The sequence below is a fragment of the Mytilus trossulus genome, chromosome 6, assembly GCF_036588685.1.
Source record: "Mytilus trossulus isolate FHL-02 chromosome 6, PNRI_Mtr1.1.1.hap1, whole genome shotgun sequence".
Lineage (NCBI taxonomy): Eukaryota > Metazoa > Mollusca > Bivalvia > Mytilida > Mytilidae > Mytilus > Mytilus trossulus.
The window spans coordinates 56,474,015-56,736,565 of NC_086378.1; the positions used below are offsets into that span (position 1 = coordinate 56,474,015).

At 31.4% G+C, this 262,551-nt stretch overlaps 10 protein-coding genes, 1 long non-coding RNA gene and 1 pseudogene across 13 annotated transcripts; 6 read left to right on the forward strand and 6 right to left on the reverse strand.

Annotated features, from left to right (window-relative positions):
- The first annotated feature begins 204 nt into the window (after nucleotides 1-204).
- LOC134721571 (putative nuclease HARBI1) lies at nucleotides 205-3,548 on the forward strand (annotated as a pseudogene).
- Nucleotides 3,549-3,597: 49 nt separating this feature from the next.
- Nucleotides 3,598-6,768, reverse strand: LOC134721572 (uncharacterized). The gene is made up of 2 exons (XM_063584670.1): nucleotides 6,614-6,768; nucleotides 3,598-3,989 (listed from the first exon to the last, which is right to left on the reverse strand). The coding sequence occupies exons 1-2, from the start codon at nucleotides 6,714-6,716 to the stop codon at nucleotides 3,598-3,600; spliced, it is 495 nt and encodes a 164-aa protein (XP_063440740.1). The 5' UTR covers nucleotides 6,717-6,768.
- An 8,361-nt stretch (nucleotides 6,769-15,129) lies between these two features.
- Nucleotides 15,130-44,598, forward strand: LOC134721573 (alanine aminotransferase 1-like). The gene is made up of 13 exons (XM_063584671.1): nucleotides 15,130-15,433; nucleotides 16,892-16,981; nucleotides 19,997-20,108; nucleotides 20,397-20,527; nucleotides 25,779-25,895; nucleotides 26,419-26,548; nucleotides 27,264-27,343; nucleotides 35,413-35,546; nucleotides 36,326-36,434; nucleotides 37,045-37,110; nucleotides 38,524-38,679; nucleotides 41,836-41,948; nucleotides 42,356-44,598. Exons 1-13 carry the CDS (start codon nucleotides 15,233-15,235, stop codon nucleotides 42,444-42,446), a joined length of 1,530 nt encoding a protein of 509 aa, XP_063440741.1. The 5' UTR covers nucleotides 15,130-15,232; the 3' UTR covers nucleotides 42,447-44,598.
- Nucleotides 44,599-54,644: 10,046 nt separating this feature from the next.
- LOC134721574 (fatty acid 2-hydroxylase-like) lies at nucleotides 54,645-98,204 on the forward strand. The gene is made up of 6 exons (XM_063584672.1): nucleotides 54,645-54,982; nucleotides 75,903-75,977; nucleotides 90,877-91,129; nucleotides 91,944-92,110; nucleotides 96,184-96,433; nucleotides 97,132-98,204. Exons 1-6 carry the CDS (start codon nucleotides 54,737-54,739, stop codon nucleotides 97,188-97,190), a joined length of 1,050 nt encoding a protein of 349 aa, XP_063440742.1. The 5' UTR covers nucleotides 54,645-54,736; the 3' UTR covers nucleotides 97,191-98,204.
- A 7,247-nt stretch (nucleotides 98,205-105,451) lies between these two features.
- On the forward strand, nucleotides 105,452-107,491 carry LOC134721575 (uncharacterized). Its single transcript, XR_010107882.1, has 2 exons — nucleotides 105,452-106,223; nucleotides 106,485-107,491. It is a non-coding gene; the product is annotated as an uncharacterized LOC134721575 (long non-coding RNA).
- Nucleotides 107,492-111,077: 3,586 nt separating this feature from the next.
- On the reverse strand, nucleotides 111,078-131,952 carry LOC134721576 (ubiquinone biosynthesis protein COQ9, mitochondrial-like). 2 transcript variants are annotated; one of them, XM_063584674.1, is made up of 8 exons: nucleotides 131,845-131,946; nucleotides 118,641-118,817; nucleotides 117,923-118,061; nucleotides 117,317-117,401; nucleotides 115,355-115,459; nucleotides 113,329-113,484; nucleotides 112,771-112,824; nucleotides 111,078-111,289 (listed from the first exon to the last, which is right to left on the reverse strand). In XM_063584674.1, exons 1-8 carry the CDS (start codon nucleotides 131,897-131,899, stop codon nucleotides 111,257-111,259), a joined length of 804 nt encoding a protein of 267 aa, XP_063440744.1. In that variant the 5' UTR covers nucleotides 131,900-131,946; the 3' UTR covers nucleotides 111,078-111,256. The 2 variants fall into 2 exon arrangements, with proteins under 2 accessions (XP_063440744.1, XP_063440743.1); XM_063584673.1 differs by lacking the exons at nucleotides 111,078-111,289; nucleotides 112,771-112,824; nucleotides 113,329-113,484; ... (2 more) ...; nucleotides 117,923-118,061; nucleotides 118,641-118,817 and adding an exon at nucleotides 123,585-125,999 and having other exon boundaries at nucleotides 131,845-131,952.
- A 5,470-nt stretch (nucleotides 131,953-137,422) lies between these two features.
- LOC134721578 (protein O-glucosyltransferase 2-like) lies at nucleotides 137,423-158,129 on the reverse strand. Of its 2 annotated transcripts, none has more exons than XM_063584676.1 (10): nucleotides 158,039-158,129; nucleotides 149,516-149,721; nucleotides 146,996-147,207; nucleotides 145,163-145,240; nucleotides 144,446-144,618; nucleotides 141,833-142,070; nucleotides 141,209-141,418; nucleotides 140,553-140,642; nucleotides 138,433-138,549; nucleotides 137,423-137,971 (listed from the first exon to the last, which is right to left on the reverse strand). In XM_063584676.1, exons 3-10 carry the CDS (start codon nucleotides 147,203-147,205, stop codon nucleotides 137,945-137,947), a joined length of 1,143 nt encoding a protein of 380 aa, XP_063440746.1. In that variant the 5' UTR covers nucleotides 147,206-147,207; nucleotides 149,516-149,721; nucleotides 158,039-158,129; the 3' UTR covers nucleotides 137,423-137,944. The 2 variants fall into 2 exon arrangements, with proteins under 2 accessions (XP_063440746.1, XP_063440745.1); XM_063584675.1 differs by lacking the exon at nucleotides 158,039-158,129 and adding an exon at nucleotides 157,553-157,941.
- A 15-nt stretch (nucleotides 158,130-158,144) lies between these two features.
- Nucleotides 158,145-171,738, forward strand: LOC134721579 (protein BANP-like). Its single transcript, XM_063584678.1, has 11 exons — nucleotides 158,145-158,314; nucleotides 162,342-162,487; nucleotides 163,076-163,158; nucleotides 163,850-164,037; nucleotides 164,752-164,792; nucleotides 165,463-165,534; nucleotides 166,026-166,101; nucleotides 167,305-167,468; nucleotides 168,295-168,524; nucleotides 169,371-169,574; nucleotides 170,269-171,738. Exons 1-11 carry the CDS (start codon nucleotides 158,298-158,300, stop codon nucleotides 170,407-170,409), a joined length of 1,362 nt encoding a protein of 453 aa, XP_063440748.1. The 5' UTR covers nucleotides 158,145-158,297; the 3' UTR covers nucleotides 170,410-171,738.
- A 4,213-nt stretch (nucleotides 171,739-175,951) lies between these two features.
- Nucleotides 175,952-189,921, forward strand: LOC134721580 (E3 ubiquitin-protein ligase RNF166-like). Its single transcript, XM_063584679.1, has 6 exons — nucleotides 175,952-176,148; nucleotides 178,838-178,991; nucleotides 179,615-179,718; nucleotides 187,450-187,564; nucleotides 188,528-188,635; nucleotides 189,456-189,921. The coding sequence occupies exons 1-6, from the start codon at nucleotides 176,015-176,017 to the stop codon at nucleotides 189,522-189,524; spliced, it is 684 nt and encodes a 227-aa protein (XP_063440749.1). The 5' UTR covers nucleotides 175,952-176,014; the 3' UTR covers nucleotides 189,525-189,921.
- Nucleotides 189,922-203,002: 13,081 nt separating this feature from the next.
- LOC134723566 (perlucin-like protein) lies at nucleotides 203,003-207,032 on the reverse strand. The gene is made up of 6 exons (XM_063587144.1): nucleotides 206,985-207,032; nucleotides 206,277-206,337; nucleotides 205,681-205,796; nucleotides 205,079-205,166; nucleotides 204,542-204,777; nucleotides 203,003-203,086 (listed from the first exon to the last, which is right to left on the reverse strand). The coding sequence occupies exons 2-5, from the start codon at nucleotides 206,329-206,331 to the stop codon at nucleotides 204,542-204,544; spliced, it is 495 nt and encodes a 164-aa protein (XP_063443214.1). The 5' UTR covers nucleotides 206,332-206,337; nucleotides 206,985-207,032; the 3' UTR covers nucleotides 203,003-203,086.
- Nucleotides 207,033-218,034: 11,002 nt separating this feature from the next.
- Nucleotides 218,035-241,561, reverse strand: LOC134722833 (perlucin-like protein). The gene is made up of 5 exons (XM_063586463.1): nucleotides 241,423-241,561; nucleotides 239,425-239,516; nucleotides 220,659-220,746; nucleotides 219,413-219,636; nucleotides 218,035-218,124 (listed from the first exon to the last, which is right to left on the reverse strand). The coding sequence occupies exons 1-5, from the start codon at nucleotides 241,559-241,561 to the stop codon at nucleotides 218,035-218,037; spliced, it is 633 nt and encodes a 210-aa protein (XP_063442533.1).
- A 7,661-nt stretch (nucleotides 241,562-249,222) lies between these two features.
- Nucleotides 249,223-256,484, reverse strand: LOC134721581 (uncharacterized). The gene is made up of 5 exons (XM_063584680.1): nucleotides 256,314-256,484; nucleotides 255,385-255,853; nucleotides 254,497-254,609; nucleotides 250,615-252,689; nucleotides 249,223-250,082 (listed from the first exon to the last, which is right to left on the reverse strand). Exons 2-5 carry the CDS (start codon nucleotides 255,829-255,831, stop codon nucleotides 249,901-249,903), a joined length of 2,817 nt encoding a protein of 938 aa, XP_063440750.1. The 5' UTR covers nucleotides 255,832-255,853; nucleotides 256,314-256,484; the 3' UTR covers nucleotides 249,223-249,900.
- Between the last annotated feature and the right edge of the window lie 6,067 nt (nucleotides 256,485-262,551).

Below are 262,551 nucleotides of genomic sequence, written 5' to 3' on the forward strand. Positions count from 1 at the left end.
TCAATTCTAAATAACATGTGCAGGTAGACAAAAAATTTAAAAACTAGAAATATAATTAGAAGTGAGCAAATTGGTTTTACTAAAGGATGTCGCACAACTGACCATATGTATGTGTTAAATACCATCATTCAAAAATTTGTGAAAAATAATTCGAAGCCTCTGTATGCATGCTTTGTAGATTTTAAGCGTGCATTTGATTCAGGACTGGGTTGCACAAACGTTATTTAAATTTAAGTGTCATTTAAATATACGTTAAACCATAATTAAAATTAAGTAACCGTTATTCCTGTTGCACAAAGGTTTATTAGAGGTAAGTAACACTTAAAGGTTACTTAAACTTAAATGTGGGAAAGGGGTACTTTTAAATATTTAAATATCGATTAAATATGGAAGACATGCTGCTTTTCGGCAACCTTGCTGGTAATATAAGGCCACCATTGGCACCTAGAAAGTATAGAGAAAGGCTACTCACCCTAAATGATTTGACAGACAAGCAGCTTCGTTCCAGATATAGATTTGGGAGACAATCTATCCAAAGGATAACTGATATTGTTCGTGACGATATTACACACCCGACCCAGAGAAGTCACGCACTAAGCGCAGAAATGCAGGTACTAAATGTAGATTTTAAACTCTTGTAAACATGGTTTTGAAAAACAATCACATTCTCCAATGTTTGTTTCTATTTTTGTGTGTTTACGAACATAACCACCATTTGCAACATCCTTTTTCTTAGAATAAAAACAGCTACACAAGATCATCTGCACACTGAGTATTAAATCCTTTCATAAATGCCGAAATCCAAAATATGTGTCAAACATTTCCCACCATCAACTTTGTTTACATTTTTTCAAAGGGACGTAATACATTTTACGGGGTTCATAAAGGGATACAGTTTCTTATAAAATTTAACTTTTTGTAAAGTCATTGGGGGAGGGGAGGGAAACCCGGAAACGTGTAATTTATCTATGAAATTCGTTACTGTTCGTGTGACATATTAATAGTGATATCATAGAGACACGCTGTTAAAAAACAATAATTATTATTTTCAGCGATTTTGTTAAAACACATATAATTTCAACGTGCACAACTTTATACCTTTGTTATAATTTTAGAAATAATCAATAATTAATATGAAGAAGGGGCAGGACCTTTTTCGGACGTCGGGATCGGATGTTTTTATGATCGGGATTTCTGGATTGATCCTTTCGGGACCCGGGAATTCTTGTTTCGAATTTTAGGATGCCGAGATTTTTTTTTTAATTCTGGACCTCTGGATTTCATTAGTTTAAGCCCGGGATTTCGGGATAAGAACCCTCTTTTAAGTATCAATATATATATATGTATGTATAATAATTAATAATTAACGATTATTCATTTAATCGCTAAACTAAGAAACGCCGGTTCCTGCATGTTTATAATCTTGAAAATATAAATATCTAGATATTAAATTAAATACATATATTTTTGTGTGAAGAGATTATGTTTCGAACATCATATACAGTTGTGTGCAAACGTGTCAAATGACGAAAAGGACCCGATACTTGTACCTTATTTCGGGGTTCAGGGATACATTTTTGCAATAAAATGCATGTAATATATGATTTTTAAATTCTGTATCTAAGCAGCGTTTTAAGTGTATAATCAGTGGCGGATCCAGAAATTTTCATAAGTGGGGGCCCACTGACTGGCCTAAGAGGGGGCCCGGTCCAGTCATGCGCCATTGATTCCCTATTCTGATAATGTATATATATATAAATGGTTAATGAACTGTTAGCACGCAAGTTTTAAAAATAAACTCATCATATATAATGTTTTAACAGGTGCTTGTTGCTTTGAGGTTCTTTGCATCTGGTAGTTTCATGCAGGTCATAGGAGATACTGTGGGTATAGATAAATCAACAGTTAGTAGATGTGTTAACAAAGTATCAAAAGCCCTTGCTTCTAAATCTGACCAGTACATCAAATGGCCGTCAGAACAGAGGAAACGAGATATAAAGCAAGGTTTTTATGACAATGGTGGATTCCCTGGAGTAATTGGTTGTATAGATGGTACCCATGTGAGAATTGCAGCACCCTCAAGCGACGAACCATCATTTGTCAACAGAAAGGGCTTTCATAGCATAAATGTGCAGGCCATTTGTGATAATGAAGGTATTTATCAACATAAATTAATTTTTATTTTCCATTCATGCCACGCATATATATTCATAATGGTTTACTATTTTAAATTGTTGTTTAGATGGAGTGTTGTCTCATTGGCACTCATACCACATCTTCCTATATCTATATACATATATGTTTATATAACATTACTTTATCATTATTCGTTCCTGCAAAAAAAAATGTCAATATTTTTTTAAGTATAGCAAAATATCATAGAGTGGTTTAGTTAAATATTCAAGCAGTTATAAGCATAACAATTTATGCAGATCGTTTGTCCATTTCACTGATAAATGCCAGAAAATAAACCCACTTTTTAACTTGACCAATTAAGATTCCGCATAGACTTCTGGCTGTTTGATCATCTCTGATAAAGTAAAATCCAGACCAGCGCTTACAAAGAAAATTCTATGAAAGGTATAAAGGACGACATCAAATGATAAAAAACTGAATTCACATAGTTTTTTACCGATCCCCACCCCCACCCCCTCTTCACTTAATTTGGAAAAAAAACGATTTTATATATACAAAATATGCGAAATCTTAAACCCCCACCCATGCACCCCCAAACTATTTGATCTAAGTTTTTTTTTTATCCTACATGTATTGATCTTTTAATATCATTCCTAAGTTCCAACGGTACCGTTCCGACAAAACATTTGAAAAGGCAATTTTAAAACCTTTGAATGGTGTCATAAAATTCTCAATTCGGAATTTGCTATGAAATAAAATTGTGTTGTTTTAAAAATCAATAAAAAATCAAATAAGCTCTCAAAAACTAAAAGATTTTGTTTTTGTTTTAGTATTTCTTGATTTATATTACAGTATACAATTATTATTTTCGTAGGTAAATTTACAAACATTGTAGCGAGGTGGCCTGGAAGTGTTCATGACAGTCATATCCTGAGATGTTCACAAATATCTGAACATTTGGAGCAAGCTCATAAATGTGTAGAAGATGGATTAATACTTGGTGACAGCGGTTACGCATGTAGAAGTTTCCTGATGACGCCTTATATCAGACCGACAGAGCCTTACCACGAGAGATTTAATACAGCTCACACGCGCACAAGATGCTGCATTGAAAGAACATTTGGGTGGTGGAAGAAACGATTTTATTGCTTGCACGCAGAATTAAGACTGCAACCAGAGAAAGTATGCACCTTAATTATGGCATGTGCAGTTTTGCACAATCTTGCAATATAGAGATGAGAGAACCGATGGAGGATCCTGACGATGAAATTCAAATGTTTTGGAACATCAGCAATTAGATTTCCAAGGACCAGACGAAGGACGTGTTGTGAGAGATCACATTGCAAGGACATTTTTTGCATAATAATTTTATTATATTACACTGAAGCACATTAAAGAATAATATCACAGATAACATAAATGTTCAAAAATTGTACATCATCTTTTTCTTTGTTTCATTGTTCATGCATTTAATGCATCAAGAGTTAGTAGGGCGTCGTTCTCTTGTATTTCCCACTGGTTCAGCCTTCTAATTTCAAGTTTAAGCTTTTCGTTTTCCAGTTTAATTTTCTCTACCTCAAGTTTAAATTTTTCTTCCTGGACTGTTAATACATCATATTGTTTCCTTGCTAGCATTTCCTGAGTTATAACATGTGAAGTCTTCACTGAGTTTTTCTTAGAGTATGGAGTGCTTGTGTATCTTGGTAACGAAATTGCAGTAGCGGGAGTGCACGTAATAGTATCATAGGTATCATTGTTTACTAACAAACAACTTTCTGGTTGAACTTCAACCTCACACCCTGAGAAAGATTCAGCTGGAGATATATTTGGTGAAAAGATTGAGTCTGAATTATCTGAAAATATAAAGATTGAAAATGCATGAATTATACGGTATCGATTAGACTGGCATGAAGAAGGCAGTGTTTGAATATATATTACAGAAAGAAAGTAAAATACTTATTGTTTTAACCTGCCAAAATATTTACATAGTATATACAATCTTCAAGAAAATGTTAATATGTCAATTAAAATGTTGATATACAATGTATATAAATATATTGAACTGCCGTCAGTAAAATTAAAATTAGATACATCATGGGCCATAGTTCATTCTGATTAAAATCAAACCTCTCACGGTTTGTTTGTATATATCGTGTGTTGGAGGCAGGGGCGGATCCAGCCATTTAAAAAGGGGGTCCCAATCCAGGAGAAAAGAGGGGCCTGATGGGGGAGCATCACATTGTTCTAGTAAAAAATAACCAATAAAGATGCCGAGCAAAACGAGCCAATTTTGTTTGGGTCTAGGCAATTCATTTCAAAAAATGTGAGAAAGAAAGTTGTTTTCCGACTAAAAAGGGGCCATACTATTCTATTCCAAAATAAACCCACGTGAGACCCCCATCCTAAATCTATATAACGTTACTCTTATTGATTTCTGACTGTGGGATATTTTGAGGAAGACGCACTGTACGAATTCAATGTTCAATGATTAGAGTAAAGAGAGGTGGTACAATTGCTAATGAGAGAACTAACCAGCAAGGTTTGAACAAAGTAGATGTATGCACTGATGGGCAACCGTGCCGCGGCCTTTAATAATGACGAGAGAGAGCGAGAGAGAGAAAAAAATACAATGCAAATGCCCGACAGGAAAAATATGAAGCAATATATTAAACTTGGGAAACTAATGTTGTTTAGCCTAATTGACAATAAAACAATGATTCAGGGAAATTGATCGAATACACGACCTCTCGCAATGTAAGCAATGATATTATATAGTTCTTGTCTAAATTATAGGACTTTAATTTATATTTGTCTCAGAAAAAAGGTAACTGCAAATTACCAGTTTTGTGTCAATTGTAGCAATAAACTAATAATAGTTACCAACATCTAAATTATGTGTTAATGTTTATTGCATAGATTTCTTTCTATTAGCATTAAGGATCATAAATATTTTCCACGACTACATTGTACATTATTTTGAACTAAGATCAACTATGGCTACGCAAATGCTCCTCGACGAAAATATAAAAAAAAAATGTGGTATTATTGCCAATGAGACAACTAAGAAAGCATTTATTATTTGAAAAAAAATGATATATGCTCCATTTAATTTTTGCGTAGTGAAAAGGTGGGGTAGGAGGGGTCCTGATTCCGAATTCCCGGGCTTAAAGACACACAATCCCGATCGCGGTCCAGATTTTAAATAAAGTTAATTCCCGTCGATCCCAAATTAGAAAAAAAAGAATTCCCGGATCCCGAAAGGGTCAATTCTGAAATCCCGAACTTAAAAACACCCGATCCCAAAGACCCGAAAAAAAAACCTATACCCCTCCCCTCTAGTATGAAAATACTTTTTAAATTAATAAAAACAATCATTTATCTCGGAACAAGTCGATTGTCTTTTTTTTTAAACTCAATGTTGAAATAACGTTTACCCAAATTATTAATTGTGTTTATGCAAGAATTATCACGTTAGACATGTTAGAAATGATACAAAAAATTCAAGTACTGTAACATAGAATAAATCGATAATGGTGTGCTTTAAAAACATCCATAATTGTACCTCATTACTACCGTGACGTCATGTTAAAAATCGAAACGCTAAAATATTTCTCTAAGAGGCAATAGTGCAGGAGAATTGAATTAAAAATAATAATATTTCTGAGAGTAAGAATATTGGGAAATATTGGATTATTACACAGAAACCGGTAAGGTTTTTTTTCTATTTCTGAAGTAAGCTCGAGTGAATATCCGTTCGACTTTGTTGACGGTTGCGAACACAGGTACTTGTGGACAGGATACCCTTTGGGTGCCCCTGAGTGGGAGTATCCCGAATGACCCCCCATGTAGTTTAATTTTGATTTATTTTTCATTAAACGTTTATTTAAATTGTTTTCACTGGGAATATATGTCGAAGTTACTGACAAACAGCATTTGAGATTTTTGCCAGTCGACTGATATATATATACATATCAGTCGACTGGCAAAAATCTCAAATGCTGTTTGTCAGTAACTTCGACATATATTCCCAGTGAAAACAATTTAAATAAACGTTTAATGAAAAATAAATCAAAATTAAACTACATGGGGGGTCATTCGGGATACTCCCACTCAGGGGCACCCAAAGGGTATCCTGTCCACAAGTACCTGTGGTTGCGAAATGTGCTTGGTCACAGTCATATGGTTTCATTTTGACTTATAATTGAGAGGTCAGAGAATAAGAAATCGTAAATTGAAAAATTAGTAAATAGCGAATGACGATATTCATTCCACAAGCAGTGTGTGAGCGTCCTTATATATACAATTAATTTTATTATTATACAAATGTGGACTACCCTTCAAAAAGGCCCCACAATTTATTTTTAAGGAATGTGTTTACAAATATTGATCAGCTGATGCGTAGTTGAGAGAATTAGAATGTTTTTTTTTTTTTAATTTAAGAGCAACACGATAAGAGAAAAAGAGAAAGAATAAGCACCTTCAGAAGTTACAAGAATCACTGAAGATTCACAACCATTCAGGCCAACGAAACTGGAACAATCCTTCATCATTTCAACTATTTTCTCTGTTTCATTTGACATTGGTTTAGGTGCCGGCCCACCACCTGTTTGCTTTGAATATTTGTTTTTTTCAGCATACTGTGTTTTTGCCTTTGATTGCAAGTTTTGCCATTTGGTTTTAACTTCTTTGCCTGTGCGACAATGTAACCCAAGATTTGGCATGCTATGGTCTTCCAGACCCCTGTTTTCTGTGCATTTGTAATGGCGTTTGTCAATTTGCTTCTTATTACAGTTAAATTTTGTTCAACCAGTTGCCTGAGTAAGGAAATTTCGGATGAATCCCAGTTTGATGATCGTTTTTTTCTATCAGCGTCTACTTGGTTCTCCATTTTGATTCCGTACAAAATTCGCGAAAATGCACGCGAATAAGGGAACTGTTTTAGAACCAGTTGATTCTGGATTAAATAATACTTAAAGTTGTTAAATAACACTTAAGTAATTGAAGGCGTAATTAAGCTTTGAGCAACAGATTTTAAACTGTTGTTTAACTAATTATTATTTAAGAAGTTAAGTATCATTTATCTTTTAAATAATGTTTAAATTAAATGACGTTTGTGCAACCCAGTCCAGTTTCATATCTCCACCTTTTTTATAAACTTAAATGTATAGGTGTTGGAACAAAATTTTATGACATTATAAAAGACTCATAAAATGTATCTGAGACTACTCTCAGAATGTATGTATGAAAACACAGAAACTTGTGTAAAAATAGACCAAAACAGGACAAACCTTTTTAAATCAAATATAGGAGTAAGACAAGGGGATAATCTCAGTCCCTGTCTCTTTAATATATATTTAAATGATTTGCCAACCTATTTTGACCAAACATGTGATCCAATCCCATTAAATACACATCCCTTAAATATTTTAATGTATGCTGATGATGTAGTTCTTTTATCATCATCAGAGCAAGGACTTCAAAAATGTGTTAACAAATTAAATAAATTTACAGTTGATTATAAAATGACAGTTAACACAAAAAAGACCAAGGTTCTTGTATTTAACAAATCAGGAAGACTCAAAAATATTAAAACATCATTAGGAAACCAGACTTTAGAATGTGTACAGAACTACACATACTTAGGTATAAATTTTTCATCATCTGGGAGTTTCCAAAAAGCAAAGAAAGGACTTTATAACAAAGGAATGAAAGCATATTTCAAATTAAGGAAGACCTTTTCAGTGGAAAGCCCAAAACCTAGTACTTTATTACACATCTATAACCATACAATCCGACCAATCTTGTTGTATGGATCTGAAATTTGGGGTTATATACCACATAAGAAACAAATACATTTGGATAACTTTATATCAAAAGAAACTGATTATTTTGTACTAGAGAAAAACCATACTAAGCTTTGTAAATTTTCACTTGGAGTTAATATAAAAACATCAAATATGGCATGTAGAGGAGAACTAGGTTCACTCCCTACACTGTATTATGTAATAATGAATATGGTAAAATATTGGATCCATCTTATGAAAGATATTGAACCTTCAAATATTATTCTAAGGGAAGCCATAAATTAATCTGTCTCATTCTATGGACAAACATAACCAGGAATCTTGGATAGGAAGCATTAAACATATATTTCAATTTCTAGACTTAGAATATCTATTTGTTAACCAGTCAAACTTTAAACAAAACCATATTCTAAAAAAGGTAAAAACATCTTTAACTATTAAATTTAAAGAAAGCTGGTTAGCTAGTTTAGAAAGCAATTCTGGGAAGTGTACTAATTTACAATCTGGCAATAAATTAAGAACTTACAGAAAATTTTGAAATATTTTTATGTTTGAACCATATTTAAAAATGAATTCAAAAAAAGACAGGCAAATAATCACAAGATTTAGAACTAGCTGTCATGATCTTGAAATCGAAAGAGGGAGGTATATTGGGATTAAAGCTGAAGGCAGAAAGTGTAAGCTATGTAAGAACGCAGTTAAAGACGAACTACATTTTCTTTTAAAATGTCCTGTTCTAAAAGATTCTCGATCTCAACATCTATCTAATTTAAATTCCACATTCAAAATTTTTTCAAGATTATCTGATGAAATGAAATTTGTTTGGATTCTTTTATCTGAAGATTTGTTTGTTACTTCAAACTTATCTAATGGGTATTGCACTCCCTTTTTGAAGAACGAAAGAATATTATAGAAAATATTGTTGTTTGAAAGAAAGAAAAATAGAAGAAAAAAATATATATAATAGATATATATAGGAAATAAAATTGATCAGGAGTTGTCTCCCATAGACCTAGTATTGTAAAGAATTATGTAATTTCTCCAGGTCACAGTGGCACCCATAACAACTAAGTTTTGCCAATAACTTGGTTTATATCAGGTTAATAAGTGTAAATGTGTATTCATGTGTTTTTTTGTTTTTTGTTTTTTTGTTGTCTAAATGTACTTTAATCATTCTAATCATTTTCTGTGCTTTATTTTGTAATTCATTCATTTTATTGTATAGCTCAAATTTTGGGCACCATGATTGGTTAATAAAAATTATCTTATCTTATCTTATCTCTCTCGCCCCATCCTAAAGTGGGTCGACTTATACCAACTTTAAGCCTGAATGTTTCTATAATGAAGCAGATGTAATGAAAAATGAAGATAAAATCAAAATAAGAGCCTTTCAGAAGACAGCAATCCAGATTTTTTTTAAATTTATTTATATCTTGCATTTTTCTATCTTTCAAGAACCATCTCTCATGAACGTTGAATGTGAAATTATCAATATCATTCTTGACCTTCATGTTATCATCAGTAACAACATATTTAAAAAAAAGTTTGAACAGTTGTATGGTTGAAAGATTCACGAGGTAACGCACGGACACGACTGGAAACACCATTTTTAAATCTTTCAAGAAGCATACCTCATGATCAGAAACTGTAAAAATCTTCAATGTCAAACTTGACCTCCATTTTGGAATCAGTAACGACAATTTTAAAAGATTTGATTGAACGGTTCATGAGAAGAGGGCGGCAAGGACAATGTTTGGCAGCATTCTAACATCTCCAAAATAATATAAATAAGAAGATGTGGTATAAGAAAAAATGCAATGCTTTATAAGTAAACACAAATGGTGCAACACAAGTCTGAGATTCATAAAAAAACAAACACGTTTGGTACCTACAATTTTCAATAATGATGTATTTGGAACAGAATCTGTGGTGTGTCAGATATCATAGTGCAGTAAAATAAAAGTTTTGTTTATAGCTCATAGTTTGAAAATTCATCGATGTCCCCGCGGCAATGTCGAGGAAAACTAAGATCAAGATATGATGCAGACCATATACATATACCATTCCTTGTGCAGACCTAGTCCTTATAGTTTCGGTGGTATCTTAAATATGCATTTCTCTACGATATATGAGGTCACCAAGCATGCATTGAAATGTGGATTAATGGAGGGCAGACATCTTCAGACAATATAATGAAACATACTGAACAGACATCTTCAGACAATATAATGAAACATACTGAACATAACTTATATACTACTAGTAGTAGTTATCAAAGGTTCCAGGATTATAATTTAATACGCCATACGCATAGATAATACATAATGTGGCGGGGTTAAACATGTTAGCGGGCACCCAACACGCCACTAACCTGGGACAGTGGTGTACTCGTACATTGAATGTCGTATGGAAAACACTTTAAACAAGAATGTGTCCTAAGTACAAGGATCTGCACTATCATCTTCTATGTTTAGTGGACCGTGAAATTGGGGTAAAAACTCTAATTTGGCATTACAATTAGAAAGGTCATATCATAGAGAACATGTGTACTAAGTTTCAACTGGATTAGACTTCAACTTCATCAAAAACATCCGCAATCAAAAACTTTAACCTGAAGCGGGACGAATAAACGGACAGTCGAACAGACGAACGAATGGACCCACAGACCATCGTAGGTATCTGTAGGTGGGGCATAAAAATGCTTTCAAATTTGAAATCGCACGCGTGTATCCGTATGCTCAGTCAGTGATATTTTCCGATTTGTCAAGTAATTGTATTTATCTACCAATTTACACTTTCGTATAGATAAATTTATTTTTTTTCATATACAAAATACCTCCAAGAGTGGTTCGACACTGAATACAACGGAGGATATTGTTGGTTGCTGTTTGCATGTTATGGTGGTAAGTTTACATTGCTTAAAATCATATAAAAGCATAATTTAATACATGCAAAAGTCATTGACAAACACAATAATGTCGCAACGAAGCATACAGTATAAAAAGAGGTAATGATGACGAAGCTTACAAAACATGAAAATAAAGACACTTTAAAACGTGTACTTTTTTGTTTCTAGATACCATATTAACCTACGATCTTTATAAGTTTGTTAATTATACTATAAAAAATTTCAGGAATGCATGTTTTAAAACTATGAGGCACGAGAAACATTAAGCTTTTATCATCGATATTGTCGTGCGTTTTTTTAATTTTTGTCTATAAAAATGCCACAAATTCGAAATACCTTGTAGACAAATAATGAGTTTTATGGCAAAGAATATATTAGAGCAAAATGTCCGAAGAATAGATATTGAATTTCTTTAAACATACTAATTCTGCACTGTCTAAACTGTGTTCGATTCGAACGCGTCAACGTTCGGATTCATCTGTATCGGGGTTATTCGGGGTGATATAGTCTGTATAGTTGAGGATAGATTGTGGTTTTTTTTGCATGACTAAATAAAAAATACTGGTGTAACTTCATTTCATACTTGGAAATCATGCAACGTACGAGATTGTGATAAAAAAAATGCTCCCAATATATATATTCACTTTTTTATAAAATACGTGCACCACTTATTGCGGACCTGTTTTTGTATTGCTATGAGTTACAATTTATGACAAAAATAAGCAAAGACCCATCAAAACAACATCTAATAATACTTCTAGATATTTGGATGATGTTTTGGCACTCAATAATGACGACTTCAGTATGTATACTAAAGAAATTTCTCCTGTTGAACTTACTTTAAATAAAGCTAATACTAACAATGACCACTGTCCTTTCCTCGATCTTGATATCTATATCACTAATGGAAAGCTTAATACAAAAAATCATGATAAAAGAGATGATTTCTCATTTCCTATTGTTAATTATCCATTTTAAGATGGTGACGTTCCTTTGTCACCATCTTACGGTGTGTATATATCTCAACTTTTACGATTTGCGCGTGTATATGTCGTGTACAAGTTGCAATTTCGTACAGGCTATAACATGTACAAAAATCTTGTTCATGTTATAACTTGTATAATGCAAAAATACAAGTTATAACATGTACAAAAGTACTTCGTACATGTTATAACCTGTACAAAATATTACTTAAAAATGGTTTTAACTTGTACAAAATAAAAAAAAATAAGGATATGTTTCTATTATCGCATCAGATGTCATCAACCTCAATAATATTTTCATAGTTTTTTTTATTATTCCTTCATGTAAGTGTGTTTTGTCCTTTTTTATACAGTTAATGTCCATGGGTTGGTATTACGAAGCATTCCTAAGACCTGTCATGAGATATTTCTTAAGGACATGCCTGATGATGCTCTTATGACTTTTTATGGACATATCTTTATTTGATGAATTATAATTGTGAGTGTTCACTTTGAAGGCAATAGTAAAATACTTTCATTTTAGTTGACACTAAAAGACAGAAGAGGATATGGCCAGGATAGATTTGACTACAAATAAAATTGGAAATGGAAATGGGGTATGTGTTTCAAAGACAACAACCCGCCCATTAAGCAAAAATCATCCAAAGGTCACAAATACATGCTTTCAAAGTAGAGGATTATATATTTAAAACATCAAAATGACATTCGCCACATGCAATGATCTTATAGTGTATCAATTTACATAAGTCATGCTTATGGCCAAAAATGTTGAATAGTAGATCCAAAGATATTGATAATTGAAAACTATTTCAGCTCTTACAGAGTAAGCATATAATATGTATAAGACATTGCTTTAGTCTTGCATGGTATAAAACGAGAGGGAGGAGTATTACCCAAAATTATAAGGCATTGTTTTTAAATTTTTTGGTAGAATTTAGTTACTAGCTAGTCATGATCTAATGTAATTGGCATTGAGGAAATGCAAGCTTTTAGTAAATAGTGTCACACTTATTTAAGCCATTGTGGACTGCATAAACATACGTCAATTACATGAAAACACATTTTGCCAACATAAGCCTTGAAACATATATTTCTTAAACTTTGTGATCATTGTCCTCTACAGAAAAAGACACGTTCTGGCATATTTATTGTTGTTCTTTATGCATTGGTGAATTGAAATGTAAATTTTACTTCATTAAGATTTATCTTAAATTTTATACAAGTTAAAACCATTTTTAAGCAATATTTTGTACAAGTTATAACATGTATGAGGTACTTTTGTACATGTTATAAATTGTAGTTTTGCATTATACAAGTTACAACATGTATAACATTTTTGTACATGTTATAACCTGTACAAAATCGCAACTTGTACACGACATTTATATGTAACAATATTTTAGATTTAAACGAGAGAAATGTAGGTGTTACTGAAAAACTATCACACCAGGGTTTTCGATATCACAAACTAGTCAAAACATTTACTAAATTTTATCATCGATATAAGGACATCATTCGTAAATATAGCTCAACATGCAGACTTCTTATACGTTCAGGTATTTCACATTCAATTTTTTATGGAAATATTCTTAATAAAGCACAAAGGTGTCAGTATTCACCTCAGAAACTAACGAAACCTTTGAATAGACTTATTAAGAAGGGATATAGTTACGATACTGTTGTCAGGTCATTAAAGATTGCATATTTTGGCGTTAATATTGATTCACTTATAGGGTCTTTGCATCGGAACTTAACACATTTATTAAAAAAACAGTTGTTGGCATGACACGGGTTATGTTCTTCTCCATAAATGTTATGATGGTATGATACTAAACCCCTAACGGGAAGGATTGTGCCTGACGTTAATATGATGAAATCCAATAATCTTTCAGTCAGTTTAATTGAAGTCTGGAGCTGGCATGTCAGTTAACTGCTAGTAGTCTGTTGTTATTTATGTATTATTGTCATTTTGTTTATTTTCTTTGGTTACATCTTCTGACATCAGACTCGTACCTCTCTTGAACTGAATTTTAATGTGCGTATTGATATGCATTTACTTTTCTACATTGGCTAGAGGTCATGATTAGGGGGGGGGGGGGGGGGGGGTTGAGATCTCACAAACATGTTTAACCCCGCCGCATTTTTGCGCCTGTCCCAAGTCAGGAGCCTCTGGCCTTTGTTAGTCTTGTATCATTTTAATTTTAGTTTCTTGTTTACAATTTGGAAATAAGTATTGCGTTCATTATCACTGAACTAGTATATATTTTGTTTAGGGGCCAGCTGAAGGACGCCTCCGGGTGCGGGAATTTCTCATCTACATTGAAGACCTGTTGGTGACCTTCTGCTGTTGTTTTTTCTATGGTCGGGTTGTTGTCTCTTTGACACATTCCCCATTCTCCATTCTCCATTCTATTGTATGTTGAAAAAGATTTATCGTTATCCATCTCATTTCTTCATTTCTTCATTTCTATTCTGTATTTTCCACTTTTACCAGATGAACCACTTCAGTTGGAAAATCTCCTCATCGATAGAATATATAAACATCATAGTCACACTGATGTATCCACAGTGCACATTGACTGTAAAACTTGCTCAGTATTTCACATTCCTTATACTTAAACATGCTCATAAAATGCAAACTGTAAGTCCCTTACACTTATACGTAATATATACCCCTATCAAGAGAGCCTTATTACAGAATTGTTAATTCTTAAACTAAGGTAATGAACAATTACATTGTTATTTGTACTTATGACTTAGTGACAAGTACACATTTCAAATTTAAAAAAAAAATGTGTAAAGTTATCACCTATCATATAAGCGTTAAAAAAGACCACGTACCCAACTGATTTGCAGGGTTTAAAAAATAAAATTAACAAATTCCAATCAGTATAAATCTTTACTTATCATTGTCATCTATACCACACTAAAAAAAAAGTGAAAAATTGCACTATATGTCTCTTTAACTTGGAAAACTATACGAACAGTCTTTATAGTAATAAACTAGTTCTCTTCTGATGTACATGTAGACAAAACATAAGCTGCTTGACAGGCGCTCAATATTTATCCATAATTGTTTTAAAAACTGGAATTTTGTACAGTCCACTATTAATTGTAATATATTATCTTCAAAGTTAAATAAATCATCCACAAGAAGAGCATACATCTTATCATTTAGTAGATTTCTTAGCAGCATAATGAATTTCCTTCTCACTCCTTCCAATGAATTTCATTTCCGGAATTACACACCGGACTTTGGAATCATTTTAACATTATTGTTTGAATTGTCTCCCTTGAAAAAATTACTTCTTTCATAATTTGGATTTCCAGTTCAAACTGCTTCACCCAACACTGCAACAACAAAACTTGTCTTTGACGGAACTTTTGAAGTGAAAACAAACATGAGGAGCGCACGACAGAGGTTGCATACTATTTGTGGTCACGTAAAATGGTCAAAAGAACACGGACGTGTAAACCTTGTCCAAACAAGGTCAAAGGTTTTGACAACTGACAACATTAACCCATTTGTCAAAAACATGGAATATGCAGTGAGAGGGCCAATAGTTATTCGTGCTGCAGAAATAGAGCAAGAACTAAAAGCTGTAAGCTTCTTGGGAGTTAACATTTGTAAGATTCTTGTCTCTGACTGTACATTCAAGTTTTCTTGCAAAGCAACCACTGTCTTTTAGAATAATGTCATGATATGCTGCTTACATGTAGCAATCTGTATCTGTATATCCCACTTGTGAAATTAGGATGGGTAGTCACAGATTGCTTTCGTCACAGATTGCTTTCGGCTATTATGTGACGGGTTGGTCTGCACATAATTAGTCCGAGAACGGAGATTACTCTGACGTCCAACGGCTGTTATGCCAGACAAGCTGGGGCCGTGGGACGTCAGAGCTTGTCCCGTATCAAAAAGTGGATATTTGCCCACTTAAAATGGATGCGCTACTTCATCGCTTCTGAAACCGACTGAGGGCCTTGGAATTATATAAATCGGGCATATTTGAGTCTCGAGGCCACAAACTCTCTCGTAACTTGACGACCATTTGAAAGTGAAAGTCAAAATGCATAAACCGACAGGTCTCTATAAAAACTGTTAAAATATAGAAAAATAAAAGGTTGTCAGGTAGGTGAAACTTACATATATAATAAGATAAATGAAAAATGAAGAGATTGATGCCCGATTTATACACTGATCTGAGGCAGTAGTCATAGGAAGGCGATCAGCTATGAAGTAAATATGTATTCTTAGGATAACAAGTACAAAAACATGAGGGGAACAGCTGATAGACAAATAATGATCCCTAGACATGCTAGAGTACAGTGAAAATTAACCGTTCAACTCTTACAATTGTATTAACAAAATTTTAGTTACAATGTACATGCAGATCTCCTTCCCAGACATTAGTTTTTTCATGTAAACACATTGATTTAATAAGGGAAATTTTTGTCCCCAGCTCATAGCTAAAGCTCACATCACACCTGATATTTAACATGTTTAAAGGCACTATAGTCTATACAACATGTACAAGATACAGTTGATGTCTATTTATATGAAACCAAAAAGATTTCCCCATTTATAGTAGGTCTATTTGTCAAATTTTGTCTTCTCATAACAACAGGTTAAATAAAAAATACTTACATGTAGGGTTTCACCAAGGTGAGTCAATGAGTCCTAGCTAGACTCAACAAATCTGTTTGGACTCATTGTTTTACTAACTGGGGATCAGTCCACAAATGCATCAAAATTGAAAAATGAAGTATCATTCAACAGAGCTCAGCACAAATACATGAAATATCATCATCTTAAAACAAAAGTTTAGAAATAATCTAAATTTGATGCCATTTCCATGCTCTATTTTGTTGTATACATGTAGAGATAGAATTTATAAATTATATTTGAGTAAAATTTCATTTTCCAATGTTGGGAATGAATGAACCATGATAATAAAAAACGAGTTCCTGGCCTTCAGAAAGCCTCAGTGAGAATCTGGGTATCTAAAAACTTTACAAATCAAAATGCTTAAAATGTATATACCCTTATTTATTTTCAGGGTAAGAGTAAACCATTTTCTGATGTTATTAGGGCCAATATTGGGGATTGTCATGCAACTGGTCAAAAGCCCTTGACGTTCCTGAGACAGGTAAATATATAAGGCATTGTGCTAGGAAAAAAACCCACTGATTGTCATGCAGTTTCAAAATAACCACTGTTTGTTTTTTCTCAGACATTTACTCTGTAAACAGGTAAAGGATTGCCTTATTCATGTTATTGTTTAAAAAAAAACATGACCTATATACATGTATATATAAAAAAGAAGATGTGGGTATGATTGCCAATGAGACAACTGTCCACAATATATAGTTGTTTAAAAATTCCCGTGTTATTTTGGTCTCTTGGGGAGAGTTGTCTCATTGGCAATCATACCACATCTTCTTTTTTTATAGTTAAATGTGTCCTAACTGAACATGCTGCATGAGTAATTGGTTATTATACATTTCTTATCTTCATTTTACTGCTGTCAAACACAGAATTTCAGCAAGAGCTATCTTTTAACCACATCAAATACTGTAAATTCAGAAATTAATGTGAGCATTTGTTATTAAAGGAATTGATTTTTTGCAATATTGAGAAAAATCTTGTTTTATTTATATCAAAAACCTTAAAATGCTAGTTTATTTTATTTCGATTATATCCCTGTCACATTTTTAGCAATAATAAAAACATCACAATAATTTCTGAATTTACAGTATACTAATTAATGAAATACAGGAAACTTGCTTTCTTTTTCAAACGCTTGCTTCCTTACATATATATTTTCATGTTAAGGAGGCTCGCGGGTTCAAAGATTTCAGCAAAAAATTAAACAATTGTTTTTGTCGAGCCTGCAACTTTTGTTGCAGAAAGCTCGACATAGGGATAGTGATCCGGCGGCGGCGGCTACGGCGGCGGCGGCGTTAGCTTACTTCTTAAAAGCTTTATATTTTAGAAGGTGGAAGACTTGGATGTTTCATACTTTGTATATAGATGCTTCATGTTACCAAGTTGCCGTCAGTCACATGTCCAATGTCCTTGACCTCATTTTCATGGTTCAGTGACCACTTGAAAAAAAAGTTCAGATTTTTTGTAATGTTGAATTCTCTCTTATTATAAGTAATTGGATAACTATATTTGATATGTGCGTACCTTGCAAGGTCCTCATGTCTGTCAGACAGTTTTCACTTGACCTCGACCTCATTTCATGGATCAGTGAACAAGGTTAAGTTTTGGTGGTCAAGTCCATATCTCAGATACTATAAGCAATAGGGCTTGTATATTAGGTGTATGGAAGGATTGTTAGGTGTACATGTCCAACTGGCAGGTGTCATCTGACCTTGACCTCATTTTCATGGTTCAGTGGTTATAGTTAAGTTTTTGTGTTTTGGTGTGTTTTTCTCATACTAAATGCAACAGGTCTACTATATTTGTTGTATGGAATGATTGTAAGGTGTACATGTCTAGCGGGCAGATGTCATGTGACCTTGACCTCATTTTCATGGTTCAGTGGTCAAAGTTAAGTTTTTGAGTTTTGGTCTTTTTATCTATTACTATATGCCATAGGTCAACTATATTTGGTGTATGGAAATATTTTATGATCTTTATGTCAGTCACGCAGGTTTTATTTGACTGTGACCTTATTTTCACGGTTCATTGCACAGTGTTGAGTATTGTGTTTTGGTTTGTTTTTCTTCAACTATAAGTGATAGGTCAGCTATATATGTTGTATAGAAGCATTGTTAGCTGTACATGTCTGCCTGGCATGGTTCATCTGACCTTGACCTCATTTTCAAGGTTCATTGGTCTTTGTTTAGTTATCTTGATTAATGTTAAGTTTATGTGACAGTTGTAATAGAGCTTAATACTTAGGACTATCAACATAATATCAATGATTAGTATAGAAGGCGAGACATTTCAGCGTGTGCACTCTTGTTTTCATTACACATTTTATTTATGAAACATGTTAAACTACTAGAAATTACTTTATGCTATGGTACAAAAATTAACCACAAAAGTAGATTCAGTTTGGCCCCAGATGACTTTTAAAATGTTAATATCATTTATAAAGCTCCAAATTATCTCCCTTTGGTGCAAAAATGAAACTTTTTTGCATTTAAATTGAAATATATTTTTTAACTTATCAGTGACCTATAATTTTTAACCGGATTTTTGTGACAAAAATGTCAGTTATTGATTTAGGGATGTACGGCGGGCGGGCAGGCGGGCGACAATCAAATGTTGTCCGTGCATTAACGCATGAACCGTTCAACCAAAGCTTCCCAAATTTAAATATGTTGTTACTGACATCTAAATGAAGGTCAAGTTCAATAATGGCGATTTTGACTTTTACCGTTCAGGAGTTATGTTTGTTGAAAGATTGAAAAATGTAGTTTCCAGTCGTGACCGTGCATTTTCTCATGAACCATTCGACCAAAGCTTTTGAAATTTTTATATGATGTTACTGATGACAAAAAATAGGTCTAGTTTAATAATGATGATTTTGACTTTTACTGTTCCGGAGTTATGGTTCTTGAAAGATCAGAAAATGCCGTTTCAATTCACGTTGTTGCATTTACTCATGAACCATTCAATCTAAGCATTTCAAATTTTAATATGTTGATACTGATGACAAAATGGAGGTCAAAATTGATATTGACAATTTTCACTTTCCCCATTCATCAGTAATGGTTCTTGTGATATTGCCAGGACACAAATAAATGTTAATAAACCCGGTTTGCTGTCGTTGTGACAGCCTCTTGTAATTATTGTTTTCAAATAAGCTGTACAGAAACAAAATAATTGTAAAATTAAAACGAATTCTGTAATTTAGTTCTTTTTTTATTTCGATATTACCTCTATTTCTCCTATTGTTTCAACAGAAAAAAAAGAACATTGACAAAAATGTATGCTTCTTTCAGATGCAGATTGTGAGCTTAAATGAACGGTGACCCTATTTTTTTTTTTTATTTCATTTTTCTTTTAAGTACCCGGTATTTGATAAAGTGTATTTATAAAAAAATATAGCGAAATCCTTAATATTCCTATATTAAACAAAAAATTTGATTTATACCCATGACACATATTTTGTTCAAGATGTTTGACAATTTACACATAATTCCAGGTTGTTGCTATATGTACCGATCCAGATAGGTTAATGGATGATCCAAAATATCCAGCAGATGCAAAAAGTAGAGCAAAACGTATATTATCAGGCTGTGGGGGCCAAAGTATAGGTATGTATATCACATCATATATTCCTTCTCACCCTGATATGTTGGTTAACTATCATGTGGTTGCTAAAAACTTTGATATTGGTGTCTCATCCAATGTCCATGATGATGGAGAATTAATGTCTTTTTGCACAACTTTAAATGTTATTTTATAATTTGTTTGTAGTTTTTGTACATTGGTTGGATGAGAAAAGCTAAGAAATATTTTTAATATGTTACTTAAAGACATGGTCATCCCCATATTTTCATCTGATAGATAAATATATATAAAAGTCCTTATTTCTATTTTAGGTGCCTATAGTGACAGTTCAGGTGTCAGGGTTATAAGAGAAGACATAGCAGCTTATATAACAAACAGAGATGGTCATCCTTGTAATCCTGATAATATTTTCCTCTGCACAGGAGCAAGTGATGGTATCAAGGTAGGGATAGATGAAAGAGGCTCTTTTCTGAAATTAAATGCATGTAACACGCATATTAAAATTGCCCCCATTTATCAATGAATTATATTTAACAGTCTATTATTTGAACTTGGAATTATTTTTAATTATGGAACTTGCATTATTTCCTGTGCTTGACATTTTTAATGAATTCCATGTTTATTCTGTATTATAATATTCTGTGCGGCACACAACACTTTCTATTACAAAGATGATAGAACATTTTCAATAGAATGTACTGAGCCGCGCACAACACTATCTATACAAAATACATTGTATGGAAACTGTTATGCACTGCTCAAAACATTATAATACAGAATAAACATGGAATTTATCAAAAATATTAAACAAAAGAAATTATGCAAACTCCATAATTAAAAATAATTCCAAGTTCAAATAATAGAGTATTGGACTGTTTTATCACAATGACAGTATAGAGTATTGAATCATTAGTATTTGATATCAATTTTCATCAATTTGATGGATGGAGGCAAACCACACTATTTACAGTAAACCAACTAATTTTTGCATGTCATTTATATTCACGCCATGAACCAAGAAAACAAGTTGCCATGAAGTTGACTGAAAGGGAAGCACTTGTACTAAGGTTTCCCTGAAATAGAAATTTATTTATAGTATTCTATGCAACAGTAAATTATTATTTTTAGGCAGTTAAGCTGCCTTATGCAAGCACCCTGGATTTGTGTTCTACCTAATAAATGCTGAAATACATGTCATTTTTGTTATCTAGCTGGATATTATGTTATTTATAACTTATTGGACAGTTTTTTCATACTTTTCATTCTGGATTACAAAAAATATGACCAGAAAAAACTTAAATGATCGTCGATTTTCCCAAAAGTTTTGAAGTTGCACATAGGAAGTAGAGCACATTAGAATTCCTTATGCATCTTATTTTCCCCTGAGCTTTTGGCTAATATGTCAAAGAACAAATGTATTAAATATTCAATCGCCAAAAATCTCTAAAGACAAGTAGTTTAGTTTTCCCAAATTGCAAAAGTCGTAGGAATATTGTTTGTCGTCAATACGTAGTCAACTACGTCAGTAGTCTATTAAAATAAGTTCAACTGATCACGCTTTTGGCGGCAATTTCGAATTAGAAGACGAAATTTTCGTATCTTTTCAATTTGGACGCAGGGGTTCAAATTAAAAAATGAAGCAGTGGTCCGAGGTCTGCGAACTTCCACTTTTGCAGTCGGACTTTCTACTGGATTACTAGCTACGCCCGACGGACCTTGAAAGAAAATTTAAAAAAAAAACTTTCCAAACATTTAAGTTTCCTAATAAACGATCTCAAACTTATTTTCATCATTACTTTTCATGACAGCGATGTTCAATTTGACCAACCGCTAGCTTTATACAGAAAATCACCGACAAACAATGTGTAAATCCGAGCAAAATCGTATCTCACTATCTGTCAAAACATCATTGAAAAAAATGGCTGCCGCGAGAAGACAATATCGGATCCGATTCCGGAAGCGGATAAGGGTAATCCCGGGTTTTGGCTATCATTTAAAAAAAAAATCCAGACAGGTGACAAAATACATCAATGCATGCATGTAAATAAATATAAACACTAGAATTGAAAACCAAAAGATATAGGTAAAAGAAAGAAAAAGCAGAACATATTTTGTACACAAATTTTAATGTCAAAATCCAATACAATGTGACAGCTGGGAACAGTTTATCTAACAATATATATGTTCCTGGTAACAGTTTACATTTTAATGTCAGTGATAAATGCTGGTAATCCATGTTAGATGCTTTTAAAGTTAAACATAAAAAATTATTATTGCAATTTCAAGGGGTATTTTTTTCTTCTCAATTTTGATGGGTCAGTGAAAATAGCTGGAAGTTTTTTATATAAAAAAAAGATGTGGTATGATTGCCAATGAGACAACTGTCCACAAGAGACCAAAATAACACAGACATTAACAACAATAGCTCATCGTACAGCCTTCAACACTGAGCAAAGCCCATACCACATAGTCAGCTATAAAAGGCCCTGATAAGACAATGTAAAACAATTCAAACGAGAAAAATAATAGCCTTATTTATTTAAAATAATTAAAAACAAATATGTCAGTATGTAACACATAAACAAACGACAACCACTGAGTTACAGGCTCCTTACTTGGGACAGGCAAAAAATGTGCAACTATATATATGATACCTGAATGTAAGCAAATCTTATGATATATAGGTGGAGTCCATTGGGCCACTCTACCTCCTCCTGTTTGATAACTTTGAAACTGATGAGATCCCCACCCCTTGACCATATACATTTATGTAAATGTATGAGACTAAATAATTAATCAAATGAAATATAGGGGGAGTCTCTAGGGTCACCCCAGCCCCTCAAGTTTTAGAATTTGGAAATAGTCGAGATCCTCACCCCATAACCATATATACTCATGTATGGGACTATATAACAAATCAAATGAAATATAGGGGAAGTCCCTGTTGTCACCCTACCCCTCCTGTTTAAGAACTTGGAATCAGTTGGGATCCCCACCTCTAAATTAATGAAATATAGAGGAGTCCCTGCAGTCACCCCACCCCTCCTGATTTAGAAATTGGAAACAGTCGAGATCCCCACCTTTAAATTAAACCATATATATATTCATGTATGAGAACTAATCAAATGAAATATAGGGAGAGTCCTTAGGGTCATCCTACCCACACCTGTTTGATAACTTAGAAACAGATGAGATCCCCACCCCTCAACCATCTATATTCATGTATTGGATAATATAACAAATCATAGGGGAAATATAGGGGAAGTCACTAGGATTACCCCACCCCTCCTGTTTGAAAACTTGATAACGGTTGAGATCCCTACCCCAAACCATATATATATTCATGTATGGGACTAGATAAAACATTAAATGAAATATAAGGGTAGTCCCTAGGATTACCCAAACCCCTCTTGTGGAGTGTTTTGAGAACTTATAAAAGATTGAATAACCAACTCCTCAACTAAACCTTATTCATTCCTGTTTGTCATTTCAAAAAGATTGAATAACATACAAGGTCAATATCATAGGCGTCATATATGCATGTCACTTTGCTAGACATAACCAATGTGTACTAGACTTGCCCAAATTAATGCGACCATGGGAATAAATAATTATGAGAGCTTTTTTGGAAGACTTTGTAATGTTGTTCAGCATTATGTTACAATCATATTTTTGATAATTAAACATATTTTATTGATGGAAAATTATTAGTATCTTTCGAGCCCAAGAATGTTTGAACAGTTGTTTGGATATTATCTTTCATTTTATTCCAAACTTAGACATCATAGACTTGTGGTGAAGGTGGGGGACATTTACATTTACTATGGACAGGTCAAGGTCAGTCGGACCTCACCTTTGATCCCTGTAGTAGTAAACATTTTTCTGATGTGTGTCTCATAACTTTTGTACTGTAGAACACAAACTCAGTTTTCTTTCCAAGGAAGCAAGTCCATTCATACTTTTACAAGCTCGTACTAAAGTCAACTTGAACTACTAACAGTCAACTAATACTAACGTTAACTATCAACTAGAAGGACTGCAATCATTGCAAACTTCTGCCACTGCAGACTCATGACCATGAAAAAAATATACTTGATATATGTGTTGCTTTTAAAAACTTTGACAAAACATGAAATATTTGCCTTAATGATTAATTCATTAAATGAACATAAATGTACAATATATGAATTTTTAGTGTCTATTCTTTTAAAAAATCTTTCAAACAAAAATTGAAGCAACATTGCCACAGTTTTTGTCGAGCCTGCAACTTTATTGCAGAAAGCTCAACATAGGGATAGTGATCCGGCGGCGGCGGTGTTAGCTAACTTCTTTCGAAGCTTTATATTTTAGAAGGTAGAAGACCTGGATGCTTCATACTTTTTATATGGATGCCTCATGTTACGAACTTTCCGTCAGTCACATGTCCAATGTCCTTGACCTCATTTTCATGGTTCAGCGACTACTTGAAAAAAATTTAATATTTTTGGTAATGTTAAATTCTCTCTTATTTTAAGTAATAGGATAACAATATTTGGTATGTGCATTTCTTGCAAGGTCCTCATGCCCGTCAGACAGTTTTCACTTGACCTCAACTACATTTCATGGATCAGTGAACAAGGTTAAGTTTTGGTGGTCAAGTCCATATCTCAGATACTATAAGCAATAGGTCTAGTATATTCGGTGTATGGAAGGACTGTTAGGTGTACATGTCCAACTGGCAGGTGTCACCTGACCTTGACCTCATTTTCATGGTTCAGTGGTTAAAGTTTTGTGTTTTGGTCTGTTTTTCTCATACTATATACAATAAGTGTACCATATTTGGTGTATGGAATTATTGTAAGGTGTACATGTCTAGCTGACAGGTGTCATCTGACCTTGACCTCAGTTCAGTGGTCAAAGTTAAGTTTTTGAGTTTTGGTCTATTTTTTTAATACTTTATGCATTAGGTCAACTATATTTGGTGTATAGAAATATTTTATGATCTATATGTCTGTTACGCAGGTTTTATTTGACCTGGACCTCGTTTTCACAGTCCATTGCTAAGTGTTAAGTGTTTGTGTTTTGGTCTGTTTTTCTTAATTTATTAGCAATAAGTCAACTATATTTGCTGCATTGAAGAATCGTTAGTTGTACATGTCTGCCTGGCATAGGTAATCTGACCTTGACCTTGTCTTCATGGTTCATTGATCAATGTTTTGTTTTCTTGGTTAATGTTGAGTTCATGTGATAAAGCTTTATATTTAGGTCTATCAACATAATATCAATGATTAGTAAAGAAGGCGAGACATTTCAGTGTGTGCACTCTTGTTATAATTATGCCTTGGTTTTTGGTTAACTGCCTACAGCGCTTACAGTGCTTTGATTTTTTATTGTAATATGCCAGATTTAAAATACTACAAATTTAGACATTCCCTTATATTTCTATGCAAGGAAAAATAAAATCAGTGTTTATGAAAAAAAGAAAGACTAATGTATTACTAAGTTGACAAAAAGAAAACAGGAAATCAATCTTTACTGAGAACAAATAATATTAGTTATCGGAAAACTGAATTCTTCCTTTTGGCCCATGACTTTTTGTCTTGTGACATTTTTTCCTATTTACAAGCTAGCTGCTATAAGTTTGACAATATTGACATAATTTGTGGAAAACACTGCTATATTGTTGTGAATAAATTTTGTTTTATTTTCAACAGACCATCATGAAACTATGTATGACAGGTGAAGGAGGAAATAAAAGAGCAGGAGTAATGATACCAATACCACAGTACCCCCTCTATACAGCCACAATAGCCGAGTACAATGCTTGTCCTGTAAGTACCCCCCTCCACATGGGTACTATAGCTGAATACAAATGTATATGCATGCACATTTTTTGGCAAAATACATAGGTACTTTTATAAAAGAGAAGTGAAAGATACCAGAGGGATATTCAAACTCATAAGTCAAAAATAAACTGACAGCGCCATGGCTGAAAAAGAAAAAGACTAACAAACAAACAATCATACACAAAACACAGCATAAAAAATGTAAGACTTAGCAACACAAACCCCATCAAAAACTTGGGGTGATCTCGGGTGGTCTAGCACCAAAATTTACATGATTTACCCAAAAACCTAGCATCTGTTGATTTTGTAAAAAAAAATAGGAAAGGAAAATGATGTGTCCATATGCCTATCACCAAGAAAAAGGAACATTAATACCAATTGTATAGATGAACAGAAGGATGGCCCTAACTTTGTGTAAATGCATAAAATTACCAATTTTGAATTTCTCTCCTCGGTTGGAATTTCATATTTTATCATTCATGCTCTTTATACAAGTTTGTTTTTGCAGATCAATTATTACTTAAATGAAGATAACAACTGGTCATTAGATATACCTGAACTAAAACGTTCCATACAAGAAGCAAGATCTCACTGTATACCTAGAGTTCTATGTGTAATCAACCCAGGGAATCCTACAGGTGAAAAGTTTATTTGATGAAGAAAAAAATTTACAAAAATATAATAATAATAATAATCTTTATTTGTCATATAAGTAACATTGTACTTGTGGCATAAACAAAAGTAACAACAACAATAAATAACTAAGTTGAACACACACATATCTATAATAGATTTAAGTATAAATAAAAAGATGTGATATGAGTGCCAATGAGACAACTCTCCATCCAAGTCACAGTGTGTATAAAAGTAAACAATTATATGTTAAAGGACTTTTGTCAACATGAGCCTTGAGTTACGCTGAAAAGCAAGCTATAAAGGACCTTAAAATGACAAGTGTAAAACCATCAAAACAGGAAATCCAACAATCAGATCTATATAAATAACAAGAAAGTGCACACATTAAAAAAAAAAACCCAAAGGTGCCTGAATAAAACCAGTCTTTCTTTTAACAGTAAATGTTTCTTTACCCAATTTGTAAGTTGATACATATAAATTATGAAAAACTTTTCCGCGAAGATGTTTTTGAATTGGGTTTAGGGCAAAAATCTTTAACTTGAATAAATCTTTGTTAATTATATTTCATTAATGACAACACTGACTTTCTAGCTTCCTCTGGCAAAGTTGACTATAGAATTATTTCTCCAGTTTTTTGTAGACTAGTAATTCTTATGCAGCTCCCTGTTTATTTATCCGAATAAACATTTGTGCACTATATTTTATTCTATTTTTCAGGCCAGGTGCTATCTAGAGAAAATATAGAAAATGTTATTCGTTTTGCCAAAGAAGAAAATCTTGTCTTGATGGCAGATGAGGTAGGTTTCATAACTTTTTTTAACATTACTTCTGGTATATGCTTAATTTCAGACAGATGCAAAACATGATGTAAGGAATTGTTTTACTCTATGGTATAGGAAACCATCAACATTAGGAAAAATAAATTTAATTTGGTCAGGTATTAGGATTTTTAAAATGAAAATAACATTTTATAAATTAGTGCATTTAAAGCTCTTTTCTGGATTTCTTTCACCATGTAAGGTTCTATCCCAAACTTTAAACTTTTGTAATCCAAAGATGTAGAAAAAAGTTGGAAAGCTGAGAAGCCATTTTGATCCCAAGGTTAGCTTTGCATTTTTACTCGTATTAGTATGCAGAAATATTTAATTTAAACATATTTATTTATAGTGGATTGGGAAATAAGTTTTGAAACTTATATTAATCCCTTTCCACTTTGCCAGTGCGAGTTCTGCCTTGTAGGGACATTAGCCTACTCTTTTTCAAAATCTACAAGGGTGTCTTTAACGTGCAAGAGATATGGCTCTCTCGTAATACGGGTCAGCCATTTATCGTCCCCTTCCGACGGTCTATCATCATTTCCTCAAGACCATACTTGCAAATGGTTTTGAGGGAGAGCTGAAAATTGAGTTCCTGAAATTTTCATACCAAACGGGAATGGAACCAGAAACCTTTGTGTTAGTAGTCCTATGCACTAACCACTACACCATGGCTCCCTAAATAGCACCTGTCATTATTGACAAACAAAAACTGGGATCAGTCCGGTCTTGACAGACCTTACACAAGTACAACTCTTGGAAGATTTTTTACAAAACTATATCATAGGTTAATATTTGACAAGTAAGAAAATCAGTGTAAATCAACAATTTTTAAAAGAATCATGTCCCTTGGAAAAATTAATTATATTGAAAGTTGCGTTGGTAATTATGTATACTTTTTTTGCCATTAATTTATGAAACTTGTATCATTGGTTTATACCAGTGATGTCTTGGACAAGTTTACAAATCAGTGATGATAAGCCTTTTTTAAAAGTCATGCCCCTTGGAAATAATTTAGAAAATTGAATTGTTAGCACTCTCATGTGAACTTTTCTTTTTTGAAACTTCTATTAAAGGTTTATATCAGCTATATCTCAAGTCATGTTTGAAAATTAGTGACAATCAATTAAATTTAAAAGAGTCATGCTGCAGTACCTTATTACCCTTTGGAAAATATTGATTATTATATGGGAAGTTGCATTGTTAGCACTCTCATATGTTCAATTGATGCCAGAACTTTTATCACAGGTTTATATTGGCTATGTCTCAAGACAAGTCTAATAATCAGTGCTGATTAATTATTTTTGAAAAAATTATGTCCCTTGAATATATTAAATATATTGAAAATTGCATTGTATTTTCTCTCAAGTCTTCATTTCTCTTACTAGAGATAGTTGTAAAATGAGCAAAATAATTTCTTTTTTAGTTATTTCCTCTTCGATAGATAAAGTATGTGCAATGCAGCGGACATAATAAATCTGTTCTTTATTTAATTTTATTTGGTTTTCAGTTTATTTGTATATATATAAATAAGGAGATATGAACTTACAATTTTATTCAAGTGGTATTTCTTTGCATTCAAAATTCTGAACAGCCCCATACATGCTCATTTGTCATGTGAGGAAAACAAGAGAATCTTAATGTAGTACTGTAAACCAACTTAATTTCGCGAGCGATTTATTTTCGCGACTTTCGCGAGTAGAAAAATAACGCAAAATTAAATCGTCGCGAAAAGGAATAACTTGGATCTTTCCCTATCAAACTACATTAAGTAAATAAGAAAATCGCGAAATTAAATAGCCGCGAAGTTGACTAGCTGGGTATAAATTGAAACTTATGCAGAGAGTATAAGTGTTGTTTATTCAGATGGAATGGTTTCTTCCATGAATGGGGCAGTTGATTCCATTGTAAGGTCAAAGGTCATGCCTAATTTGGTCTGTCTGATATCAGGGATTAGGTTCTCAGGTTACAATTTCAGGCTGCCAGCTTCTCACTTTTGATTTGGCTGTTGAATACAAAGGACGTTTACTCTATAGGAATAAGTTTTCAATTTCATTTTACACTGATTTTCTGCTGTTTAAACTTGAGACTCTATTGTGAAGATTGTCTGGACTGGAAATCGGATTTATATAACTTTATTTTCTCCTGTCTTGGAGACACAAGGTATTTTATACAGACTTTCGATCATTTCCTAATAGTGATCACGATTAATCAGAGAACTGTAGACAATTGACACAATTCTTTAAAAAACTCATCGTAAATTAGTGATCTCGTACACATATTCATTGCTGTTTAAATTCGTTATTCCTATCACTTCTTGTATTTCAACATTGGACTACTATTTCCAGAAATTTGAGAACTTGAATTAGTTTTATTTAACAGTTTTGGTGATTTAACGGCTATTAAAACTTTTAGTAATTAATATCAACATTGGACTACTATTTCCCGTAATTTGAGAACTTTAATCAGGTTATTCAACAGTGTCGTATTTTACGGATATCAAAACTTTAGTAAATTTTATAACATGGCTTCTTCGACCAGACGCAACCGTCGTTCACGTAACAGACCACATCCATATAACAACGAAGAAAATGCTACACAAAGCTCGCAATGGGATATGGAAAATCCAGAAAATTGGACAGGTGCAAGATTTCGGGACGAATTGCGGAAGTTAGGAATAAACATTCCAAAAAGCTGGTCTAAAGCATTACTTAAACAACTGTATCTAGACAACAAGGAGCGCCTATGCAATAACGAAATACGAGAAGGTGCACCCGTCGCAGCGGATGACCATATTAGGCAACCAACTAGAGAAGTACTTCAAGACCCGCCCACAGATGAAGGAAGTTCCGCCCCATCAACAACGCGCATGGATAGTGTAACCGGAAACGACGTACGGGACTCCAATGTAAACAATATGGCCGCTTTGTTTACATCTACTATGGTCAACACGTTTACCCAGTGTATGGCAAGCATGCAACCATCCGTAACCCACATTAGACCATCACCGGATTCCTTCAACAAGACCTACGATCTGGCTAATTGGTACGAACAACGGAACGCCTCCGATGTCCCGCTAGTACCAGTTCCTGGTACAACCCAGAGAACCACCGCACAACACAACTTCAACTTTAGTCCGTCGACAAGTGCCTTGCCATTTTCTCACCATACCAGTGCCGAAATGGATTCAACAAGATATGGAGTGAGGTCGGATTCTTTCACCAACGTTGATATTGTGTCGCCGAATATTCAAAGGAATATTATTGAGGGTAAGGATATTAATCTTACTACTTTACTAATATCAAATTACGAAAACCCTCAATCACACAATATCACTGCTGATGAAATAAAGGTGAATTTATCAAGCAAGCCTGACCCCCGTCTTAACAGGAACCTGAACATACAAGATTTTATTCAGGCCTTTGGGAAATATAAACGTATTATGTGTGGGTCATATCCCAAAAGACGAGAAGAGCTGGATGCTTATGAAGCAGATTTGATTCAGATCCATAAATTTTATGGTGATAAATTTTATACCTACCATAAGCTATTCTCCGCAAAGGCAGCTACACTCCTAAGAGAGAAACACATCAAGGTTGATTGGAGTAAAAGAGACCGTGACATTCTTTCACTAGTTAGTGGGGGTATTAGAGTTAATGCATGCAACTTATGTCATCAAGTTGATCATGCCACAGAATTTTGTTCATTGCAGATTTCTGATCATCAGGGTATACATGTAGATAGCAACTTAGGTAACAACAGGTCAGTCAGACCAAACATGCAAAACAAGTTTGATAAACAAGGTCGTAGTAGAGTATTTTACGACGGTAAAGAAGTATGTAACAATTATAATAATGTCAGGGGTTGTTTCAGAACAACATGCAACCTTCTTCACGCTTGCTCAACCTGTAGATCTACAGGTCACCCAGCACATACATGTACAGGTAATAGACAAAACCATCATGTACCTCAAAAATATTCACAAACCTACAAAAATAACACTAGCAGCAAAGATGTTACTCAGTCTAAACCGGATAACAAATCATGACTACATATACAAAATATACCTTTGGAAGATTATTCGATGAAAGCATCAACTCCTATCAACATAGAAAAACTTGAGCATGAGCTGCAGAATCATCCAGATATAAATTTCAGATCATATTTGATAAATGGATTAAGAAATGGTTTCGATTCAATGGTAAAATACGATACATGGAATACAAAAGTATGCAAAAATAATTACTCAGCTAGGTCGCAATCTACAGTTGTGTCAGATTTGATTAAGAAAGAATGTGAAAAAGGTTTTGTGTATGGGCCATTTCAACATAGTCCTTTTCCTCGTTTTAGAGTAAGCCCTTTAGGGGTAGCAACAGGGAAATATTCAGATAAGAAAAGATTAATTTTAGATTTGTCATCACCACACAATGATGAATGTATGAGTGTTAACGACATGATAGACAAAAGTGATTGTTCTATGTCTTATGTGAAAATAGATGATGCTATCCGCATCATTTCAAAATGTGGTAGGGAAGCAAGTCTTTCCAAATACGATATATCCGATGCATTTAAAATTTGTCCTTACAGACCTACACAGTGGCCGCTATTCTGTTTTAAGTGGAAATCTATGTATTATTTTTATGTTAGACTCACCTTTGGATGCCGTTCCAGTCCTAAAATATTTGACACTGTTTCCCAAGCAGTGTGTTATATTGCTGAGAAAAACTATAAGGTACAGCATATCTTGCATTTATTAGATGATTTCCTAACAATCGACCATCCCGATGAAGATGGAGAGAGGACAATGGCACTTATGATGACAATATTTAAACGGCTTAACATTCCCATTGCTAGTCATAAAACAGTTGGGCCTACCACTTGCTTAGAATATTTGGGTATCATACTAGACTCACAAAAGATGGAAACTAGATTTCCTGATAATAAAGTGCAAAGGATATGCAATTTTATCCGCAAAATACTCCACAAATCATCTTGTACAAAAAGAGAACTTTTACAGTTATTGGGACATTTAAATTTTGCTTCCAGGGTTATTTTACCTGGAAGGTCTTTTGTTTCTTATTTGATTAACTTGTCAACTACAGTTAAAGATTTGTCTGACTTTGTGCATTTAAGCACAGAATGTAGAACAGACTTAGATTTTTGGTTACGTTTTTTGTCAAACTGGAATGGCATTACTATGTTTCATGAAAATGAATTTACAAGTAGCTTTGATATGGAATTATTTACAGACGCTGCGTCAACAATAGGATTTGGGGGCTTTTTTCGGGGGAAATTCTTTTATTCAACCTGGCCTTTGGAATTACCATCATTGACAAACAACCTTTCAATAGCCTTTTTAGAATTATATCCTATTGTTGTAGCAGCACTGCTTTGGGGGCCAGAGTGGTCTTGTAAAAGAATATTATTCTGGTGTGATAATGAGGCCACTGTAGCTATTGTGAAAAAGGGGAGATCAAAAACTTTAGAAATTATGAAATTGATGAGACAGCTGACTTGGTGTGCAGCTAAATATAATTTTTACTTTAGTGCAAAACATGTTCCAGGTTATAAAAACCAAATTTCGGATGCTTTGTCTCGTTTACAGATCACCCGTTTTCACAAGCTGGCCCCAAAAGCAGAACAGAGTCCATGCATAGTTCCAAGTGCATCAGAAGTAATGTGGCACTGAGTGAAACAGTTAGTAATTTATGGAATTTTTCTATTTCCGAAGGGACAAAAGTGTCATATGAGACTGGTTATAATCATTTTTTAAAATTTTTGCTATTAAATGGTATAAGTGTTACTGACAGCAAGCCTTATTCAGTGTCAGAAGATCTGTTGATATATTTTGCTACACATTGCTTTCAACATCTCAAACTACAGTACTCTACCATTAAACTATACATATGTGGAATTAGACATAGATGCTTAAAGGACAACATATGTTCTCCTTTCAATAATTCCAGTAACAATTTAGAGAGACTGTCCTTGTTTTTAAATTCTATTAAAAGATTACAGAAACCAATCATTAAAGATCGCTTACCCATTACTTTTGATATCCTTCAACATTTATGTGTTAAGCTTAAAGAAGGGATTTTTTCACCTTTTATTGACCAGATGTTATATACTGCTTTTACAGTAGCTTTTTATGGTTTCTTACGCTGTGGCGAGTTTACAATTCGCAGGTCAAAATCATTTGATTGTAACAACAATTTATGTATATCTGATGTTTTATTTTATTCTGACTATGTTATTTTACATTTAAAGCAATCTAAGACTGACCCTTTCAGGATGGGTGTTGATATTCAACTTCACAAGCTAAATCATGATTGTTGTCCATTTAAAGCTTTACATGATTATTTGATTGTAAGGAACACCATGTTTAAATTTCAAAATAATAATGCTTTATTTATTGACGAATCTGGTAAAGCTCTAGAAAGAGAATTTTTCATCAGCAAGTTAAAGCATCTTTTGGGTATCTGTGGATATAATCCCCAGTCCTTTAACGGACATTCATTTCGAATTGGAGCTGCGACAACAGCTGGAAAATCTAATATTGAGGATCACTTAATTAAAACATTAGGTAGATGGAAGTCTAATAGTTATTGTCGCTATATAAGAACTAGTAAAAATGTAATTAAAAAAGCACAACAAAAGTTATCATCATGATTCTTGTATATTTCCATTAGGGATATCTTATGTAAAATAATTTTGTTTTTATTCTTATTTTATACCATATAGTATACATTTGCACATGTACAATACATACCTGTGGATATTAAATATCTGAGTATTTATATATCATGTATTTGATTGTTTTATTTTTAAAACTGATTCATATGATTAAATGCATATATATATAGTTAATTATTTCTATCTTTATTATCAGTGAAGTATTGAAGGTGTCCAAGGTGTTCAATTTAAGTCCATCCCCTTACAACCACATTCCTATTCAATTCCTTGGGGGTCACTCAGCTGTTTCACATCTGATTTTTGGACCATTACGAAATTCACCACTGGTTAATTTCTCTTCTAATCCCCAAGTAATTAACTACTTTTCATCTCTCCACCGTCAATTCAACCCCTTTTCGTAGCACCCTGCTACGAGATGAAGCATCGCTTCATCCCCTTTTTGGAACCCTCTGCGTTCCAGTTGATTGGCGGAGTGTCCATGTCCACGGGGCTTGGCTACCCACTATACCAAGTGTCGTCGACAGGGCCTGGAGCAAAATTTTCCTAGCTGAGATACTGACTCCCAAAGGGCAAACTTATATTATAATAAAAGTGAAACTTTATCAAGCCTTTGTTATCAACAGCCTTATCAATTTGTTGAAGTACTTGCGTCAGGTTTAGTCATTTTTTTATATGGTCAGTAATTGTGGTTCTTCATCTAAAGACTAGCCGAGAGACTAGCATTGGTCCCATGTGGTATATACATGTACATGTTTATGATGAGTATGATTTTCCACCAGCTGTTCCAGGGTTAAAGGGCAACACACAAGAAACTATCTTATAGAGGATCCTCAAACTTAAGTTAGAGGTCTGAAGGTAATCATGAGGCACAGTAGTATCCAGGATCACATAGAATGTGTTAGGGGCGTCACTTGGCATTCGTCGTCCCTTTTATGTGCTAACATGTCATGTAGGTCTCAAGTCATCACTAGGCATCCGTCTGTCAATATAACTTAAGATGTCGTCATACCCTCAAGGACAACAGAATAAAGGCGAAATAAAGTATCCGCGAAAATAAGTTGGTTTACAGTATCTGTCAACAGTCTCTAAAATAAACAATGTAGATTTGTGACACAAGAAAAAATGCATTATTTTCCCAGGAATGTGTGATGTGAGTCATAATCTTAAATTAATGATAAACAAAATCAACAACAAAAATCTTTGATGTTTATAAGGAAGATATCAGGAGTTTGATTTGATAAAGAAACAGAAAATTTTGAACACACTGTAGTTTAAAATAGGTTAAATAACATATACTTTTAATATCTTTTTTTGATGTTGAAATAATGATAATAAAACTGAAAATTGACATTTTGTAGGTTTATCAGCACAATGTATATGCTAAAGGTTCTGCATTCCATTCCTTTAAAAAAGTATTGACAGAGATGGGACCAGAATATCAGGACATTGAACTGGCCTCATTTATGTCGACATCAAAAGGATATATGGGCGAGTAAGTTATTAATCACTTGCCTCTTTACCTCATTTATGTCTACATCAAAAGGATATATGGGCGAGTAAGTTATTAATCACTTACCTCTTTGCCAAATAAATAATATCTTACAATTTGATGCTTATGATTATGCAAATCTGCAAGTACTGTAATTTAGAAAACTTCAGAAGTTTTTGTGTGTCTTTTTATTTTAAAGAAATAGAGCTGTCATGTTCATACACAGGAAAAATTGAAAAATATGTTTTTTAAATGTTTTCCATATGTTTAAAACATATGATTTCTTATTGGGCCTGAACATGTGTTTGCATAAGTTTTCAAACATATAAAAAACATATAATAAGGTGGTACCTAACACTACAGGGAGATAACTCTGTAAAGTCATCTAATTACGTTGCGTTGTAAAGAGAATATTAAGCTTCTCAATGATCTAAATTGGTGTTTGTCAAACTGCTATATAACCAGTGTAATTTTTCTGACTAAACGGTTGGTTCAAAATTTTAGAAATTTGTATATTTTTGTTAAAGTGTCAAAGTAAATACATTGTCATAATTTAATGAAAATTAAAAGAGCCAAATTAATTTTAGTAAAAGTGTTGGTTACCACCTTAAACATATAAAAACACATTTTCCCTATGTACTCTTTATGATTTGTTTGGTTTTAGATGATACATGTATGTAATACATAGGATGACATCTGATGCATAATGGTCTATAATATGGGATCCTTATTAGATTTTGATTTTCTTAATAAATTGATGTTAAATATTCTTTATCTTTCAGGTGTGGTTTCCGTGGAGGATATTGTGAAGCAATCAACCTTGACCCAGATGTTAAAGTTCAGCTGCTGAAATCTATTTCTGCTAAACTGTGTTCATCTGTTTCTGGACAGGTACATTGAGTCTATAGAATCATTATTAGTCCCCTACAGACAAAGTCTAAGGAGACTTTAGGTTTGCACTCTCTTCCTCTGTCTGTCCATCTGTCAGTCCAGCAAATCAGTTTTCCACACTTTGTCCTTCATGCTTGAATATATTGATTTGATATTTAGTGTACTGTTATGTTATGACAAGTTTCAGATCAAATTATAATTTGTTCCCGTCCGATGCTTTTGTGCAGAGTTATGTTCCTTTGACTTAGAAAATTCACTAACATAATCAGTGTTCCACACTTTTTTTTTGTGATTCTTCAAACATGAAAATCTTAAATAATGTTATATTTAATTTTATAAAAAAGGATTATTAAACATTTCTTTAAGAAACAAGATATGCACAAAATGCAAAAAAACTTTCTTATCTTCTGATAATTTTTTTTTTGTCAAATGACAATGAATCTGTTTTGAGTGTTTTAAAAATGATGTCATTATCAACCAATTAAAAGAAAATGCAATGCATACTTTATTCACATATTGATATGGATGTATATACAATTGATCATAATCCACTGATCATCATAGATGCAATGGATGAGTATAATTTCTTAACTTTTAATGATTATTGTAGGCTGCCATGGATGTTGTTGTCAACCCTCCAACATCAAGTGAACCTTCATATCCACTTTTTCTGAAGGTAAGTAATTGTTCAAGTAACCTAACATCATGCATGTCTAATTAATTAAGTAACACACTATCTGAACTTTATAAGTGTTTAAGTGTGCAAAACATCTGAAAAAAGTTCAGATGAAGTAGAACATATTAGTGAGAAGTGTATGAATTCTTTTATTAACCGGATTTCTGGTTATTGATTTGGGGAATTACCAATAGGTGGTCAGGTGATTGGCAGCCAAATGTTGTCTGTGAATTTACACCTGAATCATTCAACCAAACCTTTTAAAATTTTAATATATTGTTACTGACAACAGAATGGAGGTCAGATTCAATAGTGACGATTTTGACTTTTACTTTTCAGAAGTTATGGTTCTTGAAAGATTGAAAAATGGGGTTTTCACTCGTGTCCATGTATTTACTCACGAACCGTTCAACCATTTAGCTTTTTAAATTTAAATACCGTATGTTGTTACTGATGACCAAACAAAGGTCTAGTTATATAATGGTGATTTTCACTTTTCCTGTTCATGAGTTATGGTTCTAAAAATTTTAAAAATGGTCTTTCCAGTCATGTCCTTGCTGTTACTCATGGAACGTTTAACTAAAGCTTTTCAAATTTTGATGCATTGTTACTGTAACTGATAACAAAATGGAGGTCAAGTTAGATATTGATGATTTTTACATTCACTGTTCAGGAGTTATGGTTCTTGTGATATTGAAAAATGCCAGGACACAAATAAATATTAATTAATCTGGTTTGCTGTAGCTCTGACAGCTTCTTGTTTTTGCTGTTATCAAATAAATTATATTCACTTCTTTAAGTTAAGATGTATTTCATTGAGATACAACATTCATAAAATGCTTCTACCTGTGAATTCCACTAAAAAAATATAGCCATATACCGGTATATTGAATTGCTTTGATTGTTTTTTTATCTATTATCCTCACTCACTGTGTATTTAGTATGCCACAGTTACCTTAGAACTGAACTAAAACCAGATGTGATGTTGATTCCTTTGGATGCTTTTTTGTTGCTAAAATAGACTTAAATGGGAAAACTAATGAAAAACTTGAGAGATTTTATATAAACACTAGTGAGACAGCAACTCAACAACAAAGTCAAGCCAAAAGATGTGTTTATCACGAGATATTTGTTAATTTAGATAACTGTAAATTCAGAAATTATTGCGAGGTTTTTATGACTGCAAAAAAATTTAATTTAAACTCCCATTTTGAAATGTTTTATAACAATAAACAGGATTTTTCTCAATATCGTAAAAATTAAAATCGCATTAAAGTCTAAAATGACAAAATCGCAATAATAAATGCACGCAAAATTTCTGAATTTACAGTAATTTAATGTAATGGGTTTCATTGAGACTAATTTTTCAAGCAATACCCATAATTTGAATATGCTTGCAATTTTTTCAAATAGGAAAAAGAACAAGTTTTAGGAGATCTAAAGGAAAAGGCCAAAATGGTGACAGAGACATTTAATTCAATGGACAGAATGTCATGTAATGTTGTTCAAGGTGCTATGTATGCATTCCCACAAATTAATATGCCTCCAGCTGCTATAGAAGAAGCCAAGGTAAATATCTTATTTTAGCTGATACATTTAATGCTGTATATATAGATTCTTACATTGGTACCAGTGTATTGTCAGATTCTTGACAGGAACTTTAGAATACAATTATTCAACAAACTAGATTTAATATGGGGACGAAGTCCCCAATTACGGTAGAAAAATCAATGAAAAAAAAAAAAAAAAAAAATCTGGAAAATTTCCCGAATTTTTCATTGTACTAATGAACTCAAAATCGTTAACGGTTTTTTTCAGATCTAGTTCCTGTTCCGGTTTTCCCGCATTTGCGCAGAAATCTGTCTTGTTTGCATGAGACTTTGATTTTTTTTCATATTTATCAGTCTAGTAAAACATAAGATTGGATCTCAATACAAATTCAATTTTAATACATGTTTGATATGAAAAAAAACGTTACGTTACCTGATGAAAGCGTTTCTTTTGTTTACATCGAATATGACGTCATAACTTAAAGAACGTCAGTCACAGCTAATTCCCTAACAACAGAACCAAAATCGGGAACGTCACGTACGGTATTTCGGTTTCTTTTGTCAACATGATTGAATTAAGAAAATAATACATACAGACTTCGTCCCCATTCACAGGTTATGCCTGCCTCATATTAAATCCAATAAACCTCGAGTAATTGTCTGTTTTTTAGAGACAAGAAGTACCAGATAATGTGATGAATTGTTCTAAAAGTGTATGTTTTGATGTACACGTGACTTTCTGTTTTCAGAAAGGAAGTGTACCAGCTGATGTGATGTATTGTTTTGACTTTCTGTTTTCAGAAACGAGGTGTACTTCCTGATGTGATGTATTGTTTTGACTTTCTGTTTTCAGAAACGAGGTGTACTTCCTGATGTTATGTATTGTTTTATCTTTCTGTTTTCAGAAACAAGGTGTACCAGCTGATGTGATGTATTGTTTTGACTTTCTGTTTTCAGAAACAAGGTGTACCAGCTGATGTGATGTATTGTTTTGACTTTCTGTTTTCAGAAACAAGGTGTACCAGCTGATGTGATGTATTGTTTTGACTTTCTGTTTTCAGAAACAAGGTGTACCAGCTGATGTGATGTTTTGTTTTAATTTTCCGTTTTCAGAAACAAGGTGTACCAGCTGATGTGATGTATTGTTTTGACTTTCTGTTTTCAGAAACAAGGTGTACCAGCTGATGTGATGTATTGTACCAGCTGATGTGATGTTTTGTTTTAATTTTCCGTTTTCAGAAACAAGGTGTACCAGCTGATGTGATGTATTGTTTTGACTTTCTGTTTTCAGAAACAAGGTGTACCAGCTGATGTGATGTATTGTTTTGACTTTCTGTTTTCAGAAACAAGGTGTACCAGCTGATGTGATGTATTGTTTTGACTTTCTGTTTTCAGAAACAAGGTGTACCAGCTGCTGTGATGTATTGTTTTGACTTTCTGTTTTCAGAAACAAGGTGTACCAGCTGCTGTGATGTATTGTTTTGACTTTCTGTTTTCAGAAACAAGGTGTACCAGCTGATGTGATGTATTGTTTTGACTTTCTGTTTTCAGAAACAAGGTGTACCAGCTGATGTGATGTTTTGTTTTAATTTTCCGTTTTCAGAAACAAGGTGTACCAGCTGATGTGATGTATTGTTTTGACTTTCTGTTTTCAGAAACAAGGTGTACCAGCTGATGTGATGTATTGTTTTGACTTTCTGTTTTCAGAAACAAGGTGTACCAGCTGATGTGATGTTTTGTTTTAATTTTCCGTTTTCAGAAACAAGGTGTACCAGCTGATGTGATGTATTGTTTTGACTTTCTGTTTTCAGAAACAAGGTGTACCAGCTGATGTGATGTATTGTTTTGACTTTCTGTTTTCAGAAACAAGGTGTACCAGCTGATGTGATGTATTGTTTTGACTTTCTGTTTTCAGAAACAAGGTGTACCAGCTGATGTGATGTATTGTTTTGACTTTCTGTTTTCAGAAACAAGGTGTACCAGCTGATGTGATGTATTGTTTTGACTTTCTGTTTTCAGAAACAAGGTGTACCAGCTGATGTGATGTATTGTTTCGACTTTCTGTTTTCAGAAACAAGGTGTACCAGCTGATGTGATGTATTGTTTTGACTTTCTGTTTTCAGAAAAGGTGTACCAGCTGATTTGATGTATTGTTTTGACTTTCTGTTTTCAAAAACGAGGTGTACCAGCTGATGTGATGTATTATAAAAAAGAAGATGTGGTATGATTGCCAATGAGACAACTATCCACAAAAGACCAAAATGACACAAACATTAACAACTATAGGTCACCATACGGCCTTTAACAATGAGCAAAGCCCATACCACATAGTCAGCTATAAAAGGCCCCTATAAGACAATGTCAAATGTTTTGACTTTCTGTTTTCAGAAACGAGGTTTGCCAGCAATTATGTGATGTACTATTTTGACTTTCTGTTTTCAGAAACGAGGTGTACCAGCTGATGTGATGTATCTGTTTTGACTTTCTGTTTTCAGAAACAAGTTGCATCAGCTATATAAATGTGATGTATTGTTTTCACTTTGTTTTCAAAAACAAAGGTGCACCAGCTGATTTGATGTATTATTTTGTCTTTCTGTTTTCAGAATCAAGGTGTACCCACTGATTTGATGTATTGTTTTGACTTTCTGTTTTCAGACACGAGGTGTACCCACTGATTTGATGTATTGTTTTGACTTTCTGTTTTCAGAAACGAGGTGTACCCACTGATTTAATGTATTGTTTTGACTTTCTGTTTTCAGAAACGAGGTGTACCCACTGATTTGATGTATTGTTTTGACTTTCTGTTTTCAGAATCAAGGTGTACCCACTGATTTGATGTATTATTTTGATTTTCTGTTTTCAGAAACTAGGTGAACCAGCTGATGTGATGTATTGTTTTGTCTTTCTGTTTTCAGAAACGAGGTGTACCAGCTGATGTGATGTATTGTTTTGACTTTCTGTTTTCAGAAACGAGGAGTACCAGCTGATGTGATGTATTGTTTTGACTTTCTGTTTTCAGAAACGAGGTGTACCAGCTGATGTGATGTATTGTTTTGACTTTCTGTTTTCAGAAACGAGGTGTACCAGCTGATGTGATGTATTGTTTTGACTTTCTGTTTTCAGAAACAAGGTGTACCAGCTGATGTGATGTATTGTTTTGACTTTCTGTTTTCAGAAACGAGGTGTACCAGCTGATGTGATGTATTGTTTTGAGTTGCTAGAAAAGACAGGTATATGTGTTGTCCCTGGCTCAGGATTTGGTCAGAGACCTGGCACATATCATTTTAGGTAAATTAATGCTTCAACATGTAGTCAGTATCAAATACTTTTATCTTTTTTGCACAAAATAATACTTTCATTAAAAAAAATCAGCAAATATTTTTTTTTAATTTAGAATTCAATTTCCTGTCTTATTCTCTGTAGTGGAGTCCTAAGTAAATATATATAAAATTTGATATTGGGTATCTCTGTCACCTTCTCCTTCAAGCAGTTCACTTTCAAAACTGATCAAAGATTTTTTTAAGGCACTAAAGTAGGAAAATACGGTATTTCAATGCTAATATATTCTAAACCAAAGCACCAGATCTGGAAAGAAAAAAGAAAAAACACATGCATGTGCGAAAAATAACTTTTTTGAAATTATGCCAGGAAAGAGTCTAGTTATTATCTATTTGTTTACTTAAATATTTTTTTAGGACCACAATCTTGCCTCCTGTAGAAAAGTTGAAAGAAATGTTGGAAAGATTTAGGAACTTCCATGAACAGTTCTTGTCTACATACAAGTGAATACAATTAAAGTCAACCAGGTACCAGGTGTGAAATCATGATTTTACTTAGATTCTGCACATGCATAAATAGCATAATAGACATTTACATATTTCGGCTGTAAAAAAAATTGGAACATTAGACAAAAGCAATTGTTTATACCTAACTGCTTTATATTTGTGATATGTTTCTATTGTCAAGCATAAATTCATCTATAATTTGTATTTTTTTTTGTATAAATGAAAAATGCAGATTGTAAAAGTTATTACATCAGAAAAGTGCTGCTTGGGATTCCATCGTCAGAGATTTATTTTAACATTAGAAAAAACAATTAGATTTCTAAAGTGTCTTGAATTACAGATGTTAACCATAGTAAAGAGTAATGATTTGAAATGATTCAAACAATATTAAATTAACCATAATGTTAAGATACAAAGCTAGCAATGTTACACTTTTGTATGTGAAACATATTTTTGTACTGTCATATTAGTATCAAGTTATGCATTTGTTTTGGGAGATTTACCTTCATCTTACAACTGTCATTGTGCCATGTATCGCACAGGGCTTGACTGTTCTGTGAGATGTTATTAAATCAGTAAAAGCTTAGAGGTTAACCTTCAGTGGATTAATTTGCTACAAAAAAAAAAAAAATTGTTTCCAAATGTAATCTTAGTTGTATATTTTTCTGTTATCATGACAAGTCCTGCAATAGATAATTCTTCTTTTGCTAAATTTCTTTTTTTTCTATATCTTTATTTATATAACACTGCTTATGTTTTTGTTATTTGTTTAAAATTTAGTGCTTTAGAGTATAAATGTTAATGTAAATATTGTTTTTGCTAATTGTTTTTATTTGATATAGGATAGTACCTAAAAGCAAATAAATGGGCATTTGAACTAATTTTAATAACATTCACCTGAAGTATTTCATATTCACAATTTTAATGTTTCATTTTATGCAAGGATTTGTATACTATACAGATCCTTAATTTATGTAGTTTATATAGGTCACTGATGCAAATGTTTATAAATACTTTTCTATTAAATTTACTACATAAATTTATCATTAGGTTATGGTGATCATGACAAGTGTTACATTGATATAAATTTTTGTAAGTCATTGATTAATTAGGAACGTTTATATCACCAATATATAAAATTCAAAAAATTTTAATCAAGTTAAAATTTTATGAAATATTTATATATATAAGTATAAATAATTTAAATAAGATTAATGAATTATAAATAGGTATTTCCCTGTAAATTTTTAACCATAACCAATTTGAGGCTTTAAGAGAACCAGGATTGCAGATTATGATTTGTTACTGTTAATGGTAGATTTGTGTGTTTATAGGTGTAAATGTACTCTGATTTGGGTATTCTGACTAATTGAATATAATGGGCTGATGATACTCTTTAACAATAATGGTTCACAATTCCTGTTAAGATCAGGGTCCAGGTAAATTTGCATAATCTTATTTATAAGGCAAATCAAATGAGAAACACAACAATTTACAAAAAAATAGAAATAAGACCGACATGAATCAACAATAACCACTGAACACTCCTGACTTTGAACAGTTACATAAAGAATATTTTGAGGTTAAGTTTGTTTATGAGCACTCAAACCCCTCCCCTCTTACCAGCAACAATGAACATTTATTTTTCATTTTCTACACTTAATATTATTATTCATGCAGCTATTGTACAATTTATGTAGTTTTTAAATGACAATCTCAAATAAATATAATGATCTGTTGTTTACAATTTATAGACATAATGCATTATATGACATATACCCAGTGGTCGAAATTAGCACTGGTCTGGTGGTTGAGATCAGAAGAATATATGTCAGATCAGTAGATTTTGTGAGCTGGTGGTCCGGCAGACCAGTAGAATTTCGTCAATAAAAATCACTTATTGCATTACAATCTTCTTTTGTTTACAATGAATTTTGCTACGAAATCTGTACCAAGCACAATGTAATGAATTGTATAACATGTGAAGAATTTGCAATGGCAGACCTAGAAAAAAAAAATATTTTGTACCTGGATCTTCAAATTTGAAGTTAGATTCTGTAATTGCTCATGAACAATCAGAACAGCACAAAAAATCTACTGAAATAACATATGTAAAAGAAAGCATGCAAATAAAAGTAAACATCTATCATTTATATTAGTGTTTGTCAAATGAATGTCATTTTTGCAAGACCAGTAGATTTGGAGCTGGACCAGCAGATTTTCAGTCCACTGGTCTGACTGACCAATACACAAAAAAGCTTAAATTAGACCCCTGCATATACCTCTTTGACCATACTATGGAGTTATTATTATTTTGTGGAATACAGTTTGTTATTGTTTTTGTGGGGTATATGTGTAAAACCATGGATTATAGTATTCAACGAAAGTCAACGTTTCTATTGGCTAAATGGAGATTTTTACAAAATCGCAAACTCTAATATCCACAAAAATACACTTTTACCTAAATTGATGAAAATTGATATCCACAAAAAATAAATACATCCACACTATATTATTTGGTTCTTTGAAATTCGCTGTATTTATACTATATTTTTACATGCAGTTTTGATAGCTACTATTGTTTATTTATTGAATTATCAAAGCTTTAAAATTTGGTCATTGAAGGAATAACTTTTTGATATTGGATAATGTGATTTGGCAACATACAATGTTGGTTTTCTAGTCAAAAATTGTGAAGTAGAAGCATTTGAAATAAAACACAAGATTGTTACTTGCTTTTTTGAAATCTTTAAGGTGACACCAAACACCTTGACTAAAATTAATTTGGCTTGTTGTAAATGACAATTATTTACTTTGACCATTTGACAAAAATATAAAAAAATTTAAAAAACTTGAACCCCACACTTTATTGGAAAATTTAGTTGGATATATAGCAGTTTGGGAGACACTTATTTTTATCATTTTTAATATAGAAGCTGCAATTTTCCTTAACAATAAACCATTTTAATATTTTAACATTCAGCTGATTTTTACAGAGTTATCTCCTTGTAGTGGTATGACCCACCTTTAAATAAAAGTTTTTTGTAAACAGAACAACACCATAATCTATGCTCTGAAACTGCATATCATCATATATTCATTGTTAAGCCAAGTTATTTAAGAAATTGCAATAGTTGGTGTGCATTTGCAAAATACCTCCTTTTTAAACATTCTTGCATTTTTGTATATGGAATCATTAATTGAAAGCCTACAAAGTGACAGAGATTTTTTTTCCCTGATGATTTGAAAAAATTACTATTATGTGAAATACACTATTAGAATGAAATCTTTATAAAAACAAACTGTGATATGATAAATTCTTGGTGCAATTAATTTCAAATTCATAAATGCATGGTCAAAAGGAATTATTTATTTACAATTCTGCCACTTAAAAGTATTTTAAGTATCTATTGTACTCATAAGTTAACCAGTTTGTAGACATATTTTAAAACCAGATTTTTTGGGTCCAAAAATGTCTTATCATTGTTTTTTAAATGATGAATATTTATATTAGCTTTAATTTTGATAGTGTTGTTTAAAATGAACACTGTGAATAAGAATTGAGTGCTATCTTAGACATGTCTGCACATGAAACTGCATGTTATACTTTTCAGTAGGATCTCTGTATGTTGCCATTATTTTTTTCATGAATAAAAAAAATCGGCATAAGATTCTTTGTATTTTATTGGATAACAAAAACCAAAACAAAGAACATTTATATTTTATTTGGTAATATGATGTGATTTTTATGACCCCCCCCCCCCCCCCCCCCCCCCACCCCCCCATATGTAAGTGACAGGGAGAATTCAGTGTGACGCTTGTCCATCTAATTCTGCACTCTTACTTTAGTCTGCCACATGCAAATTTTATGACACTGGGGGCATTCATGTCCTCAGACATTATTTCTTTTTAACTGTAAACTAGGGCATGATTTTGTGTGTGGCAGACCCCCTTATCTTATTCTGTGAAGATAAGCCTCAGATTTATTTTTTGCACTTGAATTGTGCTCTGTAGGTTTGTTGTAAAATGTCTCATAGACCTCATCCTTCTTTTATTGTAAATATCCTTTTAATTTTGAGGTCACCATTTCAAATGTCAAGGTCATAGTAACTTAAAATAGACTAACATTTGTGCAAAATATTGGTTACTTCTGCATTTTCAACTGTAGACTCAGCCTTCTTCTATTTAAGACCTCCATATTATTGAAGACTTTCTGTAAAGGAAAAATCTAGTTATTAATTTAGAGGAAAAGTGGGCAGCCAGGTTCTGTGCAATAACGTATTAACTGCTCAACCAATGCTTTTCAAATATTTTATATGTAATACTGGTGACAAAATTGAGGTCAGTTTTCAATATTTATAATTTTCACCTTCACCTTTATTGTTCAGGAGTTGTTGTCCTTGACATTTAAAAATAACATTTTACGTTGTTTGCATGCTATAATTAAATTTAGTTCAACCAATGCCAGTGACTACTGAATGGAGGTCAAAGGTCAATAATGACATTTTCATCTTCTAATGTGTCGGAGATGTGGTCCTTCATAGATTTGAAATAACATATCTTAATTGATTACAGTTCATACCTAATTTTTGAACCACACAATTGAATATACACTTTATAATTCAACTTAGTACACAATTCTTGAACTCATTAATAGGTAAATATATAGAAATGTTGATTTTAATTATCTATAAGTACTTTTAATCTACACTGTAAAGTACATTTATTAAGGATTAACAAAACGTATTCTCTTTCAAAGAAAAGACCAGAAATTGAAATCTGTGTTATAAGTCCATAACTTAAGTTACAACTATCTGCGATTTATTTAAACAATTCAAAAATTTGCATAACTCTTAAAAAAAACATATATATACTGGACAATAAAATGTATCAGTTTTTCATCAATTTTATTGCTAGTCTAATAAAGTTGCATTATGATTTTAGCAGCCAAATTGTTTCAATTTCGTAAAAAAAAAAAGGTCAAGAAATGTCACTGATTAATTATTCACTTGCAAGTCAATAATTTGACTTCAAAGAATCCTTATTCATGTGACCTTCGAGTGCATCCTCTTAACCAGTGATAGGTTACACATGTATTCAGCTAATAAAAGGAAAAAATGTCAACATATAAAGTGAAACAAGGATAAACCATGCATTTGGATCCTTAAAAAAATCATTCTTATACAAGTAAATAATGATGATTTTAACCAACAATATGAAATCAAACAGACCAGTAGAAAAATCCAATTGCAATTGGTTGTTATCTGTTTAATAGATATTATCTAGTATAGGAATTGTCAAATGTTTATTTTAGACTTTGTAATTTGGATAAATATTTTAGTATGTTTGTAATCCAAATGAAATTTTGAGTCAAATCGGTTAACATGAATTCAACATCTTATACCCCTTTAACAGTACCAATCAGTATAATGTATAAAGTATTTGTAAAATTGAGAATGGAAATGGGGAATGTGTCAAAGAGACAACAACCCGACCAAATAAAAAACAACAGCAGAAGGTCACCAACAGGTCTTCAATGTAGCGAGAAATTCCCGCACCTGGAGGCGTCCTTCAGCTGGCCCCTAAACAAATATATACTAGTTCAGTGATAATGAACGCCATACTAATTTCCAAATTGTACACAAGAAACTAATATAAAAATAATACAAGACTAACAAAGGCCAGAGGCTCCTGACTTGGGACAGGCGCAAAAATGCGGCGGGGTTAAACATGTTTGTGAGATCTCAACCCTCCCCCTATACCTCTAACCAATGTAGAAAAATAAACGCATAACAATACGCACATTAAAATTCAGTCCAAAAGAAGTCCGAGTCTGATGTCAGAAGATGTAACCAAAGAAAATAAACAAAATGACAATAATACATAAATAACAACAGACTACTAGCAGTTAACTGACATGCCAGCTCCAGACTTCAATTAAACTGACTGAAAGATTATGATTTCATCATATGAACATCAGGCACAATCCTTCCCGTTAGGGGTTTATTATCATACCATCATAACATATATGAGAAAAACATAACCCGTGTCATGCCAACAACTGTTTTTAGAATAAATGTCTTTAGTTCCGTATATATATATATTATATTGATTGATTGCCACTTTCAGCAATGTTGGCTATTTTGTCCATGGAAGAAGCTTGAGAGAACCACCAACCTTCAGAAAGAAAATTGAAAATTCAAGTTCATTTAGATTACAGTCGAAAGCACTTGACACATGAAAGACTCAAACTCACAATCTCAGTGTGTGTTTATAATTCAAAAACAGGAAATGTACTTTAACCATGAAGGATAAACTCCAATTTAAATGATTGTTGTTACACAATATTTTTATACGACTGCAATTTTTTTTTGGGATTGTATAATAGTATGATGTTGTGGAAGACATTATCTGAAGATACATTCATTTCCGGACAATAACATTAGTTTAAGTGAATGGATCTCTATGAATTATTTGTAGGAGGTTTAATACCACAAAAGTAAGGTTTGGATTGATTTTTGGGATGATCGTCCCAACAGTTTAGAAATAAGGGGCCCAAAAGGGCCCAAAACAAGCATTTTTCTAGTTTAAGGTTAATAACTTGTGTATAAGTTTGATGATTGCTCTTAAATTATACCACAATGTTTAATAAAATACCACAGGTAGAAGGTTGGGCTTAATTGTAGGGGTTATGGTGCCAACAGTTTAGGAATTAAGGGCCTAAAAGGAGCCAAAAACAAGTCTTTTTCTATTCTAGTTTCAAGAAAATAACATGTGTGTAAGTGTACGGATCTACTGACATTGTAGTACCCTGTACACTGTTCCATATCACAAAGGGAAGGTTGCGATTGAGTTTGAGGTCGATTGCCAAAAACAAGCATTTTTCTAGATTCCCGATTATAATTTGTGTTAAAATGTATGAATCTCTCTGAAAGTACTACAAGGTTCCATACTACAAGGCTGAAATTGAGTTTTGTGGTTATTGCTACAAGGGGGGGGGGGGAGGGGTAAAAAAGTTGGCGTTTTTTTTTTACCAGTATTCAAGGCGTTTCATATTTTCTTTTCAAAATTTATCAATTTCGAATTTTTTAAAAGTTTCAGGAAAAAATCTTTAATTGCATATTTTGCACAATAGATTTTTAATATCTTTGACCACATTTATTTTGTGTCAGAAACCTATATTATGTCAAAATTCGATCACAATCCAAATCCAGACAGTATCAAGCCTGAATATTGTGTCCAAATGTGTCCCAACTGTTCAGGATTCGACCTCTGCGGTCGTATCAGGCTGCACTCAGCGAAGCCTTTTATTTTATGTTGAAAAGAACATTTCCAATGCACCTTTTTGAAAATAAGTAAACCAAACATCAATAAATAAAAATAACTACACCCTCCTGTTAAGATTCGTCAAAAGAAGTTGTGTAAATCAGTGGACCTTCAAACATTGAAATATTAAAGGATCAATACACGAGAAAACTCGACAAGAGAAATAGAAAAAAATGTAAATTTAAACTCTATGCAATGCTATAACTATTCATCTTCAGTGTCATTTAAGTTTTAGCGAAATTCAATTGACCATTCTAAAATGAGTTAGCCAAATAATGTTTCAACATACCCGAAAAGGCTAACTATATTTAGGGAGACAATAATTTTAATTTCATGTCATGCTATTTTTTGGTCTAAGGTTGTAATTTTAATGTAGAACAATAAGTATAAAAAAAAAACATTTCAAGATGCCATATAATTTTGTTACTTTCTTTAATTACTGACAACTTGAAACTGTGAATGACTATTCGGAAAAAAAATATTTGAACAGAATATGATTTGCCAATTTAGTGACCCTATGACAGTGACATACGTTAAGCTCGTATTTTCTGTAGAAAAAAAATATCCAGTTCTCAAATTTATGCAATTATGTTATATAGAAATAACCAGTTGTAAAGTGTTTGTTACCATCATGGATTCACAAGAATGTGATTAAAACTCTTCCAAACTTTCATCAGTGATTAAAACTCTTCCAAACTTTCATCAGTGATTAAAACTCTTCCAAACTTTCATCAGTGATTAAAACTCTTCCAAACTTTCATCAGTGATTTTGAAAGACGTTAATTTTTACTTGGAATTTCACAAGGAGTTGTATATCAACATATAACATACAACTCCTTGGAATTTGAATAGGCGAAAGCGTATAATTTATATAAAATGGAAGCTGTATTAAAAATGTCCCAAGATGAAGCTCAATTGCTCAAATTTTGGGAGCTTTATTACTCAATAAAGTTCACTTATTTTCTGTGTCCTGAAGCCAAATGCAAGAGGAAGCAACAATTATTTAATGAGTATTTAAATGAAACCAAATATAAATGTTTAAAAAGAAAACACTAGATTTTAAGAATTACACAGAGAAAAGTGATTGAACAGAGACTCGAAATTGATCAATAATCCTTGGAAACACCAATTACTGAACATTTATAGACAGCCTGTGAAACGCTTAAATGGGTTGGTTTGTCTGAAGGTTGAGAGATGCAGTGTATCCAACCTTAGATGCAGCTACTAACTAATTGAGACACTTTGTAGGTCCTCTCCCATTGGAAGATGAAGCGATCATGCACAAAGACAATTGAAGAAGATCTGGAAACAAATGTTTTCTTGACCAAGCCGGAACAATAAGAAAGGTTATGTTAAACTCATCTTTAATTTTATCTTGTACAAAATTTTGGGCGGAAAAGTCGAAAGGTGGCCGTAACTGAACACTCCGTTGCGAATGATCATTCATTGGATCTGCTGTCCATAGCCTTTGATCTTTAGTGTTGGTAAAACGTACGTGTACATGCAGTTTGGAATTCAAAACAGTTGCAAACTGATCTATCAGAGTGAGCTTGTATGAGTGTGTATGTCTGTACTCAATGGATCTGGATATGGCATCCGCTTTCAATGACAGGTTTTAATTGCATGGAACATGGATTGCTGATCAAATGGTCCAGAGAGGGCCACATAACAAAAGAATTTTCTCTATACAGAAGATAACGAGAAAAGGAATTGGTATCGTCATGATTCTGAAGATAGGAATGCCCAGAAAGGAAATCTTTGTACCTTTTTGGTTTTATAACTATTTTGATATGAGCGTCACTGATGAGTCTTATGTAGACGAAACGCGCGTCTGGCGTACACAATTATAATCCTGGTACCTTTGATAATGATTACTGAAACCTTAAGATAGGAGTGGTAAAAGTTGGCGAGCTTGTACTGCAGATACCAGAAAAATAAACAGGCTGACTAGATTGAAAGCTTATTTTTTATCATCTGCTCATCTTGTCTGTATGAAAATTTCCCCCTACAAAATTCAAAAACTCTTTCCAAGAAAAAAGAAAACCTTGTCTGAGCATTAATTTAGATGTATCACCAATGATATAGAAATAAACATATTTGGTCTAGTTATGTCGTTCAAAATATCGATAAACGATTTATAAGCAGCAAAGATAAAAAAATAATAATGAATTTACCTCACTAAGTTCGGCAAATTCATAACGGAACTTATTTCGGTATATTTGGATATTCGAAAATATCGATGAGACCGCTCATGCCGCAATAAAGCTAGAAAAATCTTTAATTTATTTGGAACTCAGTTTTTTTTATCTGAAGTGACACAGCTCTGGAATCCTTATATGCACACGCACACAATATTTTCACCCGAAAGTGATGGCTCACAAAACTTCATTATAAAAAATGGGAAAATGTAATGTTTTTTCTAATTAACTTGTATCCCGTTAGAGATTTGGAAATATATATGCTATTATTTTTTCTTCTCCAATTCCAATGATTGTCTAATACTGGATGAAACTGATTTTCACATCCCTCCAAGTATATGACGGATTCAGGAGCAATAGAAAAGGGTAGTAAATTCGATTACACAAATTTAAAATACTATTCTTTTTGTTTCAAGCATTGATAAAAGCGGAATTTGAAATAATATTTCATCACTACAAGCAGTCATTTTGGTCCATTTTTTTTTTTCAAATATGTTCAAAACAGAACATGTATTATTTATTGACTAGCAAGTAAGTTAATTGCCACCTAAATCAAGGATTTGTTTTCATGATGTACAGTATTAACAGTATACATGTTTTTCATTACAGGCTATGCAAGCTCTTGGCAAGATTCCAATACGTCTTACTATACTAATAAATGATTTTTTAATAAGGCATTTTTTGAAAGATTGGCTTTTGTAGCATGTATCATCATATGCTGTTTTTTTGTTTGCACTGTACTGAGGTTTTTTTATAGAAATAATTTGGTGTTTTCTGAATTTTCATGTAATATCTGCAATAACTATTTTTTCATTAGCTCGATCGTATAATGTCTTATTTTCTTTCACTGTCACATACCTTCATACAATATAAGGATGATAAACAAATATAATCTTTTTTCAAAAGTGAGTTTGTAATTTGAGTCTTATGTAGACGAAACGCGTGTCTGGCGTACTTAATTATAATCCTGATACCTTTGATAACTATTGTTGTGTCTCTGTCTTTGGTGATGGTGGCTTTTCACTTTTTCTTTGTTTTTTTTAGTTGTTGTTATATCATGGGTTATATCACCTATTCAAGGCCTTTTATGTACAATATACATGTATTTCCATACAGGCTATGCAAGCTGTCCACAAGATTCCAATTCGTCATAACATACAAATTCTTGACATTCAAGTATATGTTCGTTGTGTACTGAAATAGAGACATATTAAGATGTCCAAAAGAATCAAACGAAAGATCCCTTTCCCCGACAAGCAACTCGAGTGCAACCATTTTCTATGAAAAATAATATTAAATTTAAAAGCCATTAAACTACATTTAAACTTTATCCCCTTTTCCCCAATATGACCCGTCTACCGTCGAAAACCACGCAATTGTCCTAAACAAATTCCATTTTCTTGGGGGGGGGGGAGGGGGACTTTATCGCGACATCAGGCCTTTTTGCGGGAATTCGGGATTTTACTGTGACATATTTGGATCCAGTAATATTGTTAATTAATTTCACGGGATAAGAGAATAATTTATTTTGTGGAATTCAGGATGACACACCCTTCCTTCCACCATTCACAGTGGCGGATTCAGATATTTTCATAAGAGGGGGCCCGATTTCGTCACGCTTCAGTGATTCCATATATAAGCAACCACATTGTTTTCTCAAAAGGGGGCCCGGGACTCCTGTCCCCTAAACCCGCCTCTGATTCATTTGTAAACAGATTGGAAATAAGTAACTCAGAAGGCACCTAGCTAATGCAAGACAAGACACTCGAGACCGTTTATATATCGTCATTGGGTGTAATTTACACATCGTCCTAAACATACAATCATACAATTATATTTTGAAGTCGTCGCGTGTCCATTCCTTTCTAAATATATATAATCATAACTAAGCACATTTTAATTTGTGACCCCCCCCATTTGTCATGTTTATCACAATCTCATTAAAATCCGATGTTCTGATACGCTACCCTCCACTGGGTAGCGTATCAGAACATCGGATTTTAATGAGATTGTGTTTATCACAGAGTCAGATGTTAAAAAGAAATAAGTGAAAGTTACATGATCATATTTAAATTGGTTTTACAGTTAATTTTTGTTCTTTTTTTAAATAACAGTTCAAAATGTATAATTTGTATCAAGGATTTGTCTTACTATACAAATCCTTGTTTGTATGCAACCAGAGACATTGATTGTATTATATATGTCCCTGAAGCAACACATATAAAACAGGCCATTTACTGTTCCTTGACCTTTTTAAAAATAAAACGGAATTTAAATTGACTAATGTAAACTGTTTTGTTTTAAAAAATGTAGATGATGGTTCAATTTGAAAATGTCGCAATGGATCATCATCCGATATCTATATTTGTGTCGATTAATCATTGCGATTACTTTTTCACCTTTTTAATGATTTGTTTATGCAGAGACGTGCTAATTCACTAGTAATTTTTTTTGTGTTGTGGTATCAGGTGATATCTTTGTCTGGGGGATATTTCAAAACGGACAATAGAATACTGTTTTAAAATTACGAAATTTATATTTTATTGTGATAACTAAGCTGATTAGTAAGTAACATTTACTTTTGAATTTTCTATATTTCAGTTTTAATTCAATGTCAATATATTATCTTTTCATCGTCGGATTTTGTTTCCCTTCATATGTTTTGAGACGACCGGAAGTTATAGACCGGTTGGATAACGTTACCTTGACCTTACTGGAATAACTCAACCACACCAATGCATACTTTATAGCATTGAGAGATCAGAAGATGACAGCTGAAATAGTCGAATCTCACATTCAAGCTAGGATTAAAAGTGAACGAATAGTCATTTTTGAATCCGATAATGTTTATGATGTAACAGAATTTGCTGACAGACATCCCGGGGGTAGGAAATACCTGGAAGAACACTGTGGTCAGGATGTCTCCCAACTTATGCAAAAAGACCCACATATACATAGCAAAGCGGCGTACTCTATGTTGAAGAAATATTGTATAGGAAAACGGCAGCATATTGTAAGTTGTATGTCTGTGTATGGTCAATATAAACACATAATCATCATGATCATAGAGTATAGTTAAGTTATCATATACAAATCTGAGGGATTATGCAATGTATAGTAAACATTTGTAATGTTAAGTTTTGTCCCCCAGTCATAAATTTTAAATTTATTGAATTAACGTTCTTGCTTTCACCTTTCACAGCTGGAATAGTATAATATCAAAGGTTGGAAATTAAACACAGGGTTAAACCAATTTTCAGTCCCTATTTATTAGTATGTTTTTGTCATTCTGGTTCAAACTATCAAGCCAAAATTTGATTCAGCCCCTTTGTGAGAAGTTGGTAACAAGGGATAAACTATTCAATTATTGATTCTATTAGACTGAAAGTATATTAAAGTTTTATTAACTTTATTTGAGTGTATTATTTTCATAAGATAACATTCTAATTTGAATATTTAAAAAAAAATATAAGATATCTTAGTACAATATTAATTTTGCTACATGTATGTTACATGTACATGAAGACATATTACTGCAGAGTCCTATTTTTGTTTGTTATTGGTGTTATTTTCTATAGTTTTAGGCGCTTATATTTTATGTACATCATGTACATGATGTATATATATATAAAGGAAAGAATTTAAACAATTTATATTAAAATCATTCATTTCCTGAAATGAGTTGGGATGATAATGTACATGTACCTAACATTTACCATTTGTATGTTGATAATGATTTCAACGGAAGATATCAAGACTTGTGTATGAATATGTATATTATAAAAATGTCCTACAGTAAGATGAAGTTAATAGTTTTATGAATGGTAAATATTATCTACTTTTTTCTTTGTAATACATGTAAATAGCTATAGGAATGTAACATTTTAATGAACTCTCAATATGCACAGGTTCCAATATTATAACAATATTTCATATGTCCTTTTTATGCCCCACCTACGATAGTAGAGGGGCATTATGTTTTCTGGTCTGTGCCTCCGTTCGTTCGTTCGTCCCGCTTCAGGTTAAAGTTTTTGGTCGAGGTAGTTTTTGATGAAGTTGAAGTCCAATCAACTTGAAACTTAGTACACATGTCCCCTATGATATGATCTTTCTAATTTTAATGTCAAATTAAAGTATTGACCCCAATTTCATGGTCCACTGATCAAAGAAAAAGATAGTGTGAAGCTCAGGTTAAAGTTTTTGGTCAAGGTAGTTTTTGATGAAGTTGAAGTGCAATCAACTTGAAACTTAGTACACATGTTAACTATGATATGATCTTTCTAATTTTAATGCCAAATTAAAGTATTGACCCCAATTTCACGGTCCAGTGAACATGTAAAATGATAATGCGAGTGGGGCATCCATGTACTATGGACACATTCTTGTTTAGTACAATGTAGCATCCATGTTTGCGGGTGACTGGTACATATAGAGTAAGCTACCTTTACCTTCAACATGTTCAAGTCAGAGAAAATGTGATGTAAAGTTGCCTATGACTTAACATTCAACCAAATATTATGAATTAAATAGAATTGTCAAGGTCTGCATTCACTAGTTATATACAAGACTTGCATAAGTTTGGCTCTTTCCTTTTAAATGAGTACATTTTACTTGGAGTCATTCACTGCTTTTATACTCCTAGTACATTTAGTATATAAAAACTAATTTTTATAAATTTCTATAGTAAAAGATAAGCCTTATTCCAAGGTTTGAATAAATTTAACTTAATTGATTTACTGATTAATATGATTAATAGATGGGTGCAGAATGTCCTGTGGCAGATATTATATGTACATTCAGAAAACAGCAAAACATTTCTATAAAAAATACAAATGTTTTCACCTGTCCTAAGTCAGGAATCTGATGAACAGTAGCTATAGTTGTCGTTTGTTTATGTAATATATACATGTTTCTCGTTTCTCGTTTTGTTTTTATAGATTAGACCGTTGGTTTTCCCGTTTGGAAGGTTTTACACTAGTAATTTTGGGGCCCTTTATAGCTTGTTGTTCTGTGTGAGCCAAGGCTCCATGTTGAAGGCCGAACTTTAACCTATAATGGTTTACTTTTTAAATTGTTATTTGGATGGAGAGTTGTCTCATTGGCACTCACACCACATCTTCCTATATCTCTTTAGTGAAAAAAAACAACTTACATTGTCACATGATTGAAAGATTTATTATTTAAAGCTAGTTGTTACTTTTTTTTTAAAAAGAACTTGAGTTATAGTCTACATTAAGACCTTCCTTCTTACAATGTACCACCGAGGACATCATGTCACAAAAACATAACTGAAAGTCTTCCTTTTAACCACTCAGAACATTATGTCATGTATATTGTGACAACACAAGTAAAAGTCTACATTAAGCAGTGACATTAAGACCTTTCTTCTTAACACTGAATATATTATGCAATACACTTAAGGTGTTAAAGCTTATCAAGTTTGTATTGTTACTGTTAATGCTGTATAGTTAGCATTGTAGTAGCAATAGGATTAATTCCAATTGACATACATGTACAGCATGTACAGGAGGTTTATTTGATAAGAGAAGATGGGTTGATTCGAATTCTGAACTTTGCAATCATTGCTATAAAAAATTCTAAAATGACAGCACATTTAATAAAAGTATGAAAGAGTATTTAAAAGAGCAGTAAATTTGGTCCGGTTGGAAAATTTTGTCTCCCAGACTTTTCTTCCTAGTTATAATATTAATGAACTTGAAGTCAATGATTTTACTTAAAATATAAGTCCGAGGACAAATTTTCCTAGGAAAATAAGTCCATAGGTAGTAAAATATGTCTGGCACTTATTTCCCTGGGAAAAAATGACCCAAGACTTGTTTTTCTATAAATTTTTATTATAATATAAAAACTATTTAAAATGAAAAAGAAAATCTTAGGTAAGATTGGAAAATTTCATTGTCTTTTTTTCCTGTTAAAATAGTTATGGACATGTACGTTATAACCTAGTCCTTGGAAAATTAATCTGGGACATTGGGACATAAATTTAAACTAAAATATTGATACACAACTGTAAAACAATATCAAAATATAACAGTTAAATTTACCTTTTAAAATAAAGGGCATGGACATTTTTACTTAGGATTATTAATGACATATGGACATGATTTCCTAGGAAAATTAGTCTGTGGACATGAACTCTATTAACTGTTAATGCACAACACTTTAACATTATTAAAACATAAATATTGAGTTTCCATTGTTTATAAAATTTTCCTTTTAAAATAAAAGACATGGGCAGCTTTACCTAGTAATATTAATGACATGGACAGGATTTCTTGGGAAAATTAGTCTGGGGACATTCATTTTATCAAAAATATAAATACGCCACTCTGAAACAATATTAAAACATGACATTTAAATTTCCCTTGTTTATAAGTAATTGAATGTATTATCCCATGATATAAAAAATTTATAGGACTTGATTTCCTAGGAAAATTAGTCTGGGGACATAGATTACTGACATCCAACTAAATATACATGTAATAGTAAAGTCTGTAACCATGAACTTTTTATACTAGAAATATTTGTCCCCGCAGATAATATTTTATCAGGACAAATTTATCACTTACACATACACATACTGTTTGTATATTATCATTGTACTTTTATACAGACAACTTCTACTCTTGGGTCAAGTTGTTGCTTCTTTGATACATTCCCCATTTCAATTCTCAATTCTATTAAAAGAATAAAAAGTAAAATCACAAAAATACTGAACTCAGAGGAAAATCAATTTGGAAAGTCCATAATCACATGGCAAAATCAAAAAACAAAACGCATCAAAAACGAATGGACAAGAACTGTCATATTCCTGACTTGGTACAGGCATTTTCAAATGTAGAAAATGGTGGATTAAACCTGGTTCTATAGCGCTAACCCTCTCACTTTAATAACAGTCTCATCAAATTCCGTTACATTTACATGATGCGTTAAATAAACAGTCACAATCAATAAAATAGTCAAAATATGGGAACATCAGTCATCATCGTATAACAATTTAACAGGACACAACAACATCTACTATCTACGAACACATGGATTGATTTGAGTGTCTGACGTCAGAAAAATTATATACGTCACATAAATTTGTCGTTCAATGTGAATACAATAGTTATCAAAAGTACCTGGATTATAAACAATTTTAAATTTTACATAGGCAATGAGCGCAGACAGGGTTAAAAAATCAAAAGTATGTAAGAATAAATTACAGAAATCAAACTAGTCCAAAAGTTATACATAGAATTTATGAGAATCCAAAACTTTTAAAAGGAACAATTTAACAGGACACAAAAACCTATCCACGAACACATGGATCTACTTGAGTGTCCGACGTCAGAAAAATTATATACGTCACATAAATTTGTCGTTCAATGTGCATAGAGAACTTCATTTACATGATTTAGACATTATAAAATGCAATGTGACACAGCTCCACAAAAGATGTATCTTCATTTCCAAATAAACACATATCTTATACATGTATTCTTGTAGGTATAAGATATATTTTGATTTAGACAGGAAGATAAATCTTAATCTGATTTTAGAGGATTATTCAAAATCTGTCATGTAAAATTAGTATACAATAACCAGTGAATCATTATATAAGTACTGTAAAGTCAGAAATTATAGTGTTTATTTATAATATTATTATGATTTTGGCATTTTTTTGAGATATTGAGAAAAATCCTGTTTAGTTCATATAAAAAATTTCAAAATAGTGCGATTATAAATTTGTTGCGCTTTTCTGCAATAATTAAAACATCGCAATAATTTTTGAATTTACAGTAATCCTCTATACCTTTTATTCTTTAACATGTTTATAGGGAGTACAAAACTCACATCAAATTTGTCTAAAAAGGATACAATTTTCTATTGATTCCTAAGCTTTCTCTGTTATCATGTCCAACATTAAAGTCCCATGTTTTTTTGTTGCTATATTTAATAATTTTATTATAGCTCGTTTATGGGACGTATTATGGTATACCATTGTTTTATTACTGTATCCATGTACTCGTGCAGGAATCTCACTAAAGTGAGTCTATGAGTCTTGGACTCATGAAAATCAATCTTCAAAAGTGGTGTATTAAGATGAATCAAGATTGTTAAGTTTTAAGTTTGAAAATAAATCTAAACTTAATGTCATTATTACCTTGTTCTTTTATTTGTTCATGGAGACTTATGATTATGCTTATATGATAAGTATACTTCTCTAATTTTCATGCTATTTTCACATTTCCTGACCGGTGTGAGAAAAATATTTCTAATCTCTAGTGAAAAATTTGTTCTCAGCAAATGATTGGTCATAATTTTATTGTGATGTTAAATTTTTTTAGTAGTTTTTCTATTGTTATGTCACATTAAAAGTACCCAACTTTCTTCAAATCTTTGAAAAAGAAGGATAAAAATCATTAAAGAAACAGATTCCACCACTATAATTTGTGTATTATGATATTTCTCCACTCTGGACAGTTAAATTTTAACTACATTGTATTTAAAAAGCTCGGCAAAGCCTGGCGCTTTAGATATTAAAATTTAACTGTCTCGAGTGGAGAAATATCGTAACACTCTTGTTGCAGATGTGAAATCTATATACATACATGTATAGTATTGCAATACAATTTCACCTTCTCACTGCTTGACTAGACATAGCCAATATTGACAAGTCTACGGACTCCCCTTTGAAAATCCTAAGTGAAAACCGGTACCCTGCTCATTTACATACATGTACATTGTACAGCACATCCTTCTTAATCTCTTTCAGACAAATAATATAGTTTGCTGCTAGATCTTATCAATTGATTACTAATAAATAATTTAGTTATTACAGGTAAATAGAATTTATTATTTTCTGGAAAGTGACTTTCAGTTATTGGAAAGTCATATCTGATCATGCTGATACATTTCTACTATAAACTATATGTACACAATACAAACAGGTTCATGTCTGAATAATGTCAAAATTAAAGTGCAAGTCATATCTATCTTGTACAGCATACTCAGTGGTACTATTATCATACATTTCATACAACTTGTACAGGGGTGCCATTCCCTTATATATCACAACGCATGTACACATACATATCATATAGAATGTACAGCCACATACAGTGGTACCAATCTTATATATATATGTTATACCTTATGTACTGTGGACTAACATTTTCATACATGTTATACCTTAGTACTGTGGTACAAATCTCATACATGTTAAACCTTATGTACTGTGGTACAAATCTCATACATGTTATACCTTATGTACTGTGGTTCCAATCTCATACATGTTATACGACATGTACTGTGGTATCAATCTCATACATGTTATACGACGTGTACTGTGGTACAAATCTCATACATGTTATACATTGTACCTTATGTACTGTGGTACAAATCTCATACATGTTATACCTTATGTACTGTGGTTCCAATCTCATACATGTTATACCTCATGTAATGTGGTACCAATCTCATACATGTTATACCTCATGTACTGTGGTTCCAATCTCATACATGTTATACCTTATGTACTGTGGTACCAATCTCATATATGTTATACCTTATGTACTGTGGTATCAATCTCATACATGTTATACCTCATGTACTGTGGTTCCAATCTCATACATGTTATACCTTATGTACTGTGGTACCAATCTCATACATGTTATACCTTATGTACTGTGGTATCAATCTCATACATGTTATACCTTATGTACTGTGGTACAAATCTCATACATGTTATACGACATGTACTGTGGTATCAATCTCATACATGTTATACCTCAAGTACTGTGGTACCAATTTCAACATGTTATACCTTATGTACTGTGGTACAAATCTCATACATGTTATACCTTATGTACTGTGGTACCAATTTCATACATGTTATACCTTATGTACTGTGGTATCAATCTCATACATGTTATACCTTATGTACTGTGGTACAAATCTCATACATGTTATACCTTATGTACTGTGGTACCAATTTCAACATGTTATACCTTATGTTCTGTGGTATCAATCTCATACATGTTATACCTTATGTACTGTGGTACAAATCTCATACATGTTATACCTTATGTACTGTGGTACCAATTTCATACATGTTATACCTTATGTACTGTGGTATCAATCTCATACATGTTATACCTCATGTACTGTGGTATCAATCTCATACATGTTATACGACATGTACTGTGGTATCAATCTCATACATGTTATACCTTATGTACTGTGGTACCAATTTCATACATGTTATACCTTATGTACTGTGGTATCAATCTCATACATGTTATACCTCATGTACTGTGGTATCAATCTCATACATGTTATACGACATGTACTGTGGTATCAATCTCATACATGTTATACCTCAAGTACTGTGGTACCAATTTCAACATGTTATACCTTATGTACTGTGGTACAAATCTCATACATGTTATACCTCATGTACTGTGGTATCAATCTCATACATGTTATACCTTATGTTCTGTGGTTCCAATCTCATACATGTTATACCTTATGTAATGTGGTACCATTCTCATACATGTAATTGTTAATCAGCATGTAAAATATACAGTGATCTTAGTTAAAGTTGTGATGCTTAGTCAGGTACAAATTTAAATGATATTCTGCATCATATTCAATATTAACTCTGTGTGGAATGTACCTCACGCTGCTTCATGTGCATGTACACCAATCTCATACAGCATATCAATTTTCATAGATTTCATTGGATCGAGTGAAACTCAAATTGAAATGTTGAATAACTTTAGAATAAGGTACACTTTTTCTATAGACTTCTACAATAGTTCTATGCATATATAATTTGGCAATATCATGAAATCAAATATCCAAGATACAATTTCTCTTCAATCCTTAAACCCACAACTTATATATATATATTTTTATCATGCACACAAATTTGATTTGAAATTATGTTGGCTAACTGCATTCATTCTGACAATGTTGTGATAAAATATAAGAAAACGAAAGATGATTTATCCAATATTTAAGTAAAAGAGAAGTGCTTTATATTGTAGCAATATATACCACTGAGAAAAGAATAATACTAATATCACTAAGAATTATCATGGCACATCTCTGACTGGGTTATACAATTATCATAATTACTTAAAACTAATATAAAGGCAATTAATATATCTGAATCCATTACTCACAATTTATTTCAATACACTGATTCAAAGATGAATATAGTTTTGTTTACAATATTCTATCTGTACATGTAACTCTGATACTCAAAGATACTCAAGGTACTCAAGATGATGTCTGTTCTTTTACAGTAATTTTAAGTAATTTTTGATTCTATGAAGACAAGCTTCAAAATAAGAGTTTAACACATTTGCAGTAATAGAACTATACGTATATGACTATTAATTAATAAAATCTAGTAATTGCTAGCAACGGTGGTGGATCCAGAACTTTTTATAAGGGGGGCCCACTGACTGACCTAAGGGGACTGTGGCTGCTGTAATGCTTCAGAGAATGCTTTAGTGAATCTCTATATAATCAAGCAAATTTCCAACCAAAGGGGAGTCAGTTTTCACACATCCAAGCCTATGGGCATGTACAGTTGGGTAAAAAATCAAGTGGTTTTATTTTTTTAATCAATTCTTTTCTTAAACAAATTTCTGATAGTGGAAGAAAGTCATATATACCATATACTCAAAGTGTCGCTAGCTGTTTGATTTTATAACCTTATAAGCTTTCTCAATTATTTCATGTTTATAATGTCCAATATTAGAGTACATTGTTAAGGGGAGTCATGGGAGTTCCTAAGTAATAAATGCTTGACAATTTATTACAAGTTCATGTTTGAACTAAAGTGTTCATGCTATGAATATATGTTTTATAAAGCTGGTAAGAGTATTAAGTATCTGTTAATATGACATGAAGTTTGACTTTAAAGTTCAAACTCTTGCAACTTTATTGTTGCATGGATACATTTAAGTAGTAAATAATATTAAAAAAATCAATAAATAGATGTTAGGCAACCATAAAATAGTTTAATAAGTCATGTATGACCAAAGATAAAAATAAAAATACATTAATTTAGCTTGTCACATTTACTTTAAAGACTTTATTTGGTATACACATACTTTATATGCTAAATATGACTGTAGGGAGTAGGTTAATAAAATGAACTTTGATCATTTCTGTGTCATTTGGTCTCTTGTGGAGAGCTGTCTCATTAGCAATCATACGACATCATTTTTAGCTCACCTGGCCCAAAGGGCCAAGTGAGCTTTTCTCATCACTTGGCGTCCGTCGTCCGTCGTTAGCTTTTACAAAAATCTTCTCCTCTGAAACTACTGGGCCAAATTTAATCAAACTTGGCCACAATCATCATTGGGGTATCTAGTTTGAAAAATGTGTCCGATGACCCGGCCAACCATCCAAGATGGCCACCATGGCTAAAAATAGAACATAGGGGTAAAACACAGTTTTTGTCGAGCCTGCAACTTTTGTTGCAGAAAGCTCGATATAGGGATAGTGATCCGGCGGTGGCTGCTACGGCGGCGGAGGCTGTGTTAGCTCACTTCTTAAAAGCTTTATATTTTAGTAGGTAGAAGACCTGGATGCTTCATACTGTGTATATAGATGCCTCATGTTACGAACTTTCCGTCAGTCACATGTCCAATGTCCTTGACCTCATTTTCATGGTTCAGTGACTACTTGAAAAAAAAGTTAAGATTTTTTGTATTAATGTTAAATTCTCTCTTATTATATGTAATTGGATAACTATATTTGGTATGTGCGTACCTTGCAAGGTCCTTATGCCTGTCAGACAGTTTTCACTTGACCTCGACCTCATTTCATGGATCAGTGAACAAGGTTAAGTTTTCGTGGTCAAGTCCATATTTCAGATACTATAAGCAATAGGTCTAGTATATTCGGTGTATGGAAGGACTGTAAAGTGTACATGTCCAACTGGCAGGTGTCATCTGACCTTGACCTCATTTTCATGGTTCAGTGGTTATAGTTAAGTTTTTGTGTTTTGGTATGTTTTTCTTATACTATATGCAATAGGTCTACTATAATTGGTGTATGGAATGATTGTAAGGTGTACATGTCTAGCTGACAGGTGTTATCTGACCTTGACCTCATTTTCATGGTTCAGTGGTCAAAGTTAAGTTTTTTAGTTTTGGTCTATTTTTCTAATACTTTATTATGCATAAGGTCAACTATATTTGGTGTATGGAAATATTTTATGATCTATATGTAGGTTAAGCAGGTTTTATTTGACCTTGACCTCATTTTCACGGTCCATTGCTAAGTTTTAAGTGTTTGTGTTATGGTCTGTTTTTCTTTATTTATAAGCAATAAGTCAACTATATTTGTTGTATTGAAGAATTGTTAGCTGTACATGTTTGCCTGGCATGGTTCTTCTGACCTTGACCTCATTTTCATGGTTCATTGATCAATGTTTCATTTTCTTGGTTAATGTTGAGTTTATGTGGCTTTATATTTAGGTCTATAACGATAGTATCAAGGATTAGTAAAGAAGGCGAGACATTTCAGTGTGTGCACTCTTGTTTGCTTATAACTCAAAAACCAAAGCATTTAGGACAAATCTGACATGGGGTTCAATTGTGAATCAGGTCAAGTTCAATCTGTCCTGAAATTTTCAGATGAATCGGACAACCCATTGTTGGGTTGCTGCCCCTGAATTGGTAATTTTAAGGAAATTTTACTGTTTTTGGTTATTATCTTGAATATTATAATAGATAGAGATAAAGTATAAACAGCAATAATGTTCAGCAAAGTAAGATTTACAAATAAGTCAACATGACCAAAATGGTCAGTTGACCCCTTTAGGAGTTATTGCCCTTTATAGTAATTTTTTAACCATTTTTCGTAAATCTTAGTAATCTTTTACAAAAATCTTCTTCTCTGAAACTACTGGGTCAAATAAATCAAAACTTGGCCACAATCATCTTTGGGGTATCTAGTTTAAAAAATGTGTCTGATGATCAGGCAATCCAACCAAGATGGCCGCCACAGCTAAAAATAGAACATAGGTGTAAAATGCAGTTTTTGGCTTATAACTCAAAAACCAAAGCATTTAGAGCAAATCTGGCTGAGGTAAATTGTTTATCAGGTGGAGATCTATCTACCGAGAAATTTTCAGATGGATCGGACAACCTGTTGATAGGTTGCTGCCCATGAATTGGTAATTTTAATGTTTGCTGTTTTGGTTATTATTTTGAATACTGTTATATATAGATAGAGATAAACTGTAAACCATAATAATGTTCGGCAAAGTGATACCTTGAAATAAGTCAACATGACCAAAATGGTCAATTGACCCCCTAAGGAGAAATTGTCCTTTATAGTCAATTTTTAACAATTTTCATAAAATTTGTAAATTTTTACTAACATTTTCCACTAAAACTACTGGGCCAAGTTCACTATAGATAAAGATAATTGTTAGCAGCAAGAATTTTCAGTAAAGTAAGATGTACAAACACACTACCATCATCAAAACACAAAGTTGTCATGAATCCATCTGCGTCCTTTGTTTAATATTCACATACATTTGTAGACCAAGGTGAGCAACACAGGCTCTTTAGAGCCTCTAGTTTTTTATTCTAACCTTTACTTTGGGTCATATGATATATGTCCCCATGGATTACAGTCTGTTTGAAACCTTTATATCCTCTAGTCCAAACACCCATTTCAAAAAAAATAATTCTACATGTCTTAATTAGATATAAAGAGGATGTGGTATGAGTGCCTTGACAATGAGACCACTCTCCATCCAAGTCACAATTTGTAAAAGTACTAATTTGTTATTTGCACAAGACCAAACCAGTTATTACTAGTCATATGCTTAATAAGAGGGCTATTAGTGTTTGGTACAGACCCCGGTGACTAGAGGAGAAATTAGATAGAAATGTTGAAGCTTTAAGAAGAGAACAGTCTTGATAAAATTATCAAGGGTTGATTTGGGCCCATGGGGTGGAATCATATATGTACCGGTAGTTAAAATTTGACAGAATAATGATTTACACTAACAACTTTTACAATTGACTTTACAGTTTGGGTATGCTCATTGTTGAAGACCTTACAGTGACTTATGATTGCTTATATCCTAATCATTTGGACTCAGCATTCTCAGTTGGATAGTTGTCTCATTGGCAATCATAACACGTTTTCTATTTTAATATGTGTTTAATTCTATTTGAAGTTTTCAATCAATTTAAAAAAATCGTCTTTAAAATGTATCATATGTTTTTCTGTAAAACATTTTAATACAAATTTGTAAAAAAAATATGTCATCACATGTGCGTTGCTGTTTTCAGAAAAAGATAAAGTCATTGTAAAATGGTTATAAACTTGAGATAGCTATTATATATAAGTACATGTAAACCATAAATAGAATAAAAAAAATCTAATAAATGACAAAGAATTAGACATCATTACAATTTTTCTGTATATATAATCAAGGATATGACGATTGTCAATATTACTTTATCTTCTACATACACTACATTAAGAGGAATTAAGGGCTTGAGTAAATTATGTTGTTTTCCTCTTACAGTTGATGCGTTTCCCTCCATTTTATTATGATCAATTTATAGCTATTAAACAGTGGTATACTACTGTTGCCTTTATTTAAGATTAAATTACCAGATTACGGCCTTCATTACACAGAAAAAGAAATAAATGAGTAAAAAAAAGTTTTAGTGGTGATTAAACTTGATTAAGAACTGTCTTAAAAGATATAATTAAGTATCACATTCATGTGCTGCGTAATTCAAGGTTTTTCTTTAAGTTCGTATAATTTAGTTATTGTCTTTCTTTCTTTCTTTTCTCTCTTTTTTTAAAAATGTTTTTAGCATAAATTACGCCTTTTTGGTTTTCTCTTTTTGGCATTGTTTACGTGTAGCAGACTATACTGCATGCTATATTTGCTGTATATTCTAAACTTATTCTTGTACATGTGCTGTCTATTTGAAGGCATGGTGTCAAGTTTGCTGTAACATTGAAGACTGAGTGTTACTTTATCTGTATAATTGAAGGCTATTTATAGACAGAGTGTGACTTTTGCTGTACATTTGAAGGCCTGGTGTTAAATTTGCTTTAAAATTAAATACAGAGTGTTACTTTTGCTGTATATTTGAAGGCATGGTGTTCAATTTGTTGATAGATTTAAGGCTGAGTGTTACCTTTGCTGTTTATTTGAAGGCATGGCGTTAAATTTGTTGATAAATTAAAGGGTTATTATACAGTTGAAGACTTGTTCAGGCCCGTAGCCAGGGATTTCCAAGAGGGGGGGGGATTTGGACTCATGAACTCGACTTTAACAGTCACAATTTGAAAAGACTGTTGACAGTGCTTATTTGGTTTCAAGGGGGGACGAATCCCCCAAACCCCTCCAGGCTACGGGTATGGTATGTGTTGCATTATTTAAAATTCTGAATATCATTAGAATCCTTTGTGTTCTTTGAGACTTTTATTTCAATCATCAAAACGTTTTGATTTAGGCAAATAGATACAGTTTTAAGTTTCTTTTTTGTTTCCAAAAGCAAGAAACTGGTTCGACTACATATTTTCTAAAACAAGTTTTTATTTACTTATTAAGCAAGTAACTAATGTTTCAGGACAAAGTAGCGTTTAATATCAGTTATTTGTGTTTATTATTGCCTTAATTTTCTGGAGTTAAAACAGTAGAGCATGCCTTTCTCTGGCAACTGCAAGTATAAATTTCTCAGGTATCGATTACCTTAGCTGTATTTGTCAAAACTTTTAGGAATTTTGGTTCTCAATGCTCTTCAACGTTTATTTTGCCAGTTATAACTTTTTTGGATTTGAGTGTCACTGATGAGTCTTTTGTAGACGAAATGCGTGTCTGCCGTATATACCAAATTTAGTCCTGGTATCTATGATGAGTTTATTTTCAAGATTTTTAATCAGTTGCTATAGAAAAAGGTAAACTCAATAATTCATTTTAATTGTCAGATTTACCACAGAGAGCTTACAGTTTGTACCATGTAAATAGTATAACTTTGATTATGAATAATATATCAAGGCAATACAAGTGCAAAAGAATGATTTGATGTCGATTTACTAAAACCAAATCAAATATACATAACTTTACATTAGTCGATAGTAAATTAAAAGAATCATCAATTTTTACCATTTGTATTATTAATGAAGTATTTAATGTCTGATTCTACTCATCAGAATTGTTAAGATGAGATGAATGATATGATGAAATAAAATATCAAAGGTATTAACATTGATGGAAGATCATCATATCTATAGAGTAAGATTTTCTTGTCGTCACACGAGGAATTTTGCTTTAATTTGTCGTGTTTCATTAGGTACTTGAATTTGACATCAACGCAATCAATAGCCACAACATTATCCTAGTAGCAGGGTATCAATAACCAAATCTCATTTAAAATATACATGCAGTACACGAGTCTAGGTTAACAAGCTATTACTTATTGTCTGATCAATATATACCACAGGGTTTTAACATTAAGAGGGTTTGAATGGGATGGTTGATGTCATAGACTTTCATAGGGTTTTATTGATAGAGAGAGTTACATTATAAGGTAGATGTCATGGGGTTTTATAGATAGAAAGTTATATGTTTAGTAGGAAACATAGGATTTTATAGATAGAGAGTTGGGTCCAGTTCGTATGTTATTATATGTAGGTATAATATACATCAAGGGTGGATCCAGCCATTTTTAAAAGGAGAGGGTCCCAACCCAGGAAAAAGGTGTGTGTTATGGTTGGAACCCCTGGAAGCCTTTTTAGATCTACCAATGTACATTTAGATGGAAAGGATTGATGGTAGATATAATAGATGATTGATTGATTGGTGGATGTTTTGTGTTTGCCTTTTTATTTATTGAGGTTTACCAAAAATAATCGCAATTTATTAACCACTTTTTGGAGATTAACCAAGGAGTTATCACAAACCATGTTTTTAAGATCAACTATGGAGTTATCACAAAACATGTTTTGGAGGTCAACCAAGGAGTTATCAGAAACCATGTTTTTGGAGGTCAACCAAGGAGTTATCACAAAACATGTTTTGGAGGTCAACCAAGGAAGTTATCACAAAACATGTTTTGGAGGTCAACCAAGGAAGTTATCACAAAACATGTTTTGGAGGTCAACCAAGGAAGTTATCACAGAACATGTTTTGGAGGTCAACCAAGGAGTTATCACAAAACATGTTTTGGAGGTCAACCAAGGAGTTATCACAAAACATGTTTTGGAGGTCAACCAAGGAGTTATCACAGAACATGTTTTTGAGGTCAACCAAGGAGGCACAAACCAAGTTTTAGAGGTCAACCAAGGAGTTATCACAGAACATGTTTTGGAGGTCAACCAAGGAGGCACAAACCAAGTTTTGGAGGTCAACCAAGGAGTTATCACAAACCATGTTTTGGAGGTCAACCAAGGAGTTATAACCAAACATGTTTTGGAGGTCAACCAAGGAGTAATCACAAACCATGTTTTGAAGGTCAACCAAGGAGTTACCACAAACCATAAATTGAATCATGAATTTTTAGATAAATTATTAATTTGGTCCATTTGGTTAAAAGTTAAAAAGAGTATGTGTGAAACTGTCAAACTTAATTTTTTACCCCCTTAACATAAAATTATCCATATTTTGAGTAAGAGCTGATGACTTTTCTATAATTTGACCCTGCACTGTAAAAATCGTATGAAAGATAGAGCAGGTGCTTACTTTAATTTGTGTTCATTGTCTGTAAGAAATGAACTACAAAATAACTGTGTAAGAATTATGAATGGTCACCTCCAGACCCTGAAGTTAATATAGACATTTTAAGATCAATGTCCATAAAATCTGTTTGACTAAACAACTTAATTGGAAACACCAAGACCAATACTGTTATATTTATCCCTTGCGGTTTCTCTATATAGGATACTCTGTTCTTTTGTAATTAACTCAATTTTCACTATAACTTTTATGACCGAAAGCCTTTTAAACGAGTTCATATATACTGTTAGTTTTCCTGTTATATATATATATACAATTTGTCGATGAATATGGATTTATGTTCAAAGAGTTTTTTTTCTCGTTTACCTGTGACACCATTAAAGGTCATTGGACCATTTCTAATGAAAACAGCATAGAATAAGATTGACATCCAGAACTTTAAAACAAGTTATATATAAAGCTTTATTTATGAGTTAAAACAATCTAGTTTGCCTCCTTGAGACAGAGATTCAGACCTGGCCCAATTTACCAAAGAATTATACTGTGGATTCTTATCAATTTTTGTGGATAGCTTAAAACATGCATATTCGTGGATATTTCATTTCGTGGTTTTGACAATCTTTGTATACAAATTAAGCCTATTGAAAATATGAAATTCGACGAATATTGGAATTCGTGGTTCACATGTACCAAAAAAAACAACACAAAAATTGGTATCCAACGAATGATGACTCCCCAGTACCCTATTAAAATAGAAATCTTCTCGTTCAAGTTAGACTTCAATTTAGTATTCAATGTAACTCAACAAATACCTTTTTATCGCAACATATTTTTTGAATATTGATTTGTACTGAATTATCAGGAGAACAATAGTAAACATAAATGATATATATTGGAGGTAAAAAAAAAAAGAGAATATCATTTTAAAAAAACTGGTACTTTAGTATTTCTTCAATTTTATTAAGCATACCTGCCAAGTTTCCATATTTATTGGGGATTTTTATCTATGAGAGGTGTTGACCTGACTATTGAAATGCTTCATATTATAGACTAAACATCTTTAAACATGCATTCAATTGAGTTAAAAATTACATTTAGAATACATTTACTCATTTAAAAAATTGTATATTAAATTTAAAACTCTTATGACGTGTGTAATTGATGTATTAGGTACTCTAGCTTGTGATTGAAATCCTCCATGGAGATTTTGAGAAGTTTAATTGGCATGCTAGAGTCGTGAATGTGAATATCACACCCATCAAATAATATATGATTGGAAAAATAAACTACACCTGTAGTTGCTAATGTCTGTGTGTCATTTTGGTCTTTTGTGGATAGTTGTCTCATTGGCAATCATACCACATCTTTTTTATACATACAGAAAAGAAATGATAATTTGCCTGAACAATTACAAATAGTTGAAATAGAAAAGAATTCATAATTCGATAACCTTTCCCCAATACTTATTGATATACATACATGTATAAGTATACTATTAGAACAAATATATATAGGTTCGTTTACAAATTACATTATAATAAGGTGAAAATGTATTTGTAAGAGGAAAAACAAACAGAGGAATTATGAAATGTAAATTTGTTTAACCTATGTGAAAGCTACAATTGATTATAATTATCAGAGAAAGCTTTTTTCCCATATTTTGGAATGTTGAGGCAATTATAAATTACTTTTTAAAGGAAGTCAAAAGAAAATTAATTAGCATTTGCTTTTAATAACTTGTTCATTTTCTTGTATGATTAACAAGTATTATATGAAAAAAATAATACTTTCAATAGGGGAAGTTATTGACCTTTTAACCTTTGTTTGTGTACAGTAAAACCTTTATAAATATTGAGATAATCAAATGATTGATTTGTAAATTCTTGAATATTTTGAGAATTATAAAAAATTGTGAGAATGAGGGACAGTTTGATGGTTATTGTTTTAAATTATTGAAATTAAAGGGAGAAATAGATTGAAAATGGCCCAGAATGGTCTGATTTAAAATTTTAAAGATTAGTATTCAAAATCTGTCTTGAGATGTTGAAAAATCACATGCTGAGTAAGATACGACAAGTGGACTTTTTGTGTATGTTCGGACACCTAATATTGACTCTGGGAAATTCCGGCTATCCTTTTCTTTATCAGTATTTAGTCATGTTTGTTTAAATTACATCAGAAGCTTGTCTTTGTATAATCAAGGTTATGTTTTTATCAGGTCTTAAATGCAGCCTATACATGCATGATCATGACGTTTACTTATTTTTTACGTTTTAGCCATTATCATGAATTTGTAATAAAAAATTGAGAAAATCTTAACAATAAACTGCATAGTCATGTTTAATTAGAATTAAAATGATGTCAGAATTCTGACATATTAAATGCCTTCCTTTTCCTTGCTTTTAAATCCAAGGGTTATGTTTTAGTGTTGCTTTTTTTATCATAATTGTTATTCATAATATATTAATTTTATATATCACTCAATGATATGTTACCTACTTTCATAAAGAGGTTAAGGTTTAGTGGTGCAGAAAAATTGGTACTGTTAAAATGTTATTTGAATTGAAAATCTTCATGAAAATTTTACACTACATAGTTTTACAAATTTATAAAAATCGATCAATCAAAAATCAAATATTTTCTTCATCATCAAAATTTTGTGGTGTCAAAGATTATTATAATAAAAAAAAAGAGTAAGAATTGATGATCTGACTAATCACCAGTTGAAATTGGCAAATATAGAAAATTACCAAGATCAGAAAGATTATAATGTATTAGTTGAATTTGTTTTGTTTATTCCTTCTTTCTATACATTCAAAAGACTAAGGAATTTACACAAAGACCTTAGTGAAATAACCTTATGATGCTATGAACGGCTTCGATGATCTAGAAATCACTTGCATTCAGTGAAAGAGGTTATGGAATATTAGTCATGACTGAGCCAAACTAAAGACTTGGGTATTTGTTTCTTCTCCATTTAGGAGTACAGATAGAATAAAAAGTAGATGCCTTTTAAGGTGGTACCCAACATCTTAACTGAAATTAATTTGGCTCCTTTTATTTTCTTAAAACTTTGACAAAGTATTTACTTTGACCCTTTGACAAAAATATAAAAAATTCAAAAAATTTGAACCAATCGTTTTTAAAATCAGAAAAATTACACTGGTTATATAGCAGTTTGACAAACACTTATTTTGATCATTGAAAAGCTTAATATTCCCTTAACAACACAACGTAATTAAAATGTTTTGCTGACTTTACAGAGTTATCTCCCTGTAGTATTAGGTACCACCTTAATTGGTTCTAAAAATCTGTTTATCATGAATGTGACTTGTCATGTTTATCCTTTATAACAGTACACCTTGAAATCTGGCTTAGGATATTCTGTATAGGTTTCTTATTTTTCTATGTTCCTTTTCTAAGTAAGGTTAAAAAGTTTCTAGCTTTCTAGAATCTTTGAAAGTCTGTTTAATTTACTGTATTTTTTGTGATTTGTGCATTTGTCAATTTGGGATGAGAAAAGGATTACGAAAAATAAGAAAAAGTCATGTCTAGATTTGTATACTTTTTTATTCAAGGACTTTTTGTAATCGTCTAGGTGTGTTTTGATATTTGTTTTGGTTGTATTGCAGGTTCATAGACATAAACCCCACATCTTTATAATTATGTTGGGTAGTATTATAGATTTTTGTAAAATTTTGTATGCAATAAAAAAGAATACATGTAGCTTTTATACCTTATAATCACAACCAATTAAAAATTAATGGAAATGTTCATTTGCTATCAATTAGATATTAATGGAAATTTCCATAGTAATCAATTAAGAATTAATGGAATTTTTCATAGTAATCAATTAAGAACTAATGGAAATATTCATAGCAATCAATTAGAAATTAATGGAAAATTCTGTGGACGAAATTTCATGAAACCTTCATTAAGAGTTAGAGAATTCACTACTTTCTTTTGTTCTTTTTCACATACAATTTGAACAATCATAGATTTGTACCCCAAAATATTTAACTGTTTATGTCATTAGAAATTTATTTTGTAAAAAGCATATAATTTGTATGCCCCCAGTTGGAGCGAAGGGGGGCATTGAGGGTTACACTCATCCTTCTTTATTTACATACTTCCCAATGATAATTTCTGTTCTCTAACTTTGGATTTGTCTCAACCAAATATTCTGAAACTGATCCACATTGCTTATTAATTACCATATTTCAAACATATTAATTTCAAATTTTTGTGGCCCCTCTTTCATTGTGTTTTAAACAAATTAAAAAAAACAAAACTTTTTCACTGTTAAAAATCTAAATTGAAGCATATATATGAATACTTATAATTTTTTTTTTATTTAATTTCCTGGCTAGCAATCTTTACCATCAATAATGTAAATTTTTATCTTTTGCTTTATTCAAAATACATTTAGGATAGATGTTGCAATTTTAATTTTGACATCACACACGTACATCCTGTGTTCTACTTAAATAAGAACCTGATTTTGTTAACATAGCCAAAGAAGAGCACATATCAGAAGGGTAATACTTTCAGTATCAAACTTAAAGAGCTTTACCAACACAAAAGGAAACCTGAGTTGATTAAGGTGGCTCTGGACTATTCTACTGCACATAATTTCATGCATGAATTACAAAAGTATTTGTCATAAATTCGATATAATTTTAAAAAAAATATTAAATCATTGTAGTAATGTGACTATTTGAATATTTTCGTTATTATCCGTATTTGTTTAAGGGTCAAAATGACATTTCACCCATTTTCACCATTTTCCCGCCAAAATTTGGGTTTTAAGGCAAAAAATATTTTTTTCCTTATCAGTGACTTATCTTTGAAGCTATATTCAAGCTTTTCATATTACAGTTTGGACCAATTGTCATAAAACGGTTTTTTGATATTCCGACAACAATATGTCAACACCTCTATTTTCCCTATCATTTCATTGAAAAATGGTCCCTTTTACATACCTGTTTAAAAGTAAAATTTTGAGCCAATTTGATTCATTTTCTTTGAAGAATAAAATAACCAAAAATACGGCACTTCTAATAGAAACTTCGAATAGGCCAGACCCACCTTAAGCAGGTAAAATAATTATCAAGTATTGTAGTAAATGGCTAAAATATTAAAATAGATTAAAAATCTACATATATTCTACTTTTTTTCATTTTAGAAATCACAGAATGGAGTAAGACATAGGAAGACAAATGATTCTGATATTACAAACAACAATACTGATCAAATACAGGTATTTAAAGTCTTAAATTCATACTGATCAAATACAGGTATTTAAAGTCTTAAATTCATACTGATCAAATACAGGTATTTAAAGTCTTAAATTCACACTGATCAAATACAGGTATATACGGTCTTAAATTCATACTGATCAAATACAGGTATTTAAAGTCTTAAATTCATACTGATCAAATACAGGTATTTAAAGTCTTAAATTCATACTGATCAAATACAGGTATACAAAGTCTTAAATTCAAACTGATCAAATACAGGTATATAAAGTCTTAAATTCACACTGATCAAATACAGGTATGTAAAGTCTTAAATTCATACTGATCAAATACAGGTATATATAGTCTTAAATTCACACTGATCAAATACAGGTATTTACAGTCTTAAATTCATACTGATCAAATACAGGTATATAAAGTCTTCAATTCACACTGATCAAATACAGGTATGTAAAGTCTTAAATTCACACTGATCAAATACAGGTATATAAAGTCTTCAATTCACACTGATCAAATACAGGTATATATAGTCTTAAATTCACACTGATCAAATACAGGTATGTAAAGTCTTCAATTCATACTGATCAAATACAGGTATTTATAGTCTTAAATTCACACTGATCAAATACAGGTATGTAAATTAAAGTCTTCAATTCACACTGATCAAATACAGGTATATACAGTCTTAAATTCATACTGATCAAATACAGGTATATACAGTCTTAAATTCATACTGATCAAATACAGGTATATAAAGTCTTAAATTCATACTGATCAAATACAGGTATATAAAGTCTTAAATTCACACTGATCAAATACAGGTATATACAGTCTTAAATTCACACTGATCAAATACAGGTATATAAAGTCTTAAATTCATACTGATCAAATACAGGTATATAAAGTCTTAAATTCACACTGATCAAATACAGGTATATACAGTCTTAAATTCACACTGATCAAATACAGGTATATAAAGTCTTAAATTCATACTGATCAAATACAGGTATATAAAGTCTTAAATTCATACTGATCAAATACAGGTATATACAGTCTTAAATTCACACTGATCAAATACAGGTATATACAGTCTTAAATTCATACTCATCAGATACAGGTATATACAGTCTTAAATTCATACTGATCAAATACAGGTATATACAGTCTTAAGTTCATACTGATCAAATACAGCTAGGTATATAAAGTCTTAAATTCATACTGATCAAATACAGGTATATAAAGCCTAAAATTCATACTGATCAAATACAGGTATATAAAGTCTTAAATTCATACTGATCAAATATAGGTATATACAGTCTTGATTCATGCTGATCAAATACAGGTATATACAGTCTTAAATTCATACTGATCAAATACAGGTATATAAAGTCTTAAATTCATACTGATCAAATACAGGTATATAAAGTCTTAAATTCATACTGATCAAATACAGATATATAAAGTCTTAAATTCATACTGATCAAATACAGGTATATATTAAAAGTCTTAAATTCATACTGATCAAATACAGATATATAAAGTCTTAAATTCATACTGATCAAATACAGGTATATAAAGTCTTAAATTCATACTGATCAAATATAGGTATATACAGTCTTAATTCATGCTGATCAAATACAGGTATATAAAGTCTTAAATTCATACTGATCAAATACAGGTATATACAGTCTTAAATTCATACTGATCAAATACAGGTATATACGGTCTTAAATTCATACTGATCAAATTCAGGTATATAAAGTCTTAAATTCACACTGATCAAATACAGGTATGTAAAGTCTTCAATTCACACTGATCAAATACAGGTATATATAGTCTTAAATTCACACTGATCAAATACAGGTATGTAAAGTCTTCAATTCACACTGATCAAATACAGGTATATAAAGTCTTAAATTCATACTGATCAAATACAGGTATATACGGTCTTAAATTCATACTGATCAAATACAGGTATATATAGTCTTAAATTCACACTGATCAAATACAGGTATTTACAGTCTTAAATTCATACTGATCAAATACAGGTATATAAAGTCTTCAATTCACACTGATCAAATACAGGTATGTAAAGTCTTAAATTCACACTGATCAAATACAGGTATATAAAGTCTTCAATTCACACTGATCAAATACAGGTATATATAGTCTTAAATTCACACTGATCAAATACAGGTATGTAAAGTCTTCAATTCATACTGATCAAATACAGGTATTTATAGTCTTAAATTCACACTGATCAAATACAGGTATGTAAATTAAAGTCTTCAATTCACACTGATCAAATACAGGTATATACAGTCTTAAATTCATACTGATCAAATACAGGTATATACAGTCTTAAATTCATACTGATCAAATACAGGTATATAAAGTCTTAAATTCATACTGATCAAATACAGGTATATAAAGTCTTAAATTCACACTGATCAAATACAGGTATATAAAGTCTTAAATTCATACTGATCAAATACAGGTATATAAAGTCTTAAATTCACACTGATCAAATACAGGTATATACAGTCTTAAATTCACACTGATCAAATACAGGTATATAAAGTCTTAAATTCATACTGATCAAATACAGGTATATAAAGTCTTAAATTCATACTGATCAAATACAGGTATATACAGTCTTAAATTCACACTGATCAAATACAGGTATATACAGTCTTAAATTCATACTCATCAGATACAGGTATATACAGTCTTAAATTCATACTGATCAAATACAGGTATATACAGTCTTAAGTTCATACTGATCAAATACAGCTAGGTATATAAAGTCTTAAATTCATACTGATCAAATACAGGTATATAAAGTCTTCAATTCACACTGATCAAATACAGGTATGTAAAGTCTTAAATTCACACTGATCAAATACAGGTATATAAAGTCTTCAATTCACACTGATCAAATACAGGTATATATAGTCTTAAATTCACACTGATCAAATACAGGTATGTAAAGTCTTCAATTCATACTGATCAAATACAGGTATGTAAATTAAAGTCTTCAATTCACACTGATCAAATACAGGTATATATAGTCTTAAATTCACACTGATCAAATACAGGTATATATAGTCTTAAATTCACACTGATCAAATACAGGTATGTAAATTAAAGTCTTCAATTCACACTGATCAAATACAGGTATATACAGTCTTAAATTCATACTGATCAAATACAGGTATATACAGTCTTAAATTCATACTGATCAAATACAGGTATATAAAGTCTTAAATTCATACTGATCAAATACAGGTATATAAAGTCTTAAATTCACACTGATCAAATACAGGTATATACAGTCTTAAATTCACACTGATCAAATACAGGTATATAAAGTCTTAAATTCATACTGATCAAATACAGGTATATAAAGTCTTAAATTCACACTGATCAAATACAGGTATATACAGTCTTAAATTCACACTGATCAAATACAGGTATATAAAGTCTTAAATTCATACTGATCAAATACAGGTATATAAAGTCTTAAATTCATACTGATCAAATACAGGTATATACAGTCTTAAATTCACACTGATCAAATACAGGTATATACAGTCTTAAATTCATACTCATCAGATACAGGTATATACAGTCTTAAATTCATACTGATCAAATACAGGTATATACAGTCTTAAGTTCATACTGATCAAATACAGCTAGGTATATAAAGTCTTAAATTCATACTGATCAAATACAGGTATATAAAGCCTTAAATTCATACTGATCAAATACAGGTATATAAAGTCTTAAATTCATACTGATCAAATATAGGTATATACAGTCTTGATTCATGCTGATCAAATACAGGTATATACAGTCTTAAATTCATACTGATCAAATACAGGTATATAAAGTCTTAAATTCATACTGATCAAATACAGGTATATAAAGTCTTAAATTCATACTGATCAAATACAGATATATAAAGTCTTAAATTCATACTGATCAAATACAGGTATATATTAAAAGTCTTAAATTCATACTGATCAAATACAGATATATAAAGTCTTAAATTCATACTGATCAAATACAGGTCTATAAAGTCTTAAATTCATACTGATCAAATATAGGTATATACAGTCTTAATTCATGCTGATCAAATACAGGTATATAAAGTCTTAAATTCATACTGATCAAATACAGGTATATAAAGTCTTAAATTCATACTGATCAAATACAGGTATATACAGTCTTAATTCATGCTGATCAACTACAGGTATATATAGTCTTAAATTCATACTGATCAAATACAGGTATATGGACCATAACTTGCTATTGGGCTTGTTTCCTATAACTATAGAAAAGTGATAAAAATGTGTATTACTGTAAGAAAAGTCTTAACTACATTTAAAGAAGCCTTTATTTTTATCAACATACAAGTGTATGCTACTCTTCCCTAGAAAAAAAATTGAAATTAACAAATTTCAAAGATTATACGACCGTATTTTTGTGTTGTTTCTCGCGTTACTTTTCGCTTCCGAAGTGCATAACTCTGACTGATTTATAGATAATGGTCACCGGCAAATTCGTAACTTTTGCTTTCAAATAATAAAGAACATCGACCAATAAGAATAGTCAAAAGAAAATGCAGAGAATTATAAGAATTTCTGTAGCAGATGTAAGAACAGTGGCGTTTCTTTTGAGTCTGATTTCGTAACGCAAATTTTAGATGATGTAATCTGCTTTGTTGTAATAGAATTCTTTATAACAATATGCAAATATGAACTCTCGCGAGATGTACAAACAGGTAAATCAGAGAGGGTTTACATTCTAGTTCTGTTCTTCGTAATAATTAAGTTAGAAAATGTGGTTATCGTTATGCGTTGCATTTCACACGAAACTGAAGTCCAGTTATTTCCTTTTTTTCAATAAAAATTGTTTGTCTATTCATTTCCGGTCATACGTGAAACATGTGACTAACATGTGATCACGCCATTACGGCCGGATTTACGAAATACTAGGTCTAAACATTGTTTTTGTTTCCAACGGGATGTTAGCAAACATAATCTGTAGACTTGTTTCGTCTTGTTTAAAAGAGGAAAATACAATTTTCAAAGAGATTGCGCCGAGGGTCTATTATTTTTCCTATGTGCATAATGTTACATACGATCCTGTGTGAAAATAAATGCCCAATGACTTGACAAAATCGATTTCAGATTTGACAGACGTTAGAACACACTTCGTTTCCCGAATACAATGTAAAGAGTCCTTGGAAAACTCAATAGAAACAAGTTATCCTGTGTTAGGATGCTAACACAAAAGTCACCAAAACTGACCCCAAATCGTTTGTTCTGCGGTATCAATGATGCCAAATTACCTATGTGTAAAGTTTCATTAAATCGAATGGATTTTGATATTTTCACATTTTTCGCCGTTTCCATGGTTACGGCGGCCATTTTGGAAATTTTGAAGTCAAAAGTAATGTCCAAATATGGTAGGCAACATTTGTTTTAAGTTTCATCAATTTTGAAGCATTTTGAAATTTTTGGACATTTTTGCTGTTTCCATGGCAACGGCGGCCATTTTGAAAATTCCAAACTCAAAAGTTTAGTCTACATACATAAGGCAACATTTGCTATAAGTTTCAATAATTTTGAAGCATTTTGAAGTTTTTCATATTTTTGCTGTTTCCATGGTAACGGCGGCCATTTTGAATATTCCAAAGTCCAACCCCCATTGTAATGTGTTCCCTCCATAATTATATACAATCATGTACCATTTAATGACTCTAGAACTAATTTGACATTGATGTTCTGGAATGTTCCATAAAAATTCACCCCCCTAAAATTATGCCAAGGAGACCCCCTACTGAAATAAAATTAGTTCCAAGTTGAAGCTGACATGTGTCTCTAAATATTCATAAAAGAAAATATAATACCATCTACTCTATCTACAGCAGAAAATTGATGAAATGCAAAAAAAAATTGACCCCACCCATCTTTGAGCCCCCCTAATTATGCCAAGATGACACCCTGGTATCATGGACATTGGGTTCTGCAACCCCCATGATGCAGACCTATACCCAGAATAAATATCAAGTTTCCATCCCCTAATGCTTTAAAGAAAATGGTACGACAGTTTAAGGGGTCAGAAAGAGAAGAATAAGAATAATAATAATAAGAAACGATACAAAAACAATAAGTCGCCAAAAACTCCGTTTTGGTGACTTAATTACGTCTCTTATCATTGTACCAATGCTAGTTGGATTGGTTTTACTTCAACAGTAAATATTACTGGATATTTTAGGTGAATAAATATAATTTGATAAAAAATACATGTTAATATACCGTTACACTTGGAATGTACAAAGTTGGTATCTTGTCACAATTTTTAACTAATTTTTTTTATTCATGTTCTGCAAACACTTATCTGAAACGCAATAAACTTGTCAAAGGAGAAGTAAAATTTTACCATGCATGACTTGAAAGAAAGTACTTTATTGATTTAAGCCCACTAAAGTAGGTTAAAATGTGGAAACCATGTAGATGGTGTAGAGGTCACAAATATCACATGGTACCTATTTTAAAGATTTTAATTCCAAGTTAAAAGTTTTTTTCTTTACTGGATTTAAAGAATTTTACATTGCCACTGATTTGGAATAAATTGTATATTACTGGAATTTCAAAACCAAATATAAATACATTTTTTTGGCTTAAACATCAAGATACAACGATTATGGTATCCTGTATCAATGAAGAAAAAATGGAAATTTCTGAATAAATTGTACTAATTGTTTTCAAAACAAGCACATATTTAGGAGTTTTATAATACTCAGTTACATTAAAGATGGATTTTAAGAAAAAGTATACTGTTCAGATTATTTTAAGCAGATTTTGCAATAAAATAAAACTTAAAAAATGCTTTCAGTTTCTTATGGTTTCCTGTCACGTTTAAAAAACCCTTTAATTTAACATTGAAAATAGATTTTAAATATTAACATGAAGAAAGTAACACTAGAAATGGTGTTCATTTATGTCTTTTGAAATATATTGTGCAAAATAAAGAAAATAAAGATTGGTTTCCTGTTTGGTTTCCTGTCACGTAAACGGTGAATCAAAATGTATTATTTTTTTCTTGAAAAACTAAATTGTTCCATTAATACTATTCTCACACCAACACAACCCACAGAATAAAAGTTAAAGTTAAAGAACTTATAAAAAAGGATACCAAAAGAAACCAAAGGCCGAATACCAAATTATGGTCCATATACAGTCTTAAGTTCATACTGATCAAATATAGGTGTATACAGTCCTAATTCATGCTGATCAAATACAGGTATATATAGTCTTAAATTCATACTGATCAAATACAGGTATATATAGTCTTAAATTCATACTGATCAAATACAGGTATATAAAGTCTTAAATTCATACTGATCAAATACAGGTATATATAGTCTTAAATTCATACTGATCAAATACAGGTATATATAGTCTTAAATTCATACTGATCAAATTCAGGTATATAAAGTCTTAAATTCATACTGATCAAATTCAGGTATATAAAGTCTTAAATTCATACTGATCAAATACAGGTATATAAAGTCTTAAATTCAAACTGATCAAATACAGGTATATATAGTCTTAAATTCATACTGATCAAATACAGGTATGTACAGTCTTAAATTCATACTGATCAAATACAGGTATATATAGTCTTAAATTCAAACTGATCAAATACAGGTATATATAGTCTTAAATTCATACTGATCAAATACAGGTATATAAAGTCTTAAATTCATACTGATCAAATACAGGTATATAAAGTCTTAAATTCATACTGATCAAATACAGGTATATAAAGTCTTAAATTCATACTGATCAAATACAGGTATATAAAGTCTTAAATTCATACTGATCAAATACAGGTATATATAGTCTTAAATTCATACTGATCAAATACAGGTATATAAAGTCTTAAATTCAAACTGATCAAATACAGGTATGTAAAGTCTTAAATTCATACTGATCAAATACAGGTATATATAGTCTTAAATTCACACTGATCAAATACAGGTATTTACAGTCTTAAATTCATACTGATCAAATACAGGTATATAAAGTCTTCAATTCACACTGATCAAATACAGGTATGTAAAGTCTTAAATTCACACTGATCAAATACAGGTATATAAAGTCTTCAATTCACACTGATCAAATACAGGTATATATAGTCTTAAATTCACACTGATCAAATACAGGTATATAAAGTCTTAAATTCAAACTGATCAAATACAGGTATATATAGTCTTAAATTCATACTGATCAAATACAGGTATGTACAGTCTTAAATTCATACTGATCAAATACAGGTATATATAGTCTTAAATTCAAACTGATCAAATACAGGTATATATAGTCTTAAATTCATACTGATCAAATACAGGTATATAAAGTCTTAAATTCATACTGATCAAATTCAGGTATATAAAGTCTTAAATTCATACTGATCAAATACAGGTATATATAGTCTTAAATTCATACTGATCAAATACAGGTATATAAAGTCTTAAATTCATACTGATCAAATACAGGTATATATAGTCTTAAATTCACACTGATCAAATACAGGTATATAAAGTCTTAAATTCATACTGATCAAATTCAGGTATATAAAGCCTTAAATTCATACTGATCAAATACAGGTATATAAAGTCTTAAATTCATACTGACCAAATACAGGTATATATAGTCTTAAATTCATACTGATCAAATACAGGTATATATAGTCTTAAATTCATACTGATCAAATACAGGTATATAAAGTTAAATTCATACTGATCAAATACAGGTATATACAGTCTTAAATTCATACTGATCAAATACAGGTATATACAGTCTTAAATTCATACTGAACAAATACAGGTATATAAAGTCTTAAATTCATACTGATTAAATACAGGTATATAAAGTCTTAAATTCATACTGATTAAATACAGGTATATAAAGTCTTAAATTCATACTGATCAAATACAGGTATATAAAGTCTTAAATTCATACTGATCAAATACAGGTATATAAAGTCTTAAATATACAGGTATACACAGTCTGAAATTCATACTGATCAAATACAGGTATACACAGTCTTAAATTCATACTGATCAAATACAGGTATATAAAGTCTTAAATTCATACTGATCAAATACAGGTATATAAAGTCTTAAATTCATACTGATCAAATACAGGTATATAAAGTCTTAAATTCATACTGATCAAATACAGGTATATACAGTCTTAAATTCATACTGATTAAATACAGGTATATAAAGTCTTAAATTCATATTGATCAAATACAGGTATATAAAGTCTTAAATTCATACTGATCAAATACAGGTATATAAAGTCTTAAATTCATATGCTGATTAAATACAGGTACATAAAGTCTGAAATTCATACTGATCAAATACAGGTATATAAAGTCTTAAATTCATATTGATCAAATACAGGTATATAAAGTCTTAAATTCATACTGATCAAATACAGGTATATACAGTCTTAAATTCATACTGATTAAATACAGGTATATAAAGTCTTAAATTCATACTGATTAAATACAGGTATATAAAGTCTTAAATTCATACTGATCAAATACAGGTATATAAAGTATTAAATTCACACTGATCAAATACAGGTATATAAAGTCTTAAATTCATATTGATCAAATACAGGTATATAAAGTCTTAAATTCACACTGATCAAATACAGGTATATAAAGTCTTAAATTCATATTGATCAAATAAAAGCATACTGAGCAACTCCCAAGATCTTTAGTCTTAAATTTCTCAAGATCAAACTCATCATGTTCAGTCATCAAATACAGATATAAGTAGGAGTCTTTATAATTAGACATAATTTTTTTTTAAATGGTAGAAAAAATATGTTTTAGAATGGCTACAAAGAAATTTGTAGAATATTTGCCTTATATCTAACAAATTTATATCTCATATTTTAAGCAGATGGAGTTAATATCAATAAAAGGAGTAAAATTTGCTTAAACATTAGTTACAAATTATAAAAGCTTGCCAAAAACATCTGATACTTATGCAAGGCCAGCTTCCAGCCACTCTTATTTCAACAGCTTATTTTTTTTAGTTACCAGTTACATTTTAATGAAATTCTAGCTAATGATTTGGTTTTAAAACAAAATATCTAATATCTTATTGAATATATCATAATAGAAATTTTCAAATTATAAAATATTAATGATGCAATATCATTGATTTTAACCACATGTATAATACCATTTTAAGTTTGAAGAACAATACATCTCGCATCAATATATTTATTCACTTGAAATAAAATGCTTTATGTTTACCAAACAAATATAATATATATTTTACCTACCAACCTTTCAAAATCTCCATGGGAATTTTAAAAGTGCAATGAGACATTGTGCATCTCTTAAACATGTCTATTTAAAGTGTTTTAAATTTAATATCTACCATTTTAAATATGTATGTAAGTGCTTAAATGTAAGTTTAACTGCTTTTATGTCTGCTTTAAAATATTTAGTGTTTAAAATAGAGGACTGCCTCAGGATTTCAAGTGTCAGGTCAACACTTCTCATTGAAGAGCTCGGCCATATATTTTAAAAGTTTGGAAGTCTGCATGATACATAAGCGTGAACACCATAAATTTTAATCATTTGCACTAGTTACACATGTAACTTATGATAAGTCCCCATTCAAATGAATTGATTGTCAAGAAAAAAAGGAGTTCCAACCCCCAGCCCCCCCTTTCTGGATCTGCCACTGCCAATGCTTTGTACTTGTTCACATGTCCCAAGGCATTGGTCAGTGTCAGCTACTGTGGATTCATTATTATTCATTGGATACCAATTGTCGTGGTTTTCAAGGATACTAGGAAAACTAGGAATTTAAATGTTCAACAAAATGAAAATTTCTATAAAGTTGTATCTAGACTTTGACAGGACCACAAAATTACACGTCCACAAAAATGCAAGGTTTCTGCAAGCCACTAAAATTGGTACCTAAAAAAATAAATGAATCTACAATATTTCAATCTTTTTCTTGGCTCATTTATCAAATTTGAAATTTTAACAGAAAATACTCTGATTTCGCTGTAATCAACATTTCAAATTTAGGGTAGGAATAAAAAAGAGGATGAAGAGAAAATTAAAAAAGACAACAAATTATTTAGTGTCTATGTTTTTAAAATTAACAAATCAGTCATCCTTGTTGCTATTTATAGAAATAATAGTATCAGGTGTAACCGGTAAAATTGTATTTTTTATTGCTTTCCATCTGAATATTTAATCTATTTTAACAAATGTTTGAAGTTTTAGTTATGTTTAAAGTAGTTCAGATTGCATCTTCTTCTTTTTTCTAGTTGACCAACTTTCAGTCCATTAGTATTAAAATGTTCTTTGTACAATGTACTTGTAAAATTTTGATTTTGTGAAAAATAGATTTTTTATTGCTTATCAATTCTCTTTATTCAGATATTGAAGTTATAAATTTGGTATATAATATTGTTTAATGAATAGTTTCAATATACATATTACTTTTTATTCTGGTTCATAAATTTTGACTTGATTATAGTCATGGGATTTGCCAATATTTCACTAAATTGACAGATTCTATATTCTTCTCAGCTTATGGTCATCCTTTGGGATATTGTGCATAATCATTGTTTATTAAAAAAATAGAGTTGCTGAATGTGATATAAGTAATGTTTTAGTTAGTATATTTGGTACTCTATATACCAACATTTAAGTACAGCAATTTTTTCTCATAAAAAAATTATGTCAAGTCCAATTATTACTTGTGGCCAATGGTCATTGATTGATTGAAAAGGGTTGCTTTATTTTATTTCCTTTGCAATTACTTTTAAATCATTCAGCCATTTCCTTTCTTAAATAGTTACAATTTATTTTTAGAATGATAAAATGAAGATTAAAATTGACAGAATTATATCTTGAAAGGGTGTCATAATTATGATTTTAAGTTTTTGAGGCTTTTTTTTTTAACTCTCTTGCAGAAATCTTACAGTTAACTAGGTCAATTGTTATAGTAGATCGACATTGCTTTTGACATTAGACAGATTATTTTAGGAACTTAAGGGGGCTCGCGGGTCTATATCATTTTTTTAATTTAATATAGGATTTCTCTGTATTTTTCTATAAATTAACTGTATCTTATACCTAATGGAAAAATGAAATAAAAAAATGGGGTCACCGTGCATTTACGCTCACAAACTGCCTTCGAAAAAAGCATACATTTTTGTTAATGTCCTTTTTTTCTGTTGAACTAATAGGAGAAATATTGGTAATATCGAAATTAAAAAAGAACTAAATTACAGAAACTGGTTAAATTTTACAATTATTCAGTTTATGTACAACCTTTTCGAAAACAACAATAAAAAATATAGGTCACCGATGAGTTAAAAAAGATACTTCATTTTTAACCAAAAAAAATGGCATTTTGTACCAAAGGGAGATAATTTGGAGCTTTTTCAATGATATCTAAATTTTAAAAGTCACCTTGTACCAACATGTATTGATTTTTTTGAAAAATTCTTGTACCATAAGATAAAGTAACAACTATTAAAGGTAATTAATAAAATTTGTAAAGAAAAATGAATGTTTGATTTTTTTCTGAAAATTTTATACCCACGAGCCTCCTTAATGCTAATAAAAAATAGTTTCAGATGTCAAAGCAATCTAAAACTTGTCAATAGTATGCACTTTGCACACATGGTAAGCCTCATTTCATACCACTTTTGGAAAACTATTTATTTTAGCAATTTTATTTTCTGTAGTACAAAAAAAAATCACAAAATATTAAACTGAGAGGAAAATCAGATCGGAAAGTCCCTAATCATGGCAAAATCAAAAGATAAAACATATCAAAAACGTATGGACAACAAAAAGACACACATTTTTATCGTAGAGAATTTGTAAAAGTAGGACCTTTTCTTACTTAACTTCAATGTACATCAAGCAGTTTAAAAATCGCAAAATAAAATTGCAGCATAAGGGACCAGAATTTGCTTAATGCAAAATAAAGTATACATGTACTTGAAAATAAGTTGGTTTAGAGTGTTCTTGTTTTACATACTTTTAGAAAAAGATAAAACCAATGTAAAAGTCAAAAAATGTAATCTGTCAGGAAAGTTAAAATGACAAGACTGTTTTTACACCATGTATAAACACTTTAATATGATATATTTATAGGAAAAAAATCAATACTTAACTTCTTTAAATTTTATGCCATATGGCAACAACAGACACCATATAATTCTAAAGACTTAGGTATTATTTGATGTAGGATCAAAAACCAATTTTGGTAAATTTTTTATGATATACTAACATAAGTTAAATGTTATTTTATAGAGCACTTATCTCTAATGTTATTGACAGTAGATTTAAACACTCAGATCTGAGACTTGACAAAAGTAAAGATACATTGTAATAAATTATTAGTTGGATAGGGACATCAACCACCGCCCCAAATTTTTGGAATAGGAGTTTTATAATATTTTTTAGGAAGCATTGCTAACATCCCTCCCCTCACCCCACTCCTCCCCAAAAAAAAAAAAATATAAATAAATAAAATAAAACAAAGTGGATAATTTAATTCTAATGATTGTAGAAACAACACTTGGTGACAAATATTTTAAAATATTTGCCAAAAAAGGATATTTCTTATAAATCTTTAACTGTATAGAATAGATAGTCTATGAAAATCTCCCCTCCTTATTGTTAAGTAGTATACAGACAAAATTAAATAGAAACTTTTACTCATAGAATTTTAATGGATTTGTATACAAATAATTTATACTTGAATTCTCTCTTTATCGGACTGTGTGGTCTTACATAAAAACAAAAGCATTAGTAAGGTGAAATATCATGTTTCAATTTAAATTCATTCATTTAAATGATTACAAATTTTAAGTAATTTAAATTTAAAGCAAGTTCTATTAAGTTCATGTAAATTGTCATGTTGAAAAACACTTCAAGCCTACAATTTGATCAGGTGGTAAACAGATAATCATCCACAAAATTTTTGAAAGATGAGATGAAGAACATCAATGTTTTATTATGTTGTCATTTATCAGTTTTATTTAGTACCTGTTATATAAAAAAAAAAAGAAAAAAAAAGAGATGTGGTATGATTGCAAATGAAACAATTACCCAGTATCCAACATTAGTTTAAATAAAGTGGAAGTTTTATTGTAGGCAACATTATATGTCATTATAGCCTTCAACAATGAGAAAAACTCATATTGAATGGTTGGCTATAAAAGGCCCTGAGATGAAAAATATGAAATAATTTATTTAAGAAGCCATCAGCCATTTATAACAAAACAATTTACGAAAAAACAAAAATTACTGATTGTCTTATTAATCTCTGTTTATAACATTTGACTAAAACTTGTTTATTGGAAAATGCATTGTTCCACCTAAAGTTAAAAAGGGGCATAATGTTTTCGAGCATGTGTGTTAGGCTGTATTAATTTAGGTTAAAATTTGGATCATGGTAGTAGTGGTCACATCTTTTGAAACTTGGTACACAGAAATCATATTCATTTATAATAAGTAAACTATGTAATACATCTTTTCAGTTCAATTTGAATAAAGTTTGTTTACACTTTACTAAATCATACCGGGTACATGATTTATCAAAATATATTTTCCTTTCAAAATGTTATTAAAAAAGAATTCCAAATGCAGACAATTCATAAAACTTTTAACTTTATTTTCTAGTTTGAAATCTTGATGAAAATAACAAAGTTTTTGCTGCTTAAAGCAAAAGTAACATAAAAAAAATGTTGTCTATCACTTAGACCGGTATAATGTCAAAAACTAAAAAAACAGTTAGAATTTCTTTTCATTTTTCAGGATGGTCTCATTGATTGGTCGAAACCAATAGTCTGGCAGGTACCCAGTCTTGGTGACAAATACTTTGACTGGGTCCATGTTCCAGTAGATACCCACATGAGATTGTTCCAGTGGGATTTTGTAGAATATTTTTCCCAGTGTTCCTGGTATATAGTTCCTATATTCTGGCTTCCTGTCATGTTTATCTTAATGGGATTGTCCTATTATTCATTGGTGCAGAATCCAGTGGAATGGCCAGCTAATTCTTCCTATAGTAAGTATTGCTGTTTAGCGAGTTATTTTGGGGGATGAAAATTTTTGCTTTTTTTTGGGCGAATAGAACAAATGATCGTGGCACATGCAAAGGTATTGATGAAAAATTTGTTTCCGCCATTTACCCAATATACAATGAATATCCCATCATTTAAACCTGCGTTAATAACCTGCTATACGGTATATGCAAAGGTTAAGTTTATTTATTAACAAAAATAAACAATTCACAATATGTTCTTTAATAGGCTGTATGACGACCTATAGTTGTTAATTTCTATGTTGTTTGTCTCTAGTGGATATAAATAAGAAAATGTGGTAAAATTGCCAATGCGACAACTTTCAACAAAAACCAATTAACACAGAAATTAACAATTATAGGTCACCATACAGCTTCAACAATGAGCAAAGCCCATACCGCATTGTCAGCTATAAGAAGCTGGAAATTGGGAAATTGACAAATTGTAAAATATTTCAAAGGAGAAAACTAATGGCTATTTATGTACAAAAATATGAAACACATCAACAAATGACAACCACTGAATTACAGGCTCCTGACTTGGGACAGGCACATACATACAGAATATGGTGAAGTTAAACATGTTAGCAGGATCCCAAACCTCCCACTAATACCTGGGACAGTGGTGTAACAGTATAATATAAGAATGAACTTGTCTCATTCATATTGATTTATTCATACTGCATCCATCTTCTTATATAGAAATAGGAAAATGTGATATGAGTGCCAATGAGACTACTCTCCATCCATGTAACACAATGTATAAAAGTAAACAATTATATCTCTATTTATTTTGTAGGTATAACAATAAATGGTTGGAATGCTTCCTTATTATATTTACTTGGCTTGATGTTCTGGACTCTGGAGGAGTATATCATTCACCGCTGGTTATTTCACATGAAGCCCCCAGCAGGCTATCCATCTCTCATATTAGTACATTTTCTGTTACACGGTCAACATCATAAGGTAAAACAAAGATATAGTGTAGATGTTCATATACTGTGAATTCATCAATATTTGTGGGATACCAATTTTTGTGGTTTTCGTTGATACAGGAGAACCAGAAATATAAATGGTCAACGAAATACAATTTTTCTGCAGAAATGTATGCTCACTTTGCACAAATTACAAAATAAGATATCCACAAAAATAAAAAGTTTTTCGCAATCCAGGAAAATTGGTATTCACAAAAACAAATGAATCCACATTATTATTGTAAAAAATGCCATAGGGTTATAATCCCAATAATTGACAAACTCATATATTGAATACTTTAATATGCATTAAACAGGAATTTTCTCAATATAGCAATTTTCAAAAAATGCATTTTAGTCTAAAATGACAAACCCGCAATAATAAATGCACGCAATAATTTCTGAATTTACGGTACAAGGCATTGTTCCCCTTTATTGCCATGATAAAGACAAGAGGTGTGAAAGTGAGGTTAAACACGAACAATCAATTACCGGTAATCAATCAATCAATCAACTGCAGTATTTTCAAATAGCATCACAACTTTTAAATAGCTGTGATAAGCATGGCACCCAAGGCTGTTTTAAGACGGGTAGGATGCACCAGGCCCCTGTGATAACCTAAAATAATTGCAGCCAATTATGTTTTAAGAGGGGTAGGATGCACCAGGCCCCTGTGATAACCTAAAATAATTGCAGCCAATTATGTTTTAAGAGGGGTAGGATGCACCAGGCCCCTGTGAAAGAGGGGTACAATGCTGCATCAGACCCCCTGTTATGGAGCTACATAGACTTTTTTCATGTCCTACTTAAGTTTACTCAGTGGCTCATAGTACTAGGATGCTGAAAGACCTGCATGAGAACTCTGCAAGTTAATATATACCGGTACATATGCTAAGTTCTTACATATGCAAATAGATATTAGAAGATGTTGTATGATTGCCAATGAGACAACTCTCTATCCAAGTCACAATTTATAAAAGTAAGGTCTTCAACACTGAGCCTTGGGTCACACAGAACAGCAAGCTGTAAAAAGCCCCAAAAATTACTAGCGCAAAGCCATTCAAACAAGAAAAACAACTGTCTAATCTATATTCCGGAAGTTACTTTAAATAGTAACCAAACTTTTTGATTTTTCAATTTTTGAAATAGAACTTAGTTATTTTGTGATTGTGAATTTGAAATTTATTTGATTTTGATATCTTTGTTGATATTGTATCATGGAGTCTAAAGACTATTTGAAAAATTGCTGTTAAAAAGTTTATTTCTACTTTGGTGGTTGATTCAAACTTAAATTTTACCCTACGTAATGATTGTTATCAAATAAAGATTAGTAATTTCTGGTATGTTTTTATTAAAGATTAGCCTTTTGATCTTATTATATTTTGGAAGAGGGTGACACACTTTTCTTATTGTAAAATTCATCACACAAATTGTAAATTAACATTACTTATTCTTCAGATTGTTGTGTCAGGGTCATTTTCAACACCTGTTTACTAATTTAAATGCATGAAATTCATATCATGGCTACAATTATGTCATGGTGATTTGCATTTTAAAGTCATAAGAAACCTCAAATTAAAAAAAATAATGCATAAGTTTTTTTATAACAATGGATAGTTTTCATTATAAAACTTATACATGTATACATATACTTTTTTCTGAAGATTTTTTTTTATTTTGTACATATTAAGAAGAAGTTTACTTTATTTTAATTGCTGCCTTCCTTCCAGGAATCAATTCCCCGACATGTTTTCCGTAAGCAAAGTGACCTACGTGTGACCCATCTCGTAAAAATCTGGTGATCCCAATACACATGGATGTCCTTAAAGTAAACAATTATCTGATTGTACATGTTAAACATGTGCTCAATGTTCATGCTTTTTAGTTGATTTGTTGACAAACAGGTGACAATCTTTAAACTTCAGCTTCAAATCATGACAACACTGACCGATTGAAAAAATAAATGACTATGATACGAAATTTATGCGAAATAAATGATAAATTTGTGCACAGAAGACTAAGTTTATGATGTATGTATGCATTGGTTCAAGAATTGGAATAATATTATTTTTCACTCGTTTATTATGACTTTAAAGTAAAAAATATATATTTTAAGATATTATTAGTATAGTACATGTACTGAAGTTAATTTTTTTTTTTTTTAAGTGTGACAATTATGTCATAGTGTTTTGCGTTTTAAAGTAAAAATTATTTTAAGATATTATGAATAAGTACTAAATATCTTTTTTAGAAAGTGTCTGTATACTTACAAAAATACATAAAATTCAAAACATGATGTGACAATTATGTCTTGTGTTTTAAAGTAAAATCTATTTTAAGATATTATTAATTAGTACTCAAGTATTTTTATGAAGTGTATTTCATTATAAGGCCAATGACATGGCTATATATGATATATATATATAGTCACAGACATGACTATAAATATAATCCAAAAGATGGCTATATATTTAATCCCAGAAAATGTGTTAATGAGATCAGAACGAAAATAAACAAGTGACAACATTGGCAGCTGATGTTAATGGCTATAAGATGTTTTGATACCATTTCTTTTCACATTGCTTTGTTTATAATTTGGTTTGATAATTTCTATTTATAGTGTTTCTTTGTTTTTATTTTGGTTTGATAATTTCTATTTATAGTGTTTCTTTGTTTTAATTATGGGTTGATAATTTATATTTATAGTATTTCTTTGTTTTTATTTTGGGTTTTTATTTTCTGTTTATAGTTTTGCTTTGTTTTTATTTTGGGTTCATATTTTCTATTTAAAGTTATCTTAATGCCAAACTGTTAAATTATTTTAATTTTGGTCTGATAATTTTCTCAATAAGTTGTTGCTTTGTGTTATTTTGGGTTGATATTTTCTATTTTTAAAAGTTTTAATTTCATATAAAGATGCCAAACTGTTAAGTTGGTGGCTAACAACAGTTTATGTAATAAATTTCTGACCTTGCATAATCTTTAACCAAACCTTGGACAAGCTCAGTTTTGTTAGTTAGTACTTTTTTATTTATTTTTATCCCCCTCTTGGTTGCATTAGTGGGAATGAAGGAATCCATGTCCAATTGTTATGTCTGTCACACTCAAATACCAAATTAATTTAAACATTATGATTTAACTGGTTTTAGGAAACTAAGTACACATGTTCTCTAAGATATGATCTTTTCAATTTTAATGTCAAATTAGAGTTTTTAGCTGAATTACACAGCCCACTGAACATATAAAAGCGATAATGTATGTGGGCATCTGTGATATTGTTCTACCGACACATTCTTGTTTGACACATTTGTCAAAATGATATTATATGGGCAATTATAGGTCAAAAACAGCCATCAACAATGAGTAAAACCCATACTGCATACCAGTTGTTAGCTTTAAATGACCAGAAATGACAAATGTAAAATAATTCAAACAAAAAAGCTAACGGCTTAGTTTATATACTGATATATAGACTACTTATATGACACATTCCCCATTTCCTTTCTCAATTTTTTTACTTATATAACTATGTGGAATTCTTATAGTGTTTGATTCATGATTTTTTAAATCTTAAAAACTGTAATAGAAACTCAGATAGACTAAACAAGATTTTGGTTCACAAAGAATCTATACAACCCATATAGTTCAATAATGCACCAAAGCCTTTGGTTTACCTTAGTTTTTAGAAGTCGTTCACATACATTATGATGTTGGAGAGAACAATTCATATTTAACACATAAACTTATCCCCTTAGCAAAAATCAGAAAAAATGAAAAAGAGTTTAGAAATGATTATATTTACTAAAAATTCAATCTTTCAACATATGTTTTTCAGACACCTATGGATAGTAAAAGACTAGTTTTCCCTCCTATACCAGCCATAGGCCTGGTTATCAGAATTGAGAAATGATTATATACCAAAAATAAAATCTTTGAACATTGTTTTTCCAGACACCTATGGATAGTAAAAGACTAGTTTTCCCTCTTATTCCAGCAATAGGCCTGGTTATCAGAGTTTAGAAATGATTATGTACCAAAAATAAAATCTTTTCCATTGTTTTTCAGACACCTATGGATAGTAAAAGACTAGTTTTCCCTCCTATTCCAGCCATAGGCCTGGGGATGGTTATGTACTCTTTATATTGTATGTTTATGCCATCGTCAGCAGCACTTATGATGTTCGCCGGGTCCATTGGTGGTTACCTGGCATATGATATGATCCATTACTACCTTCATCATGGTGTGCCATCAACTACATATTTTAAATCACTTAAAAGATACCATGTCAGACATCATTTTGAAAACCAGCAAAAAGGTAAGATAAATACATATAGAATGTACCTACACATTGTTTCAAAATTTTAATTAATTTGAGTAACAAGATATAGCAAAATGTGGTGTGAGGGCCAATGAGACAGCTCTCCATTCAAATAACATTTTTTTTTAAAAGTAAACCATTATAGGTCAATGTACAGCCTTTGACACAGAGCCTTGGCTCACACCGAACAACAAGCTATAAAGGGCCCCAAAATTACTAGTGTAAAAGTAAAACCAACAGCATGTTTAAGAAAAAGATAGAACAATAGGCTTTGGGAAATCATTTCTTTCTTCTTCTATGTCAAGAAAAAAAACATCATGTTTTGAGACAGTTTATACTGGTCTTTTCTCTTTGTATCATAACTCCGATTCAAACATGTAATTATTAATTCTATAAATAAAGTATAATATTATATTAATTCTCTAGAAATAGAATATCATAATAACATATTTATGTTTGCAGTAAGTCATGATACATGTATGTAACATTTCTTTTTCACCAATGATTAATTTTATAAAGTTTTCATATGCTCATATGACTTTGCTCATTGTTGAAGGCCGTACGGTGACCTATAGTTGTTAATGTCTGTGTCATTTTGGTCTTTTGTGGATAGTTGTCTCATTGGCAATCATACCACATCTTCTTTTTTATATTATATTTAAAAATGTTTTTTACTCCCACTTTTCATATTGCAGGTTTTGGAATTTCCTCTAAGATGTGGGATTATCCATTCCATACCCTGATTGAGGGGTAAACTTGTGGCCTTACAGACTTATTATGCTGGAATGTGTATGGTTCCATCTTTACACAGACATAACTAGAATTTCCAAAAAGACAGATCTGCTTCTAAACGGGCATTATCTACCTGTATAAAAACAACATATTTGGTTTGTAAAGGGCTATTTCATACCTGTGTAAAGACAAACACTCTGCTGAATTAATACCTGTGTAGAGCAATCACCTCTAGATAGTGGATCTTTTCTTCCTACTACAACCGTGACAGCAGAATCTGACTCTAATGTTATTAGTTGTGTTCTACCGCTAAGAATCTGGCCCCCTGTTTCAAAAAAAGGGTACAACTATGATTTATTGTCCTATATCTGGCCCTCAATTTATAAATTCAAATTTTTGGAGATGACATTACTTACTGGTAGTTGAAAAACTTAACTTGTGTCTGATCCATATGTTCTTTTGAACAATTTAAAATGTTTAAGCTACATTCAAATGTTGGCATTGAAGTTTACTAAAATGACAATAAATTATAGTTGGCCATTTTTTATAAAACAGGAGACTGGTTCATTTTTACAAAAGTTAAATTCCTTAAGGATAGTGATGTATTAATGTCTTTGATGAGTTATCTTTCTTCCATCCGCTTGTACAAAAATATAATATAATCAGTCTGCTTATAATTTTTATACTTGTGTCATTTGCACATAGTTTTATTAAGCCAAAGTTTTTGTTTTGTATTCGTTTTGTTTTGTAATTGGTTTTGTTCAAGTATTTGAAAACATTAATTCAATTTTCCAAAACAAACTGTTTTCTAGGCTTTTAATTTGCTACTGTACAAGTTTCAAGGGATGCATCTATGCTTGGACATTTTTCTGTTGGATTTGAAAAAAGGCAATAGAAATTTTTGATTGAAATTGCTCCTAATGTGTCTTATATAAAAAAGAGTTATTGATAAAAAAAAAAGAGTTTGCAATTAATTTTCATTTCATGAATTCATTGGTTGCATAGAAACAGTTTAATCGATTTTCCTCTTAGTTCAGTATTTTTGTGATTTTACTTATTAATGTCACCATTTCTAAAAAACTTAAAAGATAGAGCAAATAAAGTTTCTTTTTAATGTTTACTCCCCGCATAAGTTATTCATTACTTTCTGACCTTTTAAGTACGTCTTTTTTTTGGTATATTTTAGATTAAATTTAGGTATAGTGCTTTACATATTCTCATAGATTTATATAATAGAACATTCTTTTTGAAAGTAGTATTTCCATTTTCATGGGTTTATAATTTAGATTCGTTGTGTTTATAAGCTAAAAAAAATAGGAATCTCCGAATTACTTTTTATATCAATATCTGTACCTGAAAACTGAACATAGTGCTACAAAACACAGCAGAGTGCCACAACTACTTTTAAAAATATTTTTGTAGGTTTAAATTTTGAAATAATTTATTAAAATATCATGGTATTCTGAGTGTTGTTGGTATCTTTATTCACACCATGTTTTGTTATAGGTTTCTGCATTATATTACCTTCGCTGTGTTCATTTGTTTTTGTTTTTAGGCCTTATATATAAGGGTCACTGATGAGTCTTTTGTAGACAAAACACACATCTGGCATTTTAAATTAAGCCCCCGTATCTTTGATGAACCAGTACAATATAGTGTATATTGATAAATGAAAAATTCGTACTAGAAAAAAATAGCAAAAATAAGATAAATACCTAAAATTTCCTGATATAAAGTAACAAGAGAATCTTCTGTTAATCAAGTTCTAAAAATTGAATGATTATAGCCCATGAAACTTTTTAAATGTGTTTATTTTATAGTATTTTTTTTTATATTTTTGTCAGTCATATCTGAACTGTTTATTTATCTGATGTAAGTTTGTTGTCAAAACAATATTCTGTTGCCATAGTGATGTTATTTATAAATTGGTTGTGTTGTTGAAAAAACTATTATCATGTTATTCCACCCTTAGACCTCATATATTTCCCTTTAGTGTATATAAATGATATTGTATATTTTGTTGATTTTATTTTTATGTATAATAAGTAATAAAATATTCTTATTTTGTATAATGATGAAAAAGAAATATCATATAGTTATTCATGACTCAAAATGGTAACACATTGTGACTGGACACTGCAAAACCTGAAGCAAATGAAAAGTGCATTTATTGCCGTCTTCAGGTTAAGACACAGAGAGGGCTTCAACATAGAGCTATAGTTTTTTACCTCACTGCAAGGTGGAGATAACTAGCAGCTCAAGTTTGAGCCTTATGGAAGTACACCACTAATTCAGGGTCCCATTGCTTTCTATGTTAAATTCCTCCGTTTCATGCAGGCACACCTCTTTTGTTTTAAGTTTAGATAAAGTGGCAATCATTGCATGTCAAAGCAACACTTTATGGTGTCTTGTACTGAAAAAATCAACATACATTTAATAGCATATAAGAAAGAACTGGTCCCTGGAACTTTGGATGTACCAAAACAGGTACTTCAGATCTGACAAACAGACAAAATGTGCCCTTTTTTTTAAATTTGGTGCAGTTATTAAAAGTCCAAAAGTGTTCCACAATGATCACCGGTCCTTCAGCTTTCATTTGTTACCAAAAATACCTAAATATTCTACATATTTTGAAAGTTACATTCGTGCGTAGGAACTATTATGTGTTAAATATGTACTACTTTCTGGTATGTGCTTTCTGGCCGGGCCTGAATTAGTGGTGTTACACCTTATTTTGTGCTTAATGTTAAATGATTCTTCATCTATGTTAAAAATATTTCCTAGATTTTAGTAAGGAGAAATAATGTGGATAAATTCTAAAGCAAGTTAATTTACTAAGTATGATATTATTTTCTTTTCCTCTGAATTTTTCTTTGAATTAAGTCACTCATACTATTTTTACAAATATTTCAATTTGTTAAAGCTAGCTAATACAGCATTTAGTGCACAATTAGAAAAAAATAAAAATTAAGGGGAACCATGTTAAATTCTACAAATCTGATGCTCATCCATATGAAAGAGTAATTATTTAACAAAAAAATAACAACATTTTTTAGCATTTAGAATTTTTATGGCCTTCTAAAAACTAGTTGTGCAATAGGAAATACATTTTGTTTTGATTTGTTTAGCTTTTGTATATGTGTTGGTTTTTTTTATCTGTTTATGTTCTTAAGAGTAGTTGTTTTCTGTTTTTTTGATACTGCAAATGAAGAAATCCATATTAAAATATTAGACAGATTTTTTTTGTTTTTCACATATGAACTTGCTATATATAGTGTAAATAGATTGCCTCTACAAAAATGATATAGATAATAAAGTCCTGATTTTATCAAAACATTAGGACATTGATTTCATTCATAACCTGATTTAAAATATGATTAGATTGATAAAAAATAATTGAGAAATCATGCTTGCACCATTAATCAGAATAAATAAATTAATATAAAAGCATATATCATGTACTCTCCTTTTCTGGTTCGTATTATTGTATGTTGAACACAAGACTAGCACTTTAAATTATACTACTGTGGATTCATTTATTTTTGTGGGAAATAATTTTCGTGGATTGCAGAAAAATTGCATTTTTGTTAATTTTGTATTTTGTGGTTTTGCCAATCTCTATATACAAAGCTTTTTGAAAATATGTTATTTGTTAAACATTTGAATTCATGGTTAACCTGTACCCACGAATTCCACGCAAATTGGTATCCAAAGAATAATAATGAATCCACAGTATACCCATTATTCTGAAATTAAAGAAAATGTACTAATATGTTTGAAATAGCCTACATTCTATAGTGCTGTGTAGTTATTAATTGTGATGTATACTTAACTCAGGTTTTGTATTTATTGTTGACCTTTGACCTTTGTTGTAATCTTTGACCTATCAAATGGCTGTTGTTTATATTGTAAACCAAAATTTTTTTTTATCTGTTAAGTTTCTTCATATTGTTACGCTTTTCATAAATAAATAGCCATGCTTAAATTATCATTAATGACTGCAATAGTGTATTGTTAAATATAGAGTTGTTTAACCTTTAAAGGTCGTTGGAAGATTCTTCTGTTTCACGGACTAGTATGTAACATTCAAAAGTGTGCAATATGTTAGATTCTTCTTTTCTGAAATTTTTATTGTTAAATCTTTATTTGTTTTGAAAATTAGTAAGAATTTTTAACAATTAATATTTATAGTATAACCACGTTTTATACTCGATAAATTTTTAAATTAGGTGCAATTACATAACAATAATACTAAATTAAAAAGTAAATATTGATGATAAAGACAAACATTTTAATTTGAATTTAAATAAATGCCCCTTTGTCATAAAAATAAATTGAATAGTGCATTATTAAGGAACAGTAAGGTAAACATGGTATCAGTGTAATTACTTCAAAATAAGGGCGATATCTTTTTGCGCCAAAAAGAAACTCATTTGCGCCACAACTTAATTGCACCAATACCTCTTTTGCGCCACCTTATTTTCAAAACTATAGGTATCATTTGCACCAATAAAATAATCATTTAATTGCGCCAATTTTATTTATTTTTGAGGTTGAGCCGGATGCAGTTTTCTTCTTTCTCTATATATACTGACGCACAAATCTTATAAACAGTTAAATCTTTCTTTTCTGAATGTTCTTCAATTTGGAAGAGCTCTGAATTTATTAATTTTGAAGGTCGCTCTGACAACATATCGGTTGCTTTTCTTTTGCATTGTTTTATGAATATGATCTAATTCTCCATTCAAAATAATTGTACACGATTCATCTGTGAATAGCCTAGCACGACTTAACTGTACATCTCTACCTTTATATCTTTAGTTTTCTTTACAATTGCCTGACGGAATTTGTGTTCTTCAACATGATGACCGGTTTTCATCTATCAGACTTTATTTTCTTGAATAGTATATCAGACATCTTGACTCGTGAAAAAATATTCTATTACTAAACAATTTATATTTCGGTGAGTTTTCTTAAATTTGATGATCGAGTGTATAGTTAAATCTGAAGTGGAAAAGTTAATTATAGTACATGTATGATATAAGTAAAAAATATTTACAGGTAAATGTGGCGCAATTTCATTTTATTTATTGGCGCAATTAATACCATCAAAATAAAAGAGAGTGGCGCAATTAATACCTTTTCAAAAAGGCAATTGGCGCAAATTGATTCTGCCCAAAATAAGATAGAAGACATCTTACCAAATCACAGGTTTATATCAATTAAAAGCATACCTGTCAACTTTTCAAAATGCCCATTGGGGTTTTGTGTGCAAGATGGCTGTCATAGTCCTAAAAAAGATTCTAGGGGCCTTCAAATACATTTTAATGTTGTTTTTTGGCTTCTTCATACTAATATAAGTCGAAAGTCATTGAGAAATTAATTGTTTTGTTAAAAATTGTGGACAAAATTGCTCTTTCAATATTCAATTTTGGAGCCTCCATGGGGGAAATCCCCTGCAAATAGTGACAGTTGGCAGGTATGTAAAAGTTACCAGCCTTTGTGATAAATACCTGTCAAAGGATGAAAATATATTCCATTCTTTTATTGTTAAAAGTAATTGTTTAAATGTTGACATGTGCTTCATATAAATATAGTTTTTATATCACATGTGTTTCGTTAATCTTGGTGATATCTATTGCTGCTAGTAACACATTTTTTTCTCTGGAGTAGTGGAATAATTAAAAAGACTTCAATTGTTGCTGTTGCCTTGTGGTCATAAAGTTTTTGAGCCCAATACACCTTATCGCTATTTAGTCCATTCCTGGAAAAACAGTCATTTATACAACTTCCTGTTTAGGTCACGCGGGCCGAAAATGGAGGTCATCAGCAGTGAGCTGAGGGAGGAAAAACTTTAGAAAGTGATGATCAAGAAACTTTGATAAAGTATGATCCACTTTTTTCGAAATTAAAATTGAAGTAAAAAAACATTTTGTTTGAAGTATTTGCGGTAGTTTAAACAGATCTCATTAAAAAGTATCATGCACGGTGAATAGTTTAAACAGGGACCCAGATAGCTTCAACTGGATGAAAAAGTTGTGTAATTTTAGAACTTATCCGGAATGGAATAAATAGCGATTAGGTGTATTATTGTACCAAGACTCAGAAATCAACCAAAATACAGGATTTGGGTTTTCTGAGGCACTTAATTTTATTGGCAGACGGTCCTGATGTACTGGATCCCTGTCATGCAAATTTACTGTTTTAATGAATAATGAAATGATTAGAATAAATTGAAGATATTACAGTGTAAATGCATCGCTATCGTCTCTTCCTTTCTGGTTTATCTTCCTTTGAAGTTATTTATAGATATATCCATATGAAATGAAAGTAGTGTTATCATGACACTTTTGTTAAGTTCTTCCTTGAGGACCATCACTTTAAAGTTATTTGTCTTGGTCTTAAATTATTATTTTTATGGTACCTAAATATGCCTTTATTTTCCAAAGGTTGTATTATTTTTATTGAGAATTTTCATCTTAAATTTTTTGTAAGAACTTGCTGGTTACCGTCCTTATTTTGATAAAAGAATAAATAGTTTTATAAGTAAGTGCCATTTCTAAATAGACGAGTTGATGTGTTTTAAAGTAAGACTAAACTTCAATTGATTAGATATCCTCTTTTTGCAGGAGAAGAGAACACTAAATAAATTAAATGATGTGCTATTTTATGTTTGGTCTAAAAGAGAGATACAACCATCCTAATTCTGTTTAAGTTAATTTTTTAGCAATTGTGCTGAACTTATTTGAAGATCTTGTTGTATAAAAAAAAAGTACAAGGATTTAAAAGTTAATAAAACATTTCTGTACATTTGGTAGGTGTTGAATTTCAAATATTAAAGGAAGAATAAACAAAGGTTGCATTCTATATTTCTTTATCAAATGTTTTATAAGGCAGGGAACAGCTGGTATAATACCTAGTGTTAACAATTTAATCATGAACTATATAGGCAGCAGTTCTATTTATAAATGGTTTGCTATGCTTTGTAAATATTGGTATTTTTATAACTTATTTGCTGCTATGTGCTGTGTATGTGTGAAAAACAGTGGGTAAAAATAGTGTTATGTTGCAAATATTTATATGTATATTGTTATTGTATAGGAGTATATATTTATTTATGTAATATTATGAAAGATATTTGGCTGAATTTAGAAAGATTTATGATTGACCTTTGTGAGATTCATTCAAGGTCAATATTAATTTTTAAACTGTTTTTTTTTATCCAAATCTGGTTATTGATTTAAGATATTTGATATTAATCAGATTATTGATTTGGGAATAGCCTTGTCCCCTCAGTTGATTCAAAATTGTTCAACTTATGCTTTTCAAACTTCAAAATGTTATAACTGATGACTAAAAAGAGGTCTAACTTGGACTATTTTCACTGTTGAGGTTCAGAAGTTAAGGTCCTTGTTTGATTTTGAAATCACCTTTGACTCTATTCTGTGCAATAACTTGTTAACTACTAAAAACATGCTTTTCATATTTTAATATGTTGATACTGATGACCGACTTGAGGTCGGCAAGTTTGAAATTGTCAGTTTTGCCATTTAGGAGTTTTGGTCCTTGTTTGTTTAAACATGTCACTTTATGTTATTTTTGTGCAATAAGTTGATATTTGTATTTGAAAGAGATCTCAAGATATTCACTTTAGTCGTAAATTTTAATGAATGCTTAAAAAATATAAACTAAAGGGGAATGTTATATTGAAAATATTTTTAATAATTTGACTAATTTTGTGTGTGGAAATTTTTCGTTAACCTTGTAGATGTCCTCATTGGGTATTATCCCAAATCATTTAGAAAATAGAATTCTTAACACCACCTCTGAATCTCCAAAGGGAATTTATGAGGTCTTCATGTGTTTGGTTCACACATTTTATTGCATTAGAATTATTATCCCATTAGCATGTACATCAAGAACATATTTTCCCATTTTCTAAATTAAGACATGTATTTATAAAAACCTGTTTAACTCTTCTTTTATGGACCCTTTGGTAATAATGCCCATTAAGTTTTTACCTATTTATGCATTCCCAGGTTTCAAATGATTAGGTTTGAGTTCAATCCATGAAAGCATTTCAAACTTAGCAATTTATAAATTGTTATTTTCATATACCATGCAGAAAAAATGATAATTGTAGAATTTGATTTAGAGCATTTTATTGGTTATGAATAATTCAAAAATTCTGTGGTGAATAAAATTAGATAAAATAAGATATGTTAGTCCCATTTTGTATGTATGTAGTTTGTAGCGGTTTCGGAAGCATAGCTTTTAGAGTAGTTTTGAGACCTAGTATGTTTTTTGTGATTTATCAAGCAATACATCTTTTAGTTATAGGATAGCTGAACACAAGACCTAGTATGTTTTTTGTGATTTATCAAGCAATACATCTTTTAGTTATAGGATAGCTGAACACATATCTTGTTAGCTATATAGATATAAAACTTACTTGTGAATTAAGGCTTAGGAAAAATTGTCTCAATAAATACATGTACTACTGTTTCATTAATTCAATGATTAAATGTCTTTGTGACGAGGCAGTGGTGGATCCAGGGGGAGGGTTCTGGGGGTTGGAATCCCCTTTTTTTTGGCCGATCAATGCATTTGTAAGGGGACAGAGTTGGAACCCCCCTTTGTCCTGGGTTGGAACCCCACCCCCCTTTTTAAAATGGCTGGATCCGCCCCTGATGAGGGGGAGGTTTTTTTACGACCTTGACTATTCATTAGGATCTTGTACAGTCGATGACTCCATGCTAACAATTATAACTTAAAAGGATAAAAAAAAAAAAATTATAAATATTTTTTTTTACTCTAGTAGCTTAGGCCAATATTGAATATCAGAAATGTCTTTGTGAATATCAGTACATAATTTTAATGGTAAATTTTACAATAACTAATTTGTTGATTTACATGCCACACACACACAGTCACACATTCATTACCTCTAATCATGCATTTTATTGTATGGTAAACTTTGTGTTCACAGTAGAAGTAGTACACATATTTGTTCACACCAAAACACAATACTCTTAGTTCCCAATGAGTGGTTAAGGTGGTACCTAACACTACAGGGAGATAACTCTGTAAAGTCAGCTAAACGTTTTAATTAATTTGTGTTGTATAAGGAATATTTAGCTTCTCAATGATCAAAATTGGTGTTTGTCAAATTGCTATATAACCAGTGTAATTTTCTGATAAAATGGTTGGTTCAAAATTTTTTTTTATATATTTGTTTAAAGTGTCTTTGACAAAATTTAATGAAAATTAAAAGAGCCAAATTAATTTTAGTGAAAGTGTTGGGTACCACCTTCAGTCAAACACTGATAGCTTTAGGACTGAAGAGCTTGCATTTTACATTCCAATTCCTGAGGAGAGGATACACTTTATAAAATCTCAAAATCAAGTATTAAATATAAGTGTGGCTTTGGTTATCAGTTCACACTTAATTTGGCACTGAAAAACATAAAGTCAGCAAAAACACAGCCATTCAATTGGTTGCAATTAGAAAAAAGTGACTCCTATAACCAATGTTATGCAGCAATACATAAATCAGTCAGCTGTGAATCAATTTATTTTTCTAAAAAAAACATTTTTTAATACACACATGGCTCTAAGCATTCCTAAAGAAGATAAATCAAGGAAACATACATTATATAAGAATGTTTAATTATAATGGACTTTTTTTTAATTTTTATTATTTTAAAATAGTAAGGTAAATGCAACTCTTTTCACCAAAAATTTAACAAGAAAAATACTTGACAGTCTTGAATTTTTCAGTAAAAGTAACGCTTGGATTTTGATTGTTAGATTTTTTGTGAAAAGGGTTCTTGGGCTAGAAATTTAATAAAATTATGATATATATTAGAGGTTATAGACGACCTGCTTTTAAAAATAAATTATAAGAATTGATATGATATAATTATATTTTGTATTCAGACTTGAAGCTCTTGATGGACGCACTTGCAATTTTTTTAAGATATTTTGGTTTGAAAAAAAATATATTTCAATAGTGATTATAAGTGTATTGAATGAAACATTGATAATTTTTTTATTTGCAAAATTATTTTTTTGAAGATCCAAATCATATATTTTTATGACATGAATGGGCAAAATGAAAGAAAAATAAATAATTTTGTCAAAAGAAGAATAATTGTTAGATATACCGGTATACAATAAAACTGAGATAGAAATTCTCAATCCATGTATTTGTTTATGCATAATATATGTATTTTTGTTGGAGAAGTTTACACAGTTTTATAACAAGCTGGTTATGTTTTTGTGGTCGTCATACATAATGTCAATAAACTATATACAATATTGTTTCATAGTGTGTTTGAGAGTTTATACCATAATCATATTTATGTCCCTCCTACGACACCCACCTACGATAGTAGATGGGCATTATGTTTTCTGGTCCTTCGGTCTGTTTGTTCTTCTGTCTGTCTGTCTGTTTGTCCCACATCAGGTTAAAGTTTTCGGTCAAGGTAGTTTTTGATGAAGCTGAAGTCCAATCAACTTAAAACGTAGTTCATATGTTCCTTATGATATGATCTTTCTTATTTTAAAACAAAATTAAGACTTTTGACCCCATTTTCATGGTCCACTGAACCTAGAAATTAAAAGTGAGTTTCAGGTTAAAGTTTTTGGTCAAGGTAGTTTTAGATGAAGTTAAAAGTCTAATCAACTTGAAACTTGTTACACATGTTCCCTATTGGTTGATATTTTTTTACTTTTAAGGCCAAATTAGATTTTTTACCCAATTTCACGGTCCATTGAACATGGAAAATGATAATGCAAGTGGGGCATCTGTGTTCTTTGGACACATTCTTGTTTTACTAATTTTAGCGTGTTGAAATGGGGTAACCCCACGGTAAATTATTTGTTTAAATAACTTCAAAGATGAAAAAGATGACAATAAAGGGCATTCCTACCCTTATTTATACTTCACCGATTGGCTGATTATTTTGAATGATCATTAGGTTCTCTTGTTCTCAGTATTTCATTGGTAATAGTTGTTATGACTTCCTAAGAATTTGTTATTGTGTGAAATCATGCAGAAGGTTGCTTGCCTGATTATGCATAACAGAAATGACTGGATTTTTTATGGGTCATGATAAAGAAATGTTGAAAATAAAAATCTGGGGGTAGTTGCCAATGAGTTAACTTTCCACCAGTGAACAAAGGATACTGCAGAAGTAATTAACCATAGGTCACCATAAGGCCTTCAATAATGAGCAAAACTGAAACCATATACTATAGGAAGCTTGGAAATCCCTCAACATGATCAAATGCTCAAACAATTCAAAAGAGAAACCACAGCTTGGTTTATGCTATATCAGTAAATCAAAAACAAATGATGTAGACAGCAATTAATAACAACCACTGAATCAAACATTTTTGTGAGCACATGCCCCTTCCCCTAAACTGGGACAATGGTGTTCTAGCACAACATGAGAACATACTATAACATGTTAACTATTAGCTATGGCTAACTTATGTTACTGTGGATTCATTAATATTTGTTGGATACCAATATTCGTGGGAACAGGTGAACCACGAAATTAAATGTTCAACGAACACCGCATTTTCTATAGGCTTGTATGCATATTTTGGCAAAACCACGAAATTAAATATCCACGAACATGTCATTTTTTCTCAATCCACGAAAATTGGTACCCACGAAAAATAAATGAATCCAGTACCAGCCAATATAATTTTAGTAAACAGGTAGTTGATAACCAATGGTTTGAAATAGAAATCCCAATCTCGGGTGCTCTGGAAGTGTAAGCAGATCCTACTCCACATGTTGCATCCATCTTGCTGCTCATGCTAGTTCAAACCAATGAAAAGTCTAATTTGGTATGTCACATTCTGGGGAAAGGGGACAGGATTGTAGTTACGACCATTGAAACATATCTGTTGTTCATTTGTGAAACGAATATTCCTTAACAGTAAAAGGAACTTGTGAAAGTGTCCTTCAAATTTACTAAGGAATGAATAAATTTCACCACTTAGAAATCTTGCAACACTCAATCAAAGAAAGCATGGTAGGCAATACAAGCCTGTTAATTGTATCACCTGGGATACTGATACTCTGTACACAGGTGCTGTTGGAATGTTGTTACATAGAAATACAAGAAAAGTTCACAATTCGGAAGGAAAGATATCTCTTTTGTCATTAAGTTATGTTTTCAACCAACTCACACTGTCAATTTCTAGATATAAGTCAAGATATGAGGCAGAATTAACTGTATCTGTTGTAATCATTTTCTCAAGTTTGCTCAACATAGTCACATAATTTTGAATAATTTAGTGGGAGAACGTCATCTTAACAGTACAAGATGAAGTAAAGGGTACTTGTTACTTTCTTTCTAAAATGTGCCTGTATGAAGTCTGCCTCATATGATTGAAGGAACAAGTTGGCAAGAGGAGGAACACATTGGGTTCCAATGGGAATGTAGATCATTTGTAGAACAGCACAGCCTTGAAACGTAAGAAATATTTCATCAATAAAAAAATCAGGCATCTTGATAATGTCAGTATTTTATGTTTGAAACAAAATAATTATTTAAAAAGTACTTTTTATGCCCAACCTACGATAGGAGAGGGGCATTACGTTTTCTGGTCTGTGCGTCCCTCATCCTTCCATCCGTCTGTCCTTCTGTCTGTTCGTTCAGGTTAAAGTTTTTGGTTCGTTTGTTCAGGTTGAAGTTTTTGGTCAAGGTAGTTTTTGATTTAGTTGAAGTCCAATCAACTTGAAACTTTGTACATATGTTCCTTAGGTTATGATATTTCTAATTCAAATGCCAAATTATATTTTTATCCCAATTTCACGGTCCGCTGAACATAGAAAATGATTATGGGAGTGGGGCATCCATGTACTATGGACACATACTTGTTTTAAATCTAATCTTCTCTCTATCTATACTTTCAGTTACCAATTTAAAATAATCACAAACAATAAAATTTGCTAAATATGGACCTTTTTTTTTAAGGAATAATTAATCAAAAATGGAGAGCAATTAGTAAAGTTAATTACCTTAAACTGCCTATTAACTAAGCAATTTCAGTTTTGCATCTTACTGATTCACTTTGGTAATTTTGTCCAAAAACAGCAGTTTTACTCCATTGTTATATTTTTAGCAATATTATCAACCCTGTTTATTCAGAGATTAAAGTAAAATTGGTTGCAACTTTTGCACTAAACTCCTTAAGGAACATTTATATTAAGTTTAGTAACATTTGGCTCAATATTTTTAAAGGAGATTTGTTTATAAAGTGTACAATGACAGATGGATAGACTGCATATGCAAAGTGATGGCATATTACACCAATCAATCAATCCTTCCATCTTTTTCTTAACAAAACTGTTTTTTTCTAGCCAGAGATTTGTATTTAATCAATGATAAAACCTTCGTAGTTATATTTCCCATAACTGTTTTAAAATCAGTTGTATTGGAGACTATTGTAAAGAATAACTATAACTTAATTTATTTCACTTGATTGGGCGGAGTTAAAACGGTTTCGCTCATCATTGACCTGTCCATCTACTGATAGGTGTTTTTGGATAAACTCATCAATGAAGTGTCCAGTTATGGTCATTGTAAATTCGTTTGGTGACACTGCTAGGTGATAAGAAATCAATTATAATTAAAATGACAATCATCCTTATCACACCCATCTTCAAATAGACTATCCTTATGCAAATTAAAACGTAAGCCCTGCCCAATCAGTTGAAATAACATTGGTAATACATATTGAAATAAGAATACAATAGCTATGAATTATTTTTTCTTCATTTGGATCTTAATTCATGTTATCAATCCATGTTGTCACACTGAAATTTCAAGTAGAAACATCTTTCCCAGAATAACATAAAAGGCATACAAAGAAAGCAGCACACATGTTTAAATACTCTGAAAGACCTTTTATTATTAACATATCTTATAAAACATAAAACACTTTGCACCAAAATAACACAAAAAGTTAGATCTACTTTTTCAGGTTCATCAAAAAGACGCTAAAATGTATATAAATAAGTCAACTTAATTCTCCAATGTTTTGTTGATAATCTTGTCGTCAAGGTTATCTGGAATTCATTCTACACATATTTTTAGCCTGAAAAATAAAAGTAATATATGTTAAAGGAGTAGGTCCAGTAAGACCCCTTTTCGGCCCCAAAATATAGCAGTTTTACAAAATTGTTAAAATGTAAACTTGTAGTTATTTATTGGATAGTATAATGGTTCTGCTACATAAATATGAGCTGTTTTTGACAATACAATGTACATATATTGGGTACTAGCACCAATAAGTCATGCTAAATTACTGAAATCTTAACAATTCCAGCATTTTACTTAAATTTTAGACGGTTTCCGTGTAAAACGAAAGTGGCCGCATTCGTGTTCATCCATATATTGAAATGGAAGTTGTATTTGATGATAATACATAACATATATAAAGATTGAGGATGAACACGGATGCGGCCACTTTCGTTTTTCACCAAAACCATCTGAAAAGTGACATTTTTTCGCATAATTGGTAGATTTCCATATTTGAGCTTAAATCGGATTGATTTTTATGACTAAATAAGTTAAAATCTTTCACATAAATTAATTGAATCATATGAAATAGACACTGAAGTGTTTAGAAAGTGGTCAAAATCTTTCGTCAGATGAAACTGAAATTTGAGGCCAAAATCGGTCCTTACCGGACCTACTCCTTTGAATGTTAATTACACATGTGTTTGCAATTGTGATGTGAAGACTGTTTTAACAAACCTTATATAAATTATCTGATTATAAATTTTGTTAACTATTGAGACATTCTGGTTTCAATGCCCTCAGACAAAGTTGGCCTTAGATGAAAATGGCTATTATTATTAGTGTTTTTTGGCCCTATATTTCAAATAATCAGCTTTGAGAGTAACAGATGAATCCACCTTGCTTGCTGGTGATTAGTTGTCCAACAGGCAATAAAATTTTACCTATAAAATCTTCATAACTGAATTGAATATTTAATAAAAAAGACAACAAGAATCACCTACCATCATACGTGTTTACTGATTCTATTCTATTCCTGAGGTAGACAAGCTTTAGGTTTTGAAAAATTCAAAGTTTAGTTAACAATTAATGTATAGATATGAACATATCAATGATAACTCAAGTCAACACAGAAGTGATGACTACTGGGCTGGTGATAACCCCGACGAAATAAATCTCCACCAGCAGTGGCATCTACCAAGTGGTTGCAAATAAACTCATCATAGATAGTTAAGGTGGTACCTAACACTACTCTGTAAAATCAGCTAAACGTTTTAATTACGTTGTGTTTTAAGGGAATCTTAAGCTTCTCAATGATTAAAATTAGTGTTTGTCAATCTGCTATATAACCAGTGTAATTCTTTTGATTAATTGGTTGGTTCAAATTTTTTGAAATTTTTATATTTTTGTCAAAGGGCAAAGTAAATACTTTGTCAAAATTTTATTAAAATTAAACGAGCCAAATTAATTTTAGTGAAAGTGTTGGGTACCACCTTAATAGATAGAGTAATTTATTAGTAAATCTTCAGCGAGTTGACATCCCTAATAAATACTGACCATTATACCAAGTCCATACAGTCCTTCTGTGGCCACTGTTCCTGATTGCTGCACCTGGAAATAAATCAAAAATATATATAACAAATTATCTTTGAATAAATACAAGATCATAAGTACATGTACTAGCTACCATGTCAATTATCTTAAACCCATAGTATCTAATGTTCTGCTTTGCATTAAAGATGTTGTATTACATGCAGAGCACATGGCCATCTACCAACAGACCTAATGTGACTGAATGGTGTTACTTTGTAAATCCACACAAACCTAGGGTCACTGTTTACCTGGAAATATTCTCTATTTTTTTTTTTTGCACATTTTTCTATTCATTGTTTTTTTTCCCATAATTCTGTTCTTTAACCCACATCTAGACCCTCATATATTAGATGACATAGGTGTCTCGAGTATTCTAGGTTAGGGGGCACAAATTTAGGTAAAAGTGTTAAAATATTGTTAATTAAACTGAGGGACAACCCAAGGTTGGCAGATTTTAGGGGACACACACCCTCCATGCTTCTGTCTGAATCTGCCCATGGATCACATATATAGTTTACTTACATTCCTTGTAACTTTGCCAATAGTAGTTAGATCTTGAAGTCTCCTTTCTAAAAACTGCCATGTATTGTCGAAATTTTCTGACTTATCTTGTAGCATATAAACTTCTGTAGACTTATACACACCAGCTAGACTTGCTCTCTTTGTGTACCAGTTAAACTGAAAAACAATGTACATATTAAACATGTGTCAACTAAAATTATCTCTGGGTATACCATTTTAAGAGGATGGTGAGTTATGTTCATGCAATGTTTTCTAAATATCTATTTTACAAGCTTTCATTTGATTTTGATTTTTGGTGTTTTACCGCCACTTTTGAGCACCACTTTTGGGCTAGTTCGCGGCAGCAGGTTACATGCTTTCATGCTTGAACTAAATTATCAGTGTGTTTTGTGCATAATTGGGTGAAAGCAATGTGTTAGCTGTTATTTCTATACTTCATTTTCCAGTGTACACATATATCATTATCCAATTTATGACCCACTTGAAACTGATTTAAACTTCCACGTTAACTAGACTTAGTCCCTAAAAGTTGTGTACCAATTAAAAATAGACCAACTAGACACAAAGTACTTTAGTATCAATTACAAGAATGCACACACTGAAATGTCTCGCCTTCTTTACTAATCATTGATATTATGTTGATAGTCCTAAGTATAAAGCTTTATTACAACTGTCACATAAACTTAACATTAATCAAGATAGATAAAAAAGACCAATGAACCATGAAAATGAGGTCAAGGTCAGATGAACCATGCCAGGCAGACATGTACAGCTAACAATGCTTCCACACATTATTACTTATAGTTAAAGAAAAATAGACCAAAACAAAAAAACTTAACACTGTGCATTGAACCATGAAATAAAGGTCATGGTCAAATAAAACGTGCGGGACTGACATATAGATCATAAAATATTTCCATACACCAAATATAGTTGACCTTTAGCATATGATATTAGATAAAAAGACCAAAACTCAAAAACTTAACTATAACCACTGAACCATGAAAATGAGGTCAAGGTCAAATGACATCTGCCCGCTAGACATATACACCTTACAATCATTCCATACAACAAATATATTAGACCTATTGCATAAAGTATAAGAGAAACAGACCAAAACACAAAAACTTAACTATAACCACTGAACCATGAAAATGAGGTCAAGGTCAGATGACACCTGCCAGTTGGACATGTACACCTTTACAGTCCTTCCATACGCCGAATATACTAGCCCTATAGCTGATAGTATCTGAGATATGGACTTGACCACCAAAACTTAACCTTGTTCACTGATCCATGAAATGAGGTTGAGGTCAAGTGAAAACTGTCTGACGGGTATGAGGACCTTGCAAGGTACGCACATACCAAATATAATAATCCTATTACTTATAATAAGAGAGAATTCAACATTACAAAAAATCTGAACTTTTTTTTCAAGTGGTCACTGAACCATGAAAATGAGGTCAAGGACATTGGACATGTGACTGACGGAAACTTCATAACATGAGGCATCTATATACAAAGTATGAAGCATCCAGGTCTTCCAGCTTCTAAAATATAAAGCTTTTAAGAAGTTAGCTAACGCCGCCGCCGCTGTAGCTGCCGCTGCCGGATCACTATCCCTATGTCGAGCTTTCTGCAACAAAAGTTGCAGGCTCGAAAAAAATGAAAAAAGACATAATATACATGTACACACTCCCTACTAGTTTCACACTGAAAATCAAAATAAATGTAGTGATAGACTAATTACTGATAGCACACTTTTCCTTTTAAAACAGACTGTTACAACAAAGGAGATTACTGTTTACTGGAAATTTCAGTGGCAGGATGATTTTTGATAATTTCATGATTAGAATAAATTCACAAAAAGATATCCTCTGACAGAATTTGGGTTATCAAGTAAATTGAATTCACAGACAAGAAAAACTGTGAAAGGTAAACTTCAGGATCGTTTTATGTACATAAAAATCACATTTCAACCTTCCCAAAACATTTTAATACAGTATATGGATTGCATTCAACTTACATCTACAGATTGATCTCCAGCATAGAACCATATGTCATCCATTAATCTTCCTAGATTTGTCCATGACTCTACAGCATTCTGTGGCATTGTCTGTATTGCCATTGCCTGAAAATTATAAGATGCATAAATACAAAACCATTTTAATGAAAAGTGTGTATGTTTTTTAACTGGTCCTCATGGAATAATGAATATATCTCTATCACCAGTACCGCAAGCTCATAGCTCAGTCTGCACACTATGTTAAATATTATGAGGGTTGTAATTTGTGCAAACAAAAAAAACCAGTATTGTATATTAATGAAATTATTGCATGCATTTATTATTGCGATTTTGTCATTTATGACTAAAATTTGACTTAATTTTTGCGATATTGAGAAAAACCCTGTTTTATTCATATAAAACATTGGAATGTGAGTTTAAATTTTTGCGATTACAATCATGTCACATTTTTCGCAATAATAAAAACATGAAATAATTTCTGAATTTACAGAATCTATTAAAAGTATGTAATAATAATATTAAGAAATAATTCATAGGTGGTTGAATATATACAGGGATTTTACCACTGGTTGGCCCTTTATATTTTTGGATGAATTTAAATGCTATTTTACTTATATGATGTATATGTATAAACAAAATGGCTTATACTTCATTTTAGCATTGTTTGATTATGTTTCCTTGTTGCTTTTATTCTGACGTCATAGTTCTATGATGTTGGGTAGCTCATTCATAAAAAACATATGACCAGCTGGGAGTACATCAAAACAGCCCAAACAATATATTGACTATATTCAATATATTCATATTTTACCATGGATGTGTACTAAAAGCGTTTGAAGAATGTCATGTTATAAAAAATAAATTGGGACAGATGATGACTCTATTGTACATAACTTTATAAAGGGACATAACTCTAGAACTGTAAAAATGATTCTACCCACAATTGTACTTGATCTGACTTTTGGAGTAATAAGCATTGTGCATGTGTTTCATAACATTTGGTTGAGGCAAACTAAAGTTATAACAGAAATAAATCAGAAATTTTTCCATTTTTAATGGGGCAAAACTCTAAAATGGTAAAAGTGACGCTACCGAAATTCAAACTTGATGTATGATTTGTGGTAATAAGCAATTCTGTATAAGAGTCATAACATTTGGTTGAGGCAAACTAATCACCTGTCCTAAGTCAGGAATCTGATGTACAGTAGTTGTCGTTTGTTTATGTAATATATACGTGTTTCTCGTTTCTCGTTTTGTTTATATAGATTAGACCGTTGGTTTTCCCGTTTGAATGGTTTTACACTAGTAATTTTGGGGCCCTTTATAGCTTGTTGTTCGGTGTGAGCCAAGGCTCCGTGTTGAAGGCCGTACTTTAACCTATAATGGTTTAATTTTTAAATTGTTATTTGGATGGAGAGTTGTCTCATTGGCACTCACACCACATCTTCCTATATCTATATAATATTGGATAATGGAAACGTAAAATTCCTCAATTGTTCATTTTGTAAAGGAGCATCACTATAAAACAGTAAACTGACACCACCAAAATTCAAACTGGATTGGTGTTTTGTGGAAATGTGTATAAGTATCATAATATTTTATTGAGGAAAACTAAAGTAAGAGATTGGACCAAAAATTCAACAATTTTTCTATTTGTAAAGGGGCATAACTCCACAATGGTAAAAGTGATGCCACTAAAATTCAAACTTGATAAGCATTGCGTATAAGTTTTATAATATTTTTCAGAGAACAGAAACCAATTTTTGAACCAACAGACGGACAAAGGTAAACTTAATGCCCCCATTGCGACAGACAAGGCATAAAAATGTTGGTGGAATTGTACATTTTTCTTGACATGTGCTTGCCCATTTGACATTTATTAAGTTCTTTTTGTGTTTAGTGTTTAATCTTTTGTTACTGTTTAGGGTTTAGAAGAAAAAAAATCTTCTGTTGATGCACTACCTGTGGCCATTTCTCCATGTATGGTATAATCATTCTTAACCTTGATTCTACTGAATTCTTTATAAACTCCCCTGTCTTTGGTTTTCTGTAAATAAAAATGAAAGCTGTTTTTGACGTCATTTAAAAGTTTTTAAGACACAAGAATTGACTAACAAAAGTTTTAAGAGTATATAAAAAAGTAAAAACACAAAAATACTGAACTCCGAGGAAAATTCAAAAAGGAAAGTCCAAAATCAAAAGGCTAAATCAAAAGTTCAAACGCATCAAACGAATGGATAAAAAACTGTCATATTCAAAATATTCTAAGAGTTATAAAAGGAGGAAATGCCATATGAAAAAAATTATCTAAAATGTTTTAAACATATTGAATTGTTAACTGGATAGGTGTAACCTGACTAAACCAGTCATTATATTTGTACATGCTATTGATTGCTTCATCCCACTTGGTAGGACACTGACTGATAGAGGGTGAAGATTCATTCGAGATTACTAAGAAAGGGTGTGGTTGAATTACACACCTAGCATGCTAGATTCAAGTTAGGAAAGGTGTGTGTATACATTCCATAAAATATATCATTCTCTTGTGTTTCTAACCAGAATACATACTCTTCAACATTTTCTGTCTGTTTTTTCATCTGTTTGACAAGTTGTTGATTACATTCTCCATAGAAAAAGAAAACTAATTCTGCTCCACCTCTGGGGAACATTCCATGGGCTACACCTGGTAAACCCTCTTTTTCAGCCCCTAAAACAAAATAAAAAAGTATTATTTTTAACATAATGATGAGGGAAACATTTTCACATTTGATAGAAAATTACTCAAGAATAGTGTTTTATTTTGGTATATTCTCTTTGAAAATTGTAGCTTATTACTACGTAAAACTTCATGTTTAACAACATGGCAATAAAATACAAAATACAAAATTAATACATTGAGCTTTGTGGATTCAAAAGTTTATCATGAAGAATATGACAGTCATAGCTTACAACACCCTTTTTACTGCTTTCCATGTCAGTCGACATGTATATTTGCTTTGAACAGATTGAATAAAAGTTAAAAAAAATGTTTTGCTTGTAAGTCTAATTGTGTTTGTTTAATTTAGCCGAAATCAGACCATTGGTTTTCTCTTTTAAACATTTCATTTTTTGTCATGTTAGAGCCTTTTATAGCTTACTTTAAGGTATGGGTTTTGCTCATTATTAAAGGCTGTGCAGTCCCCTATAGATTTTTTAATCCTTGTCATTTGGTCTCTAGTAATTATTATTTGTTACATTGGGAATTATACCACATCTCTCTATTTTTATATTAGCAACACAAATTTACCTGAAGTAATTGCTTTGTTAGTCCATCCATGTTGATATACAAATGGTAATGATGCCCTTAATATTCTCTCCTTTGTTTCATATTCTGTATCATCTGTAGATGTTTCTGAGTTAGATTGATCTGAGGTTGAACAATTTCTAGAAACAATCTGGGTGAGTCGAATATTTTGTCCATTTACTATAAACAAATGATACATTATTCAAATTATTGCTTTATTATATGCATACAATTTTCAGAAAACATCTACTTGCAAGTACTTACCATATCTTAAATAAAAAATACATCTTGATTGAAAATGTTGAAGAGCAGTGATCAAAGGGTAAAATTAACATAAATTGGGAAATTTTGCTTTAATAATTCACAGAATCTTTTCAATTCTTTATATAGAAAAATGCACAAATAAGACTTTTTAGTGGTGGTAATTTTTTATAGGGTAGAGGAAACTGACAATCTATGAGAATGGAGTCAAAATCACCTGCCATAGTTAGACCACTGACAAATGGAGTCACCCACAAGGTAATGGATATCATATAACTAAAAGTACATTGTTACAAAAACACTGCATTTAAACGGCTATTACCTATTAAAATGGAAACATTGTATTTCAAAGAATACTTAGCAGGGTATGTGAGGGAAGTATACCCTCAATTTTGACTTCCATCTTAAGTTGGCAATGGCGGTGAACTAAAATTGCTTATATCTTCTTTATTTTAACTGTAGTGGATAGTTCTCTCAATAGGAATTGTACCACATATCTTCTTTTTTATAATTAAACTTCATAACATATATAATCTATAGAGATACAAGATGATGCGGTATGAGTACCAATGAGACAACTCTTCATCCAAGTCACAATTTGTTAAAAGTAAACCATTGTAGGTCGAACTTTGACAAAGTACAGTCTACAAGACTATGTAATGCCTATAATTTCAGCCTTGCCAATCTTGACAACATTTCCATACTTTAATAAAAAAATCAGTATCCTTAACTTTATTCTTTGTAATGGTATGGTTATATCCTGCATTTTACATGTGGATTCATTATAATTCGTTGGATACCAATTATCATGGATTTAATGGGTATAGGTGAACCCCAAAATTAAATGCTCAACAAATGCCAAATTTTCTAAAAGCTTATATAAAGACTTTGGCAAAACCATGAAATTAAATGTCCACAAACATGCTAATTTTCATTCGTCTACAAAAATTGGTGCCCATGAAAATAAATGAAACCACAGTACATTTGTATATCAAAATACAATTATTAAATATAATGCAACATTGTTTGTTACTTTTATTTTGATTGAATATCGTCACTAACTTTCATGTCATCAAATCACATTTGATGCTCAAAATATGTATGGAAAAGTGCACCTGACGTAGACAGATTTCAGATGTATGTTTAGGGGCCAGCTGAAGGACGCCTCCGGGTGCTGGAATTTCTCGCTACATTGAAGACCTGTTGGTGACCTTCTGCGGTTGTTTTTTCTATAAATGGGTTGTAGTCTCTTTGACACATTCCCAATTTCCATTCTCAATTCTATTAATCTTCGGTAGCAGGATTTTCTTGCTGCGTTGAAGACCCATTGGTAGCCCTCTGCTGTTATTTACTTTTTGATCAAGTTGTTGTCTCTTTAACATATTCACCATTTCCAATCTAAATTTTATCAATTCAATTTTGTATGTATGTTTAATGTTAACATTGTTTTCTACCAAATTTCATTAGAATGGAGATAACAATACTGTATTCAAGCTCCAGTAAACTTAATTTGCGACCATGATGACAAATCACCAATTGATGCTGTCGGAGTTTAAATACAATACAGTTATCTTCTACATATATTTGATATTTGCTATGTTACGTCAGGTTTCATTATTTTTATCTATATACCAATAATCATGGATTTTGTGTTACAACAAATTTAAATGTTCATCAATATAAAAAAATCTATTTGAATGTATGCATCAGGCCCCGTAGCAAGGAATTTCCAAGGGGGGGTTCGTTGGACTTGCAAACTCAACTTTAACAGTCACAATTCGAACAGAAAATTGACTTTAACAGTGCTTATTTGTTTTCAAGGGGGGTTTGGACGAACCCCCCAAACCCCCCTTTACGGGTACATGTATGTGCATGCTTGAGAGATCAATGAAATTAAATTATCCATTAAAATGCAAAAATTTTTCAAACCACAAAGGTTGGTACCATGTAAATAAATGAATTAACAGTATTTGTAAAATTCTAGCTATAATTTCAAATTTCAAATGCAATCTTACATGTTGTTATTCTGATGGCACAAAAAGTTTATCAGTAGTCACAGTATTGATCAGTATTCAAACAACTTATTTACACAAAAGTGTCTTTTTCCAAAACTTGTTTATCTAACTTTTATACCATACCTTTACATACATATAGATAGTACATAAGAGGGAAAACAGGAATCACCAAAAAATACTTAAGTACAACAGACATCAATAACCATAAACCATCATTAAACATCTAATGCCCTTCGAAAAATTGACAAACAAAACCCTAGTAGTTCTCGTCATTTGGACTGTGGTGGATAGTTGCTTCGATGGCAATCATATCACATCTCCTCATTTTTATAATGATTAATAACAAATAGAGTATATAGCCTTTCTTGGTACAGACACATAATATGGTGAAAATAATGTCTGAAACCTATACAAACAAATGGCAGGAGATCTATCGCAGTAAAGATAAGTCTAGAAACCTTTTCCATTAGATTTCAGAAACTGTTGTAAGATTTGGGAAGGACCTGTTTACTAAATTACCACAAGTAACCTTAAACTTTTACCAAATTTTTTCGGTTACAAAGATTTGGTTTGGAAGTTTGGTTGTATCTGTAGTGTAGAAACCTCAGTACAAAGGAATATTACTTCCTTATTTTTACTGTGTTTATATTGCTCCATTTATTTTGATAGTTTCCCTGTAAATATATTTATCCTTTGACTAAACTTATTCAAAAATTTATACATTTCACACTACAGTAAGATCTTTGAATGATTTCTTCATCAGCACTAAACTACTAACATCGAATTTGTTTTGATAAATTAAAACATTACCAACAAGTGAAACTGCGAGCTACTGCTCACTGATGATACCCCCGCCGCAAGTGGATAATATTAACAGTGTAAAAATATGCAAGTGTTCGGTAAACAGGAAGTTGTCAAGTGATGAATCTGAAAACGCATCACACAGTATAGCTGACTTATATAAATCATGAAACCAAATTTCAGAAATCCTTGTATTGTAGTTCCTGAGAAAAATGTGACGAAAATTTTCAACTTGGCTATCATGTGTAAAATCATACAAGTGTTCGGTAAACAGGAAGTTGTCAAGTGATCAATCTGAAAACGCATGACACAGTATAGCTGACTTATATAAATCCTGAAACCAAATTTCAGAAATCCTTGTATTGTAGTTCCTGAGAAAAATGTGACGAAAATTTTCAACTTGGCTATCATGTGTAAAATCATACAAGTGTTCGGTTAACAGGAAGTTGTCAAGTGATCAATCTGAAAACGAATCACACGGTATAGCTGACTTATATAAATCCTGAAACCAAATTTCAGAAATCCTTGTATTGTAGTTCCTGAGAAAAATGTGACGAAAATTTTCAACTTGACTATCATGTGTAAAATCATACAAGTGTTCAGTTAACAGGAAGTTGTCAAGTGATGAATCTGAAAGTGCATGACACAGTATAGCTGACTTATATAAATCCTGAAACCAAATTTCAGAAATCCTTGTATTGTAGTTCCTGAGAAAAATGTGACGAAAATTTTCAACTTGGCTATCATGTGTAAAATCATACAAGTGTTCGGTAAACAGGAAGTTGTCAAGTGATCAATCTGAAAACGCATCACACGGTATAGCTGACTTATATAAATCCTGAAACCAAATTTCAGAAATCCTTGTATTGTAGTTCCTGAGAAAAATGTGACGAAAATTTTCAACTTGACTATCATGTGTAAAATCATACAAGTGTTCAGTTAACAGGAAGTTGTCAAGTGATGAATCTGAAAGTGCATGACACAGTATAGCTGACTTATATAAATCCTGAAACCAAATTTCAGAAATCCTTGTATTGTAGTTCCTGAGAAAAATGTGACGAAAATTTTCAACTTGGCTATCATGTGTAAAATCATACAAGTGTTCGGTAAACAGGAAGTTGTCAAGTGATGAATCTGAAAACGCATCACACGGTATGGCTGACATATTTAAATGTTGATACCAAATTACAGAAAGGGTGGGTGGATGTGTAGTTCCTGAGAAAAATGTGACGAAAGTTTCATGGGACGGACTGACAGACTGACGGACTGACAGACAGAGGTAAAACAGTATACCCCCCCTTTTTTAAAGCGGTTAAAGCGGGGGTATAAACATGCATGGTTACACAATCATGAACAATGTTGGTCCTATTTGTGTATCATGTCGATAGATATATTTTGACATTGCATACATGTAAGCTCATGCTTTAAATATTTTTGGACTTTTTTATAAAAAAAATTACTAAATCAATTGGATGTGTACTAAATGATGATAATTTCAGTTACTGTAAGTACTCTTAGTTCAGTCCCTTGTGTTTTCAGTCTTTTTTTTAGGTGTTTTTTCTGTGATTTGTTCTAGTGTGATGAGTCAGACCTGTTCCCACTGAATTTTAGTTTGCTCTTTTTGTTGTGGTGTTTTCTATTTTACTGAATTGAGTGTCTAGAGCCTTTTGTAGCTTACTACAAAGTATAGGTTTTGCTCATTGTTGAAGGAAGTACATGTAACAATTACCTACATGTTTCATGAACAGAAATATTTTATATATAAGTATTAAAGTTGGAAAAAATTAAAGCTGTGTTTCCTCTTTCTACAGGTGTCAACTAAAATGTCCAGAGTTGTCTCCCATTTTTAGAAGAAGAAAAAAATCTCATCTTCAGATATTGCTACAGTTTTTATCAGGAAATCATCATGATCAGGTGGTTTACATTATTGAAATATATTGTGTTGTCATAATTGAAGCAATAGACAATTGATAAAATAAAAAGCACAATTTGTTATTGAAGTGGGTTTTTTCCAGTATAATTTTGGTAAAAACCAATATTTTTATCTGATTTGAATTACTGGAATAAATTATTTGGTTGCTGTTTGCTTAAATTTCCATTTGAAAGAACTGCATGTACCAAAGAAACTAACAAGGTGCATGAATAGCAGTATATAAAAAGTGTATGATACATGCGCAAAATTCAATAGTCAACAAATTCAATCTGATTCTTGATTTAAAAGTCATTAAAAGTGTTTTTTTTTTTAGGGTGATGCATCTGTATATTTGTGTGTATATTGTAACTTCTTTTGGAAAATACAGTTGAATGCAATTTTAGCAGTATATTAATTTAATATTCATTTAAAGGCAGTTTATGACAGAGTCGAAATAAGCTTGATATTTTCTTCTTCAATCGCAAAAGTCACAATTCAATCTATTGATCGACCTATTTTGTAGTTTTCTTCTGCATTTCTGTAATCTCAGTTATTCTACATAATATACTGTCTATAACATCAAATGTATTTAAAGCTGACTCAACAATTTGTACTTGCTGGCCGACTGGAACATGAGGCATTGCAACTCCACCTACAGTCAAACCTAAATCTACATTACCACCCTTGGCCTTCTTCTGTCCGTCTTTTAGGTCTTGTAAATCTAATTGATAATGACCTTTAGATAAATCAAGGGCAAGTCTTAGAGGTTCAAAGAAGTGTTTCTCAATTTGACCCATAAAATCCCATATTTTTGTGACATTTTCTGCTGGGGGATCTCGTAATAACAAATAACGCAGAAAATTCAACAAAGCAATAACCCTGTCAGAAATTTGTAGTATATCTTGTGTAGCACCTTCTTCAACAACGGCAACAATTTTTAATAATTTATACAGATTTGCACCAAAAAATGTACGGTCATCTAATTCGTTCTTTAATACGGAATCAATCTGATCTTTCAGTAACTGAATGGTGTAGCCAATCATACCAGCATGTGGGCAAGTGTTAAGTACCATTTCATAAATCTTATATCGAGCAGGCAGGCAAAACATGCTTATAAATGTTTTATATAGCTGAACACATTCCTGGCGCAATTCTTTAACAGGATTCTGTATCATGATATCTATCAAAGCATTGACAACCTGTTTATATTTATCATTGTCAAGGTCATTCAATGACAGAGTAGTGACTGGTATTTTTCCCATGAGGCTTTGTAGCAGATAAATTCCTTTGAATTTGACCAATGAATGATCAGCTTTTAACAATAACAGAATGTAATATAAGCTTGACTGTAGAATATGAGGATGTCTGTAAATAAATGGAATGCTATCCACTGCCAAATCTTCTCTAAAAATAAGATAAGATAAACATGCGTAGCTGTATTCTGAAACTAACTCTCCTTCAACTACATTTTCAAAAGGCCCAGTATCTTCATCTGAAGATTCATCCTCTGTTTTACTAGGTTCTTTAAATTTTTTAGCTGGCTTCTTTTTCTTTGGGAGCTGTCCATTTTGCAATATTCTAAATAAATCTGGACAGAGTTCTGTTAAGAGTTCAACTAACTGTTCAGCACAGACTCTCCCATAGGTTTTTTCCTGATCTTCCATTTGTTTGTGATGAAAGACAAGATCAAGGAACATGAGAGGATGATCAAGCATAGCAAGCAGACGTTCCATCAACATTCCGATCTGTTTTTTACCCTTCTCTCTATCAGCATCTGGATTCTTCAAAGATACTTCTTTAACAAAAGGTTGAAGGAATTCTAAGTATGCTAAAATAACATCTGTGATTCGCCTTACATCTCTATCCAGTTCTAACAACTTTCGCTCGTCTTTTTCAAGCTGATGGTCTGCAGGGGTAGGCAATTCTATAACATGAGCATGGACAGTTTCAAGGGTAATTTCTAAAGATTGTGTTCTCTTTGAAGGCAACTTTATTAAAGTCTGCTGAATGTACCCTAACAAAGCCTTAAACTTCTCGTCATCCTTAAATGTATCCATTTGTTCAAGAAGTGCAATGATAAGCTCTTTTGGGTTTCCACGTTTTACAATGTAATTCATGCATCTCTCACATGCCTCAAAAAATATTGGCGCATTTTTAGAGTTTTCTTCTGTGAGACTTTTAGCCAATTCTCCAGCTAATTCATAAAATATTGTATCATCAGAAAGTTTTCTCTCCAAAATAAACATCTTCAAGCTTTGGGCATCCTTGTACTTGAGACTGTCCTTGATGTTCTCTAGAACTGACCCCGCCTCTAAATCTCCACCATACATGTCAAAATCTGTTGTAGCCATGGTTAATTAGTTACACAAATTCCTGAAAAACAAAAAGAGATGTTTTGCTGGTATTTTTTCAATTTATAATTTGACTTTTGTAACGAATATTATAAAGTTAGATTTCTAAATATAAAACCAACTTGACTATATGTTTCATTAAGAAATGTTAACTTTTGAAAACAAGCCTTTTTGTACATAATCAATTTATTTCATCACATGATTTCAAATTAATTGTTATCAGATCCCATATCCTAATGACCAGTTTAATTCAACCAATCAATATTCAAAGATTTAACACCAACACCAGCATAACATTCTCTTTCTGTTTGAACATACGTGTATATTTTGAGGAAACTGCAGGCCAATCTATTTTCATTTTACAAACATACATGTACAATAGCAAACACATGGCAAATGTGACATGGGAAAATGTGAACATTTTTTCTTAAATATGTCATGTATGTGTGTTTTATATGATGTACCATCTGATTGAATAAACAGGTGCGCCACAAGGGCACGATAGGCCCGCCATCTTGTGTGAGATATGGCACAGCATGTGAAACCCCCCCTTTTTTTTTTACAAACACTCTAAAATAAAATTTTGAATCATCACCAAAAAGTATACAGATCTTAAGATTAATATGAATAAGAAGTGTGTTAAGTCTAAAGCAATAATCACAAATAGTTTTTGAGATACCAAACGACATGTGAACCCCCCCCCCCCCCTTTTTTTTAAAAAGAAAACTCTGAAATTACTCTAAAATAAATTTTGAATTATCACTAAAATGTTTACAGATCTTTAAATTAATATACATGTAACTAAGAAGTGTGAATAAAATTTTCAGCAATAATCATAAATCGTTTTTAAGATAAGAAGAGACATATGAAAAATAAACACTCCTCTGTTTTAGTTACAGTCATGACAGTCCCTTAACTAAAAAAAGTTTTAATCTTATTTTTACAAAAAAAGTATACAGATTGTTTGATCATCATAAGAACCAGTTAAGCTTCATGAAATTTGAATATATTGTTTCAAGTCACAGAGCGACATGTTTCATGTTTTTAAAGCCAATCAGATGGATGCCAGACATTTGTTTACCAAAATACATCCCGTCATAATTTTGACAGTTGTATAAAGATATTTGAACTGCACAATAAAGTAACCACATAGTTCCAAACATTCAACAAATACAAGTTTTATTGTACAGTAGATATATTTTATCATATAAAATTATCAATATACCGGTTACTGTCAGTAAGTGTGATTCATTTGATGTGAAGTGTTTTATAATGGTTGTGAAATTGGGAATGTCATTGGACTATTGGGGCAATCTTTTAAATTACCCATTCTGTATCTCTCTGTGATGAAATAAATGCAATTATGACAAATTTGATGTGACAAATGACCATGAAAGGGCTGTATTGCTAGTCAAAGTTGATAAAACTTTCATTTGGTGTGTTGTGACAGATAACGAGTTTGCTACACTTGAGTCACATATAACTTAGTTTGAATGTCATTATGTTGATATTGTCAGAAATTATAAAGAAAATTTAAGTTGGTATTCTACACATTCATTTCAGCATTTTGTTATTTTTTAACTATGACCTTACGATAAAGTTTACTGTAATTACAAATGTAGGTAGGGTCTAGTGTGAAGGGTATCATCTGTTCGCACCCAATTAATTTTCGTTCAGTTCACATTCGCCCGCAAAGTCCATTCGCACCCTAAACTTTCGCGCCCAATTTTCATTCGAATTTCAGTTGAATTATTAGATACATGTAGTATACATGTATATATACCAATTCTATTTTCTTAGATTTTTTTTTTTTTATAATTTGATAATGAACTATTAAATGTTTATTATAGATATGGACCATAATTTGCTATTGGGCTCCGTTTCCTATAACTATAGAAAAGTGATAAAATGTGAATTACTGTAAGAAAAGTTGCAACTACATCTAAAGATGCCATTATTTTTATCAACATACAAGTGTATGCTACACTTCCCTAGAAAAAAAATTAAAATATACGAATTTCAAAGATTCTACAACCGTATTTTTGTGTCGTTTCTCGCGTTATTTATTGCTTCCGAAGAGCATAACGCTGACTGATTTATAGATAATCGTCACCGGCAAATTCGTAACTTTTGCTTTCAAATAACAAAGAACATCGACCAATAAGAATAGTGAGAAGAAAATGCCGAGAACTATAAGTATTTATGTAGCAGATGTAAGAACAGTGGCGTGATTTTTGCGTCCGATTTCATAACGCAATTTTTAGATGATGTAATCTGCTTTGTTGTAATAGAATTCTTAAAAACAATATGCAAATATGAACTCTCGCGAGATGTTCAAACAGGTAAATCCGAGATGATTTACATTCTTGTTTTGATCTTCGTAATAATTAAGTAAGAAAATTACGTTGCCGTTATGCGTTACATTTCACACGAAACAGAAGTCCAATTATTTATTAAAATTGTTTTTGTCCTTAAGTTCTAACCATTTCCGGTCATACGTGAAACATGTGACTAGCATGTGATCACGCCATTACGGCCGGATGTACGAAATACTAGGTCTAAACATTGTTTTTGTTTCCAACGGGATGTTAGCAAACATAATCTGTAGACTTGTTTCGTCTTGTTTAAAAGAGGAAAATACAATTGTCAAAGAGATTGCGCCGGTGGTCTGTTATTTTTCCTATGTGCATAATGTTACATACGATCCTGTGTGAAAATAAATGCCCAATGACTTGACAAAATCGATTTCATATTTGACAGACGTTAGAACACACTTCGTTTCCCGATAATGACGTGAAGAGTCCTTGGAAAAATCAATCGAAATTACGTCTCTTATCATTGTACCAATGCTCGTTGGATTGATTTAACTTCAGCAGTAAATATTACTGGATATTTTAGGTGAATAAATATAATTTAATAAAAAATACATGTTAATATGCCGTTACACTTGGAATGTACAAAGTTGGAATCCTGTCACAGTTTTTAATTAATATTTTTTATTCATGTTCTGCAAACACTTATCAGAAACGCAATAAATTTGTTAAAGGAGAAGTAAACTTTTAGCATGCATGACTTGAAAGGAAGTACTTTATTGATTTTAGCCCACTAAAGTAGGTTAAAATGTGGAAACCCTGTAGATGGTGTACATGTCACAAGTATCACATTGTGTCTATTTTAAAGATTTTAATTCCAAGTTAAAGGATTTTTCTTTACTGGATTTAAAGAATGTTACATTGCCAATGATTTGGAATAAATTGTATATATTAACTGGAAAATCAAAACCAAATATAAATACATTTTTTTTGCTTAAACATCATGATTCAACGATTATGGTATCCTGTATCAATGGAGAAAATATGGAAAATTCTTTATAAAATGTACTAATTGTTTTCAAAACAAGCACATATTTAGGAGTTTTATAATACTGTTACATTTAAGATGGATTTTAAGAAAAAGTATACTGTTCAGATTAATTTAAGCAGATTTTGCAATAAAATAAAACTAAAAAAATGCTTTCGGTTTCTTATGGTTTCCTGTCAGGTTTAAAAAAAACTTTAATATAACATTGAAAATAGATTTTAAATATTAACATGAAGCAAGTAACACTAGTAATGGTGTTTATTTATGCCTTTTGAATTATATTGTGCAAATTAAAGAAAATAAAGATTGGTTTCCTGTTTGGTTTCATGTCACGTAAACGGTGAATCAAAATGTATTAATTTTTTCTCGAAAAACTCAATTGTTCCATTCATACTATTCTAACACCAACACAACCCACTAAATAAAAGTTTAAATTTTAGAACTTATAAAAAAGGATACAAAAAGAAACCAAAGGCCGAATACCAAATTATGGTCCATATATAGGAAGATGTGGTGTGAGTGCCAATGAGACAACTCTCCATCCAAATAACAATTTAAAAAGTAAACCATTATAGGTTAAAGTACGGCCTTCAACACGGAGCCTTGGCTCACACCGAACAACAAGCTATAAAGGGCCCCAAAATTACTAGTGTAAAACCATTCAAACGGGAAACCAACGGTCTAATCTATATAAACAAAACGAGAAACGAGAAACACGTATATATTACATAAACAAACGACAACTACTGTACATCAGATTCCTGACTTAGGACAGGTGCAAACATTTGCAGCGGGATTAAAAGTTTTAATGGATCCAAACCTTCTCCCTTTTTCTGAAACAATAGCATAACATCACAACATAGAAAAACATACGATAAAATATCAATTGGCAGACTTAACTCAATCAAAAAACGTATGATTACACAATGAACGAATAAATTTGATCTGCGATATGATTACTGCTAATTGGTATTTGTAACAGTTAAATTTGGTAATATTGTTGAGTTTTTAAAAATCATGATTTTGGATTTAACTTGCTTTGATGTAAACTGCATGTATAAATTAAGCTTGGTATGAGTAAAACTTTGAAACTTTTAAATCAAAAACATGAAAGGTAATTGATTTAACCATGTTAACAGCTTAGCTCTTTTGATCTCGTATTAATTTTTTTAATTTATAGCAGAAAAACCAATACACTAACAAAACATGATTAAGATTTTATCAACTCATAAAAAAAGTTGTCAGAATCTCACTTTATTTAGAAACAATGAACAAAAAATATTTATGTAGAGCAGTGCACTTGCTTTAAAGGCATTTTTTTCAAAACATAAAAGAACCGGTATTTGAATGTCACTATATGTAGAATCAATGAAAAAAAATATTTATAAATCATGTAAATAGGAATACACTTACAATGTACCAAAACTTGAACCAAATTGTATAACATGAAACCAATGAAATTTGTGTGCCAACATGTAGGGTGCGAACAGACTTTGGGTGGGAATGTGAAGGGTGCGAGAGTGAATGGGCGCGAATGTGAGTGTGAAGTCCTGTCAATATATGTTCCTGTCTTCACTGAATACACAAAATCTGCAAATTGTCAATAGTTTCTGTTTATATTTTTAATTTTCATTCCCAATGCAATGACATCTCTTTATAAATATGGATGCCGGTACCCGTAGAGTATGAAAGCAAATTTGACTACTTTTCGCTGCATGCGAAATTGCGCAGAAACTGCATAATTTGCCATTGGCTTTGCCTTTGGATTTTAAGCAATCTCAAAATAATTTATAACCACTTCATGAGATCATATTTCAAATGTAATTTGTGTACACAACATGAATAGCTTATAACAAATTAGATAAAGAGATATTTATAGGTGGCACGGTAGTATTTGTTTTCCAGAATTTAGGTTGCTCTTTTGTGTACCCTACTTAGGTAAATGTATCTAAACAGTGTGATTGGACAAAAAATACAGTATCAAATGAACATACTTTCCCAAACTGAGTGATGAATCAGGTGTAGAAAAATATGAAATAATTTTATATACAGATGACAATGAATTTTTGAGAATTTTTGAGAATTTTGCATTCACTGCACCATAAAAGACCTAAAAGTACTAGTGGCCTTAGGATTTTAAAGATAGCAAAAAAAGTAAACGGTCATGGTACATATCCAAATTCATTTCGGAATGGTAAAATGAAAGTACTTCAGTTAACTGTGAATGTAGAATTTTTTGCAGTGTTAGAAAGTGGTGAAAATTCTAAAAAGGCTATCATTATCCCTTATGGCCAGGAAATACTACCGTGCCACCTATACACTTAAGATTTGATTTGAAATGAAAAAAATCATGCCGGTTTTCTTGCGTAATAACTAATCATGGTAAATTATATACGTCTGAAAAAGTACCGACTGAAGGGATCTGGTGTGGCTAAAAAATGTAATCTAAATATTTACTTTAAAAAAATTTAGTGTCCTTTAAAACCTTTGAATACATATACACTTACAGATTCTCTTGAAAAAGATACTAGATAAAGTTTTGCTGCAGTTTGCACATGCCATTATTTTTTTGTTGATAATTAACAGGAGTGTTCTCCCTTCAGATATAAAACCGGATCTACTCGGAAAAGACATGTGAGTTTTCCGTGTCCTTTAATTAAGGGACAAGAAGCGACAAAAAGCGACAATAAACGTCAAGAAGCATTAAGAAGAAAAATAAGACTTTTGTCTTTTATATCCAATGATTCGTTTAATGCAACTTGTAATTGTTTGTTGATTGGTGTGTAAACTTCTTTGAGCACTATTGGCAGTCAGTTCAGTTGATTGGTTGAAAGAACCACCTACCTTCAGTATAGGAATAGTCCAGTCAAACTAAGATTTAACCTCAAACTAATTGCAACAGAAAATGATTTAATTCTAATCTATAGCATTATGCCCTTTAGGTGTCATACCACCAATTAAAAGTCCCTATCTGTTCAACCAAATTTTACAATTTTCACAGCTTTCTAAATATTTTACCTCAAGTTTAACTTCAAAGAAACCAGGTATGTCCTGAATCCTACATGTATCAGCTTTCTACATGCCAATTTTCAACAGGTGTTTAAAATCATATAAAAAAGAAAAGGTGTTCCGAATAGAGGTACCACTAAAAATAACCCCTGGTTTTCTGGAAATCTTAAATTAGTATACTATGGAGTGCATTAATCCTCAATTTTGAACGCAAACCCATAAATAAGTAAATTTTAGCTCAAAATGGTCTTAATATATTTCTCTTTCACCAAAAGTTTCATTTCTGCCAATTTGTCGGTTAGTTTAAGTAAAAAAGGACATCAAATGCACTATTTTTTGTCCGAGTAGGCCTACTTTCACATACATTCTAAATTTGAGGGAGTAATTGGTGGTATGACACCTTTATATACACAGAAAAAAGTCCCATAAAATTTAACTTGAGGAAAACTCAAAATCAGCATTTTTAATTTCCTATTGAAATTAACATTGGAAGCGGCGATAACTCTTACAAAAAATAGTCTTTTTGGTCAGTTTTTTTTGTTTTTCTTGAATTTTATTTAAAGTAAGATACTTCGATCGGGTTATAAGTTTGTATTTGACTAAATTATATAATCTTCTGCTCATGAAATGAACAAAACCGAAGTGTTATGGGTAGTTTTATTTTTTTCCTGCATTGCAATATTGAAGCTTTGTGACTAATTTGAAACAAAATAATGTGAAAATTTGGTATTGTTTATATTTGTATATTATATTTTTTCAGGAACTTACTTATCTAAAGAAACTTTAAACCACAAAAAGAAGAATACATGCTTAATTATTTTTTATTGAATTTGAGATTCTTTACCTTGACAATTCAATAATGGTCAACAAATAATTAATTTATTATGAAATCTAGATTATGGCTTGATAAAAGATATGAAAACACCTTAATTTTTTTTGTTATACTCTAACGACAGCTCAAATATCAAGAATCAATACATTCTGATGAATAGAAGCGGTAAAGTTATAATTTTGTATCAATTTTTATTGATATTTCTGCCTTTTTTGCAAGAGTTATCTCCCTTTTCAATGCAAATCTCCATATGAATTTTAAATGGTGATTTTTTTAGTCTTCCACAAGTTCGATCTTATGGGACTTTTTTCTGTGTATATTTGGGGAATAATGCTAAAGATTAAAACTATAAAATATTCTGTTGCATTTACTTTCGGGTTAGGGTTAAATTTATGATAGATTCACTGGACTAGAAAACTGACAATCAATATTGCATGGAGTCGAGAGCACCTATCTGCCATGTACAGAATCTAAAGGATGAAATTTGAAAAAAGCCCCCGCCACTAAAATGGTAACTCCCTCAGGCGAAAGAAATATAAAGTGACAACCTGAGGGTGCTGCTGTCTGACAGTTTCAAGTGACTGCCAAAAAAAATGAGTCTATTTATCATTAAGGGGGGCTCGTTAAATCAATTTTTTTATTTAATATAAGATTTCTCTATATTTTTATATTTATTTTTTATTAGTAGAAAATTGAAATAAAAAAATGGGGTCACTGTTTATTTACGCTACAATCTACCATCGAAACATACATTTTTGTCTTTTTTTTCTGTTGAACTAATAGGAGAAAAAGCGGTAATATCGAAATTAAAAAAGAACTAAATTACAGAAATCATTAGATTTTACAATTATTTAGTTTATGTATAGCTTATTCGAAAACAAAAATAAAAAATATAGGTCACCAATGAGTAAAAAAGGATATTTCAATTTTATTTATGGCATTTTTTTCACCAAAGGGAGATAATTTGGAGCTTTTTCAATGATATCTACATTTTAAGTCACCTGGGGCCAACACGAATTTATTTTTTTGAATGTTTTTGTGTCATATGATGAAGTACTAACTACTTAAGGTTATTAATAAAATTTGTAATGAAAAATAAATGTTTAATTTTTTTCTGAATATCCCCGAGCTTTTTTAAGGTCTCTCTCTCTGTCTAGTTGCTTGTCTGTATGTCTAGTCTAGTCTGTCTGACTGTCTAGTCTGCCTGTCTGTCTGTCTGTCTGTCTACTTATGGGTGTGACAAACACATTGAAGACCATTTCTGTCTATCCAGGAAATCAGTTTTCCACACTTTTTTTACTTTGTGCTTGAATGTATTTATGTGTTATTTGATGCAGTTTTTTCATGACATGTTACAGATCGAGTACCAATTTTATTCAGGTCTGATGATGTTGTGCAGAGTTATTGTCCTTGGACTTAAAAAAACCCTTAAATAATAAGTTTTCGTTACTATTTTTACTAATGCTTGTAGTTAATGACTTTATATTTGTTATATATTGTTTACACCATGGCAGTTACAGATCAAGTCAATCTCCAGCACAGAGATCATATCCGTTCCATAAATGATCTGCAATCAATACTGTACTCAATATGACCTCTGCCATACATAATTGTCAGAGGTCATATTGAGTGGTGTAAATGTTTTTTGAACAGAACGGATATGATCTATGTGCCAGAGATTGAGATCAAATAAGTATCTTGTTCCAAAACAATTAATTTTTAATCAGTAGGGGACAATGTATTGCCATGCAATACTGTCAGAATGCTTGTTTTATTTTGGTTAATTTATATTGTTTGTAGTTTTTGTTTGATGACGTTCATTTTTTACTGAACTAGTACATGTACACTTTTTTGTTAAGAGGCCATCTGAGGCCTTCCTTCTGGTGCGGGATTTTCTTGCTGTGTTGATTACCCATTTGTGGCCTTGGCAGTTTCTGCTCTTCAATCAGTTTTGTGTCTTTTTGACACATTTCCAGTTTCCATTCTCAACTTTATTGAATAACATGGAAATTTTAGAAAATATGTATATGTGGAACCTGCATAATAGTACAAATCGAGTGCCAAGTTTTTTTACCCATTTATGATAAACGGAACATGATTTCTTTAGGGTAATCCTGACTATGGTCAGTGGGGCAAAAATTATAAATGATAACATAGAATCACAATGTAAATTTTTATTTTTTTATATTCAAAATACAGTACATATATTTATCTTGGAAAATAAAACAATAAATGAAGTGTCTATTATCGATGTACAATGACAATTAGTAAGAACAAAAAGACTAGTAAAGAATTGAAACATACTCATCTGTGTTGAATTTCATATATAAATATTTTGGAAGACGAAAAAAACAATGACAGAAACTCATGACTTTGAATTGGCTTCTGACTACAATCATAAGTAAAGGACGGAAATTTTATATTGAAGCAAACACACCAAAATAGCTCTTTATAGCAGATAATAGAAGATATCCTAAAAATAATATACTTTTCAGAACAACATCATATATATCAACAATTTATCATTGTTTATGATAAATTGACAAAAACAAATGAAATAACAGCTTTTTATATAAGTTTATTATGAGATGACTTTATAAAATTGACAAAATCAAATAAAATGACAGCTTTTTATATAAGTTTATGACTTAAATTGACAAAATTAAATTAAATAACCACTTTTTAAATAAGTTTAAAATGACTAAAATTGACAAAAACAGTTCATGTAAAATTTAACATAGAGGATAAGTATCTTCCTTATGGACTCAACATCATAATACATTGGCAATATTAAGAATGTTCAAGACTTTTGAACATGTAGAGCTACATATATAATAAAAATAATATTTTTTCAGCCTATGCAAGCCTTTCATACAAAAGATATTATCAGTTTTCTATCATCCTTGTCAATGTTGTTTTTTTTTGTTCCAATTATGGATTAATTCTTATTTTGTTTACAAACATCAGCAAAGGCTATGACTAAACGATGACTTTTTAAAGTCTGTTCTTCAGACTATATGTGTTACATATTCGCAGTGTAAGGCTTAATTAAACATTAAAGAATTTCATTTTGGCAGAGCAAATAAAGTTAGAATACAATATGAATGAATGCCAAATGAGAGGAAATGAAATATATGATTATCTTACAATTTTTGATTTAAATAATTTAAATTTGATATTAAGCATTGCCAATACAGTGTATCTTCTTATCAACTGTTTTCTTTTCTTTTCTCAACATTAACACTATAACATTTCTAAACTATATAAATAATATAATTATTCATTTATGCACTATGACTAGATTATATACATATGTAACTAGCACCTATAAAAATTAATGTTAACACTAATTTTGGCAAGTTCTTTATGAGAAGATTTTATGACGGAACTTTTTAATGGAAGTTTTTTTTCACTACTTATATGTAATGAGAAGGGTATAAGCAGGGGAAAATATAAACTCCATTCTAAACAAATGGACCCCTACTAAACAATTTTGGCCCGTTGTGAAGAGTAGAAGCTGAACCATTCAATAGTTATAGGAAAGGAGATGAACCTTTATCCAGACTTAGGAATCAGGTGTTTTTAAGCAGGGGATTTTGGCATTGATCCTTTTGGAATCCTGGAATTTTTCTTTTTGAATTACCTATGTCAGGATTTGAATTTCTTTAAATTAGAGACCTCAGAATTTCATGTTTTTAAGCCTCACTCACCAGGGATGTCGGGATTAGGACCCTTCCGACACCCCCTCTTATAGGGATATAATTGAAATTCTTCATCTTTAACATTTCCCCAGTGAATAAGAACGGAAAAGCTATAAATAAGATGTGTATAATGAAGCATAATTATAAAAGCTATCTAATAATACATGTACATATAATATCACTAATATTGTAATTTGTAAAAAGATACCCAACAAAACCTAGAGCTGAGTATTACCAACATAAATTGAAATATATTGAGGTGCCACAGCAGGGGTTCAAATTTGCAGTAGTGAAAAGGTCCAGGACCATTTGAATTAAAAAAAAAAAAAAAAGACCAGAATAAATCATCAGTGTAAAGAATGACCAGTCCTTATAAATTTGTACTAATTCAAAAATAAAAGTCCTCACCCAGAATAGATAGGTCATGGACTTGAAAACCATGCTAATTTGAACCACTACATTGAGTTATATAAAATATATGTCTATGGTAACCTACACTAAAACATGTGACTAGATAAAAAGGGAATCATGTAACAATATATAATTTTTCAAAATCAAAGACTACACCCTTGATAAAGGTCACTAGTTATACTAATGCCACCACAATAAAAGCACCAAGCACTAAACTTTTATAAATGTTGTTTGTTAATATGGTTATTGATGTTTTTCAAAAATAATGGAAAAAAAAAACCAATTAAATATGGTTCGTAATTGCAACAAAATTATATTAGCATAATATGAAGTTAATGCAACAAAAAAAAAAAACTTTTCAATAATACCCATTTCAAATGTACAATATGAAAGTAATTTTCAATAATGAAGTCATGGAAAGATGGGCCAAAATCAAAATTAAATATAATTCTCTTATGAATAATGACTATCATGAATCTAAAGTACAGTCAATAAGATATCTCCTGAATATTTCAATATTGCACATCATTTTAAATCATTCCTGACATCATCACATTTAGGTCAATCTGTCGACCATGGCAATTAGCCTCCTTCTCGTAATGATTGGTCCCTCTTCAGATGACTATTATGTAGTCATGGAAACTAACAATGGTGTCACAATTCATCTTTTTTCTCCTTTTTCTAAAATTAAAAGAAACAAAATTAGAATGAGCCATATAGTTGATTTTATTGTTTACATACAATGAGGACAATAACAAAAAAAAAACCCCGTCAACTTAAACAGTTGTCTTGGTATTGTAAAAAGAGTTGTTGATTGTTGGTGTTGTACAACAATGGTGTCGTTTCTGGTCTTATAGATTAGAACATAAGTTTTCCTGTTTTGAATAGTTTAACACTAGTCATTTTGGGGCCCTTTATAGCTTGCTGTTTAGTGTGAGCAAAGGCTTAGTGTTGAAAGACACATACTTCGACCTATAATTGTTAACTTTTTATACATTGTGACTTGGACGGAGAATTGTTTGATTTGCACTCATACCACATCTTCTTATGTATACTCATATATCTCTATTATATTTATTCACATCTTACAGGTTACAATATAAGCATTATTTGATTTGACAATATTAACCCTGATTTGTTACCTTTGACTTTGTTGGCCTTTTACAGTCACACGTAGCATCATTGTCTGTAGGCTGTTCCACTAACTCCCAGCTAGAATCAGGTAATTTGGGTTTGTATTTTAATAATTTTGAAAATTTCTGTAAAAAAACCCACATCAGGTATTAATATGAAGAAAAAAGATATAATTCTATCTATCTCAGTAAAACTGTATTTACAATGAAACATTTATATTGTATGACACCATATAAACATACAAATGAATTTCCTATTCCAAAATCATATTCATATAATATATACTTAAATCTTAAATTTTCCAAGACAAGACAAAGACAAACACATACCAGTAGTCAGGAAATCATTAGCAGTTTATAGGCTTTAACCAGATGAACCTTTAGCATAGGTTTCAGAAAAAGTGTATCAGTAAGCCACTTGATTTACACTAGTTATTCTTTATTTGAGGTGGGATTTGTTTTTGTCATACATTGTAATACTATATTTAGTACATTTCTTTTGTAACGTCTTTTTTGCTTTAAGTGCCAGTCTTTGTAAGAATCAGGCAATTTAGGTAAAATTCAAAACATGATCAGAAAAAACCCACCGAGCTAATCATACTATTTAATACTAACCATCATCCTAAGTTAAAAATTATTAGTCTTTCGTTTGTGTGTGACTGGTAATATCAAATAACTCGGTTAAAAAATTGGTAAGAATGATAGCAAATCACAGAGTTATCTCCCCTTATTTGTTAATTTCTAGTGCATTTCAACCAAATTGTATCTTCTATTACCAGAACAGAAAACAGAAATGAATGTTATTTTTGTGCATAACTACATATTATGAACTGAAATCAATGTCAAATTGGGTGGGGTTTTTTGGTCATGTTTTCATCACTGCCTGATTCTTAGATTTATCTTCTTCATTTAACATACAAAAAAAATCTCAGTATATACCATTATAAAATGATTTAGGATAGCTTGTCAATGAACTCTTCTAGACTCAATAAAAAAAGAAAACTATTCTTATTCTTGATAAAGTTCATTACTTCTTATATAGATAACTATAATGTGTCCAATGTTAACGTAATAGACCCCTTTTTAAACGTTTAAAGTATAGATATACTTTTGGTATTCCAGAACAAAAAATATGTAAGAAAGAAAGCCAGAAATCAGTTTTTCCTTTTAAATTCACCAGTAAAAGTTCGAGTCAAAGGGTTAAATAGAAACATTGCAGTACATATTACAAATTTCTGAAAATAAAGTTTAAATCTCTAGTTTAAGGTAGCACAATACAAAGATTTTATAACTCCAACTACCAAGTTTTAAAATGCTGTAACTTTCTTAATAATGCTTGAAAATTTATAAAAGTGGTAGTTTTGTATAGCTAACAGATTACTCTTTCAAATTAATGCAATGTTAGCATTATGCAACAATTATGTAACCAATTATAATGTTAACGGTGTCTAAAATATTTTTCACCAAATTTCCACTTTCAAATGAAATTAGCTTCTGCATAGGTATCCCTAGATGCTTGATTTTATTATATGTTGTTCCTATGGCCATTATCTACAAAAGGGTGTCTCAGATTTCAGATAGAATGTATAGAACAAATTTTACACCTTATTAAACATTATCTTCTTTTATGTGGTTACGATGTTTCACTAATTGGAGATTTATGAGAGAATAGAAAACCATAGAGACAATCTGAGACACCCTTTTGAAGCCCATGATGTGTTGATTAAGATTTCATTAAAATCTTCTGTATAGTTAAAGAGATGAAAGAGCTAAATTCATTCAAGTGACCTTACCCCGATTTTGCCACTAATTACATAATAATTGATTACATAATGATTGCATAATAAAAATATTACATTCATTTCAAAGATTATTCTTTGACCTATCTATATGTACCTCTTTTATTATTTTCTATGCATTCATAAGAAAGTTACAGCATTTCAAATGTTAGTGATTGGAAGTAAAAAAATCTTTGTATTGTGCTACCTTAAATAAAGAGTTGTCTCCACTTAGACTATAAATTTTACATGAAAATGGTTTGTTATTTTATATATCCAATGATGATTTGGTAGCAAATATTACATCTATCTTCCATATGATTTTATCTAAATAGACAACAGTAAACTTACATTGAACACTTTTGCGTGGTAACAATATATATCTTTTGGTAACAAGTTTTCTCTCACAAAAGATCTTGCATTGCTGACAATCTTTAAAACCTGTAAAATTATAAAGTTAATTTAAAGTTTTTACTTAATCTGTTCTTCAACTATTACAAGGTAGGCAAATAATTAATATTATTCATATAATTAAGTATTACTACTCAACGATTGCTAAGGGTATTTCAACCTTAATCTTTTTGTCATATAAATGTATACCTTTTAAGTTTCTCAAATTATTGCAGTATTGAAGCAAAGGGATTATTTGCCAGACATGCATGAACAATTAAGGAACTGCAATTTTTTCACAGAGACCCCAAAATCTATGATAAAATATCACTTTGCAAAACAATATATGTCATTAGGCCTAAATCAATATATTGTTTGTTTCTCCAATCCCGACCCTGCCAAGCCAGGTGTGGGTAGGTAGGTAGGGAAATAATTTTATTTTTCCAAAAAGCTTGAACATTATCAGACGATCCAGCAAGCCTGAAAATCCAAAATGAATAAAATAATAATTGACTTAGTTTTGACATTAAAATTTTATGAGTACATGTGGCATCATTTTTGCAGGGTCAGTCGGGATTGGGGAAACAAACAATATTTTAATTTAGGCCTTATCTAACCTCCTCTTCATGACTCTTCGCCCATTCTATCTGTTCCACTAAGTCACTTAGATCTTTTTTATATGGAATATAATGGACATATGGTTGAAGATCATGATAGAAATGTTCGTAATATTCTGATTCATGTTTGAAGACGACAGCATCTCCAGCCAGTAAATACGGGAATCTGTAAGCAGCCACTGTACCATCCATATTAATTTGATATTTATACTGAAAAAAACATTGATATTAGAATCATTTTTAAGTAAAACTATTATAAATGAGGACTCAGTCTGCTTCAACCTAACAGCATAAACAATGAATATTCTTCAGAGTTAACAGAAATTAGTTTAAATGATTATTTTAAATGTTAGTCCACACAAAAGAGATTTATCAACTTCAATGATAAAGGAATAAAAAAATCAAATTTCCTGTCTTAAAAGTACTTTGTTAAATGCATTTTACATGTACAGAAATTTCCAAGTACATTTATTAAGACTTGAAATGGCATAGTAAAATTGAATTGCAAAAATTCTAGATTATTGAAGACTGTATTCCTTATGATTTTTGTGTCCTTATTTTACTGTCTCAAAAACATGCACCCTACTTTTTTTTCAAAATTGTAAAATACCATGAACTTCATACCTTAAAAAATTCAAAGAATGAAATAGTTTTGACAAGTTCCCCATATTTTTCAGGCTCTTTAGGGAAGAAGAACATGTGTGTCAATGCTGCATCAATGATTTCAGGTTGTTTCCTAGACAACTCAACTAGGTCAAGTCTTTCTTGTCGACTGTCTCTACCTCTCCAGAATGCTTTAGATGTCTTGTTCTCCCACTGTGGTCCTGTATTACCCTGAACTGAGAAAACATCTAGAGAAACTCTGAAATAGTGAAATGAAAAACTATTACTTACAATTAACGATACATTCAATTAAACATTTAAGGATCATTTACATCAGTTCAAGTTATTGCAAATAAAGGGAATCTCTAATTTGGCATTAAAATTAGAAAGATCATAGCATAGGGAACATGTGTACTAAGTTTCAAGTTGATTGGACTTCACCTTCATCAAAAACTACCTTGACCAAAAACTTCAACCTGAAACTTGCACTATCATTTTCTATGTTCAGTGGACCGTGAAAATGGGAGAAAATCTCTAATTTGGCATTACAATAAGAAAGATTATGTAATAAGGAACATGTGTACTAAGTTTCAAGTTGATTAGACTTTAACTTCATGAAAAACCATCTAGACCAAAAACTGTAACCTGAAGTGGGACAGACGAACGGACAAACAGATGGAGGAACAAACAGACAGACGAACAAACGGACGCACAGACCAGAAATCATAATGCCCATAAATGGGGCATAATAAATGGGGCATAAAAATATCAATCCACTAAGACATATCAGAATATAGAGGACTGGCAAATACAAATAAGGAAGAAAAGACAACATTAAACACAAAAAGGTTAATAAGCAAAATAACAAAAGTTTAGCTCTTCACAAAGTAAATGACTTAATTCAGCAGCATAACTCTTTTCAGATAATTGTTAGAAACTCTTATGTATATCAGGTGTCAAAATGACAAAATAGGTGCAGAGTAGGTCAAAGTTTTGGCCATTACATGTCCAGGGTTGTCAAACAATGACCACTGCCTGTTGCATATATATATATTCTTTGTCCTTCCTTATGCTAAAGAAAAAGACTTGATTAAGCTAAAAAGCGCCTGAAAACACTTTTCATTATTTCTTAATAGGAGAACATGAATACCATCTTCTTTTGAATGCAATTGATTTCAATTTTTTTTTTAAATATTCATTTTTCTCATTATATAAAGTTTTCATAAAGTTTTACCATGATAAATTCCATTGAAAAAGTTATTTAATGTACCCATTGATTACTTTTTGAATGAAACATGAAATCTATAATATCCTTTTATTATTTATAGCATACTTATGCAACTAATTTAATTTTACATTATTTTTTTCTCATTTTTCCCCATAATTATAAGAATTTTCATAAAGTTAAACCATGACAAATTAGATTTAAATACTCATAATGTACTTATTGATAACTATTTGAATGAGACACGAAATCTATAATATTCTTTTTTAACATTTAAAATTGGAATTTTATACCTTAGCTATTCGAATCAAATTTTCACCACTAAATCAACAACTGAAATGATTCCATATTTTGTTGAAACATCGTACAACAAGAAAACAGAAATCGCAGGTATGAAAATGCACTTTTTTCACTGGTGTTGAAAACCCAAAACTAATTTGACTATAATTTATGAATGACGGAAATTTAACCGATAACAATACATCAGAGTGACCTCAAGGTCATCCTCTGTAAAAATTGTTTGCTAATTTAAATCATTAAAATTTATGTACATGTCACAGATTTTTATAAGTATTTTTGTATACAGCTGTTGTATGTTAAACTTGAACTGAAAATTGAAAAAAGACATGCATTTATCAATATATATTTTCTGAAAAATTATTAAATAAATTCTTTAAAAAATAGATAGTACCTTAGAATAGAAAGATGGTAAAATCATGTTGTTAAAAGGCCAATACCAATGCAGAGATTCTATATATTGATATGTAATTGAATGATACATGATACAAGTTTTCTTTTGAACTATATATATATAGATGTAAAATAATTGTAGGGTATATAAACTGCATTAAAGTTATGCTTGTTTTTTTCCCACCTAGAACACCTGACCTTGACTGCATTTACTTTAAAGGCAAAAAGTCCTTTAATGCTCCAATGTCATCTAAATATCAATTTTTCCTTTCAAAATTTAACACATTTTGAATTAATATTTATAACAGCATTTTTTGGAAGTCAAATGAGTATATATGTGCTCAAATACAATTTTAACCTATCAGAATGCCTGCTTTGAGGTGTACAGTTTAAATGATAAAGAATTTCAGAATTCAGGCAACACAACTCATTTTGGATATTCCCCAATAAATGGGGATAGATGTTTAACTTTTGACTTGTTGATGTGTTACATATTTATTTTTCTTTCATTTTTTGTACATAAATTAGGCTATTAGTTTTCTTGTTGGGATTGTTTTACCTTTGTCTTTTGGGGGCATTTTATAGCTGACAGTGCAGTATGGACTTTTCTTATTGTTGAAGGCTGTACAGTGACTAATAGTTGTTTTGCATTTGGTCTCTTGTGTAGAGTTGTCTCATTGGCAATCATACCACATCTTCATTTTTACATTAAAACCTACCTTGACATCATTTCAATAGTAGCCTCTGTGATGTCATAAGTTGGCATAACAATATCTCTGGTGAGATCTGACCCACACCATGAGAATATTGGCAGTGGGTTATCTTTCTTGTCTTTCTTCTCTAATGGCCAGTCTCCTAGGTTTACAAAGAATTCAACATCTGGTAACAAAACCTAAAACATATATTGATTTGTTTAAATTTCTTATATGTTGAGTTATCACACTGAAGCTGTTTTTTATGCAAAACCTGGTTGAAACCTAGCAAAGAATTCCCTTGAACTGGTGCTAGGGGCTATTTAGACATTGCAGTTCAGGGAAAAACCTCATTGTTACTTTGAGATGGAAAAACAGCAACAGCAGCCTAATTTATGTTGTTTTGTTCATTCTTGCATGTCATGAAATGATACAACATATCTTCTCTTTCCAATTACATCAAAAGGTTAGTGTAAGAGTAAAATTAACACCTCAAAACATATAAATAAAATAGTTCCTGCACTTTTATTGACTAAAATACAAGTTTTTATACAATTACAAAGTTTTGAGATTTCAAATAGACACCTAAGCCCCAGACCTGACTGTTTTGATGGAACAGACCAATCAACAAGTTGGCTTAGACATGTCAGAGATGCACAATCAGGAAATCATCCTGCTTCCAACCATCATAGGAGGGGCATAAAATCCTGATCAAGGGAAGGTGGTAACAATAAAGTATCTTACCTTACGAGTCAAGGATAATAAAACAGAATCACTAAACATCTTGAATCCTACATGTTCTCCATATGTCTTCCTGTATATCTATTCATATGAAATAGAAAAATAAACAATATTTTTTAATCCAAACAAACCAAATTATAAAGGTTTGTAAGGAATGATAGATGCAAAATGATAACATAAGCTTTTTAGATGAGTTAAAGTAGATAGTTCAATGTGGTATCGAATGATGTGAAGGATACTATTATTTTGTAAAATATTAGTTGAGAATAGTTTTGAAGATGTCAGTTTTGAAATAAAATTGAGAAATAAAAGGTTGCAGGGATTTTTTTCATGCATAGCCTAAGAAAAGTTAGTGTGGTAACAAAATATTAAAGAAATAAACATGAAAAGGGAAGATCCATAACAGTAAAATTTGATTTTAAAAATGTTTAATATCATTTAGAGCAATATCATATGACATTAATTGTATTTGCTCACTGCTGAAATCTGGATATGACAAAATATAACCTGTAAACACTTATATCTAATATCAGTTATAATTAAAAATCAGAAGAAAAACATAAGTCTTATTTTCTAAATATCCTCTTTCATATGCACATGATTTCTAGTTATAAGTGAAATATTGAAGAAATTTGTCAAGCATGCATATATATCTATGATTTTAAAATACATAAACATGTCAAAATACCAAAATACACATGAATTGTTTATCAAAACATGATAAACATTTCACCTGGATATAAGTATAAACATGTACTTCAAAGGTAATAAAGATAATATAAACAATAATTTCATTTTTAATCACATATGCTGTATCTCAATTAAAAGGTCTGAAAACAAAATGTCTACAGGGCCTAGATATACAAAATGATGTATGGGATGATAAACCATTTGTAAGTAAACAGGAAAGTGAAAAATTTGTTTGCTTTTAGGCTTTCTGTATCTATCAGCATGTGTTTCTAAGATTGTATGACTATCCTACGTAGTTTGAATGAATTCCCTCTATTGATAATATACAAACATGTTGCAGACATGTTAGAGGTCTACATTTGTAGCTTAAAATAAGATCTTACATTTAATTTTGTTTCTTTGATTATTTGTCAAAAATGTATGTTCAACAGTGGTATCTTCAATGTTTAAATAAAATTGAAAATGGAAATGGGGAATGTGTCAAAGAGACAACAACCCGACCATTGAAAAGACAACAGCAGAAGGTCACCAACAGGTCTTCAATGTAGTGAGAAATTCCCTTCAGCTGGCCCCTTAATGTCTATAATGGGATACAAAGGCAAATTTCACATGAGCAAAACTTGGCTGTGTAGCATTCAATTTTTTTTATGAAGATTATTTTTTTTCAATCTGATCTAAAAAATCTTGCTAAATTAGCCATAATCCATTGACAGAAAATGACTCTGCTGTTATTTTGTGTTCCCCATTATTTTTTATTTGAAATTTTTAAATAATGTTCCAAATTTTATTTATGAAAAGTTTGACGAAAGTAAAACTTAAATCCTCCTGAATACTGTTAATATAACATCAGGATGAAGAGAGATGGATGAAATGCATTACTTTATTAATTATTCTGTAATGACTTAGAGAATGCATCATGCTGAATAAAGTTTCAAGGTGGAAGGGAAGGGAAAGATGAGATGTACCACTGCATTCTGTAGTGACTGAAAGTGTAAATTTCTATGAATTATATTATCTAATGAAATGGGAGTAGAAAATATGAGACACTGACCGCTTTATTACTAATTGTTTTGAAGTGACTATGAGTGCACATCACCTAAGGGAAGGGGAGGGGAATGATACTCATCATGTTATTTTGGTACAAACCTTATTATTAATGATTCTGTAGTGACTAAGACTATGCATTCCCCTGTTACTAAACCTAGATACAGCTTCAGCTGCAACCTTTTCTAAATCCACATTGTCAAATATGGACAGATCTTCGTCTATCTGATGGTAGGTTTCTGGACAACCCAATACCTCAAACCACTTATCAATTCTATTGACTGGACAGTTACATTTCTCATGATATACCATACCTAGAAATGAAAATTTGATTTTGATTTAATTAGTTTTTTTTTTTTAGTTTAATCTGTTATAATAAAATAGAAAACAAATTGGCACTTTAAATTTTTTTAAGTTTTCATTATATCTGGTTTAGAGAAGGATCAATTGTTATTTTTTGACAATAATGAAATACTCTTCTAACCAATCAAGCTTTCTATTGAGACTAAAAGACCAATTTTAACTTGCATTACAGTAAAAAAACTTTTGGATAAAAATAAAGTAGTATTTGTTTTATATGTTTTATGTATATAGGTTAAAGAAGAAGGGACTTTCATCTTGTTGTCAAGCCCTGCAGATACAGAGGCCATATGTTTATATTCGTCACTCATTTGTTTTTCAATGAAAAATAGAAATGATATACAGCAATTGCCTACAGTTAAATTGTATGTAAACAAATATTAAAATAGTTGCATAACACATTTGTTTTATACATAAAAATCATTTGAAGTTACTTAATTTTTGCTTTAGTAATTGCTTGAAAAAATTATATCTTTCAGCTGTATACTTGGAAACATTAATTGCATTTCCCAATTTTATTATACATGTATTTTGAATTTTAAAAAAACAGTTGCCAGAATCAGATTACTATTTTTGACCTTGCAAAGAATAAAATAAATAACTAAATTGGTTATTAAATGAAAATGAAAACAGAAATAATAAATTATTAAAGTGTATTGCTTTATGTTTTATGGCTATCATTTGAATTATGATTTAACATTATTGGTGTTACTTTATTCATAAAAAAACAACAGTAAACTTGTTTCTATGGCTATCTGATTTCATTTTTTTTTTTAAATTTACATAAATTTCTTTTTCTTGATTTTAATAGATTTTTTATAAAGGAAATTAAAAAAAAAAACTATATGGAAACAGGTCAACTGTATTAATACATGTTTGATGATCAGTGACAAGTTTAATGTAGCATGCAAAGTGTACTGTGATCATGTATTGGAAAATTTATTAAAAAAGGCCAGCTGTTAACTTTACAAAAAAAATCAAGACTTTTAAAATGAAATTGATAATATATAAATAAACATATGAGATTTTTTTTTTAGAGCTTCTGTATTCATCAACAAACATTAAAAGTCCTATACTGTTGATCTTTATATACAATATTCATATCACATTATAAAACATTTTATCTGTTTATAAACTTTCTTGCCAGGGGTCAATCTGGACTTTAGATCTTATCAACAATACTGCATAAAAATTCAGATATTGAAAGCAATAAAATTTGCTTAGGAGGAACTTCTATGTTTTCACTTCAGCTATGGTACATCCCCTAAAAAAAAAGCTTTTTTCAATAAGGGGGGATAGGAGGGGTCCTGATCCCGAAATCCTGGGCTTAAAAACATGAAATCCCGAAATCCTGGGCTTATAAACATGAAATCCTGATGTCCCGAAATTCCTTGATCACGAAAGGATAAATCCCGAAATCCTGAGCTTAAAAACACCCAATTCCCAAGTCCGGATAAAGGTCCTATCCCCCCTCATCAGCTATGGTACATCCCCTAAACAAAGCTTTTATCAATGAGCAATACTGAGTTGATTGATTGGTTATTGGTGTTGAACATAAGTATCAGCAAACATGAATATGATTGAAGCCACTTATTATTAATTGAGGAACCAGAATTACCTGGAGAACCATCTACCTTCAAAAGAACTGGTAACCTCAGTCAATTAGGATTGTAGTTGAATGCACCTAGCATGCCATAACTGGGGTTAAAATTTACAACATCAGTGTTCTCAGGATGAAAATGAACTTCTCAGACCATTAGGCTTTAAAACCTCCAATATTGATCTTAAAACAATGTTTCAGTTGAAAAATAAATAGTAAAATTTTGTAAGTGGTTGTTTCTTTTTTAAAAATATCAATATAATATCTCATCAAAGAATCAAATGGAGATTTTTTATCTTCAATTGTGACCAAAAAACACATTTAACACTCTTTCACAAACAAGTGCATCTCAAGAGCTAATGAAGGAACACAGTGAATGAACAGACTCACATATTCCACCCTCCATATAGCAGTATACTTAAAAGTCACTATACAAGTCTCTCTATGAAAAAAAATGGTTCTCATTCCAGATTTTGAAAATTATCAAACTTATATGAGTGTTTGGCAAGTGTAAAAGATGGAACTTTTATTCAAATTTGAAAAATAAATTGAACAAAATTAAGAATGTTTTGGTATTTTACACAAAACAGTTTACTGTGTTCTTTCTTTGGTTATATCTATATGAGAGTTTTTATATATAATATGACTTGGTTATAACAAACCTGAGAGTTTATAAGGAGATTTCGCCACATTTTGTTCGTTGTATTTGACATTAATGGTGATATCAGAGTAGGACTCATACAGCCTATAGCGTACAATGTAGCTACCATCCTGAGGATCCAGTAACTGTACCCATACACGAGCACGGTTTCCATTGGCTTGAGTTACTGTCACATCAAAAGCTTTGTCTCCAAGGGACCTTGTAATACTGTAGCAGAAAAAAATAATCATTAAAACAAAATTTAAATATAATGCTCAGTTGGATGATTATACCTTGCAAATTAAATGCGGGTTTAACTCACTCATTTTAACTGCCACTGAAAGAACCCCACCCTATTATAATTAGACAATTTTCATCAGATTTAATTCAATTGAAAACTGAAATTGTACAATTATATGTAAATGTATCTAATTTTATAGTTGTAACATGTATATGAGAACTAAATCAGGACATAACCTCAAAATTTTTCAGTTTAAAAAAAACAGTGAATTCAGGTTATTTAAAATGGTTGACTCCTTTCTTACCAAAATAGTAATGTCTTAAGTGTAAGACTTAATTGAGAAAAAAATGTATTTGAGAAAAAATACTCAAGATAGTAAATCTCTGTAATTGAAAAGGCTTTCTTGACTTGCTAAATCATGGGACAATATCCTCACTTAATCCAATATTAGTTTTGGTATGGTAAAACAATAATTATCAATAATCAAAGGCCTAATAGGTTCATGTACAATGATGTATACAACTTTTCTATGTAAAAGTCACATCAATTTGAAATGACAGTACATGTAAATACATTGATAATAATTTCCCCATCCAATTGCCACTACTGCACTTAGTTTGTAAAATAATAACTACATGTAGTACTTAAATGCCACTACTGCAAGTTTGTTAAATAATAACTACATGTAGTACTTAAATGGCACTACTGCAAGTTTGTTAAATAATAACTACATGTAGTACTTAAATGCCACTACTGCAAGTTTGTTAAATAATAACTACACTTAGTAGTACTTAAATGGCACTACTGCAAGTTTGTTAAATAATAACTACATGTAGTACTTAAATGCCACTACTGCAAGTTTGTTAAATAATAACTACACTTAGTAGTACTTAAATGGCACTACTGCAAGTTTGTTAAATAATAACTACATGTAGTACTTAAATGGCACTACTGCAAGTTTGTTAAATAATAACTACATGTAGTACTTAAATGCCACTACTGCAAGTTTGTTAAATAATAACTACACTTAGTAGTACTTAAATGCCACTACTGCAAGTTTGTTAAATAATAACTACATGTAGTACTTAAATGCCACTACTGCAAGTTTGTTAAATAATAACTACACTTAGTAGTACTTAAATGGCACTACTGCAAGTTTGTTAAATAATAACTACATGTAGTACTTAAATGGCACTACTGCAAGTTTGTTAAATAATAACTACATGTAGTACTTAAATGGCACTACTGCAAGTTTGTTAAATAATAACTACATGTAGTACTTAAATGCCACTGCTGGAAGTTTGTTAAATAATAACTACAAGTAGTACTTAAATGCCACTACTGCAAGTTTGTTAAATAATAACTACATGTAGTACTTAAATGGCACTACTGCAAGTTTGTTAAATAATAACTACATGTAGTACTTAAATGGCACTACTGCAAGTTTGTTAAATAATAACTACATGTAGTACTTAAATGCCACTGCTGGAAGTTTGTTAAATAATAACTACAAGTAGTACTTAAATGCCACTACTGCAAGTTTGTTAAAAAATAACTACATGTAGTACTTAAATGCCACTACTGCAAGTTTGTTAAATAATAACTACATGTAGTACTTAAATGCCACTACTGCAAGTTTGTTAAATAATAACTACATGTAGTACTTAAATGGCACTACTGCAAGTTTGTTAAATAATAACTACATGTAGTACTTAAATGGCACTACTGCAAGTTTGTTAAATAATAACTACATGTAGTACTTAAATGCCACTACTGCAAGTTTGTTAAATAATAACTACATGTAGTACTTAAATGCCACTACTGCAAGTTTGTTAAATAATAACTACATGTAGTACTTAAATGCCACTACTGCAAGTTTGTTAAATAATAACTACATGTAGTACTTAAATGCCACTACTGCAAGTTTGTTAAATAATAACTACATGTAGTACTTAAATGCCACTACTGCAAGTTTGTTAAATAATAACTACATGTAGTACTTAAATGGCACTACTGCAAGTTTGTTAAATAATAACTACATGTAGTACTTAAATGCCACTACTGCAAGTTTGTTAAATAATAACTACATGTAGTACTTAAATGCCACTACTGCAAGTTTGTTAAATAATAACTACATGTAGTACTTAAATGGCACTACTGCAAGTTTGTTAAATAATAACTACAAGTAGTACTTAAATGCCACTACTACAAGTTTGTTTAATAATAACTACAAGTAGTACTTAAATGCCACTGCTGCAAGTTTGTTTAATAATAACTACATGTAGTACTTAAATGCCACTACTGCAAGTTTGTTAAATAATAACTACATGTAGTACTTAAATGCCACTACTGCAAGTTTGTTAAATAATAACTACATGTAGTACTTAAATGCCACTACTGCAAGTTTGTTAAATAATAACTACATGTAGTACTTAAATGCCACTACTGCAAGTTTGTTAAATAATAACTGCATGTAGTACTCAAATGGCACTACTGCAAGTTTGTTAAATAATAACTACATGTAGTACTTAAATGGCACTACTGCAAGTTTGTTAAATAATAACTACATGTAGTACTTAAATGGCACTACTGCAAGTTTGTTAAATAATAACTACATGTAGTACTTAAATGCCACTACTGCAAGTTTGTTAAATAATAACTGCATGTAGTACTTAAATGCCACTACTGCAAGTTTGTTAAATAATAACTACATGTAGTACTTAAATGGCACTGCTGGAAGTTTGTTAAATAATAACTACATGTAGTACTTAAATGGCACTACTGGAAGTTTGTTAAATAATAACTACATGTAGTACTTAAATGCCACTACTGCAAGTTTGTTAAATAATAACTACATGTAGTACTTAAATGGCACTACTGCAAGTTTGTTAAATAATAACTACAAGTAGTACTTAAATGGCACTACTGCAAGTCTGTTAAATAATAACTACAAGTAGTACTTAAATGGCACTACTGCAAGTTTGTTAAATAATAACTACAAGTAGTACTTAAATGGCACTACTGCAAGTTTGTTAAATAATAACTACATGTAGTACTTAAATGCCACTACTGCAAGTTTGTTAAATAATAACTACATGTAGTACTTAAATGCCACTACTGCAAGTTTGTTAAATAATAACTACATGTAGTACTTAAATGCCACTACTGCAAGTTTGTTAAATAATAACTACATGTAGTACTTAAATGGCACTACTGCAAGTTTGTTAAATAATAACTACAAGTAGTACTTAAATGCCACTACTACAAGTTTGTTTAATAATAACTACAAGTAGTACTTAAATGCCACTGCTGCAAGTTTGTTTAATAATAACTACATGTAGTACTTAAATGGCACTACTGCAAGTTTGTTAAATAATAACTACATGTAGTACTTAAATGCCACTACTGCAAGTTTGTTAAATAATAACTACATGTAGTACTTAAATGCCACTACTGCAAGTTTGTTAAATAATAACTACATGTAGTACTTAAATGGCACTACTGCAAGTTTGTTAAATAATAACTACAAGTAGTACTTAAATGGCACTACTGCAAGTTTGTTAAATAATAACTACACTTAGTAGTACTTAAATGCCACTACTGCAAGTTTGTTAAATAATAACTACAAGTAGTACTTAAATGCCACTACTGCAAGTTTGTTAAATAATAACTACATGTAGTACTTAAATGCCACTACTGCAAGTTTGTTAAATAATAACTACAAGTAGTACTTAAATGGCACTACTGCAAGTTTGTTAAATAATAACTACATGTAGTACTTAAATGCCACTACTGCAAGTTTGTTAAATAATAACTACATGTAGTACTTAAATGGCACTACTGCAAGTTTGTTAAATAATAACTACATGTAGTACTTAAATGCCACTACTGCAAGTTTGTTAAATAATAACTACATGTAGTACTTAAATGGCACTACTGCAAGTTTGTTAAATAATAACTACATGTAGTACTTAAATGGCACTACTGCAAGTTTGTTAAATAATAACTACAAGTAGTACTTAAATGGCACTACTGCAAGTTTGTTAAATAATAACTACAAGTAGTACTTAAATGCCACTACTGCAAGTTTGTTAAATAATAACTGCATGTAGTACTTAAATGCCACTACTGCAAGTTTGTTAAATAATAACTACATGTAGTACTTAAATGGCACTACTGCAAGTTTGTTAAATAATAACTACATGTAGTACTTAAATGCCACTACTGCAAGTTCGTTAAATAATAACTACATGTAGTACTTAAATGCCACTACTGCAAGTTCGTTAAATAATAACTACATGTAGTACTTAAATGCCACTACTGCAAGTTTGTTAAATAATAACTACATGTAGTACTTAAATGCCACTACTGCAAGTTTGTTAAATAATAACTACATGTAGTACTTAAATGCCACTACTGCAAGTTTGTTAAATAATAACTACATGTAGTACTTAAATGGCACTACTGCAAGTTTGTTAAATAATAACTACAAGTAGTACTTAAATGCCACTACTGCAAGTTTGTAAAATAATAACTACATGTAGTACTTAAATGCCACTACTGCAAGTTTGTTAAATAATAACTACAAGTAGTACTTAAATGCCACTACTGCAAGTTTGTTAAATAATAACTACAAGTAGTACTTAAATGCCACTACTGCAAGTTTGTAAAATAATAACTACATGTAGTACTTAAATGCCACTACTGCAAGTTTGTTAAATAATAACTACAAGTAGTACTTAAATGGATAAATACATGTAAATCTTGTATACTGAACATGAGTTTAAATATACTTTATTTACTCAATAGATGATACACAAGTAAAACATTCATTATGAAGTCTTCTCCTGTCAACACATATTTGTTCCACCCAAGGATTGGTATAGTGACACTATACAAATCCTTGTTCTACCTTAGTATCAAAAATTAATCCCTAGAAATTTTTGTTACTAACAATGACATAATATCTGTTCCCATTGAAACAAATATTCTATACCCTTTATTTAGTGAGGAACAAATTATGTGATACTTGCTCTTGTGGTTAACTCATATTAGGCCACCCTTAACATATTCCTTGTTTGATGTTGTTTGTCTAACTATGCCTTGTAAGGTTGCAGGCGCGGATCCAGGGGGTTCCGGGGTTGGACCCCCCTTCCCCCTTTGTCCTGGGTTAGGAATCGCCCAGGGTTGGGTAGGTAGGTGGAGATTTTTTTTTAATTGACTTTTTGCAAGCAATATTAGTTACATGTTTATGGCAATTAAGATATAAATAACAACATACATGTTTTAAAGAGAAGGATAAAATCTTTGAAAAGAAATTGAAATGTGGTTTTTTTTGGATAGGCTGCTTTTTTTATATTTTTAGGCGGGTAGGTCATGTAGGTAGGCAACTTCAAACAATCTAAATTTTATTTTTTTGCCTTATAAAAGGACTTCCATATCATGACACTCCAAAATAAAAGATGAAAATATATACAATCTGATTATTCATATAAAGAAAACAATTTCATACGATCTTTCACCAACTAAAAAGAAAATAGAAGAAAGGAAGTATAGATGATATTTGTGATGACACCATTATTATTCAAATGAACAGGATCAGAACTATATATATCAATCCTCAATAATGTAGGGTGTTTCTGAAAACTATTATATAAATTTGCAATAAGAGGAATGATGCACAACTTTTTTATAACTTATTATATTTTCAAAAGTTGTTAGGATGTGTCTGAATTATTTTATATTTATGTTTGGGATGTGTGAAGGTTATTAAAGTACCATTGAATGAAGGGTGTGTTGAGAAATCGTCATCCGTAACTAATCACAAGTGATCAGGATTCAATAAAGCCTCATTATATATGTGTACAGCTTTATCTAATATTCAAGCATATATTTTGTATTAGGTAAAGAAAAATTTAAGTATCTTAGCAAATATCAAGTATTGGAAGTGTTATTGCCTTTAAATGACCTGCTAAGTAATACATGTAATACTACCCCTGGACTTTAAATAAATTGAACTTGATGTACTAACAATTGGAATGACATAATTGAATTCAAGTTGTTTGAAATTCTGAATTTTTTGGTCTTATCTTATATTCTTAAATCATTTTGCATACATCATGTACATGTATCCTGTCTTTGTTTTTAGCGAAAACTTTTATACTTATTTTACAATGTATTAGAATGGTTTTCTTTGACTATCAATAGTAAAATCGTGACAATAAATTTGTAATATTCTTTATAATTTAAACTCATTTGAAAAGGATTAAGAGGATATTATAAGATATTGTGAATGAATCTCAACTTGTAAGAACACCCATTGACAATGAATAATGTACATTTTTGTAATAAAAGGAAAATCAAAAGATAAAGTGAATACCAAAATGACACTACTATTTTCTCCTCACACATGTACTTCACTGTAATCCTTATGATTTCACTAATTTTTTGCTCCTAATGTCTTTTTCTTAAACTATATACAATGTTAAATTCATACCGCAAATACACTTTTGTAAATACATTTTTCATACTATATTTCAAAAGTATTTTGAAGATGACTTCAATGCTTAAAAACATTTAAATCAATTAAATAAGTGGGTAATAGAAGTTTTTGAATCAATGAAATTCAAACATTTAAATCAATTTTACTTAATTATTTTTTTTAAAATTTGTTCTGTAATCAGTTAATTCATTCTGTAATGCTATCATGTGCAAATATTCTAAATTAGACCATTTATTTTAGAGAATGGTCATTCAAATTTTTTTTTCTTTCAGTCTAGAAATAAAACTTTAATACACAATTTTTTGCCACCTAAAAGGTCAATATCTTTGATATTATCGATATATAATGGTCATTTGATACAAAAAACTTGTTTTTATGACCAATATTGCTTAAAGCTACTATCATGATGATGACTATAACTCACTCATGCTTAATTTCTTGTCTTTTCTTATCATTTTATGAATTAATATCTTCAATTAACAATCATTTGTAGACGCATGTTTATTGTGTGCATGTGTCAATAGTAATATCATTATACATTGTTATACAAAGAAACAGATAAAATAGTTCTTTGTAGAAGTTTTTTAAAGCCATTTTAAAAAAATGACAAAATGACAAAGAGCAGTATCAATCTGATCAACATGTAAACAAATGTTTGCAGCATGTTCAAAATGTAATGCTTGATTACTTTACACAGGGACCAAACATGAAAACAAACCATTGCAGATATTTAATTTGAATTTGAATTAGAGCACACTGAAAATAACTGTCCGAACTCGTTGCAACAAATTTTTACCCAGTCATCTCAGTGGGCAAATTAGGTTTAAAAAAAAAGATATTATTTTATTTTTTTTCTCAAATTTCATTCACTGTTCATCATCTTTAACAGGTTTTACTGCACAATATTGTTTCTAAAATGGTATGCATTAAAACATTTTGTTGATGAATTGGTTCTAGCGAGTAGTCTAGTCTCTTCTCATGCAATAATTAAATTTCACTTTGAACTTCTATCTTCTAGATAGTCAATGATAGTGAAATCATTTAATAACCCTTTCCTTGATTTTGATAAATACATTTTCACAATTGTTTTAATAGGAAAGTATCTTAAGTTCGCCAAAAGAAATTAAAGGGGGAGGGGTTCATACTCAAAGTGTCTTAATTGTGTTTGTTTTAAGATTCCAAAGCAACTTGATGTTGAATAGCATAATTTCAGCAAAAACTGTTGTAAATTATAGGTGGATATAAATAAAAATGTTTGAAGTATATTAATAATTGAAGAAAATAATGATTATATTAGAAATGAGTGAATTACTTACTTAAGATTATTGATGTCCACAGGTTGGATATAAAAGTATCTTACAGGTAATGTTATTTTTTTATCAAGCCCTGGTCCATATATGAAAGTTTTTTTGGTATCCACATTCTGTTCCAATGCAGACGATGCATTTACAAAATTGCAATCAAAATGATTTAGCCATATTAGGATTGACAACAAAATATGAAATAGTTCGAATTTTGTCATTACTTTCATTTACAATAGTATGCACAACACCGAGGCCTCAGTTAAATAACATCGTTTTCAAAAGTTGCATCCACTTAACCAATCAAGCACCACGGGCACCTGCTAAGAAAAAATCGTCTGGTGTTCCGGAAGTTCTATTTGTCAGACACACCCCCTTTTTGGACAATCAATGATTGTCAGTTTGGGCATATTTTTAGTGTCTAATTTATAAGTAGACTATATACTGAAATTTAACGAATTTTAAAAATCCATGACTCTGCACAGATTTAATTAACTTTACCTTAATCATATTTAACTGAATGATTTTGATACCAAATAACTCGGGTGAATCTTTAAATTGTAAGTCTGCGCACGCGCCTTATCTGCATTCTTCCTCTCGCAAGATACCGTCGAGGACGCCATTACCGTTTTCCCGAGATACAGACGGGATTTCAAGGTATTTTTTGAGAAAAAGCGCCAAAATAAGCAAACCCGTGGGTGAGGGCTACTTTCACTTTACCGAACCAAAACAGTAACCAAAAGATGGGACGCTGTATCACATGGAAATACTTTCAAGGTATACGACCTCGAGAAAATACACACATTTCGCTTGAACATCACAATTTCGTTTTGCAGCCGAAACAAGTTGTCCAAATGCGAAAGTGAAAGTAGGTCGACCAGTGAATAAATCTGCCTGTAATAATTACGATGAATAATCAGAATTGAAATTAAAAAAAAAATCAGGTTTCATCTGAAGATTAAAAACTGATTTTTAATCAAAGAAGTGAATACTAAATGACTAAGGACCAAAAAAATAATTTTTAGGGGGAGGGGCAGAAATAAATATAGTTTCTGTAGAGGGGTGTAAAGCCAATGGGAGGGTATCTGCACGGAAGACCAAAAATTAGAATTGCCATTTCAAGATGAAGAAATAATTTTGAATGTCTTGCACGTTGATCTTTTTGTGGATTTCTCAAAACATCATATTAATGAACCCTTTTCACGGCTGCACTAGTCCAAATAATTATGACGTCTTGAAAGGCTATTATATTTTTTTCTTTGAAGCCTTATTATAGCCTTTCAAGATGTCATAATTATTTGGACTACGGCTGCACATGAAATAAAAATGACAAAACACGTTGCACGAAAATAACCCTTTACCTGCCTCTCTGAATACTGAGAACATAAAAAAAATTGGGGGGAGGGGTAATAGGCTCTGTATGTTCATGTTCACCTAACCCATTGCAATATAATCAGTTTGTTGATGGTGTTTATTATCTGACAGAGATTTAGTCCAAATAATTATGACGTCTTGCAAGGCCATTCAAAGTATTTTCTGTGGTGTCTTAAGTATTGCAAGTCGTCATAAATATTTGGACTATTAAACAGAGAGCCAGAAGCAAAAGTACATGTCATGCAATAACTGTATGCATTGCTTATCCATCAACAGACAACACAGTCACAGCCTGTGCCAAACTGGTTTAGGATTTGTCTAACAGAAAAAGAAATATGGTCAGATCATATGGTTTCATACATGTACTTCATATGGATTTGTATGCATGTTTTTTCAACGGAAAATGTGACATTACAAGGCCTAAATTTAAATATTGTTTGTTTGCCCTTTTCCGACCCTATTTTTTGAAACAGGGTAGGTAGGTAGGTAAAATATTTTATTTTTTCCCCCAAAAAAATAACTTGGCTCGGTATATTGTTTGTCATGGGTAGGCAGGTAGGTATAATATTTTATTTTAAAGATACAAAATCTGCATAAAGTCATTTTTGTTCGTTTTCTTTTTGCAAATAAGTTTGCTGGGATTATTAGTTTTGAAAGAAAAAATATCACGTAGAACATAGAATGTGAAGCTAATTCATATGCACTACTATTTTGTTTTCAAATATCAAAATATAGAGCTGTGCCGCATATCTTCAACGTTTATATGCCTGGAACTTTTGAAGAGTTTGAAGTAGTACTTTGTTTTGTACTAGGTACCTTGTACATTGTTGTATGCTTACCTAAAGGTTTTCTGAAAGAGATTTAACTGTATACTGGTAAGATATATATATGTCCGGGCAGACTTACATTTATACTGAAAAAGTCCCTCAAGTGTTTAAAAAAAAATCGTGTGTGCCTTTGTTTCCAATAATAATGCTACAAGACTTAAAACTTAATTGTCACGTATTTTACATCGCATTTATAAATGATCTGTATGAAAAACTTGGCGATTTTACTGCCAGATATCCTCGAATTTACAGGGTTTTGTCACTTATGGTTCATGTTAGATATAAATATAGCGGCATTGTTAACATAATCATCCTGATCTGCGGATCACAAAAGGCCATCCCTACATATAATACAACGTCCGTTTACAAATTAGTTTGTACAAGGATTTGTATAGTTATACTATACAAATCCTTGGTTTGTACACACGTTAATATTTTTGTATCACACAAACTTTTTTGTAAATGAACCCTACTGTTTAAGTATAAAGGTACAGAGTAACGTACGTCATAACATGATGGCCATGATTGCAGGAAGCGTTCAACATCGATTTCAAACAAATGCGTTGAAACTTCAAATGCATGTGTTCATGTCAATCGCACAGGTGATACCAAACGGACTGGACCTTATACGTTAAAGATAAAACCCGAGGATTCCGATAAAAAAGTTTTGAGAGGGAAATACAAATATAAGATTTTTGGTAGGAACGAAAAAATATAACAAAATAAAATCTTGCCGGTAAATACAAGTAAAAGATTTTCAGGCGGAACGAATTTAGAGGGTCGGTCGGTAAAGGGCAAACAAACAATATTTTAATTTAAGCCCAATGCATTCTTAAAAGCACGAAAACCCATGAGATGAGGATATAACTTTTTAGCTCACCTGGCCTAAATGGCGTGCATCGTCGTCTTCGTCGTCGTTAACAATTTTTCAAACATCTTCTCCTCTGAAACGACTGAATGGATTTGAATGAAACTTAGCATGATTGTTCCTTAGTATATCCTGCACAAAATGTGCGCTTCGATCTTTGATCTGTCAAAAAACATGGCCGCCGTTACTTAAAATAGAACATAGGGGTCAAATGCAGTTTTTGGCTTATATCTCAAAAACGAAAGCATTTAGAGCAAATCTGACATGGGGTGAAAATGTTCATTAGGTCAATATCTATCAGCCCTGAAATTTTCAGATGAATCAAACAACCAATTGTTGGGTTGCTGCAACTTAATTGGTAATTTTAAGGAAATTTTGCAATTTTTGGTCATTATCTTGAATATTATTATAGATAAAGATAAACTGTAAACAGTAAAAATGATCAGCAAAGTAAGATCTACAAATAAGTTAATATGACCAAAATTGTCAATTGACCCCTTAAGGGGTTATTGTCCTTCACAATTTGTTCATCATATTTGCTAACTTTAAAAAATCTTCTCCTCTAAAACTACTCAACTAAATTCAACCAAACTTTAACTGAATGATCAGTAGGGTGTATAAAATAAAGTTTGTGCTTTATTTTTTATTTCGTCAAAAAACATGACCGTCATGGCTAAAAATAGATCACAGGGTAAAATGCAGTTTTTGGCTTATATCTCAAAAACTCCAGCATTTAGAGCAAATAAGACAAGATGCTAAAGTATTTATTAGCTCAAGGTCTACCTGTCCTGTAATTTTCAGCCGAATTGGGTAACTGGGTTTACAGGTATAATGCCCCTGAATTAATGATTTTAAAGAAATTTTGCAGTTTTTGGTTATTATCTTGAATACTATTATAGATACAGATAAACTGTTAATAGCAAAAATGTTAAGCAAAGTAAGATCTACAAATAAGTCAATTTGACCAAAATTGTCAATTGACCCCTTAAGGAGTTATTGCCCTTTAAAGACTTTTTTTCACAATTTGTTCATCATGTTGACTTACTTTAAAAAATCTTCTCCTTTGAAACTGCTGTATCAATTTCAGCCAAACTTGGGCTAAATGAGTTTCAGAGTATCTAGTATAAATTTTATATTTCATTTCCTTGTATGTCAAGAAACATAGCTCCTATGGCTAAAATAGAACATAGGAGAAAATGATTTTTTTTTGCTTTTGAAGAAAATAGGACGATTCAAAGAACATTTAAATAAATTGAAAAGCCAAAATAATCATTGATGAGAGATTTAACCAAAAAATTAAGGTGAGCAATTCAGGCTCTTGAGAGCCTCTTGTTTACTATATTTTCAAATAATAGATATTTAGTTTAATTTTGTCTGACCATATGAATCCTAAAAAAATTTTCGTCGGTCAATCAGTTTGAGTACACTGTAGGCATTGCTGTTACCATTACCTCTGAGGAGATGGCTTCTGCTCAAGGTACATGTATATGCTCACTATTGAATAGTGTGTGGTTAAAACAAGAAAAGAGTAAAAAAAATCTCCTTTTTAGCAATGAAAATGTCTTTTTCCTTTCTCTTAATTTGTGAGAGAAGATTTTAGGCTAGGTTAAAATAAATAAAAGTCTACAATGTCAGTAGTGAATTAAAATTTATAGTAGAAAGGTAATTACACTTGAGCTAGACTTATATTTATTAATTTATGTTAATTTTATAAATGACATTTTATCTTTTTTAGAGGCAGTACCTCAAAGATGTCAGATACCAATAATGATGATGACATGAACTCTGATCAAAGTGGGCTAAATGTACAAACTCTTCCTATTAATACCTTGTCTGTACTTCCACAGAGTTATAGTGATGATTCTGGTTTAATTATTAATGGTAGGTATACATTGTACACAAAGTTTGGTCTTTACGAAAACATTCTATGATTACAAGCCAGGAAATCAGCCTGTCATAGTTAAATGATATTTAGGAAAATTTAATATCCTCACTGTCAGGCTAAGGCCTAGAATTGTGGTTACTCATGAAACCTATAAACTCAGTTTTGTCAGATGTGTTAGTCTACAGATTGAAGTATTTACATCTTCTACATTAGTTGCAAAGACTACCACATTATTTATGTATGTGCCTGTCCCAAGTCAGGAGCCTGTAATTCAGTGGTTGTCGTTTGTTTATGTGTTACATATTTGTTTTTCGTTCATTTTTTTACATAAATAAGGCCGTTTGTTTTCTCGTTTGAATTGTTTTACATTGTCTTATCGGGGCCTTTTATAGCTGACTATGCGGTATGGGCTTTGCTCATTGCTGAAGGCTGTACGGTGACCTATAGTTGTTAATGTCTGTGTCATTTTGGTCTTTTGTGGATAGTTGTCTCATTGGCAATCATACCACATCTTCTTTTTTTATATCCCCATATTAGACAAATACAAAATGTATATATGATGTTGCTATGTAATACTTTTTCAGATCCAAGTACAGATGAAGGTCCTCCAGCTAAACGTATAAAAATAGAGTCCCATGATCACCTTAGTCAAGATCAGTCCATTAAAGTAAGTACCTTGTCAAAGTATGGTAGGAAAACTGATTCTTCTACAAAAGGCAAAGTTGTCCTTACAATTTTTTTGAAGCATTTTAATTTAACATTTGTTTTTTTAAAGGTAAATATAAACAAGGAATAGAATGTTTCCATCTTTTAGATGGGTTTTATGTAGCAAGGCAATAAGTCAACAATGAATGATAATATTCTCTAAGCAGTAATATTTACAATAGGAGAGTATAAGCACAGCATTAAAATTTAAAAACAATAGTACGAGAGATCAGTTTTATCAAATTTGATAGTGAGAGAAATCCATTTAATCAAATTTGCATTTCAAACAAAAGCATAAAAAACCCTTTTGAATTATTTTAATATACAGTGTAACCTGCCTAATCAGACACATGAGTATTCCAACATCCTGCTTTAACCGACATATTTTTAAGGTCCCAAAATATACCTATCCTTTCAGAACAAACCTGAGTTTCCCCGACACCCTGCTTAATTGGACATCTTCGTCTGGTCCCCTTGAGTGTCGGATTAGACAAGTTACACTGTAATAAAATAAATAACATCATTACACACACATGACACAGTTAAGAATATCTGGAAAATGTCATTTTTTTTCCTCAAATCTAAACAATAATTTGATGATTTATCAAAGAGGTCACAAGAAAATCACATCTTCATGATTCTTTTTATTTCAGCAACTTCTGTTCACCATAAACAAGGCTATATGTATGAGATTAGATGGTATAGAGAACAGTATAGAGATACTCAATGGTAGAACCAAATATTTGGAGGAGCGTATGGATGAACTGGTTGACAATGTCAAGAGTGTTAATGGAACCAGTGCCAGTCAAATTTCTCCTAATCCATCCAAGAAAGGAGCAGGGTATTTATGTTTAATTTCATATTCTGACACAGCTAGGATTTGTTTTGATTGATTGATTGATCAGTGTTTGGTCTATGTTGGTGCAGCACTAAAAGGCTATGTCACAGTTTTAAAGAGAATTGGTTTAAAGCTTGATCAACATTCCCAAAATTGTAATGACAAATAAAGGCAACAGAGGTTAACCACTGTTCATAAATTGATTGAGAGAAAACAAATCCGAGGTTATAAACTAAAACCGATGGGAACATTAACTACAAGAGGAAAACAAGAAAACAACAGAAACACCAACTACAACAATGCAAGGCACATAAAAAGAAACTGGCAGATAACAACTGCTTTTTCCTGACTTGGCACAGGACATTTGAAGGAAAAATGATGGGTTAAAACTGGGGTTGTGGCTAGCCAAACCATGCGGTTTGTTGGCAATGTTAAAAATACCATTAAAATGACATAACAGGAATACAGTACTAATAAATACAAGAACATTAAGGACAAAGAAATACACAAATAAACAATACAATACAATATCTCTTGAATGTCTCAAATTATCAAACCTACCAATGATTCTGAAGGAAATATTGGAGAAGACAAGCATCTATCAGCTTATGTTTTTTTTTGCCCTACCATAGCATAGGAGACACATTATCTTCACAGTATAAAGATGCATCATTAAGAAGTTTTAAAATGTTTACAGGAATGTTTATCTTGTTTCAGGGCAGTTATTGTTGGTTTACCACAGAATGGAGGTCAGACAGGTACTGTTATAAAGATTTCTATATTTATAGATTATCGGTGATCATCTCAACGAGATTGATATTCTCGCTTGAGCCGGAACGGCGAAAGCGAGAAAGGCAATCGAGTTGAGATGAACAATGATAATCTTTTTATCGCTATTTTACCTATGACGATGTTGTCAATTTCATGTCAATTTCGTTAGCAACGCCACATGCATGCTTAGTTTCTAGCAATAATTTTTCATCTCAAGCGAGTAGCACGATATGAAAATTATCACAAAAAAGGATCAATGGAAAAATGCACAAAATAACGATAAATAATAATTATAGGATTGTTGTACAGGTCTGAAGTTTATCTCATTTCAAGCACAACTGATCACTGAAGACTAATTGAATCAGCTGACACAGAAAAAATGAATTGAAATTTCAGGCGAAATAATCATGGGTCTTTACGGGAAAGTTTAGATTTTAAAGATGTGTACTTTCTGTTTTGGAAATCTTTTTAGACCTTCATGACTATCTGTTATAAGAAAGCTTGTAATGAGTGAAATCATAGTCAGACTTGTAATAAGAATGAATAATGTCAATTCGTTTTTGTTAAATTCAAAATAGATGTGTTACATTTAAACAAAGGTTTTGTCAAAAAGATTTATATGACAAAAGTTATTCTCAATATTAATTTTATTTCCAGCTCAAAATGTTGATGTCATGCAGAACATGGGACTTGGACCTAATGTCACACTTATTACTCTTAACTCAGAAGGTATGTAACTGCACACATGGCATATTTTTCTCTGATTTCTCAAAAGCATGTTAGTTGACATTATGTCACACATGACTGAACTTTGATGGTATGTGCTTAGATTCAAACTTGTTTCATATTTATAAGTTCCAGACCGATTTAGTAGAAGGGGACTTGAGGTTTAAACTCTCCTTCTGTCTGTCTGTCTGTCTGTCCAGCCAGTCCAGCAAAGCAGTTTCCACACTTTTTGATCATGCTTGAAGATATTGATTTGATATTTGGTGCATTGTTTTATCAGGACGATTTACAGTTCAAGTTTGAATTTGATGATTTTGTGAAGAGATATGGTCCTCAGACTTAAAAAAATCACTAAAATCATGTAAATTATCAGTTTTCAACCCTTTTTTCCATCATGTTTAAAGATATTGTTTTGTTATTTGTTATATAGTTTATACCATGACAATCATGACAAGTAATACAATGTAATAATTGTTTCAAAATTATTGTTACAGATGATTTTCCAAATGGTACATGGCTTGGAGATGAAAGTAATCCAGAAATGAGAGTCCGAGTGCCTATTACTCCTAGGTAATCATTTAAAAATTGTATGCAATTGTGATCAACAAGGAGCATTTTTTTTGTTCACCTGGCATGAAAGCTATTGCCCATGCATTACCTTTTTAACATATTTTTGCAATTTTGACCTTCATCTGCAAAATGATGTCAACATGGCAGAAATCTTCAGTCAAATTTTACAGGAGTTATTGCCTTGAAGAACAACATTTGCTCCTTTTTGTGGGGTTTTTCTTTCTTGGAATTTTTGTTTTCTTCAATATTTGTATATTAGTAGAGTTTAATGAAACTTGGTGAGAAGCTTCTTCATTATCCAAAGACAGTAACCATGATGATAAACAGTATTTGAAGGTGACTAGTAAATACCTACTGTGAAAGTACTTTTATTCGTTGGGTACCAATTTTCGTGGTTTTCGTGGGTGACTTGAACCACGAATTTAAGTGTCCAACGAAATAAAACAACCATTGTCCAAATCAAGACATGGAAAGATCCTGATCTGTAGGTTTTACCACTGATATGATCTAGATAATATATTGAATGACGCCAAATCTGAGAATACTTTAAAAGCAGTCACAGAACTACAACTACATACGGGATTATACCCATTTAATCTTTAATTACCTAAACTGTACCACTTTTTATCTTTTAATTATCATAAAAATATTTTTGATCGATGAAAGTCAGATTTCCGGTTTTGTTATGCTAGTATGATAAAGTGTTCATTTTATATCATCATAGTTCTCGTACATATATGGGAAATAATAATTTCATGCTTAGGCTTGATTTTGATAAGAATTATTTGACATTTCAAGATACGTTTATAACATTTGTTATGTTACTGTTCTCTTTAGGTGACATGTTTATGGCCTAATTAACACCTTTGATGGTCTTTAATCTGTTGATCACTTTATGATGAGCTAATTACTGTTATCACTACGATTTACAGGAGTCAATGTTTACTTTGCAATTTTCTTCAATCCAGACATTTTGTAACCTTCGTTTCTAATGGCCTTAAATTTTAAATTTCTTTTTTTTTTTAGAAATTTGAAATCCACGAATTTAAAAACCCACGAACATGTAAATATTGCTCAAACCACGAAAATTGATACCCACGAATTAAAGTACTTTCACAGTATTTGTTTTTATTTGTTAAAGCCAATGAGTTTTTAACACTTGACTAGTTCATCTTTAACCAATTCTGATTAAATTTCTTTCAGTGATATATTACATGTACATTCCAATTGTCGGACAGCAGAAAAGATGGCACTTACTATGTTAGATTATCTGTTTGACCGAGAAACACAGGCTTCTTCTAATCTATCTGGTATGGGAAAACATGGAAAAAAGCAGTTAGATCCTCTCATGATATATGGTATAAGATGTAAGTATACCTGTCAACCTGGCAGTACAATTAGATCACCATGCTTATAACCACAAAACATAGATCAATTTGAATTTTGGTTGCGTCACTTATGCTATTCTAAAGTGATACCCTTTACATTTGAAAAATCGCTGAATTTTTTGTTAACTTACACACAATGCCTGAAGTTAAATCCATCAAGCACAAATGAGTAGGTCCAGTAAGACCCCTTTTTGGCCCCAAAATATGGCAGTTTTACAAAAATGTTAAAATGTAAACTTTTAGTTATTTATTGGATAGTAGAATGGTTCTGCTACATAAATATGGGCTGTTTTTGACAATACAATGCACATATATTGGGTACTAGCACCATTAAGTCATGCTAAATTACTGAAATCTTAACAATTCAAGCATTTTACTTAAATTTTAGACAGTTTCCGTGAAAAACGAAAGTGGCCGCATTCGTGTTCATCCAAAATATTGAAATGGAAGTTGTATTTGATGATAATATATAACATGTATAAAGATTGAGGATGAAAAGGGATGCGGCCACTTCCGTTTTTGACAAAAACCATCTGAAAAGTGACATTTTTTCGCATATTTGGTAGATTTTTCATATTTGAGCCTTAATCGGATCGTTCTTAATGACGAAATAAGTTAAAATCTTTCACATAAATTAATTGAATCATATGAAATAGACACTTAAGTGTTTAAAAAATGGTCAAAATCTTAAAACTGAAATTTGAGGCCAAAATCGGTCTTTACCGGACCTACTCCTTTGGATAGCGTCACTTTTATCATGGATAAAGACCCTTTTGTTTATATCTCATATAAATGTTTATTTTAGGTCATTTAATACACAGATTTGGAATCGCAGAGGCTGATTGGCATAGAATTAAACAGAACATGGACTCTAAATGTAGAACAGCATTTAGAAGAAAGCAGCGTGGAATGCCACTAACTGTCAAAGCTTTTCGTGGAAAGTCTGTTCCTAATTTTATAGGACCGGGAGGGACTTCAGATTTATCTATAAGTGATGACGACTCATTACAAGACTCAGAACTTCATATACACCAGGTAATTGACCAACTGAGTAATTGTAGGTAGATTGGGATAGCTGTTTGGTCAAATAATACTGTGGATTCACTATTTTTCATTGGATACCAATTTTCGTGGATTATGTTGGTACAGGAAATTAAATGTTCAAAGAATGACAAATTTTCTGAAGACGTGTATGCCGGTTTGAGCAATACCACAAAATTAAATATCTATGAACTTTCAAATTTTCCTTATCCATGAAAATTGGTACATTGTGTACCTACTAAAATAAATGAATCCACAGTATCTGTTTAAGGTACAGTGAGGTATTTCAGACTGAATCATCCATATTCATCAGCTATCACTATGAAATTAGACAAAAGGGAAACTTTGCAAAATCAGCTTGTGAGCTCAATCATGGTCTATTGACTTTGAACTTTTGAATGTTTGACATGTTAAATTTTATAGTGATTAGGTCAGTTTAAGTGAAACAACTTATGGTGCAGGCGAGGATCATTATTATGCACTTATATTAGCATTGACATATCTCATTTCCATGGAGATTATTTTGGACCACTATGGTCATGGTTTATTGACTTTAAAAGATTGATATCTTTTGAATATTAATATGTTCCCATTTCAATTTTAACTTTTGTGTTATACTACTATAAGTTAGCATTCAATCCTATAGAAAATATGAAAGTCTTTGAATATTCAAATTCATGGTTCATCTATCATGTCAATACCTATGAAAATTGACCTCCATGGAATAATGATGAAACCTCAGTATCAAAATAGGATACAAGTGACATTTATCTGTATTGACAATTTATTTATGGCATTGGAAATATAAATTATGAAAATAAATGTTTTAATTTATTTCAGGGTGACCAGGGTGAGTTGAAGCAAACTTTAACCATGCACAATATAGACAGTAGTATAAAACAGGCCCTGTCAATGCATGGGGACGGACTACCTCAGGGAGAAATACAGATACTACATGCCACACCTGAACAAATCTCACAGCTTCAGCAGGCACAACATATACAAATACTTCAGGGAGATCAAATTATACAGTTACCATTACCTGTAAGTCACATTGAAACATATTACCGTATTAAGTAGTCGATAGTACGCACCTGAAGACAAAAAGTTTTTAAAAAAAATATAAAAAAAGAAAAATAATTAATAAAAAATAGAAAGTTTGAAAAAAAAATTGATTTTACAAAAAAATTAGCCATTAATCTACTTTACTTAAATAGGGAACAAATAAACCATGTATTTATTCTTCATATAAGTATTGAAAGATAAAAATAATAATATTGATTGTTCAAACAAAAAAATTTGTCACCAACAATTAAATAGTTAGGATTTTATCTTGTAAATTAACATTTATTAATTTTATAAAAGTAAAAATATTAAAGATCCCTTTTGAAACTAATGTTTGTCTAAGCTTGATGTTTGACATCAGAAAATTTTATCTAGACTTAATTTTGATATTAAAACTCTTTTTAGCAAAACAATTAGGCCCTGTGCAACAGATTTATATATAGTTTAAATAATAATCTGTTTATGTTAGGGATGCTCCATTCAAACTTACATGGGTCCAAGAGAAGGTCTGAAATATTTTAATGAGTAGGTGTCTAGTACAGTGAAAATGTAAGTGAAGTTTCAAATTTGCCTCCATTAAAATGAAATGGCTTGCAGCTTGTTCTGAAAAAGGGTACTCTGTTTCTTGCGCAAATGCACTATACATTATTTCATTGTCTTTTCTTTTTTTCAGATATCTCAAGCAGATGGAACTGAGGGTTTACAAGTTGTGAATTCTGTAGGGGACCACAGTGATAGTCTCCAAGTTCACACCGTTACCACAGACAGCGGTGAAGTGTTACATATACAACAAACAGATCATGCAACGGAATGATGATGTTTGTTACAATCATAGAGTGCCTGATAGCAATGTTTTGGGACTGCACAATATTAGAATTGATTTATGCAAATTCGTATTTAAATATGTTGATGTTTGTTGGTGTGTTTAGAAATATAAACAGAATATAGTTTATAAGAGTGGAAAATAAGTTATTAATGTGTTCTTTTATGTAGAATCAAAATTTGACAATACAGAAAATACAAAAAAACTTATTATAAAGAGATATAGTACACCATATTGAAAAATTAACTATAGAAATTTCTGAACCTAGACAAGTGATAAATATGTTTAATTAATTAGAGATATTCTAAACCAAATCGTCAACACCAATTCAGCTTCCTTCTATGCCACTAATTTTTGTTTAGATTGTATCGAATATATAAAAAAAAAAACATTCTTTTGTTTGGCCTAAATCAACATCTAGCTCAATGACCAATACTTAACCTTTTCAAAATCATTTCAGTTTTTATATTAAAATACTGTACTATTATGTCAACTAAGCAGTTACCGCTTGATCTTAATCTATCTTTTCGTAAATTTTCCTTTTGAGTCAATAGATATCTATTAAACTGAAGTAAAGATTTGGTTATTACGGTTTTGTATAAAATCAGTCGGTTTGAAATATTCATATTATTAGATGTGACTTTCACCTCATTTTCATGGTTTTCCAATGTTATGTTTTTGTGATAAATTAGTTTTCAGATATTAGAAGCAATAGGTCAATTATATTAGTTGTAAGGTGTCCTTGATCTCATTTTCATGGTTTATTGGTCAACTACAAATTTAAATTGGCAACTAAGAACACATTTACTTTTGGCTTGTATACATATACATGTATTAGTAAAACTACAAAATCAAATATCCATAAAATGTCATTGTTTTATCATCCAGGAAATTGGCATTCAAGAAATAGTAAATGAATCCACAGTATTATAAGCAAAAGGTCATCTTTTTTGAGAATTAAGAAATAAAGGTGTATTTGTTCTGTCTGGGAGGATTCATATGACTTATACCTTATTAATCATTGATAATGTAAAGTTTATGTGATGCCAGAGGAAAATCCTTCATCTTTTTATACAATTATGGTCAGTGAAGCAGGGATGACACTGTATTCTGAATTCGACTCTAGTTCAGACATTTATATAAGAAGGAAAATCATTTTTGTGTGTCCAGACTTTCATTCCATGTGTGTTTGCAATGACTAGCTGTACTCTTTTGTGCATGTGTTTGCCTGTTACATTTGTTATGTTATGTGGATGTTGAAAAGTTTATATATAATTTATAATCTATGAAGATTATTGCATAATAAAATTTTAACATTAATGATTTAGATTCTTTTTTTTATGACATTCATATTTTCAATAAAGTTCCTTTTATAGTGATTGACTTTGAATGAACTTTATGTAGGTAAGATGTGTAGAAAGTCTAAGTAGTTTTAGAATGATTCTTAGTCTTCAGGATTCATTGATGCAAATTATGTATAACAGTATTCTAAAAATATTTCTAGTTTGGTTCATCAAAATCAGATAATTATTGTTTCTGATCCACTGAAATCAGGTTAGTCATTTGCTGTTGCTAGAATACCGTTGTCTTTGCTGTATGTGTTTTTTATGACTCTACGCCTCCTTTGGTGAAGTTGATGAACTTTGGCCCCTTCTCAATCTTAGTCTTCTTTCTTTTCTGTGTGTCCATTGTCCAAGACTGCTGCTATTTCTCCAAGTACTTGGTCATGACGCCATGTGTATCTACCATCTTTTTAAACTGTCCTGCAAGATGACAAAATATGTTCTAGGTTTGCTGGCTTACCGTACAGCTTACAACTAGGGTCTTCAATCAGTTTCCACATTGTAAGGTTAGTGGGTGTTGATAGTACGTCATATACTGATCTTATTAAGAAGCTTATCTTTTGGCCGTCCATTCTCCACATCTCCTGCCAACTTATGTTTCTTGGTCGTGCCATTTCCCATTTCATATATTGCCCTTGTTGTTTCATACTGACGACAATTACTTGTTGATCTTCTTCTTCTCCACGACGAACTTCCTGCTGAACAAGTTCCCTGTTTTGTCTTGCATCTGCTGACTGCCATAATGGTTGCTGAATGTTGCCAAACCCAAGTCGCCCTGATGTTACCACTCCCACTATGTCTATGTCTAAATCGGCTCTCTGCATTCAACAGCGGTCTTGGCCACCCATTTCCTTCGATCCTGTCCTGACATCAACATTTGCCTCTTTCACCTTGTCATCCTTACTGTCTCTTAGCATCATAACTTGTCTGGTTTTGGTGACTTTGAACTCCTCTGTAATAGAAGACATTGGTAGTTGAAGTTTTGAACTGGTGCTGTACAAGCCAATGCTACTAAAACTCTTTGAAACCCCAATCAATTTGCGTAAGTGTCTGTTGAACAACCTCTCTAAACTTTCAAACTTGGTTAGAGGTACTTCGCACATCAACAGAGGCCATGTTATCCTAGGTAATATTCCATGCTGATAGCACCACGCCTCGTCTGGCGTACTAAATTATAATCCTGGTACCTTTGATAATTATTTACACCGCTGGGTCGATGCCACTGCTGGTGGACGTTTCGTTCCCGAGGGCATCACCAGCCCAGTAGTCAACACTTCTGTGTTGACATGAATATCAATACTATGGTCATTTTTATGAATTTCCTGTTAACAAATATTTGAATTTTCGAAAAACTAAGGATTTTCTTATACCAGATATAGACTACCTTAGCCGTATTTGGCACAACTTTTTGGAATTTTGGATCCTAAATGCTCTTCAACTTCATAATTGTTTGGCTTTATAAATATTTTGATTTGAGCGTCACTGATGAGTTTTATGTAGACGAAACGCGCGTCTGGCGTACTAAATTATAATCCTGGTATATTTGATAATTACTTGTACTTCCCAGGTAAACCAGACTTGCCAATAACGTCCATCCACTTTCCTGTCTGTGATACCATATCATCTTCACTTTCTCTGTCGTTCAAAGAGCCTATAAACCACTTGCCCAAGCTGCTTTCGTCCGGTTTCTCCATGATTGTTGGAATGAAGTCTCCTCCAATCCTGATCTTTCTGTCCTGCACCTTTCCTTTCTTTGATATCAGACTCCTTGACTTTGATGGCTTGAACTTCATATGTGCCCAGTCTATAAGCTCACCTAGATCTTGCAGCATCCACTTGCCTTCCAGAACTGTCTTTGTTGTTATTGTCATATCATCCATGAATGCTCTATCATATTCATTGCTGCTGAGAATTAAACTACTGATATGGTACATCCTTTGACGATTACCAATGCAATTCTAGCATTTGCCATGCTGTTGTGTAGTCTGCAACTGTAAACCTCATTATAAAGTTGTTAAAATAGTGCTGAATGATTTCGTTTGTTTCTGTTCCACCAACTTCAGGTAATCATTTTTTCTGGTCCATCAAAAGCATGTAATCATTGCTTCTGGTCCATCAAAATCAGATAATCATTGCTTCTGGTTTATCAAAATCAGGTAATCATATCTTCGTGTCAATCAAAATCAGGTTTTCATTATTTCTGGTCGACTGAAATCAAGCTGTTTCAAACGAATAAAGTAATTAATTTTTCTGATCCACTGGAATCAGCTTACTGGTAATCAATATTTCTTGTGCACTGAAATCAGGTTATCATTGTGTTTGGTCCACCAGAACAGGTAATCGATGTTTTCGGTCCACTGAAATCAGGTAATATTTGTTTCTGGTACACCGGAATCAGGTAATCAATGTTTCAAGTCCACTGAAATCAGGTAATCATTGTTTCTGATTCACGGAAACCAGGTCATCATTGCTTCTGGTCATCCGAAATTAGGTAATCAAATATATCTGGTTCACCAACTACAGGTAATCAATGTTTCTGGTACACTGCAATGTAATCATTGTTTCTGATTCACTGAAACCAGGTAATCATTGCTTCTGGTCATCCGAAATTAGGTAATCAAATATGTCTGGTCCACCAACTAAAGGTAATCAATGTTTCTTGTTCACTGACATCAAGTAACCAATGCTTTTGATCAACCGAAATTAGGTAATCAAATAGTTCTGGTTTACCAACTACAGGTAATCAATGTTTCTGGTTCATTGAAATCAGGTAATCATTATTTTTAATTCACTGAAATTGGGTCATCATTGCTTCTAGTCAAACGAAATTAGGTAATCAAATATTTCTGGTTCACCAACTACAGGTAATCAATTTTTCTGGTTCACAGAAATCAGGAAATCATTGTTTCTGATTTACTGAAACAAGGTAATCATTGCTTCTGGTCAACCGAAATTAGGTAATCAAATATTTCTGGTCCACCAACTAAAGGTAATCAATGTTTCCAGTTCACTGACATCAGGTAATCAATGCTTTTGATCAACCGAAATCAGGTAATCAAATATTTCTGGTTCACCAACTACATGTAATCAATGTTTCTGGTTCACTAAAATCAGGTAATCATTGTTTTTGATCCACTGAAATCGGGTCATCATTGCTTCTATTCAAACGAAATTAGGTAATCAAATATTTCTGGTCCACCAACTTAAGGTAATTAATGTGTCTAGTTCACTGAAATCAGGTAATCATTGCTTCTGGTCAACCGAAATTAGGTAATCAAATATTTCTGGTTCACCAACTACAGGTAATCAATGTTTCTGGTTCACTGAAATCAGGAAATCATTGTTTCTGATCCACTGAAACCAGGTCATCATTGCTTCTGGTCAACCGAAATTAGGTAATCAAATATTTCTGGTCCACCAACTACATGTAATCAATGTTTCAAGTTCATTAAAATCAGGTCTTAAATTTTTCTGGTCCCCTGAAAGTTTCTGGTTCACTGAAATCAGGTAATCATTGTTTTTGATCCAATGAAATTGGGTCATCATTGCTTCTAGTCAAACGAAATAAGGGTAATCAAATATTGCTGGTCCACTAACTAAAGGTAATCAATGTTTTTAGTTCACTGAAATCAGGTAATCATTGCTTCTGGTCAACCGAAATTAGGTAATCAAATATTTCTGGTCCACCAGTTACATGTTATCAATGTTTCAAGTTCATTAAAATCAGGTAATCAATGTGTGTTGTCCACCGAAATCAGGTTAATGTTTCAGATCCACAGAATCAGGTAATTAATGTTTCTGGTTCACTGAAATCAGGTAATCATTGTTTTTGGTCAACTGAAATCATTTGATTTAAAATGTTTCTGGTTCACTGAAATCATGTCATATCTGTTTTTGGTCAACCGAAATCTTTTAATGGCAATGTTTTTGGTCCACTGAATCATGAAATTTGTTGCTGGTCCACTGAAACTATGTGATTTTTTTTCTATATCGATCTTTTTTAATGTTATGTAGAAAAACGTAAATGATAATGAATTGTCAACGTCAAATATTACATCTAATAAACGAATTTGTTTATTAATTAGTCTGGTTGTTGGTTGTTGCTAATTATATCAAAAAGTGGTGTGGTGTTATATTTTAAATAATTCCCAGTAGTTAGATTCCGGCTAGAGCATACTTACAACGCAAGGGAAATAACTTCGATATCTTTTTATTTACAAATTCTTACTGAGGAAAATGTTGAATTTAAGCTGATGGCAACTGGAACTAGATCTAGGAAAAGAAAAAGGATGCAATCCCCTGATGACGATTTATCGATGTACAAATGTCCAATATGTCTTGAAATATTTGCAGACCCTATCCAAATATCCTGTGGAAATAACCACACGTAGGCATCAACATAATCTGTTGTTTATGTTCATAAATTTGTTGTTGACATGCATTTGTACATTTGCTTTTATTTAATTAATCCTATAAGCAAACATGTAATAAAACAATAATTGGATCCTGGTATCCTTGAACTGACCAGGTCATAATGCTTCCTTGACATTTTCCAAACACTCTGTATTCTTAAATTTGTTATTCAACCTTTCAGATCTACTTTCCTACAGGAATAACTTGTATGCAGAAATAAGGAAATGATCATAAGACTGAAGTGAGATATTCATCCATTTGCTTAAGGTCCTAATGTAGAACAAACCCCCTGAATGGTGTTTATACCTGTATAGAGGGATAATCCTTCTATAGAGGGGTAAATTTATCCCTCTATAGAGGGGTATTTTTGTTTAGACTCGATTTAAATCAAAATAGGGCAGAATGGCATTCTCTACTTATTATGGAAGTAACCTGGAACAGTTGATGCACCAATTGATGTACTTAATTTAATATGCACATGCCCAGATTGATGCTTATCTGACTAAATATAAAATCTTTTGTTCACCATGATTGAAAGCTGTGATGATCAGGTAAATTCTACTCACTTATGCCTCACTGAGCAGAATTTCTATTGCTAGATTTATCATGAGATTTAACGGTCAACTATTCCTTTTGTGGTTGATCAGGTGTTCAGATAGGTATACAATAGATTGCAAGTTTTGTCACTTTAGCAGAAAACTGGTTATCTCAATTTTTAGTAAAGTGCATATGTTGATGCATATCATGCTAGAGATTACATGTATATCCAATATAACTAGAAAATGCCATTCTGTCCTAATCTGCTTTGAATCCAGTGTAAACAAAAATACCCCTCTATAGAGGGATAATTTTATCCCTCTAAAGAAGGATTATCCCTCTATAGAGGTATAATCACCATTCAGGGGGTTTGTTCCCAACCTGTTGAAAGATAATGATTGGAAAAATGGTTGAAATAGTATATTAGCTTAATCACTTGATAATATGGATAAAATGATGAATTTGAGACGCATATTTGAATAAAATATGGATCTTAAGTTTATCCTTTGTCTTTGCCTAGCCTACAAAGATCTGACATGACTCCTTTCTTCTTTCTGTTCTGGCTTTTATTACTTCATCTAATGAAATATTAGCCTCAAATTTTTGAAGGAGTTTAACCTTTACAACTGAATACTCTAGAGGATCCTAAAAGATAAAACAGAAAGTCTGCTTGTTCAATCCTGTCTCTCTTGTTGGTGATTAAGATGGACCAGCCACTGACATAGCACCATTACAATCATTATATGGCAGTATTTTAAAAGACAAATTCATCTGCTAGCTATTCAGGATCATTTTAATTATCATGAAATATATACAATATATAATTTACTTCAAAAATAGACAAGAAAGAAACAAAACTAAAATATCTGGACTATTGTTAAGGAACTTGAAAGAGCAGAACAAAAACAAAACTAAATTGAACATGCAAGGAGTGAAACCTCTACCAAATTATTTTTTTAGCATTGTCTGCATGATACATATAGTAACAAATGTGTTATATAATAGTATTCAAGAAAATATCAAATATTACTCAGTCCTCAATTTGCAATACACTAAAATGGCCATTGGACAATAATATTTTAATTTAAGAGAGAAAATATAGCTTTTGACTTTACATTAAGGGACAAAAAACATCAATGAAGGATAAAAAACTAAATTCAAATAGTTTGGGGCTGGTGTGTCAAAATTGCCGCAAGTTTGGTTTAGATTTTATATATATCCTTATTGGTTAATCAATTCTTCCCAAATTTAGTTAAGAAAGGGGGTAGTGGGGGTCAGCATGGTCAGGGAAAAAACTATATGAATGAAGTTTTTTATCCTACATTGAACTTTTGATGTCGTCCCTTAGAGCAGTGTTCTTTAAATCTTTATAAGCCCTGGCTGTTATTACCACAAAGACAAATGTAAGATGACAAATCTTGTGATCCCACCTGAAAATTTGGTGGTTCTGTATTTGTAGAAAGTGTTGCTAACATTTATTTGCATACATATGTACTACTAATGGTATAAAAAAAAAGTAAAAAATATTTATATTGTTCCATATGATGTGTTATCACGAACTACATGTACAATGTTTACTATAAAATAGCAGACAGTGTAAATAAAAAGAAGAATAAAGCTACCTCAAACATTTAGTCTGACATGAATTAGGACCACCTCTAAGGCTCTTTAATTCACTCATAATATTGACTACATACATGTACTTGATTTTTGGTTATCAGATCCGACAGTTCGGCCATTGTCTGAGAACACTGCTTTGACTAGCATGTCATCTTTTGCAAATTGATGCATGTTATAAATTAATATCTTGTTGATATTTCATTACCTCAGCATTTGTTAAATTCATACATACATGTACATGTATATTAAGCATTATAAAAAGGTTTTCTTTTTCTTAAAACTGTCAAGCATGAATTTGCACAAAATTTTGATCTTAAGCTTCATGTCAAGGTATTGAGGGGACTACACATTAATAGAAGTGTAGATCCTTCGCCTTTGTCATGTACATGTAAGAATTTTGTCTCAGATGAATACATTAATATTTTCATGTGTTTGCATACACTTGAATCTACACTCACTTATATATCTACTATTAAATTATGGTTCTTTTTGTTTTGTTTTTGTAGATATTGTTTACAGTGTGTACAGTCTTACCAAACAATACCTACTCCTCAGTGTCCTCAATGTCGACAGAATTTTAATCCTTATCAACTTCAATTAGACAGACACATGATTGATTCCATGCAGAAAATAGCTCCATGTAAATGGTGTCACAAACAGGTAATTAGTTAATAAAGTTGATTAATTAGGTCAATAGCACACTATCAAATCAACTTAAAAAAAAGTTCAAATTCAAACTCTTTATTTTTGTTTTTCTATTAAGAAAATGGTTTTAAATCAAAATGAGTGTGGGCAATAGCTGATTCTTTTTAGTTTTTTCTTCCTGGGTACGAATGTTTGTGGATTGATGTAAAGTTACATCTTGTTGTCTTAAAAGTCATGCATACATGTACATTCCTGTAGAACAAAAAAAGAGGAATGATTGTAAGGCATACATGTCTGTCTGACAGGGTTTATCTGACTTTTATGGTATTCACATGTACAAGTACATGGATCATTGATAATGCTTATTTTATATAAACAACTTGTACAGTAATTTTTAGCACCAAACTGGATTTTTGCTTAGAAATAGTTTGTATTTGTTATGATTTGTATGGTTGGTTCACTCTCTGTATGTTAAAAATTCACCTGAAATCCTGTTGTTATACAATAGTTTTTATTTCACATAACGAAATGGGTTTTTCAAATAATCAGCATTTATGGTTCAGTAATGGAACGAAAGCTTTTATATACATATAGTTTTGCTGTTTAAATAGTAACAAAATTTGGTGTTTTTTTTTCAGATGCCAATATTACAACATAAAGCACATACAGCAGTTTGTGATATGGTCGATACATCTTTACCCAAGTTTAGACCAGTGAAGGAGACATCCCAACCTATTCCCAAGTATGTAATATAACATCTATAATACTAAAATAACGAGGTCCAATTTGTCAGCCGTCTTCATGTAAAAAGGATGAATCAAAGAATTCAACTTTATATATATTAACTAATTTAGTACAAAGGTGTAGATTAAAAATTACACCACTCCAGGCCCTTTTGTTTTCCACGTAATTAATATTGCCAATAATTAAGAAGTTCCGGGTCTATTCCAATACCGATACCAAGAGTATATTCACCTGTTACCTATTACCTTATCTGGCCCAAGAACACAGTTATTTCTAAGTGCATTTCTTTTAGACAATAAATTCAAATTAAAAAAATTGCACCTACTCTTTCTCAAAAAGATATTTACAGTGTAGTGTACTACAAGTGAGACCAATGATATCAAAATTATAGAAACTCCTACCAGCTCTAACTTAAAATATTGACAATTCTGTGTTAAGGGGTGTAAAATTCAGTTTGACAGCTTCAAACTTGATAAAATTTGACCTTTTAGAACTGGACCAATTGACTACTTAACATAAAGATTCAGCAGCCAAATTTTTATGACATGTAATGACATCCCCCTTCTTAATATTGCATGCATTTAATATCAAGAAATAGATTGGGAAAGTGTATCAAATAAAATATGCAAGTTGTACACTGTTTACACAGGGACTATATTCGTTGAAAACCAAAGGACGATTAAACTGTGTCCTTGGACCATCTACATACGTTCTGCATCTGACAGGCCCACCACCAAACGGTGTATTCAGGATTAATATGCTATATACACGGGTCATAATCACAGGGTTGACACTACTAAATTGTCAAATTGTTACCTATTGTAGTATTTTAATCAGTAAGACTTTCCAAGATAACAATACGAATACTAAAAATCTGGACTAAAAATAAGGTGTATAGGTACAGTTTTCAATTTGTTAGCGGGCATGACGTAAAACAGGTAATGAAAGAATTCAACTTTATTTATAACTAATATAGGACTATGCTGATGATTAAGAAATACTCCATTCCAGGACCTTTTATTTTCCAAAAATTAATATTACCAATAATTGAGATGTTCCAGTTCGACAGTTCAACAGATAAACAAGATTTGAAAGCAGAGAAAACTGTGTATCTTATAATCGGCATGACTTTATCAGATGACTATACTAATACTAAAATAAGGCTTGCACATAGTTATATACTTTAATTCAGTCACGGACGCGCCATATCACGGGTGTGTTCTAGTGTATCCAAAGATTAGCAGGAAAAAGAAACTGTGCTTATTTCAAAGTATTTAATTGTTTTCAGAATGTTGGAAAGTGTGTGATTTCTCTATAAACCTTGCAACGATGTTATAAGATGACATTGTAATGCTTATGAAATAACTGTGGCACTGATATTTAATACTTAAGTAGCAACTTACATTCTTTCTGACAAATGTTTTGATTTAATGAGCAAATTATTAAATTTATGTGATTTTATTTTCAGTTGAACTTTGCCAACAGTAGCATTTTGTTTTGAATTTTCACTAAATATATTTGGAAGCCATATTTTTTTATAATATTGTAGCCCATTATAAGGTTAAAATTTAGTTAAAAAAATTTGGATGAACAGTTTTTCTGGCTAGTACACAAATGTAATGGACCTTATTGACAATTTCTTTCCGAAGCACAATTCTCATTTTAAATTTTGAATTGAATATGAGTTATTTCCCTTGTTGGGAAGTATACTATTATAATTACTGATTCTCTGCAGTTTACAGCAATAGCGAGGAATAAATAGAAGACTATGTGTATCTTTGATATATTCAAACATTTCAAGTTTTATAAACAAGTTTAAGTACAAGTATTGTTTAAAGCTAAAGTTAAATATAAACAACAACAGCAATGAAATTTGGCTGATAATATGTATCTGTCATGACATTTAGTCAACAACAACAAAAAACAACATTATCAAACTGGTCAATAATTTCAAACTTGATGACAATTGATCATTGACTGGAAAAATCAGTTGTAAATGTACAACTATTTCTAGCTGCTGGGCAGATCCATAACCCCTCAATGAACAATATTTGAATAAATTGCTGTTGATTGTTAATAGAATCAAGTTGATGCTGACATCCAACACACTGTCCTTAGGAACGAAGGCCAATTTATTGCTGCAAATTCCTCAAATTTTCAGTTTTCATTGCTTCTGTCGATGAATGTTGAAACTTCTGGCATTGATGATGGTACATAACAATCTAATTGGTACATTCAACCCATTTGGTTCTGTTCACCATGCAATCTAAAAAATAAACTTAAAAGGCAAACATTTTGATTTTTAAAAGGAGGGGTGGTAGTGATTTGAGATGTCTTGGTGGAAATTAAAAGTTGGGACACATGTTTATATGAACAAATTCCATGAGGCGATTTGAATCATACTCTCTTGTATGTTTTAATTTGAGGTTATGTATTAAAAGATGTAAATAATAGATTGTACATTTAAGCCAGAAAAAAACCCAGGTAAATGTATTTACAATGCAATAAATCAATTGAATTATTAGATCATTTAAATTTTATTAGCATTTTCTACATTCATACTCAATATTTTTAGTATTCATATTGTCATAGGATAGGGGGATAGGACCTTTATTGGGACTCTGGGATTGGGTGTTTTAAGCTCGTGATTTCAGGATTGACCCATTCATGATCCAGGAATTCTTTTTTTCGAATTTTGGGATTTCATGTTTTTAAGCCCAGAGGCGGATTTAGAGGGGGCCCCCCCCCCCTTTTTGTGAAAAAAATTGGTTGCTTATAAAAGGAATCATTGAAGCGTGACTGGAGCGGGCCCCCTCTTAGGTCAGTCAGTGGGCCCCTACTTATGAAAATTTCTGGATCCACCACTGAAGCCTGCCATTACTCCCCCTCTAGGATGGCATCACAGAAAGAAAAAAGAAAATAGCCATTGCCTGGCTGATAGTAAAAGGTGCACAATCTTCATGCCAGCTAAAAATTGGATCTCATTATGTGGGTCTCATTGGGGTCTAAGCGTGACGCGGGATTGCCGATTTTTTGTAAGCGTGACACGTGAAAATCAAATTATTGTGCCGTGAAAACAGGAAATGAGGTCTTGTGGGACCTGGGAAATGACAAAAAAATGAGAATTACTTACATACATAGTGTAAGCGGGATGCGGGAATCTGACAAAACAGTAAGCTGGATCTGGGATCGGAATGAGACCCCCCATTATTGAAGCACTATAAATGTACATGTATATATTTTATTATCTCCCCTTAAAAGTCTTGTTCAAGTTTTTTATGTAAATTTCAGAAAACAAGTTTTTGAATACAATTTAAATCACCTTTAATAAATGTCCTTATAAAATAGTTTACAGGTGATATTTTAAAACGCATCTTAATAAGAGAAAAATAAATATTTGTTTATTTTAAAAATGATTTAGACCTTTGAAAGGTGTTATGTAACATTTTATAGATTATTTTAGCCCATAGGTGTGAGCTGATACCAATTAAGTACGCACGACGAAACGTGTTTTTAAAATAATATTTCTGCTCACTCCTTACCTAGTAAGTAAGGTATCATAAAGTTATGTAAAACACATTGTTCTATCCTTCAGTGAAGACTGACTAATATGAGGCAGGCATAACCTGTGAATGGGGACAAGTCTGTATGTATATTTTTTTTTACTTCAAACATGTTAATAAAGGATACGGAAATACCGTAACGTTCCCGATTTTGGTTCTGTTGTTATGGATTTAGCTGTGACGTTCTTTAAGTTATGACGTCATATTCAATGTAAACAAAAGAAACCATTCCATCAGGTAACGTTTTTTTCAAATCAAACAATTATCATATTAAAATTTTATTGAGTTCCAATCTTATATTTTACTAGACTGATCAATATAAAAAAAAAATCAGTCTCATGCAAACAAGACAGATTTCTGCGCAAATGCGGGAAAACCGGAACAGGAACTAGATCTGAAAAAAAAAGTTAACGATTTTGAGTTCATTAGTACAATGAAAAATTCGGGAAATTTTCCCATTTTTTTTTTTTTTTTTTTTTTTTTTTTTTTATTGATTTTTCTACCGTAATTGGGGACTTCGTCCCCATATAAGTTAGCTGTTTCACTTCCTTTGGTTTTGTCCAAACTATTAATTTGAATTTAATTAAATCACATCTTCTATTGTTTATTGTGCTGATAAGCACTTTACCCACACAGTACAAAAATTAAAAAGTTATTTTCAAGTATTAATTACAAAAACATGGTAATATTCCATCCTCAAAGAAACTAACCTGTATAGATTTTTTTTTAAAGAAATTAAAGTTAAGAATGAAAGCCAAAAGAAAATAATAAAAATTACTATGTAATTGTAAATAAAAAAAGAAATAAAGAAAAAAGATCTAAAATGACTTAACCCAAAGGGTAACTGCAATATAGAACAATGGTAATCTTTTGGTCTTCTTCCTATTTACGGTTAACTCCTTGCCATAGTTGGGCCTCTGTTTGACAGTGATGGGTGTATAAATTCTCAGCTATGTCTGGTCAGAATTGGGATGTTAAATCTGATGTAAGTCCTCATGTAGAGAAGTGCCAGGCTCTCTGTAATTAAAGAAATCTTGCATCACCTTGGGGTCCATTAGTGATCTTTTACAAGGCTTAAATAATTTCAGTCGCTATCTAGTATTTCTTTATTTTCCAGTGAGGTCATTCTTTTTCAAAATCATAAAAAGTATACTTTTAAGACTTTATTTGAACAATATTTAATAAATCAAATCATAATCAAGAAAGAGTGAAAAAAGAAAAGAACCTTGTTGTATCGTGAGCTGCTATGCATGATCATATAATAATGTGACCCACCATATCAAGAACAGCCATTATACTTTGATGAATCGAACCTTACGACTTGTAAGGTTATTGTAATTTAAATTGATTGAATCTCTTTTCAAGTATTTTACATTGAAAATTACTTGTGTATGTAAAAAGGGTATAAAAGTCTGCCCCAAGCCGTGAGCAAATGAAATTATAAAGTTGAACACTTAAATATCCATGCGAAAAAGACAAATTGTCACTAAAATCTTCATAAAACATGACCAAGTATTGTCTAACCTATAAGTAAAAGCAGTTTATATACTTTTTACAGTGATATGGGAATATAAATTAAAAATGATAGAATTTATTCTTACTTTGCCAAAATGTAGTTTAAATTGTGAAATGTTCAAAAATAAATAAAACTGAAAGGTCACTGAGCATTTTCACAAGCTACAGGTTATGACTGGATTATACAAGGGAAAACATCATTATGTGATTAGAAGCTAAACTAAATGATGGAATGTAAAATTAAATACAAGAAGATAGCTTTTAGAAAAGGCTTTGAAAATAAATGTTAGCATGGTAGATTTAAGACATATTTTACTACATAAGTTAAAGCCTGGTAAAATAATATTAATTGGAAGTAAATTAAACACTTACAAATTAAAGGTTGTTGTCAGATAGTCCCTTCGCTGTCCTCTGTTGTTTTGAAGTATTTGTGGAGAAAGAAAACGTGTTTACTCCGGTTTCATTCCTTTTATGTTTAACAATTGTGTTTGAATTTGAAATTACTTTATTCTACATAAATGAATAAAAAAAGCATTCAAACTGTTTAAAATTATTTGCTCTGTAGAGTTTTCCATAAATAAAATCATTAAAATTGCATCAATATAATAAATGCAATGTCATTTTGAAACAACGCCTATAATAAAATGTTACACTTCAATTCATATGTTTGATGGAGACTTGCATAATTTAAGGCTTTGAAAGAAAAAAAACCCTGCTTCAGACTGTAATTTAGAAACATTTTATATTAATTTCATTGCAAGTTTAAATTTCATTTTCTAATCAAGAGCAAAATATAGCTATTTTAGTACATTTGAAGTTGTGTTGAAATAGACTGTTAGAAATCACTCCAATGAAATATATAATGTGTCCTCTCAAAAAATGTGTGTTTGTTATAATAAAATAAAAATTGAATCAAATACTCTTTATGTAGATATATAAAAAGACCCAACATTACACTGATGTTGAAACAAATTTGTCACAGTAACTTAGCAGAATGTTTTCTTTGAGTATGTATTGTTTAAATCTGCCATATGCCCATCTAAGACTAGGTACTATGATAAGCCTGCATTTTCTTATTATTCACATATGTTTTGGGTCTGTCTGTGTGTCCTGAATTTTCTAACAATCATACGAGACATGTTGCAATTTAGCCTTTTTTGTGCTGATGCAGCATAAAGCAATCCCCTATCAATCAATCTTACTATCATAACAATTTGTTAGAGAGATTTGTTTTTTAACAATGTGTCAATGTTTGTGAGTGTGTTTAATTTTTTTGTCTTTCTGCGTTCAAGACCATGGATAAATGTGTTTATACTGGAGCTCACAATAATGACTTCATTTTGTCAAAATTTAATCAAATATAATGACACTTTATATTTTTTGCAATGTTAATTTCAGGTCTTGTGACTTATCTTCTCAATCTTGGACTTGTTCAGGGCTGGGATTTGTACTATTTATTTTTCTGACTTATACTTCAATTGAAGCCATTTTTAGCTGCATCAGAATAATCAGAAAAATATCAGCTTTTTCGTATTAGCCATTCCCTAGTTTCTGAGCCTCATACAAAAATGCAGCGATTTTATCCTTTCGACCAAATTTTGTATAATGTAGCTTACCAGTGTTTATTTTGACTAATTCCTTTTAAACATCATAGTTATGAATTTCTTAGGTTACTTCCAAGTTCAAAGGATTGATATTAAAAAACAAACATTCACATTAAATTTTGGTGAAAGTTGGTGAAAATTTTATTCTCAAATATCTTTTATTGAAATAATATCAAGGTGAAAGATTATTATTTGGTCCTTTCTTTCAAAATATTGACCTTTAACAAAAACCACCTGGTTGATACAAATGTAAATTAAGGGAGGTTATTTTCATTCTATCCATTATCACTGTTAAGGTTGAAAACTCACATCATAAACCAAAATGGAATCATCTAATTTTCATTATTCTCATGCACAGTTTACATACCTTTAAAGGTCCATAATAGCTATCTAATTCTTTTTCACCTATTTTACACAAATTCACCATTTGATTTATAACATACTTAAGTTTATATCCAAATGCTTTCCGATTCAAAACAGTTAAAAAGATACAGTTAACAACACAAGGACTGATAATAATATATTCCAGTATTTTGTGCATATTTAAGATAAGATACCATCTAATTAACCACTAATACAACATGTACAAGGAAGATGAATTTTGAAAAATGCCCATAGTTTTTTGAGCCAATATAAACATAAATATAAACATGAATTGAACAGATAAGCATTACTTTGCAGTCATAGATGACATCGTTTCTAGGTTTGTTTGATTTCATCACATAGATTTAGAAAATTTGTAAATCATCATTTTACCAGTGTTAGAATTATTGTTTGTTCTTGGACTAGTACACATTTTGCCAAGGGACCAGCTAAAGCCAGCCTCTGGTTGCAAGATGTTTTCGCTGTGTTGAAAACCCATTGGTTGGCATCGGCTGTTTTCTGTCCTTTGGTTGGGTTGTTGACACATTCCTCATTTCCATTCTCAATTTTATCTTTATTGAAATGGATTGATATTTATGCATCATTGTTGTCTTAAAGTCAATGCTATTTTGACATATACATGTTTTTTTTCTAATTAGATAATGATACAATGTATAATTTTAGGGACTTGCCTAACAGATCTACATTTTCTTGTCCTTTCTGTGGTGAAGCAAACTTGGATACAAATGGAATGGTTAAACATTGTAATGATAATCATGCTAACGAATCTTCAAATGTGGTAGGTCTTTGTAATATCTCAATTAAGAAATCATGTCATTGAATTCACGTGTGAAAACTAAAATTAAAAACATTTAAACAAAACTCATATGTGATCACTGCAATAGAAAACATGTAAACAAACCTTCAAATGGGATCAATGCGTTGTAATCATGTAAACATACATTTAAATGTGACCATTGCAAAAGAAAACATTGTACACACGCATTCTAATTTGAACTTTATAATTGAAATCATAACAAACCTTTAAATGTGACCTGTGCCATGGAAAACATGTAAACAAACCTTTTTATGTAATCACTGCAATAGAAAACATGCATACAATTAAACCTTCAAATGTGAACACTGTAATGGAATACATATAAACAAGCATAAAATGTGGTCACTGCAACTAATGTGGCATAAAGCAACCAACAATCAATCAATCAATCAATGATCACTGCAATAGAAAACATGTAAGCCAGCCTTTAAAAGGGAAAACTATATGGAAAACATGTTAACAAACCCTCAAATTTTATTACTGCAATGAAGAACTTGATATCAAACCTTTAAATGTGATCACTGCTATAGAAAACATGTAAACACATGGTCAAATGTGATCACTGCAATGGAAAACATGTATAAATAAATATTCAAATGAGAACACATCAATTGATATCAAGCCTTATATAGGAACACGATTATGGAAAACATGGAGAAAAAAAAATGATACTTATGTTAATACTGCCATGGAAAACATGTAAACAATTTAAACCTCCAATATGACCACTGCAAGGATTCACATGTAAACAAACCATGAAAAGGGAAAATGTGTACAAATATTTAAAGGGGAAGAATTCAATGGAAATCATTTTAAACAAAACTTTTAACACTATATGTGACAAAACAGAATAAATTTCAAAAATTATTTAATTCACAATTGGTAGTCAGATTTATAACATGCTATTGTTTTTCTTTATAACAGGTGTGTCCTATATGTTCATCAATGCCTTGGGGTGATACCAGTCAAAGAAGTGTAGATTTTATGCAACATTTGAATCTACGACATAAATTTAGTTATGACACCTATGCAGTAAGTTATATCATAGAATCCTTAATTAAGATTCCTGACTTAGGACAATTACATTCACAGAATTTTCATCCCTATCATGCAAATTTCCCAATAGGGTATCCGCACAAGAGGATTTGGCCTGAATTGTGATATCGTCTAAATATATAAATTTTATACCTTACATAGGCATTGAATGAAGTTACAATGACATTTTAGCACAAGCATGTTTGTACTGATAAAAATACATAGTATGATAGATTGAAAATGCTTTTGAAGAGTATAGGATATGAACAAAATGTATTGGGTTCCCTTGTTTTTACAATTATATATATATAATATTTTGAGTAGTTGACATTCACAATTATGAATCTCTCCTTAAAACTACACAAAAATGCATAAAATTTTGTTAACATACAATAGCCTTTTCAATAGTCCTCTGGCGCGAAAAGGATGAATTTAATAAAAAAAAATACATGTTAGTAATGTAAGATATCTGAACTAATTGTAATTTTGGCAAGGACAATTCATCACTTCCCCTGAAAACAGGATTGGAACCCCCCTCGTGTAACAAGATTTATCTCCCTTGGGATTTAAAGACATTCAGATTGAGATTGAATTGTCTCCCTTTAAAAACAGCCAGTACCAAAGCACAAATATTTTTTTTTTTTTATATTGATTAATAATATTTTAATAAAAGAAAAGGATAATACCTTCAATTTCGAGGTCTCACAAAGGCTTTTTTACCTATTATTCTAATTTAACATTGAAAAACCAAATTAAGATGAAAAGGCTACAAACAGTTCAACATTCAACAATAAATCTATTTACAACTATTTTTCAGGATTTTTCATTGGATGACGATCAGATGTTAGAGAGGGCGCTGCAAGCATCATTACAGGATGTGTTATAAAAGGATTGTTGTATTAATTTAAACTGTGTTTTACTGGAATGATAAATCCAGCAGAGAGTTATTCTCAGAATGCCAAGACCAAAAGTCATATGTCCGTAATGTCCATAAATTTATATGTCTAGTGTCCATCTTATTCTTCCATTTCATATCATACTGTAACTAGTGAAGCAGTTTGTTAAAGCATTAACTTTTCACATAATGATCCTTACAAGTCCTTAAACAAATTGTCAGTGCTATAACTTATTCAAAAATGAGATATTTAATAGGATTCTATTAATAAGATCTGTGATGCTTTCAATTGTACTTTAGTGGATTTTACGGATTTTGTACAAGCTATACATCGCAAAAGAATATTTACCTTGAGATGGTACCCTTAGTTCAATTTTGTTCCCCTATACATTTTTTTCTCTCTTGAGAGTTGTCAAAAGTAAACAACAAAATATAGATAATTAAATAATATGGTTGCAGAGCTGTACTAGATCTGCAATTAAGTTCACTAATTAATTGAAGCTAGATGCAGAATACTGTGCCCATTTTGGATTGTGATGTACATTTTCTACATTTGATGCTGTTGATTTGCTGTGGTTTTATCATGCTGCCCCTGGCATAGCTTTCTTTGGCAATTTTGATTTTGTTTGCCTGTCAACTTTTTTTCTGTTTATTTGAGAATAAGATGCTTCTCTTTTTAAAAGATTGGAAAAAGCTTTGGCCATGTGGCAGAAACAGTTTTATTTAAAGCATGAAGCATATAGCACTATGAAATGTGCTTCCCTTGACACTTTCAAATGAGGGTCTGGAAGGGGTTCCTTCATTTCTGTATTTTTAGGCCAATTTACTCTACTCTTTATACTTTTTGCCAATAATCCTCTATTCTTTATTGTTTTCTTTTCCCCATAAATCTTTATTCTGTAAACCCCCATCCACACCCTTTCAAATCCCCCCAAAAACAGTTAATTCAAATATATTTATTCTTAACATTTTTAAATGCTAAAATGAGTAAATTGCAAGTTAACTAGTTTAAAGTTTGTTTTATTTTTATGAATTCATATGCATTGTATATTGTAATATTTTCACTAAGAACATGTCTATTGCCTTCATACACCATGTGATCTTTGTCCCCAACCAAAACAAAGGAATCCTATGTAACATCCATATTATATAAAAAAAAATTCTTTGTTTTATATGGAATTGTTTATATTTATTCTATAGTATCTTGTTCATGCTTATGAAATAGTATATGCTGTGTTATATCAGTCATATAAACAAAACCTGATATTTTAACTACTGGGTTCATTTAGATCCTTTAGAGCACATGAGTTCACCCCCAGTTATTGTTTTGTTGCTATCTTTGGTTTCTGTGTAGTGTTTTTGTGGACTTGTTTGTCTTTTTGGTTTTTTCTGCTGGTGTCAGTTTTTCCAAAACTTGCAAGTGTTTCATGTCTCTTGGGTATATTTCAACTTATTTGTTGAGTTTTAGACTACATGTGAATCTGTTATATTTGTTAATTAATAGGTAATTCTTGACTGATTTAGTTAAATTCCATAATTTGTATTTATACACTCAGTTACAAGTTCTAGAAAGTATTTATATTTAAAGTTGTAATTTCTAAGCGATGAAACTTATTTTGTTTGCATTTAAATCTTAGAGCTTTATGAATCAGTTCAATAGATAACAACAGATAGATAAAATATAATTCTACAACCAAACATAAAAAAAGAGGGTTTTGGATTTATTTTAGTCCAAATAATTATTACGTACATCTTGAAAGGCTGTTATATTTTTTTTTGCTTTGACCCCTTACAGCATTGTTAGTCTTCATAGCAAAAAAAAAAATATAATAGCCTTTCAAGACTTCATAATTATTTGGACATGATTTATTAAAGCTCAGACAGGGATTCTTATCACCAATATGAGAAAAAACAATAAATTGATTTATAAAATTATTTTTATGATCAGAGTGAATAATAAATTCTTCAGACCATTTAAATTCAAATGAATTTTATCAAGGATTTGTATAGTTATATATCTTAATTACTATATAAATCCTTGATTTTATCATTGTTTTTCTAATTGCCTAGTACTAAGTTAATTTTGTGGACTTTTTTTACTGTCTTTGCTTTGAACTTATTTTTTTTAAGATGTATTGAATATAACATGTTTAAGTTAAAAGAGATGTTTAGTATATAAAAACCTATTAAAACTAATAATAAGGCATCTAGGAATTTGAAAAAAACCAACTACAGTGATTGTTAGAAACAACATTATTTCCTTGATAATATCATATCTTAAAAAGCTGTTAAAGAATACAATACCATATAAAGTATATTAAACAAAATATTTATATGGTATTATATTCATTCACACCTTATTATCAAGGTTAAGTTTCTTGAAATTTTATATTTAAGTAATGTTCTTTAATATCTATATGAACAAAACTTATCAACTTCCTGAATAAAAAAATTGTCAACATTAAAACAGTTTTAAAAATCAACATAAATAACTTGTGTGGTATATTGTAAATTTTAACAGTTTTCAATTAGTAAATTATTTATTTCCTTATCCTCTTCATCCCAGTGGGGCATGAGGCCACAACACACGGCCTGTCAATTAGTATTTGATAAGTGTAAATTATTTTTCATCACCCAAAGCTATATTTGTTTATTTAATGTCTACCCTAACTTAAAAATACCTGGTTTAGTTGTGTGCTAATATCAATATGTATTTTCGACAGACTGTGATTTTTGTTTTGTTTTTTATTTGTACATACTATTTTGATTTGTTATTTATTATGAACATTCACAAGATAATTCAGACCTTTCAAACAAAGTTTTAAGTTTTCTGAAGCCTTGTCTACCTATATCTGTCTAATAAATCATCTGTGTTTTAGAGTCCCATCTTGGATTCACATTGTGTAAACTGTAGATAATATGCAAGAATAGTTATACATACTTTTTGTACACTATGTATCAAAAAGTGAAAATGTAAAAACAAAATATGACTTTGCAAAACAGATCAACAGTGTTCCTTATGTTATTTTTTTGTGAGTAGTACATATTCATTTAATATATATCATAATTATGTCTCTTTGTTTAAAGATAATTGTGTATTTAAGAATCATGCATTAATAAAAAATGGAACATAGATTTTGATTGTTAGATCTTTTGACACTGTTCAATTAGAAATAAAGAGTGTAGTGTATCAAAACAGGATACAAAAAGTCTTTTTGTAATTGTATGAAGAAAAGGGGGGATTTGTGTAAAAACAAATCAATGATGATTCATTAGCCCCCAAAAAATGCAGGATCAATTTGTTGAAACAACTGACCATGAACCTTTCTGTTGAAAAAATGTTTCCCATGGATATCAATTTTATCTTCTTGGTTTTTGTTTATAAGATATTTTTGCAAATTGTGTCAGTATTTTAAAACATGTTTTATCTGAGCAGTAATATGTCCTTTTTAATGGACTATGTTCGACCAATTTTATAGGTTTTTTTTTCATACATGTATAATCTTGAAAAAGAGATGGTAAGAAACAGTGGATTGCAAAAAATGTAATTTAGTAGATTTATAAAATGCTGGTATGATTGAAACCATCATCTGACTACTTATATGAGTTATTGTCCTTTAATTTATAATTAATGTACTTGACTAATTATCTTTAAATGTATAAGAGATGAATGTAAAATAAACTTTCAACAGCAAAAAAGATCAGTCATCATCAGTAAAATGATCAGAAAAACAAAATCTCCTAAGCCAATAAAACATTCAAAAACTGTAAGCAGCAAAAACAATCACCATTTCATAATTACAAAAATACTAAATGACTGAGACCAGCAAAAGACTACACATATGTCTGAGACCATCAATTGGCTATTTATATGACTAAGGCCATCAAATGACTTTTTATATGCCTAAGACCATCAAATGACGATTTATATGATAGACTATCAAATGACTGCTTATATTATTGAAACCATGAAATAGCTGCTTATACAATTGAAAGCATCAAATAGCTGCTTATATTATTGAAACCATCAAATAGCTGCTGATACAATTAAAACCATCAAATGACTGCTTATATTATTGAAACCATTAAATGACTATTTATATTATTGAAACCATCAAATGGCTGCTTATATTATTGAAACCATCAAATGGCAATGGATATTATTAAAACCATCAGAAGACTTCTCACTGGACTCGATTTCTAATATGATTGAAACTGTCACATGACTAGTAATAGGATTTTGAAACTATTAAATGACTACTCTTATAATTGAAACCATCAAATAGCTGCTGATACAATTAAAACCATCAAATGACTGCTTATATTATTGAAACCATCAAATGACTATTTATATTATTGAAACCATCAAATGGCTGCTAATATTATTGAAACCATCAAATGGCAATGGATATTATTAAAACCATCAGAAGACTTCTCACTGGACTCGATTTCAAATATGATTGAAACTGTCACATGACTAGTAATAGGATTTTGAAACTATTAAATGACTACTCTTATAATTGAAACCATCAAATGACTACAAAATGACTAAAACCATCAAATGACTACTCATATAAATGAAACCACCAAATGGCTTCTTATATTTCTGAAACCATCAAATGCCTACTTTTATGATTGAAACCATCAAACGACAACTTAAATGACTTAAACCTTCAAATATCATTGCAAATATCAATCGACTTCTTTGTGATTGAAACATAAAAAGACGCCATCAAATGACTACAAAATGACTGAAACCAACAAATGGCTACTTATATTATTGAAACCATCAACTGACAACTTATATTATTGAAACCATCAAATGACTTCTTACATAACTGAAACCATCAAGTTACTGTTCATACTAATGAAACCATCAAATGACTACTTTTATGATGAAACAATTAAGGTACTGTCATGAAAATACGGATTTCTTGTGTTATTAAAATTTGGTGTTACAAAATATTAGAAATTATTATAAATTAAGGAATGTATCTCCCTCATGCAAAGCTCTGATTCCTTTCATGGATTTGGCTACACTTTTTGTACCTTTTTGATTATAACTCTTCATCTTTTATATAAGCTTTGGATTTCAATATTTTGGCCACGAGCATCACTGAAAAGACATGTATTGTTGAAATGTGCATCTGGTGCAAGAAAATTGGTACCGTTAATTTTTATTAAATGACTACTAATAAGACGAAACCATCAAATGAATACTTTTATAACTGAAACCATCGAAAACCCTTTTATAACTGAAGCCATCTAATGACTAGTTATATAACTGAAACCATCAAATGACTGTAATTATGATTGAAATCATAAAATGACAGTTATTATGATTGAAACCATCAATTGACTATTGAATACTTATATGATTAAAACCATCAATGATTACTTTTATGACTTAAACTATCAATTGACTATACAAATTATTTAAACCATAAAGTGATTACTTATATGACTAAACCCATTAAGTGACTACTAATATCATTGAAACCATTAAATGAAAATTTGTATGATTAAAACCATCAAATGACTTCTTATACAACTGAAACAATTTAAAGACTACTTTTATAACTGAAATCATCAAATGACTACTTTTAAAAATGACTGAAACCTTCAAATGACTATTGATATAATTGAAACAATCAAACGACTACTAAAATTATTGAAACCATTGACTGACTAATTATATGATTACTTTTATGACTGAAACCATCAATTACCTACAAAAAATTATTAAAACCATTAAGTAATTACTTATATGACTGAACGCATCAAGTGACATCTAATATGAATGTACATGACCTGCCACTGAAAAAAATCAAACAGGAAAGATATACAAATATTAAGTTGAATCAAATGGAAGTTTTTTTAACGACCTTGACTGGCTATACAGCCCTTGCACGGTCGGCAAATTGAATCAATGAATTATGTTGAAACAAATGGATTGGTTAGAAGCTCCAGTCTATATAAGTCCGTTCCAATGTACAAATCAGTCACGAATAAATATGTTTGTTGGCTACATTATGGCATTATTATTTTCATCTATCATTTGCATGACAATATTTCTATTGTTCAGAAACTGATTCAAAACATGTACATATTTTAATGGTAAAGATTGCAATGCAATCAAAACCTTATGGGACTGGCTTGATGTCTAAATCGTCCAAGGCTTATCACTTCTTTTTGATACACAAAATATTGTGCGTTGATCAGAACATTCTATACATCCAATCCATAAACATTTCCAGAAATGTGTCGATGACATATATGCTCAGATATTCAAGGCACAACATGTGTTACACTTGTCAAGAAAATTACAGAACTTTTGCAAGGTGCAGGAATCTAATATCTGTTCTTAAAATATAAATGTTGTCATTGCTAAATCATCTTAAAAAATTGGAGTTATCTTCCTTTGTTGAGAGTTGCTGTTAAATAATTGAAATAATACTAACAACCAATGCAATATTTAATTTTACTTCCCACTGATACACTGAAGCAAAATTTACGGTTAAGTGCTTACAGGCACTTTGATTTGTAATGTGATATACTTATATTTTATATTATAAGTATCAAGAAGACTTATCTAGTATATACAAGTCTTCCATTCCTGTCTTGTGAAGATTCATCTTGTTGCGGCCTCATTTTATCGATCAGTAATCAATAACAAGTTTTTCTTTAAGTTAAGACCACATCTCAGATACTATGAGCAAAAGGTCAACTATATTTGTTGTATGGAATGATTGTAAGTGGACATATTCAACTGATAGTTTTATCTGAGCTTGATCTTGTTTTTATGGTTTATTGGTCAATGTTAACAATGGTTAAGTTTTTGTGGTTTGTTCTGTTTATCTGATACTCTTTCGAGGTTTACATGTCTGTCAGCAGGTTTCGTCTGATTTTAGACTGTTGTCATAGTTCATTTATGGACAATGACAAGTTTTGTCTATTTCTCATATGCAGCAAGCTATATGACAAATATATTTGTACCTATATCTATGTCTGTTCTCAGATACTATAAACAAATTTAAGGTAAAGCTATATGTGATGTCTGGAATAAGATGATTGCATGGTGTACATCTTGTCTGGCAGGATGCATCTGACCGTGACCTTGTCAACATTGATCATTGAAAATTTCAAGTTTATGTCGGTACTTGTACTAAACTTACATGTTACAGACTTCCAGCATCAATTCAAGCAAATGATTCCATGATGTACATGTTGTCTGACTGGGTGCATATGACCTTGACCTTATTAACAATCATTGATCATTTCAATTGATGAGGTAATTGTATTAATCTTACATGGTACAGACTTCCAACATAATTTCAAGCAAATGATTGCATGGTGAACATTTTGTCTGACAGGGTGTATCTGACCTTGACATGATTAAAAATGATCATTGAAAGTCTCACGTGTATGTGGTACTTGTACTTAATCTACATGTAGCATGGTTATATACTGTCAACGTAAATTCTGTCATGATAAATAATTCAGCCGATAAATTTCAGCGGATACACTCTTGTTGGTTTAAAACTTAAATCGCCATCTCTTTAACTACTCGACAAAACTTGGTATGCATGGTCGTAACCTTGTGCAAATTTAGCCATACTAGTCAATATGATAAAAGATATAAATATATGTATTTAGAAAGTGTTGTTTTGAGCTCATCGGGCCCAAAGGGCCTGGTGAGCTTTTCTCATCAAGGCGTCCGTCGTCATGAACTTTTACAAAAATCTTCTCCTCTGATACTACTGGGCCATAGTTAACGAAACTTGTCCACAATCATCGATGGTGTATCTTGTTTAAAAGATGTGTCCAATGACCAATTCAACCAAATAAGATGGCCGCCATGGCTAAAAATAGAAAATAGGGGTAGTAATGTAGATTTTGGCTGATATCTTTTTGACTTATATCTTTGACACCAAAGTATTTAGAGCAAATCTGACATTGAAGTAACATTGTTAATCAGGTCAAGATATATCTGCTCAAAATTTTCGGACAAATCAGACAATCCATTATTGGGTTGCTACCCCTGAATTGGTTAATTTAAGGACTTTTCAAAGTTTTTGTTTTTATCTCGAATATTATAGTATATAGAGATAAACTGTAAACAGCAATAATGTTCAGCAAAGTAAGATCTACAAATAAGTAAGCATGACCAAAATTGTCTGTTAAGGAATTATTACTTTAAAAGTAATTTTTTCGTAAATTTTTGTAATCTTCTACTGAAACTACGGAGACAAATTTAACCGGACGTAGCCACAATCATCATTTGGGTATCTTGTTTTAGAAATGTGTCCGATGACCCCGCCCGCAAACCAGGATGACCGACATGGCCAAAAAAAAGTGCATAGGGGTAAAATGCAGTTTTGGCTCATATCTCTGAAACTAAAGCATTTAGAGCAAAATCTGAGGATGGTAAAATTGTTCATTCGATCAAGATCTATCTGCCCTGAAATTTTCAAACAATTCAAGCCCCTTAAGGAGTTATTGTCCTTTATAGTATTTTTTTTTTACAATATTTTGTTAATTTTGTAAATTTATGTAGATTTTTACAAAATATTTTCCTCTGAAACTACTAGGCCAAGTTCCTTATAGATAGAAATAATAATAAGCAACAAGAATTTTCAGAACGTAAGATATACAAACACATAATCATCCCAATTTTGTCCTAAATTAAAAGTGTCGTTTGTTTATAAATATGCACAGTTATAAACCAAGGTGAGCGACACAGGTTCTTTATAAAGAGCATCTAGTCTAATGAAAATAATTAATATCCAAGACAAAAACGTAAATTATTTTTTTCGCGATTTTATTGATCTAAAAATATATTCTTTTTCACGGAAAACATTCACAAACCAAAAATAGATTTGCAATTTTACAACATAAAAATGGTCTTATTAAAACCGTTCCAACAACAGTTTGAGGAGTTCGTATGTGGTTTGTTGCATGGCAAAATCTCAACCCTCATGTACCCTATATTTCGGTGGCAGTCAAAATTCTCGTCTTTCAATCCAATCCATCAGCTATGCAGAAACGATTAGTTGTCTTGATACTTCCAAATGTTTCTGTCATATACATGATATATGAACTAGTTGCAACTGAACAGTAAAACTTAAAATTGTAAGGATAAATTGTCAATAAAAATATTAAATCATTAATGAAAAACAACATTTCTTTATTCTAGTGTCAAGATAAGGAATTATTATGAATATAAATGACCTAACATAAATGTAAATAACAATTGTTATTTTGACAGGAACGAACACTCATAATGACACTCTTTACAGAAACTAAGTTTGAGACAATCATTTTAGGGAGATCCCATGATTACATAATGATATGCTCACAGAAATTTTAGCATATAGCAAAGAATTTATACTGATTATTAATAAATCATGTTATAAATTGTAAGAGACAATTCTATTGCTTGATGCTGTTAATTGATCCCTCTTTCTTAATGTGTATTCTTAAGAAATTGTAACAATCAAAAATTTAAAATAAAACTACTCTTTCAAAATTTCAGTTCATTAAGGTACTTTAGCTTGCTTATTTGTTTAGTTTTTCATTTATATTTTAAAGATTCAATATTTTATTATAGTCAAAATTTCAAATTTCAAATATCAGACACAGTGCATTAATGTTAATGTTAGTTTTTAAAAAGTCATTTACATTACATGAATCTGCAAGGCTCATTTAATATATATCAATATTTCTGGAAGTATTATAAAACAAGAACAGAGGTACAGAAAGTAATAGAGTCGAATGGAATACCAATTATATGGATCTGATTTATGATTTCTTTTTTTTATAAGATATTGGAATTATTATACTTATATATTTTTATCTGAATTTATCAATTTAATTTTAAATTCTTCGTCAGGTTTCATTCATCCTTCCAATATATATATGGCTGGATTTTAATAACTGTTTGCACAGCATGCATGGTGTGTGTGTGTGTGCATATATTATAACGCCAATAAAAAAAAAAAAAGAAATGTTATATGATCAGTTAGAAATTGAAATGAATATTTCTTTAAAACTACTTTTAATTGATTTAAAATTTATGGTTAGTATATATATAATATAATATATCAATGCGAACATGAAGTAAATGATATTATACAAATATCTTAATAAATATTTACAAAACAAAAAAATCAATTATTTTATCAAACCTTCTATAATGGTATAATTTTTATTGTATAAATCCGCAAATAAATATAATTTCCAATTTTCATATTATTAATTATGTTTGAATTTCTATTAATCCGTATAATTTCCAAATTTTCATATTCAAATTACTAATGTTGTTAGGGTTAGAAACACTGGTCGACACGTACTTAAAATTGTCCAAAATTAGTGACAATCACAGAAAATATGGCTGAGAATTGGATCGGGCGAGTCCATTTTCAGTGAAATCTTTGCTGTAGGTATTCATAAAGATGTATTAAACTAGTTGTGTGGTCGTTATTTTCCACTTGTGTGGTCTTTACACATGTAGTAAGTTTAAACATATTTAGTAGCAATACACGTCTCTTCGTGTGATGTCGCCACAATGACACAGACCACCCTAGCTCTAGTTTATTTATAAATGAATTTGTTGAAAAAACACACAAGTACTATTTTTTTTAAGCCATTAATAGATAATGTTAGAAAGAAAAAGCTTAAAGCGCTCGATCAGGGTATGGGGTTCTTCAATATTTCTATTTCTATTTTTTTTCAGTTCATTTATTCTAACTAAAAGTAATTTAAAAAAAAAAAAAAAAAAAAAAGAAATACAATTAAAAATAAAAGTACATGAGTAGCACGGAAATTTTAAGATATCGCATATTCTTTAAAAGATATTATATTCTTTAAAAGATATTATATTCTTTATAAGATATCTAAAAACAGGCTATTATTTCAACTTGGAATTATTTTTAATTGTGGAATATGCATTTATAAGATATCTTACACCAGGCTATTATAATGCTTAATTTCTTGTGCTTGAATTTTTAATAAATTCCATGTGTATTCTGCATCGTAATGTTTTGAGCGGTGCAGAACACTTTCCGCGTATGCAATGTATTTTGTATGGATCAGGATATCTCATATAGTTAATAAGATATTTCATATAATCTATAAGATATTTCATATAATCTATAAGATATTTCATATAATTTACAAGATATCTGATAAAGAAAATTAAACGAGATATGTAAAAGTAAATTAACAAAAATAACGAACTCCGAGGAAAATTCAAAACGGAAAGCCCGGAATGGTTCAATCAATTGACAAAATCGACACTTCAAAATCTCTAATAATTTTCATAAGCGATCTATTATAGTTTGATATCTTTTATAGTTATATGGTATCTTGTATAGTTTATGAGATATCTCATATAATTTATTACAGTACCAAGTCATGAATATGACAGTTGTTACCATACGTTTGATGTGTTTGGAAGTTAGAGATTAGAATAAATAGTAAAATGGGTTGCTACGTACACTACACAAACGAGGAAAATTCAATCGATAAAGAAAAGTAAATTTTAAAAAAAGTCGATAAAAATTCAACAGATACTATGTTTACAACACCCTTTTATATTGGCGCCATTATATTTCGTTTTGATAATTACATGGGTAGTGTTTTTTAATTTGTATTTGTAGCATCAATTTTCTCAATGTAGTGTTATAATCTTTGAAATGGAAGTTGTGTTTGTACATCCATGTGTTTTTTTTTCGACCCTCAGTATTTTATTTTATTGCATTACTCAGTACGGACTTGACTACATTTCAGATATATAGCCCGTTAATCATAAACATGCATAATAAAAAAAAAACAAATGTAAAAAATTAAGTTCGGAATAGTAGGGTTTTTAGCTGACATGGCCGAAAGGGCCAAGTGAGTTTTTCCCATCACTTGGCGTCCGTCGTCCATCGTCGTCCTGCATCCGTCGTCGTTAACTTTTACAAAAATCTTCTCCTCTGAAACTACTGGGCCAAATTTTTAACAAACGTGGCCACAATTATCATTGGGGAATCTAGTTTGAAAAATGTGTCCGGTGACCCGGTCAACCAACCAAGATGGCCGCCATGGCTAAAAATAGAACATAAGGGTAAAATGCGATTATTTTGGCTTATAACCCAAAAACCAAAGCATTTAGAGCAAATCTGACGGGGTAAAATTGTTTATTAGACCAAAATCTATCTGCCTGTAAATTTTCAGATGAATCGGACAACCAGTTGTTGGGTTGCTGCCCCTTAATTGGTAATTCTAAGGAAATTTTGCTGTTTTTGTTTATTATTTTGAATACTATTATAGATAGAGATAACCTATAAACAGCAATAATGTTCAGAAAAGTAAGATTTACATATAAGTCAACATGACTGAAATGGTCAATTGACCCCATAAGGAGTTATTGTCTTTTATAGTTAATTTTTAACAATTTTCATAAAATTTGTAAATTTTTATTAACATTTTCCACCTAAACTACTTGGCCAAGTTCATTATAGATAGTGATAATTGTAAGCAGCAAGAATGTTCAGTAAAGTAAGATGTACAAACACATCACCATCACCAAAACACAGTTTTGTCTTGAATCTATCTGCTTCTTTTGTTTAATATTCACATATACCAAGGTGAGCGACACATGTTCTTTAGAGCCTTAGTTTTTATTATAAAATACACGTAAACTATTCAAGGGCAACATATCTGACTTATGCATAACTCATAAAAAATCATGCACTTTAGATGTACCACCAACCAAAACATAATACGTCACATCCTGTTTCGTGTTAAAAAGGGTCAAAACAAATATTCCCCGGAATTTGTAGGAAACTAGTCTTGCTTTCAATACAATATTTTTCTTGTGATTCATAAAGATACAGCTTTGCTGTATCCAAACATCAACCTTTTTGTATTAGATGTTCCAATAAAATGTTTTGGAAACTGAAGGTGACATATTAAAACTTGTTAACATGGACAAAAGGATGAAAATTTGTCTGGTTTACCTCCGGTGGTGGTTATTTCCTTATTTACAATGAGATGAGTGAAATTTTTACTGTAGTTCTAGACAGGATAGAATTTTATTCATGTCAAGTTTTCAATTTTTGAAACAAAGATAGAATTTGAACAATGTTTTGCAAAATACAATTTTAACAAAGACTGAGAGGAAAAACAATTGAGGTAAAATTATATAGATATAATACCACTATTGTTTCCCCCATTCCAAATAAGAGTAGGAGAGATATGTGTTAATATTTTAAATCTTGCTAATACTTGAATAACGATCTGTACAAGTACAATGCCTGTCACTATTAAAATATGTATGATGGAGCATACTAAAAACAGATTCCTTTCAGAACTCGGAAACCGAACAAAATAATGACCAAATGTATTCTTCTGAACCTAATCACACACCACCTCAACTTTGTGATGATTTACATAGAGCATATACATTCATAAATATAATTAAATTAAAGTATGAATTAAACTTTATTTCATTTAATTACGACAAGCTGCACGTTGGTACTGTCCTTGAGAGGAAGGTACTTCATACACTGCAATATAATGAAAAATGGTAACATAACTTCCAGTAAACTACACAAACGAAGAAAAATCAAACGAGAAAAAATTAGTAAATTATTTTTCGTTTTGATACTAGTAATTGAATTGGTAGTTTTGTTATAATTTGTGTATGTTGCACCAATTTTCTCATATATAGTCCAGTTGTCTTTATATGGATTGTTGTTTTTGTACTTCCATGTGGTTTTTTTTGTTCAACCGTCTGCATTTCATTTCATAACTCTATAGGTACTTGACTACATTTAAGATTTATAGCCCGTTGATCACATACCTGCATTATTAAAAAAAAAGTATCGAATGGCAGGGGTATTCATTTTTATCAAATGCACGTTAAATCAAGGGCTATATATTTGACTTGTGCATAACTCATCCAAAACCACTCACTTGAGATTTTCCCTCTGAATTTGACATTTATAGGAAACTAGACCTGCTTTCATTGCAGATTTTTTGTTTCTTGTGATTCATAAACATAGCATATCTTTGCTGTTTAAAAACAGCAATCTATTAGATGTTCTATTAACAGTTTTTGGAGGTGGCAAAAGTTTGTAAGTATGGACTAAAGGGTGAAAAGTGGCCTGGTTTACCTCGAGCTCCAGTGATGGTTATTTCCTTATTTGCAGTGAGTTATGTGCAATTTTTACTTTTTTCATATCACACGTTTTCTAATCTTGAAACAAAGACAAATGTGAAAAATGTTTTGTTAAATGCTAGTTTAAAAAAGACCAAGAGGAAAGCTAAGGATACACATTCATATTAAATAAATATAGAATTCAAATATGAATCAGTTTTTAATAAATGTTTTTTTTTATGACAAACTGCATGTTGTTACTGTCCTTGAGAGCATGGAAGGTAATTCGAACACAACAATATAATGCAAATTGGGTACATTAGTTCACGTTATAATAAAGATAAAGATTAATCAAACGAAAAAACGACAGGAAAAAATATCAAAGCTATATATGGTATCCATTCTAAACTCCTGCAAATGCGACACTCTACACGAATTGCCATTTTATAACCAAATACGCATTGAAAAAAAGTAGAACAAAAATACAGAAAACTCGGGAGGAAAATATCAAACGGCAAATTGCAAAAGCTAATGATAAAATCAAAAGCTTAAACACATCAAACGAATGGATAATAACTGCCAGATTCCTGGCTTGATACATAGATTTACTTTTATATAAACATCTGGTTCTATAGCTAGCATAACCTCTCACTTAATTTTGACAGTTATAAAATCTGGAGTTATATATGTTTGTATAGACATTTGCCATACAAGTAGTCTCAATGTAAAAATACGCCGTTTGTTAAATGCTTTTTGAATATGTTTTTTATAATAAGATATTACACTGAAAATAAAAAGAAATAGATGAGACGAGTATCCGCCAAATATCAAAGGACAAAATCTTGTAAACAACCATAATTACCTAAGAGCTCTCGCAAATATACCCAAGTTCATCGACGCACGGCTGATCATTCCATGTATAGTTTCTCAATTGCCGAAAATTAGCACAATCCTCTCCGCCTCTGACATGTTGGTATTCATTAGGTTCACCCGATCTCCAACTGTTAAAATATACTTTAGACAAATCATTCACCCATCTCCAACTGCCCTCCTCCTTCAAATCATTTGCACCCATCCAGTAGTCCTGTTGAATCACTTCTATAAAAAAGTTAGTTATTAGATAAATGATGAAAAAAACCAGTCATAAAATTAATAAATCTATTGTAAAATTTTATGCATATTCAGGACGAAAAGAAGTTAACAAACAAAGTCTAAAGTCGAGCGGATATTCGAATGGAACTTCTCCAGTATTTTGCTTTTTTTAAACGGTTGTTTTACGTTTAATGTAAATATTGTTTGATATTTTTTTTCATTTTTTGACGAAGCATTATTTGTTTGTTTTTGATATATTAGTTTAAATTTCTATTTAGTATCGTTTTCCTCTCTCTTATATACTTACTTTTACTTTTGATCATAGTCACAATCCATGAATTTTCGGCAGAATCAGTGACTTGTGTAAGGTAGCCTCCAAGATTTCGACACTCGACCTTCAAATAAAAAAAAAAGAGTCTTGGTGCGAATTTTAAGAGTGTAATCGTCGGTTTATTTTTATTTTAACGTAACATTTATATTTCCATTGATCGGAAATTATAAATTGCAATGTTGCATAAGAACAAGTTTGAAAATCAAAATGCAGACATATTTAATGGGATTTAATCTTAACAAGTTAAGAAGTTAATATAAAAATAGGAAGATGTAGTATGATTGCCAGTGAGACAACTCTCAACCAGAAATCAAAGCGATATAGAAATTAAATTAACAACTGCTCCTTGAGAACAGATATAAAAAATCGTCTTCCGTTACATTTATCATATTGAAAATATTAAAAAAATGATAACCGATGAAATAAATATATAACAATTATCAAAAGCTGAAAAAAAAATGAACGAAAACCATTTTTGGTCACCGTACGACCTTTAAAGATTTTGTATTTTTCAAATCATGCAGTTCTAAGTCATTTTATTTTATTGTGTTTAAATGAAAATCTAAATTGACACGTACCTCCGCATTGTGCCAGGATTTTTGGTCAGTAGAAAAGAAATAACAGCTATTCTTGTATTCTTTCCACCCTGGTCTGCATGCTGGTCTACATCCTGGTACACATCTCGGAGCTTTTTCTAATAAAGTGAAATTAACTATCAATCTTGTCTTTGCAAGTCAATCCTTCAAATTTGGTTGTTTTTCATTAAATTATGCTATTCATTTTAGGTTCTTTTTAGTTGTATATATTCTAATGTTTTTATTTATTTATACATCATAAGCTTTAATTTGTTTTTAGCGTTCCTGATGAATTCAAATCAAGAAAAGTTATTCGGACCAACGAAATGATTGAATGGTGCTTAACACCAATTTCAGCACTTTTGTGATATTTCGTGGCGATCTGTTTTTAACGGTGGAGGAAGCAGATACACCCAGTCAATTACGATTTACGTCGAGGGTACTTGCCCGCACGTAATATATAAAGTGTTAATATAAAAATATTTAAGCATAAAGTCTACAACAATAGACAGAATTTGGAGAAAGGTGTTAATAAACAACCATGACAAATGTATGATCTTTTAGCTGTATATACATAAATAAATGAACCGATGCCTTACCTTCCGATTTCACAACCAATACACAGCAAAATATGACAAGTAAAATGAAAATCATCTTCACCTAAATGACAAGTATTAGAATTAATGATCCATTGCTTAGAAAAGGAAAAGTGAAAACATTAAATGCTAACTTTACTTATAAACACACAAAGACATAAACGATCAAATTAAATAAGCGCGTAGCTATTTCTGAGCTAACACTGCGCCCTTGTAAACATGTAGACATGATTGAAAGGATATTTTGCAATGTTAAATTCGAAAAAAGTTAATATGAACAGATAATAAGACATCGTGTTTCAAAAGATGGGATAAAAGGCTTATTAATTCTTTTTTTGAAAGATGCAGAGGCAAAATATTCAAAACAAAATATGAAAACAGTACTAGCAGGATCTGAAAGTTTTGTTGAAACCAAGACAATTTAGTAGATATAGGAAGATGTGGGATGAGTGCCAATGAGACAACTCTCCATCCAAATAAAAATTTATAAAGTAAAATATTATAGGTCATCGTACGGCCGTCAACATGGAGCCTAGGCTCACACCGAACAACCAGATAAAAGGGCCCCAATATTACTAGTTTAAAACCTCTCAAACGGTAAAACCAACGGTCTAATCTATATAAAAATTAAAAAAATAAAAAACCCAACAAAATGTTACTTCAAAAGTTTGAGACGTGTAAGCATGAAACAAATTTATAAAAGTAACGAACCTTTTTGAATATGTTAATCGTATCCTCTGGTGGTTGCACAAGTATCAACCAAAGTTGTTGTTATCTGCAATTTAAGGTTATGTATATTGATTTAATTGAAATATAAGAATTATGACATTTTCAATAATGTTTACCTGCAATTTTTAGCCATTTTATACACCATATCATGTTACGGGAGTCATTAACGATTCAAGGTGGTGTTTTTTTAAAATTAGATAACAATTATAATATTAATAAGTTTTTCCATTGCTAGCAATTCCGGATGACAAATTGACCGCAATTGCCACTATAACGGCATCAACTTTGAAACTTGTTAATAGAGAATGAACATAAAGTATACATCACAAACTCATTTGGAAAGGAAAACATCACCAGCAGCGACATCGAATCAATGGTTGTAATACAAACACTTTATCATAGATACAAGGCTTAAAAATTTGTACGGCTGACAAGCTTACTGAAAGGGTTCTAAACACTATAACTGTTCATTTGTACGTTTTTTTTTTTATTTACGCAATATTAAATCGTCATCTTGCAAAACAAGTGCGGCATGTAAAAATGTGGCCAAAGAAAACAAAAAACACCTCACCTCACCTATCCTCTTCATGCCGATCGGAAAAGTCAGAACAAAATCAAAACGTCTTTCTACGGAGACCAAAAAATATATCTAATAAAAAAGATCTTATGCGGAATATGTCATAATCTAATATGTTTATTTCATACCAGAAACTTTTCTTTGTAGGTATTTAACTGATCTCCTGTTATCATGGGACATTAGTGTTGCAATACCAATAGAAAACTATAGCAAAAAATCATTTGAAAAGGGGGTCTAATTAAAATTGGTGAGGGGATCCTTTTAAAGAAATTGCATTATTGTCCAGAAACCCACTACACTAATAGGCAAGTGACATTCCTTTAAAAAAGACGCTTAGTCAACGACTTTAACGCACCAATAAAGCATACGGCTTAAAAATATCTCCATCGAAAGCACCACCCCGTATAACCCCGATACAAATGAATCCGGACGTTGACGCGTTCGAAGCGATAATCAGGACAACATTTGGGATGACAACAATTTCGAATGCCTCTCTGGAACTTATTTGAGCATATATAAATATGTCAATGTGCATGTTAGTTTATTTATACAATTATACAGTTGTTGTAAGTTTTAGATAGAGTATAAAACGTTTGATAAAACTGCTAGATGCAAAACGCACAGACATGGTGCAATTTCATACGATTTATGACATAAACAATGCTGAATATCTTTTTGTGCATACACCTTTGCGTATTAATACCTTAAGCAATACTAAATAACTATACATTGAATTACTACGTGTCTTCAAATGTGCCCTAGAACTAAGAATAAATGCAATATCAAACAAAATAAATTTTCTCTTACTGTATTGTTCGTTCCACCAAATGTGTCGCGTTCTTTGTGCGTTTTGAAAAAATCACTGTACAGTTCGTTGACAAAAACCGTCACAAATCACTTTCTTTCCGAGGTTTTTGACATGGCGTCGACGACCCATTTTCTGTATTGTATTGTAAATGTGTATCTGTAAACTTAGTCAAAGTAGTTGAACTTGAAATATCTGTCATACAAAGCCAAAATTGAAATATTTAACCAGCGTGCATCTGCTTGGAATGTTTCTATTGACAATTGATACTTTCAATGTTATTCCAGATGAAATGAACAGTTGATTAATATAGTCAAGAGGAAATAAAGTTTAAAAAAGTATAGTACAGTCATTAAAACTTTAATGACTTCCTTTTCACAATTTGAGGCTCTTCCAAATGCCGATGTTAGTCCAAATTCGCCTAGACGAAAGCAGACATACATGTAGGCGCCGTTGAACTTAATTTGCCGAATGCCATATATGGCATCCAAACTGCTTTAGTTTTTTTTTTATTAGTTTTTATACATATAAAGCTATGACCCCTCATCTTTGTAGATGTGATGTGATGGCCAGTGGGACAACTTTCCACCAAAGTTTAAATGAAGTGGGTGTATAAAGCAACTATTATAGTCCAATGCACAATATTTAACAATGAGTAAAACCTAATACTATACAGTCGGCTAAAAAAGGCCCCGATATAAAACAAATATGAAAAATTAAAACGATAAAACTAACGGTTATTTATTTATAACTTATGAATTATGTATTAAAGACGAATAAAAATGACAGATCTATATAACCAATGTACTACAGGATCCTGACGTTGGACCAACCAAAAAAAGTGCGGCGGGATTAAACATGTTTGCCCCCAACCCTTTCCTTAATCTAGAACACTGGTGTAACAGCATAACATGATAAAACAAGTTCAGTTGTAATTGGCTTAACTCAAAATGTCGGTACAATGCACAAAAATCATGTACATAATTGTAGTAACTGATAGTTATTTCAAAGCGAATTACAACTAAGAGGTAAATCATGTATCTAAATTGTTAATCAGTATATATATTCTACGCTTTTAGGTAAAGACGTAATAAAACGCACGAACTTGTGCAATGCCAAATATGAACAGTATCGAGAGGATGTACGGCATTATGAGTTCTCATAAGCGTGCATATATTGTAATAATGTTAAGTGATGTTTTGATTTAACAGGTACAGGAAAACTTTCTATATTGTGGCCATTTCTTTTTTATTTATGAAATAATTTGGTGAAGGGTGACTGGGAAATATACTTTTAGAAATGATCACTTTGGTCTTTTTCTGACCGGCAGTAAAAAGTGACCGAAGTTGGCCACCCGTTTAGTTGTGTGGGATGTAAAAGTACACAGTCACGTCCAGTCCGAATGGGAATATAAAATCCAATGTCTCGTGTTAAGAGAGTACCACGCTAACTACACTGTACGAACCCCTGCTCAATCTCTAAGAGAAGTCCATAAATAGCCTGTTGAAAGGCAACATTTGTGTCCTTATTCAATATACATCATTTTATTCAGTGGCAATTCAAACGTCCCTGACGTAATTCCGGTGGGCCTCCTTCTAGTACTTACATGTAGTATTTGTTGCTACTTTGTGCTTATCCTGACCATACATGACATATTTTTAAGTGAACGTTATGCAACCAACAATCAGCCATTACGTACGAGTGAAATAAATAAATCAAAGGGTCCATAAATTGTTCAGTACTAACATTAAAAGAAGAAACACAACAACTGTCTAAGGTAAGGTTGATGATTGATGCTTTGCTCAACTCATAATTTACCGATAACACCAAGGGTAACTGGGGAATATAAATATGGTCCCTGCGATCTTCTGCGAAATAAATAAAAATTTGAATGAAATGATTATGAGTTGATATAGACTTTAAGGTGCTTATAATAACCAGAATGACCTGACCAATCATTTAGATTCTGAGATTCAGGCCTAAAGACTTAACCTATAATCTATTGATTGTTTTTGATTGCTTTCTATATCAAAAAGAAGATGTGGTATTGAAACAGCTCTTCGCAAGAGACCAAACCAATATGCGAAACAAAAATGAACAACTATAGGTCACCGTACGGCCTTAAACAATGAACAAAGCCCACACCGCTATAAAACACACCGGAATGACAAATGTAGTACAATTCATACGAGAAAACTAACTGCCCAATTTATGCACAAAATAGTGAACAAAAAATATATATAACTACTGAATTTCACGCTCCTGGCTTTGAACAGAAACATACATAATATGACGGGATTTAACATGTTAGCGGGTACCCAACCCACCACCTAACCGTTCATTGACTGTCGTATCGTAAACACTTTCAAAAATGCTATCAAATTAGAAATCGGACGTGTGTATCTGTATGCTTAACCATAGTTGCACCTGTCGAGTTATTGTATTTTCCTACCAATTCACACTTTCGTATACATGAGGATTTTTTTACATATAAAATTTTCCTCCAAGAGTTTTTCGACACTACAACGGACATTATGGGTTGCTGTCTGCATGCAATGGTGGTAAATTATTATTTTCAAACATGCATATTGATTATAATCATATTAAATCATAATTTAATACATGCGAAAATCATTGACACACGCAATATTGTGTCAACGAAGCGTACAGTATAAAAAGGTGTAATGACAATGAAGCGTACACACCATGAAAATAAAGACACTTCAAAATGTGTATTTTATTTTGTTTCTAGATACAACATAAACAAACGATCTTTATAAGTTTGTTAATTTATACTATGAAGTTTTCAAAAATGTATGTTTTAAAAACTATAAGGTACGAGAAACATTAAGTTTTGAATGTTTAAAAATACCAAGCACGTTTTATCATTGATGTCGTCGTGCGTTTTTTGATATTTGTATATAAAAATGTCACATTTTTGAAAAACCTTTTAGTAACTGATGAGTATTATGGCAAAGAATATATTGGAGCAAAATATCCGAAGAATAGATATTGGATTGTCTTTAAAAGTATGAATTCCTTACTGTCTGAACTGAGTGTTACACGGTGTGTTCGATTCGAACGCGTCAACGTCCGGTTTCATCTGTATCGGGGTTATACAGGGTGAGCATACGGCTATATAATAAATCCATCGAAAGGTTATTATCTGTACTTTTTTACTCGGTCGTAAAAATTCGTACTGTTCAATTATTGTTTAAGCTATGGCAAAGTTCAAGAATGAGCATTATTTCCCAAATTCCAATGAACTAAACAAAATGCCTTTTGCCTATATATCTATTAAAGTATTTAAAAGTTGGAATTGAGCGTTTTACATTGTTCGCATCTGTATTTAGGCATTCGAAAAGTTAAATAAATCTTAAAATTTTATACATGTGTTATAGGTTGCTTCTGTTATTGTTCAGAGAGTGTATTCAATAAAAGCTGTATAACAAAGATTAAGGTAATTTGATTTTTTAGTTATCATTCAGTCATCATGAATTATTTGAACACTCATCATCAATTGTATCAATTGTAGTTTTGGATGTGTTAATATGTTTAAAACTAAATCAATTATTTGTAACTAGTCCAGTCAAACTAAGATTTAATCTCAAACTAATTGCAACAGAAAATGTTTTTAGTTCTAATCTACAGCATTATGCCCTTTAAAAACACAGAAAAAAGTCCCATAAAATCTAACATCAGGAAAACTCAAAATCAGCATTTTTAATTCCCTATGGAAATTAACATTGGAAGGGGAGATAACTCTTGCCAAAATGATTTTTTTGTTGTTGTTTTACTTGAAATTTATGTAAAATATGATACTTTGATGGGGTTATAAGTTCGTATCTGGATAAATTATATAATCTCCAGATCTTAAAATCTACAAAACCGAAGTGTTATGGGTAGTTGTATTTTTTTCGTGCATTTTTCTTAAAGAAATTGCAAATTTGAAGCTTTTTGACCATTTTGAAAAAAATAATGTGAAAAATTGTTTATATCTGTATTTTATATTTTTTCAACAACTTACTTATATAAAGAAACTTTAAACCTAAAAAAGAAGAATACATGCTCAATTTGAGATTCTTTACCTTGACATGTTGAAAAATTCAATAAATGGTCAACTAATTACTAAATCTAGGTTATAGCTTGATAAAAGATATGAAAGCAGCTTTAGAGTTGTTAATTATACTCTAAAGACTGCTAAAAAAGCAAGAATCAATACATTTTGATGAATAGAAGTGGTAAAGTAATTTAGTTTTTAATTTTGTATCAATTTTTATTGATATTTCTGCCTTTTTCGCAAGTGTTATCTCCCTTTTCAATGCAAATTTCCATAGGGAATTTTATATTGTGATTTTTAAATCTTCCTCAAGATTAGTCCCCGAGGGTATCAACAGCCCAGTAGCCAGTACTTCGGTACTGGCATGAAAATACGGATTTTTTTGTGTTATAAAAATTTGCTGTTACAAAATATAAGAAATTATTATAAATTAAGGAATGTATCTCCCTCATGCAAAGCTCTGATTCCTTTCACGGATTTGGCTTAACTTTTTGGACCTTGGATTATAGCTCTTCATCTTTTATATAAGCTTTGGATTTCAAATATTTTGGCCACGAGCATCACTGAAAAGACATGTATTGTCGAAATGCGCATCTGGTGCAAGAAAATTGGTATCGATAATTTTATTAGATTTTATGGGACTTTTTCTGTGTATATTTGGAGTATAATGCTAAAGATTAAAACTTAAAAATCTTCTCGTGCAATTTCTTTCGGGTTAGGGTCAATTTTTACTAGATTGACTGGACTATACGACGGAAAAGCAAATCGAAAGTCCGTGTCCCTAACCAACGTGAGCTGTCATGGTAGAAGACATGTTAGTGTATGTGCCATTTTCACATTTCTTGAGCGATATGAGAGAAAAATATTTCTTCTCACTAGTGAAATCTATCTGTTTTCTGCAAATTCTTCGTAAAAATTTAATTATGACGTTAAATTTTCTGGTTTTCTTCCGACTTTCCTTAATCTCATGAAACAGAGGCAACCATCTCTGATGACGTCACATATAAAGATCACAACTTTCTGCAAATTTTTGAACAGTTGAAAAGGAAGAATAAAAATCGCAAATCAGGCTATAACATCACAACAGCTATAAAAAAACGACTCAATCACTGCAGCAAGTTCATAACGATATGTCACCACTCTCAACGGTTAAATTTTGATTATTATAAAGCTCGGGAAGCGTCGCGTTTTTTAAAAATACTAAAAGTTAACTGTCTCGGGTTGAGATTTGTCGTAATACACTTGCTGCAGTGATGAATTATATCTTCTTTAGCTATGATGTTATATCTGGAATTGTATAACGATTCTGTTCAACAGATAAATATAGATTCTTACATTGATACCAGTGGATTATCGGATTTATCCAATCGAGATAGTTAAATTATCAATTTTAAAGTCCGAGCCGCCTATAAAATTTATAATTTAACTATCGAGATTGGATAAATCCGATAATCCACGAGTAACTATGTAAGAATCTGTTTCTCTAATGAATAAAAAGACATTTTTGTTTTTTGTTAACCGAAAATCCCCTTCGAGTGCCTTTCACATTGCACGAAGTTGTCAATTTCATTAACACCTGTTATCATATTTTGATTCATACAGTTAGCAAAAAAGGTCATGACCCTTAAAATCATCCAATCATCTTTTGAGATCACCAGTAACCACACGTTGGTTAAATTTTTTTATACAATGGGTTCGAAAAGGGATAAATTTCCATAGAATTAGAGAAAAAAAAATATCAAATCATAACCAACCCCCACATTAGGAATACACCTGTTTTTGTGTTCTTAAAAAGGTTATGTCTATTTTTCTTTGTGCTATCATATTGGTGTTTTTTTTTTTATCAAAGTAGTTAGATGAATTTCTCTCTGAAAAACATATGTCGGTTCCATAATGATTGCTGTTATCTCAACGTGCAATGACAAATATTCCATGCATGACGGGAACAGATCAGCAAAAGTAAAATTCGTAAGTTTTGCAAAGTGGATAGATCGAGACAAAGGGAATAAAATTTGGAATGCACCTCTAGAAAGGGAAAGTGTGATAATAAGGACACCTTTTTTATATCGAAAGTGAAAGTAGTCACGTGACCCGAGTAGCCTCTGTCGGTCGTGCATGACATTTTCAACTCAAAAGTTCAGCGTGTTAAAGGCATTTTGAATGTGAAACGAAGTATCAATGAAATCGTTTAAATGTATATTTTCAACAACATAAAATGCTATCCATAGATTGAACTATTTGTAAATATAATTGTAAATCTAATAACGAACCGGCTGCTAACTTCACATACATAAAAATGTGCTTTTTTTTAACGAAAACCCCACCATAACATTTCATTTATATGATGTTCTTCAGAAGAGTTGTTTCAAATATTCTGCTTCATTTCGACCGAACTTGGCTGTGTATTTTTATACATCTCGGTCTTACTACTGAATTAGAAATGTAAAGATGTTCTTACTTATACATGTTATATTATACACCAGTAACTCATAGATGTTTCTATGATATCGAATTGAAATGAATCGGTATGTACTGCAGTAAATACATTACTTCACAGTTGTATTAAATGATCACCACAGAAAGGTTGGAAGATTGGTTTCGAATCCAATAGATATTGGGAAGATGTGTTGTGAGTGCCAATGAGACAACTCTCCATCCAAGCAACAATTCAAAAAAGCAAACCATTATAGGTCAATGCATGGTCTTCAACAAGCCTGTTTGATGTAGATATGGTAAAATATAAATTGAAGCTCCAGCATGAATTATTTAACGATTGAACGCGGAGAACAGAATCAATAGATTTTTTTTCTACCAAAGTATGTCGATTTGCAATAAATGATTATTAAAATAACTCCCAAAACACAAATGATATTTCTTTTTAGAACACACCTCTTAAAATACTTTTTGAATTAAATTTTGCAGTCATTTTTTAAATAAGATTTATAACACCAGGACATGCTGCAGCCAACAAACCGAAAAGACGGACAAGTGCCTTTGTCATGCTTCTCGTGTTTTATATGGATAATAGGCCTCCCGTTGGGTTTTCCTGCTTGAGTTGTTTTACACTATTCGTTTAAGAGCCCTTTATAGATTGCTATTCGGTGTAAATTTGAGCTCCCTGTTGAGTCCGAACTTTAACCTATAACTACATTGTGTCTTGGATAGAGAGTTGTCGCATTGGCACCCATACTACATCTTCATATTTCTACCTAATATGGTATATTTACCAATGATTACATACATGGAAAGACGGGACACATAAGGAGTATAGAAAAGTTGCGAATAGATTCATTACAGGCATCAACACTGAATGGTAAAACAAGAAAGAAATTAAAAGAAATTAAGAAAAATAAAATGAAAAGGTCCTGTGCCAATTCAGGAAAATGGCTATTGTTATTTTATAATTCGTTTCTGTGTGTTTTGCATTTAAGTGTTTCTGTTGTGTCGTTGTTCTCTTGTATATGATGTGTTTCCCTCAGTTTTAGTTTGTAATCCTGATTTGTTTTTTTCTAACTCGATTTATGAATTTCGTAAAAAAAGTATACAACTGACTTTTAACTTCTATGCGCACATGTTAACTCTAGCGTGATACTTGAAACGCGCTCATCCAAACACAGTATCTGTTGTTTTCAATTATTGAAAAAAGTGCACGAAAATCATCAAAGAAAAATCAATATATCAGAAAAAAGTCGATGACTCAGATAGCATGTTTACAGCACTTTTTTGTGTTGGTGTATTCATTTTTCGTTTTAAGAATTGCATGTGCAGCTCATTATAATAGGTGTGCGTAACACCATTTTTATCATAGTCAACATCTCTAATGTCATATTGAGTTGGAACACTTCGAAATCTGAATTATTAAACGAAGCAATCATTGGAATTGAAAAACAATAACAGTTAATTATGGCTATATCCAAGGGTTTAAGAAAATATTAAGGATGTATTTTATAACATTTCATACTGTAAACTGTTTATAGTGTATCACAAAACATTCATATATAACAAATGCAAGTGTTATTTTGATATATTTTCGTGTCTGTGACTTAAGGTTCATGTGGACCCTATGGCTAAAATGGCCGTATTTTCACCTCAAAATTTACTCTGAGTACAGACAAACCTGCGCATCTGTAAAAAAAAATCAGGGATAGCATGCCCTAGATAAATGAATTTTATGTATGTTTTATGTTTTAGAAAAATAAAATCTTACCAGGATTTTGCTGTGCACTTTTTTTCATTTCTCCAGAAGGTACCAAAATAAACTAAGTTGGGAAACAGGTTTGAGAACTTCCCAACAGGTAAAAATTAAAGTGAGTATTTTTAATTGACATGGACATTAGCTGTACAATAGATACCTGACAACAATTGGTTATTTAAACTGTGTACCTGAGTGGACCATATCAAGGTAAACTCAACTGTTTGTTAATTTTATCATCTACTGCAGAGACGAAAAAAAGTGTACGGCACAATCCAGATAAGTTATGAATTTTCTAAATCATACAATGCATTTGAATTCTATTTATCTAGGGCATGCTATGCCTTAACACTTTTCCAGATGCACAGGTTTGCCTGTACTCAGAGAAAATTTTGAGGTGAAAATAGGGCCATTTTAGCCATAGGGTCCACATGAACCTTAAAAAGACTAAATAACATAGTTTTGCATGTTTTCTTGATACTGACTCTTAAACCTAAAATGTAAAAATGAGCATTTTTGAGCATGACAATGAATAACTCTTTTTCAAACAAAGCATCGAACATTAAACCTAGTTGATCTCGAAAACTGGAAAATTAGTAATTTTTTCTTCAGAATTATTGATTTAATGGAGAATCGAAATGGGGAATGTGTCAAAGAGACAACGACCCTACCAAAGAGCATAAACCAGTCGAAGGCCAGTAATGGGTCTTCAATACAGTGAGATATCCCGCACCGGAGGCGTGCTTCAGCTGGCCCTTTAACAATCATATGTACTAGGTCAGATATAAAATGAACGTGATACTTAACTTCGAAATATAAAAAAGAAAAAAAAAAATGAAAACAACACGTTTAATAATTTTTTGCGTCCGAAGCGCTTTTTATAGTCAAATATAGAAACTACACTTAAAGATCCGACATGACTACCAAAGACCAGAGGCTCCCAACTTGGGACAGGCGCAATAATGCGGCGGGATTAAATATGATTTTGAAATTTCAATCCTCCCCTATTCATCTAGTCAATGTAGAGAAAACAAACACACAGCAATACGCACATTTAAAATCAGTTAAAAAGAAGTCCGAGTCCAATGTTAGAATAGGTTAAAAAGAAACTAAACAAGATGACAATGATTCATAAATTAACAAAGAGCTACTTTAGCAGTTACTGACATGGCAGATACAGACCTCAATTTAACTAATTGAAATATTATATGTCTAAAACATATGAATATCAAGCACAATCCCTCCGATTAGTTGTTTAGTATCATACTATTATGAATACGACAGGTCAACTTTGATATATTTTGAAATGATACAGGATAGCATAAGAATACACATTCATAAATTAATACACAAATTGAATATAAATAAAATTTTATTTCACTGTAATTCTTTTGCATGTTACTTCCTTCTTGCTGCCTTTGGAATGATAGCAGGCTTTATATTCTTTTTCATATTTAACTGTCTTGAGTATGGAAGACAATTAGATCCCTACAAAAAATTAAAAAAAATAAAAATTACTTCTCATTAAAATTACGGAAACATCTTTTTCTAATTCAATGAAGAAGACCACACACACGAAAAAACAAAACAAATCCAACTCATGGTTAATCACTTTCAGCTATGCATCATTCATAATATCATCACTCAATGTTAACAATCGGCAATTAACAGATGAATCAGCTATTCTTCTTAAGGATGTATTCTTCTGACTTTTCAGTCTCGTTGAAATCTCGTTCTTGAATAATTTACAAAACATGTGATAGAAGCGGAAAATATCAAAGAATTTTAAAAATATAATAATCAAACAAAAATCTGCGAAAAAAATTTGTATTTACAATGAATGGTTTTTGAGTAATCCAGTTTTCAAATTTTACAATCAATCAAGTCAGTATTTTTAGCCAAAATTTTGAGAAAATGGGTGAGGGATACTAAAAAAGATTTTACAAGAGTCATGTACATCCCATATCATTTTGGTCTTTTCAAATTTCTTAGATATGTATTTTTTCAATCATTTATAACAAAAAAGTTGAAATTATATGCATTTTGTTCTTAAAACTGAGAAAAATCACCAAAATACAAAATTGACAGCATAGTAAATTTTACACAAAAAAGCGTCAAAATATGATAAAACTTTCTTATATTAACACCTTCCTATAGTTTTTGTAAGTAATGTTTATTCAGATCGGTCCACTTCAACTTCAAAGAAAGTATGAAGAAAAGTTTAATTGTGGAAATGTGATTTTTTCACGATTATGGCCCAAAAATAGGTGAAAATCGATGAAAAATTAGAAAATCATAAAAATTAAATATTTTCAAAGGGCCGTAGCAAAAAAAGAAGTGCACCACCATATGAATTTTTCTTCACCAATTATTTTGTTACAGTCTAACAAACCCAAAAATCAGGTTAAGAAAAAAAGTTTAATTCTAGAAATTTTTGGCTCCTCAGAGGTGTACACCCTTAAATGAAGGAACGGAATCGACCGAGTTGTGACGAATGTCATTGTTTAAATATGTTGTAATATTAACGAAATGCTCTTTCGTGCTACATAACATATTCAGGTTGAAATAGTTAACAAATCTGGGATCACAAATGTGTGCACAGAAATTTGCATTTAATGTATTCCTGTAAATGAATCAATTTCGACAATTATCATCATAGAAATAAGAACATAATCAAACAAAACACGGAATATTAAAAATTAGGGGATGTGGTATGATTGCCATTGAGACAATATTCACCACACAAAAGGACAGTCTTGTTAAGAACAATAGATACCTGATGGCTTTCACAAATATACGCAATCTCTTCTGTGCACAATTTATCACTCCATTCGTAGTTTTTATCAGCGGAAAAGAAAGCACAGTCTTCTATGCCATTTGAATTATCAGGTTGACCCCATGTCCAATTGGTATATACTACTTTAGACAAATCATTCATCCACACCCAATCACCTCCGACGAAATCAGTTGCACCCATCCAGTAGCTCTGCTGATTCACTTCTGAATGTATAATTAATTCAAGTAAATTGCAAAATATGATATACAGCAACATTGTATTTGTTTGCACTTTAATTGTATTTTGTTTTGATTTCAAGAAACATATATAATTATATAGCTCGGATTCCTTGTCCGGCTTTGATTATACTTTTTGGTCATGTTTTGCTTATAGCTCTTTGCTCTTTCAATATGTTTTCTATTTTAAATATTTTGGCCTCGAGTATTACCAAAGAGACATTATCAAAAAGCGCATCTGGTGGAGATAAATGGGTACCGTTTATATTATTGTAAAAAGGATTTATCAATAATAACGAATATTCAGAAAAAAAATATAGTTATATGATTTATATATCATAACAATACCAAGCATACAAGTGAGAGTTTTAGCTAGCTTTAAAACCAGGTTAAATCCATCATTTTCGACATCAGAATATTCCTGTACCAAGTCAGGAATATGACAGTTGTTGTCCTTCGTTTGATGTGTTTAGAATTTTGAATTTGCCATTTGATTAGGTACTTTCCTTTTTGAATTTTCCTCGGAGTTCAGTATTTCTGTGTTTTTACTTTTTACAATGAATTGAATAATTAATAATGATTGATCTTTTGTTGTTTGCATAATTACAAAATATTCATGCATAATGAGGACAAGAAGAAATTAGCCATCGATACAAAACATTGTTTTGCAAAGCAAGTCGATGGGATAAACTGGAGGACAATTAAAACTACAAGGGAGAGAATGTTGGATAGTGGGCAGCTTAGTTACAGCAGAGTTTATATCAATCAGAGCTATTGAGAAATTCTTTTATATGTATATAACGGGACACACTTTCTTCTTGATGTATCTAATCAACGTCACCATTTGCTAGGGTATATACATACACACCATCCTCATAAGCATGCATTTTACTTCTGACGGAACAGAAAATCCAGGTGACAATACTTCTCTACATCAAACAATAATGTTATTTGAAACACCTGATTTCTTTGAAACGATTTGATGTTCAGAAAACAAATGATATACTTACGTTCACTTGTGATCATAGTAACAATCCATGAATTTTCGGTAGAATCAGTGACTTGTGTAAGGTAGCCTCCAAGAATTCGACAATCTACCTACAAACATGTCAAACATAAGGAGGTTTTTGTGAAGAATTGTAATAAGTTATCAGTATTTATCACTTGATGCTTAATCTTTCAAATTCGGCGTAAAGCAAACAACAACCAATCAAATCAATCTCATTAACATTCAGATCAATCGGAACTCGTGAGCTCTGTCAATCAGGATAACAAAGTCAGAGATGATATCTATATTTTAATTAGTCATATCACGATTGAAGTAATACAAATCTTGAATGTTTGCAAATCATTCAGAAATTATCCTTATAAGAATAAGAGGATGAATGTGAACACCTTCTGGTCAGCTTAAACTTAAACTTCATTGCATACCGTTCTAGTAATTTCTTCTTAATGTGTTCAAACAAATTGACACGTACCTCCGCCTCTTCAAAGGATTTTTATTTGTCAGCAGAAAAAAAAATAACAGCTATCTTTGTATTCTTTCCACCCTGGTCTACATCTCAGAGATTTCGCTAAACATATAAGTTAATTAGTATTTTGTAAATAATGCTATCTGTAAATTTGACTATTATACTTACCATATTTGTTTTCAACAGCACTAATTGAAATACTTATTAATATTTTTAACAATATAGAAAGAAGTGGATTTTCAAAAGTACTTCAATGATATGTTACAACAAAAAGAACTTAAATTGTCTTGTTTTAAATCGACATTACTACTATAATTTCATCCCCATATAAAACATTTGTTTCCAGCAAATGTATTCAATTTGTTATAATGATTTAATGATTCATTTATTTTTAATTTTTTAATTTTCTAATTAATTTTTTTTTAATTTCAAATCGACCTATTTTAAATGTAATTTGAAGGAACTGAATTAGATTGAAATTAATTTCTTCTAGTTGTCTGTCCATATACCGGTATTTGTATTCCCTCGCTTCGTTGGATATAACCATTCAGCACGACAGGGCCGACTCGATAAGACGTGTTTCCAAGTTTGTTTTTTTATCTTGCTTATGTGAATTTATTTGATGTTGAATTTTTAATGTTTTGATTTCGGTAGTATTTATAATTTTGTCGACATGATATTATGATTCATAACGTGTAATACAAATCAGCACATGGCACTTCGTGTGGGTTTGTTTTATTATTAGTTTAATATGTATAAAGTTGGGTAGTCTATGAGCGTGAGTAATTGTAGAAGAACGGTATAAACATGCTGATATGTTCGCCGAAATCAATTTATTTACATGTATCGAGGGCTAATAAACCACGTGACGACTAAGCTGTCAATCAAAACAAAATGTCAATAATCCACTATCGGGGCAATGAACAGACCGATCAGTTTCCAGTCCTGTTAATGATAGTCCCAGCTTTAAATAACAAGGTTTTTATACATATTTAATTAGCATTAATTAAACGTCTTTCGTTTTAGAGACATTGCAGTTTATTTTCCATTTACAAAGAAGATTTACAAATAAGGTATACAGAGTGTGGCCATAAGTATTCGTAACTAGAGATTTCCGCTACATATTATTTTTTATCGTACCTCCTATAGATTTATAGTAGGGATGGGAACGAGTACTCGAGTACAGTTTTAGTACTCGGATACTCGTTTACCTGTTATACATCTTGAGATATTATGTTCTCTTCACATTTCCACTCCTTTTAGTTCCGTTGAAATATCACATTCGTAAAACTAAATAAAACAATTAAGAGCATGCATATGTTTATCATGAGGCTTCTATTTGTTATAGTAGTACCATCAAAGTTCTTTTCTTCCAAGGGAATGTTTTCTTGTGCACTACTTGTAACACAAAAAAATGGAAAGTCAACCAGTCGTTCGTCTGAAATTGCTGACCATATCATATTATTATACAAGAACAACTCAGAGTGACCTACGGTAAACCATACGCAACTGATTGGAGACATTTTTAACGGTGTTTTTACACAGATCAATATTTTGATGGATTACTAATTAACTCATCACACAAGCCGTAAAACTTATCTTGGTTTGTTAATCAAGACTTATATGTAAACGTGATTGGTATGCGATTTACATTTAAATTAATTTGATTACACAGTTTTTGAAATTTAACTATAATTGTTTAATTTATAACTAAAAGATAGGCGAATATTTGAGAGCGGCATTCACACTCAAAAGTCTAAAACTGCTGAAAACGTCGTTGCTAAAAAGAAGAAAATCAGACAAACGAATGGTACCAAATAAAACCAAACAACACAAAACAAGTACGACTGAGAGAAACGAAATGCACAAGTAATCTAAAGACCAATATTCTTGATGACAAATTAATAGACAAGTCGTATCATAAAAAATACCAACTCCCCAGGAAAAAATTATACATATGTTGTCTACTGTGTCGGACTTTATATCCAAATATTGTTTTTTTATTTTATTAAAATTTGGTTCATAAACATGTACACAAGCAAACATTGGTATTATGATAGATATGATATTTGTAGAAACGGCGGTAATTCATTGTTAAATTGACCCAAACAAAAACAGAAGAGCAAGCTATGTTTGTAAATCGTTTGACTTATGGTTATGAAAGGTAATAACAAAAACACTGCATTCCACATTAAATCTAAACTTTTTTTTAAAGAAGGACGAAAGATACCAAAGGGACAGTCAAACTCGTAAATCTAAAACAAACTGACAACGCCATGACTAAAAATGAAAATAGACGTTTAAGATTCATCCGAATACTCGCGAGTACTCGAGTATCTTGACCGAGTATCCGAGTTGTAAATTTCAGATCTTTTGACATCCCTAATTTATAGAGATATGATTGGTTAAAGACTACCCGTGGTGACTATGTATATTTGATATAGGGTGTCCTAAAACAATATAGGGTTAGCAACCATACATGGTAAGTTACCATGTGGGGTTAGTTAGGAGTTACTTCCCTTTCAAAACAAAAATGATGCCACAACCCTTCATAAAACCAACACGGTATTGAGGAAAAATCTGAAAGGATTCAACAGACGAAGAAATTGATGATGAAAGGTTGAAATAAGTTCATAAAACATAATGCAAGCTAACAAATTGTTATTGTTGTCATAACATGCTTACTTCCTTTTCAAAACAAAAAAAGAAATCTAAAATGATTCAACAGACGAAATAATAAAAAAAAATGTCATGTACGATTGAAATTAATTCATAAAAACATTTTAAAAGCAAAAAATAATGACATATTACAAAATATCTAACATATATTAAGATGATAAACAATGTCAGTACGCAGAATTTATACATCAAGACCATCATGTGTTATTTGTGAAGTTGATACGGAAATTAATTTCAATCTAATATGGTACCTTCCGATGAACTTTTTTTTAGAAAAAGGACGACACGTTTTTTGACATTCCCCTGGTTCATCAACTTTCTGCTCAGACACTGATGACGTTTCACAAAGTCTGAGTAGGAGCTGCAAGCTCTTGAATATCGAATAAGTTGGAAAATGTAGATCAAAGATGCAGGTGAAGTTGGTATATTGTTACTAAGGTGGAGAAATTTATATTTCAAAATTAAAATCGTCTCGTTTGTCATAGATTCTGGTACTGAGATGACTGTGAATGCCAAACTCGAGGTATAAGTCTAAAAATGAGTCGGAGGAAGCCGTGCGTCTTGTTTCTTTAATTTCTAGCTCTGGGAGATATTATAATAAAACCCAATCAGAAAAGATCGGATTGTTTATGGGAAGAACATCATCAATATATCTGAAAGTGAAATTGAATAATCTGACTTCTTTGATCTTCTTGTTTTTGACAAGTGTCTGATGGAAAACATCTGTAGACAAAACTATGACCACTAAACAAACATACTTTTTATTATTTATTTATATAGATTAGACCGTTGGTTTTCCCGTTTGAATGGTTTGACACTAGTAATTTTGGGGCCCTTTATAGCTTGTTGTTCGGTGTGAGCCAAGGCTCCGTGTTGAAGGCCGTACTTTAACCTAAAATGGTTTCCTTTTTGAATTGTTACTTGGATGGAGAGTTGTCTCATTGGCACTCACACCACATCTTCCTATATTCATTTTGACATCTTTTAAAGCCTAATTGATAATAAAAATCCAACCATAAATACCAAAGTGTGTTTTATATGAAGTATGTTGCCCAAAAAAATGCAGGTGAGGAATATTTTTAGGTAGGTACTGTTCATCAATTGGTCAAATATTTTACCGATTCAAAATTTGCCTAGGTAATAATTATGACACAACAATTTGGCTCACTTTCTCAAGCGACGTGAATCAGCTATTAATTTATTTAACTCCTTCGGTATTAAATATCCTAACGTATGTTCTTTTTTACACGTCCTTTTTAAATTATTTTTTATTGGTTTTGAGTGTTCCTGTTGATTTTAAATATAGAAAATCTTTTCGTAAAATTTATAAAATGTTATTTTCATTCAATCACAATCTAAATACAATAGTGGTCTATAGTGGTCTATAGAGATGGCTACAGCTCAGGCGGTGTTGTCTTGATTTCTTGTCCAAATAGCATAAGTTCAATCCCTAGGAGGGAAGAACAAACATTTGCTTCATCTGATGTGCAGAATTTAAATTTTTGTGCGGATATTAATAAATAGGATAGTAACATAAAAAAAATCAGCCGTGTATCACCTTCACGGATTATACAATGGGTGTATTTGTCGCTGATTTTTATATCATATATACATAATCACTTGGACAAAGCCATAGAGAGGGCAATACAATGATACAAATACCCGGTGGATTTACGTGCAGTTTGCTTTGTTCGTGCCATGGTTACTAGCTCTGTGGACGATTTGCTAACAGAAAGAATACTTGAAAATTTTGGTGAATGTGTTTTTGTGCTTGCCGGGAGGATTAAAATCACGGTGACGATTGGATCACCACTTACATAAAGCTGGCGTTGATTGGTCCGCACCTGACATACTGATGTCAGCAATATGTTTTCAAAAGTTTACGTATTTCTAAGCAGCATGTCTAGCTCCTTATTTCTCCAACTCGTAGAAATTGTGAGAAAAATAAAATGTGTAATATCTTTTGTAGATGAAACGCGCGTCTGGTGAAATAATTTATAAGACTGGCACCTTTGATAACTAGTTACACTTCGTCACCGGAGGTATCATCAGATAAATAGTCAGCACTTCGGGGTTGACATGAAAATCAAATTTATGGTCAGTTTATTAAATTATAAGCCTGGTACCGTTGATAACTATTAGCTGTTTATATAGGAAAAGTACCTTACCTTTCAATTTTTCTTCCAATTCAACTATGGAAGATTTTATACCAGATAATATAGATTTTTCTTTTTCCCCAAGGCATTTTTCAGATTTCACAACCAGTATACAGCAAAATATCACGACTAATTGAGAAATAATCTTCATCTAAATAATAATTATTATAATTAAGGATCATAACTAGAAAACGAAATGTGAAATAGTCAAATAGTTTAGAACCCAATTACTTACAAAGACAAATACGATAAACAAAAATAAGCGTTTAAGAATTTTGATGTAGTCTCCACTTTTGTATAGGTACGACCGAATCTATATTTTGGTCTTTTTATCTATTGTAAACCCACGAAAACAGATCAGCTCAAACATATAAACAGTTTAAAATAGAATTAAGCAGATGTGGTATGAGTGCAAATGAGACAAGTCTTCCTTCTTTTCACTATGTGTAAGAAGTAAACTTTAGCGATTATAATATATAAATTATGTATTGCAAAAAAGGGCAGCTAGAATTATTTTAAACGACCACGATATTAGTAAACCATCTAGTATGTAAGAATTTTGAAATTATTCCCGTTACTAAGAGAATATCTCACCACAAATCATTATTAATGTATAAATTATTTATTCAATCTTATTGTGCCAACAAGTAGTAAACAATCGTACAATACTCGACTTTCATCATCGGATAATTTTATTGTCCCTAAATCAAATACCGAATTATACAAATCAAGTTTTTCTTTTAGTGGTCCAAAAGTGTGGAATTCACTGTCCAGTGAACATAAAAAAATCAAAAAGTATATCTGCATTTAAAAACTCTTACAAGTCATTTTATTTTTAAAAGTGTTCAATTTATCAGTTAAGCCACAATGTATACCATAGGTGTTTTTGTTGTTGTTGTTATTTTACTTTATATACGTCTATTGTTTACATGTGTGTAATAGTAGATTAATTATATTTATTCATATTGTTAACATTGTATGTATATATAGAGAGCCTTATTGAAAATTGGTTTAATCCAAATGAGTTACTCTCTTTAAATAAAGCTATTATTAGGTCTTTCCACTTTTTTGTGGAAAGACCTATTGTTTTTCTTCTGATTTTTTTTTTTTATTTTCCGCTTATAATTTTGATCTTGCGATGAATATTTATTCCGCAATATGTCGCTTAGATATTTGGTGTATGATATCGAACTGTTTATGCGCTTTTGAAATTAACCCTGCATAACCGAATACTTTTCTTTGTAGGAGTTATCTCCCCAAACACGGTTTTCCTTGTGTCTACAACTCCTTTGCAACCGTAAAAGATTACGACAAATTTATTTTATAAAATTGCTCGTTATATCCTTCGCATGATTTGTCAAATTTTGACCGAAGCAATATGAACTCCATATGAGAGTCATTTCATCTTATGCATTTGATATAAGTGATATGCATTTCTATCTATGCATACGGGGTATATATCTCTCAATTGACACGATATTCCCGTGCTTGCATTTCCTATCATGATTTTCTTGATAGAGGGTTACTGCTCACAAGGAAGCTATTAAATCAAGAGTTCCAAATGGTGAAGTTGAAATCATCCCTTCGTAAATTTTACGGACGCCATCACGAGTTGGTTGACCGTTATGGAATAACCGTTTCACAAATAATATCGGATATGTTCCTTACGTCGTAACTACAATCCCCTTCCCTTTCATGAATTTGACCTACCGAATTAGACTTTTTACCGGATTTGTAATCACAAAAGCAACACGACGGGTGCCGCATGTGGAGCAGGATCTGCTTACCCTTCCGGAGCACCTGAGATCACCCCTAGTTTTTGGTGGGGTTTCGGTTTGTTTATTCTTTAGTTTTCTATGTTGTGTCATGTGTACTATTGTTTTTCTGTTTGTCTTTTTCATTTTTATCCATGGCGTTGTCAGTTTGTTTTAGATTTATGAGTTTGACTGTCCCTTTGGTATCTTTCGTCCCTCTTTTGATGTTTTCTAAACGCTACAAAAGTAGAAACAAATACATGGTTTATGCCAGCGTCACACATTGGTGTATAGATTGACGTGCAGCAAAGGTACAGCGAAAATTGACAAAGTTGGTATACGTTAGTTTTACGCCAGAGGAACGCTAAGCAATCGTTAATCGCCGTTGCATAAGTTTGAATTACGTCGAAATACAAAGGTATACGCTTGGTGAACGTTACTTCGCCAGAAAATTTTTATGCAGCATAGAAATGTTCATCCAACTCAAGCATGTCTCTAGCGTATACCTGTTTGCTACACACACGTTATACATACGCCACAAGCACGTTGAATTCGCTTCCAGACCGTTCGACTTTAACCAAAACGTATGCGGTGAGTAACAAACACACCATAATAAAACTTCCAAGATACGACCGGGACGCGTCTCAAATACGTTCAAGAAACTTTTACCTTTGTAGTGTGCATTCCATCTACGTTAGACAAACGCTAGGAATACGCAACCGTACGTTTCTAGAACGCCCGATAAACGCTTATAGTCGCCGTCAGCTAAAATTCGTAGCGGTTATCGGTTAAAATAATCGAAACTATCAATCACGTTCACTCGAGATATAGGTTTTATCACTCCATTCATAAATCGCAAAAAGAAAAACCACTACTGACCTACCTTTTAAGTGATCACACTGTAATAATCCTGACCTTCACATTTTCCAGAATGTTTTACATTGTAATTCCGCCATCTTCGTTTCTATGAGGATCATTTGTTTACATGTGAAATTCGTCACTTGCGCAGTTTCCTGAAATGTTCTTTTCATTGATGTGATGCGGTTTCCCGCGCTTTATGCAAATGTTATGAAATTGAACTCCACGGAAACACTTCCGGGAAAAACAATGGCGGATTCCACCATTCAAAATAGTCTTGGAAAATGTGAAGGTCAGGATTATCACAGTGCAATCACTTAAAAGGCAGGTCAGTAGTGGTTTTTCTTTTCGCGATTTATGAATGGAATGTAAATAACTATATCTCGAGTGAACATGGTTGATAGTTTAGATTATTTTTACCGATAACCGCTACGAATTTCAGCTGACGGCGACTATAGGCACGCTTTTCGTAATCCCAATACTCGCTTAAAGCTCGATGTGCACACGTTACATATATGATTGACAGGTTAATGCATCGAAAACTACTTGCGTATTTGCAACGTACATGATTTTTTAACACACCCGGCGTACGCCGAACCTAAACGCTGATGTGTGACGCCGGTATTATTAAGTCTTTACTGATCCTGTTTGAACTTTCAATAATGCTCTAGGTAAACGTATACATCGTTTAATCAGGTTGATATTAAAAACAAAAATAGCGTTTGTACTAACAAACGACAATCAACTAACTGCAGACGTATTTTTAGCGTGTGCATAGTATGTCAAAGTTTATGTAAACTTTGCAAACGTTTGTTTGAAAGAAATTATCAAAACCTGTTTGCGCTAAGCCGTTTGCGTCGTTTGTGTTTAACAGTTAGAAAGAAATGCACTCTAAGGCTTTTCTATTTCAGGAGTAGATTACCTTAGTTGTATATTTGTATTTTACTATTGTATTTTACTCACCGCAGATTTGGTTTCACTTATAATCCTGAATCAAAAACTCTTAAGTGTTTTATATATCATGTCCAGGGATGAAACACGTGTCCTGTCGATTTTGTAAATCACTCCTGTTATACACATTAAAACAAAATGTTTTATTTTAACGAACACATGAAATACTTTTATTCGAATAGTATTGAAATACAATAAGCATTTGAATTGAACGAAGTTATCTTTCAAAATAAAATTTGCTGGTAGCCTTTGATATCAATAAAAATTGAAGGATAAAATACCAAGAGACTGTATTATTCATGTTTGACATGTATGTCCCAGCTGCGACAAATTGTTAATTTGCAGTTGTCTATCCCACTGAATTTTTTATCCTTTAAAACATTGAATTTTCTATTAAATGGTGTCTAACGCGTCTATTCTTTTTATCGGAATCATTCTTAATAGGCCTTACGAGCTTATCAAATGTAATTATTTCGTCTTTTCAAAGCCCTTTGAAAATATTAATCTCGCAGTGAATGATCAATTATAAACAGTATTTCTCAAATACAGAGTAGTTTTTCTCTGAATAAAACTTAATATTCAGATAGTAAATCTACAAAGGATTTCGGGAACAAATAATAATAAGTGCTATTTGATGTATATCTAATGGGTAACGAGTTTCTATTTTTAGGATAAAATTTTATTATAACCATAGACTGAAAAATAATTAGTAAAGGTAACAATTCAAAATAGTAAATTAAACTGTTCACTCAAACACTAAGAAATTTGTGGCTTTATTTTTAAAAAGGAGAATGATTGAAACAAATCATACCTCTGTCTATAAATGGTAAGAAATATTTCAGCACAGTATAGTGATATGAAAATTTTTGCTAAAAACTAAGTACGCCCGTGCCCGTTGTTAATGAAATTACCATGAAAGGTAACATAGCGATAAACAGATTATGATGAGTCATCTCAACTCGATTGTTTTTTTCTCTTTCGCCGTACCGGCTCAAGCGAGAAAATCAATCTCGTTGAGATCAACGATAATCTATTATTATCAAAGGGTAGTCATATTACTTTATTTATTTTTTGGTGTGCTTTCTAGATAAACCTGTGTACTGAATGTGATTGGATAGTCTCCAAGTCAAAGTTCAAAATTTGTATTTTCTTGAGTTAAAGTTTGCTTTACGTTTAATTTGATCTAGATATGCTTAACTATTAAGTAGTTTATTAATTAAATATATAATGTATTAAGATTTCATGTAACATTATATTTCTTCAAAACCATATTTGTAAATGCGTCTGTAGAAATGAGAAGTTTACTTTAATTTTACAATATCAGTTGCTAGGGCGAAGATGCATCTTGCATTGTTATATTGTCATTCTTTTATACACGTGAATCCCTTCATGACTTTGATTCGGCATATTTTTATAAGATTGTCTTAGTTCTAAAATACAACTCGAAATGTATAGGTACATTTACTTTTTGACATTAGCTTTTAAATTGCAATTCTATTTGACTCCATTTGACTTGCAAATCTTTTCTTTGTCATTTAGTTTGCGAACTTTTTCTATTTCATTACATTTCGTTTTTGAACTTAACTTTTGAAATACTATTCCTATTTTATATCATTTGACTGTTTTCCATTTGTAAAATGTATATTTTTTAAGGATATATGTGTAGGACTAGACAAAATCGTATATCAAGTTTTGCAGCGATCGGAAAGTGACAAAATACTGGATACTAACCGTCTCGGGATGTGTCGTCATTGACTGCGTCATAATACAACATGTTGCAGTGACCAGGACATACCTGATCCATCGGTTTTGGATTGAATAGTTTTGTTTTGATTTTGAATTTTTTTGTTTACATTTTTATTTTCAAAATGATAAGGTTTGAACTGAAACCTTGTACTTTTGATGATGTAAGTGTTGCATTCAAGACTGTTTGAATTAAGTTTTATGCAGTAAGTTTTTTGAATAGCTGGAATTAATTGATTATAATGTTAAGAGGAGAAACACAAACTTTTTGCGTTTTCTTACTTCTTCTCAATTGCAGAGTAACGATGTTTTAAATATCAATGTAACGTGTCAATAATAGGGAGAGGATAGCTTTTCCATAAATTTCAAATGAAAAGTTTTAAACTTATGTCAAGTGAATGGAAGACTGAATTTTGACATCGATCTGAAATTTTAAAAGCAAAGTTAAAAAGGCTTAAAGATGCTTAATTGTTCTGTAGTTAGGCAAATTAGAGCTGATTATCACAAAACGATTTGCAAGAGTCTCATTTCTGTAGATGTGAAACAACCAGAAAGACCAGTTTCTCATATAGTTGTCAAAATTTGTTCAACGTTTAATAAAGTCTGATTTAGATAGCTATGTTATTGATAATTTCATAACAAGTGTGAATGAATTTTCTTGTTTTGTGACCAATTTGAAGTTTCGATATAAAATATTTTATGGGTTTTTATTTGTATATTTAGTATTGTCAAGTATTGTAATAGTTTCTAGTATATCTGCATTCAAAGTTGGAGTTAAATTTGTAGTTTCTAGTGCATGGTCTCGTTGTTGAGCCGGAATAGTATCAATGCCACTTCTCAATGACGTTGTTCTCCGGAAGTGTTTATACTTTTTGATATTGGTATGTTAAGTTTGACTATTAGTTTCTCTTTGTTTGAATTGGTTTGTTGATAGGTTTACCCATTATTTGTTTTTGAATTGTACCTCTTCTGAACAAAATTTTCCTTAGTATATAAAATAATATCTAAGTCTGTGGTAAACAATGATGAGTTTAACGCTTAGTTGTGCATACCGAAATATTTGAAAAAAATTCAGACTGTTTTCTGTAACCTTTTGCAACTCAATGAAGAGATTGAAAGATTATATCAAGCACTATCCCTCCTCTTAGTGTTCTGTTAAATTGTTACTTTTAAAATTGTTACACGGGGATGACTGTCGTACCCATATTTTGACTATTTTATTAATTGTGACTGTTTAGTTAACGCATCTTTGTAAATATAACGGAATTAGATGAGACTGTCATCAAAGTCAGAGTGTTAGCGCTATAAAACCAGGTTTAATCCAACATTTTATAAATTTGAAAATGCCTGTACCAAGTCAGGAATATTACAGTTCTTGTTCATTCGTTTTTGATGTGTTTTGTTGTTTCATTTCGCCATGTGATTATGGACTTTCCGAATTGATTTTCCTCTAAGTTCAGTATTTTTGTGATTTTACTTTTTAGTATCATACCAACATAAAATATATTCGAAGAACAAACCAGTATCATGCAACAACTGGTTTTTAGAATAAATGTGTTTTTTTAGGATGGAAAGACAATATTAGTGAATCACTATTAAAGCCAAACTATGCCATCATTAACATGATTAATGTACGTCCTGATAAACTACCGTAACAGTATCCATTCTTGTAACCCAACAATTGATATAAAAGTTTATGATATACTGTAGAAGTCACGAACACTTTCGTTGTACAAACACCTGTGGCATGCCTCATTAATTATTAAAGGTATCAATATTAAATTTTAATACGCTAGACGTGCATTTCGTCTACAGGCGACTCATCACTGACGCTCAGGTCAAAATAGTTAGAAATATTTAACTTGTACTTCTGGCTAATGATCCCGGGCTGTGAAAAATCGTTACCATCTTTAGACAAGAATATTTGCGAAATATATTCATTATTCATGTTATCTGATTTTTTAGATAAATTACTTTAAAGAATATATTATATATTTGCTGGCCTAAACGTTCTTTCAATATTGCAGTATGGCTCTTCATCATATACGTCAAATTGCTGAATTCAGTTTCAATAGTGATGTCTTAATCTCCATCACCACAGTATACATCTTCCTGATGAAATATAAAGAACCATTATTTCCTTTATTTTCAATATCTGTATTAATCTCTGCTGACTGTAATTGCACGACAAATTATTGTTGTCGTCTGCGGTTATCAATCGACATGCACAATTTACATCCATAATACGACCAGATGCTTAACACATGACAATATATACAAATTTAAAGAAAACATATCATCCCGGCACCAAATAGTTTTCAATAATTGACCAAAAGCCCACCCTGTCTTCGGATGCAGACACTGTTAATATATACATTTGTAGTTGTTATTATCCACAGTTTAATAAAAAAAAAATGATATTCATTTATCCGAATTTGTTTTTTAAGGGGTAATATAATTTGTGTCTATACGAAACACATTCTCTTTCTGTGGTAAATAAGCGGCTTTATTCTCTCAAATGAGTTCCCCGTTTTCTTTTTCTTTGAAAATACACACACCAACAAGTGTTAAACACATTAAATTGATGACAACCGAGTTGAAAATCGGGTAGTTAATTATATGATTTCGTGTTACGGAGAACGAAATCGGAAATTGCTGGCTTCTCTGATCGACTAAAAAGAACTTGAATATGAAAGCGAATCATAACGTCAAAATGCCACATCACTAACTAAAATATCAACCGTGTAAATGCCATACAAATAACCAACATTTTTAGGACTCGGTTCAGGCGCACATATATAATATATACGGTAGCTATATACATGTATAATCGCCAAATCGAATTTGTATACGTTTTAATAGTCAGACGTTTTGGTCTTTGAGACGACCCCTCCATTTTACCTGTAAACCTTAGGTGTCCTTAGTCGGTGTCGAGAGTTGTTGAAAAGGTCCAATAAGATAACTACAACTGGAGATGTTAACAAATGTTAATGAGTAGCGCCTTCAACAATGAGTTAAACCCGTACCCTACAGTAAGCTATAAAATTTCCTGCTATGACGAATATGAAATATAAAACAAAAAAATAACCAACGAACTAGTTTATACTTAAACAAATCATCGGCTTTGTTCATTGTTAAATGCCGTACGGTGACATATAGTTTTTAATGTCTGTGTCATTTTGGTCTCTTGTGAACAGTTCTCTCATTGGCAAACATACCAGATCTTCTTTTTTTATAAATCAATAATCATTTGTTTTTATTGCTGAAAACAACCAACAACAATCACTTTAATGCAGGCTCATAAAGTACATTTTCAACGAATTTAGTGTTTATACATCAGATAGATGCTTTGTCTTCGGATATACATTTGTAATCTGGTTTTTTAATTTCGTTAATTGTTGAGGTTTGTCTCCTTACTATGCAATTACCAACAATTAAGTGTTTACTTATTGTAGTTTCGCAGTTTTCCATACAAACCGCACTAATCTAAAGTATAATAGATCAACAACTATCAAATAAAGTATCCAAGTCTTCTTCATGTAATGCATTACCAGATTAACCCTAGCTCCAACCGGAATAATGTATGTTACACAATTAAACCAACCCCCCTCAACATATTTTGACCAATTCTATATCTGATGAAACACTTCTGTGATGAATCATTAAACAAAAATGATAATTGATTTCTTGAATGTGCTTCAGACTGGAACACCAAAAACCAATATCCAAGAAGAAAATGAAAACTTTACTGTTTAAAGAAAACATACGATTGCGGATACGTTTGAGAACAGATACAAGTGTGCACAAAAAATGAAACTGTAGTTAGACGATATAGAAATACAAAATCTCATTTTTTAAAACTTTATTTCATATTTTTCAAAACGACTGCCTATTTTTACTTTCCATTGGCAGCACTCTTTAACACACTTGAGTATGGGAGACAATTAGATCCCTACAATAAGATGCAAAATGAAAATAATAATTTTATCAAACAAAAGAAGCACCTGATTTTACTCCTTGTTTTTACTGGAGTTCGTGTTGTTTCTTATTTATTATTTATACCTGTTGATGTAAATGTTCTTTTAGTTTTGTGAGTCTTTGTTTACTCCTTGGTTTTGATTGTTATTGTCTTATTTGATACCGTTCAGGAAAAAAACATGGTTTTCATTCTGACTTTAGCAATATTCATATTTTCTCTATGAGTTAGGCAAATTAACACAAAGATTGATTATTACAAGGTCTTGAATCAATGGTTTAAATAAAGAAAGTTAAAATCAAAATGTATATAACGTAATTAAGAATTGGTAGGCTGTTATAGATAAACATTGAAAATGACAAGGAAATGTTCCATTTGTCCTAGTCGTCCTCTTTACCTCTCTTTTCCAGATGCGACTGTCATACAAGTTGGAGGTTTAGCTAGCTACAAACCAGTTTCAATCCACCATTTAATACATAAGGAAATGCCTGTACCAAGTCATGAATATGACAGTTGTTATTCATTCGATTGATGTGTTTAAGATTTTGAATTCGCAATTTGATTAGGGCCCTTTTTCTTGAATTTTCCTCAGAGTTCTGTATTTTTGTGATTTAACTTTTTCCTCGTTTTTAACATCAACTAACGCGACATATACTCAAATTTACACTTGTCAGATCCTCAAACTTTGCCACAAGTACAGCATTACCTGCTGAATATTTCGTATTTTGGTACCGTTCCGTCAAATCGATTTTTTGTTGTTGTAAAAGATGTGGTATGATCGCTGATGAGACAACTCTTCCCAGGAGACCAAATGACACAGCAATTTACAACTATATGTCATCGTACGACCTTCAGTCATGATAAAAACCCATACCGCATATTCAGCTATAAAAGGTCTCGAAATAACAAAATTAATCCAAAACAATTCAAACGAAAATACTAACGGTCTAGTTAATGTACAAAAATGAAACAAAACAAAATTTGTAACACATCAACCAACGACAACCACTGAATTACAGGCTCCTGAATTGGGACTGGCACATACATATCGAATTTGGCGGGTTAATCATGTTAGAGGGATTCCAATTCTATCCCTGTCCAGGGACAATGCAATATAAGAACGAACTATCTCACAAGCAAAAAAGCCTTATTGAAAAAACATAAGGGCATATATATACTACAGGCAAGGGTATACATTCTACTGCATCCACACAGCACGAATAAAAAACCTGCAGTTAATATGAAAAGATTGGTTTAGTAAATAAATACCTGCGGACTTTCACAAAGATACCCAAGTGAATTTTGGCACCCTGCGTCATTCCATTTATAGCTTTTATTATGCCAGATGTGAGCACAGTCCTCAATGCCATTTCCATTATCAGGTTGACCCGAGCTCCAACTGGTAAAATGTACTTTAGACAGATCATTCGCCCATCTCCAATCACACTCTTTAAAATCTGTTGCACCAATCCAGTAAAACTGTTGTATCTCTTCTGTTGAATTAGATATAATAAAATGCTCTCAGTTAAAAGGAGAATCCCTACAATTTTGACAAATACATTTATAAAAGTAGAATATTGAAACAATATTTTGCACATTTTTCGGTCATAATATCGAGACTAAGCATTTTGAATTGTTTCATTAAGATTTTTTGTACTTTCAAAATACATGAAACACATAAAAAAAAGTAATCGGTTATCGTATTATATTCGTTTAATGAATGTTATGTCATTTGTGAACGCATTAATATTAATAATAAATATATAGTGCTTTTAGGTATATAGTTATCAAAGGTACCAGGATTATAATTTAATACGCCAGACGCGCGTTTCGTCTACATAAGACTCATCAGTGACGCTCAGATCAAAACAGTTAAAATGCCAAACAAACACCTAAACTGACAATGCCCAAAACAATTCAAACGAGAAGACTAACGGCCTAATTTATGAACAAAAGAATGTACGAAAGACAAATATGTAACACATAATCAAACGACAACCACTGAATTACAGACTCCTGACTTGGGAAAGGCACATATATAGAGTATAAGGCGAGGTAAATGTTATATGTCAGCATGGAAAAAAATTAATCAAATGCAAATCTTACTTTTACTTGTAATCATATTAGCCAGCCAGGTATTTTCTGAGGAATCTGTGATTTGTGCAAGGTAGCCTCCTATTAGACCTTTTCAACATCTCTCGACACCGACTAATGACACCTACAGTTTACAGGTAAAATGGATGGGTCGTCTCAAAGACAAAAAACATCATGATTATCCTTTCGTAACATATTGGATTGGCGGTTTTATACTGTTTCGACTTTATAGTTTAAGAATATATATCAACCAAATAAATAAATAAATATATGTAGGGTGCCCGGATGCGGCCATTTATTTCACCTGTTCGCGTTTTCGTGACTTCTCCTTTCATTTTGCAAACGCGAAATTGGGAATTCAAGAAATCGATAAAGCAAAATCGAGAAACTGAGGAATCGGGAAAGCGGGAAATCGGGAAATCGGGAAATCGAGAAATAGGAAAATAGATCAGATCTGGACATCGAGAAATTGGGAAATAGATAAGATCGGGAAATAGATAAATCAAGCAAGCAAAAGCGCCAAAACACGAAATAGAAAACACGAAAACGCGAAATGAATTTTCGATTTTGCGTTTTTGCTTTCTGTTTTTCTTGATTTCCAAATTCTTTATTTCTCGATTTCCCGATTTTCAATTTCTAAATTTTGCTTTTTCGATTTCTGGATTTACCCGAAAACACGAAAAGGGGAAACGTCCGCATCCGTCCACCATACATATGTCTCTGTCATATAATATTCCTATTTCGTATGTATTTGCACGACATTTTGTGTTGAATTGATTACACAAATATTTCAATCATTCTGAATCCTAACCCATTTTCTCTTCACTTTTGTGATTATGTGAGTCTTTCGCCAAATATTTGCCGCATGCCAATAACATTTTAATTTGTAAGTGTAAAAGCTTTTATGATTTTTTTCAAAAATGAAAAAGGATACTGGGCCGTCCGTCTGTATCACACTTGTGAACACGACCAACTTGGTGTTTTCAACCGGTCTTCATCTTAGTTGATGTACATATTCAATTTCTGGAGGGATAATTTCATATTGATTTTTGTTGTCGAAGGAAAATATCACGTTTTTTCTTCTTCTCCGCTTTAAGATATCTTGTTCGAATTTTTCCTTGATAAATTTAGAAAAAAATATAATTGACCCCTCGTTTCAGTGTTACAACATTTAAGCAGTGATTGGTGAATGCAGAATGCAAGTGGAACACCAAATTGGGTGAATTGAAATGATACAAAGTATATATTGAGTACATTATGGAGGCATCCAAGGCCAAAACTAAGACATGTGCCGCCCTTGTCAACCGAAATAATCATTGTTTAATTAAATATCAACTACAATAAAACATGATTTGTTCTTTCGTTTTCCAAATTCAACCAGGTCAGATAGAAGCTAAACGTCTAAAAGATGAAATGTGACTTTTCTTTTTCTTTATAATAAATTAAAAAAAAACATGTCATTTGACCTCTGTAGGAAAGTTTTATCATTGTCAATTGAAAGAAACAAAATCAATAATGATATCATATTTTTTTTATTTTTGAGACGACCCTTCACATTTTACCTGTCGTAGTCGTTCTCAACTGTAGGTGTCGAGATATATTGAAAAGGTCTATTAGTCTACACTCTCTCTACAAACACATACGTGTAATACAAATGCAATAAAATATATAGCCAATATATGTAAATAGATACCAAAAAATATGTTTAAAATTGTTGAATGTATTGTCAACAAGATATAAATAAATTTGTTTTTTTATTTAGGATATCCTTCGGCAGACACTTTTAAATCTAAAATAAACACAAAAAGTAATACACTTTGTATTAATGCATTAAAATTTCCTCTAACATCATTTTGATCTAATTGGAATATGTAAATTTCATACACATGTTTTGAATTGATTTTTCAGACATTTTCAAAGTGTAGCAAGTTACGACAGCTTTCTGATTTCGAACATGAGACTGGGGCAACTCCCTCTACCCCGTTCATAATTTTAGTAAAATCCCGTTAAATTGTGGAATAGAAAAGACGTATTACATCAATTGTCCTTTTAAAAGTCCTATGTAATTTTATATATTTTTATTTTATATCTACCTCTGCCTCATGCCAGGGTTTGGTTCCAGAAGAAAAGAAATAACAATGGTCCTTGTATTCCTTCCATCCTGCTCTAAATCTCGGAGATTTTCCTAGATATATTAGATAATAAGCATTTTGTTAGTAATGGTAGTATGTGTTAAATTCTTAGACAAATGAATGTCAACAAATATCTCAAAAAAGAATCAGAATATTTATCATGATGACAGTAATACTATACATTGTCAATTTTATTCGTTTTTACTCATAACTTTTTTTAAGTTGTTTTAGCGTTCGGAAAATCATATGTTTCAACTCCACTAGTCAACTTTTACTATAAATTGCTAATGTTTCTATTTTATGCCATTTTTGTTTAAGCCTCTTGAAGCACTTCAGCATACAATTGTACAAATGCTTAGAGGTTTTTGTTGAACATAATGCTTAAAATTAGAGAATTTAGATTGTTATCTTTTATCTTAATTAACACTGTCAATTAAAAGGTCCGGGATGCAAAAGGTCAATCAAATAAGACCAATCATGAAATATTTTGTGTATTTTCTATTACGTTTGATTTTGCATGTTTCAGAATCCTTTGATTCAAACTTTGTTACTTTATTAGGATAGCACTCGATGGATCTTGTGAAAAACCAGAAAAATAACAATGGATTTGAACGATCACGCAATGATGCAAAACGAGAATGATATTCTTAAGAATTGAGACTAAACATAAATGTTACGTGTCCATTTGTTAATGTTTTGAATACAGGCAACAGTAGTATACCGCTGTTCAAAAGGCATAAATCGGTTTAGAGAAATCAAACCCAGGTTACAAACTACAACGGAGGGAAACACATCAAGTATATGATGAAAACAAAGGGATAACAGGAACACTAAAGTGCAACAAAAAAAAAAAGACTTTGAAACATAAATAAAAACGGATTATTAGATAACAACTGCCATATTTATGACTTGATGCTGAACATTTTAAGAACAAATGGTGGGTTGAGCCTGGTTTTGTGGATATCCAAACCTCGCGATTTATGATATTGTTAAATATGCCCTTAAATGACAACATTACTAGACAGAAATATAGTACAAATAAATGTAAGAATACCCAGCCTTACTTATCTGAAACCATTGAAATATTCATGCTTAAATAAGCAGATTAGAATAATTTTGTGAATTAAACTAAGTTTTCAACATATATTCAAACTACAAACGAAATTGTAAAGTTTTAGTGCGCAATAAAACGATAACGGGTGTATTAATTAAACTCATCATAGATACCAGGACTAAATTTAGTAAATACGCCATACGCGCGTTTCGTCTACATAAGACTCATCAGTGACGCTCGAATCCAAAAAAGTTAAAAAGCCAAATAAAATACCGAGCCACGCTCAAAATTAAGATATTTTTGTTTGTCATGGATTCTGGTACTAAGACAAATGTAAGATGACACCTTATATGAAATTTGAGGTATAAGTCTAAAACTGAGACGGATGAATCCGTATCTATTACTTCTTTTATATCTCATTTTGGAGGATATGTTAATATAAACTAATCAGATAAATGTTCTCCATTTCTATTATCACTTTTGAGTAGATGTTACAATATTAAATGTATAATCAGTATAGTCACATTGGTCATCGGGCAAATTGGTGGAGTCAGTGAGACAAAACACACTTTGTCATTTGATTTTTCCATGTGACTATGGACTTTCCCATTAGATTTTCCTCTGAGTTGGGTGTTTTTGTGATTTTACTTTTGATTAGACTAAGTCTAATTCCATGGGCAGGACACATAAGTGGAATACAAATATAACTGAAAGAGTGGACATCAATCTTACGATATCATTTGAAAAAATACCTCTATAGAGATCAACATACAGTCAATGAGAAAGGGAGTCTAGATCTGAATCGCACTAAACCAAAGTATTAAGAAACATTTAACAAGACCTTGTTTTGTATTTGATTAGGTTTGAGGCTGATAAAGCTGTTTATAAATTAAATGGTATCTTACCTTCCAACTTTTCTTCTAATGTCTTTATGGCTGATTTAATACCAGATATAATTGATTTTTCCTGGCTCCCAAGACATGTTTTGGATTTCACAGCAAGTATAGAGCAAAATATCACAAGTAATGGAGAAATTATCTTCATCTACATAAAAGTATTTAAAATTAAGGAGTCATAGCTTTATAAAGGAAACAATCGAAATAAAATATTTGATGATGTCTCTTAAAAACAAATAAGAGGAAAATCAGAAAACTAGAAAAAAAAAACTATGATCCTCCCTTTGTAAAGATATGCCGGAGTATGCATGCTACAGTACATTTGTAGAATAAAGGATTATGTATATATAGTCCCTGAATTGTTTAGGCATTATAAATCGTCACTGGTAACTTTTAATGATTATATTTAAACAAAAAACATATCCTTCACATATTGAATCTTATTCTACTGCATGTTGAAGAGAAATAAAGTGTTCATAAGAAACATAAGTAAGTTATATAAAGGTCAACCAGAGATCTCATATTACTTCCCTTCATCGACCTTTCGTGTGTATTATCTGCGTAAAAATTGATGTTCCATAGCCCGGGGGTATTATGGTTTTCAGTCCATCATTAAACAATGGCTATTATATTTTTTGGGGTATCTTTTATGTGAACAACATGGGAAATCAGTAGCAAAACATCACTGCCAATGTTGGTCTTCTCCGAAATTGTGTTAAATTTTCAAACGTCAGCATTGAACAGCTGATCCGTAATTTTCATTCCATTTTCATTCCTTTTTGTTTACAGCAAATTATATGACTCATCTGAGCATTTATTTCGTATAAATTTCTTTAAATTTAATTGTGTATACATTTAAATGTGGCTCACCACAGTTAAGTAGAATATTACTGGAAAAACTGTTAATTTAAGATTTGATAAATGAACGGGGAATACATTGCCTACTAAATAAAGGCAACAGAAGTAAGCCGCTGTTAAAAAGTCATAAATCGATTGAGAGAAAACAAATCCAGGTTACAAACTAAAACCCATGGAAAACTACTAAAATCATAAGGTGGTGAAACAAATGATATATTTATCTACATTAAACGTTCTCAAACAAAAGATCTTTGGTTTTTTTTTTAAAATACAGGAGTTGTAAAATATTTCGAAAAATTGTCCGTGGTTATATATGTAAGACTCAGATCGACGTCCGGTCTCTAATCGACGTCCGTTCCTCAAATCGACGTACAAAGCTAACGTCACAATAAAATAAGATTCCAAATCAAAGGCCAATTGTTAGCTTCTCTAATCGAAGCCCGTTTTAATGGAACTATGAAAAGATCCAAACGTCGATACATTTTGGGTCAACATGCCGTATTATACGGAAATACATCTAAAACAAATGAACAAAACTGACAAAATGGGGATAAAAAAGTTTATAACCGAATTGAAACTTGGATTGTCTGAGAGAGTAGTAAAGACAGTTCTAGGTCAATATATTTACAACCTAAACATAGTATATGTGACATAAATATAATACATTTTTTTAAACGTATTACCGATGTTTACAGGTTTTGATATCAATTTTAATTTAAGAGCTTATAAAAAATACACTGAGATGTAGTGTGTTTGCTTTTGAACAACTATACACCAGAGTTTAAACGAAGTGGATGTACGCAATTATATATATAGCCTGTTATCTTTATACATGTTATAGTTTGCTGAAGGCTCCGTGTTCAAGACCGTATTTTGGTTGATAATGGTTGTATTTTATCAACTGTGACTTGGATGGAGAGTTGTTTTCTTGGCACTGACTCATACCACATCTTCTTATATACATATATAGATATAGGCAACCGTACGTCCTTCCACAATAATGAAGGCGGCAATTAAATGCCACGACATTAAACATAAAACAGTTGGAACTAAAACTAACTTATAACAAAAGAATTCCGAAAAACAAATTTGTTAGACATAAACCAACAATAACAACTCGACTACAGGCACATAAAATATTTAGCAGGGTTTTTAACATGTTTGTGGACGCTTATACCCATCTCCTTACCCGGAACAATAGGGTAAAAGGACAACATAAAAACATAATGTTAATTTATTTTGTATATGTTTCACTCTAGGTGTAAAACTAATGAATTTGTAATAGTCTTAATATCTTACAAAATTACAATACCCCGGTTCTCTTCAAACAGATGGCATAACTTCTTTATTTTGCCCATGTTGAAGATTAAGTGTTGCCCAATATTTATGTCGTTTTGCCACATGCCATTTATCAATATGCAAGTACATGTATTTATAAGTGTAAGTACAGCAATTTATTAATTTGTTGTATATTGGACATCGATTAGAGAAGACTACAATCAATTGGACGTCGTTTTGAAAATACACCATGGTGACGGCACATTGGACGTCGATTAGAAGATCGAACATTGGACGTCGATTTGAGAATGTGACGTAGATTTGGACGTCGATTTGAGGAACGGACGTCGATTAGAGACCGGACGTCGATCTGAGTCTAACATATATAATCCTGAATGATTCTAGTGATTAGAAATCACTGTAACATATATACTAGCAGTATAATACTAATTCGATCAGTCCGCTAAAAATGCTAAAATTAAAAGGAAACACGGTCTCATTAGGTAAAAATATCATACTTTTTACAAGTAGGAAATACATACTTCTTATCTTCTTTTGTAGATATGACTCTGTCCTATGTTTTGGGAGAGGAAACAAATCATTGAAATCATAATTCAAAATAATAAAACATGATACATTCTGATGCTATTAGATTAAAGGCGATTAAAGTAACTATAAAACTAGATTCACAGATTAACATAGACAATGGATTAAAGAAATCAACAAACCTTTTGCATACAGTTCTAGTTCTAGTGGTTGCGTATGTATTAATCAGAGTTTTTGGTAACTATAATTTTAGGTTATAGTTTTTAGAGAAATATGAGATTCTTCACCTTTTCGTGTTAACTTGCAATCAGTCATTTTATACATCATATCATAAAACAGAAAGAGTCAAAAACAGTTCAATGATCTTTCATATTTAACTAATACTGAAAATAACTATTATGATTTTTATTATTATTATTATTTTATATTTATTCTGATTTTTATTATTCTGATTTTAATTTTTATTATTATAATTATTAAAATAACAAGGATAAGCTCCACCAAAATCTTACAACTGTTTGTAAACAATGGTTCATCACAAGTTGTACTTGTTTGGCTGAATAACTATTTTGATATGAGCGTCACTGATGAGTCTTATGTAGACGAAACGCGCGTCTGGCGTATCAAATTATAATCCTGGTATCGTTGGTAACTATTAGACATAATTAACGAGTTATCTTGAGTAGATGTTTGTTAATGCATTGTTTTGCTGATTTGATATATTCCAAAATGATAATATCACTATAGGTTGCATTTCTGTAAATATTGACAATGCATGCGCAATTTCCTATAGGAACTCCTTTTACGACTAAAACTGTACCACTTTTACTATGAAGTTTTGAAAAAAATCTTATCCTAGAATTGAATGTTCATATGGAGCACAATTTTTCTCAAGGGTCAAAATATAGGGCTGTGCGGCACATTTTCAACGTTTTTCTTAATTCATTTAAAATCTCTCAAACGAAATTTTAAGAAATATGTAATATTATTGTGTGTGTCCAAAGCGCTTTTGAAGATAAATGAGTTTTAAAATTTTCAAATATCAATAAGTACACTTTCTTCGGATTCAGTGTAAAATAGAGTTCATGGTCATAAGCTAGTTAATTGAGTAACATCTGTTGTTTCCAAATGTTGTTTCTTGCCGTGAATGGTCTCTCGAAATAGCCGCTGATTTGTCTTAATATAATTGAATATGCCAAACTGCTAAGTGCAAGCAATTTTCCAGTCTTACAAAGATGTAATATGTTTTACTAGCGCATTTGATGAATTGCGTAACAGTCCTCTTAACGACATTTATTTATAGAATATACATGATGATCAAATAACAAATTAAAGTGCAAGAGTCGTCTACACCTCAATTATAAACAGATTGATCATACAAGTTGCAACTGGAAAATGTTCTTTATCAGGAACAACTGAACCCCAGTTTTTTTTTTCAATTCAAAGATGAACAACTACTTGAAGACGTAAAAATATGCATCAGGCTCCATGTTGAAGACCATACCATGGCCTATAATTCTTTTCTTTTTACAAATTGTGACTTGGGTTCCAACGTGCATGTAAGTATTAAAACAAACTAAAGATTAAAAAGGCTCTGCTACATATTATTTTGAATACCTTAAAAGCCAATTATGAAAAAAGAACATACAAAGAAAAGCCAAAGTAGGTTAAAAAATTGGAACTTAAGCATGGCTAAATGACTTAACTACTTAACGAAAAGTAGTAAAAAATGGGAATAATATAAATCATGTAAATATCGAATTACTGACTGTTTATAACGCATCGGGAACAAATACTAAACCAACAACAATAGCGAACAAGAGCTTAACAATAAAAAGTAAACTCCCAAGATTTTTAATTTACATGGTGTTAAAAAAGTAAAGGGGGCTACATGCTACAGAATTACAAAAAAAAGCTAAAACGAATAGCCTAATTAATAAATGACCAACCTTGTTTGTGAGAGCTTTAACAGGAGTTTCTTAATAATTTCCAAATTGATCAACGGCAAATGTAATAAAAGGTATCTAATCAAAAAAGCGACAGAAAACTCCAAAAGGGCAAACCAAAAACGTGGGACAAAAGGAGAAAAAAGGACAGACAAAGCAATATGTTAAAACAAACTGCACACATGTAACCGATGACTGAGCAACAAGAATACCACGAAATATCATAAATATAAATCATGATAGTCCTGGAAGAAAGCAGAACACAAAGTTAATGATACAAACTGAAGTATCAACTCAGGGCCCCTAAAAAATATATTGTTATCGTTGTTGGAAGGAAAATTGGTAAAATAAAATATGATAAATAAAGGCAACAGTAGTATACCGCTGTTCAAAACTCTTAAATCTATGGACAAAAACATAATCGGGGTAACAAACTAAAACTGAGGGAAACGCATTAAATATAAGAGGAGAACAACGGCACAATATAAAAATGTAACACACACAGAAACGGAATAAGCATTAGACAAAATCCTATGAGAATAACAAATATAATATCAAAACCAAATACATGAATTCGGGATAGATAAGTACCGTGACACGTCTTATAGTAATGTAATGTGATAAAATCGCATAAATTCTAAAGGTGAGTCTACAGGATTGGTAGTCTTCACCGACCATCCGAACCAACATTCAGTTAAATTTCATAAGCGGGATAAGGGCACAATCGGAAAGATAACTGATTTGGCTAATCCTGTTTCTTAAGATCTGAAACTGCCAAACTATGTCGCTAGCAAATGGACACATATTAACGGTTAATAAATTCGGGTAAACACTCTATGATTATCGTAACTCGTGTGTATTGGAAATTGCCTCTAGCGGTTATAATCCAGCCAGTAAGAATCAAACGATGTTCGTGTGTAAGCGACCTTCCATGCCTCGATTTTTTTGCTGAAATTGACAAATTCCTTTATAAGAAAATGTAAACTATTTTTCAGATGGAGTGAAAGGGGATAAAGTGAACCACATATCAATGCTATAAACATCTTAAAATTATCAGTTGTAAAGTTTTTTTCCAATTTTCAATCCCCTAAAGTTTCAAAATGTTTCGTTAGTTTAAGAACTTTGTCTTAACAATTGACAGAAAGAAAAAAATTACGACTGATAAAAATTTAGTTCGTTTCGGTTTCATATAATTCCCTGTCCTTGAATTATATAGTACATAAGATTGACATTCGATTGACCTAATACCCTCTACATTGACTTTTAAATACTCCTTTATGTTTGTCTACGTTCTTGTGGATCAAGTTATTGGCGGATGATATATTGGAAACCAAACGTATGCATTCTTGTAGAATAGTTATACTTATTCATATAATTTATTCTAATATAGCATCTGTCATCGACAAATGTCTTCATATGATTACTATAAATCACAGTAAAGCACACTGGATTGACGTACACATTGAATGCTCAGAATAAAAAAAAATGATATTTTCAATTCGATCAGAATTATGATACATGTATATAGCATAAAAAATAGCCAAATTAAGGGAAACTGTAGTTTACTGATTTTCATTTATTTTCTAAATTTATTAAGAAGATGCAGATGAGTCAAAAACAAGAATGTGCTCATAGTACACGGATGCCCCACTCGCACTATCATTTTTTATGTTCAGTGGACCGTGAAAGTGGGATCAAAACTATAATTTGGCATTATTATTAGAAAGATCATATCATGGGGAACATGTGTACTAAGTTTCAAGTTGATTGGACTTCAACTTCTTCAAAAACTACCTTGACCAAAATCTTTAACCTGAAGCGAACGGACGCACAGACGGACGAACGAACGGAGGCACAGACCAGAAAACATAATGCCCCTCTACTATCGAAGGTGGGGTATAAAAAGCAGTCGAATGAACTCAAAAGGGAGTGGGACATGTAGGTGTATTGACAGGGTAAGTTATCTTGGTATGCACGAGTAACATGTCTTGTTAATCAACACTCAGCTTAAAAGTCACAATCGGGAATAGGAATATACACTTTTACCTGCAGAAGAATTATGACCACAGATAGGTTTTACACTTCATAATTTATATGGTTACCATCGTGAATTGGTTGACCATAAAACAAAGAAGTGTAAAAAACAATTGTAGTTAAAGTCATATGAAACGAGCGAGTGGTGAAAAATAATGTTTGTCCAATTCTTGAACCAATGCATGAATACATCATAAACTTAGTCCTCTGTGCATGATTTTATCATTATTTTCGCAAATATATCATATAATCGTCAATTTGTTTTCCCTCTGTTTGTTATGATTTAACAAATATGGCTGCTCATTAAATGCCGTGTTTTGAAGCCGAGTTTTACCGATTGTCACCTTATAGTAAATAAATCACAAAAAGCATGGGTCTTTAGCACGTGTTTAACATGTATAATCAGATATTTGTTTATTTCAATGACAGATCCATGCGTATTGTGGTCACCGGATTTTTACGAGGAGGGTTACGCTCGGGTCACTATGCATACGAAAAATATGTCGGCGAATTGCTTGCTGGAAGCAAGCAATTAAAAATAAGTAAACTTCTTCTAAATGTGGAAAAATTAAAGAATTTACCTCAGAAAAAAGTAAATGTACTTAAGTTGTATAATGAAAACTATCCATTTAGTTTAATTGAGGTTTCTTATGACTTTAAGTAGATTAAGTTAATTAATACCTATAACAGCTCTGTTATCTGTCGTTGATATATCAATCTTCTTCTTCAAACGTTTAAAGGCAATAGAAGTATACTGCTGTTCAATAGTTATAAATTGATTTCACTAAAAAACCATAACTGAATGAAACAAATCAGTTATAAGAGGAAACAAAACGGCAAAAACAGAAACACTCAACTGTTAAAATAAAAACGCCAAAATACATAAAATTGTATAAAATATCGAGAAGATTAACAACTAAGACAAGATAACTGTATGGCCTTCAATAATGAACAAAACCCATATTGTAAAGAAGGCTGTAAAAGGCACCAGGATAACATAATGTGAAACGATTTAAAAGAAGAAAAAAAATCAATTAAGGCCGATAGTAAGCACGGACTTCAATTCTAATGACAAAGATATCAACGATATGAAAAAAAAACCAATAATTTACATAGGTGTTAGATATAATATTTAAAATAAAGTGCATTTCATTAAAATATTTAGAATTTTATTCCAAAACATACATGTATAAACATAAGAAAGGGCTCAATAAAACAAAAATAACAACACTCTTCCTCATCAAATATAAGAACACAATGGTTTATCATACAAGTTGTTTAATTTTTTGTTTGTGCACCTGTTCTCTTCTGAGAAAGGAGTAACGTATATCCTACCTTTGTAACTATGTAAAAGTTTCTAATCCTACATATATATACCAGTATATATATATGCGCTTCTGTTTCGGATAATCTTTAATGCACTAATTTATGTCGTTTTCAAATTTTTACTTTAAACTTTCAACCAGGACTTTTTTCGTAAGAAATACCGGTACACGCTTGTTAAGTATTTGATTAAAATACTCCATTAAGGATACTTTAAATCCTAATTTAAATTACAGAAATGAAATATTTAATGCGAGAACTGTGTCCAATGTCACATATGTGTAACGTTAACAAAATAACGTAATGCCAAAACATATTGTTCGCTACATTAGCACGTTGGAAACTGAGTTAAATGTTTTCATCTTAATTCTTTTCATTCTCGTTGTTCCATGTGATAAGTTTACAACTCGTGCTTGTGTGTAGCAACAACAGTGACTATTTAGATCACTACATATAATAACATTTTTTTTTTAACTTAACGCCATCACTGCAATCTGATAAGTTACATTGTACATGTGCCTGTAACAGAATCAAAACGACTATTGGATAGGCAACGTCTGATGAGTAATGAAGTGCCTTGACAATGCGCAAACAATGTTGAAGATTTGATGCATGCTATTTTCTGACCATGTGTACACGTTCTGCATGAGCCTGCAACAATACAGCCATGTCCAAGTAAACATCCTGTAAAAGAAATAGATAAAGATGACAATATTATACTGAATGACTTCTTTAAATTTCTAATAAAAGTTGTGGAAAATTTTGCTAAAAAAAGACACTATGTATTATGGTGCGGATGGTTAAAAGGGGGTCTTTCGTATCAATGTTTTTTTTTCGTTTTTAACAACATTTATCTCTTTTTTAATCTTTTTTGCTTATTATTCTCTATACTTAATTTTGTTGTGTCTAGTTTGTTCTATTCTATATTTTTGCCTCATTATTCTGTACTTGTACCCTTTCTTCCTTCTCTTTCAAATCCCATTATCAGGCGGCCCTCTAATTTTAAAATGAGCAAGAATAGATTTTATGTGTGTGATCCAGCTTAATTAAGAAATTCAACAAAAAAGGGAGATAATTATCTTCTTACGACTTTTTGGTTATCAGTCCAAAGATGTACATGACCTGCATTAACATTGCAACGGTTAAATTGTTACCGCGCATGCATCAATAGTGTAGTGTTAATCTGATAGATGTAAATCAAACGTTTTATACATACCTGGATTTCGTATCCCTGCTTGACCTGCATTGTGTGTGGATCCTGAATTAGATAGCATCTGATTTTGGCTTTGATGTGTGTTTGCTCCCATATTTGAAGATACAATTGGTGGTGAATTCATTTGAGTCATCCTTTGTTGAGGTATGTTATTGGTTCTTTGCTGGGGTACAGTATTAGCCATTTGCTGGGGTGCAGTATTGGTTCTAAGCTGAGGTGCAGTATTGGTTCTTTGCTGTGTTGCAGTATTGGTTCTTTGCTGGGGTACAGTATTAGACATTTGTTGAGATGCAGTATTAGTTCTCTGCTGAGGTGCAGTATTGGTTCTCTGCTGGGATCCAGTATTAGTTCTCTGCTGAGGTGCAGTATTGGTTCTCTGTTGAGGTGCAATATTGGTTCTTTGTTGGGGTGCACTATTGGTCCTCAACTGAGGTTCAGTATTGGTCCTTTGTGGCAGTGATACAGTATTTGTGTTCTGTGGCTGTACTCCAGTATTAAGTCGAATGGATGGTTTAACTTCATTAAAAGTCTTTTTAACTGATCCTTGGACAGCGGAACTCTTTAGTTGATGCATCTTCTGATTACTGGTTTTCGTTGATGACATGACGGTTGGTGATTTTTCTATCTTCTTTGGCCAGTATTCGTTATAACTACAGAAAAACTTTATAAAAACATTGTCTTCTTTCACTTTTGGAAAATACCTTTTTTTATAAAATTCCCAAGTATTCTCAATTACTTCACCGAAATTCACACTGTACTGTTTCGGTGTTGCAGAAGTCATCTGCAATGCTCCATGACATGGTTGGTATTCACTTCGACCTTTAATTTTGCAGTACGCAGAACACATCCTGCCACATGAGTCATGTGCAGTAATGAGGGTTTGTGTCATTCCTAGCTCTGGTGACCTAACCGCCACATACGCTGTTGAAGACGACAGGGCCAGTCTGTTGTCAACGATTGCATATTCCTGGTAAGAACCATAATAATTAAGTCCCTCAGATTTGATAAATATTTTACCAGCATTTGACGACGTGTCTTTACAGTAGTCATATTTTCCCAATCGTACAGTGTGTAAAGTGTTTCTTAACACACGGTAGGCATCTGGTGAATAGACATCGCCGTCGTAAATAACGTTACTATGAAAAACTGGGTAGGAATCATAAATCGCTTTTTCAGGAGGTCTTCTACTGAGGATCTCTACGGGAATATACACCCATTCTCTTATATCCGTCATATCATCCACTCTGTATCTATTCTGTATACCTCTATCGGACGATGGACACTGCTTATTATCTGTTTGCAATGGAAGGGCACTCTGGCCGAAGCTGAATCCTCCCAAACTAGGACTAGTACCTAGTTGACCAGTTGCCTTTAGATGTAAGTTCCATTCGTGTCGAGTGAGTGAAACACATCGAGGAACATGTACAGTGGTATCACACCTAAGATAGACTGATCCACAATCTGTATGGTCAATTGAACATTCTGGTAGGTATTCATATGTGTAAACGGCCTCCGTGAAGTAACTACTGTAACCGTCTATATTTTGAAGAGTTCCAAAGCCTATTGGTTCAGTAGTAATTGGTATTCCCCGCCCAACAGGGTAATCCTTGGCAGGATTGATACCTTGTTGACGTTGTAACATTCGAAACTGTTCCCAAATATAGTCTACATAAGCAAGATGGTTAAAGTAGGCTGGATCATGCGCAGCGGAATTCAGGTCTGACATTTGTCCACCACCTCCACCAATCCATCGGTTCACCAAATACTGTTGTCGTTCAAGATTTGTGTCGTAAGGAGCTGTTGGTTCAGATATATCTTCTGTTCGATTTTTACTCAATATACGTCCAATTCTGCTACTTGATAAAAGCTGGCCCATGCTACCAATGTTTCTGACCAGAGGTCCGGACGGTGTTTTCCAGTTCCCATACGGACCAGATCTAACCACACCATCACCATTACCCAAAAATATGTCTGACCAGATGACACTATGTGTTGGGTCCTCCAGCGGATCGTCCAAGTCTGACGCAAAGTATGGCACAGTTACTGTAGGGTCTATTTGGCGCAAAGCATTCTCGTATCTAAAAAAAGAACAAATCAATATTCAAACGCCAAATTTCACGATATTTAATTAAGTTGATGCTTAATCATAAAAATTGTGCGTATTTAGGGTGATGCATAATGGACCTTACAACTGTACTTTTTGAAATAAGTAAAACAAAAATCTTATTCAAAAAGACAGGTTTTAAGATAAGAACACGAGTAAGATATATCACGAGACCAATCGACAAGTTGTCTTTTTTTTAAATTTCATTGTTATCTAGTATGTGTATATCTATATAAAATATCATATCATGTCTTCATAATACCGTGTTAAAAAGTCCACACACATTATATGAGCAGAAATCAGCATATTTTATTAGGCAACTATGTCATTTATATTCATATCTGGTGTATTTCAGTGCAGTCAGTGAGGACTAGAATGTCAACCAGAGTTGATGTTTTTTGGCTGTATCCGATTCTATAACAGCCTTTTAATTGGAAAGTTTATAAAACAAATTTAAAAAGGAGTCTTAATATCTAAGAGTTTTTATATATCTATATAGTCATTCAACATGAATACATAGTTTGTTTTTTTTTGGAAAACTGCACACTATGTTTTTAGTACAATTTTGCATAGCTAACTGGAGCGTCCGTCTAATTATATTTTTAGGACAAATACAAAATGCCATAATCTGTCAAAATTGGGGGTTTGTGTGATTAAAAGGCAATCAAATATTACGTATTTTATATACTTATAGACATCTTATATCATATAAATATATTCATTTTAACAATTTCTATTTGTTTTTATTTTATATTCCTTTAGGTGTATCAAACATTTATAATGTTTATAATTTTCTCTTGTCAAAACGTTATTAAAAGTACGCACATGAATTGAAAGGGATGTATAACTCTTCATTTTCGTAAAGATTCCAGCTAGGACCTAACTAGATATATTCTCAGAATGACCTTTCTATTAAATTGACTTCATTCGAATTGTCCGTGTTGAATCATAAGGCCGTAGTAATAATAGTTGTGGATAAGAGGTGTATGAGTATAAGTCATTCAAACAGTAACCCAAACAACAAAAAATAACATATGATGTTCAATGGTTGTCGTCTGTTTATGTGGTTCATAAGTGTTTCTCGTTTTTCGTTTTTATATAGATTATACCGTTGGTTTTTCACGTTTGAATGATTTACACTTGTATTTTTTAGGGTCCTTTATAGCTTGCTGTTCGGTGTGAGCCAAAGCTCCGTGTTGAAGGCCGTACCTAGAACTATAATTGTTTACTTTTATGAATTGTTACTGGGATAGAGAGTTGTCTCATTGGCCCTCGTACCATATCTACCTTTATATAAGACACATATGGAGTTACACGGCCTCTTCAATAATAGGCAGGTGAATATGTCAAACTTTAAATTTTCCCGAGTCTATTAACGATGTGAATAAAAGGAAGAGAAACTACTAAATTCTTCACCCCTAAATGGTTATCAAAAACAGAAAATATAAAAATAACTATATAAAAATACTTATACAAAAACACTTACCTACCTACCGCACAAATAAAAACCAAAAACCATCAAAAAAACAATCAAAAATGCAAATAACAAAAACAAACAATAAAACAATAACACGAAAAAACCATATAGCAATAACAACAAACAAATATTGTTTTTATATAATTAGCATCAATAAAAACAAACAATAAGCAAAATAAAACAAAACCTCAGTGTCATAGTACGATTTGCTTTTGATATGTCATCTTTCCAAGTAATAAAATAACCAAGTCAACATCAAAACAGATTTGTGTCAACAAGATTTGTTTTAAAATGAATAACTTACATCAAAAGGTAAACTCTGTTCCATCCTAGAAAGTTTGGACTGAAATGAGCCACTGGAATGGCGTCTCCACGGTGGATGTTGGCTATGAAATCATACCTAGATACATTTCCTATCTGAATAATAGAAAAGGAAATAACTTCATATTTCAGTTAAATGAATACAATTGGTCCTTCACGAAATATAATTATTCCTCCCCCTACCCAACCCAAATTTGAGGTGTTTTTTGCGAACCGAGATAGTGATAGGAGACACTTTTAATTGCTCACATACATATTTTTTTTATGAATAAGCTAAATGAAATACATCAAATACAAATTAACAAAAATAAAAAAAAGTGTGTGAACTTCATAACTACAAGGATCGGAACATTAGTTCTCATCATAACTACATAATTATAATAGATGACCTATACAATTTCGATAATAAAAGTTTCAATCATTGGCAACATAATTATAGATGGTTTCATCTTGTACAGATATAGTCCAGATTATTATGACATCTGATGGTGGTATTTTTCTATATAGTCCGCATGCAATGTTACCAACATACTGCTAGATATACATGTACTATTATATAATATATGATTGTGCAGTACCGATTTTAGTCATGTGTAAAATCATATCTCTAACAGAGTTATTTTAAACAAGATCAGTTACCTTCATTTAGATGGTTAGCAGTCTTTCTAAGATACAGTAAAGCCGATTTTTGTAAATGTCTAGGGTAAACTTTATGGGTCCCATATTACAAGAATTTAAGCGGTGCATGTTGCTTGAAAAAGAAGTGCTTTGAAGATGCACTGAAGAGTTATTTGTCACGAAAGAGATTTATGTTTATAAAATCATTTGCATTTTTTTTTATGTTTTGTTATCTCTTAAAAACTATACATACAGGGAGCTGCTTCAGTGTATTAACTGCACGGTGATATTGATCCCTCTCAAGGTCATTCAACATTCGATACTCTGTTCGAATGCGCAGTGAAGCTGCAGCTTGGCGCCTTTTTCTACCACTTCCTGTTGCAGTCGCCGTTGCAGTTCCGGTTCCTGCTGTTGAGGCAGCAGCAGCGGCACTTGTAGCACTTCTAAAATCTGGAATTTGAAGTATGGCATCTATCCATTTTCTGTCAGCATCGGATATATTCATGATGCTGTGATCAACAAGTCTCCACAGACTTTTTTGCATACAGAGCCATTGGATTTCTGTGCATGGTACTTTTGTCATGTCATTTTTTCTGCTCAGGGATTCAAAACAAATGCTGAGCTCATTTGGAAGTGGTATTTCCTCTATCAAAGCTCTTGTGTTCCCAATGATTAATATTAGAAATATAAATGTATGCATTATATCTGCTTAATAATGGTTCCTGGAATAAAATTATAGTTATTCATTGTTAGGTCATGTAAGGTCAAAGACGTTTTTATTTTTACAACAAAAAAAAGATCGATCCATCATAAAATGGACATTGCCACTGTTTACTGAAATTCTTAATATTTATGATATACTACAGAACTTCAGTTTCAGTCATCAATGCAACTTAAAATCGATTTTTAGTTAAACAAATTCAATAAACTTTACAAACAACCTTTCCTTGATTAATATTTATATGCATATTCTTTAAAATGGCTTTTATCATGCTAAAAAAACGCGTGGTTCTCCGATAGTTTTTTGACTGAGCGTATGTTAACTTGCATTGTGCATAATTTGCATCTATTTAAGATACGCGAGAACTAAATGTTTCTCTAAGTGGCAAATATGATTTTTTGCCAGAATATTGCATTTCGTGCTATTTTCTAATAAACAAAAATAAAAGTAAAATAGCTTACCTCGATAGAAAACTCGCATTCCGTCAATATGTTTTGTCTTATCACATTGGTCCATCAATAAAAACAATGACAGTTGTGTAGACATTAAATAAAAGCCATTGACACATCTAGAATACCATTAGTAATAAATATGTCCATAATCTTAACGTCTGGGACAAACTTGATTTTGTGACGTACGATATAGAAATAAAATACAAAATTGTGATCTCGTTTATATACCCCTCTCACGTCCCATCCTAGCATTTTTGCTATTTCTAAAACAGTATTTAAAATTCAATTGGGAAAATTTACTGAAGAAAGTTAATTCAAGCATATGTAAGACCATGCAGTGATAGTTTGCGGGTGTTTTTCGTATTAATTGACTATACTTTCATATTTGTTAAGCCTATACAGAGTTTCATGTATGCTTAAATGCGATCACCGGTAAAAAACTGTTATTATATTTTGCAAATATATTTTAACACTGTCAGTTTCAAGTACGGTATTGGTAGGCCTCAATTTAGTATCGTATTAATTAACTGTATCATTGTATCAGCTAAGTGTCTGCATTATTAGCATGTTAAATCTTACTTGATTTTTATCTGATGTAATTTTGTTGTTGTTGAGTTTGGCTTTCAAAATACAGTCTTGATATTCAATGTTTTTTTTAGACATATACAAAATTGTATTTACTTTACGACAGACAACGAAGAATGTGTCCAGTCATGTCTCGTCACAAAAAATATCTAATCACAATAAACGTTCAAAAATATTACAACTTTATTTGATTGATCAGTTGAGTGTCTGCTAAACATCCAGTGGCAAATATTTCAAGGATATTGATAAATATTATCAAGTAGGTAAATTTTACAATACTTAATGATCTAGTTTCGGGCCAACTAGTGTTAATTTTTATAAACATGCAAGATTATGCATATGGTCTGACCTGGATGAACGACGGAAATTTCATTTTGGACTGCCAGCAGGAAAATATAATATGCTGGACAGTAGAATTTTTGGCTGTCTACAGGTCAATTCCCAGGTCAATTGCAGATCCTGCAAAGTTTCTTATAGGATTCTACATTTTAAGAGGACGTGGTTTCACTTATAATTTTTTTTTTTCTTTCAATATTTTCAATACTTCTAGTTTCATGAACTCTGGAAGGTTTCAAGTTAACTACAAGCTTATGTCCATGTTTTAATTGCCAGATTTTTGATGTAATGAACATCCGGTAAAGACCTGGTAGGCGTAACATATTTTATAATGTGGTTTGGTTTTTATTGTTATTAGTCGCATATTTCTGTCAATCAATTTATTTTATGTGTGCATTATTATGTGTAATTATCGATGATAAACAGTTTGTCAATAAGAAATGACCATAGGCTATTCTATCTATATTGTATTAAAGACAAGTCGTGTATGCTCCTCAGTATTTATTAATAAATCATTGCATTTTTCTACACGTATATCGTTCTCTCTTGTAAGATGCAAGTTAAAAAACCATTTAAGAAATTAAACATATTAAAAAGAGATATCTCTTTATAAAGCATATATATATATATATATATAAGTACGTCTGAGTCAGTGACAACCCTACAACAGATGTATATATATAGGCGTAAAAAAATAAATTTCACATGTGCAGATGTATATATTCATAAAATAAAATAGTAAAATAAGTTAAAAAGTTAACAGTTCCATTCAATCGATTTCATCCTTCCATTGGGACTCTTCAGGATAACTGATAGTTTATCCTGAAGAGTCCCAATGGAAGGATGAAATCGATTGAATGGAACTGTTAACTGTTTAACTTATTTTACTATTTTATTTTATGAAGTTAAAAAGTTAACAGTTCCATTCAATCGATTACAATTTTGTAATAAAATGAAATTTCATATTTTTGTTGCTAAACTTTTTTGTCTCAGTATATATATACCTAATGATTATGGACATCTTCGTTGGTAAAAATTATTCACAACAAAAATTGTGTACGAGTATGAAAAATTCCAAATCTGATAAAGGAAATAAAATCAGAAAAAAACATTTTTTCGATTTAATCTCAATATTTGGTTTAAGTTGTAGCAAGAATTTTATGTCGATTAACACAAGCTATAAAGTAAACGCAATGGTAAGTTTTATTTTCTTTAAATTCACAAAATTATTAGAACACTAAGGATCGAAATTAGGTGGATTATGTGGTCAACGTATTGTTTTCGTGATTACTATGGGTCTACGCAATATTGTAAATGTGACACTTTTCTTATTACTAGTATCAGTATTATAAATAATTTAAACTTGGCTATTGTCGAAGCTATGATTGTACAGCAATACACGAAATAGTTAGCTTATGAGACTACAATTGACTTCATTCTACTTTTTTATATTTCATATTCATGACTATTGAGATATTAGTGTTGATATAAAATGCTTCAGTTTAATTGAGGTCTGGAGCTGGCATGTCAGTAACTGCTAGTAGTCCTTTGTTAATTTATGTATTATTGTCATTTTGTTTAGTTTCTGTTGTTATCTATTTTGACATCAGACTTTAACTGAGTTTTACTTTGCGTATTGTTGTGCGTTTGTTTTTTCTACATTGGCTAGAGGTATAGGAGGAGGGTCGAGATCTCAAAAAACATGTTTAACCCCGCCGCATTTTTGTGCCTATCCCAAGTCAGGAGCCTCTGGCCTTTGTTAGTCCTGTATGAGATTTAATTTTAGTTTCTTGTGTATAATTCGGAGTTTAGCATGACGTCCATTATCACTGAACTAGTAACATATTTGTTTAGTAACCAGCTGAAGGGCTCCTCCAGGTGTGAGAGTTGCTTGCTGAATTAAAAACCCATTGGTGGCCTTCGGCTGTTGACTGCGCTATGGTCGGGTTGTTGTCTCTTTGACACATTTCCCATTTCCGTTCTCAATTTTATTTAATTGGTAATTCAATCTTGTTACGTGTTGTCTTTTATACTCGTTTTATGCCTTGGCCATTTGTTCATTATTATTAGTTATATGCCATACGGTTGGTTTCAAGTAGATTTCAAATTCAGGTAACTTGTGTCATCTCCAGATTCATCACTTGAAAGGACAGCCCACTGATTAATATTCTTTCCCTTTGTTAAAGGCAATTTTTTTTATTCTCATAAGAAAATAATATTCAATCATTACATAACCTTTGCTGATAATTAGAAAGCAAAGCAAGAGTGCAAACTAATAACTGCCAATTTTGGTTGAAATGAATGGCTAACGATATCAGAGGGACATTCATACCCATAAATTGTTCATAAACTCACTACACCATGGGTAAAAAAAAAGACAAAACACAACACATAAAATTAAAGACTAAGCAACATAAAGCTCACCAAAAACGGGTTTGATCTCATGTGCTCTGGAAGGATAAGCTGATCCTGCTCCACATGTTAGACCCATTATGTTCCTCATGTTAGTACAAACCCAGAACCCTAAGTCTTATTTGATAGGTCACATTCTTGAAAAAGGGGCAGGATTTTAGTAATGACATAAGGAACTTATCTGCTATCATCCATAATGGTCAACCAACTTGTGATGGCGTCCATGAAATTTACGAAGGGATGATTTCAACTCTTGGTTTAATAGCTTCCTTGTGAGCAGCATCCTTTATCAAAGAAATCATGATAAGAAATATCAATTGGGAGATATACTCTGTACTAGATACTGCTACCTAGAAATGGAAAGTTTACAATTGCACACTTCTATGTCATTTGGTTTCTGGTGGACAGTTGGTTCCTTGTTCCTTGGTAATCATACCACATGTTCTTGTTTTTGAATAAATTGAAAACTTTTTTTCATTTGACAATTTATTGACATAAAAACAGTAATAAATATCAATATAAATAAGTTAATAAATATTATTCTTTATATTTACAATTACATAATTGGACGGACATTCATTTTATAAACTACTGGCACAAAGCTTAAAAATATGTCTTTAATTTAGCAGAGTCAACTACTAATACCTTTCTGTTTTAAAAACTAAAACATGCAGCTGCAGATAATTGCATGCATATTTTTACCTACTACATGTACCTGAAAGTAAGCAAGACTGTATTCTAATTCATTTAAGGTTAATAAATCGCAAAAACCTCACGGGTAGCCAAGGTCCACTCTCATCATAGGTAAATAAAATTAAATTTCCTAATAGTTCACTTCCTATTTTCAAATAAAATTCCAAGAGCACCTGAATACAGAGGATGAACTTTAAAGGTTGGAAATTTTCACAAGGGGTTAATTCTTCACAGAGTTTGCCATTATCATAAAACCACAAGAATATCCCTTCCCGTGAATTTGATGTATATGGAAGAACATAGACAAACAAGAAAAGAATGAAAACAATTCCATTAGCGGGATCCAGAATTTTTTATAAGATTGGGCCCACTGACTGCCCTCTAGTCATGCTTCAGTGATTCCCAATATAATCAACCAAATTTTCACACAAGGCAACAAATGGAAGTTTTAGCAACCTTGACTGGATATACAGCCTATGCAAAGTTGGTAAACACAAAACAATGGGTACAGGCCAATATATATGTTCTGGTTCCCCGTAACCATTTACTATGAGACTGGTTTGCTGCTAAATTCTTGTATTCAAAATATGTATCACCTGTCCATTTTGTTTTAAGTAATGAAGACATAAAACAGTGTTCACACAAAAAGTTGCAGACATATTCCTATAGATATAAGAAGATGTGGTATGAGTGCCAATGAGACAGCTCTCCATCCAAGTAATAATTTATAAAAGTAAACCATTATAGGTCAAGGTACATCCTTCAACACAGAGCTTTGGCTGACAACTAACAGCAAGCTATAAAGAGCCCCAAAATTTACTAGTGTTAAATCATTCAAACCAGTCTAATCTATATAAAAATTAAAAAATGAAAATGTTTTTTCTTCATCTAAAATAAGGTGAGGAGAGAGGGAGGAAGGAACCTTTGAAATTTGAAATGCATTCAATATTCAACCAGAATTACATTTTTTTTTATATACATAACCCTTTCAAATTAAGAGTACAATAAAGCCAACAGAATAAATGTAAACTCAGGCTACTAAAAGATACTGTGAAATACACAATGGTCTCTGTTGAATAGCTCTTGTCTTCATCCTTGGGATTATATAGTCAAAGAATAAAAAAAATATTGCAAGATATATAATACAGTTATTAATATTTCCTTTGCATAAATAAATCTAGTTAATGCTGTTGGTACTAATATATAATTTTCTATTGATTATGTCACAAAAATAAGTATAAACAATACTGTTCTATCAATCGCTGTTTGAATATATGGTGAAATGAGGTCAGATTATCAAAAATCAAATCCTGTCTTTATCCTTTGTTTAATCTGTTTTTCTGTAATGATAATCATACCTGTACCCAGGGAAGGGGGGGGGGGGGGGGGGGTAGGATGAACCCCCCTTGAAAACAAATAAGCACTGTTTAAGTCAATGTTTTGTTCGAATTGTGACTTTTAAAGTAGAGTTTGTGAGTCCAACGAACCCCCCTTTGAAATTCCTGGCTACGGGCCTGATAATCCTTAATTTATTGAAAGAAAAAGGGGTTGTAAATATCATAGCAGAAAATAAAAGGGACTGTTGACAGATTTTTGCTATTGAGGTATTGTTTCCTTAATTTAGGTTATAAAAGATATATATGCAATATATGGAGTTTAAAAACTGCATTCTGAAGTTATGAAATTTTATTTTAAAGTTAAAATAATACACATTGAGTAAAATAATTGATTAAATTAACGAAAGATTGACTTTCATACTTCTGAATTTAAGCCACATTCATAATTTGGTAAAGACTGTAGATTCATTTATTTCCGTGGTTTACCATTTTTCAGGGATTGCAAAAACAAATAATATTTTCTGCACTCTTGATTTCGTTGTTTTCCCAAACTCAACATACAAGACTATTAAAAAGTTTACTTTATTGAATATTTAAATTTGTGGCTTATCTATCTTTATTCAAGAAATTCATGAAAATTGGTATCCCAACAATAATAATTTATACATCTATATAATCAAAATGATCTCATTTACATAAAACTTAATACAGAATAAAACTCCTTTCAATCTTTTGCTGAGAATAAACAATAGTTTTGAAAGTTTTCCATTAAATCAGTACTTTAATAAAAGAAAATGCAACTACCTAAACTTCTAACATGACAGAGACTAGAACTATAACATTACTGATGCTTTGATGATATCTTACATGATAAAAATGAATAA

Coding starts and splice junctions, on each gene's coding strand:
- LOC134721574 (XM_063584672.1), top strand. CDS start 54,737: ATGACAGCTGAAATAGTCGAATCTCACATTCAAGCTAGGATTAAAAGT. Junction 92,111..96,183: donor TACACGGTCAACATCATAAG/GTAAAACAAAGA, acceptor ATTGTTTTTCAG/ACACCTATGGATAGTAAAAG. Junction 96,434..97,131: donor TTTTGAAAACCAGCAAAAAG/GTAAGATAAATA, acceptor TTCATATTGCAG/GTTTTGGAATTTCCTCTAAG.
- LOC134722833 (XM_063586463.1), bottom strand. CDS start 241,561: ATGAAGATAATTTCTCCATTACTTGTGATATTTTGCTCTATACTTGCT. Junction 239,517..241,422: donor ATTAGAAGAAAAGTTGGAAG/GTAAGATACCAT, acceptor TAATATATCTAG/GAAAATCTCCGAGATTTAGA. Junction 219,637..220,658: donor TACTATGATCACAAGTGAAC/GTAAGTATATCA, acceptor TTATACATTCAG/AAGTGAATCAGCAGAGCTAC.
- LOC134721578 (XM_063584675.1), bottom strand. CDS start 157,767: ATGAAAGTAATGACAAAATTCGAACTATTTCATATTTTGTTGTCAATC. Junction 147,208..149,515: donor ATCTCCTTATAAACTCTCAG/GTTTGTTATAAC, acceptor TTTCATTTCTAG/GTATGGTATATCATGAGAAA. Junction 142,071..144,445: donor ACTATTGAAATGATGTCAAG/GTAGGTTTTAAT, acceptor TCACTATTTCAG/AGTTTCTCTAGATGTTTTCT.
- LOC134721573 (XM_063584671.1), top strand. CDS start 15,233: ATGAGGAGCGCACGACAGAGGTTGCATACTATTTGTGGTCACGTAAAA. Junction 20,109..20,396: donor CTGTGGGGGCCAAAGTATAG/GTATGTATATCA, acceptor TTTCTATTTTAG/GTGCCTATAGTGACAGTTCA. Junction 36,435..37,044: donor GTTCATCTGTTTCTGGACAG/GTACATTGAGTC, acceptor TGATTATTGTAG/GCTGCCATGGATGTTGTTGT.
- LOC134723566 (XM_063587144.1), bottom strand. CDS start 206,331: ATGATTTTCATTTTACTTGTCATATTTTGCTGTGTATTGGTTGTGAAA. Junction 205,797..206,276: donor ATTGGTTGTGAAATCGGAAG/GTAAGGCATCGG, acceptor TCACTTTATTAG/AAAAAGCTCCGAGATGTGTA. Junction 205,167..205,680: donor AATCCTGGCACAATGCGGAG/GTACGTGTCAAT, acceptor TTTTATTTGAAG/GTCGAGTGTCGAAATCTTGG.
- LOC134721576 (XM_063584673.1), bottom strand. CDS start 125,977: ATGGCTACAACAGATTTTGACATGTATGGTGGAGATTTAGAGGCGGGG.
- LOC134721580 (XM_063584679.1), top strand. CDS start 176,015: ATGGCAACTGGAACTAGATCTAGGAAAAGAAAAAGGATGCAATCCCCT. Junction 178,992..179,614: donor GTAAATGGTGTCACAAACAG/GTAATTAGTTAA, acceptor TTTTTTTTTCAG/ATGCCAATATTACAACATAA. Junction 188,636..189,455: donor TTAGTTATGACACCTATGCA/GTAAGTTATATC, acceptor ACTATTTTTCAG/GATTTTTCATTGGATGACGA.
- LOC134721581 (XM_063584680.1), bottom strand. CDS start 255,831: ATGCATACATTTATATTTCTAATATTAATCATTGGGAACACAAGAGCT. Junction 252,690..254,496: donor AACAGAGTTTACCTTTTGAT/GTAAGTTATTCA, acceptor TTCTTTTTTTAG/ATACGAGAATGCTTTGCGCC. Junction 250,083..250,614: donor AGCAGGGATACGAAATCCAG/GTATGTATAAAA, acceptor TTTCTTTTACAG/GATGTTTACTTGGACATGGC.
- LOC134721579 (XM_063584678.1), top strand. Junction 164,793..165,462: donor ACAGAATGGAGGTCAGACAG/GTACTGTTATAA, acceptor TTTTATTTCCAG/CTCAAAATGTTGATGTCATG. Junction 169,575..170,268: donor TTATACAGTTACCATTACCT/GTAAGTCACATT, acceptor TCTTTTTTTCAG/ATATCTCAAGCAGATGGAAC.
- LOC134721572 (XM_063584670.1), bottom strand. CDS start 6,716: ATGTCAAATGAAACAGAGAAAATAGTTGAAATGATGAAGGATTGTTCC. Junction 3,990..6,613: donor GATTCTTGTAACTTCTGAAG/GTGCTTATTCTT, acceptor TTATATTTTCAG/ATAATTCAGACTCAATCTTT.